This window comes from Mirounga leonina, unplaced genomic scaffold (assembly GCF_011800145.1).
Source record: "Mirounga leonina isolate KUSES-001 unplaced genomic scaffold, KU_Mleo_1.0 Mir_127, whole genome shotgun sequence".
Taxonomy (NCBI): Eukaryota; Metazoa; Chordata; class Mammalia; order Carnivora; family Phocidae; genus Mirounga; species Mirounga leonina.
In genome coordinates this window covers 74,277,153-74,486,539 of record NW_023270316.1, presented here as the reverse complement: position 1 = coordinate 74,486,539, position 209,387 = coordinate 74,277,153, and the positions used below count along the sequence as shown (strand labels likewise).

At 38.0% G+C, this 209,387-nt stretch overlaps 3 protein-coding genes across 12 annotated transcripts in view; 1 reads left to right on the top strand and 2 right to left on the bottom strand.

Annotated features, from left to right (window-relative positions):
* The window catches only part of LOC118009101 (phospholipid-transporting ATPase IB-like), a 217,108-nt gene extending 195,746 nt beyond the window's left edge, over positions 1 to 21,362 (bottom strand). Inside the window, exons 1-3 of the mRNA XM_035002919.1 lie at positions 21,283 to 21,362; positions 19,622 to 19,682; positions 14,984 to 15,371 (exon numbers count right to left, since the gene is read on the bottom strand). Coding sequence (XP_034858810.1) covers positions 14,984 to 15,371; positions 19,622 to 19,682; positions 21,283 to 21,362 — 529 coding nt within the window. The remainder of the gene's footprint in view (positions 1 to 14,983; positions 15,372 to 19,621; positions 19,683 to 21,282) is intronic.
* Positions 21,363 to 22,995: 1,633 nt separating this feature from the next.
* Positions 22,996 to 51,288, bottom strand: RNF6 (ring finger protein 6). 8 transcript variants are annotated; one of them, XM_035003666.1, is made up of 6 exons: positions 51,001 to 51,288; positions 50,246 to 50,328; positions 48,059 to 48,269; positions 47,088 to 47,183; positions 44,354 to 44,472; positions 22,996 to 23,022 (listed from the first exon to the last, which is right to left on the bottom strand). In XM_035003666.1, exons 3-6 carry the CDS (start codon positions 48,249 to 48,251, stop codon positions 23,011 to 23,013), a joined length of 420 nt encoding a protein of 139 aa, XP_034859557.1. In that variant the 5' UTR covers positions 48,252 to 48,269; positions 50,246 to 50,328; positions 51,001 to 51,288; the 3' UTR covers positions 22,996 to 23,010. The 8 variants fall into 8 exon arrangements, with proteins under 8 accessions (XP_034859557.1, XP_034859553.1, XP_034859551.1 ...); XM_035003667.1 differs by lacking the exon at positions 22,996 to 23,022 and adding an exon at positions 43,404 to 43,635 and having other exon boundaries at positions 51,001 to 51,287; XM_035003662.1 differs by lacking the exon at positions 22,996 to 23,022 and having other exon boundaries at positions 41,634 to 44,472; positions 50,990 to 51,281.
* Positions 51,289 to 69,202: 17,914 nt separating this feature from the next.
* CDK8 (cyclin dependent kinase 8) lies at positions 69,203 to 196,450 on the top strand. Of its 3 annotated transcripts, none has more exons than XM_035003658.1 (13): positions 69,203 to 70,101; positions 129,968 to 130,043; positions 144,587 to 144,697; positions 149,112 to 149,252; positions 175,202 to 175,259; positions 177,481 to 177,612; positions 184,543 to 184,686; positions 187,112 to 187,181; positions 187,969 to 188,041; positions 191,175 to 191,272; positions 191,996 to 192,074; positions 192,197 to 192,352; positions 194,906 to 196,450. In XM_035003658.1, the coding sequence occupies exons 1-13, from the start codon at positions 69,974 to 69,976 to the stop codon at positions 195,029 to 195,031; spliced, it is 1,392 nt and encodes a 463-aa protein (XP_034859549.1). In that variant the 5' UTR covers positions 69,203 to 69,973; the 3' UTR covers positions 195,032 to 196,450. The 3 variants fall into 3 exon arrangements, with proteins under 3 accessions (XP_034859549.1, XP_034859548.1, XP_034859550.1); XM_035003657.1 differs by having other exon boundaries at positions 69,204 to 70,101; positions 192,194 to 192,352; XM_035003659.1 differs by lacking the exon at positions 149,112 to 149,252 and having other exon boundaries at positions 69,205 to 70,101; positions 192,194 to 192,352.
* The last annotated feature ends 12,937 nt before the right edge of the window (positions 196,451 to 209,387 follow it).

The window sequence follows — 209,387 nt, the reverse complement described above, 5'->3', positions numbered from 1 at the left end:
TGAGAGACAGAATGAGAGACAGAATGACGGGAAGGAGGGCGGTTTCTAGCAGAATGACCCAAATTGGCATCACCAGAGTTGTCCAAGAAATCTCAAGCATTGTCAGTTCAAAATGGTTCAGAATTGGTAGTGCTACAGGTAAAAGCAAATATGAATCCTCTCCAAAGAAAAATTCCTTCATCCTAGGCCTCAAGGAACCCCCAAAAATTATTTATCAAAGGAAAGAAGTACTATACAAAAGAAACAAAAATTATAAGAACCATTACAAATAAAAGACTACCGAAAATACCCACTATAGATTTCTTTAAAAGAAAATAAACATGTTTATTATGTATGAAGAAAAACATGCTTTAAAATAACTATATGGAAGGGCGCCTGGGTGGCTCAGTCGTTAAGCGTCTGCCTTTGGCTCAGGTCATGATCCCAGGGTCCTGGGATTGAGACCCGCATCGGGCTCCCTGCTCAGCGGGGAGCCTGCTTCTCCCTTTCCCACTCCCCCTGTTTGTGTTCCCTCTCTCGCTGTGTCTTTCTCTGTCAAATAAATAAATAAAATCTTTAAAAAAAATAAAATAAAATAACTATATGGAGAGAAACTATGGGAAGTGACACAGAAATTTGAAATAGAACCAAATAAAATCTCTAAAGTGGGGGAAGTCCTAATGAAACTTAAAAATTCAATGGGCAGGGATGCCTGGGTGGCTCAGTCGGTTAAGCATCTGCCTTCGGCTCCCGTCATGATCCCAGGGTGCTAGGATCCAGTCCCACATTGGGCTCCTTGTTTGGTGGGAAGACTGCTTCTCATTCTGTTGCTTCTCTCTCTGCCTGCTGCTCCCCCTGCTTGTGCTCACTCTCTCTTTCTGACAAATAAAATCTTTAAAAAAAATTCAATGGACAAATTTGGCAGCAGATAGGACGCTGCTGAGAGGGAAAATAATAGTAATAGAAATTACCCAAAATACAGCATGGGGAAGCAGGAAAACAGAATATCCATAAAAGAGCTTAAGAGATCAAGTAAACAAAGTGAGAAGATCTGGCAAAATTTCAATTGAGTCCTGATGGGAGAGGGGGAGAGAGGGAGAGGAAGGATGAGAGAATGAGAAGGAGAGAGACAGAAAGAGGGAGGGAGGGGGAGAGAGAGAACGAGAGAGAGAACAAGAGAGAGATAGAGAGCGAGAAGGAGGGAGAGAGGGAAGGAGGGAGGGAGAGGGAGAGAGGGAGAAATAGGACAAAAGCAACATGTGAAAAGACGATGGCTATGAATTTTTCACAAAGGCAAGAAAACCAATAAATCTCAAACAAGGTAAATTAAAAAACCACACTTAGATTTATAATGAATATGCAGAAAACAAAAGACAAAGAGGAAATCGTAAAAGCAGTCAGAAAAAAAAAAGAGGAACTCTTCCCAAAATATTTTATGAAACCACATTATGACACCAAAACCAAAGTCATTACAAGAAAAAAAAAACAGTACAAATTAAAATCCTTTATAAACATGAATACAAAAATCCTTAGCAAAATACTCAAACTCAAATCTACCAATATTTAAAATGATTACACATCATGACTTTTATGGGTTGAATTGCATCTTCACACAAAAGAAGATACATTGATGTCCTAACCCCTAGTACCACAGAATGTGACCTTATTTCAAAATAAGCGGTCTTAGTCTGTTCAGGCTGCTCTAATAAAATACCACAGACTAGGTAGCCCATAAACAACAAATTTATTTCTCACAGTTTTGAAGGCTGGGAAGTCCAAGATCAAGGCACCAGCATGGTGGTTTTGGTGAGGGTCATCTTCCTGGTTCACAGGTGGTCCATTCTCATCATGTCCTCACATAGTGGAAGGGGCTAAGGATCTCTCTGGGCTCTCTTTTATACAGCACTGATCCCATTTGTGAGGGCTCCACCTGCATGCTTAAGCACCTCCCAAAGGCTCCACCTACTAATACCCTCACCATTGGTGGTTAGGATTTCAACACATGGATTGGGGGGAGAGGGACACAAACGTTCAGACCATAGCTTAAGTTCCCTGCAGAGTTAACTAAATTAAGATAATGTCAAAGGGTGGGCCCTAATCCAATATGACTGCAGTCCTTATGAAAAAGGGAAATTCGGTCACAGAGACAGATACACATATAGAGGGAAGACAGTGTGAAGAGACAGGGAAAATGCCTGAAGATGGAGGTACAGAATGGAATCATGGCTGCTACAAACCAAGGAACATCTGGAGCTCCCAGAAGCTGGAGGAGGCAAAGAATGATCCTTCACCCACAGATTGCAAATAAAGCATGGCCCTGCTGACACCTTGATTTCAGACTTCTATCCTTGAGAGTTCTGAGACAGTAGATTTCTGTTGTTCTAAGTCACCCAGTTTGTGGTACTTTCCTATGATAACCCCAGGAAACTGATAATAATCTAGTGGGTTTATTCCAAGAAAGGAAGTTTGATTCATCATTTGGAAATAAAATGATGTAATTTGTCATCTCAAAAGATTAAAGGAAAAAAAAAGCCCTATGATAATCTCAATAGATACAGATGCATTTAACAAATTTCAACATCAATTGATAAAAACTCTTAGCAAGCCAAGAAAATAGGGTAAGTTCTTCCACCTGATGAAGGATATCTATGAAAAACCTGCAGCAAATATCAGACTTAAGTGCAAAAGACCAAATGCTTTCTTCCTAAGATTGGCAACAATGCAGGCTGTCCTTACTCACCACGTGTATACAATATTGTACTGGAGGTTTTGTCTTGCAATAGGCAAGACAAACAAAAAGCAAAGAGAAAAGAAAGAAATAGAACTCTATTCACAAACTACATGATGGCCTATGTAAAATTCTCTCAAAGAATCTATTTTAAAAACTGCTCTGGTGTAACATGTAAAAATAATTGGAGATTAAGACTCCCATCCTCATAAAGAGAAAAAAAAACTGATTAAACTGAAAATCTACAACTCTTCTTAGATCCATCAGAGAATTCAGGTCACAAGGCCAATTGTCTCCCCAAAAACGGAAGAGTTGGGTGAATACAGAGAATCACAATTTATCTCTGGAGCCAGCAACTGGTAGAAACATGTAGAGAGTAATTGACTAATTGCAGAAGGCTGAACCATGCACTAGCTTTGAGATAAAATCTCCATGGGACATGGCCCAAGAGGGGGACCTTAAGGAACACCACCAGCTTCTCAGGGTGAAGATCAGAGAAAAGGCCGCTCATGCTTCCAGCAAGAGATGGGGAAAAGGACCATTATAAAATATGCTCATCACATTCTGTTCCCCTCAACAAAGGCCTGCTCTGAAGGAAAAGTATTTTACCAGAGCCTCATCAACATGGAAGAAAGGAAATGCCTAACTTTAGCTCATTCTAGTCTTAGTCTTCCTGGCTCACTTAAGAGGAAAACAAAAACAAAAACAACCTAAAAAGTCCTTGTGAAGAAAAAAAGCAAATCATAGGATTATAGACCACTTGCCCTCTCCTGCACTTACCACAACATGAACACGGTTCCTGCACAGTAAGAGGGAATTAAGTACAGCTGAAAGAACTGGCTAAAAACCTATTTAAGAAGGAGTCTCTAGGGAAACCAAATACACACTGAATCTACAGCTGCATATGGAACAATTTCCAGGGGCGGGAAAGGGGAGGCTAAAAACTAGCTGAGCAACTCCTCCACATAAAGTGAATGAAAAAAACCCACATCAGAGTGGTAGGAGAGGCGGACACTGTCTCACTGTGAACCCCACCAGAGGTGTGGCAACCCACAATCAGGAGGGAACTCAAAACCCTGAGCTTCTCTCCGAGGAGTGCAGGGTTTTGACCCCACATGTGGCAGGCACCCTTTTACCTGCATCTTAGAAATGAGCCCCCAAAATATCTAATGGGGCTTGCAGCCACAAGACTCACAAGACTCTGGTGAACTGAGAAGTTGTTCTTAAAGGATTCACATGCAAATGCACCTACCCCAGGACTGAGCACAGAGGCAGCCAACTGAAAAGTATCTACCCAGATTTTCTGTGAAAGAGACTTATTTTCTCACGTTAAAGCACTGGCCTGAGGGCCTGGCATCTACATTAACGCACATCTAGGGATCTGCGGAAATTCTCTCCAAACACAGAGGGCCTGTGGGTGCCATCTTTGCACTCCCCTTTGCCTCCCTCCAGCCCTCTGGTAACTCCTGGAGTGGAGCTTGTACCCCCATCTGGTGACCTGATTTTGCAGCTGACAGGGCTTATGCTCCTGAGTCCCACTGGAATCTAACCAACGGAGAAAGAGTTTTCATCCAGCTTGCACCCCCCTCTATGGGGCAGAGCAGGGACGCAACAGACTGAGGAGCCCAGGCTCTCTGTGAAGAAGGCCATTAACTTATCTTTACAGGCGTGACTTGAGGAGCAGGCTTCTAGTCAAACACACATCTGAAGGCCCTCAGTCATCCTCCCCAGAGACCTTGGAAGGTGGGCACTGTCTTTGTACTCTGCCACCAGAGCACCAGGATCTCCCAGAGGGGAGCTTTTACACTCGGCCGATGCCCCAGTTTTTATGGCTGCCACTCAGGGGACGCTGCTTGCTTGCCTGGCTCTGGGGGCCAGTGGGGTTCACTTTCCTGGGTCTCGTGGGATGGGACTGCAACAATCAGAGAGCTGGTTCTTGGCCAGCACCACCCACAGGGCATGTCACAGACAGCAGACTGAAACACCCCCCAGTCTTTCTGTGGAAGAGGCCTATTAGCTGGTCCTGGAGCTTCAGCCTGAGAGGCAGGCTACTGGTTTGGCACACTAAGGGCTGCTGGAGTATTCTCTAGGATTGGATGCCAGTGGATGCTAGCTGTGTGCTCTCCCTCTACCTCATTCTGGGTTGCCAGTATTCCCAGACAGGAGCTGGCACCCTCATCTAGGCACCCCAATTTTTGTGACTGTTGCCCAGGGGACACCTCTAGATTGCCCGGCTCTGGTAGCCAGTGGGGCTTACCTTCAGGGTCCTGAAAGACTATACATATTTGTATACATTAAAAACTGCCACATGAGGGCCTATGTACCAATCAGGAAATGAAAACACTAACTTTAAAAGTTATACGGCCATTTCACTGCAGCATTATTTACAATAGTCAATATATGGAAACAACCTAAGTGTCCACCGGTGAATGAATAATAAAGAAAACATGAAATAATAAAGAAATAATAAATGAATAATAAAGAAAACAAGAAAACAATGCAGAGAAAGACAAATACCTTATGATCTCACTTAAATGTGGGAATCACAATAAACAAACAACAACAAAAAAACAAGTTCATAGATCCAGAGAACAGATTGGTGATGGCCAGAGGTACGGATGGGAAGTGGGCAAAATTTTAAAGAAGGTCAAAATGTACAAACTTCTGGTTACAAAATAAATAATCCTGGGAATATAACATATAGCATGGTGACTATAGTTAATAATACTGTATTGCATACTTGAAAGTTGCTAAGAGTAAATCTTAAAAGTTCCCATCACAAGAAAAAAATTTGTAACTATGTGCTGACAGATGTTAACTAGACTAAACGACTGAAATCATACACAACACACTCAGAATAGTAATTGCCTGGAGCAGGGCCCAAGGGAGGGAGACAGGGGGATTGAGCCTGGAGGTAATATTAAAGGTGATTTTTGCTTTGCCTTATCTCCAATGATTTCTAAAAAAAAAAAAAAGAAAGAAAGAAAGAAAGAAAAAAAGAAAAAAATTAAATTAAAATTAAATAAAAACTTAAAAACATAAAATGTTTAAAAACATAAAAACAGGGCGCCTGGGTGGCTCAGTTGGTTAAGCAACTGCCTTCAGCTCAGGTCGTGATCCTGGAGTCCCAGGATCGAGTCCCCCATCGGGGTCCCCGCTCAGTGGGGAGTCTGCTTCTCCCTCTGACCCTCTCCTCTCTCATGCTCTCTCTCACTCTCTCTCAAATAAATAAATAAAATCTTTAAAAAAAAAACCCATAAAAACAAATATAACAAAATATATATATACATATATATACATATATATAAAGGTTGTTTATTCTGTATGGTGAACATATGTGTGTTTGTTGAATTTTAGACACATGCACTGACACACATCACACAGAGTGACTGCATATGGATCTATCGTTTTGGTTTATTATTTCTCTGGCCATTTAGGGAAGGACAGGTTCCCTGGGTGAGCCTGGGACATCTGAAAATGGACCCCAGTTCAGTTACTGGAACAGTTACACAGCAGCTGCTTAAAGGGACCACACACTGAAACAGAGGGCTTCCTAGTTACTCACCAGTCAGGCTGGGGACACCACCTTTGACTAGAAAACGACCTGTTATGGTTAATATCCTGAATGTCTTCACTCAGCACCAAAAGCCCTAGTCCCGACGGTGGCCCCTGGTCCTGGCCCGGAATGAGCAGAAACCTCCCCAGCTTGCCTCTGGAAGTTCTGACAGTTGGGGCCTCAGCACCGCCCTCACACTGTGCTCCTGGGATGGGGCTTGCCGCACTTCCTGTTCTTCCACACTCACCGAGCCTGCTTTCCTTGTCCTCTGAAGTACCTCCCTCCTTTCAACTCAGCCTAGAAGGATAAAAGAGACCTTTCACACTTGGAAGCTAATTTGCTTTTCTTCCAAATGGTGAAAAAAAGTAGGTAACGTGCCTACTAATAGGTGAACACTTGAAGATAAGACAATACCTCACTGGAAACATGAACTTTTTTTTTTTAAGATTTTATTTTATTTATTTATTTATTTATTTGAGAGAGAGCACAAACAGGAGGAATGTCGCAGAGGCAGAGGGAGAAGCATGCTCCCCACTGAGCAGGGAAGCCCGGTGCAGGGGCTCTATCTCAGGACCCCAAGATCACAACATGAGCTGAAGCCAGATGCTTAGCCAACTGAGCCACCCAGGCACCCCTGGAAACATGAACTTAATATAGATTTGATAACTGATGATTTTTACCAATACTTTTGTAGACTAAATCATTGGCTCTCAAAATGTAGGGTCTCAGGAACGCTTCAGACTCTTAAAAAGTATCAAAGAACCTAAGGAACTTCGTTTATGTAGCTTATATCTACTACTAATATTTACCATATTAGAAATTACACTTGTACAACCATTCCTGAGAACAATCCAGCATTACTTACTGAAATGAAATAAATAAGCCCGAAACCTCTGACATCTACTCTAGGACATATATACCAAACCACCTCCCGCCAAAAAACCAAAAAAACACCACTACAGGGCAGATTCATAAGAAACCACGTAAAAGTTCATAGAAGCAGGAACAGTTGGGAATAACCTAAGTAAGTATGAGTACAGGAAAAGATGAGCTATGGTATGGGAATGCGATAGAGTAACATGCGCCGATCAGAAGCATGTCATATAAAGTAACATGAATGGGTCCTGAAGACCTAACATTTTATGAAAGCAGAATGAGATTTATAGCACAATATCCTTTACATAAAATTTTAAAATGTATACAAAATAAATATTATATAGTTTTTCAAGGAAATATATTCAAAATAGGCTTGGGTGGGGGACAAACATTAACTATATGAGCGAGTGAGAAGTATGGAAATGCAGACAGGAGATGAAGAAAGACTGCTCATGAGGGAGAAATCCAAGGATGGATTACTCCGTAAGGTTGTCTGCCACAGATGGACAGGAGAATTTTTACGCCCCTTCTAAAAAAAATGAAACAAAATAAAACAAAAACAAATAGGTGATTTATTTTTCATCCTTCTCTTCCTGTGCCTCATCATTCCCAGGTAAATTCCACACATGTGCATATACACTTTTAATTTCTTCCTACCACCACATTTAAGTTATTAGAATTTCAGTTGGTGGGGCACCTGGGTGGTTCAGTCAGTTAAACGTCTGCCTTCAGCTCAGGTCATGATCTCAGGGTCCTGGGATGGAGCCCTGTATTGGGCTCCCTGCTCAGTGGGGAGTCTGCTTCTCCCTCTCCCTCTGCCTGTCACTCCCCCTGCTTGTTCTCTCTCTCTCTCTCTCTCTCTCTCTCTCTCAAATAAATAAATAAATAGATAAGAATATCAGTTGGTGGAGTGATGTCCGTGCTTCATGTGCCATGAAACAGCTTGCTTCTGATTCACTATTATCATCTCAAATGTAGAAGATTTGCTTCCCTGGATGAATCTGAAAAGGGAACATCTCATGAGTTCATTGTACTTGGAAATCAGCACTTAAAACGGAGTTAGCCTCCCTCCCCTAACCCTGTATTTTTAAAGTGGCAAAGATGTTAACTGGATGAAGTGTAACATAAGCCCAGGTGGCAGAAAGCAACTCCTTAAACACACTGGGGAAGAAGAGGTAAGTCTGCTCAACGTTACTTGCTTTTCTCTACCACACCCAGCTTAGAGCCCCTTATCAGCTCTCCATAGGATGCTACGACCAGATGATGGGTCACAGTATAGAGAAACCAGGAGATTTAATAGTGCCCATTCTCATATTAGTTTGGTAGAACTGCCCTAACAAAATGCCACAAACTACATGACTACATGATATAAATATATTTTCTCACAGTTCTGGAGTTTAGAAGATCAAGGTGTCGGCAGGTTAGGTTTCTTCTGAGACCTCTCTCCTTGCCTTGCAGATGGCCACCTTCTTGCTGTGTTCTCACGTGGTCTTTCCTCTGTAGACACACATCCCTGGAGGCTCTCTGTGGATTCTAATCTCTTCTAAAAGGATACCAGTCATATCGGATTAAGGCCCACTCTAAAGGCCTCATTTAAACTTAATTATCTCTCCAAAGGCCCTGTTTCCAAATACAGTCACATTCTGAGGCACTAGAGATTAGGATTTCAATATACGAATTTTTGAGGAGACATAATTCCATCCATGACAATTTCCAAAAGGTCTTGCTCACAATCAGGTACCTCTCGATGTTTTAGCAGCTAAGGGGTTCAGTACCAACCAAGGGGCTCATTTTCTGAATCAAGTGTATTTCAAGAGAATACCCTGACCCAGAGAATAAGGAGCTTCCTTCTCCAGTCCCCGGGGCCCCAGGCATACTCATCATCTCCTCTTCTCCAAGATAACCTAGTGGGTAACTGTGGGATATCCTTAGGGCTTATCACATTGCCCTCCCTAAGATAAAACTTGGCTTATTCATCTTTGGTGCCCTGATTACCATCACAGCTCCTGGCGTCCTAATAAAGTATGTACAGATGTACCTTGTTTGCAGGCCATGAGCAGCCTGAAAGTGAGGAACACTGGGGAGGGTGGGAGAATCAGAAGAAGGTGCCAGAGAGGGTGGGCCAGAAACTAATCCGCCATCCCTTCACTTTTGCAGTGACCTCCCTGTATGGAAGTGTGCACTTCCAAGTTATAGCAAGATGCAAGGCAATTTCCAATTTGAAAATGTGCATGGGAAACAACAAAAATGCTATATTTCTTATAGTTCTCTCACACTTTTTTAAAACTTATGCTTCTCAAGGCATAGTGTCTATGTGTTTGACCAGGAAAAGGTAGGAACACAGTATTCTCATATTCTAGGGAAAGCCAGCAATGGACTTGCTCTGGACAAACCTGTCAGTCTTAGAACACAAAATTGTCTGTCAACTCTTTAGAAGTGAAACAAAGATCTGACCAGCAATGATGGCTGTCTGGGTTGGGAGGCCTGATGTGACACAGAAAGAAGGGTTGGCTAGTAAACTCTGAACTGAAATTCCACCTTTCTGTTCAAGACTGGCCATTGTTGGGGCGCCTGGGTGGCTCAGTCAGTAAAACGACTGACTCTTGATTTAGGCTCAGGTCATGATCTCAGGGTCATGAGATCGAACCCCACATCGGGCTATGCACTGGGTGTGGAGCCTGCTTGGAATTCTCTCTCTCCCTCTCCCTCTGTCCCCCAACCCTCTCTCTCTTCTTCTCTCAAAATAAATTTTAAAAAATTAAAAATTAAAAAAAAAAGACTGGCATTGTTATGTAGGGAAATTTGTCTTCAGTTCATTTCCTGGTATTCTCTAGTCTATACTTTTACTTTAAGGATGCTCTTCCCAGCCTCCCCTTGAAAGACTGCTATGGATTGGACTGTGTCCCCCAAAAAGATATGTTGATGTCCTAATCCCTGGTATCTGAGAATGTGCCCTTATTTGAAATAGGGTCTTTGTAAATGTAGCCAAGTTGAGAAGATGTCACTAGGTGGATCTTAATCCAATAGGACTGGTGTCCTTATAAGAAGAAAGTGCCATGTAAAGACAGAAACACACCAAGAGGGGGCGCCTGGGTGGCTCAGTCAGTTAAGCGTCTGCCTTTGGCTTAGGTCATGATCCCAAGGTCCTGGAATCGAGCTCCTGCTCAGCAGAGAGCCTGCTTCTCCCTCTCCCTCTGCTGCTCCCCCTGCTTGTGCTCTCTCTCTCTATCAAATAAATAAATAAAATCTTAAAAAAAGAAAAGAAAAGAAAAGAAAGAAACACACCAAGAGAATGCCATATGATGATGGACAAAGAGATTGGAGTGATGTGTCTACCGGCAAGGGAACACCAAGAATTGACAGCCACTGCCAAAAACTAGGAAGAAGCAAGAAAGGATTCTACTCAAAACCTCAGATGGAGCCCAGCTCTACAGATACCTTGATCTCAGACCTGTATCCTCCAGAACTGTGAGAATATATTTCTGTTGTTTTAAGCCACCTGGTTTGTTTTGCTCTAAGAAACTGACAGAAAACTTCTGGATAGAGCAGCTCTAAGGAATTGATATAAAGACAAACCTCCTGGAAGCAATGTCCACACCAGCAGACGCTACTTTATCAACACCCATTAACCATTCAACTTGATGAAATCTGGCTACTACCACTCTACGGAAACTGCTCGCAAAGATCACCAATGTCCTGCTTGTCAACTGCTCCAACAGACTCTTAGACCCCCGTGTCACTTCCTGGCAGCATTCTCTTCCTCTGCCCACGTCCTAAACATCAGTGGGCAGCAGAACTCTGTCCGGGTTCCTTTCTTTTCTTGTTTTAAGTCCTCTCAGTGTGAGAGTCCATCCATTTTTCAACACCCAGGTGATAATCATAGCCATGAGAGAGGCCCAAATTCAAATCACCCCAAACCTATTCCACCTTACATTTTCTATAACTTGAGCAATAGTTTTACAATCTACCCTGCTGCCAGAAACCAAACTAAAACCCTTTAGCTTACTCTCTTACTCTCCACATCCAACTGATAAACAATTTCCTCTTAAATACCTTCCCCATCCACCACCACTATTGCCAAAAGGCTACTGTGAGCCCCCTGTTTCTCACTGCACTGTTGCAAGATCCTCCTACCTCTAGTTATGTCCTACTCCAAAATGCTTGTTTCTTTTCAAAATACAAATATGATGATGTCACTCTCTGCTTAAAAACACGACTGCCCTCAAAATGGAGCCCAAGCTTCTTAACAAGTGTTCTATTACCTGACCCCTAGTTATTTAGTCTTGCCCCTCACCCTCTATGTTCCAGTTAGATTGAATATTGAACAACTTTTTGGTCCCTACACACTCAACTCACTTCCTTGCCTATAAACTCTGGCACATGATACCTCACTAGACTCTAATTCCCATAAGGACAAGAACCATGTCTAATTCAACATTCTATCTCCAATGCCTGAAATTTGCAGGTATTCAACACTTGTGAAATACAGGAATGAGCATCCTTTCGTCTGTAGGTGTCCTGCCTCAGAGCCTTCTCAGAAGCTGAAGCAGTGGAAGGTCACTGGCCTGTTCAAGTTCTGCCCAGAAATATGGGAGAATGATTGCTGTTTCCTATGCTCCCCACACCCCTGCTAAGGGCAAACCTTTACCGCTGGCACAAAGCAGGTTCCCATCCTCCAAACAAGTAGTTCTAGAAAACATCTGGAACATTCCCAGTGGAATTGAGCTCCCACTGGCCACAGTAGTGATTTTCAGACCACATTGTTATACTGGCTCTTCCTCACTGTCATGGTCACATCATCCCTGCCCCTCACTCATGTTTTCAGAGCTGTTACCCAATGGTTTTAGCAGTTGGATCTGTAAAACTTTGGGAGGGAAATCCACATTTAGAGCTCTGTTAAGATTTGCAGCTTAAAATAAATTCAAATGTTCAGAAACTTTAAAATGTATTCCTGGGTAACTTGCATTAAATGAAGAATTAAATAAGAAATTATAACATATTTAGGATAATCATAGTGAATGAAACTTCCTTAGTTTCCAAACCTGTGGGCTGTGGTTATAGCAATCTTCAGGTCATAAGAGTTCATTGCATTAAGTAGTGAGGAGAGAAACCTTCACTGATAAGTGGGATTTGAGATTGTTTTCCCAAAATACATATACTATCAAGGCCCTGACTCCCAGAAATCCTCCTCACTGGTTTACTGGGGCCACTCAGAGTAAGGACATCCAACACTGAGTCTAGGAGGAACAGAATCTAGAGTTTGTGTGGACATTTGATGCTCTGAAATTAAAATCATAATGACATCAATAAAGACTAACTTATAATGCATAATGATGCACCTTTCCACTCTCTCTACACTTATGAACTACTCAATGGTGATTAACCGTATGTACTTGGGAATAACACATCTCTGTGTCCGAATCCCAGCTCAGCCACTGATTTTGCAGCTTTGGGCAAGTTTTCTTAATTTTTTCTGAAACTCAATTTCTTCATCTATATAATGAAGATAAGGTATTGCAATGGGTTGTTACAAAGATGAAATAAGATTGTATATGCATATCATTTAGTCCAGCTTCTGATACTTGTGCTTGTTAAATAATATGTATTGTTATTGTGTCTCATGCCATTTCATCTCTCCTGAAAGGGTAAGTAAATTGCCTAAAGGAGAGCTAGAACTGGAGCCTGGGCTCCTGAATCAATTTTGACTTCATGGATTTGTTTATGGGTTATGATTTATAAACCTAGTACAACATAAATTTGCTCACAATGCTAAATATAAACAGCCAAGTGTTTTTCTCTTTTTTTTTTCCTTTTTGTTTCTTTTCACTTGGCTCACCTTATAACCACACAGAGATTGTGAGGCTTATCCAATTCTCAGAGTGCATGGAGAGCCACGGTGAGCAATTAACTTCAACATTCTGAAGCCAACATGGACATTGACAGGCTAATGTTGACCTCGTGGCCTTGATAGGTACATTATGGTTTATATTGCTATCCCTGGCAACCAACACCAAATGAAAACACCTGCATAGGTGGGCTAAAGCCACCCTACTCAAGGTCACCCAGTCATTCTCTATATCAACCACAAAGTCAAGATATTCCACGGAGGGAAAATAGGACAAAGCTAGTATCAATGATATCTGTTAGTAGTATCAGTCCATATGTTATATGGACTTGGAGATCTATTAGTTCTCTGAATCAATAATGAGTATTAGTTTCCTGTGGCTACAGTAACAAATTATCACAAACTTGGTGGCTTAAAACACTGGAAATGTAGTCTACCACAGCTCTTGAGGTCAGAAATCCAAAATTAGTTCTAGTGAATCGAATGGCTCAGTCGGTTAAGCAACCGAATCTTGATTTTGGCTCAGGTCATGATCCCAGGGTTCTGGGATCCAGTCCCACCTCACCATGGGCTTTGCATTCAACGGGGAGTCTGCTTGAGATTCTCTCTCTCCCTCTGCCCCTCCCCCTGCCCCCACTTGCTCGCTCTCACTCTCTCTAAAATAAATGCATAAATCTTTAAAAAAGAAAAAAATCAAGGTGTCCACAAAGCACCTTGCTCCTTCTGGAGGCTCGAAGGAAGAATCCCATCCTTATCCCATTCAGCTTCTGATGGCTGCCAACATTCCTTGGCTTGTGGCCATAAAACTCCAATCTCTGCTTTCATCTAACCATGACCTTCTCTTTTTCCTGTGTCCAATCTCTCTTTGCCTCTCTCTAATTAAGGACATCTGTGATTGCATTTAGGGCCCACTCAGCTAATCCAAGATAACCTCTCCATTTGGAGAGCCTTATTTAATCACAGCTGCAAACTTTTTTCCAAATGAGGTAACATTCACAGGTTCCAGGCATGTGGGTATCTTGGGGGTGGGTGCATTTTCAGCCTACCACAATGGGCTCATACTTCCTAAAACATGATATCCAGGTACTCCATCGGGCTTGTTTTTAAGACATAAAATGGGCCCCTCTATTCACAAATATATATTCTTTACCATGATTTAACAGGAAATGCCTGAAAATCCAACCATGATCCCTAAAAGAGTCTCATGTTTGCTCCCATGGTTCTTCATGCAACAATGCTGGCTGGCTGGTGAGTTGTCTTCTGGCCGACACTTTCCTGAAGAGTCTTCATATATATATATATATACCTTTGATTACCTTCCTTTCCTCTAGCACAGTAATTAGTGAAAATAATACATTATAAGGAATATACAGCCTTAGGAAGAAATGTTTTTGAAACGTGTAGCTTAAAAGAACAGAGCACATCTCGTAAATGGCCTCTGGGAAAGTAAAGCTGTCCCCAACACAACCTTCCAGAAGCTGACCCTCCAAAGAGGGAGATGAAGCGCCAACAACACGAGCTGCCACAAGAATGCAGGGGTTGCTCTTCCCAGTTGCAGGTGATGTAGAAAGACATCCTCTTTGCTTCTCGCTCTTCATGCAGCCCTCGCCACACTCCCGTGGGGGGAGTGCTATCACTATGCCCCGCTAATAGAAGAAGCGCGTGCCAGAAGGGCCTTGGCCAGTCACAGGGCTTGAGGCGGTCTGGCCAGCTCTGCTCGGTCCCCAGAGTGCCCAGCCACTACCTCGCGCGCCCGCGTTTGTCCGCAGAGCGCTCGCAGTTGGAACTAGTGGGCTAGTTGGGATGCAGAGCTGGAGAGCCGCGCGCGCCCACGGCCGTCGCGGGCTACCCGGGCCCCGCAGCCTGGCTTCGCACCGCACGCAGGCTCAGGGACTGCGCCCAGCGCCACCCCCATCGGGCTCGGCGCCGCGCCCGTGCATGCCGCAGACGCGCCCACAGCTCCGCTGCTTTGGATCCCGGACAACACGGAGGCGCGCACGCGCACACCCGTCAGTGCGGACCCTGATCTGCCGAAGCCTTGGGTTTGGGCCTCCTCGGCCGCCGTCGCCCGCTCTGCCGTCCCGGCTGTCGCTGGTGTCGTGGCGCCTCGCTCCCAAACGTGCGCAGCGCGCTGGGTGTGCTGACGATCCATCCCAGGATCGCGGCTTGCCCACCGCGGGGAGGAGGCGGAAGCGTCGGGTTTCTGTCCCCTGAGCCCTCCTTTTTCGCCCGCCCTTGGGCCGCAGAGCCTCGCCTGGGGTGAAGTTCGGGGCCGGCGCGGTCTCCGTGCCTTCCGTCTCTGCAGCCCGCGGAGCCAAGGCTTGTCCGGCCACCGTGGGCTCTTCTGGCCCTGGCAACGTGGCAGATCCAGCCTTCGGACTGGAAAGCTGGCAGGAGACAACAGGACGGAAAAGGCCTGGAAACTTAAGCCGGCTCAAGAAGGATGATTGTTTGATGGTCAGACGGGGCTAATAACCTTTGGGATAGCGGAGAAATGAGAATTCTTGTGGTTTTGTGGTGTAGCGGGTAAGAATGTCAGCCCGCGAACTCTGGTGAGCAAGAAATATCACGCCTCTTGCTTTTCTGGGTCTCAGTCAATTTCTGGCTCCTCTGAACCACATCCACCCACCCTTCCCTACTCCCCTCGGATGGGCTGGTTAAGAAATTAAAAATTACGGGGCGCCTGGGTGGCTCAGTTGGTTAAGCGACTGCCTTCGGCTCAGGTCATGATCCTGGAGTCCCTGGATCGAGTCCCGCATCGGGCTCCCTGCTCGGCAGGGAGTCTGCTTCTCCCTCTGACCCTCATGCTCTCTGTCTCTCACTCTCTCTCTTTCAAAAAAAAAAAAAAAAAACCTTTAAAAAAAAAAAAAAAGAAATTAAAAATTACCCCAGTCCTTCTCAGAGTCCCCTTACCAGGGGTTAGGCCAAATTCTGACTTGCTAGATAAATTCACCGTTTAGTAACTTACCCAAGATCACACTGCCAGTAAGTGGCAGGATTTACACCCAGATATCCTGGTCTCCAGAGGCTGTACTCTCAACCAAGATGCTAGATCTCTTTATGAAATGTTTAGCCTCACCCCTATTTGAAACCAGTTTGGGTCACAGTGCTATGAAGCATAAAGCACACTGGACTAGGACTAGAAGTCAGAAGATGGCCTGAAACAAGACTCTGTAGTTCTCTGGTCTTCAGTTTCCTCTGGATGAAATGGGGTTTATGTCCAAGGTCTAGGAATTCCAGGGAGTGTAACTGGTCATTTGAAAGCCACATCCAGCCCATCATAATGATGTCTCCTGGCTGACAGATTTTCAAGCCCAGATGCAGCAGCTCCTAGGTGAAGTGGCCTCATCATCGCTGATGCAAAACTAGATTCTGTACCACTAAACTGGTTGGTGCACAAGGACCGATGAGAAATGTTGAGGGTGCAAAGGAGGTGATTATGACACTAGCTGCCACCTACATCCGCTCCCTCTCCACCTCCCTTCAAACAGACATGGACAAGAACTTAACTGTGCCACATGGGGAAGGGAGGCTGACTCTGGAGACTCTGTAGTCCAAATGCCACTTACAAGTTTCAGAGAGATCCCTCACATCACATATGGCTGAGTACCTCCTGGAATTATCAACAGTCCAGATCAATTTACATTGCACTTTCCAAAACAAATGTAACCGTTCAAAAAAGAGCAGGAACTGCTTAAGGCATGCTTGCTGACTTCCTTGAAGCCAGAGGCCAGTGTCACATGAAAAGCACAGACTGGGGGAGTTTGAAGTGGAATCTGCAGCTATTCTCTCCCTCTCTGTGGGGACCTTAGTTGGCAAGTCAGAACAGATTCCTGGAGAGGGTTCTGGTTGTGTGAAAATTGATTTGCAGGCTCAAAGGCTTGCACTCCCCTGAGGCCAAAGGGAGTTTTCTTAAATTTAAGATATAATCAAAATGATTCCTATTGTAACAGACCTTTGTATGGAAATAAGCAGGCTTGCTCAATCACTCAAAATCAAATGATAGGCTCATTTGAACATAATATCAATGGCTGTGTTACTTATGTGTATATATGTTCATGTGAAATTTTATATCTCATTCCAAATAGGAAATAGAGATTTTAATGCTTCAGTTTGGACATTTTCACCTAAAACCCAAAGCATTCAGAAGGGAAATTCCATTTAAAGGCCATTTGAATAAATGAATGAATGAATAGGCGAATGAATGAATGCAGTTTGCCCCAATCTTATAGAAAGCCTACTTTTTCACTTCTGAGCCCTTTTATAGACTCCGGGGAGTAGGAATTCATCTAGCTTATCCCCAGAACTCTTGGGTAATAGAACTTTAGATGGAGCTCCAGACAGATCACATTCACCCATTCTGATCTTTAAGCCCATGGGAAATAGGGATTTCACAATCTACTGATAAAGCACCACCGTGCTTAAAAACCCTCACCTTTGGAATTGTTTTCCTGGTTTTAATCCAGGCCCTCCTCCAACAACTCAGCGTTATGGAAACTTAGATCTGGAAAACAACCTTAAAGGTTATTGTATTAGTTTTCCAACAGACTTGATGGATTAAAACACAAATTTATTATTTTACAGTTCTGTACATTAGAGTTCCAACAGAAGTCAAAAACTCAACACAAGGGCGCCTGGGTGGCTCAGTTGGTTAAGCGACTGCCTTCGGCTCAGGTCATGATCCTGGAGTCCATGGATCGAGTCCCGCATCGGGCTCCCTGCTTGGCAGGGAGTCTGCTTCTCCCTCTGACCCTCCTCCCTCTCATGCTCTCTGTCTCTCATTCTCTCTGTCTCAAATAAATAAAATCTTAAAAAAAAAAAAAAAAAACAAAAGCTCAACACAAGTCATAAAAATCAAAGTGATAGCCAGGCTGTGTTCCTTTTTGGAGGCTCTGTGTGGTGGGGGCAGGGGACTCTTTTCTTGCCTTTTCTACCTTTTAGAGGCTAAACGTATTCCTTGGTTTGTGGCCCACTTCCTCCTTCTTCAAAGCCAGGAACGTTGCACCTCTCTGACTGTTCTTCATATCATCCTTTGACTGCGATGTCAGCCAGGAAACGTCTGATTTTAAGGACACATAGATTGTTCCCCCCGACCCCCGTAATCCAGAATAATCTCCCCATTTTAAGGTCCTTACTTTCATCACATGTATAAAATGCCTTCTACCCTGTAAGATAACACTCAAAGGTTCTAGGGATTAGGACATAGACGTCACTGGGGGGTCATCATTCTACAGGCATCTCTTCCAACTCCTTTCTAGAAGAAGGAATTCCCTGATAGATGCTCCTTTAATCTGAGTACTTCCTCTGATGGGGAGGTTATTACTTCACAAGGCCACAAAAGGGTAATGTTGACCAACTCTAAATGTCACAGAATTCTAATGTTCAGTCCCAGTAGTGCCCATGCATAGGTCCTTGTCTTAAGCACAGGAGAAAACCTAAACTGGTATCCCCACCTACACATCCCCCACATGAAGTTCTTAATATATTTGAAGACAGCCAGAAGATTTCCCTTTTATTCATTAGTTGAACAAATTGAACACCAATTGTATGTGGATGCTATTCTAGGCTTCAGAGATACAGTGGTTAATCAGCCCAAGTCCCCAGTCTCATAATGCATTTCTTCTAGTGAAGGAAACAGGTGGATAATCCAATAGACAGCCTTAGCATCACCTTGAATACCACCAAATCAGGGGGACCAAAATAATTTTTGAAAGAACTTTATATATGTTTTAAAAATCACCTGTTGGGGCACCTGGGTGGCTCAGTCAGTTAAGTGTCCAACTCTTGATTTCAGCTCAGGTCATGAACTCAGGGTCGTGAGACTGAGCCCCACATCAGGCTCTGTGCTGGGCATGGAGCCTGCTTAAGATTCTCTCTCTCTCTCCCTCTGCTCCTCTCCCCCCCCAAAAAATCTCCTGTCAAGCAATTATGGAGGGGGTGGGTAGAACTGGTTAGACCTTTGTACACATATTTTATATTTTAGAATTGTTTACATTTTGAATAATGGAAGAATACCAAAACCTTTTCAGAGCCATGGTCCTCTGAAGATCTTACTCTAGCCTTGAGAGAGAAACAATTGTAAATGAGGCAGAACAGTTTCTATTAGAATTAGCAAAGATGGCTTCCTGGAAAAAGTAGAGCCTTCCAAGATGACCTTCCAAGATTTCAATAAGCAAAGACTAGCAGGGAAACATTCTATAGATTTGTACTGACACCATGGCAGCCAGATGAGAGGGAGAATCAGGGCAGATAAGCCTTTTAGTTTGAGCATATGGCTGAGGATAGGGCATAATCTGGATGTTTTCCAGAGAAGACTAGGAATTCAGTGGCAATGGGATAGCACTGTTCTGGCATCTCCCCATACTATCTGTAAAGATCCTGTAAAGCAAGAAAGAACCAAAAGTCAGACATGGAGGATAAGCAAGGCACTTGGGAGGTTGGACTCCCCAGTCAAAGGATATTTTCTCACGTGATCGGCAACACATCAGAATGGGGAAGTCTGACTCTGTAGTGCTCAAAAGGACGGTCACTTGGCCTATCAATGGGCTCTTCAGAAATAATGTGAAGGTGTTTGGAGCACAAGAGCCACTTCATGCTGAGTCCCTCTCTACCGGCTACAAAATCCAGATCTAAGTACCTTTAGCTTGCGGTGGTTGAGTTTACCTGCTTGAGATTCTCCCTCCAGCCAGAACTCCAGGCTGTGACAACCTGTAAAGTAAAAGCTAGAGGATGCTCCAATGGGTGAGGTCATCAAGGCATTTGTTCTTATTCATTTAACTTAAATTTGGCTCTTCTCTCTTCGTCTAAATTCAGCCTCTCCACATGCATTCTTGGAGCTGGTAATAGGAACACGGCATTTCTACTCATATGCTGGGCTGCTGTTTCTAGATGTAACTGAAATAATGAAAATAAACCTAACCAATTTGCATTCAAATTTCCTGACATAGAAAATGAAAAAAAATATATCTTTATTTTCATTTTTTTTTTAAAGATTTTATTTATTTATTTGACAGAGAGAGAGATAGCGAGAGCATGAACACAAGCAGGGGGAGTGGGAGAGGGAAAAGCAGGCTTCTTGCCGAGCAGGGAGCCCGATGCGGGACTCGATCCCAGGACCCTGGGATCATGACCTGAGCCGAAGGCAGTCGCTTAACGACTGAGCCACCCAGGCGCCCAAATCTCTTTATTTTCAATTTGGCTTTCCCAGAGGCTCTGCTGTTGACTCGATAATATTGAAAGTTCACTGGACTGAGTTATATGATGACACAACTTCTCCATTGTTGGGAAAGTGATGCCTTTTGTAATTAACATTTGAGGTCTCTCCTTCAATTTAGCTTTCTTATTAGAATGCTTTGTTGCTAAATGATTGTTTAAGTTCATGTATTCATTTTGGCATGTCTGCCTTTAAGACTCAGAAGAATTCTGACTTTTGTTTGGCTACCGAATGACATCAGTCATAGTTCTGAAGACCTTCTTAATGATCGCTGGAAGTGTTTCTGGCATTGTTTTTGTTGGGACCAAATTTGTATCCTGTGATGATAATCTTGTTCTCAGTGTTTCTTATTTTTAAATGTTGTTCGGTCCCTAAGGGGGTATGCTCACTTGAAACTAAAAATTCCACTATAAGTGGGCAGGGTCAAAAATAAGAAAGGGTAGTACAGTGCTGGCTACCTTACTCAGTGTCTGAGTGAATAGTGGTATGACTCTGGCATCTTATCCTTTCTTGGTTCTCGACAAGGTTCTGGAAAACTCTGATCACTCCCTTCTGTTACTACCTGTATCACCCCAGGGAACTTGGGCACAACTAGTAGCAAAGATCAGTAGTTCCCATTCCTGTGAGGCAAAGTGTAATCTCTCTGGGGCAGCCAACGATGACTGTTTCTTTCCTTATTTGTACAGAGGTTTAGCTGTTTAAAGATGTACACGTTTGAGACAATTTGAGCAAACCAAGCTCTGCTTACTTAATGTCTACAAATACCATGGAAAATATTCCAAACCTCAAAGTCTACTCTTATACAGGAAGTTGATTCTTGGGGGCAGCTCCAGGGTTGACAGCTCTAAGATATGACCCTGCAATATCAGATCCTTACTGACACTGTAGCCTTAGAGAGTGGGTGGGAGCTGAGAGAACTTGTTCATGAGCACATGTGAGATACTCTGAGGAGTCTCACAGAAAGAAGCAGGAAGACTTTGAGAGGACCTGGAGATCATGCACTAGCTGGTGAAAGTAAGGGCTGTTTAAAATGGTTTACTACTGTCAATTTTATCTGATTTGTCATTGTTCACCACTTCTCTTACCCAAAAGATGTCATGGCTGGTAGATTCATGGGTTCTTCTTCATTATCACCATCACCATCATCACCAACATTTTGATTCATTGTTCATTTAGCATGAAACAGAAAAATCCAGAAACCCAAAGGGGGATTGAGTCATTCAAAATGTCAGAGAACTAGAGTGAAAATCTACAAATTCTTTCTGAGAATACAGAATCATTATCCAGCTCCAGTGTTCATGAGGCCAAGCCTCATTAAAGGATGCTATAAAGCTAGAATATTAAAAAGCTGGTAGAGAAATAGATAACGTTCTATGGAACATTATGCTCTATTTAGACTATTTCAAGTCAGGGGGAAGGGGTGGTGTGTGGGATAGATTATTAAATACAAGATGTCAGAATAATTGGCCCTGTTTGGCGGGGGGGGGGGGGGGGGTAAGTGATTAAGGTACATTCTTAACTCCAACCATTCATAAAAATTCCAGATGGATTAAATATGTAAATATACTCCCTCACTAAACAAATATGTATTAAGACATTACCATGTTCAAGTTGCTATAGATACAGCAGTAAACCAGACAAAAATCTTGGTTCTTGGGGTGCCTGGGTGGCTCAGTCAATTGAGCATCCAACTCTTGGTTTTGGCTCAGGTCATGATCTCGTGGTCATGGGATCAAGCCCTGCATGGGCTCCGCACTGGGCATGGAGCCTGCTTGAGATTCTCCCTTTCCCTCTCCCTCTGTCCCTCCCTCACTTGTGTGCATGCACATGCTTTCTCTCTCTAAAATAAGTAAATCTTAAAAAAAAAAAAAAACTTGGTTCTCATGGAGGCTACATTCTAGTGTGGAGTGACAGACAGTAAGCATATTAGTAGGAATATGTGTTATCAAAAAAACAAAGCAAGCAATGGGAATAAGGAATAGGAGTTTGCAATTTCAAATAGGATGTTTAGGGAAGGCAACACTACAAAGATGACATTTGGGTAAAGACTTAAATAAGGTGGGAAGGTTGCCATGCAGTTATGGAGGGGAGACATTCAGGCAGAGGTAGCATTTAATACAAAGCCCTAAAATGGGAGCATACTTGTTTCAGAAATAGCAAGGAGTGGCTGATGTGCAGTGAGTGCAGGGGAGAATAATAGGAAATGAGGCCAGAGAGGTAGCCAGGGATTAAAGGTTGATGGCCATTATAAGAACTTTGGCTTTTTCAAGTCAGATAGGAAGTAGCATGATCTAATTTTAATGGAATCTCTCTAATTTTTGTTTTGAAAATAGAGTTAATGAAGGCAAGGTCAGGGTCAGGGAGACCTGTTAGAAGGCTATTGCAATACTCCAGCTGAAAGAGAACAATAGCTCAGACCAGGGTGGTAGCAGTGAAATGTAAAAGCGGTGAGAAGTGGTTGTTTCTGAATATAAGGAAGGCAGAGCTAATAGGATTTGTGGGGATGGGTTGGATCTGCTGGCAAAAGAAAAAGTACCCCTGCCTCCTGGTAATCATGCCCTTTTGTAATCCCCTCTCTTGAGAGTGGGCTGGACCCAGTGGCCTGCTTCTAATCAATAGAAGATAACAAAGATGATGGGATGTTACTTCCCTGATGAGATTACATAATATTGTAACTTCTTTCTTATTAGCGGACTCTCTATTACCTTCTTAGCTTGCAAGCTTTGATGAACTAAGCCGCCATGTTGGAGAGGCCCATGTGGCAAGGCACCGAGGGTGGCCTCTGGCCAATTGCTAGCTGGGAATGGAGGCCCTCAATCCAACAGCTATAAAGAGAAATATTGTCATGTTTTATTTTATAATAATTGTAAATTTCTTTAGAAAAAAATTAATAAAGTTTTTAAAAATTCAACTAGGAATTAGAATTTGTAACACATAATCAACAAAATAGTAATATGAGTAAGATAATAATTGCAATAATACATCCTAATATTTTAACTTCATAATATATCTAAAGTAATAAGAAAAAACTCATAACCCAATGAATATTAACTCAATGGAATATGTAAATGCACAACAATACAAGCAAGCAATTCACAGGGAAAAATATGACCTATAAATACATTAAAAGATGCTTAGTCTCACTGATTTAAAAAAAATGCTAATTGAAACAACAAAATGCCACTTTTCCTTCTTATAACTCCATAAAGTAGGTACATGCATATCTCATTTTATTACACTTTGTAGATATTGCAATTTTTATAAATTGAAGGTTTGTGGCAATCCTGCATCAAGTAAGTATGGCAGTATCATTTTTTCAACAGCATTTGCTCATTTTGTGTCTCTGTCACATTTTGGTAATTCTTGCAATATTTCAAACTTCTTCATTATTATATTTGTTATGGTAATCTGTGATCAGTGATCATGACTCACTGAAAGATGATGGTTAGCATTTTTTAGCAATAAAGTATTTTTAATTAAGATATGTACATTGTTTTTTTAGACATAATGCTATTACACACTTAATAGACTGCAGCATAGTGTAAACATAATTTTTATGTGCACTGTGAAACCAAAGAATTCATTTGACTCATTACAATATTATACTTATAGCAATATTAGCTTTATTGCAGTGGTCTGGAAGTGAACCCACAATATCTCCCTCTGAGGTATGCCTATATTAATACTATCCCCATTTTATAGATGAAGAAACTGAGGTTTCAAGAGGCTAAGTAACTTGCTCAAGGTCACACAATTATTCAGTTGCAAAACCAGAATTTGAAACCAGTGTGTCTATCTCTAGAGCTAATAGTCCAAACCACTGTACCATTGTGAGGTGATATGCAAACCCCCATCATCTCCCCTGTTAAACACACACACACACACACACACACACTCATATACAGGACCATCTTTTGTAATTTCTCTAAAGATGACCTTATTTATTTGAACTTAATTTCCCTCGGTCATGTTGTATGAGTTATTCTTTTCAGTCAAATCCTGATGAGATAAACCCAGGATCCTGTGGGGGAAAATACCAAACAGATTAACATATATATAATAGGAGACCCAGAAGAAGAGAATTAGAATGAGACATAAAAAAATATTTAAAGATATAGTGAACAAAATTTTCCAAAATTTGATTGAAGCTCACAGACTCAAAAAGTTCACTGAACACCAAATAAAATAAATTCAAATAAAACTACCTAGGTACATTGTAGTCACACTGCTGAGAACCAAAGATAAAGAAAATGTCTTGAAAGCAGCAAGAGAAAGAAGATAGCACAAACATACATTGTTTCTGATGAGAAACAATATAGGTAGGGCCAGAAGTCAAAGATACAAAATCTCCAAAGTGCTGAAAGGGAAACTTTATCAATCCAGAATGTTATGTCCAGAGAAAGGATCTTTCAGAAACAGGGGAGAAATAAAATATTTTCAGATAACTAAAAGTAATGGGGGTCCCAGACAGTGTTACAAGGCAAGGGAAAAAAAAGGCATACATATCGAAAAGGGAAAAAAAAATTTATTTGCATATGAAATGATTGGTACACAGAATAAAGAATCTTTAAAAAGCTACTAGAATAAGTGAGGTTAACAAAATCAGAGAATATAAGCTCAAAATACACAAAACCAATTGCATTTCTATATGCAGGTAATGAGGAACTAGAAATTAAAATTGTACAAAAATAACATTTACAATTACTTCAAATAACCTGAAATACTTAGGCATAAATTTAACAAAATATACAAAATACACTCAAAAAATACAAATCATTGTCGATATTAAAAAAAAAACTAAATAAATGGAGATATATACAAATTTGATAGATTGAAAGATACAATATTTTTTAAGATGTTATTTCTCCCCAAATTAATCTATAGAGTCAATGCATTCCCAGTCAAAATGCCAACATCCTTGGGGAAGAGGGACTTAAAAGTTTTTTATTTAAGGAATCTTTATGCCCAACTTGGGGCTTGAATTCATGACCCGGAGATCAAGAGTCAGAGACTCTTCCGACTGAGCCAGCCAGGTGCCCCTCCATCCCACAACATTCTTTTACATAGAAATTAACAAGCTGATTATAAAATTTATATGACATCACAAAGGATCTAAAATAGCCAAAGAGTGTATAATGGCAGAAGAATAGATATACAGAACAACACAATAGAATAGAAAACCTTGCAGTAGACTCACACATACACATTCAACTAATTTTCACCAAAGAGTTCAATGGGAAGGATAGTCTTTTCAGCATATGGTGTTGAAACAAAAGAGTATCCATATTCAAAAACAAACCAAAAGATTAACCTGGATTCTTACCTTCCACCACACTAAAAAATAAGCTCAAAATGTATCATATTTAAATAAAACAGCTAGGGCGCCTGGGTGGCTCAGTTGGTTAAGCGACTGCCTTCGGCTCAGGTCATGATCCTGGAGTCCCGGGATCGAGTCCCGCATCGGGCTCCCTGCTCGGCAGGGAGTCTGCTTCTCTCTCTGACCCTTCCCCCTCTCATGTGCTCTCTGTCTCAAATAAATAAATAAAATCTTTAAAAAAAAAATAAATAAATAAATATAACAGCTAAAGAAGACAAAAGAAAGAGAAGGGGGTTGGGGGAGGAAGACAAATTACAAGAGGAGAAGGAGGAGGAAAGAAATCTCTGTGATTTTGGATTAGGCAAAGATTCTTAGGTAAGACATAAAAAGCATAAATGATAGGGGCGCCTGGGTGGCTCAGTCGTTAAGGGTCTGCCCTTGGCTCAGGTCATGATCCCAGGGTCCTGGGATCGAGTCCCACATCGGGCTCCCTGCTCCGCGGGAAGCCTGCTTCTCCCTCCCCCACTCCCCCTGCTTATGTTCCCTCTCGCTGTGTCTCTCTCTGTCAAATAAATAAATAAAATCTTAAAAAAAAAAAAAAGCATAAATGATAAAAGACAAACATTGATAAATTGGACTTCATCAAAATTAAAAACATTCTCCTTCAAAGATGCCATTAAGAAAATGAAAAGGCGGGCGCCTGGGTGGCTCAGTTGGTTAAGCGACTGCCTTTGGCTCAGGTCATGATCCTGGAGTCCCGGGATCGAGTCCCGCATCGGGCTTCCTGCTCGGCAGGTAGTCTGCTTCTCCTTCTGACCCTCCCCCCTCTCATGCTCTCTCTCTATCTCATTCTCTCTCTCAAATAAATAAATAAAATCTTTAAAAAAAAAAAAAAAGAAAATGAAAAGGCAAGTCAGACAGTGGGAGGAAAAACATCTATAATGTGTATATATCTATATATAGTATGTATGTATGTCAATACATATATAGTATAGATAACTACATAGATACACATGTAGTATCTATGTATCTAGTATCACATACATAGATATGGATCACAAATGACTGATACTCATAATACATAAAGGACTCTTACCACTCAATAATAACAAGATAAACCAATGGGGGGGGGAATGGGCAAACATATATAATTACATAAAGACAGAACTAAAAGATGTATAAAGAGCCAACAAGTACAGAAAAAGATTGTCAACATCATTAATCATCATGGAAATTCAAATTAAAACTACAATGAGATACCATTTCACAACTGTACAATGGCTAAAATCAAAGAGCCTGACAATAGTGATGTGAGGGAGAATATGGAGCAACTGGAACTCTCATACAAGACTGGTTTCCTGGGCACCATGCTCAGAAGGGCTCCACACTTGAATTAATGCTCTGCTGTCACTGTCCTGACATTCTTGATAACAATTTTACCTTTGAACTAGTGTTTTCTAAGTGAAGTCCAATGAAACAATGGAAAATGCATGCGAGCAGAGGAGATGCTCATAATATGCCTGTTTGTTCCTTGCCACCTTATATAGATATGGTGTTTGCAGTGTCCCATGAGCACAGAATTCTGCTGAACACAATGCATGGGTGTTCAGCAAGATACAAAGCAGATAAAAACTAATCATGTTGTTCTTCAGAAAATTAAAAATAGGATTATCATATGATCTAACAATCCCATTCTGGGTATATACCCCAAAAGAAATGAAAGCAGAGACTTTGTACACCCATGTTCATAGCAGCATTATTTGCAATACCTAAAATGTAGAAAAAACACAAATATCAATCAATGGATGACTGGATAAACAAAATGTGGCATGTATGTACAATGGAATATTATTCAGCCTTAAAAAGGAAGGAAATTCTGATACATGGTACAACATGGATGATCCCACTCATTTGAAGTACTTAATGCAGCTAAGTTCATAGAGACAGAAAGTAGAATGGCGGGTGCCAAGGGGCTGGGAGGGTGGTGCGGCAAGAGGGAAATGAAGAGTGTGTGTGTGTGTGTGTGTGTGTGTGTTTTAAAGATTTTATTTATTTATTTGACAGAGAGAGACACAGTGAGAGAGGGAACACAAGCAGGGGGAGTAGAAGAGACAGCGAGAGCAGGAACACAAGCAGGGGGAGTGGGAGAGGGAGAAGCAGGCTTCCCGCGGAGCTGGGAGCCTGATGCGGGGCTCGATCCCAGGACCCTGGGATCATGACCTGAGCCGAAGGCAGACGCTTAACGACTGAGCCACCCAGGCGCCCCAGAGTTTGTGTTTAATGGTACAGAGTTTCCATTTTGCAAGATGAAAAGGGTTCCGTGGGTGATAGTTGCACAACAATTTAAGTGTACTTAATGTCACTGAATGGACACTTGAAAATGCTTAATGGTTCCATGGATTTTACCAGTTTTTAAAAAGTAATTATGTTACATGTATGACCGAGGAAGCAGGGGGCACTGATAGCCCTAAGATACAGAGTTGCCAGGTAAAATCCAGTATGTCCCATGCAGGATTTGGGATGTACTTGTACTATAGAAATGATTTGCAGTTTGTCTGAGACCTAGATTTAACTGTTCATGTCAGAGTTTTATTTGCTAACACTGGCAATCCTACTTAAGAGGCCACACTTGCCATTTGAACCAGAACTTGCTTTGAATGAAGAAAGTGGCAGGCAATAGCATTCCAAGAAACACCAAAGAATGCCATTATTTCCTTTTTCACTTGTGTTACCCCTGTGTTAGCCAACTACTTACACTGAGAATAAAGACCTAAGACATAAAAGGAACAAAAAAGATCAGGCAACCTAGAGTTCCTGTTCCTTTCAGCTCTTCCTTAGTCATCAGTAAGCCTAAGGTAGCGTTGCTACAAAGTACATGTGTCGAGAAGAGAAATAGACACAGTTGAGTTAGTTTTGTGCAGTATTTCTATTGTTTTCCTAAGAGCTAAATAAATATATGAGCTATGAACTGTGTAATTTCAGTGATTCCACATACAAGCTAAAAGCTCTTATATTTGCACCTAAAACTGGCTGTTTTGGATTCTTTTATGGGACCATCAGTCAGGTGCAGACACAAGAAGAGCCAGAGGAGAGGCTCAAGACAAAACAATGGTAATTATACTTACGGGTCCTAGAGACAGGAGGCACACAAGGCCATATGGGAAAGACACCAGAGTGGTCAAGAGGCAGAAAACAGGAGTAGGAGCGGTTATATGTGCTGGCAGGGGTGGGGCCAGGAACCGTGCACTTAGACCATGGTCTTTATTGGTGTTTCCTTGGAGAAGTCAAAACAGGGCAAGAAAACAACATAGGATAGACTAATCTGAAAAATTTCTATGGGCTTTAGACTATAGGGGTGGTCCCTAGTTACCCAAATACCTGGAATGATAAAGTCAGAGAAATAGAGCCTACTGGGGGTGCATGGGCCAGAAAGAGGAGCTATGGCTCTGGATTGGGCAGCTTGTGTATCAACGGCATGCTTAGGCTGAATTCCTTGCTACCTTGAAGAATTGGCTAGCCCAGGAGGCCATGCTCTCCCTAGTCAGAAAGTATTTTTAAGATGTCAAAATGTGATAATGTACAGGGGGAAAATACACACACACACACATACACACACACAATGCAATTGGTCTTCTGATGTTTTAACATCATATTTTTTTTTTTTTTTTTTTTTGTGTTTTAACATCATATTAAGGAAAGCCTGGGGTGATAGTAATGGAGATTTTTAGACTAGGGGCATAAGTTGCCCTAAACAGCATAGAAAACATTTTATTATGAGAGTAGAGAGGAGGAACAGAAGTAGAAGTACAAGGAGTCTCCACAGGCTGGTCCATAACTACATTTCCCATCAACACATTAGCCAAGAAAAATAGATCCGAAATTTTGAAGGTTTTAAATAATATCTTGGAGGAGTTATAAAGTTTGTTAGAAATATGTTCAGGTCAAGGTGGCAGGTCTGGCAGTTAATGTTGTCAAAGGGTACGAAATGATAAGTTAGTATATATTAAGACTTGTGGTTCTAACCAAGGGAAAACAGTGGTTTGGTGGTCAGGGTCTGAGATGCAAGGTAGGAGATCGTGGTGGGAAGCTGGAGGTGGATAGTAGGAGAAGGCAGTGGGAGGGTCAAAGTGTTGACTAATAGGAGGCAAGTGCCTCCTGGGGAAAACAATAATCTCCATTAATTTTTAGGACGGCACAGATAGCAATAACTTCTACCAGATTCCGCATTAGGCATGGGAACATAGGGATGCACATTTTTTTTTTTTTAAGATTTTATTTATTTGCAAGAGAGAGAATGAGAGACAGAGAGCATGAGAGGGAGGAGGGTCAGAGGGAGAAGCAGACTCCCTGCTGAGCAGGGAGCCTGATGTGGGACTTGATCCCGGGACTCCAGGATCATGACCTGAGCCGAAGGTAGTCGCTTAACCAACTGAGCCACCCAGGAGCCCGTAGGGATGCACATTTGAGAAGAGAGCAAGGAATATATCAGGATCATGGGCTAAGCAGACAGTGAGCTCAGAAACATAATAGAATTCCTACTATCAAAGGAAGAAAAGCAAACATGCCTTGTGTCCAATTTGTGTCTAAGGAGAGGTAGTCCAGGGGCATTGTTTGGGTGGCGATCTTAGTATCCAGGGCGAAGTATCTCTCACACACAGTGGCCGAAGTCGTCTCCAGTGGCGAGTCTTGGGTAGAGACGATGTCATCTGAGGTGATGTCATCTCCAGCAGTGAGCTCCTGGGTCAGGGATGTGGGACTGGGGCATTCTTCTCAAGTGGGTACTTACTGGAGTTGATGTGGGTCTCAGCATTTGGCACATTTGGTTGAAACAAATGTTTACTAGAGTGTAAATGAGTGAAAGCACCCAGACCAGGAATAATAAGATCAAGACTTAACAGGGTTTTGTGTTTTGTTTTTGTTTTTGTGGAAGTTTAGGGTCCTATGGGTCCCATGTCAGATGGCAGGTGCCTAGCCCAGAGGATAGTCTATGGTTAATGGGTCCCAGAAGAGTATAAATTGGCTAGCCTAGGAGGGAGCAGTCTTTCCCCAGCCAGAAAGGCTTTTGAGATGTCCAAACATCTTAATACAAAGAAAATTTTCCATATATATATTAAATCCCTTGACATTGCATAATATAAAGATGAAATAGCAGTAAACTTTATGCTAATAAATAATAACATGAGCAAAAAATAAAAACCACCATGACAAGTCAAGAGAGAGATTGCAGAAGAAAAGAGCTTTATATTTCCTGCTTCTTGAACAGTGAACCACATATTTTGATTTGCACTGGATCCAGCAAATTATGCAGCTGGCTCTGGCTTATACATTTCTGATAGAAATATAGATGGTATGACCATTTTGGAAAACAGTTTGATGACTTTTTGTAAAGTCAGCCATGCATTTACCACATGACCTGGACAGAGAAAGTGGCTGAGCTAAGTTGAAGACATTTGCACCCTTCTGAAGAAAGTGAGTGAGATCTTATGATTGGCAGCCCTACCAGTAACACATAGAATGGAGGGAGAGTAATTCCCCTAGAAGAATGGAGAAAGGGATGCTGAGCAAGCAAAAATAATGGAGGCAGAAAATGAATAAAGAGAGAAGCGAGAATATTCTATTACAGATGGCAGGGCTCAAATTTCAGGTTCCTGCTTTGATTCAATCCCTTCTTTGATTTAAGCCTATATTAAGACACTATCTAGAAAAATGACTGGTTTCTGCAAAGAATTGCTTGTAAATTACACCTGAGGCAACCAAACATGGATCAAACATATTCAAACACATATGGGCCACTGGTCCCTAGGAGTATAGAGTTATTAATGACTGTGCCTAAAAGTAGTGTAACTAAGAGGCAGGCTTGGGCTCAGATTCCTAAAATAGCAATTCATAATTCATATGAGGCCCATTAAGTGTCTGAGATTTTATGTTGCTACCCAGAAGTTTGGTTTCATACCTTGAAAGCCAGTTGACTGATAACCAGTGACCCAACTCTGGGACCTGTCTAGAAGCTTTGGGGACTGACTACTTATTCCCTACTGGGAGGACAAAGACAAGCTGCCTATGGAGGTGTGTGGTACTAGACCCCCGCATGGTGGAAGAAAGAGTGTCCTTCTGCCCTTATTCTGAGGGTGTAGCTCTATCCTGCCATGCGTAGCAGTCCGGCCCAAACTGAAGGGTCTCCATTTTTTTTTTTTTAATTTATTTATTTATTTGAGAGAGAGAGAATGAGAGAGAGCACATGAGATGGGGGAGGGTCAGAGGGAGAAGCAGACTCCCTGTCGAGCAGGGAGCCTGATGCGGGACTCGATCCAGGGACTCCAGGATCATGACCTGAGCCGAAGGCAGACGCTTAACCGACTGAGCCACCCAGGCGCGCCTCCATGTGTTTATTTTATTTTATTTATTTATTTTTTTAAAGATTTTATTTATTTATTTGAGAGAGAGAGAGAATGAGAGACAGAGAGCATGAGAGGGAGGAGGGTCAGAGGGAGAAGCAGACTCTCCGTGGAGCAGGGAGCCCGATGTCGGACTCGATCCCGGGACTCCAGGATCATGACCTGAGCCGAAGGCAGTCGCTTAACCAACTGAGCCACCCAGGCGCCCTGAAGGGTCTCCATTTTAAGTTTGGAGAACCAAGGTCTGTTTTTGGCACTGCCACTGGCCTTTTGGTTGACTTGGGCAAATTATTCACTTCTCAATACTTCAGTTTCTTCCCAAAGAAGCATAAGTTATTCTTACCCAAACTATTCTCCAGTTGGTTCATATACAAAATGAGATAATAAGCATGAAATCTCTTTGGGAAAATGAAATGTCATAGAAAATTAAGATGATGTGCTACTTATTATTAGTAGCACTAGAGCGTGGGGCTGGCATCGTCCCCTTGATTATTGACAATGGGAGAGGATCAAATAAGAATCATGTTTGGATTTAGAGAATGACCTTTCAATATGCTGCTATTCATGAAACAAGGATCAAAGAGTTCTGTGGCTATGCCAGCTTCCTGAAAACCCAGGAACTGCTATGAATCCAGAAGAAGCATTAGTTGTTAAAACTCAGAGATGGAATATTTTAACAATGATACAAGGCAGCTTCTTACTTCACAGCATCACTAAAACAGAAACAAAAACAGAAATGAAAAACTTTAACTGGGGCGCCTGTGTAGCTCAGTCGTTAAGCGTCTGCCTTCGGCTCAGGTCATAATCCCAGGGTCCTGGGATCGAACCCCACATTGGGCTCCCTGCTCCGCGGAAAGCCTGTTTCTCCCTCTCCCACTCCCCCTGCTTGTGTTCCTGCTCTCGCTATCTCTCTCTGTCAAAAAAATAAATAAAATCTTAAAAAAAAAAAAGAAAGAAAGAAAACCTTTAACTGATTCCCAGATGCACAGACTTTGCAGAAAAGCTGGAGGAGAGAGAGGGTCAGCGAGCAAGAATAAAAATAGTATGGTACATTTGGAAAGGAAAAATAGAGACCTCATTATCACACTGGCAGATACTGAGAATAAATAATGAACAAAAGTACATCAGGGCTTAGCCAAATGGATCACAAATTGGATATGAGTCAGCAACCCAAGTCCTTTTATTAGTAAAGCTCAAGACACAATGCTAATATTTTATCCTAATGTTTATGAAGCACTTATGTGCCAGGGACTCTTAGTGTATACATGCATTTAATCCCACTGAGTAGGTGTGACTGTTATTCAATCTCACGAATGAGGAAAATGATGACCAGAAAGTTAAAGTATTTCCACAAGTTTTCCTAGCCTTTATGTGGCAAATCTGAGCCTTGAGCTGATATCTGTCACCAAAATCTGTGTTCCTAATCCCAGTACTGTAAATCGACTCCCAAAGAGCACCCTGCTCACACAGAACACTAGAACATGGGTGGCAGTTCTGGGCTTTGGCAAAGGCGCTTGGCGAACCTTATGAGGATTCAAAGGATAGCAGTGAGAGGAATAAGATTATTTAATCTGGAGAAAAGAAAGCTAAGATATGATCCAGGGCAATGTTAACTTATCTGATGGCAATTGGGATCAAGGAATGGAAAACCGGTATGGGTGGTTTTGGAGAGCAAAGAAGGAGTCAGAGTAAACCAGGATTAAATCGTGACTGTTTCTAGAAGTGAAGAGTATTAAGTATTTGTGGCAGTCATGAAGATGCACCACTCAATAGAAGCTTGTGTGGGGAGCATAAGTGACTGACAGCCTCCAGGTGTCACACTTTTGGGTCTGCCCTGGCATTCAGGCCCACGCCATGCTTCCCCCAGGCTGCCCCTAGCCAATGACTGAGCCCGAAGAGGTACAAGAGCTGGCTCATTCCTCCCCTATCAGCCTGGACTTCCCACCTGAGAGTCTCAGAACTCCACTGCAGTCTGAAGCTTCTCCTACCTAAGCCTCCTTCTACCCCCTCCTTTGTTAGGTAGCATACCTATATCCCAGCCTGGAGGTTCTCCTCACCTACTCCTGTTCCCTCCCCTTGCTCCTGAACAGGTGTTTCCCCAGTAAATCCCTTGCATATAATCCTGTGTTGGTGTTCACTACTCAGAGACCCAAACTGATACAATATTGAGTGTGTAGTGAAAGGGAAATAATACCTTTGTCTTTAAAAGCAAGCGTGGCAACTAGTGACTGAGAAATTTTAAGTACAGTCTCCCAGGGCCCAAAGAGGATGTGCTTAGAAGATGGTCCATCTTCTCCTAGGCCTGAAATTCTATGAGTCTGTATTTGGGGCATAAATAGAACAGGCTGAATGTTCTCAGCTTTATTTAAAAAAAAAAATTCACTGCATTGTGAAAGTAAGGATTATGACCTTAAGGTATTATCTGAATGATTATGGGAAATGCCTGAAATGCCATTTCATTGCACCTGTCACCATCTGTGATCTGAAATCTGCACTGCTCAAGCAGATGCTATTAAAATTAATCAAATTAATCAAATTAATCAAAACCAATACTCATTAGTAACAGACGGCTGCAGATCTGAGGCTTGAGCCCTCAAAAACCAGCTTTGGAACTCTACTGAATCCCTGGAGCAGCATGACTCAGCTCAAACTTCCCCCAAGTCCCAGAGAGTCGGATAGCCCATGGCTCAGCATTTGTCCTGACCAGCTTAGAAGAGGTCATTCCCTATATTGAGTCATTAGCCTTATAAGACTCATAGTTAGACATATTTTGGCAGTGAATATATGGGGTTAGAGCTTTGAATAATTCTTCGTGATTAACAAAGTAAGAGGGGTTTTTTTTAAGATTTTATTTATTTATTTGACAGAGAGAGACACAGCGAGAGAGGGAACACAAGCAGGGGGAGTGGGAGAGGGGGAAGCAGGCTTCCCGCCAAGCAGGGAGCCCAATGCGGGGCTTGATCCCAGGACCCTGGGATCATGACCCGAGCCGAACACAGACGCTTAATGACTGAGCCACCCAGGCACCCCATCCCTATCCCTACTTTTCTTTTTTTAATTTTTTTTTTTTAAGATTTTATTTATTCATTTGACAGAGAGAGACACAGCGAGAGAGGGAACACAAGCAGGGGGAGGGGAAGAGGGAGAAGCAGGCTTCCCGCTGAGCAGGGAGCCCGATGCGGGGCTTGATCCCAGGACCCTGGGATCATGACCTGAGCCGAAGGCAGACCCCCAACGACTGAGCCACCCAGGCGCCCCTTAAGTAAGACATTTTTAAAAAGTTACAAGGCTACTATGTCTTGCTTCTAACAACCTGTGTGACCTTGGATAAATTATTTCATCTGTCCAGATCTCTCTCTCTCTCTCTCTCTCTCACACACACACACACACAGAGAGATTCTGCATGTTGGGGATCCAACATTATAAAATCACTGAAGTAGTAATCCTCACCCCCTATTAAGAGGTTAAGGTTATTCTTTGTTTCTCATGAGGACTGGCCATTTCAGAAAATGCCTTTTCATAGGGATATAGTACACTTCCCTTAGGAGGATGTGGTAATTATCCCTCTCTGTATACTGAGTTGAGAAGGTTAAACCTCTGTTCTTACCTGAACAAACTGTTTAAAGAGCTTCATGATAATGTTATATTGAATAAGAAGGTGTTTGCTATCATCAGTTCCCAAGATACAAACAACTCTACTATCAAACAGTCACACAGAATAAACACTCTTTAAGATTAAACCTAAAACCTTTTTCTTTGCAAGGAAAAAAAAATCTGAATACAGGAAATAGCAAGACACATTCAGAATTAAGCTGTAAAAGGGCCAACCTGTTCTACTAAGGCACTGGCAACCACCAAGCCCCTCTTCCACTTGGCTGTGTGGTTCTCCCCACAGTCCAAATGCCCAGCCTGTCTGCCTGCTCTTTGGCTGGAGGGCCCTTTGCCCCCTTCTGGTTTGGGGGGATGGGAGTCAGAAGAGAGAGAAGATGGAAGCAGTGAGAGACAAGAAAAGCAGAGCACACAAAACTAAAGCCACCATTTACAGAGCAGGGTGGCCCGAGGCAGAAATTGGGGCCTGGTTTAGCCCCTGCGGTAAGTAAACAGAGTGTCTGCAACAGGCCAATGAGGAAAGGGCAACTTGAAATTAGAGAAAGTCATCCTTGGGACACTCAGCTGGCACAGTCTGTACAGCTTGTGACTCTTGATCTTGGGGTCATGAGTTCAAGCCCTACTTGGGATGTAGAGCTTTCATAAAAAAAAAAAAAAAAAAAGAAAAAGTAAAAGACAAAAAAGAGAAAGGCATCCTTTATGGAGTCTCAAGCACCACCATTCAAGATAAATTTTTAAAATATTTCTTTAATTTCATTCTTGTTCTCGTTGTTAACTTGCAGGAATATTGTTTTTTTCTGCCTTTGGCTACACTTAAATCATATTTCAGAAACACTCTGGGTAATGTAGATTTTTGTGGGCTTGCCTGGGAGCCTTTCCCCTCTTGCATCAAACCACAAACATACGATATTGTATCTACGGTAAATGTGTTCTGAGTTTCAAAAAAAAAAAAAATCTTACAAACAGCTTTTAATGTAAGAGCTATTTGTAAGCCAGAGCTTACCTATATATGGAACTTTTATTCATTTACTTATTAAATATACTGAGTGACCTACTGTATGTACCAGGCATCATGTTAGGTGCTGAGGATAACTTCAAGAAATTCACAGTTCTTTGCAGAAGACATAGTGTAGCTGAAGTGCATAATGGGGAGATGAGCAGGGCCACATCATTACCTTCATGGGTTCTTAGCACTTTTGCCTTGGTGGGCCCCTTCCTCCATAAAAAAATATTAAAATTATATTCTATTACTATTATTAAAGATAAATATAATACAGTTTGGGTATTTTTTTCTGATTTTAAAAGAAATTAAAACACACAAACGTGATCCTAGAATCCAGGAGAATGTTCTGAGCTATGGATGGAGATGTGGGTGTGTGCAGAAAAGATAGCCTTAGGCTATCCTCAGAAAGGCCTGCAGGCAAGATTAACTCTTGGCTGGCATCTAGGCACTTGATTTGGGGAGTGTTTCTACCATTCCCTTACTGATAAAAGTGTCTCAATGTGCCGAAACTGTGTAAATAATATGTTTTATGCTTAACATTTCCTTCTGGGAGTCTGGAATTTTGGAACATTCCAGGCTGAAGTGCCTATGTGACCAACCCCCCCAAAAAACCTTGGGCACTGAGTCTGTAATGAGCTTCCCTCACAGACAACACTTCTCCCATGTCCCATTTGGTGCTGGAGGAATGTAAGTGTGTCTTGAGTGATTCCACGGGGGTAGGACTCTTGGAAGCTTGCCTGGTTTCCTCCAGACTTCATCCCATGTGCCTTTTCCCTTTTATTTGTCTCCTTCCCTTATCATAAATCTTAGCTGTGAGCACAACTATATATGTGGAGTCCCTTGAGTCCTAGCCAACCACTAACCTGGGGATGGTCTTGGGATCTTCCAACACAGAGTTATCAGGAACATTGGGTACTTCAATGCTGGGACTCAAAAAAGAATTAAACCCCTCCCAAGCTACATGCTTGCAGTGGACTGGCCATGTGACCTGACCCCAGCTGGCAAGAGTGGAATGGTCACTCTGCCTCATCCTACAGACAAAAATGAACATGTCTCCTTCCTATTGTAAAGCACACTGTCTGAAATGCAGCAAAGGGACAAGGTAACACTCAAGGGAAAATTAGGAAACAAACTGAGGGTAGCTGGGTTGGTGGGGGATGGGAGGTGGGAGGGATGGGGTGGCTGGGTGATAGACATTGGGGAGGGTATGTGCTATGGTGAGCACTGTGAATTGTGTAGGACTGATGAATCAAAGACCTGTACCTCTGAAACAAATAATACATTATATGTTGAAAAAAAAATAGTAGGAAGGGAAAAATGAAGGGGGGGAAATTGAAGGGGGAGACGAACCATGAGAGACCATGGACTCTGAGAAACAAACTGAGGGTTCTAGAGGGGAGGGGTGTGGGGAAGATGGGTTAGCCTGGTGATGGGTATTAAAGAGGGCACGTATTGAATGGAGCACTGGGTGTTATATGCAAACAATGAATCATGGAACACTACATCAAAAACTAATGATGTAATGTATGGAGATTAACATAACGTAAAATAAAATAAAAAAAAAAAAGAAAACAAAAAGCTCCCAAATACGCCAGAAGCAACATCTATTTTGCTAAGAATTAGAGCAGTAAGATTCCCTAAAAGTGCTGTAAGGGCCACGGCTATTCCCTCTAGCAAATCAAAGATACAAGATTTCTGGCATGTGATACAAGACCCCAAATGAAATTGTTAAGGAGCTGATTAAAGTTCTAAGGAAGTTGTCTAAAAAGCCCCTAACCTGTTATACAAAGACTTAGGACTGTTCAACATTACAGCAGTCCCTGAACCAAGTACTCACATCAAAGTGCTAAGATCAAAGCTGGTCACTAGTGTCTCCTCAAACCTCTGAGCCACCACCCACACTCACCCCAGCACCAATAGGGAAATTCTCTCTGGATGTCTTTCTGAAAGTGGCCCTAATTCAGCATCAGGGCCAGCCAAATTGGCTGACCAAACAACCTACTCTACATTCTGATAAGGGAGTCAACAAAGAGATGCTTACAAGACTCAGTATTTCTATCACTCATCTTACTAAGCTTGTTCAGCAAGATGTGTGTACATTCTCTACCAGTAATCAATATAATCAAGGACACTGTCTTCCCAGCTTTTTAGGGTGATCTTTATTCCACTTCACTCTATCAGGTAGATAGAAGCTACATTTATCATTTATCCCATAAGCTGGATGGTAAGGGATCACAATTAAACCTGATCAAATCCAAGCTAATGGAAGAATGGACACCAAGCAGGGAAGCTGAACACATAAGAGTGGCTAAATTGTGCCACTTTACAATACAGAAACTATATATGAATTTGGATTACTTCCCACTGGGGAGAATGTGAAAATGTTTTGCAATTGCATAGAAGACAGTTTGATTATGGTTAAGTAGGGGCATTTTTTTCGGTTAAATGTATGAGAAGGAAGGGTACATATATACTGGGCAACCAAGAGCTTTCTCGGTCTTCAAATGAGACATTAATACAATAGAGAAAAAATACACCTGAAAGTGTTTTTTACTTTGCAGAAGATATAGGATTATGTTATTTTAAAAGAAAAAAAAGGAGGAAAGAAAAAGAAAAGTGTATGGGCCAACTCAGTCTTCAGAGATTTAATGCTCAAAATAAAAAACTCGCTGAGAGTAATTATTGTAATTGATCCCTGATTATCGTAAGGGCAGATATGTTCAGGTTCTAATACCTCCATAGTAACTGAAAAGAACTCACAACCTGCCTGTAGAGAGTGAGGAAACAGTCACCACTGACACTTGCTGTCATGTCCTCTGGAACATCAAACATTTGGCCTTCTCAATGATGGATGGCTCTGGCTTGCTGGGAAACCATCTTCTGTATTAACAGAGAGACCAGCTCTCTGACTTCCAATTTGACACAGGATTGAGGAAGAGACCCCAAATTAGCCTACTGCCACTGCAAAGGGAATAATTACCCCCTTCATGTGGAGCACTATTTCTACACAATTTCTTGCTCCTCTGGCCAAACATTATTCAAATGGAGAGGTGCAAGAAGATTGGAAATTCATTAGAAGTTCTTGTCTATGAGTAATATTCATGAAAAAGCCTCAAACTCAGCTTTATTACCTATGCTCCTTAACACAGATGCCTCATTCACCTCTTTTCTGGATCCATCCTTACAACACAGATTCTGCTTTATAACTTTCAGGAGCAGTCCTCTCATCATTTATGAGACAGAAAGGATATATTTGCACATGGAAATTAGAGTAATCACAAAGACATGCTATCACAAAGTCACAAAATTAGAAAAATATCTTTAGGAAGGAGTAAATTAGACTGAAAACTTCTCAAAACATTTCTGCTTTTCCAAAATGGAATTGAGTGGGAAGAGCAGAAGCTTTGGAGGCAAATGGTCCTGTGATTGACTCTAAACTCTGCCACTATGTTAAGTGTCAGTAATACTTCAAGGAGATCTTGGGAGGCTTAAATGATAAATTCATTTAAATACTGAAAGAAAAATAACCACAGAATGAATAGAAGATAGTCAAGTACGGGTCAATGCTAGTTGAAATGATACAAATCTGGGACGCAAGATGTAAAGCAGCTGGGAAGCTGACAGTTTTGAAATAGAAGTTTGCAAGACAGCCATACTATAAAAAAACAAGCTCTAAGGACATGACATGGAACATAATATTCAAATGAAGAGTTTCAAACTATTTGTTCCTTTCTATATTGGAACCATAAGGGGTACAATCATTGCTAAATAGAGGCTATAAATAAAAAGCCTTTGTATTTGTCATCAGCCTCGTTTACTGGGAAACGAATGAAAATATTAAAGAATACACTTCTTTGTTCCCAACTAGGATACCAATTTACAAAATACATTAAGCTTTCCTGCTGCTTTCAGGGAATTTTCCATATAGTGTAGGATTTGGTTCTATTTCAAATGCTTATTTGGGATGCCTTTGCATGCTGGTCCTACCATGTCTTGCAAAGGAGTAAGTCAAACAAAGAATCAATGTGCTTTTACTTTTTCTTCTTTATCCCTCCTTTTTTTTTTTTTTTTTCATTTCCCAGGGTAGGTAGAACTTCCTGAAGAATATTCCGTATGAGCAATAAATACTGGATTTAGTCTCTTGTCATACTGGGAACAAATGGTAACACTGAAATGAGTGAGATACACAAATAAGGCTATATTCGAGATAAATGTCTAAACTGGCATAGCTTGTAACACCTCTCCCTCTTCTATTCAGGTGATTTTCCATCTGTGAATATATCACTCTCCCACTTTTTCATAATGAACAAGAAACCAAATAATGTCCTTTTCCCCAACATTTTTACTCCCTTCTCTTTCTTTCCAGTTTCATTGCCATCACCCTAGGTTAGAGAACAACTGAGGATGATGATAACTGATAATAAAAATGACCACAATTCCTTTATTATTTTTTTTGCTCCCCCTCCCCCATTCCATTGTGTTCTGAACACTACACCACACCAATTTTCCTGAAACATGAAAGATGCTTACCATTCACCACTAAAATTCATCAAGAGACATCTAAAGTCTGTAAGGTAAATAAAGTAAAATTCCTTAGTCTGGTATTTAAAGCCTTCAAACAGCCCAGTCACATGCCCCATAAATGAACTATATAAACCACTTACTCCAGACAAAGTCATGACTCTTACTAAAATTTTTCACTCCAGGTGTTAAATGCACTCCCTAAAAAGTCCTGTGTATGCATCTCACATGATGAATTGAGTACAGTTACTAATCAGAAAGTAAAACTAACTCTTGAGATACATGTAAATCTCACAGAATCTGGTCTTGAGGTATTTGTTCTTGTGATTTTGCCCAAGCAGTTAACACCACAGGAAAACTGTGTCAGATATTCATAAACAAACACAGAAGTCACGTAATTCAGTAATTCATTTTATCAACTGATTTTCAGTTTCTAAGAGCAAATATCCTCTTGCCTATGAAGATAGGAATTTTGTCCTCAGCTAAATCCTCAACACCTGTAACACTGCCTGCACCTTGTAGGTGAAAAAAAAAATTTTTTTTTTTGAGTAAATAAACCACAGGGGACCAACAGAATAGTTCACATACAGCTTTAGTTTTAATATTTATTGGTAGAAATAGATCTTCAATGCATACTTTGTGTTTATATAAATTCTACATTCTCTCTTTTGTTTTGTATTGTTTGGAGTCTTTTGGCCTCCAAGTGAACTTAACATATTATCTATGCATTTGATTCTTCATAGACATTTTTTTTTTTAGATTTTAAAAGTAAATTTAAGGAACCATGCATATTGTATACCTTACTTAATATAATCCAAAGAACTGTCTGCATGTTCAGAAAAGTCACAAAAAGGCTGAACTCAAGTTAAATAATCTATATGTACTAAAATGTCCATGTTCCATTTCTGAGTAAAGAAATACTTGTTCAGTATTACATATTGCTTGCTGTCTAGTAAGATTGTCAGAGACGCTTCAGTAAATTATCTCTATTTTTAAATATCTTAATCTACTTCCTCCCAGAGATGATTCTGTAAATGTTAAACATTGTGCCATATGCAGTAATAGGCCAAAAGCTTAAATAGGAACCAAACTGTAGTTTTTAGACTGAATAGTTTAACCTTAAAATTATATATCTATATATACATATATGGTATGCTGCATATTAAATTTAACATTTCAAGTAACTTAAATATATTTAGCAAACATTCAGCCAAACACACTTTCATGAAAAGATATTGTCCTTAGAACAAAAAGTGAATGAAAGGCTTATTTAGACACCAATGTCTGCACATGGTACTAAGCCTATGGAACATGAAAGTCCAAGTAACGTCTGCTGTGCTATTAAGAAAAGGAAGATTGACTTTTAACCTACCGAACTGTGCAGATACAAAAGTGCTTAGCATGACAAAATTACCAAAATAAAAACATTTTAAAGATTATTTGGTTCTAGCAATATTAACTATTCTGTACTTGTGTATAATTTAACATTTGCCATTTTAAGTTTTATATAAAGTTTTTTTAACAAGTTAAAAAAGCACACAAAAAATAGTTCAAACTATAATAATCTGTTCTTTTTCATCCTGGTTAGCTCATCACAAATGATTCAACAAAAGAGTGCTTAAATACTCAGCTCTACTAAAATGTACTATTTGAATAGACCCAACACTTCACCCATTGTTTGCTATGCTGGGCCCTAAAACAGGCTGCCGACAGATGGGGCAAGTGCAATTCTCTGAGAGCCATCGGTCAATACAATGAATGTGAAATTCATGCATGCAAGGTAATTGCCTGAGCTTGTTTCCAGTTACATAGTCACTGATACACACACTACAGATTTTACCTAGTTCACTATCGATATTGTTATGCTCATAGTTCCGGGTGGAAAGATTGTCAATCTGTTCTTTGGTTAAACCACGAATGTGATCATCATCATCACCTTCATTTAGTAAAAAGAAGTGAGCAAGGCGAAGGATAGGTAGCGTTCCAGTTTCAACTAAGTTATTTGAATTTCGCAACTGCCTGCCACCTCTATTATCACTGCTTTGGGCAGGAGGCTGGGTGGTCTGGTTTTCACCATGCACTGCAGTGCTGTCTTCTTGGGCCCGTCTGTTTTGAGAGGCACCTTCACTGCGCTGGCTGATGTCATTAACTGCACCTACGTTACTCAGATATGAGTGCCTCTCTGGTAAATGCTGACCATGTCTCTGAATCTCTGACTCAGATTCGGCCTCCATTAAAGAACTCAATTCTCCAAATCCAGTCATGATCTGCCTTAAAATTGACCGAAGAGCCACTGATGATGGTTCAACAAGCTCATTCTCAGAAATCCTACGAAGAGGAACGGTGATAGTACTAACATACGTTTGAATACCTGACCGCTCTAAACGAGAGATAGTTCGGCGAAAGCCCCCACTATTGCTTTCAATAGTGACTGTATTTTCTGCCAGCCCTACTCTAGATCGAGTCCTACTTGCAATACTATCCCGATCTCTGTTTTCTCCGGGACGAATCCTTCTCACTTGGAGGTCCAGTGTGATTGTTGGATGTCGTCGTGCAGCGGTTGAGGATCTGCTGGATTCTTCTCCTTCTTCTACTGTTATTCTTGACACAAGTCTTGAGTTAGAGAATGGAGCATAGGCAGTACCTCTACGTTCCCTATCTTGCTCTAAAAAGACACGTGTTATACCTCTCCTCCTAACAGACCTCCTCATGTTTTGCTGTAAAGGTCTACTTTCCCTCTGTGAATTACGATAAACAGTGCCACTTTGTCTCTGAATTGGTGAACGGCTTCGACTACTAAAAGTAGACCGTAATCTAATTGGCTCTAGTCTTTGGTTTGTATTCCTCACTGTAACGTTAGTTCTAGCCCCATTTTCCCAAACATGCGCTGCTCCAAACCGCTGCCCCTCCCTTTGCCTGAGTTCACTACCACCCGACTGGTTTGTGTGACCACTGAAATTAGCGCGTGGAGCATTAGTTCTAGGAACGCCAGCTGCTCCCCCAATTCCATTTCTTAATCTTCCCAATGTTGAGAAAGAGCCTTCTACTGAATTCTGCCCCCTTGAACCAAGCCTAGTCCTTGGGATATTGGAACTACTACCACTGAAATTCATTGAGGTTTGGCTTCTTGTTCGCCTAGCCACAGGACTAGCTGATCTTTGTTGCCTACTTGTAGTATGATCTCTGCTAATGTCTGAAAGTGGAATGCCTGTATGATCTTCACCATGAATTTCAATTCCTCTATTCTCATGATTTATGTGTATTTCCAGACTAAACCGAAACTCTCCACTGTTTGGGTTTGTTCGACTCACAGCTCTCCAAGTTTGGTTCCCATTTTGTCCACTTCGAGTTGCATTTCCTGTGCGTCGAAAGGTGTTCAACCATTCTAGCAGAGAATCTTCATTTGAATTTTCTCTAGGGACTTCTGAGTCTGGAAAGCAAACCAAATCAACTTAACATCAATTGCTAAAATCTATGCTTTGACTTTTAATGAAAGCTTACAAGATAAGGTTTTTATTAAATTAAGTTATATTTAAGAGCATCTGTGCATTTTAATGAATCAAAATGGCAAAAAACTGAACTTTCTCAAAGAAAGGTACATACTATCAGCATATTATAATACATTCTTATGTATTATAAAAATATACTGTTTATGCAAAGCCCTAAAGAAATCCGCACTCTTACTTTCTATATGCCTGTTACTGGCAAATATTAAGGCAAATGAGGAACAGATCCAATACTAAAATTGTACATTTAAAATGCTTTATTCATATGGTAAAATCAATAAAATATAGTGGCAAAACTTATATATAATTCACCTTGAATTTGTGGAATCCTTCTGGTAAAGACAACTCAGCATTTTTGCAATTACATGTTTTTGTAACCTTAGGAATTTTATCCTATTTCTCAGGAACTGCCAAAAATGTATACCTCAAGAAATACGGCTTTCTGAATACAATATTAGAACTACATTATGTCTTTATGTGAAGCTGGGAAACTTTAGGCATGTTACTTAATGACTGTATCCTTATCTATAAACTGGAGATAATAAAAGTATAAATGTCATAGGGTTATCATGAAAATAAAATAAGATACTGCATATAAAATGATTAGTACAATACCTGGCACATAGAAGCATTCAATAATTGTTAGCCATTACACATACGTATTTTCTGTCCATTTAGAATGTAAGTTCCGTGAAGATGAAGGGTTTTGTCTTGTTTTATTTACTGTTAAATCCTCAACCTCTAAAACAGTATCTGGTACAAATCAGACTCCCAATATTGTTGAATGAATCAATTTAGAAGTAAATGTGCCCCTGATAAACTTTTTTGGCTACAATTCCGTTACTATGGGAAGCTTGTTTTCCATTTTTAACCAGTGGATTATATAAAGGGCAAAACTCAATGAAAAGCATTCTAATGCACATGAACTACACAGACTTTAACCTTAACATTTATTCTACACAAAAATGGCTGTTAAATGAGATTGCTTTGATTTCATTTCATACTGCAATCTCTTATAAAAACTTTTTTTTATATGTTAAAGCTATTAATCAGCTTCTGGTGTCAATAAAATAAACAGCAACTTTAGCCATATCTAAAGATACAAGCTAAGACATAATAAAAGGATAAGTATTACCAGCTCTAACAATATAGTACAACTCTCATACCTACATATACAGGGAAAAAGGGTTAATATCCAATTTCCATTTTAATTTGGAAAGAGACAGGAGTAAAAGACAGGTAAAAAGCATTCTAAAGGATACTTCCTTCTTTAATTACTAGAATATAGTGATGATGTGTATACGTAAAAGAGTTCACTAATTATCTAACAAAACCTGTCCTGCCCTTCTCCCATTGTAAATGCAATGTAATGGTCACATCAACAACCTGGCAGTTGGGTGTGGCCACGTGACTAAACTCTCATCAGTGGAATGGGAATGGAAGCGATATACCTCACTTTCGGGCTGGTGCCCGAACCTCCTTCTGGAACCTAGACCTGCCAGTAGAACCTAGATGTAGCTGTGACTTAGTGTGATCCTGCAAACAATACTCAGGAGCAGCAGCGTCCAGTGAAACTTTCTGCAGTAGTGGAGATATTCTACATCTGTGCTGTCTCATATAGAAGTCATCAGCCATGTGCAGTGACTACTGAACACTTGAATGTGGCTAATAGGAAAGAAGAAGTGAATTTTAAATGTTACTTAGTTTTACCTAATTTATGTTTAAATGGTCACACGTGGTCAGTAGCTCCTGCACTGGATGGCACAGTTGTAGAACTACTCTGCTGGTTGGCTGGGTTCCAGGAAGAATATGGAGTAAAATGTGCCTATCTTCCCTGGACTGTTAACATGAAAGAAAAATAAATTTCTATCTTATTGAACCATTACATTTTTGAGTTTTTAATAGTCTTTGCCCTAATACAATAATCTTAATATAATATGTGAAACTACCAAAAAAAAAAAAAAAGTGAAACAACCAATAGTAAATATCGCTGGGGAAGGAAATGGAACTGGTAAGGGCTACATTAAGTTGGCTTTACTTTTAATTCTGTATACTTCTCTCTAGTTTGAATTTTCTTTTTTTACACTTTTTTTTCTTAAAAACTTCTTATACTATGACTTAGTGTTTGTTCAATAAAATGATGAAACAAACACTAAAAAAGTAAAAACAATAAAGCAGGTCTCCTCACTCAGTCTTTCTGTTATCGCTCGGTATAAATTTTTAGAAGCGAAGTTTAGTTCCATTACTTCAAAAAAAGTAGTGTGTACATTCTAAGATTAAAAAGAACTATGCTGGTAATTAACTTAATTGTACACTATGAGCTCCCTAAAGGCAATCTGTGTGTAAAAATGTCTTTGTATTCAATCCCTGTCCTATATTGCCTAACTATGCTGCTTTGCATATAATGGGTAAATGCTATCTGAATATCACATTAAAACTGGAAAACATTAAAAACAAACATATTATACAAGATACAGTAAGTTCATATTTGCAATTGCTCCAATCAAACCTGCTCCAAATGAAAAGGAGTCCACAGTACCTCTGGTATTTGTCCCATTTCTCAAGTCAGGCTGAGATGCTAGTTGTTCCTTCACTCCATCTAACCGCTGTTGTAGTTCTTCTGATGTTATTTCTCCTAAAACAATAAAAAACTGCTCACTGAAAGTAAATATTTTAAACTATTGTTTTATGAGAACTCATGAAGGGTAAGACTAATCTTCAGCAATCTGTAGAAGACATGCTATTATTTTCATGTTCTGCTAAACTGAAGACAGTTAAAAATATTTAATTGACACAAGTATATATCATTTTTGTTGTGTTTCATTTATGTTTTAGTACATAAAAAAATAAGATTTAATTTGAAAAATTTAAAAGGTCCTCTCAATTGATACACTTAGGAATCTAGAAGGTCTAGTTCAGATTTTTGTCAGAGATAAAAAGAAATTTAAAAGGTTGGATTTCTAGAGAGAACTCTGAATCTTTGAATTTTACCTCAATAGTTCACTACATGGGTTATCAATATACAATGTGCAAATATGCAATATACAAATATATACTGTAAAACATACAAGTTTTAATTAGTTCATTTGTGAAATGATTTTGTACAAAATTCATGAAGCACACTGGACTTTTGGAGTATTATTAATTCAGCTAAATAAATAAATTATAATACCTCAAATGAGTTAGAATTGGGTTCTAAATAATATTTGTACAAATATTACTTAAAAGAGAAATAGGACCATATACGTAAATATTTGACACTACTATGTACATTAAGCTATTTGTTCGCTTGGCATTTGTATAACGTGCTCCATGTCCAAGATTCATACTTACTTATCAAACACAGAAGTAAGGCAGTGATTTTCTATTTTGTTATATTAAAAAGTTCTTAAATTTAAAAAATAGTGCATTATATTTTGGGAGAGGGAAGAAGGGGAAAAAAACCCTCCTTATTTTGAAACTCCTCTTATAATGATAAAAAAGGTGTCTCCTCTTTCACCCATCTCTTACCAGGGGTGCCTAAAAGATTGTGGTCTCTCATTAGTCTATAATCTTCATCATTGAGTTCATTAATAAACTGGTAATAGGCTTCTTCTCTGTGGAGACGTTCTTGCTGCCATCTTCTCTCATTTTCACGATGATTATGGTCCTGAGATGAGACTTCTTCACTACCATCATGCGATCTAAATCTAGAGGGATTCATACTGAGATTCCTGGCTTTCTGTTCAAACAATATACATTAGATTCAAGCTGTTAGTCAATGGACTACACATGGCTTCATGTTTTTAACTCATGTCTCTTTATTTTCATTTTTAAATTTCATCCTCTACTCATATTTCATATGCCAAATCTTGCAGTGAAGAACTCACATATAAAATGAAAAAGAGCTTCTAGGAGATGAGACTATAACCGGATCTACTTCTTTGCTCAAAGCCAATGTTTAAGTCAGACTGGATCTGGTTTCATCACTCATTTCTAATTCCTGAATACCAAAGTGATTATCTCACTTTTTTTTTTTTTTTTTTACCTCTTTCACTCTCTGGTAAAGTTGATCAGAAAGCCCTCACTGATGTTTCAAATATCTGGGTACTTGATGTTAGCATACAAATTTTAAGCTGAATTATGTACTTTAAGCATAATTTTAAATTATATTCTTTACTTAATAAGCAAAGAGCTATTGGGAGGCTATGATTTACATTTATTTCCAGCAAATGTATTCTTCCCAAAATAAAACTCGTATTTGTAATATTACCCTCCATTGTACTTTGTTGAGGTAAAAATAATTTAACCTACTATATCTACTTAACAGACTTGGGAGTTGGTCTCTTCTTAAACCTAACAGGAAACAGCACTTAACACATGGCTCTGAGGACCGTGAATGTACAGCAGAGCACTCTGTGTCTTCCCATAGCAAATCTCATCCTTAGGCCTGGAATGGTTAGTCCCAGAGGTTTTTGAGTACCAGTGAAACTTTCTGACCTTGCCTAGGCAAACCTTATTTTTGGATTATACTTAACCATCATTCCTTAGAGGCTTATTTTTAAACTATGAAGAAATCAATGGAGAAAATTATTTGTTTCATAAATATTTTAGAATTTCTTAAACACCTGTATTAGTGAGTTGTTCTCACTTGGGAACGCACAAACTTACTTGAGGAAATTTTTATTTATTTTTTTAAATTTAAATTCAATTAATTAATATATAATGTACTATTAGTTTCAGAGGTAGAGTTCAGTGATTCATCAGTCTTATATAATAATACCCAGTGCTCATTATATCACGTGCCCTCCTTAATGCCCATCACCCTGTTACCCCACTCCCCTACCCACCTCCCCTCCAGCAACCCTCAGTTTATTTCCTACGATTAAGAGTCTCTTAATGGTTTGTCTCCCTCTCTGATTTCATCTTATTTTTTCCTCTCTTCCCCTATGATCCTATTTTGTTTCTTAAATTCCACATATGAGTGAGATCATATAATCGTCTTTCTCTGATTGACTTATTTTGCTTAGCATAATACCCTCTAGTTCCACTTGAGGAAATTTTTAAAAATACAGATGCCCAGATCTCATCTCTAATCCTAAATCAGAATTTTCCAAGGTAGGGCCCAGGTCTGTCTTTAAGAGCTAATTCGGGTACTCTGTGGATGAAATCAACTATTCCTTGACAATTTCTGGATGTTAATGAAGAGTATGTGTAATACAGCACATGACTTAATGGAGGCTGGAGGATCAAATAGCTTGGTGACCAGTGAAGCAATTGTTGCAACTCTGACTCAGTGTTTAAGCAAACTACTTTAAATACAAAGTAAATTAGTCTACAAGTCTAAACTATGTATGAGTAAGCAACTATTCAATTTCACTTACATTCTAACATTAGGTTATACATTCAAGGATTTTATGACAGGGCTTATTACAGTTTTTTAAAGGAAAGATCTAGTAGCACTACCCAATCAAACACAAATTAACATTGTTAAAAACTCAAGATTTCTTTCCATTTTCAGAATAAACAGGACTAGACCATCATTAGCAAGGAGCACATCTGGTAGGTACAGCAGTAATATGATTTTTGTACTAAACAATCATAAAAATTGAAAGCTGTAATAAAATCAAGCTACCCTACCATTATTCAAAACTTTAAGAGCTTCATCTCAAAGGTAATTTTCTTATACAATTAACCACAATTAAACAAAGTGAGTACCTTATTTTCCTTTCAACATGCTTTTAATATGTGCAATGGTATCCATCCTTCAGTTGTTTGTGCTTTTTTTGAGAGCGGCCCATCTGAAGCAATAAGAGAGAACGGAATTATTCAATAAATTGTCTCTCTGAAGGACAGGAATGGCTAGCAAAGTCAAAGCTCTGCTGCAAAGTCAAAGCAAAAATCTTCAGTGGATTTTGTTAGACATTCACCTAGAAAATTAGATCCCCAAACAATTAGGTCATTAAAACCTCCCACAAGGCCCTTTTCTCCCACAACAGAAACTAGGCCTTCCCTCCTACGCTGTCACAGCTCCTGGTATTACAACTCCCCTCTCAAAGGCCTTCCTTCCTATCCTGCTCCCATTCAGATGTTACCAGGGTTAGGTGTCTCCAGTTTACTTCTGAACCTTCACTTTCTTGCCACCCCCGCCCTCCGTCCCGCTACTGGTTCCTTTCCTGGCCGTTGCGACCGGAGCTCGCGCCGGAGTACGGTTCGCACTACGATAAACAAACTGGGCTCAAAGGCCAAACCAACCTCTTCCCAACCGAGCCTCAAGTAACGCTTCCCTTAGCGACCTGGATTCCCACAGGGAGGCAGGTGACAGACGGCGCATCTGAGCCAATCACCAGTTAGGGGGGCGCATTCAGAGAGCAGTGAACCAATCGGAAAAGAGACGGGGGCCAAGGAGGCTTGGCTTTCCCCAGCGTCTCCCGGAAGTAGTGGCCGGGCCCGGAGCCTTACCCGCAGCTCACCTCGTCCGGAGTCGGGCCGTCCTCCTACTCCCCGAAGGAAAGTCTGCGGCGGGTGGCGCTCCTCTGGGGTGCTGGAAGGCTGTGACCCACGGGCAAGAGGGGCCACTGCGTCCTCTAATCGTTTGCTGAAGGGAGAAGCCGGAAGCCCGTGCTTCAGTTTGGGGTCGTCCAGCTGGTCTGGCGGCTCCGGAGGAGGGACGAAGGCCCCAGTCCTTTCCTCACAGCCAGGTCCCCCCTCGGACGAGCGGAGACGCTGCACAGCCAGCTGGGCGCTCGCCGGTGTGACTGAAAATTGCGTCCGGCGGGATCTAGGATACTAGCGTTCCGCGCGTTCCGTCCCGTCAGTGCTCGCGGCCAGGGCTGAGAGCCCCAGGTCCTCCTTCTGGAGCGCCGAGTACCGGGCCGCTCAGCGCTCCTGCAGCTGCCTAGTTCCGGGGACACAGCCTGCTTTCCACCCTTGGGAAGCAGTAGCACCTACTATGCTCTTTCTTGTGGCCTGTTTGCAGAGCCTGGCTACCGAGTGCATGCAACCCAGCAGCAGTCTGTTCCTCTTTACCGCCCGGGTACCACGTAACTAATCAGCCAGGCTCTTCCCTCTATTGCTCACGGGCACCGGGAAACTACAAATCCCCATCATTTTCTAAAGTGCTTTTATTTGTATTTCTTCACTTTCCCGATAGGAATGCACTTGGAAACTCCCCGCTTTCATGTCTCTAGTTTTACTGCTGAGATGTGACACTTAACCAAACTCACTTCACCATTAATTAAGCCCTTGAGTAGGGCTCTGCCCAACCTGGTGTAGGTTCCTTTCCTAACAGCCCTACCATCCAGAAGACTTAATCATTGCACAGTGCTCCCACTGCTGTTATTCTTCATTCGCTCGTTCATTAACTTATTCGTTCATTCCTGCCTTAATTTTTGAAGAGCTAGCCTATCGCCAGCATTATGTGAGCGCCTGGGTAGAAGATGTAGTCTTAAGTATGGACAAGCTATGGCTTTAGTAGGGGTAGATAAGTTAAAAAAAAAAAAAATCATATTGTTATAGATACTAAAATGGAAATATATTAAAAATGCAGTCCCAAGACCCAGCTCATTCCCCATCTTAAGGAACTTTTTCTGACATCTCTGAAGTGACGCTCTCACTCCACCCTCTAGCCCAACATTCACACATAAAACTAGGCAGATGTCCCTTTGGGGGCTCCCATAGCTCCCTCTGTATAACTCTACTTTAGCATATATTCATTTACTTGACAAGTATGGGGTGCCATATGTACTAAGTGCTAGTGATAACAGCAGAGGATAAAACAAGGTCCTTGCCCTCCTTTTCAATGGAAAAAGACAGCCACTGAGCAAGTACTCACAATGATTTTCTGTTAATTTATACATCTCCTCCAAGATTCTAAAATCCATGAATTTGAACAAACAGTTTTATTCATTTTTATAGTCCCAGAATTCAGCATAGCCCCTGGCACATTGTCCTCAGAGAAAAATGCAAACTTTCTGCAAACAGGATTAATGCATGTTAGTACAATGACCTCAGAAATTGTGAGTACAAGTCAGAGAAAGCCACAGGTGAGATAGCCAAAATTCGAGCAGAAATCATTTGAAATATCTACAGAAGTTTTTTTAGAGTACTAGTCCATCAAGTGCAAATACCTTTAAACTGAAAGACATGTATATAATCTAATAGTCAAAAAATGTAAAATCCAATCAAGTGATTTAACTGGTGGGAAGCTGCAGATTTTTGTGAGTAAACGGATAATGTATATAACTCGAATCCAACACTTTGCTTCAGTTTTTATAGCCCAAGACAAAGTGACTATAAAGGGAGATGAGATATGGTAATTGGGACAGAGAGACAGATCATTCTGGACATCTGCATTCCAGGTCTCATAACCTGCCAAAATCTCTGTTCTAATGAGTCTGAGTTTACCGAAATGGCACCTGGCCTTTTTAGTGTGTATACATCTTTTAACTCCAGGACTTTTTACAATTAAGAATAAAAAGGTGTAGGGATGTCTGGGTGGCTCAGTCGGTTAAGCATCTGCCTTTGGCTCAGGTTATGATCCTAGGATCATGGGATCGAGTCCCGTCGGGTTCCTTGCTTAGCAGCGAGCCTGCTTCTCCTTCTGCCCGCCGCTCCCCCTGCTTGTGCTCTCTCGCTCCATCTCTCTCTCTGACAAATAAATAAATAAAATCTTAAAAAAAGAGAGAAAAAAGTGTTAAGAGAATTTAAACCATGACATTAAAAAGATCCTCTGTATATTTGGTGTTTTACGTTCTTATAATGTTTAAATGATTTTGGCTTCTTACAATGGCAGCCTTAATTAAAATTTAAAAAGCAAAAGTGAGGGGCACCTGGGTGGCTCAGTCGGTTAAGCGTCTGCCTTCGCTCAGGTCATGATCCCAGGGTCCTGGGATCGAGTCCCGTATCGGGCTCCCTGCTCAGCGGGAGCCTGCTTCTCCCTCTCTCTCTGCTGCTCCCCCTGCTTGTGCTCTATCCCTCTCTCTCTCAAATGAATAATAAAATCTTAAAAAAAAATTTAAAAAGCAAAAGTGAATAGTTGATTTAGATATCTAAGTTTTGGTTGAAATCTTACTGAGTTTGTAGACAGTATGGGAACAACTAAGAGAAATTCAGGGTCATCATATAAATTTTTACAATTAACATTATTATTTAAGGATTCATTGGAGGCATTAAATCCAACACTTGAAGTACTTATGGAAGGAGCATCTCTTACAGAACCGACTGAAGAGGAGAGCTACCACCTCTCAGGTTGCGCCTGAAAGTCCTGAGTCAAGAAGGTACTGCACCAACTGCTGCAGTGCAGTGATCTGGAAGCCAACATCCGAAAACATCTGCCACCACAGCCATCGGTTGTCTCTTAACACCATCAAAGCTGGTAACTGGGTGCTGAATCCTACTGCAGAAAATCTTCCCTTCTCTATCACCTTGCTTACCATCAGAGAAACAGCCCCAAGTAGGTTGAAATACGGCCTTTGCTTTGGCTCCATTTTCCACATCTTGGTGAATACATTTTAACTGGCAGAATCTAATTTGCATTAGAACTGTAGTTGTAGAAAAGTCTGGGTGAGGTTACTTTTAGTGTTCCAGCCTTTGTACAAGATGGCACATTAGAAGGAGGAAAGAATGGAGGTTGAGCAAGGAAATCCAAGGTATTCAGAACTAGTCTTATCAATTTCACCTATCCAATTAGGCCAGAGATTGTGTCCTGGTTCAGGTTCTCTAGAAATAGAGCCTGAGACAAAGATTCTTGTTCAAGTGATTTATTAGGGAAGTGCTCTCTGGAGAAGGGGAGTGAAGGAAGCAGGACTGGCCAGGAAGACAGAGAAATAAGAATGAACCTCAACTGATCCCACAAAATTCACCAGCAAGTGTTATCCAAGAAGACCAATTTTTTTGTGTCCCCATGCCATTGGATGAGGTTTGCAGGGGAGGGGAACAATGCTCTAGGGAAGGTGGCATCCTGAATTGTTACCCAACATTCAGAGAAGGTGAAATAGAGATGAAATATCTTATAAAGTGGATTTGGGCAGAGCACACACAGAATTCACTCTAGTCTGCCCTTTGTAATGCATAGATCACTTACTTTTCCCATTAAATTACTCCATCCAAGCACAGTTTTTCCAGAATTCTTATTAGTCACAATTTCTGGGGAATTTTATAAGAAGAGGGTAATGGGACAAACTACAGTCCCTACTGCTGCAGTTGATCTCAAGGTCACAAATGATAGTCATTATCTCCCTCCTCCACCACCATTTCTAGATTTCCCTCCACTTCGGCTATCATTTCTGTTAGTATAGGTGGTTTGACTGATGGATTAACCCAGGCACTGCTCCCTAAGGGGTTTCATATCCTGGTTATCATGTTCTTATCAGGCTGCGGTTGCTGTACTTATCTGTTTATAGTTACAACCAGGCATGGGAATACCAAGAAATGCCCCCAGTAGACCTCCTGAGTGCCAAGCACATACCTCTCAGTCTCCATTATGTAGCAATAGCCCCAAGTCCTGATGATTTGTCAGTCTTCTGGCATTAGGAGCCCCAAGTGACCAGAGAGCAACCATAGCTTTAAGTTTAGTGGGACTTTTGCAGGAGGAAGCATCCCACGTCTGACCTTTGGCTAGCAGGGCCTGAGGTTGCAGACAGGAAGCACAAAGTCTCCAAATGGATCCCTGGGAGTTATGGCAAACAGGCCACTCCTACTTTTATCTTTTGATCTCTGGACCCATGTATTCTACCTACTAGGGACACCAACCCATATTATGGCCATTGCTTTAGGAAGTATACTGCATCCTGAAGGATAATGCTCCAACCTCACAAGGGGTCATTTCAAACCTAGAGCCTCAGCCATGTCTTCACCTACCATAGGTCCACTCCATCAATCTGACAGCTCCCTCGCAGTGTGGTGTGTGAGATGTGTTATGACCAGTGGAGCCTCTGGTCAAGTGCCCGCCACCACACCCTCTTGCTGTAAAGTGAGCCTCTTGGTTGGAGGCAGCATTATGTGAGATCCCATGTCAGAATATCAGACTTTGATCTGAGGCTGTATTATATGAGATTCCATGTCAGAGTCCTCGGATAGTGGTGCTGGATGAAGGGCTGTGGGCAGAAAAAGCAGACCCATACTTGGAATACAGGTCAAACCCAGTCAGGATGAAATATTACTCTATATCAGAAGGCCTGGTGTAACCAACTTGCCACCCAGCAGCTGTTTGGCCTCCTTAAAAGCTCAGCTTGGTCTCTGCTATTGACAGGTCAGATATTTAGTAGCAGCAATAGTTATGTTGGCTTTGGAAAGAGAGTACAAGTTGTTGGGTTTGTGCGTCCCTCCATCTCTGCCACCATGGCTGCTCCATCCATTAGCCTGCTGTCTGAGAACTTGGGTGGCCACTGACATAGGCTGACCGACATCTGCTGGTCTACTCATCCTATCTGGTGGGTTGGTTAGTGCCTCTTCTGCACTGGACACTCTATAGTGGGCGTTATGTACTATAAAAGATCTTCACATCCTGTGCCCTCCCAAAGATCCAGCCATCTGTGTCTTCTCCAACTTTCCCCAATCGTTCTTCTTCCAACTCCTGACCAATAAGCTGAGCTAACATTGTCACTATAGCGTACACCCTTACCCTGGCCACTTCTGTCTCCAAACAAAGTTGATGACTAAATGCACTGCCTGAAGCTCCACCCACTGGGAAGATGTCCCTTCAACACTCCCTTTCAGAACCACCCCCGAGTGGGGCTAAATCACAGTAGCAGATATTTTCCGCTTATAACCATACAAAGGTGACCCATCCATGAACCAAGCTTAGGTTTTTCCTTCTGTGTCAGCTGGTCACAGGGACCCTCCTCCCCACCCTGAGGCCATGGCTATGTGTTGAGGGAGAAGCGTCGGTACAACAGTGGTAGGTGACATGGGGTTCCCAGCCACCTGTTACGCAGCTCACTTGTGCTCTGGACTTGTTTGAGCCTAATCCCAGATGTATGAAATGGCTTTACACCACATTGCTGCTACAACCATCAGACCACCCTCTGACCCAGTAAGTCTGGCAGAACCCGACTTAGGATCACTTGGTGTCTCATGGCCACTTGGTGTCCCATGTTAGATGCTTAGTTTCTGCCAGAGCCCAGTAGCATGACAGGAGCTGCTTTTCAAATGCTGAATACTTCTGTGCTGCAGATGGCATGGCCTGGCTCCAAAAACCCAGGGCCTGTGCTGTGATTCGCCTATTGGGGCTTGCCAGGAGCACCAAACAGCATTTTTCTCTACAACAGATACCTCTAGCACCATGGGATCTGCTGGCTCAAATGGCCCCAGTGGGAGGGCTGCTCGTGCCATAGGATGTACCTACTATAGAACCCTTTCTTGCCCTGGCCTTACTAAAAGATAACAACCTTTTAAGTCTCTTGATAAATATATTCCCAAGTGTAATGAATATGCTGCCTCCCAAACCCAAAGAGACCTCTGAGCATTCTGCTGTTTTCCTAGCAGTAAGAATGCACAGTCCAACAATTTGCCCTATACTTTAGAGACGTTCTAGCCTGCCCAGACCACTGGAGCCCTAAAACCTTTACTGATGTGACAGACCCCTGACTCTTTGTAGGCTTTATCTCCCACCTTCCGTTGCAAATATGTATTACCAAGGCATGCAGAGTACTTGCCATTTCTTGCTTCTAAGTTCTAATAACATGGTATCATCAATGTGGAAGATCAACATAATATTCTTCTGGATGTCCAGGTTGTCTGGGTCCCTTTGAACTCTATTATGACAGAGAACAGGATAATTAACATTGACCTGGGGCAAGGGTCTCCTGTGTTCATGCCACGTGGATGCCAACTGCCTCTGATCCTTCTTCCTGGTGAATACAGAAAAGAACACATCTACAGATTAATAGTTGAATACATGGACCAAGGCTGTATTAATAGACTCTAGTAAATCTATCTATCTATCTATCTATCTATCTATCTATCTATCTATCTATCTATCTATCTATCTATAAGCAGCTGCAGTGGGGCCAATACTTGGTTAAGTTTGTGGTACTCCACTGTCCTATGTCATGATCCATCAAGTTTTTGCAAAGGTCAGATTCACAGATTAAATAGGGCTACGACAAGGAGCAACATATCTTCATTTTAAAAGTTTTCATGGATGGTACTAATCTCTGCCATCACCCCTGGCCTGCAGTACAGTTTTTTATTTACTATCTTGGTGGAAGAGGGGTGGTTTTAGGGACTACTCCTTGGAGTTTCCTACCATAGTAGCTCAAGGAACCAATGTGAGGATTCTGCCAACAGCTAAGCATTCTAATTCTGATGATACATTTGGGAACCAGGGAGGTAACTGAGGCCATGGACTAGTGCATCTGATGGCTAAGTGCTGTCACCTGGCCTCTGCTGTTCTGGAATTCTCTAATCCCCTTTGCTATCAGGAAGCCCAGTTCTGTAACACCATTATTATCAGCCTCAGCCTCCAGAGAATGGTCTCTTGGTGATGCTGGTACCCTTTTACCTGTGAATTTCTTATTGCCTTAGTTTTCCCTGGGACCTCTTGAGAAAAAATAATCAGCTGGTGGGCTTTCTGATCTTCTGTAGTAGATCCATTCTATCATGGTGTTATGGACTATTTGTGTTCCTCCAAAATTCATATGTTGAAATCAATGCCCCCTCTCCCTCCCTGCCCCACTGTGGGAGTATTAGGATGCGGGGCCTTTGGAAGAGGATTAGGTCACCAAGTAGAGCCCTCATGAATGGGATTAGTGCCCTAATAAGAAAAAGCTAGAGAGCTAGTTTATTATCTTTCTGCCATGTGTATACAAGAAGTCAGCATTCTGCAACCCACAAGAGGCTCCTCATTAGAACCCGACTATGCTGGCACCCTAATCCCAGACTTCCAACCTCCAGAACTGTAAGAAATAAATATCTGTTGCTTATAAGCCATCCAGTCTGTGGTATTTTACTATAGAAGCCCGAGCTGACTGAGACACATGTCCACTTCTCTGAGCCTTTTGATCTCTTCCTCCACAGCCTTTCATGGCAATTCTGGCATTTCTACTGCATTTAATGTAAGCCACTGTTTCTTTCAAGCTTCCAAGAGCCATTCAACAGCATAACAGAAACGAGGTGCTTTCCAAGGAATTCAATCCTATTTCATGGGGAAATGCCCCTATACTGACAAATTCTCTTTTCTCCAGCAGCTTTTTGGTCTACCTGCTTTGCTCAAACACAATTGTGGTCCCCTCTTGGACATTTTCTCCCTATTGTTGCTGATGAAAAGTTATTTAGGTCCAATTACTCTCTGCTTATAGCACAACAAGCACATCCCTAATTGAATCACAGTGAAATGTGACCCCAAGTTTTTGGTCTGGTATCCAGAAGTGGGCAGTGGGAAATCCTTGCCTTCATCTGAGATTCCTGCACAGGAAGGGAAGGAAGGTAGGAGATAGAACCTTCCTAGCAAGGGGCGAGAACCACTTCTGCAGGCCCAATAATTCAGGGGAGTGTGGGGGTTCACATGCTGTGTCTGTATGAGATCTGTATCCTCAGAGTCCCACTCCCTTCCTCTCAAACAGATCTGCCTTGACTGAGCATTGAGCTTTCCCTGCAGTTCTGTTGCTCCCGCAAGTTAGACCTAGACCTGCTGTCAGGAGTGGCCTCTGACTCTCACATTTCACTTTTAATTCATGATCAAGTGACTTGTGCCTGCCATTTTCTTTCCTTGGTTCATCAATGGTGCCCAGCACTACCCATCCCATTCCACAGCCCTTATAATAACTATGTCCTCCATACCTCTCAAATACCAGACAACCAGCCAGGGCATTCTCTTCCAATTGCAATACACACCAACTCCCCACAGGGCAAAACCTTAGCTGCTGCACTGTTCCATGTGCAAGGACTGTCAAAACTCCACTAAGGGCTTTGTGGCCAGTCGCTTAGCAGATGATGGCAACTCCAAAAGGTCATCCTTGCTTCCTGGGATTCCTCCAGCTATCAACTATCTTAGGTTGGATTCCCTAGAAACAGAGCAAGAGTCAGTGATTTATTGATGGAGTATTCTCCAGGAAAAACCTTTCAGTGGTGAGGGAAGAAAGACAGGAAAGGGAGAAAAGTTGAGCAAAGATGGGCTAATATCTAGCCTACTTGGTTCTTTCATTTGGGAAAAATCAATCCTATCTCTCTCTGCCAGGCTAACTCTTTTAGGACTCATGAGCTCTGACATCTCCACTTCTGGAGAAAATTCACTGACTCTTTGACCTTGGTTGTTTTCCTTCCATGTGATCTTATAGTAACCCATAGTAACTTATCACATAATTGTCTTTCTACTTGTTTGAGGAAGAGAAAACAGAAGCATTTTTCAAAACACCCATGGTACTCCTCTCTCTGAGGGTCTTAATATTGCCTTAGGGTGAGGGGAGGGGTAGGTAAGGATAGATATAGGTATATAATATACACATCTCATATCATACATACATACATTTAACTCTCCAGGTGATTAAGATATATTTATAGTTCTACCTTAAATCCCCTAATATCCACTAGCCCAGCGGTTCTCAATTCTGGCTAAAATTAGAATCCTCTAAGGAGCTATTAAAAATTTTGGTATGGGGGGGTCTGACTGCCAAAACATTCAGATTTAATTAGTCTAGGATTAGATCTGGGCATCAGTGATTTTTTTTTAATTTTTATTTTTTAAAGATTTTATTTATTTATTTGAGAGAGACAGAGAGAGAGAGAGAGAGAGAGAGTACAAGCAGGGGAGTGGCAGGTAAGGGAGAGGGAGAAGCAGGCTTCCCGTTGAGCAGGGAGCCTGATGTGGGGCTCGATCCCAGGACTCTGGGATCATGACCTGAGCTGAAGGCAGATATTTAACTGAATGAGCCACCCAGGTGCCCCATCAGTGATTTTTTTAAAGCTCTCAGATTCTTCTAATGTGCAATTAGGACTGAGAAGCACTGAACTAGACTATGATGTGTATGGGGCAGGCTTCTGGTCCTATTCCTCTTGAAATTTCCAGGGTCTACCTCAGTATCTGTGGAAGCCATACACTAATATTGAATAAATGAATGAATGAAAAAAATAGATAAGTGCAATTTCTTCCCTATTTATGACACAAACTGACATTTAACAATTTTAAATCACATTTATAAATAAAGTTGACCTAAGCAAACTTTCCATTCCTGTGGTCACAAATATCCCCAGAAGAGGTTAAAAGTTACCAAATTCTACTCAGACTTATAAAAAGACAGTTTGGCAAACAAGTGGAAGATTAAAGCATATCTATTTTACTGGAAGAGGCAAGAGAACAGGGATGGACAAGTTCATAAGAAGGTCAATGTCAGTGGGAAAGGAAATAAACATGAGTACCCACCATGTTCCAGACACCATACTAGCTGTTTTCATAGCAACCAGAAGGGCACAGCATACAATAGGAGCTCAGTAAATATTGTCAGAGGAATAATGGAGTGAGGATGGAGCAGAGGGTAGGTGGGAGGGGGAATGATTCCTGTGTAAGAAATAGTCCACACATGCACTGTTGAGAACTGTCTTTTTAAAATATGAAGGGAACCCCTGGGTAGCTCAGTCAGTTAAGTGTCTGCCTCTTGATTTTGGCACAGGTCATGATCTCAGGGATGTGAAATGGAGCCCTGCATCAGGCTCTGAGCTCAGTAAGGAGTCTGCTCAAAATTCCCTCGCTCCCTCTGCACCTCCCTCCCTCTTTGAAATAAATAAATCTTTAAGATATGAAGGACGTCATATCTGGAAAGAACTATAATGAACTGGGCAGGGAATGAGGAGAATAGGAGACAAGAACTTAAATCTGGAAGTGCTTCATTTCAATAAGCATTGTTTATGATTCAGAATGCATATTCTAGAGAAAGCATGCATGGTAATTCCCAGCCTAGTCCAAAAATACACATTTAATCTGTAGTGGATCTAAATTATTAATTGTCCAAATATGGGTTTTACTTCCTGTGATCAGATGTACATACCATAAAGTATTGCAGGGAGAGAAGTGGGGAGAAGAAGGGGATATTCTGACCTTCACTTAGAAATGAAGTTTTTTTTTTAAGATTTTATTTATTTATTTGATAGAGAGTGAATGAGAGAGACAGCATGAGTGGGGGGGGGGGGGCAAGGGGAAAGAGAAGCAGACTCCCTGCTGAGCTGGGAGCCCAATGCAGGTCTCGATCCTGACCTGAGCTGAAGGCAGACGCTTAACTGACTGAGCCACCCAGCTGCCCCAGAAATGAAGTTTCTAATCTAAAAATTGATTGCGTTTAAAATTGACAAGGCAAAAAACAACAAACGTTGGAGAGGTTGTGGAGAAAGGGGAACTCTCTTACACTGTTGGTGGAAATGCAAGTTGGTACAGCCACTTTGGAAAACAGTGAGGAGGTTCCTCAAAAAATTAAAAGTAGAGCTACCCTATGACCCAGCAATTGCACTACTGGGATTTACCCCAAAGACACAGATGTAATGAAAAGAAGGGCCATATGCACCCCAATGTTCATAGCAGCAATGTCCGCAATAGCCAAACTGTGGAAAGAGCCGAGATGCCCTTCAACAGATGAATGGATAAAGAAGATGTGATCCATATATACAATGGAATATTACTCAGCCATCAGAAAGGATGAATACCCAACTTTTACATCAACATGGATGGGACTGGAGGAGATTATGCTAAGTGAAATAAGTCAAGCAGTAAAGTCAATTATCATATGGTTTCACTTATTTGTGGAACATAAGGAATAGCATGGAGGACATTAGGAGAAGGAAGGGAAAAATGAAGGGGGGGAAATCGGAGGGAGAGACAAACCATGAGAGACTATGGACTGTGAGAAACAAACTGAGGGTTTTAGAGGGGAGGGGAGTGGGAGGATGGGTTAGCCCAGTGATGGGTATTAAGGACGGCACTTACTGCATGGAGCACTGGGTGTTACAGGAAAACAATGGATCACGGAACACTACATCAAAAACTAATGATGTATTGTATGGTGACTAACATAACACAATAAAATAAAGTTAAAAAAATAAAAATTGATTGCATTTGAAAATTTGTAAATTGTTTATCGGAACTCAGAATTCATTTCATTAAAAAAAAAGTATACACAGTGGTTTAGTTTCTAAGCCCACAGAGCTTAACTGGTAAATTGGTTGAAGTTAATTTTTTAAAATTTGATTTGATTCTCCTACTGTCCTTGCCCTGTAAGCTTATTCATCTCTTTTTTTCAGTTCCTTCTTTTACATCTGTGACCTTGGGCCAATTACTTAATTGCTATACCGCTCCATGTCCTAAAGTGTAAAATGAGGATAACCATAGGACCTACTTAATTCTGAGGAGTAAATGAATTCATGTCTTGCACACAGAAAATATTCAATAAATAATAGCTGCTATTTCTATTATCATATTATTGTCTGTCTATGGTGGGTTTCCCACCCCCACCCCCCACAGAAAACCTTAGATAAGGATTCATGTAAAAATACTTTATTTAGGAAGTGTTCCCTGGAAAAACCAGTAAGGGAATAGGGGAGTGAAACTGGGAATGAAAGGAGCTTAAGTAAGGGATGGTATGTCAACTTTGACCTAAATTCATAGAGGACACAGGAGACAATGTAGGTCACCCCAGCACTGTCCCAGTCAGAGGCTATGAGAGCTAGAGCATTCATACTTGCACCTATAGTTATTAAGTTAATGTGGGGGTGGCTTAATTACCAGGTACTTCAGCTTTGCATGTGCAAAGTAAGATGGGTTCCAGTAGCCTAAGGGTAGCCCCACATATAGCCCCAAGTCAGTGCTCTGAAAGGATAAGGTCATCTGCTTGACTTGGCATCTGCTACAACATCATCATCAACATCATCATCATCGTCACTACCTCCCATAAGATACACAATCGTATATAGTTTAAAAGGCATTGTGTCATGTTCTGGGATAAAAAAACACTCCCTGTCCCTCTACACATTAGATTTCTTCTGAAGCACAGTATAAATACACAAAGGTATAAGCAGTGTGTGCTAAATGCCAAATAAGTGTAAACAAGGTACTGGCTATGAGTATATCGGCTTTGGGTGACAAGGAAAGATGCTGGTAGTACCTCCGTTGTATCTTAAAGAGTGGGCAGGGTGTAGGCAAGTAAAGAAAAAAAAAGCAGGGGGTGTTGATGAGGAAAGGAGGGGAATGATGAATGTTTCAGGGAGAATCAATAAACTTGTTCTAATGTGGTGGTTCTCAACCTTGAATGCTCATTAGAATCACCAGGGAGCTTTAAAACGCCCAATGCCCAGCTGTAGCCCAGATCAATTACGTCAGAATTGCTGGGGTGATTCCCCAGGTATTTCCAATGGACACCCAAGGCTAAGGACCATTGTTTTAAATTGGCTAGGAAACAGCTTAAGAGAAACCGGCTAGGAGCTACACTAGAGATACAGAAGAGCTCAGATTGGGGAAATTTTGGCTATGTGGAGCTAATTATTTCAATCTCACTCTAACGTTTCTATTGCAAGCTGCCTTAAAGCATTTTTCTAAGTCAGGCAAAAGTAAATACAGAGCCTGGAACATTAGATGAAGGAGTTTGAACTTTATGCTATCGGCAATGAAAGGTCACACAGGGTCCTTGAAGATTTTTGAGCACAAGAATGATGTAAACAAAACAACATTTTAAAATTTAAACAGGATGTAGAGTTTTAGAGCAAGAAGGACAATATCTGATGGAACCTGACCTTGGCTGGTAGGGGGAAGGGCTACTAAAGGGGAAAAGTTCCGGAGGTTCTGAGCATGAAGTTGCATGGAAACAAATAGCCTCGGGTATCAAGTATCAGGTGGTTGCAGAGGTGACCTAACCATGTTTATGTGTGAGAAAGGGAGCTATGTAGCTCACAGGAGAGCCATGTTTGTACAGGAACCAGCCAGAAGAAACTTGGCTTTTCTGTGAGTGGGCCTGAGTAACAGTCTAGCTAGCTAGAGGATGAAGCATATTGGAATGAGAAGCCAGAATAATATTTTAAGCCTTGAAAAACTGAACACAAAACTAAACTGTGTTCCTATAGATTACTTGCTACACTGTTGTGTAGCAAAATATATTTTGAACTGAAAAACAGAAAGCACCATGCTTATTCCAAGAAAAAAGGCATCCAATAGAAGAAAAAAGGACAAGATTATAATTATTGTTTATCAATTTAAATAGGTAAATTTTCCTTAATACTTATAGAACACAGGAGCAGAATTCATCATTGACAAATATGAGACATTTTCAGTTTGGGATGCCCTTATCAGTCTCTGTAATGGGAATCTATTAGCTAAGAAAAGAAGAAATCATTTTTAACCTGTTATTTATATTATTTCTTCAGCTGTCTGTTTTACTTAGTATGTATTTGATGGGGTCTTGCTACCATACATAGATGTTAAAGAAGCCAGGAATGAGGATAACTCTTTTTTAAATTATCCTACAAAAAATTCAGTTAAAAAATTTCAAACTACCGTTACGCTGTAAAAGGGATCCTGTTCTCATTTTCCTCCTTCCCCAGCTTAAATGTCATTGTCTGTCATTTTAACTACTCTATTGCCAATAATTCTAACCTCTGTCGCCTCATCTTCTTTTCATTAAACCCAGCTGGCAAGGCTCTAACCCTGGATGAATCTAACATCTGTCTTTGCCAGGCCTCCACCTGGGCTGTTGAGTGCTGGTGATGAAAATCTCACAACAGGGCAGATGGATATTGATATAAATGCATGGCTGCACCTGCAAATGGACCCGCGACTTTGGCTAGAAGTCCCACGATGATATTCTGCCAGCTATCTCTTTAATTCTGCCCAAAGCGTGTTTAAAACCTGTAGTCTTTTCAGACATGAAAAGATCTCACTGCTTTCTCCTTCCACTCCTGTCTCCTCACTTACAGAGGTAAACTTTTCTTGTACCTTACAGAGAGAACCAAAGCCATTTGAAAAGGAACTCTTTCAACTTTCACCAAATCCACAGATTCAGATGTACCCATGAAAGAACTGAAAAACATGGCCACAGTATTTTACACTTCCTATTACCGAAAAGTGGAGTATACTTGCCCCTCTTTGAATCTGGGCTGGTCTTATATCTTGCTTTGACCTAAACTCATTCCTCTCAAAGTCGTTCCCATCTCGGTAAATGGCACCATCTTCAGGAGTCATCTCGATTCCTCCCCTTTCTTCCCATCCAACTGAGCAGCAAGTCCCATGCCTACTTGTCTGTCTGTCTGTCAATCTCACTTTCAATCTTATCTCCTGCAATCCATTGTTAACATAGCAGCCAGGATATTCTTTTTAAAGTATAGACCACATCTGGTGGTTCCCTTGCTTACAACCTTCCAATGACTTCCTATTGTCCTAAAAATAAAATCCAAGCCCTTACTATGGTCTAAAAGGCCCTGTATAATCTGGTCCCTGCCTACCTCTTTGTCTTCATCTCACACAACCTCCCCCCTTACTCGTGACACTCCTATCAAACAAGACTCCTTTCCCAGCTTAAAGTCTTTGCACTTGCTGTACACCATACATCCACGTGGATTACCCTGATCTGCCACCTTAGCAGGTTTTTCTCCTCATCATTCAGGTCTCACTAAGCATTACCTCAGAGAATCCTTGACCAGCCACCCAATCTGAAGTAATCTCCTCCAGGCTCATTTTCTATCACATTGCTCTGTCTCAGAGCCTTCATGGTACTTAGAGCTTTCTCCCTTCTCCTGTGAGTCCCCACCCCATCTTCCTTATCCCCCTGAATGAAGGAGCTCTCATATTCTTATATGACCCTGCCCCCATGGGCACACTTTGTGGGTCCAGGAATGGGCCCCTGACCTAGCTGGATCAGAGCCCTTCCTGTGATTTTTAGAACCGGAGTTGAGAAACAGAGTCAATTCTTCTCTAACGATAGGTGTCTGATGCCAAATTCAGCAACTGTTCGTGGTCATCTTTCCAGTCATGTGAAAATGAGTCTATAAGAACAAATGACATGCACATGATGAAGGGGAGAAAGAAAGTTACTTTTTATTTATTTATTTTTAAAGATTTTATTTATTTATTCATGAGAGACAGAGAGAGAGAGAGGCAGAGGGAGAAGCAGGCTCCCAAGGAGCAGGGAGCCTGATGCGGGACTCGATCCCAGGACCCTGGGACCATGACCTGAGCCAAAGGCAGACGCTTAACCATCTGAGCCACCCAGGCACGCAGAAAGTTACTTTTGAAAGTGCTTTTTGGTTCTGGTTGTTTCCAAGTTTTAAATTATATTCTGGATGCAGATGGAGTTAATTGAGAAATTTTGCATTAGTATTTTCTTTGAAAAAATTTAAAAGGCTAGGGTGTTGATTGACCTAACCTGTTCTTTCTTGTGTATAACACTACTCAAATGTAGACGTTTAATATGTGCTTTTTGATGATGAAGATGATGAATATTCCACCTGCAGAAAGGAAGGTTAGAAACTTTCCGCTTAAAGCACGCTCTAATATCAAGCAAGAAAACAAAAGTGGTAGCGATGAGAAGTGATCAACTCTGAGAAGACCCACTTGGGCTTTCACATCAATACATCATGATATATATAGCACCAAATTCTTTTCCACACTGCAAAAAAATACACATTCAGAGGCAAGACAGAGGTTAAGATGTTAAATGTTTTAAAATGACTGCCCCCCCCAACTTAAGGTCCATTTCAACCTTTATAGAAATCAATCTATTCAACACATGCTAATCAAATATAATTATGCAAACTATGTTCTGGGCACTTTAAGAGATACAGAGATGAGTAAGTCAGAGACTCGGTCATTAAGGTGTTCATTAAAGGATGTATTTTTTTAAGTACATAAAAGAAATGACTAAAATACAAACTAGCTGTGATGTTTCTACATGAGTTACAAATAAAGTATAATGGCACCAGGGCTGGAGTAGGAGCTTCTGGTAAAAAAAAAAAAAAGGAGGTGGTTCATATTCAGTTGTAAGAACGAGGAAAAGCTTCATGACTAAGTTAGGCATTTGAGCTGTACCTTGGAGGATGGGAAGGACTGCAAAGGTCAGAGATGGTATGAGGAAGCATCCAGACTTTGAGGACAGACCAGACAAAAGAATATTTGGCATGAGACTGAAGGACAATGTGCAGCTAATGAAGGCCTGAACTCCTAGGATTGGCAGTAAAACAACAGAATGTCTGTCTCTTGGCATTGCTATTCACTGGATTTGGGAGGTTTGGGGTATGGAATGATCATTTTCAGAAATTTTAAGTTTGAGATGACAGCAGAATATTCCTTTAGGCTGAACAGGAGGCAGTTGAAATGTGGGGCTGGTGTTTGGGGGGCATGTTAAGACTGGAGATGTTAAATTTAGAATGTAAATAAAACCACATTTATGAAAAGCATGAGCATTATTTGCACACTGTTCAGAACATGAACCAATGAGGGTCATAAGACTCTGCACTATCATGACTTCCAGTGACCGTGTAAAGAGACTATCAGTATAACCTGAAATTGAAAATCAAACTGAAATGACAGCTCCGTGTTCCTGATATGTTCAATTCACTTAAGTAACAATTAAGTATGAACCCTCATCCTTTGATCTATCGGAAATCCATTCTAAAAACAGATTCCATTCCTCAAGTTTTTGGAAACCTAACATGTGCCCAGTCTTTCCTAGTTCATGGGTTTGGCTCTGCAGGCCACTTCTTATCTTTTATAATTGAGTCTCGGGCTGCTTCCCTCTCCTTTCCTCCAAGCACGGACACAGCTAAGACCAGGCTGATAGCCTAGGGATAACAGAAGGGCATTACCACACAGAAAAGAAAAACCTAAAATTGAATATTAGATGTTACTGCTCCTAAGACATAGACCAAGCTCCCCTCCAAGTCCCTAATGTCTATCTCTTCCTTAGCTTCCCATCCTGATGCTGTGTTCTGCTTACCTCAAACCATCATATTCTCCCAACCTGGAGTTCAGGTCCCTAACTTTCACCCCAGCTCTGGAGAGGGAAGCAGGTCTTTCTCTGCCCTCGTCCAAGGCTGGCTTCCTTTCCTGCCCTAGGATTACTGACAGTGAGAATACTGTTAATTAGCTTGACTATAGTAATCATTTCACTATGTATGTCTGTATATATACAGACATATATATGTGTGTGTGTATACAGACATATACACACACAACACGTTGTACATCTTAAAACTATACAATTTTTTCAAGAGGCGGAAGAGGGAGAGGGAGAGAATCTTAAGCAGGCTCCACACCCCGTGCAGAGCCCCACCTGAGGCTCGATCTCATTCATGACTCTGAGATCATGACCTGAGCTGAAATCCAGAGTCTCACTTTCACTTATGTTTGTAATATGTGTCAATATGTTGGTATCATTGTGCAGCCCTTATCAGATTGTGGACGACAAGAATACACCAAGTAATAGTCTGTGAGGTGTTTACAAATATATAGACTTTTTTCGATAATGATAATACCCTTTCACATCTGGAGATCGGAAGTGGAATAAAATGTGGTTCTAATGCTAGCCTCCCTCGCACGTAAATTTCTCTGGTTAAGTTTATGGCCCAAATCACACTCTAGCGATACTGCAGTAAGAAAAAATTATTTTTCCTCCAAACGATTGAAACTAATCTCACCTTGGACTACTGATCCCAGCATGCAACGCTCCCGTATACCACTGTGTGGGGTGGAGTCCTAGAAGGGGCGGCAACGACGGTGGCCTGTGCATTCTGGGCATTGTAGTCTGAGGCCCTGGCCGCCGTCGGGACAATCCACGTGGTGCGTCTGGCGGCACCTTTGGGCAGTGGGTACCCTGCTTCTTCCACCCGGTCCTCGAGATGCGGACCCCGGCGAGGCCGGACCGACGCCGCTGAGCAGGCTGCAGGGAGGCCCGGAGGCAATCCGATCTTTCGCGACGTTTTTGCGACAGCCGTGGCCGTGTTCCGCGAGTCCCCTCCCTCCCTCCTCTGAGGAGGTACCGGCTGTTGTGCGGCGCTGCCTTTCTGTTTGAGTGTATGGGAGAGAGAGTGAGTGAGTGAGTGTGAGCGTGTGTGTGAGAGAGGGTGAGGCGTGAGTGCGAGTGTAAGAGGAGGAGAGCCCGCCGCGGCCGCCCCGCCGCTCCCCGCAGCGGGAGCAGAACGCGCGGCAGGAGCGAGCAGGAGAGCCGGCGCCCCGGGAGCCCGCGGGGACAAGGGCAGAGACGCCGCTCCCCACCCCCAGCTCTCGTCCCTCTGCTCTCCTTCGCCCGGGGGAACCTCCCTGTCCCCCCACCCTCCCGGCCGGCCTCTGCCCCGCCGTCCCCCTGGATGTCCCCGGGGCTCTCGCGGGGCCTTCTGCTCTTGCCGCATCAGTCGGGCTGGTGCTGCGGCCGCCGGGTGTAGAGCGGGCGGGTTCCCGGGGGCTGCGGCTGCCGGTGCTTCCCCGGTCCCCACCCCTGTCCCCCGGCCCCCCGACCCAGCTCCCCGGCCCCGGAGGCTGTGACAATGGACTATGACTTTAAAGTGAAGCTGAGCAGCGAGCGGGAGCGGGTCGAGGACCTGTTTGAATACGAGGGCTGCAAAGTTGGCCGAGGCACTTATGGTCACGTCTACAAAGCCAAGAGGAAAGATGGGTGAGTGTTTGTGTCTGTGCCGGTGTCCGCGCTGGGCGGCGCTCCCGCAGGCCGAGGCAGGTAGCCCGCAGGGAGAGTGGGGCGCCGGCGTGCCGGTCTCCCACTTCCTCGACACCAGCATCTGGCCCTGCCAGCCAGGTTTGGGGAGGAAGTGGCGAACGAGGGATCCAAACCCACACGAAATCCTGCGTGCTGCTGCCTCTGTGTTCTACTTTGGTGGCTAATAGGGAAGAGGAGCTTCTACTCCATGGGCTGTATACTTTTCAAGGGTTTCGGTTATAGATTAAAAAAAAAAAAATTGTAGTAAAACGTCAGTTTAAATGATTTTCTGGGGGGGCTCAATTTATTATGGTAACCTTCTGGGGTATTTCCTCACGCCTCTCGAGTGACATCCATCAGTCTGGAAGGGAAGCTGTGATCCTTTCCCCCATCAGTTTGTGATTGATTTATTACCAAATTTGGATTTTATTTGGGGGAAAGAAAGCAGCAAGTAAATGTGGTGCTGAAGAGTTCTTCATAGTGATAATCTGTAACATAAATGTAGCAATTGCTATTTAGATATCATTAACCTGTGAGTTTTACGTAGAACAATGGGGGTTTGGTGCAGGGTGGGTGGTGGGGAAAAAGGCAAGGGACAAATAAGGACTATCTTGTTTAGGCCTGTTCCCCCAAAATTTAGTAGTTGGCAGTGAACTGTAAATAGTCTCTTTGCTTTAAATATTTTCCCCTAGAAATAACTTAATTAAGTCTATGACTGGTAATGCTCCCAGTTTAGTTTCTTAAACAGGCAAGTGAAGTGTTCATTTTTTCCTTTGTCAGTAGATGAATGTCGTGTAATATTGACAAAAGAGAAGGCAATTCTTAGTTGAGGGGAAAATATATTTTATTAACTCCTTGTTTTCCTCTTGTAAAAACGTATGTTGTCTCTGTTGCCTTTGACAGTATAGAAAATTGCTGGAAAGATAATTTCAGAGTTTATTATATAATCTTTAGGTTTCAGTGTAAACAAAGTAGGTTTACTTGAATATCACTGTTAATTTGTTAGCTGCTGTTCCAGGTTTAAAATAATTGCTTTTTTTTTTTTCCCCCAAATTAGGTAGGAGGGTATGTTCAGAACTATATTAGCACTAAAAAAATGAAACCATTCATAAAGCTGAAGTAAGTTGGGAGGAGCCATATTTATAAATACTTTAATATTCTGGATGTTGGAAAAAAGTGTATATTTATTCAACGTTTTTCTTAGATTTAGTGAGATATCTTTTTAAAATAAAAGGGACTCTTAAAAGAAGATAGTGATTCTAATAAATTTGGTACGTGCATTTCAGTGCTTATATGCAGCAGTTAAAGCAGTACAGATATCTGCAAAAGGTACGGATTTGAAAACTTGATACTCTGTGTGCTGCATGTATTTAAAAGTACTTCTTAGTGAGATGGATAATCTGGTGACATTTGAGAAATCAGCGTCTGGAGATACCTACTGTTGACTCTTATTTATTTTTTCATTGAAGAATTCCGACATATTTTTTAAATTATCCTTCTCATATAATATTTTTCAAAAGCCTTAAACCATCTCCCTTTCCCCCAATATTATGTAATTTGGGGCATATTCAGAAAATCCCCAATCCCATGAGATTAGACATAGTAGTACATTGACTAGTCTGTCATCTGCTTTATAAAATTCTGGTGACTTTAAATTATTTTTAATCTCTCTGAGAGAAGCCAGTTCTATTTTCATAAATTACCAATCTAAGCTAATAAAACATAAGTTTATTAACTTTGATTTTATATTTTATTTTAAAACTATGATACTTTTTATTGGCAAGAGGTACTTTTAACCACATTTTCTATCTCATGGTTAGGTTTTAATTTAGACCAAAAATAATCTTAGAAGAATTATATAATTTAAAAATAGCCAAATGTATAGTATGTGAACGTTTCTTAGTCATTTGTGATAGCTAAAAAAGTAGCATTGCATTTTGGAAAAAAATAACTTTATTTATAATTCTTTGGGCTTGTTTTCCAGCAACCTTTAATGATTTTGTTTATAGGATGAAATTTTAAAAAATAAAAAAGGATCAAATGTCAAGAGAGTTTTAAAATTACTTAAGACAGTTTTTGTTTTCCAGAGGGAATACTTTTGGTTTGGCTTCTTATAACCTCACTCTGGTAAAATACAGCATTGTATTTATGAGGTTCTTTTGATTTTATGTCAGTGAAATGTAATTTAATGCATTTTAGTCCTGGTAAAATAAAATTTGTGGCTGTTTAATCTTTTGTAAAAAGATGATGATGAAATAATTTGTTTCTAGTATTGATTTACTTTCAAATTAAATTATACATTCTGTAACTGAAATTTCAGAGTACTCCAGGAACCCAGACAATAACACCTTCAAAGAGAATCTTGAGATTTACAATAAAATAGGTTTTGTTTAGACATATTTGACTATTAAAATGAACGTATGTAAATGTTGTATCCTTTCAGTTGTTCAGCAAGCATCACAGAACATGAATACATAGTAAAAGAACTTAGACCAGAAGAGTTAGCTTCTTAAATTATTTTTAGGAAATAAAACAGCTCAAAAGGTCTTTGACTTAAAGAATTATTAATATTCTCCTTCTAGTATCCTACACTTATGATAAACTCTGCATTTTAAGGAATGTGGGAAAGGAGGAAATACTTTATTTGAGGCATGATTATATATATGGAAAAAGGACCTTTTATAATTTCAGATTCTAATAGAGTTAAAACATAAATGCACAGTAAATCTTGGAAATAATTTGCTCTCACTGTCACCATAAATGAGATAGAGAGTGTCCTTTGTGTCTGAACACCAAAAGGGTACTCAGTAGGAAGCAAGGAGATTCATTTTCTTTCTGAGTCAGTTGCATTTCCTCTTTGCAGAATTTAGGCAGCCAAACTCATTTTGTTCGAAAGAATGGAAAAGTGCAAGAAGACAGAAAACAATTTGTATTTTTAAATTCTAAACTCTCATTATAGGGAATGGACATTTCTAGAATTTAAAAATCAATTTAGGTAAGAGTTTGATCTCTAAAAAAGAAAAGCAAAAGGAATTCTCTTGAAGTGTTTTTAGTTTGCTGCATTCTATGTTCAGAAGAACAGATAATATATAATTGGGATTGTGTATGTGTTTGTGAGAGAGAGTGAGAAATATAAAGAAAACTTTGTTGGGGCACTTTTGTAGGCAACCCAGAAATTAGTAGGCAGTAATCCTGATAATAGCTAAATTTGAGTAAGAACTAAGTCCTCGGTAAAGCCCTTTATATTCATCATTTATTTAATCCTCCCAAGTACCATATCCGAGTACCATATCAGGTCAGTTCTGTTTTTCAGTTTTACAGGTGAGGAAACTGTAAGAAAGGTTAAACTGTTAGAAAGGTTAAATTTGTCCATGGTTATACAACTAATTAAATGTTGGAGCTGCAATTAGGGGGTTACAAAGAGGTCTCTTACTCCAGAGTCCATGCTCTTAACCATTATGCTTCATATAATTAATATATTAAATAAATATAAACTTAGACGTGGAGATTTGGTGTTTTAGTGGGTCATTCAGAAAACATGAATACCTTATCATAGGACTAGGCTTTTCAATTAACTGGTATACTTTTTAAATACATTTCTGAACAGCGCTGTTTTTTTTCAAGTGCAATAAGTGTGTATGTAGATACATGGATATATCTATACAAACACACATATATGTGTATGTCTACAAATATACATACGTGTGTGGAGGGGGAACCAAACTCTAATAAGGCATGTTAAGATACAGTTCTTCATCTAGTGGGAAAAACTCTTAAGTTGGGGAGACTAGAAAACTGAGTTTGAGTTCAGACTCAGCCTCCAATTACCAGTATGACCTTGGGTAAGTCACTTGCCTTTTGTAGACCTTGGTTTCCTTATTTGTAAGATTAGAGGGTTTGAGTTGATAATTTTTAAGGTCTTTTCTAGTATTATGATTTCAGAAAGTAAAAATTATGAATATAAAATGTAATACTTTTGCAAGATGAGGTAAACAACCACTAAAACAAATTTTACTTTAGACAGTGATACACTTTTATGTTTCTTAGTGTCATGTCTTAATGTGGGTTCTCCCCAAATGCCTAAAAGAAGTTAGGTCAACTTCCAAAGACTTACCAGCTACTTCACCTGTCTTATACATCATCTTTATCTCTTCAGATGTTGGGATTTATGGGCTAGAGCTTGCTCCCCCTCCTGTGAACCTGAGAATTTGACTTAAAGAATTATTTAAGTGGCTAGCACAAGGGACTTTTCTGATTCAATCTGCATTGGAGCTTTAATTCAGTTTTATTTATTTTTTGTGGTTTTTCAATTTTTTTTTAAATTTAATTTTATTTTATTATGTTAATCACCATACATTACATCATTAGTTTTTGATGTAGTGTTCCATGATTCATTGTTTGCATATAACACCCAGTGCTCCATTCAATACGTGCCCTCTTTAATACCATCACCAGGCTAACTCATTCCCCCACCCCCCTCCCCTCTAGAACCCTCACTTTGTTTCTCAGAGTCCATAGTCTCTCATGGTTCGTCTCCCCCCCCCCCCGTTTCCCCCCCCTCCCTTTTCCCCTCCTCCCTCCCCCCTTCCTTCTATCTTTTTTTTTTTTTTTTTAACATACAATGTATTATTTGTTTTAGAGGTACAGGTTGCACTACTGGGTATTTACCCCAAAGATACAAATGTAGGGATCCAAAGGGTTACATGCACCCCGATGTTTATAGCAGCAATGTCCACAATAGCCAAACTATGGAAAGAGCCAAGATGTCCATCAACAGATGAATGGGTGAAGAAGATGTGGTATATATATACAATGGAATATTATGTAGCCATCAAAAAAACCCTGAAATCTTGCCATTTGCAATGACGTGGATGGAACTAGAGAGTATTATGCTAAACGAAATAAGTCAATCAGAGAAAGACATGTATCATATGATCTCACTAATATGAGGAATTCATAATCTCAGGAAACAACCTGAGGGTTGCTGGAGTGGTGGGGGGTGGGAGGGATGGGGTGGCTGGGTTTAATTCAGTTTTAATTCCTTAATTATGATCAGAACTTGGTGGAACCCTTTATTTCCCCTGGAGGAATCTAATAGTTTTTCTTCTGAATATTACTGAACTCTGTATCTGTGTTCAATTTGATTTAAATATTTCTTTAGATGTCAGAAATGCCAAATACAAAATGTATACCCATTGCTGGAGATTTTGCATGCCCAATAAGGAGTATTCCTTATAACTTTTAAAAAATATGATGGAAAGGACAAGCAGAATATTTACTATGCACTTTATATCTACTTGCTGTTGAATTTATCTACCTTAGATATTCAGTGCATTTAGAACCACTTGGAGGTTTCATGCTTAAATTCTATTTTCTGAGTAGCAAAACTGGCAAATTAAATTAATTCATTTGGGATTTGTTCATTTGATTTTTACTTTTGCTGGTTCTTTCCATTCAATCATTCATTAACCAATATTTATTGGACCCTTTATGTGCCAAGTACTGTCCAAAGTATTGGGAATACAAAGATGAGTAAAACATTCCATTATTTGAGGAGGTATCTACTGGGGAAATCAATGTAAATAAACTGTAGCAATTTAATCAGCACTATAATTAATACAAGGTGCCATTGGAACACAGAGATGGAAAGTCCCAACTGTTTAGGGTTTTCAAGGAAAGCCTGTCAAAGATGGCAACATTTTGTTTGACTCTTAAAAGATGAGGAAGATCTCATCAGAAAGCGTGTTTTAAGAGGACTGGGATAAAGAGGGGTGCTTTTTTATTGTGTTCTTACAGACCCCAGCAAATTTTGTCTGTTTGAATTTTTTCTTCTCACATGTTACCTCCCCACACCTTTTTGCCTTTGAGCTCTTGTTGTATGTGTTGTATTATGTACATGCACTACAGATGGTCCATTGTACCCGCTGGACATGATGAGGTTTCTGTTACTTCACAGCGAACACCTTAATTCTCTGTGTGGCAGTTTTCCATCACAAGAATGTTGCTGAATCAGAGTATGGGCAGGCTCTGAAATTCAACTGTCTTGACTTAAGAATTTATCTCTCATATGTAAAGCTGCCATGGCAGAACTCCATTTTGATTACAGCTCTGGATAGCAGATGATTCTACTTTGGTCTCACCTCCACGAGGAGTGGGGAGCCAGAATTTTCTATGCTGTAAGATGGTGGCAACAAATTGGAGGGGGAATTTCTCTTGTTGGAATCTGATGTGTGAAGAGATGGGAGGGAGCTGGGAGATGGCTTCCAGCATCCTGGATTTCAGCTAGGAACATAGAAATAATGACAGATTATGATAAATTACTATAGGCCATTTGCAAACTTACCTACTTTTTCAAAAATTATTTCTCTTAGCAAATGTGTTCAGAATTATGATTTATAAAACATTTGAAATGTGACCCATATGTAAGTTGGGAACTGTATGTGCCAAATCAGTGTTGATAAATAGATACTATCCCTGTGGCTGGTGTCATCTTTCTTGTAGTGCCTTTAGTTGTTGAATCCAATCCTCATTGTCTGTTTATTCTTTTTTTATTCTTTTTCTGTTCTTAGCTGCTGCTAGAGAATGAAAATCCTACTGTCCTTTCTTCCTTCAGAACAATTTGTAAATCCTTTCCTTCACACCAGCTTAGGTAGGCCTTGGTCATCTCTTTGTTACTTAGAAACTAGTAAGATATTTTTTGTCTTTAGATATCTCTGGTTACTTCAAGGCAGTTCTTGATGTTGTCACTAAAAAGTGACCTTCAGCTGTTACTTTGATCTTAATACTTGAAGACCCGTTAGTGTCATGATTCTCAAGATTCTTTAGTATGGTTGTTATCAAAGTCACAAAACCAGTCCCTGCTGTAGTAAGCTGCCTTTGCTGATGGAATTATGTCATGTCCTTCAGATGTGTTATGGCAGAAAAAATGCTGAGAATCCCTTTCTGAAATTGAGATATATTACATATCATAACATTCACCCTTTTAAAGGGTGCAATCCACTGCCTTTTAGTATGTTCCCAAGGCTATGTACTCATTACCCCTATCTAATTCCAGAACATTTTTATTACTCCAAAAAGAAACCCCATATCAGTTAGCCATCACTGCACATCCTCGTCTTCCCAGCTCCTGGCAACCACTAACATATTTTCTTTCTCTATGGATTTGGCTATTCCAGACATTTCATATAAATGGAATTATACAGTGTGTATATGTTGTGCATGTATCAGTATTTCATTCCCTTTTATGGTTGAATAATATTGCATTGTATGGATATACCACATTCTGTTTACTCATTCATGAGTTGGTGGACATTTGTGTTATTTCTCCTTTTTGGTTATTATGAATAATGCTGCTATGACATTCAATGTTTGAGTTGTGTGGGTATTTGTTTTCAGTTCTCTTGGGCTATATTCAGGTGTGGTTAACTCTTATGTTTAGCTTTTTGAGAAACCACCAAACTTTTCAAAGCAGCTGAGAACACTTTGGAGTGGCTTTACCTTTTCTTTGGTTTAGGACCAAGATCTTTGTCCTTTGTGAGACCTGACTAGACTGTCTATTCCCAGGACATTGTTCACATTCATCCATTGCAGTGATTCTGAAATACAGGTTAATACAGTTGTTCCTCCATCAAATCAGACAACCATTCTGACCTTTGTCTCAGGCAGCACCTTGTGCCAGAAATTTTTCCCCCCAACATTTAGGTTCAGAAATCCTAACTACTTTATCTTAACATACAACTCCAGTTAATCTCTCTTCACTCATCACTCCACACAACATATTTAGTCCTTCATAGATGTATTGTGTAACTACTTCAGTGTATATGTGGTTAATGTTTATATGTCCTTTGGGTCTTTCTGGTGAATGTTTATGGGTTAGATATTATAGATTTCCTCTAGGGCAGTAATTGTGTTCCCCTCAGTTCCTGGCACATTGCCAAATGTTGACAGGTATTGAATATTTTTGGTGTACTTGTTCTCTTTAGCTGTAGTTGTTTGTTTTTGGTAAAAAGTTTTTTAATGTTTTTTATTTATTTGGTGGCTATTTGCTGAATATGTGTAATATGCCAGGTTCTGTGCCAGATATGGGTGATTCAGCAGTCAATAGGCCATGGTCTAAGTCCTTAGGGAACTTACAGACTTTTGAGGGATGCAGGCAAGTAAAAAGGTAATTAGAGCATAGTGGGATAGGGCTGTGATTGGCAAAATATATAGGTTGCCATATGGGTACTTGATCTGCTCTTGGGGTTCAAGGATGATATTTGAGTTGCGACTTGAAAGATAATTAGAAGTTACACAAGTGAATGGGCAGTACATAAGAGTGAGTGAGGGTTGGGGCGCTTGGGTGGCTCAGTTGGTTGAGCGACTGCCTTCAGCTCAGGTCATGATCCTGGAGTCCCGGGATCGAGTCCCGCATCGGGCTCCCTGCTCGGCAGGGAGTCTGCTTCTCCCTCTGACCCTCCTCCCTCTCATGATCTCTGTCTCTCATTCTCTCTCTCTCAAATAAATAAATAAAATCTTTAAAAAAAAAAAGAGTGAGTGAGGGTTGGGGAGTTACTGTGCAGGCTAGAGGGGTAGCATCTGGTTCCTGAAATTGTTTATAAAGGAAGGGGTTCTATCTGGTAAAAGGGAGTGTGATAGGGATTTTATGGTGTGTAGTAAACAAATTTTAACTTAAATTATTTATTTGAAGTGATTTCAGGAACTTTTATGTCATGTTGTAGGAGGGAAGGCTAAAGCTCTCTCCAGGACCCTTTAGAGCCACCACTGAGTAGCATTTATAGAGATAGGAAGGAAAGATGGAGGGAATTGAAAGAATTTCAGTGCCAGATCTTAGAGAGTAGTAACAGGTGAGGTGAGAGGTATAAAAAATTAAGTTGGAGAAGTAAGTGGGGTCTTGGAAATCATGTCATGGACTTTGTACTTTATTCTGAAGACAATGGGGACCATTTGTAGGATTTTAAGCAGATAGTAACAAGTTCAGATTAATCATTTAAAAAGATTGCTTGGCTTAGTAAAGCATACGTACAAACAAACAAAAAGATTTCTTGGCAACACATTCAGAATAACTACAGGGAACTGGGGTTAGGAGAATGTAATAGTTACCTAGGTAAGAGATGCTGGAGGCTTGAATTAGGAAATGACCGAGGGAATGAGGAACAATTGATAGGATTTGTTAATTTCTTGGATGTGAGAGAGGAAGAAGTAAGAAGAACCAAGGATAAGGCCTAGGTTTCTGGCGTGAACAGCAGGATATTGCCATTCATACAGATAGCCAAAACAGGAAGAGGAACAAGTTTGTGTTTTGATGTATTGAATTTTGTGTACCTGTTAAACATCTAAAAAGAAATGTCCATTAGGCAGATACATGAGTCTAGTACTCAAGAGAGAGATCTGGGTAGAGATAAACTTGGGAGTTACCAGGTACTTGAAGCTTCGAGCGATCTTGAAATTGTCTAGGGAAAGTGTAGAGTGAGAAGAGGTCCTAGGATAGAATGTAGAGAAAAAGACGTCCATCCAGGAGGCCAATAAGTTGAGTCCTGAGAAGGAGAAAACTCAGGATCAACCCCATTGTGCAGCAGGATTTGTGCTTATTGGCTGTACACAGCAACTTGGAGAAAAACCAGAGTGTTTTCAGAAGGAGTGGTAGGCATACCATATGCCACACAAAGGGCAAGGGAGATAATGAAGTGTTTGGGTTAAGTAATGTATTCTAAACAAAAGAAAAACTCAGTGAAAGATTTTTGGACCCTAGAGCTGACATTATAACTCACTTTGTAGGTTTTATCCAAAATGTTTTGTGGTACTTTTATGGGTACTTTTATTTGTTTGTTCATTCATTCCATGCTGTTCAAGGTAGTTCTTATTTTTTTAATAAAATAGCTTTTTTTTTCTCTGATTGTAAAAGTGATACAGGTTCGTTGTAGAAAATTCATAGTCCAGAAAGGTATACAGAAACTAAAAGCCCTAACTCTACTATTAGGAGACAATTACTATTTTCTTTATCATCTTCACAGATAATGCTATGAATGTAAGTAGAGATTAATGAAATCTAGTATGATCTTACTTTTTTTTCATTCAAGAATATTATGCATCTTTTCCTGTCAGTAAATATAGCTCTAAATGAGTTTTAATTATTGTGGGCATTACGTATGTATGAATATAAATATGTATCTAGTGAACCAGTTCTCTAGTGATAGAAAAAATTTAAGTAGTCTCCAAACTTTAGCCATTACAATTATCAGAGGACCTCTTAGAAAATATGTCTGCAGTTCTCTAACTGTAGCAAGTCCTTGAAGTGGAATTTCAGGGTCAAAGGTTATATACTTTAAACAACTGTCTTTTTTATTATAAAATAAGATTGGAATATGAAATTCGTATATTCTCATAATAAAAAATTCAGACAGTACATAAAGTTAACTAGGAAAATCTAAGTCTCCCTCTTTAGAATAATCATTGTCAGCAGCTCCTCGTGTATATGCGTATAGAAGCATATATATGTATGGGTAGACTTTGAAATTTATTGTAATACTTTTTTCATTTTGAGCAGACAATACATGCATATGAAAAAAATGTAAATATACTGGTGTTCTCACCTCCATCTCCTCCAGCCACTCAGGTCCTCTTCCCAGAGCTGTCCACTGATAGCTCTCTTGTGTGTGCTTTCCAGTTTGTGGGAACAAACATCTTTTGACTTTGTTTATGTTACTATTTTTCGTGTGCAACTCTTACTTTTATGAAGTCACATTTATCATTCATTTCTTTAATGGCTGCTGGGTTATGTGTCAGAATTAGTTAGGTCCGTATATCATCTTTAAACACAAATTGTATAATAATGTGTATATAATTCTGTGCCTTGCTTTTTTCAGTTCATATGTTTTGGTGATCAGTACCTGCACATGTAACGCAATTCATTCCATCAGCTCATCATCCTGTTTTATGGATGTAATGTAACATACTGGTCCAGTTGAGGGCATTTAGGTTCCTTCACTTTTTTGTGCTCCTTAAAAGCACTGCAATAAATGTCCTTTACATCTTTCTTTGCACACAGCATTCTCTCAGATGGAAGCAGAACTTCCCAGGTCCCCAGAATTCCCCACAGAGATATTTGCTGATACCACTGCAAAGAGTAAAATTTTCATGTAGGAAGAGAAGCTCCCTTGCTCTATCTACAGGGACTTTTATCCCTCTTGGCTTTCAGTGGTCCTAGAAACTGGTCATTATGCCCAAGCACAAGTTACTGATAACAACCCTGGTACATCACTGCAGGACTGGTGAAGTGCAGGTCAGTTTCTCAGTAATAAGTCCTAATAGGCCTGGGTTAAGGCTCTTCTGTGGGTCAATGTTATGTCCTCTAAAAAGGTTGCACCAATTACACTCACATCAAAACTCCAAAAACAAAATTTATCTGAAAGGAGAAGTGGGAATAGATATAGTAATGATATGTTTGAATCATGGGGGTTAAGTACATTGTAAAGTTGGAATTGTTTAGATTATTCTTTTGCTTAGAGTTTTCTTTCCCCATATAGTCCTTTGTATTTTAGATTACTTGTTGGGATAGAAAAACTTAAGAGCCATGTGGATGTTTAAAGATACAGTCAGGGGCGCCTGGGTGGCTCAGTCGTTAAGCAGCTGCCTTCGGCTCAGGTCATGATCCCAGAGTCCTGGGATCGAGTCCCACATCGGGCTCCCTGCTCAGCGGGAAGCCTGCTTCTCCCTCTCCCACTCCCCCTGCTTGTGTTCCTGCTCTCGCTGTCTCTGTCAAATAAATAAATAAAATCTTTAAAAAAATAAAATAAAATAAAGATACAGTCATTATTATGTTTACATCTTATTTTATGTTCATTTCATCAGATTTCTCTATTCCTGCTTAATACTGCTGATACACTTTGTTCCTATTACAAATAACTAATGCTCTAGATGTGTTCTACCTCCAACCACTTAAAGCACTCTTTTTTTTTTTGATGTAGTGTTCCATGATTCATTGTTTGCATATAACACCCAGTGCTCCATGCAATACGTGCCCTCCTTAATACCCATCACCGGGTTAACCCATCACCCCAGCCCCCTCCCTTCTGAAACCCTCAGTTTTTTCCTGGAGTCCATAGTCTCTCATGGTTCGTCTCCCCCTCTGATTTCCCCCCCTTCATTTTTCCTTTCCTTCTCCTGATGTCCTCCATGCTATTCCTTATGTTCCACAAATAAGTGAAACCATATGATAATTGACTTTCTCTGCTTGACTTATTTCACTTAGCATAATCTCCATGTTGATGCAAAAGTTGGGTATTCATCCTTTCTGAAGGCTGAGTAATATTCCATTGTATATATGGACCACATCTTCTCTATCCATTCGTCTGTTGAAGGGCATCTTGGCTCCTTCTACAGTTTGGCTATTGTAACACGCTGACTCTTACTTTTACTTAGATGATCACTTCTATTTCCTGTTGCTTGGCTTTGGTCATCCTTTCATTCTCTGCCCAGCACTGACCTTCACCCAATCTTTTCCTTTCTCCCCCTTTTTGGCTTGCTTTTTATGTTTTTTTTTCTTAACTTAGTTTAATTTTATATAAATTCATTTAATTAACATATAGTGTATTATTAGTTTTAGAGGTAGAGTTCAGTGATTCATCCATTGCATAAAACACCCAGTGCTCATCACATCACATGCCCTCCTTAATGCCCATCACCCTGTTACCCCATCCCCCCCTCCTCCCCCCTCCAGCAACCTTCAGTTTGTTTCTTATGGTTAGGAGTCTCTATGGTTTGTCTCCCTTTCTGATTACGTCTTGTTTTATTTTTCTCTCCCTTCCTCTATGTTCCTCTATTTTGTTTCTTAAATTCCACATATGAGTGGAATCATGCGATAGTCTTTCTCTGATTGACTTATTTCACTTATCATAATACCCTCCAGTTCCATCAACATCGATGTAAATGGTAAGTATTCATCATTTCTTTTGGCTGAGTAATATTCCACTGTGTGTGTATACACACACACACACACACACACACCACATCTTCTTTATTTATCTGTTATTGGACATCTGGACTCTTTCCATAGTTTGGCTGTTGTGGACATTGCAGCTATAAATATTGGAGTGTAGGTGCCCCTTTGGATCACTACGTATCTTTTGGGTAAATACCTAGTAGTACAATTGCTGGGTCGTAGGGTAGCTCTATTTTTAACTTTTTGAGGAACCTCCATACTGTTTTCCAGAGTGGCTGCACCAGCTTGCATTCCTACCAGCAGTGTAAGAGGGTTCCCCTTTCTCCACATCCCCACCAACATTTGTTGTTTCCTGATTTGTTAATTTAACCATTCTGATGGGGTGAGGTGGTTATCTCATTGTGGTTTTGATTTGTATTTCCCTAATGATGAGTGATGTTGAGCATTTTTTTTATGTGTCTTTGGCTATTTGTATATCTTCTTTGGAGAAAGGTCTATTCATTTCTTCTGCCCATTTCTTGACCGGATTATTTGTTCTTTGGGTGTTGAGTTTGGTAAGTTCTTTATAGATTTTGGATACTAGCCCTTTATCTGATTTTATCTGATAAGACATTTGCAAATATCTTCTCCCATTCTGTAGGTTGTCTTTGGGTTTTGTTGACTGTTTCCTTTGCTTTGCAAAAACTTTCCCTTGATGAAGTCCCAATTTGCTTTCTCTGTTTTGTACTGATTTTGGTTTTGGCCTTGTGCTTTGTCACCTGTCTCAGGTGACCTCTGGGCTTGCCTCCATAGACTGGGAAACGAGCTCATTCTGCTGTGGATGGAATTGCTTGACTTTGTGTGTTCTGCAGAGGTAATCATTCATGGTAGATAAGCAGGCAGGTGACTATAAGATAATTTTGATGCATTTCAATTTTGAGACTTTTATAAAAAGTTTTAAGTACTGTTAAAAATAATTCTTCACAGACATAATTTCTGCTGGACAGAAGTTGGGAACGTATTTACTCTGTATAGAGAGGTACAAAGCTGAAGAAATACACATTTTATCTTATCTTTTTTTAAAGAGTTTATTTATTTGATAGAGAGAGAGTGTGTGTGTGTACAAATCGGGAGCAGCAGAGGGAGAGGGAGAAGCGGACTCCCTGCTGAGCAGGGAGCCTGAAGTGGGGTTTGATCCCAGGACCCTGGGACCATGACCTGAGCCAAAAGCAGATGCTTAACCGACTGAGCCACCCAGGCACCCCTATCTTCTTATCTTAAAATCTGTTAGTACAAATGAGTCCAGCTCTACCTAAAAATTTAAACCAGATATCCTGAAGTTGAAAGTTACTATTATCTTGTTTTAGCCAAGACTGGCTGACCTCTGCATATCCTCTTTAGGCTTGTGACATGAGCTAGACTTGGAAGAGCATAAGTAAGGAAAAAAAAAAAAGGAAATCTATTAAAGTAGCACATACTTCTCGTATTTCATCTGTTTCTCTTCTGGTTTTTTGTTTGTTTTTTGGATTGGACCATTCCATTCTCAAAGGTGATTCAGCCTGATGTTCTTTAAGTACTTGAAGTTTTCAGTGCAGTCAAAAACTAAGTATAACACTTCTAAACCGTATTATTTTGACTTTGATCATGCAGAGTCTGCTCTATTTCTGTTGCACTTTGTGTAACTGGATGCATTGAGTGTAAGTTCACTTGCTGGTTCTCAGTTCAGAATGCGGTACAATTACATTTTGCCTTAGTGAAATTCTGTACTATAATTATCCCAGAACATTTTGGAATGTAAGATAACATTCGCCACTAGTTATTTATTTTAAAAGTGTTTAAAAGTACTTTCGATGGGTTAGCCTGGTGATGGGTATTAAAGAGGACATGTATTGAATGGAGCACTGGGTGTTATATGCAAACAATGAATCATGGAACACTACATCAAAAACTAATGATGTAATGTATGGTGATTAACATAATATGATAAAATAAAATTTTAAAAAATTAAAAAAATAAAAGTACTTTTGATCTAGTTGCAGTGTACTAAGTAGGGAAATTAAATCCCAATTGTCTTCATGGAGAAAAGATTAGTAATACCTTCCAAGAAGTTATAAATTTATAGTTCATAAGTTTATTTTTAAGTAGGCTACATGCCCAGCGCAGAGCTCAATGTGGGGTTTGAACCCACAACCCTGAGACCAAGACCTGAGCTGAGATCAAGAGTCAGACGAACTGTCTGAACCACCCAGGCGCCCCATAAACGTTTTTTATAGCTTTATCAAGGTAAAATTCACATACCATACAATTACCTATTTAAAGTGTACAGTTCACTGTTTTTAGTGTATTCAGAGGGTTGTGCAGTTATCACCACAATTTAATTTTAGAATGTTTTTGGCCCTCCTAAAAGAAACCTTGTACCCATTAGCAGTCATTCCCCTTTCCCTTCAATCCTCTATCCCTAAGCAACCACAAATCTGCTTTCTGCATCTGGATTTGCCTACGGTGGACATTTCATTTAAATGAAATCATACAGTATGTGGTCTTTTGTGACTGGCTTCTTTCACTTAATGTTTTCAAGGTTCATCAGTGATTTAGAATGTATCACATTTTGTTTAGTCATTTATCAGTTGATATTTGAGTTGTTACCCACTTTTTGGTTATCACGATTAATGCTGCTATGAACATTGGTATACAACTATTTGAGTTCCTGCCTTGAGTTCCTGCCTTAGGTATATACGTAGGAGTGGAATTGCCGGATCATAGGGTAACTCTGCTTAATTTTTGAGTAACTGCCAAACTGTTTCCACAGTGGCTGCACCATTTTACATTCCGACCAGCAGTGCACTAGGGTTCCAGTTTCTCCACATCCTTGCCAACACATATTTTCCTTTTTTTTTTTTTTTTAGTATAGCAATCCTTATGGGTATTAAGTGGTATCTCATTGTGGTTTTTTTTTTTTCCTTGTGGTTTTGATTTGCATTTCCCTAATGACAATGACATTGAGCATCTTGTATGTACTTACTGACCATTTGTATATCTTTTTGGGAAAACATAATCAAATCTTTTGTTCATTTTAAGATTGGGTTATCTTTTTATTATTCAGTTGTAGGAGTTCTTTTTAAATTCTGGATACTAGACCCTTATCAGATACATGATTTGCAAATACTTTTCTCCACTCTGGGTTGTCTTTTTACTTTCTTGTTGGTGTTCTTTATAGCACAGAAGTTTTTAGTTTTGATGCAATCCAGTGTACTTATTTTTCCTTTTGCCACTTGTGCTTTTGGTGTTGTATCTAAAAACTGCTGTCTGACCCAAGGTCACAAAGACTTACTCCTGTTTTTTCCTAAGAGTTTTATTTATTTATTTATTTATTTTTTAAAGATTTTATTTATTTATTTGACAGAGAGAGAGAGTAGCGAGAGCAGGAACACAAGCAGGGGGAGTGGGAGAGGGAGAAGCAGGCTTCCTGCCGAGCAGGGAGCCCGATGTGGCACTCGATTCCAGGACCCTGGGATCATGACCTGAGCCGAAGGCAGACGCTTAACAACTGAGCCACTCAGGCGCCCTCCTAAGAGTTTTATAATTTTAACCCTAGGTTTAGGTCTGTGATAAATTTTGAATATTGTGTGAGTTCGGGTCCAACTTTGTTCTTTTGCTGCTTGTGGATATCCAGTTGGCCCAGCATCTTAGAATTGTCTGGGCACCTTTGTTAAAAATCAGTTGGTCCTAAATGTAGGTTTTTTTTCCTACACACTCAGTTCAGTTTTACTGATCTATATGTTTGTCCATAAGCCAGTGCTACACTATATTGATTACTATAGTTTTATAAGTCCATTTTGAAATTGGGAAGTGTGAGTGCTCCAGTTTTGTTGTTCTTTTTCAAGATTTTATTTTTCATTTTTTTAATTGTAGTAAAATACCCATAATATAAAATTTACTGTCTTAACCATTTTTAAGTATACAATTCACGGATACTAAGTATATTCTTATTGTTGTTCAGCCATCTCCCACCATCCAGCTCCAGAACTGTTTTCATCTTACATTACAGAAAGTCTGTATCTGGTCAATAATAACTCCCCCTTCTCCTCCCATCCCAGCCCCTGGAAACCCCCATTCTATTTTTTGTGTCTATGATTTTACTGCTTTAAGTACCTCATATAAATATGTGGAATCATACAATATTTATTTGTTTTGTAACTGGCTTATTTCACTTAGCATAGTATCCTCAAAATTCATCCATATTCTAGCATATATCAGCACTTCTTTTCTAAGACTAAGTAATACCTCACTGAATGTATAGACCACATTTTGCTTATCCATTCATCCATGGATGAACACTTGGGTAGCTTCCACAATTTAGCTACTGTGAATAATGTTGCTGTGAACATGGATGTACAAATATTTCCTCAAGACCCTCCTTTCAGTTCTCTTGGATGTATAAACAGAAGTAGAATTGCTGGGTCATATGGTAATTCTATTTTTAATTTGTTGGGGAATTGCCATACTGTTTCCCTCAGTGGCTGTACCATTTTACATTTCCACCAACAGTGCATAGGGGTTCCAATTTCTCCACATCCTTGCCAACACATATTATTTTCTGGTTTTTGTTTCCTTTTTAGTAGCTATTCTAATGGGTATCAGGTGGTATCTTGTAGTTTTGATTTGCATTTCCCTGATGGTTAGTGATGTTGAGCATCTTTTCATGTTCTTACTGGCCATTGTGTAAGTTCTTTGGAGAAATGTCTATTCAGATCCTTCGCTCATTTTTGAATTGGTGGTTTATTTTTTGTTGTTGAGTTTAGGAGTTCTCTCTATATTCTGGATATTAATTCCTTATATATGAATTATAAATATTTTCTGCCATTTTGCAGGCTGCCTTTTTACTCTATGGATATTGTCTTTTGATACACAAATTTAAAAAATTTTAATGAAGTCCAATAGCTTTTATCTATTTTCTATTTTGTTTTGTTTCTGTGCCTTTGGTGTTATATCCAAGAAATCATTGCTAAATCCAATGTTTTGAAGCCTTCACCCTATGTTTTCTTCTAAGAGTTTTATAGTTTTAGGTCTTACATTGAGGTCATGAATCTATTTTGGGTAATTTTTGTATATGGTGTTAGGTAATGGTCCAGCTTCATTCTTTTGTATGTGGATATCCACTTTTCAACCACTTGTTGAAAAGATCTTTTCCTCCATCGAGTGGCCTTAGCACTCTTACCAAAAATCATTTGACCATATATGCAAGAGTTTATTTCTGGACTCTTTATTCTATTATTTTGGTGTATATGTTTGTCTTTATGTCATTACGACTGCTTTGATTACTGTGGCTTTGTAGTAAGTTTTGAAATCAGGAGTGTAAGTTCTCTCTAGCCTTATTCTTCTTTTTCAAGATTGTTTAGACTGTTCTGTGGCTCATAAAGTTTAAACTCTGATTGCATTTGGTCTTACCTTTTACTTTTCTACACTTGATCTTAGCCAAAAGGCCGAGAAACGATTATTATCTTTTACTTTTATAATAGACTGGAATACCTTAGACATATATGTGTGAATGGCTCTAGGTTACTAAGTTTTCTGTCACGTAACTGGTTCACTTTTTATTCACCGAACATTTATTTTAATCATTGTGGATGAAAATTATCCTAAATGTATTATATAATTTATATGTATATATGTATGTATGTATGTATTGGCTTCTGTACTAAATAGTTGTGTTTTCAGAGTTCATCTGCCTGTGCTGTTTTCCTTTACTCTTCCCTTGTCAGCTATCACTTAAAGAAGGAACTTAATGATTTTTAAATTATGGGAGTAATGGAATATCAGTTGTAGAAAATGCAGATAAATTCTAAGAAGAAAATAAAATTCATCTTACTTTGGTCACCCAGACTTTTTTCTAGACATGTTTTAAAATCAGATTATATTGTGCCTATTATTTTAAAACCTGCTTCATTCCCCCAACAATAGATTATATATTCCATGTTACTAACCGTCTTTCTGTTAAGTTTTTTTTTTTTCCTGTTAAGTTTTAATGTGGATTTATTGTATTTTGTGGTGGTATCTTTTTTTTTATATTTAATTTTTATATTCCGGTTTTTCTTTGCGATTGAAATTTTGTTGCTACATCTTTGTAGATGTCCATGATTGTATCTGTAGGAAAAATTTCTAGAAGTGGCTTTGCTGGATCAGTTTTTAAGGTTTTTGATATTATAAGGCCAGATTTTCTCCAAGAAAGTGTGAACTTATTTGTAATCTCATACCTAATGAACAGGAGTAATATTTGCCACTTTCTTGATCAGTATGTTTATTATTTAATTTTAAAAATAATTTTCTTTTAATCTTTGCAAACTTGATAGGAAACCTATGGAATCACTTTTTTATTTACATTTGTTTCATTAATATTTAAATTTACAGCTTTTTTATTCATTATTTAGTGTCTTGTGAATTGCCCATATTTTGCCTGTTTTTCTATAATATTCTTCTTTAAAAATTTTTTTGTGAAGTGTTTTGTTTAATGGGATATCAACTCTTTTTATTCATATTGCAAATGTTTCTAATTTTTTGTCAATTTTTACATTTATGAAATTTTAATGTGTAATAAAATTTATTGTCTTATTGCTTCTGACTTTTCTCCATTATATATATTTTTTCTTACATTTTCTAACATTTTTAAGGTCTTAAAAAATTTTCGCAGTTAAATCTGTCGTTAATCTTAAATTTATATTATGGTATGTTATGTAGGGTTCTAATTGTAAATTTGCTAGTCCTTTTAATGCTGTTGAATAATTCTTTCACAACTGATTTGAAATGCTACCTTTATCATTTCCTTAGGTTCCCGTGTATAGTTGTGTTTCTCTGCTAGTCCATTGATCTATTCTTGTGTATGGTCTATTCTTGTGTCTATTCTTGTATTCTGTTGTTTTAAGTCACAGATTATAATAGCTGGTAAGATACCCTTTCATTACTCTAAAAAATTATAGTTGTTTTGGTCCATTTATTCCAAGTAAACTTTAAAATCAACAATTCAAGAGGCTCCTGGGCGGCTCATTTGATTCAACATCAAACTCCTGGTTTCGGCTCAGGTTAGGATCTCAGGGTCCTGAGATCCAACCCCATGAGCCCTACATCGGGCTGTGATTCTCTCTGTCCCTCTGCCCTTCCCTCGCATGCTTGTACACACACAGTCTCTCTCTAAATAAATAAATTTTTAAAAATATAAAATCAACGATTCAAGTTCTAAAAAATATTTTTTGACTTGGGTTTAAATGTGTTAAGTGTGTTGATTAATTACTTCCCATATTCAGCAGTATGGTTATGTTTTTTTTATTTGTTCAAATTTTAACTTATGAATCTTGATAAAGCCTTATAGTCTTATTTATATAGATCCTACATATTGTTTATGACTAGGTATTTTATTTATTTTAATAGTGTTTTGTGTAGCTTTGTGTGTCAGTTGTCTCATGCAATATTTGTGATATACGAACAATTTTTCATTAACTATTTGTTACTGAATTTTAAAAACATACCCAAAGTAAAGGTAGTTCAATGAATCCGCGTTAACCTACCATGGTGCTAAAAGAGCCATAAACTTTCTTGTTCCTGTCTAGTTAAAAATTCTTACTGCATTTGTGACTCTTTCCTGTTACATTTTTAGTTTTATTATTTTTTCTAGCACTTCAACTTTAGAAAATCTGATGTTATTGCATTGGGTCTGTAACTTTTTAATAATGGCAGTGTTGGGGGTGGGGTATTTTTGTTTTACTTTTGATTTAAATGGTAATGTTACTAGTTTTTCTTTGTTAGGTAAGGCCTCTTATTAGTTTTTATTTTCATAACATTAGATATGAGATCGATATCTTATATGCAATATACTAGCTTTATGAGTTTGAGCAGTTTAATCTGTCAGAGCACTTCAGATTTCTCATCTGTAAAATGAATTCATCCCACAGAGGTTTTTTGTGTAATATGATAAGATAAAGCATGTAAATGAAGTTTTCAGGCTCTTGTAAGGCCATCTAAGTTTCATGTACTATAATATATTTATTAAATTAATCTCACCTGTTCAGTCATTTGTGATTCTCTATTTCTCCAGTGCCCAATTATGGTAATTCGTGTTTATCAAGAAGAATTTGATATGTTTATTAGTAGATGATTTGCCTAAACGTTTGTAGTAACCTAGAGTGCTTCTGCTATAATGTCACAGTGGTGTTCCTGAGAAATGTTTTATGATGAAAAATCTCTTATAAAAACAGCTATTTCATTGGGGAGAGGGGGCTGCAGGGTTTCTGTTGACTTTCTATGATATATATTTTATAGCTGTAATCTAAAAGTACTACATCTATTGACTAAACTTAATAGAAACAAGCCATATGTTTACTCCTTTACCATTTAGTCCACTCACGTAGAAGGTTCTTAGATACCCCTATTACCTTTGTCCTTGACCTTGCATTCTTTTGTTTACTTCTGGCGGTGGTAAACAAAAGAATAAAATAATGCTTGGGTAAACAGAACAATTCTATTACAGAAGAACGCCCATACACTCAGACAATGCATCTATGCCTGCCTATTGTTTGCACGCAACTATTGTTTTTCCTACTTACTCTATGCTGATTCCATTTTGCATTGTAATAACAATGGCTTCGTGTACTGATTTTTTTCCCTAATTAATTGGTAGTCTTATAACCACACTATGTTATAAAAAACTCATGCTATAAGAGACTTGCCTGTTTGCTAGTATAGACTAAATAATTAAGTACTGTAAATACTTGGTGATTGCAAATGGCCAGATGACCCATTTCATATATTGAGACACACTATTGTTGCTCTGGCTCAGTGCAGATGTTCAAGCTTATTAGCTCAGTAAACTGTACCTTTTGAATAGGATCTGGGTGTATAAATGTTTGTTCTTGTTATAAGCATTTGAATGGGTTCCAGAAAATTGTAGGGGGAGAGTATCTCTAGAAAAACATGTGTGGGGGTGGGAGTTGGGCAGATGAAGCAGTTATTCACTGTTATCACTTAGACCATGTATTAAAAACAAAGTAAAAAATGTAATCCTACTAATGTACAAAATCATAGTACCTTTTTACAAGTGTTGTCACTTTATAGGAAGATGAACTAGAACAGGTTTGGAGAAAGGCAAGTAAAATGATTGGGAGAAGGGTATTATATAAACTAAGAGGGTTTGGGTCTTTCAGCTTAGAAATTAAAGGGATGGATTTAAAGTATAGAAAACTGTAACTCTTCAGGTAAATTGAATATGACCTCATTTCTAAATCTCAGGTTTATGAGCTCTTGTTTCTTCCTTTTCCAATCTTGAAATAGGACAATTGGATAGCTCTATAATACTTTATTTTGCTGCCAAAAATATAATGAATTTCTAGAAAAGTTTAGGTATATTTATGAATGATAGATCTACAGTTAGTTACGAAATGGAACTTGAGGTTCTGTCCTTAGTCTTCTAATCAAGGAGTATAAGCATACCTTCCCATATGGGTGCTACTTTAAATATGTGTGGAAGACTAACAAAACTTCTTTGTGACCCAAGATACAGAACTGTGACTGATAACTGAAACTAAAGAAGACACACTTTGGCACCGTAACATAAGGAGCAATTTTGTAACAAAGTTGTCCAAACATGAGATAGGAGGCAGAGAATTCTTTCTTTATACACAGGGTTTCAGCATATCCTAAATGACAAGTTGTTGGAGTTGTTTCATAGGAAACTTAAGTTTTGGATGGATGTTTGGACTAGATAACTTGTATGGTCCTACCAGCTTTGAGATTTTATAATAAAATATGAGGAGCCATTATCAGTCAGAGAACATTAGACTGAATGGGCTAGATCTAGAAAAAGTACAGTAAGTTATGCTGAAACCTGGAGGTGGCTGGTTTGCCTTTCAAAGTTGATGAGCGTCACACTTATATATTTTTTAAAAGATTTATTTATTTATTAGAGAGAGAGCATGCACATGAGTGTGTGGTGGAGGGCAGAGGGAAGAAGAGAGAGTCTTTTAAACAGACTCCATGCTGAGTGTGGAGCCCAACATGGGGCCCAGGCTCAGGACCCTGAGATCACAGCCTGAGTCAAAGCAAAGAGTCAGATGCTTAACTGACTGTGCCACGCAGGCGCCCTACATTTTACATTTTTTTAACTATTTAAAATTTTTTTAAAATAATGAGGTGTCATAGAAAGAAGTATAAATAGTATATACATAATATGTAGAAGAGCATGAACTGGAAGATAATAGTGCTCCATTCCTCCAACTACCTTATTTCCTTCTCCAACTAGTGGTGAGGGAAAGGGAGGTTTGAGAATTATTCTGAGGTTTCTGGCTTGAATAATTGAGTTGGTGGTGGTGCCATTAATGGAGAGATGGAGTAACTCTTGGAAAAACAGGAAGCTGTGTGGGACAGTCTTATTGAATTGTCTAACATTGTTTGTCTTATTTAATTATTTAGGCCTCAAATTTTGTTTGCCTGCTAGTGACATTTTGTCTTCAAAGATGGCAACTTATTTCAAAAGGAATAGGAGCAGAATTGAAGAGGTTTTTACTGGACAAATTTGGGGCAATTTGAGCATCAAAAAGAATAATAGATTATAGTATGTTAAATAAAGAATCTCTGAATCCCTATTGACAGTAAAAAAGGGAGGGAGAGGGAGTTCTTTACGGAAGAATGCCAATTGATAAATGTAGAAGGAATGATAGAATCAGAAAAAAAAGCATTTTGAGACTTCCAGTATAATAATTAATTGATTCAGGCAAGCATCATCTATGGATACTAAAGTCATTTGGTGAAAGTTTGTTGGAATATAGAATATTCTTTTCACCTCCAAGTATCATCTCATGAATAATTTACTAATTGCAAAGAAGAAAATATACCTTTACATATGGAGAGATCTGGCAGTCACCAGCTTAACAAAATGATCAATCTTAGCATCACAAATAGTGGGAGAGCCCATCACTATCTGTTGTGATGCAATTAAAAAATTTTTAAAAATCACCTTTGAATTATTCTTGCCCAAAATGTTTATCTTAAATATATAGGTGTTTATTATACCATCCCTTCAATTTTTCATTAGGTTTAAAATTTTTCAAATAATATATTTTTTGAAAGCATGATTTTTAATGACCATCATAAATCCTGTATGATGGTTTGTTAAATAGTTAAATGTAAATCTTTCAATGAGATTACTTAGGGATGATTTTTAGAAATGGTGGTTTAGGCCTTAAACTCTCAAATATTCATTTAAATCTGTAACAAAAATAGCGCTAATAGTAATCTTGAATGACTCCATAACTTTGTGAACATTTCACCTGTTCCTCCTTGGAGCCTTCATTGGAGGCTCTTCATTAAGAGCCTCTCAGAAGACTGAATTGATAAGGAAGGATATGGAATAGTGAGATGGAGGCACTGGCAACTCCACAGGTCCCATGGTTCTATGATAGTAAGTAGCTCAAAATGACTCCCGTGGGAACTTGGTGTTAGCTGTCTATAAATTAAGCCATTAAGACACTGGTGGTCTGTAGTGATATCTCAATGTGATTTTAGTCTTCTTTCAGTGATAACTAGTGAATGTGAGTATCCTTTCATATGATTTTTTTAAAGATTTTATTTATTTGACAGAGAGAGACACAGCGAGAGAGGGAACACAAGCAGGGGGAGTGGGGGAGAGGGAGAAGCAGGCTTCCCATCGAGCAGGGATCCTGATGCTGGGCTTGATCCCAGGACCCCGGGATCATGCCCCGAGCCAAAGGCAGGTGCTTAATGACTGAGCCACCCAGGCACCCCTCCTTTCACATGATTGATGGCCATTTGAATATCTTCTTTTGTGAGATATTGTTCAAATCTTTTGCCTCTTTTTCTACTGGGTTGTGTATCTTTATTGATTTGTAAGAATTCCTGTGCTTTGTCGAATATACATGTTTTACAGAAAGTTTCTGTCATTCTGTGACTTGCATTTTTACTTTTATAACAATGTCTTTTGATTAAAAGAAGTTATTGATTTTAACACAGTTTAATTAATTAATTTTTTGGTGGGCAACACTTTTTGTGTCCTGTTTAAGAAATTGTTGCCTACCACAAGGTTGCTTTTTTAGCATTTAGATTTATAGTTCATTCAAGACTGATTTTTGTATGTTAGGATCAAGATTTATTTTACACAGTCATAATTACTGTGACTTTATAATAAGTCTTTATAATAAGTGTAGTAAGTCAGATAATATAAGTCTTCCAATTTGTTTAAGATGACCTTGGCTATTCAAGCTCCTTTTTATTTCTTTACACATTTTAGAATTAGCTTATCAGTTTCTACCAAGTATGCACACATACCACAAACCCTACTGGGGTTTTAATTGTGATTGCTTTGAATCTATAGATCAGTTTGGGGGAAAATTAACATTTTTATGACACTGAACCTTCCAATCCATGAACGTGGTGTACCCTCTATTTATGTAGGTCTTTAATTTCTCTGTTTTTCATAGTTTTCAGTGAAGTTCTTACACATCTTTTAAAAAATTTTTAAATTTAATTCAATTAAAAATTTTATTGAAATAAAATTGATGTACATTGTTAAAGTGTGCAACATATTGAGATGACAATTCTGTACCTTACTCAGTACTCAATCATGGTATGTAGTCACTGTCTGTCACCATGTTATTACAGTATTATTGACTATATTCCTTATGCTGTACTTTTCAGCTCTGTGACTTACTTTACCTCTTAGTTCCCTTTATCTATTCGCTCATCTCTCTGCCCACCTCCCCTGTGGCAACAATTTGTTCTCTGTTTCTGCTTTATTTGTGCATATCTTGTTTTTTAGATTCCATATATAAATGAAGTCATGTGGTATTTGCCTTTCAATCTCTCTGACATATTTCAATTAGCATAATACCCTCTAGGTTCATTCATGTTGTTGCAAAAGACAAGATCTCAGTATTTGGATGGGTGAGTAATATTCCACTGTGTATTCATATACATACAGTGCATGAGGGTTCCCTTTTCTGCACATTCTTACCAATACTTGTTATTTCTTATCTTTTTGATACTAGCCATTGTGGCTATGTAGATATGTCACTGTGATTTCTTACACATCTTTTGTTAGATTTATACCTAGGCATTGGACTTTTTTTTAAATCCTATTGTAAATTGTATTTATTAATTTTATTTTCTATTTGTTGCTGGCATGTAGGAATACAGTTGGTTTTTGTATGTGGACATTGATTCCAGCAACCTTTAAATTTGCTTCTTAATTATGATTTGTCAAAGTTCTAATTCTTCTGGTTTTGTTTCTAAGATCATCCTACCACAGTCTCATCTACCAACACTATTGTAAAATCTATTAGATTTTCTTGAATAATATATTACATTTAGATTGGAACTCACAAATAATTGATATTAAAATAATGTGTTAAAAAGTGTGACGTTAGTATATACCAGTTGTAGTACAAATATTTTATTAAATATGATTTCTGATATGTAACAAAATTAGGGAAACCAGACCCAGGAAGATGATAGTTCTTACCTTGAGCTTTCTTCTAGAAATAACTTTAGCATAACCATGTATTAAAAGGTGTTAATTAAGGAGCCTCTGGGTGGCTCAGTTGGTTAAGCTTCTGCCTTTTGGCTCAGGTCATGATCCCACGGTCCTGGGATCAAGCACCCCCCCCCCCCCATCATATTGGGCTTCCTGCTCAGTAGGGAGTCTCCTTCTCCCTCTCCCTCTGCCCCTCCCCCAGCTCTTGCTAGCTCTCTATCTCTCTCAAATAAATAAAATCTTAAAAAATTAAAAAATAAAATGTGTTAATTAAAATAGCTTTAAAAACTATTATCTGATTTATGCACATTTTGCTAGTTCATACTTTTCAGACATACTCCTTGTATCTTTCATTTATTATGGGTTTATCAAGCATTTATAAATTGCCTGTTGTATAAGGCACTTAACTACTCAGAGTTGAGAATTCAACAAGGGTAGAAGTAGGGGTTGGGAGGCAGATAAGTAGTTGTAATAAAGTGATATTAATGTAATTGTAGTATCCTCTGGATGTTATAGGAGCAAAGAGAAGGGTCGTCTAACTTGTAGTGGAGGAATACCTTATGCTGAATATTAAAAGTGTAATTGGAGTGTGAATGCTGAATGTATGCACTCTATATAAACCTTTTCTCCTCTCCCAGGTCCCTATGAGATTTCTTGAAGGTTGCTTTAGATCTGCACCCCCCCCCCCACTTTTTGCTTCTTTTCACTGACTAGTTAGCATTCATGTGAGTTGGTATCTCATTATATCAAGATATATGTCTTGTAATATATTTGTATTCATTCACTATATTGGTATTTGTTTGGGTTCTAAGAGAAAATAACATTCTTTTTATTCTTTGTAGGAATTTTTTATTTTTTATATTTTTTTCAAGTTTTTATTTAAATTCCAGTTAACATACAGTGTAATATTAGTTTTAGGTGTAGAATTTAGTGATTCATCACTCACATACAACACTCAGTGTTCATCACAAAGTGCCCTCCTTAATCCGCATCCCCTTGCCCACCTCACCTCCAGTAACCTGCAGTTTGTTCTCTGTAGTTAAGTCTGTTTCCTGGTTTGCCTTTCTCTCTCTCTCCCCTCTCTCACTCTCTCTTTTTTTCTCATTTTTTTCATATCAAATGTAATATATTTTTGTTGGAATTCTGGAAAATAAAATCATAGAAAGTGTTTAAATAAACACATAGGTAGGACAAACAAATTCAGACTGGAGGTGAACATGCCAAGGTATTAGTTCTTTTTTAGTGGTCGATAAACAAATGATGTAACATTCCCAAATTTCTGCACTGAGGCTGTATTATTTCCTGTTTAGCCATGGGGATATAAAGTAATTAATAGACTTCCTATTTTAGAAGATTTAAGTTGTGTTACAGTCTGATCTTAAGCTTTACAAGAATATTTCTTGGACAAGATTCCATGTTCATTTTATTTATTTACTTGACACAGAGAGAGAGCGAGAGAGACAGCACAAGTAGGGAGAGCAGCAGGTAGAGGGAGAGGGAGAAGCAGGTTCCCCGCTGAGCAGAGAGCCCGATGCCAGGCTCAATCCCAGGGTCCTGGGATCATGACCTGAGCCGAAGGCAGACGCTTAACCGACTGAGCCACCCAGGCGCGCCTCCATGTGTTTATTTTATTTTATTTATTTATTTTTTAAAGATTTTATTTATTTATTTGAGAGAGAGAGAATGAGAGAGAGCACATGAGAGTGGGGAGGGTCAGAGGGAGAAGCAGACTCCCTGCCGAGCAGGGAGCCCAATGTGGGACTCGATCCCGGGACTCCAGGATCATGACCTGAGCCGAAGGCAGTCGCTTAACCAACTGAGCCACCCAGGCGCCCCCCCCATGTGTTTATTTTAATGCGAGTTATAAATCACTAATTTTTGGCAGAAATATTATTAGACAGCTAAGTACACCATCATCAGTTTTTGGTTTTGTTTTGTTCTTTAATAGTATATCCGTGGCTTAAAACAATAAAGATGTTTATTTCTTTTTCATTACTGAGCTGGTCAACAGTTGAGTGAAGGTAGAGTGGATTTTTCAGGGACCCAGGTGCCTTCTGTCTTGTTGTTATGTCATTCTCTACTCTTGGGCCTTGGAACTGTTAAGTATTATTCCTGGAAACAGCAACAGCAACATATGGGAGCTTGTTAAAAATGCAGAATCTCAGGCCCAGCCCAGACCTACTGAATCAGAGTCTCCATTTTAACAAGATTCCTGAGTGATTCATGTATACATTAAGAACTGCTCTATGGTTTATCTTTATCTGTATGCTCAAAGATGGCTTACCACCCTGCATTCTTATTCCATCTACTGAGAAAGGGGAAGGAGGACGTGAACTGGAGGGCATGCAGATTTGTTTTAAGACATAAACTGGAAGCTGCATACAATACTTTTGGCTATATCTCATTCGCCAGAAGTTTGTCATATAGTCACATCTATTAGTAAGTTAACAAGGGAAGCAGGAAAATCTAGTATATTTAGTTGGGTAGGAATGTGCTCAGCTATATTTGGTGGGGCTCTGATACTAAAAGGAAGAAAAGAATGGATATGGTAAGAAACTAAGAGTGATACTTTGGCTGAATATGGAATTCTAGGTTGGAAATTGAGAAAAGAAAAAGAAAAACCCAGAATTTTGAATATATTGTTACCCTGTCTTCTAACTTCAGTGTTGTTGAGAACTCCAATGCCATTAAGACTCCTGATTCCTGCATATAACTTGTTTTTATTTCTGAAAGCTTTTAAGACCTTTTTTTTAAACTTCTATTTTCTTTAACTGTTGTGATTTTATATATACATTTCTGGTTCTTATTGTGATGAGTATTGAAATGTGGGAAAGGGGGCTTTCAGTTAGAAAACACCTTTCAGTTGTATAAAATGTTACTATTTATTTGATAATTTCTCTTTGCATTTTCTTTGTTATCTTTTTCTGGACTTTTATTTTTCAACTTTATCTTTCAACCTTTCTAGTTAATTTTTTATTCTGCTTTCATATGTATTTTTATCATCTGAATATTCTTTTTATATAAACTTGTGTACGTTTATGGATACAATAACTTATCTCTCTGTGATAATATAGATGTTTTAATACTCTCTTCTCCTTTGTGCATTGTCTCTGTTTCCTCTGAGTTATTTTAGTCTCTCCTTATTAGAGGCTTTCCTTAAATATGGTGATTCTCAGCAACCTATTTATACTTAAGCATAAGGCACTAAAACATTAAAATATTTGCCTGTGGAAGCAGATCCTTGCTTATAAAAAAGATCAGGAAGGAATAGGCCCTTTTTTTTTTTTTTTTTAAAGATTTTATTTATTTGACAGAGAGAGAGACAGCCAGAGAAGGAACACAAGCAGGGGGAGTGGGAGAAGGAGAAGCAGGCTTCCCGCTGAGCAGGGAGCCCGATGCGGGGCTCGATCCCAGGACCCTGGGATCATGACCTGAGCCAAAGGCAGATGCTTAACAACTGAGCCACCCAGGTGCCCCAGGAATAGGCCATTTTTTATGGACGCCCTGGATTTCAGTTTTGTACATCTTTTCTCATGGGCTTCCCCAAAATATCTTATTAATAAAGCAAAATCTAGTTTGTTGCTACTGTAGTAAGGGAGTCTTCTGTCTTTATGGAATTTTAGTAGTGTCTCAGGGGAAGGATATTTATGAGAATTTTGGGGTCTGGTTTAATGCACATCTTTCACTGCAGAAGCATAGTTGGGATAAGGCAAAGGTAATGGCAATAAGCAGGAGTTTCAAATCAAGTCTTTGATAAACTTAGTTGAGTGACTTATTGTCCTGGGAATGGAGTTATTTTATTTATTTATTTATTTTGGATAAATGTGTCTTGGGGATATTTCTGAAACGAACAGGTTATTTATAATTTTATCTTCCTGGGTAAGAGTTCCTGGAGTAGCAAAGTCTATCAAGTCAAATAATAAATCCATGTTAATGTAGATGGTGTGGTTTTAGGCAGTTTGGATTCTCAACTCCCCCCTCTCCCGCCCCATTAACATCTGAAAATATGATCAGTCCAGATCTTTATCTCACTGTATGAGATCTTGCGATGAAATAACAAGCTGGTGGTGGGGGTGTGAAAGGGGAAGATGGTCACTTCAGCCTTTGTAAGAATTAGAGTTTCCTCCTATTACATGGTCATTTGGGGGCCAGTTGACTGGACTGTGGTTATGCAGCAGCATTTAATACTTTGGAGGTCACACTTAAGCACTGCAACGCAAATACTAAGAAAAGGATTAGGATCAGAGTCTGCAGTCTGCAGGAGCCAGGAGTGCCAAAATTAAGCCAAGAAAATAGATCCCACTTTATCCAAAGAGCTCACAAAACCAGATGTGGGGTTATTGGCAGAATTACCAATTTTTATGATTATTGTCTTTGCTCTTCCAGTCTCCTTAATAATAGTAAAGTTCTGAGGGGTGCCTGGGTGGCTCAGTTGTGATTGAGTGCCCAACTCGTGATTTCGGCTCAGGTCATGATCTCATGGGACGTGAGATCAAGTCCCTGTGTTGGGCTCTGCATTCTGTAGGGAATCTGCTTGAGATCCTCTCCCTCTCTCTTTTTCTCTCTAAAATAAATAAATAAATCTTTAAAAAAAAATAATAATAGTAAAGATCCAAGAGAGGATTGAAGAGTTGTAAGCACACCACATTCCCCTTAAGACAAATATTATATCTAAAGTAGCTCTTTTCTGAACTCCTACATATCTTGTTTTACAAGCCTGTGGGACAAAGAGTTCTTTGGTCTTATTTGCATTGTCTCATTGTTTTACTCTGAACCTTAGTGTGTAGAATTTTTCATTACCTAATAGGCTTCGTCTGAAGCTAGAAGTGAAGAAGCTTGGTGTGAGAAGGAAGTAATTCAGAATCCCTTTGAGTGGTTAGAGAATTAGATTCTCAGATTGTTACCATGAGGAGAAGCTGGTGGACCAAAATGGTGAGAGCTCTGAAGGGAAGCATCAGTTTACCGAGGTCACAAATCTCTGATTAGTTGGTAGCTTGTAACCAATAGACGTTAATGTCATAGATTTAATATTAGTCTTTAGGAAACACCTGATGATGTGGAAGTTGTCTAAGAGTACTGTAACATTTTGAGGTCACTTACTGAGAATGATCCAGTACCAGGTAATGAAATTTATAGTGTCAATATCATTAGGTAGCTATAAAGCGAAGGAACTTGGGGTTGAATTTAAGTAGTGTGTCTTCACTGTGAGGTCTTTGAAAATGAGAGCGCTTCCACGTATACACCCTCTATTCTCTTGTCTTTTTCCGAGGTCTACTCCTGTGAAAGTTAAGTTACAGAAGCTAGCTCCCCTGAAAGATCCCTGAGTAATGTTTTGGTGAAGATAGGAACCTCCTATACTATGAATGATATGATAGACGGTCTTTTGTGGAACCTGCCATTTAAAAAGTTACTTAAAAGTTGAGTCCAGTTACCCTTACCCAGAACACAGATTGATTCATTAGCAATGAACTGGTACCAAGTGAAACTGTGTGAATACCAAAAGAAACTGTATAAACCCAATAGTCAGTGCTACAGACTGAATGTTTGTGTCCTCCCCAAATTCATATGTTGAAATCTAATCCCAAATGTGTTTGCATTTGGAAGTGGGTCCTTTGGAAGATGATTAGGACATGGGGGCAAGCTCTCATGAATGGGATTAGTGTCCTCATAAAAGAGACCCCAGAGGGCTCGAGCTGCTCATCTCTTCTGCCACATAAGGACATAGCTGGAAGACAGCTGTTTATGAACCAGGAAGCAGGCCCCCAGCAGACACTGAATCTGCCAGCATCTTGATCTTGGACTTCCTAGCTTCCAGTACTGTGAGAAATAAATTTGTGTTGCTTATAAACCACCCAGGCTATGTTTTTTTTTAATTTGATTAATTAACATATAGTGTGTTATTAGTTTCAGAGATAGAGTTCAGTGATTCATCAGTTTTATATAACACCCAGTGCCCATTACATCACGTGCCCTCCTTAATGTCCATCACCCAGTTACCCCATCCCCCACCCCCTCCCCTCCAGCAATCCTCAGTTTCTTTGTTTTTTGTTTTTTGTTTTCTTTTAGAGAGAGCGAGAGTGTGTATGCGCTGGCAGGAGTGAGGGGGAAGGGGCAGAGGGAGAAAAAAGAATCTTAGGTAGGCTCCATGCCTGGAGCGGAGCAGGATGTGGGGCTCCGTCTCATGACCCTGAGATCATAACCTGCGCCGAAATCAAGAATCAGATGCTTAACAGGCCCCCTAGGTGATGGTATTTCTGTTATAGCAACCAGAATGGACTAAGATGGTCAGTTTGATTGTATGCTTTAGTCAGATCACGAGTAAATTTTAGCCAGGTTTTGGGTTTATAAGAGGGAGTGACTAAAGGAAAAACCATTTTTTTTTTTAAGATTTTATTTATTTATTTGAGACAGAGAGAATGAGAGACAGAGAGCATGAGAGGGAGGAGGGTCAGAGGGAGAAGCAGACTCCCCGCCGAGCAGGGAGCCCGATGCGGGACTCGATCCTGGGACTCCAAGATCATGACCTGAGCCGAAGGCAGTCGCTTAACCAACTGAGCCACCCAGGCGCCCCAAGGAAAAACCAATTTTAAGAATAGGGTCCTTAAGGGTTAACATAGTTAAAGGTAACCTTAACAGCAAAAGAGGAAAGAGGATCGCTAAGAAAATAAAGAGCAGAATACTAGAGATTAAAGCATGACAGTCACTAGTCTTGTTCTGTGGATCTTGGTCCAAAGGTCTTTGGTTGAAGCCCTCTCCTTCTAAAGACCTTCTGCTTCTAGAAGGATTGTACCCTCTGTTGAGGGATTTATTTATTTATTTTATTTATTTATTTTTGTTTTTTTAAAGATTTTATTTATTTATTTGAGAGAGAATGAGAGAGAGCACATGAGAGGGGGGAGGGTCAGAGGGAGAAGCAGACTCCCTGCCGAGCAGGGAGCCCGATGCGGGACTCGATCCCGGGACTCCAGGATCATGACCTGAGCTGAAGGCAGTCGCTTAACCAACTGAGCCACCCAGGCGCCCTGTTGAGGGATTTATCTAGTTCTAGAAGGCTCCTAAGAATCCTCAGCTTGAGGTTTCTGGGTGCAACAGTCCTCCAGCGATTCAAGGCTGATTTATGCCTATTGAATTGAGAGACATGATTCCAAGGAGTTTCACTGCTGTATTAGTTGCAAACAGTAGATAGTTCTTTCCCTCAGGGTCAAGGACTATTTTTCTTTGTCTTTTCCAAAAGACCATGTCTTCAGGTTTTAAGTTAGATAGGAGTCGTTTAGGAAGGTGTTGAGGAAAGGCTGCTTGTACCTATTCATGCTAAAACTGGGTACATTGCATGACTCCCTGGCAGACAGTGTTTGGCTATGTCTGCTTACAGTAGTGTAGAGTCTAGTATCAGAGATAACATTCCTAAATGTATGGGCTAGTCTGTAATAACTCAGAATTGGAGAGTGGTTGAGCCCCAGAAGGAATGGATTTCATTTTAAAGCCAGTGGCAGTATCTTAGGCCATGGAAGTTTGAGAGACTCTGAGGCCTTTGCTAATACTAGTTTCAGAATTCCCTTTGTTCTTTCTACCTTTCTTGAAGATTGGACAGTAAGATTTCTGAGTAAGTGGAAGGAGTTTGGAAACTCTTTAACAATAGCTTCAGAAGATGGGTACCTCTCATCAGAGAGAGAAGCTGGAATTTCTGAGGTTGGGAACACATATCAAATAAGGTTTTGCTACTATTTGAGATGTAGATTTCCAACAAGGAAGGGCTTATGTCTATCCCAAGAATAAGCAAATGATGAGCAGGACATATTCAGAATGGTTGTATGAAAACCATTTGGAGGTATTCAAAGAGACCTTGAGGTTTGGACTCTTATCCATGCTTCACTTTTACTGTTTTAACCAAGGATTATGCTGGTGAGAGGTGAGAAATAAACCACAACATGCTCAGCAATTTTAGTAGTTTTCCTATTGAGTGAGTTCACTAACCAGTTTGTCCTTAACAGAGTATATAATTTTATGTAAAATTTTCTCCGGGTTTCTTTTGAGGACCTCTGATGCCACAAAGAAACTGTCCTGAGAGCACCAGAAGCTAACATGGGTAATCGCCCAGATTTCTCCCCCAAACTCTTCCTTTTCCAGCTCTGGAGACAATTGCTGGCATTGTGTAATAGCCTCTTTGAGCCTCTTTAAAGATTGAACTTTTCCTATCATGAGGGCTGAGATCTTAGTAAGGGATACCTATCTGCCATAATGATCAGCGAGGGCATTTTCTTTAATCTTTATGTTATCTCTTTTTTTTTTAATGAGCTTCTATCTTTATAAGAGTTATCTTTTTAAAAAGGAAGCATTAATGCTGAAATCAAGAACCTCGTTTCCAAAGCATTTCAAAATTATGGATTACCCCAAAGGCAGATCCACTTTGAACTTACATGTGTTAACCCTTTTAACTCCAGCTAACCAGTTCACTAACTGGCAGACTCTGGTGAATTCATGGTGAGTTCTGTCATCTGGGCGTATCTTGCCTCTAGCAAAGGAGTCACATTCTAGGGGAGAGTTGAGATCTGTTCCAGCATACTGTTTTCTTATTTTAGTCTTAAGATATGACCCATCAACCGTGAAGATTAAGTCTGAATTTTTTCAAGGAGTTTCTGATAAGTCTATTTAGGGCATGGTTTGCCAATAGAGACTAGTTTCTCCTCTTTTTAGAGAGAAGATGAGTAGCAAAGATCAGCAAACTTTTCCTGTAAAGGGTCAGATAGTAAATGTTTGGGCTTTGTGGGCCGTATAACAATCTCTGTTCTGTATTCTTTTTTCTTGTTTTTAATAATCATTTAACAGTATAAAAATTATTCTTAGCTCATAGGCCATCCTGTGGGTGGTATTTGGCCTGTGGGCCATAATTTGCTGACCCCGTAAGTATTACAATGAATAGAAGTATTTGAGGGATAAAGTAATAGGATTTTATATGAGCTAAGCCTCCTTGCTGAGACATGTTCTGTCCTTGCTGTGATCAACAAAGATTGTACAGTATGAAGGACCTTGGGGTTGGAAGAAGATCCTTAAATGAAGTGGACAGAAGCCTTTAACTACTGTGGCTATTTTTAGATAAACTGGGTAGTCTTTTGCCACTGGGTCAAGAGAAACTTCGGTAACCTCTTGATCTCTGATGATTCTCATGAAGTTAAGTCAGAACACCAATGTCTTGTTAGATCTGTCATGGATGAATAGGTAGAAAAATTTATGATAATTAGTAGGAAGTGGCTGAGGTGCTCATTTTATATTGCAAAAGATCTGTTTGTGTTTAGGTTTTCATGGAAGAGCTTTGGTTATTGAGTTTTTGGTTAAATTATTTAATAATCATACCGTTATGGAAAAGTTGGAACCCATTGCCTGCAGTGGTCAGTGAGATCTAGGAATCCTTGTAATTGTCTCTTAGTTATTTGTCTTGGAAAGTTTTGAACAATTTGTAATCTGTCAAGAGTAAGGGATTTATCTCCTTAGGATAAATCATGTGTTAGTATACTTTAATATAACTTCTCTTTGGAAATCTTATGTCCTTTCTGAGCTAAAACAAAAAATATAATCAGCCTTAGGACTTACCTCATCTTTCAAACACAACAAAAGATCATCCAATTTAGACTAGAGTAGAAACCCAGAGAAATTAAAGATCCTTAGGGTACAAGTTGAGGACTTGTTGAAAAATTGGGGGTGCCCCAAGGAACCCCTAGGGCATAACTGTCCAGATGTAATTGCTTTTCCCGAGACAAACAAGTATTGACTATTTTGATCTAAAGAAATACTACAGAAAGACACAGATCTCTGGGTATGAAATATGTAGCTTCAGGAGGCAGAGAAGATAAAATATTATTTTGATTTGGTTCTGTATGAAAGGGAGGTGAGAGGGGAGATATATATTCTATTTATGGCCCTGAGATCCTGAATAAATCTGTATTCTTTTCCATTGCATTTTTTCTTTTAAATCATGAATATGGGAATATAATGTGAAGTACAATGAGTCCTTTCCCTATAAGGTTTTCAGCTGTTGTTTTTAGCCCTTCTTGTAGCTGCTGCTTTTAGAGAGTATGTCCAAGTGTGGGTAGGTATTTGGATGGGTCAGTTGAGCTTTGATAGGTTCAGCCCCAATAAATCTGCCAATGTCCGTAGTAAACTCCTGTTTTTTCCACAAAAAGGCATTCCTAAAGATGTTGAACTTGGGTTTGATTTAAATGAAGGGACACCAGTAAATCGATGTTCAAATTACCTATGACCTGATTACTGAATAGGAAGACATCAAGATTTCAAGGAAAGGGCCATTAGGAGAACACTAAAATATGGTAATTCCTTTTGCACAGATAGTCTTTCCCTATTAAATTACCTGGAGTGACATCACAAAAGGAGGGGAAAAAAAACGTTCCTTTGTTAAAGGCCTGCCAGTAAGTTGAGGGTAGTACATGAGAATGTCTGAGGGTTATTATAGATGCTGTCACTGAAGTGGTTTGTCAGCTCCGAGAGGTTCCATAGAGTTTAAGGTTGGTATAGCATCAGTATTAACAGATTTTGCAAGGTTGTCCTTTAATATTTAGAGAAATATCTCCTTGTGAGTTTAAGGATAAATAGGATATTCTCCATCATATCACCTTCCTTGATCACCTACTTTATTTTTTCCCTTCATTTTCTTAGCAGTGGCAGAGCTATTTTTCCATTGTCCTTTCTGATTATAGTCTACAAGTGTCTTTATCAGAAGACTCACTTTAGACGATGGGCTCTGAAAAACAAACTGAGGGTTCTAGAGGGGAGGGGGGTGGGAGGATGGGTTAGCCTGGTAATGGGTATTAAAGAGGGCACATTCTCCATGGAGCACTGGGTGTTATACGCAAGCCATGAATCATGGAACACTACATCAAAAACTAATGATGTGATACATGGTGATTACATAACATAATAAAAAAAATTTAAAAAAAGAAGACTCACTTTATTAATTCAGAAGTTCTACACTTTGCTATTCCTTTAATGGTTATACTAAGATTAAAACATGCATTTTTGACTCATCAGTGTGTAATATTAATTGGTGCATTTACCCTTTCCCCAGACAACTAAAGAATATTAAAATGTTTCAAATTCATTTACTCATCCTATCTCTGACTTAATATGACCATGTTGTTGTATCTTTTAATGCTGTATGTTTAATACCCTACAAGATATTATCATTGTTGTATACAGTCAATATTCATTTAGAATTACTACCACCATTACCATTTCTTGTTCCTTCCTGCATTATTGGGCTTCCTTTGTGGATCATTTCTGTTCTACCTGAAGAATACCCTTTTTACTTATGCCTCTATTATTCATAATGCTTCTTGAATCTATAATTTGCTGTCATTAGTTTTAGAAAATGCTCAGCCTTGTCTCTTTAAATTTATTTGTGCCCCCTCTCTTTCTTGTTTCTCTCTTTCTCCTCTTCTGATGAGATCCAGTTACATGTATGTTAGCCCTTCTCATCTGTATTATCTATGTCTCTTATCCTGTCCTTCATGGTTTTTATCATTTTATAATTCCAGTCTTTATTTTGAATATTTTCCTATGATATCTCTTCCAGTTCATTAATTCCCTCTGCTATACTTCCTGTGCTTTTAAACCCATCCATTGTGTTATTAAATGCAGTTATTTTTTCAGTTTTATAGTTTGTTTTCTCTTCCCAAAAATCTGTTGTGTCCTGTTCTTGGGCTTTTGAGACTCTTTCAGAATTCCCAGTCTTCTGGGTTTTTTGGTTTTTGTTTTTAAGATTTTATTTATTTATTTGAGAGAGAGCACACAGGAGTGGGGGGAGGGGCAACGGGAGAGGGAGAAGCAGACTCCCCACTGAGCAAGGAGCCCAACATAGGGCTGGACCCCAGGACCCTGAGATCATGACCTGAGCCGAAGTCTGACACTTAACCCACTGAGCCCTCCAGTCTTTTGTTATCTTAAGCATGGTATGTGCAGCTAAAAACTGCAGAGATATCTAGAGCCCTTCCAAGTCTATTTCTGTTGTTTGTGGTTTCTGCTAGTTGTCTTGTCTCCTTATGTGCCTGGTTAATTTTTTTTATTAGGTTTAGGCATTGTATTTGAAATTTGTCTTTAGAAATGACTTATACCGAGGAGATGGTATCTTCCAACAATGAGCACTTTCAGTGGTGCCTGAAGGAGCTAGCAATCTAGGACTATATTGATCTATTTTCAGGCTTTGATATTTGAAGCTAGCTGCAGTCCTCATGAGAGTCAGTATACTTCTTTTTCATATTACTCTTAGAGTACTTCTTTTTATGGTCTTAACCAAAGTGCATGGGCATTTCCTTGCATCCTTTCCTTCTTTTCCCCTGGTTTCAGTAGTCCTTGGACTGACTATAAGTTTTATCTCCTTAGCCCTGCAAGGTTATCCAAAGCATCATTCAGCTCAATGGCCTCATTGTAGGACTAAACATATCTCTCTATCATTAAATCCTGAGTTAGCTTGTTAATTATTTCTTATACCATGTAATTTTGTTTTATTATAGTTTTCCTTAGAGTCATGTGCCAGTTATATTTTCCATTTTTTGTTTGTTTGAATAACTGGAATCCTTTTTTTCTTTTCAAATGAAATGTTTTGTAGACAAGTAAAAGGCAATAAAAAGAGGATCTGTTTAGGTGGAGACAGGGCCAATGCCTTCATTCTTCCATATTTTTCTCCCTTTACCCCTTACTGCTCCTGAGTGAGCTCATTAAAATTTTAAGGCTCTATGCAGGTTTGAAAAACTCACCTTGCAAGAAAATTTCACATCAGAAGATTTTAAGTGTATTTGAGGCATATAAAGACATATAATAAAAAACATAATACCTTTACCTTCTACTTAAGGAATAAAACATTACAAAATTAAAGCTCTTTGTGTACCTTTCTGTGGGAGGGAAAATAATGGTCCCCCCAAAGATATCCATGTCCTAACCCCTGGAACCTTTGGATATGTTAAGTTACATGGCAAAGGGAAATTTAAGTTGCAGATGGAATTAAAGTTTCTAATCAGCTGACCTTAAAATAGGAAGATCATTCTGGATAATTTGGGTAGGCCCATGGTAATCACAGTAGGACTAAAAGTGGAAGAGGGAGGTACAAGTGTGACAAGAGATGTGACAACAGAAACAAGGTCAGAGTGATGTAATATGAGAAGGACTTCTTCACCTGTATTTCTTGTTTTGAAGATAGAAGAGGAGGTCTGTGAGCAAAGGAATGTGGTTGCCTCTATAAACTGGAAAAGGCAGGGAAACTGATTCTTCCTTAGGGCCTCTACAAAAGAATATAGTCCTGTTGGCACCTTGATTTTAGCTTACCAAGACCCATGTTGGACTTTCAACCTACAGATGTGTACTATAATAAATTTGTGTGGTTAAGCCAAGTTTATGGTTAATTTGTTACAGCAGCATAAAAAACTAATAAACCCTCTCTGATCATATTTACATCTCTTACCCTAGAAGTAATCAACACACTGGTGTTATAATTCCTATGAATTCCTTTGTACTTCTATATCACATGTATGTTTTTTTAATACCATATGTATGTTAAATAATGCTGTGCATATTTTTAAAATTATAAATGGTATTGAATGGTACTTTTCATTCTGTGGCTTTGTGGTAAACATTGTTTTTGAGATACACATGTTGAAACAAGTAGTTATACCTTATTCATTTTATTGCTGTGAATTCCATTGTAACTTGTGAAAATTATATAGGTATTCTCTTAATGTACATTTAGATTGTTTGATAAGCAGTTTTTTTTTAAGGGAACCAACATTTTGAAATTAGAAGATTTCACATTAAAATCTATTAGCGGGGGTGCCCGGGTGACACAGTCAATTAGGCCTCAGCTCTTGATTTCAGCTCAGGTCATGATCTCAGGATCCTGGGATGAGCCCCACATCAGGCTTCACACTCAGTGGAGAGTCTGCTTGAGGATTTCTGTCCCTCTCTCTTTGTGCCCCCCCCCCCGCATTTATCTAAAATAAAATAAATCTTTAAAAAATATTTCTGGCTGGGGCACCTGGGTGGCTCAGATGGTTGAGTGTCTGCCTTCGGCTCAGGTCATGATCTCGGGGTCCTGGGATCGAGTCCCGCATCGGGTTCCCTGCTCAGTGCAGAGCCTGCTTCTCCCTCTCCCTCTGCCACTCCCTCTGCTTGTGCTCTTCTGTCTATCTCTCTGTCGAATAAATAAATAAAATCTTTAAAAAAAAAAATATTTCTGGCTTATCTTTAAAAAAATTAGAACATTCATAAACAATTTTCTGGAGTTGTGGTATCTAGTATAATAGCCACTGGCCACATGTGGCTGTTTAAATTTAAATTAATTAAATTAAATAAAATTTAAAGTTCAGTTTCTCAGTCATACCACCTTTATTTCAAATGCTCAGTACTCATACAAGGCTGATGGCCACTACCTTGGACAGAACATAGAACATTTCTAAGAATGCTCTATTGGACAGTGGTTGGCTATTGGAGTCATAAATACCCCCTTTAGTGTACATGTGCTCTTTGGTTCACAAAATCTCCCACATCACATGCACATTTTTGGCCCTTTCTCTGATAGAAGGTACTTGCTCAGGAAGGTTTGAATCCTAGCCAGCTGTTTGATTTTGACCAACTACCAGACCTTTTGGTATGTCTGTTTTCTCATCTGTAAAATGGGGCTAATTAGCTGTTCTTGGCATTACATTTGTTAATATATAAGAAGAGTACCTGGTACATCGTAAATGTTTGTAAGTACTGGTTGTCTTTGTTATTGTGTAAATTATCTGCCTGATATCTCTGGGTACTTGAGTATGGTGCCCTGCCTTTAGTAGCAAGTTCAGCAGCAATGAAACTTTATAGACACTGAATCCCCTTCCATTTACCACCCTTTCACTTTTCTTATAGGCATATTTCTTTCTTTCTTTCTTTCTTTTTTTTTTTTTTAAGAGACGCAGAGGGAACAGGGAGAGAGAGTCTCTTAAGTAGGTTCCATGCCCAGTGCAAAGCCCAATGTGGGGTTCAGTGTCACAACCCTGAGATCATGACCTGAGCCAAAATCAAGAGTCAGGCGCATAACTGACTGAGCTTATAGGCATATTTCTTAAGAGTTATTTGTTCATATTACGTTTAGTTCTTCACTTTCCATTTACTCTTAAATGCACTCCAGTCTGGCTTCTGCCTCCACCATTCCATTTAACTCCACCTGGCTAACGTCACCATTCTGTCTGTTGCTAAATCCAGTGGACACTTAACAGAGCCAGTATCACATAATGGCTAAGAATTCAGGTTCTGGGTTCTGCCTAGTTTGCTAGATAGATGGCCCTGAACAAGCCACTTGCTTTTTCCAGGCCTTAATTTGTTCATCTGTAAAAAGGGGATAAAGAAGCTTTCTCATAGGGTATTGTGAGAAATGAATGAATCAGTACCTTTATTGTGCTTACACTAGTCCTAGGAATGTTCTAGTCATTTATTGAATGCCTCCTATTATCATCATCATTCTATATTTTAACACATTTCCTTTTCTGAAATGTTTTCTTCTTGAAATAAGAAGCTCTTGATTTATTATACTTTTATTTTGTATGTATGGCTTCTCTTTCTCAATTGGTGTGGGAATTTCTTCTTGTCTTTTCTCCAATGTAAAAGTGAGAGTTCCTCATAACTAGATCCTTCAAAGCCTGGATTTCAGGCCTTCTTTTCTTTTTTCCTTACACTCTCTTCCTAGGTAATATCATCAACTTGCAGACATCAAATACCTTTGAAATACTGAGGACTGTGTGATTTGCATCTCCGGGCCAGACATCTGTTCTGAGCTCAAGACCCATTTATACACTCACCTACTCAATTTCATTTTGATGTATATAACAAGTTTCTCAAACTGAACATGTTCAAATTTGAATTGTTTCACTGTATTCTCCTTTGCAGTTGGCAGCATTTTTCACCGAATTACTTATGTCAGTAATTTGGAAAGTATCTTGGATATCTTTCTCTTTCAGCCTTCAGTCAGTCACTAAGACCTGTTGATCCTTATGTTGAAAATATCATTTCAATCTGTCCACCTTTTACTATCCAATCAGTTGTATCTTCTCTGCTATTAAAGCCACTATCATCTCTTGGCTAGAAAATAGCCATAGGAGTTTTTTTAAATTGTGGTAAAATATACATAACATAAAATTTAATTACTCCACTGTACACCATTTTCAGGTGTACCATTCAGTAGTATTAAGTACATTCACTTGTGCTACCATCACCATCATTCATCTACAGAACTCTTTTCATCCTGCAAAACTAAAACTCTGTACCTATTAACCAGCAACTCCCCATCCCCCTCCCACCAGCCTGTGGCAGCCACTATTCTACTTTCTATCTCTATGAATTGGACTGTTCTAGGTACCTAATAGAAGTGGAAGCACAGTAGTTGTGAGCCATACATAAGTTTTCACCTTAATTCTTGGTAGAATACCCTGTTAAATATCCTCACTCTTATTTCTTTACCCTTTCTTTCTATTCTTCTTCTCCTCTCTCTGCATTCTTTTCCTCCACCCCTTCTTCTCTTTGCCCTTTCTTCTGTTCCACAAATATATTTTTGAAAATATGGGTTAAATTCTCCAGTCAAAAAGCATAGAATGACTGAATGGATAAGAAAACAAAACCCAAATGTATTTTGCCTACAGGTGACTCACTTTAGCTTCAAGGATATACATAGGCTCAAAATGAACGGAGGGAAAAAGATATTCCATGCAAGTGGAAACCAAAAGAGAGCAGAAGTAGCTGTACTTAATGTCAGACAAAATAGACTTTAACTCAAAAGCTATAACATGAGGTAAAGAAGGCCATTGTATAATGCTAAACGGATTATGTCTTTAAGGGGTTATAACAGTTGTAAATATATATGACCCCAACATTGGAGCACCTAAATGTGTTAAGCATATGCTAACAGATATGGGAGAAATGGACAACGATATAATATAGTAGGGAACTTCAGTGTTCTACTTTCTCTGTGTGTGTGTGTGTGTGTGTGTGTTCTGCTTTTAACAATGAATGTCATCCAGGCAGAAATCAATTAGGAAACATTGGATTTGAACCAATGTTATATATATATATGTATGTATGTATATACATGTATATGTATGTATGTTACACATATATGTAACATATATGTGTTATGTATGTGTGTATATATATAAATAAAACAATGTTATATATATATATATATAGCATTCCATCTAACAACAGCAGAATATACATTCTCAAGCCCATGTGGATCATTCTCCAGGATAGATCATATGTTAGGTCACAAAACAAGTCTTAGCAAATTTAAGAAGATTAAAATCATACCCAGTGTCTTTCTAGACCACAGTGGTATGAAACTAGAAATCAACAACAGGAGGAAACTTGGAAGTTTCACAATTATGTGGAAATTAACATACTCCTGAACAACCAGTGGATCAAAGGGAAATAAATATGTTGAAACAAAAATGAAAACAGCATACCAAAACTTTGGGATGAAGTTCTGTGAGGGAAGTTTATAGTGATAAATGCCTACATTAAGAAACCAGAGGGCGCCTGGGTGGCTCAGTTGGTTAAGCAACTGCCTTCGGCTCAGGTCATGATCCTGGAGTCCCTGGATCGAGTCCCGCATCGGGCTCCCTGCTCGGCAGGGAGTCTGCTTCTCCCTCTGACCCTCCCCCTCTCATGTGCTCTCTGTCTCTCTCATTCTCTCTGTCTCAAATAAATAAATAAAATCTTAAAAAAAAAAAAAAAAAGAAACCAGAAAGATCTTCAATAACCTCACCTTATAACTCAAGGAACTAGAAAAAGAACAAACTAAACCCAAAGTTAACAGAAAGAAGAAAATACCAAATTTTGGTGCAGAAATAAAGAGAGACCAAAAAAGACAATAGAAAATATCAATGAAACTAAGAGCTGTTTTTTTGAAAGCTAAACAAAAAACAGACAAACTTTTAGCTAGAGTAGAAAAAAAAAAAATTCAAATAAATAACATCAGAAATAAAAGAGGAGACATTGCAACTGATATTAAAGAAATATAAAGGATCATAAGCGATTACTATGAATGATTATATGCTAACAAATTAGGTAACCTATAAGAAATGCATAAATTCCTAGAAACATACAGCCTACCAAGACTGAATCAGGAAGAAATAGAAAATCTGTTCACAGTAACAAAGTAAGGAGATTGAATCAGTAACCAAAACCTCCCAACAAGGAAAAGCCTAGTACCAGATAGTTTCCTGGTGAATTTTAAACATTTAAAAAAAGGATTAACACCAGTCCTTCTCAAACTCTTCACAAAAATTGAGGAGGAGGGAACACTCTTAAATTCATTTTGCAAGGACAGCATTACCCTGATATCAAGCCAGATGAGGACACTACAAGAAAAGAAAACAGGCCAATATACTTTCTGAAAAGAGATGGAAAAATTCTGGACAAAATATTAGCCAAATGATTTCAGCACCACATTAAAAGGATCATGTGTTATAATCAAGTAAGATTTATCCCTGGGATGCAAGGATCTTTCAACATACACAAATCAATAAATGTGATACATCATGTTAATGGAATGAAAGGTAAAAATAGATAAAAAGATAAGAATCGTATGATCATCTCAATAGATACAGAAAAATCATTTGCCAAATACAACCTCCTTTCATGATTAAAAATTCTTGACAAAATAGACCTAGAGGGAATATGCCTCAAAATCATAAAGGCCCTATAAAATAAGACCACAGCTAACATCATACTTAGTAGTGAAAAGCAAAACACTTTTCCTCTAAGATCAGGGTGCCTACTCTTAACCATTCCTAGTCAACATACTACTGGAAGTCCTTGCCAGAACAATTAGGCAAGAAAAGATAAAAGGCATCCAATTCAGAAAGGAAGAAGTAAAATTGTTTCTCTTTGCAGATGATACCATCTTATACATAGACTATCCTAAAGACTCCACCAAAAAACTATTAGAGTAGGTGGATTCAGTTAAGTTGCAGGATGCAAATCAACATACAAAAATCATTTGCATTTTTAAAAATATTTATGTATTCATTTTAGAAAGAGCACAAGCAGGAGGGGCAGAAGGAGAGAGAATCTCAAGCAGACTCCATGCTGAGCAGGGAGCCCAATGTGGGGCTTGATCTCATGACGTGAACTGAAACCAATAGACGCTTAACCAATTGTGCCACCCACATGCCCCAAGAAATCATTTGCATTTCTGTGCACTAACAACAAAGCATCTACAAAGAAATTAACAAAACAATCTCATTTATTTATTTATTTAAAGATATTTATTTATTGGAGAGAGCATGAGTCAGGGGCAGAGGCAGAGGGAGAAGCGGGCTCTTTGTTCAGGACTCCATCCCAGGATCCGGGGATCATGACCTGAGCTGAAGGCAGGCACTTAACCAACTGAGCCACCCAGGTGTCCCAAAACAATCTCATTTAAAATAGCATCAAAAACAGTAAACTGCTTAGGGGTAAATTTAATGTGAAGATTTGTACAATGAAAACTCTAAGACTTCGATGAAAGAAAGAAGACATAAATAAATGGAAAGATATCCCATGTTGGTTAAATGGAAGAATTAATATTGTTAAAATGTTCATGTTGCCCAAGCAATCTACAGATTTAATACAATCTCTATCAAAATTCCAGTGACATTTTTCAAAAAAATAGAGAAAATAATCCTAAAATGTGTATGGAACCACAAAAAACCCCAAACAGCAATGCAGTCCTGAGAAAGAATGACAAAAATGGCATCACGCTTTCTGATTTCAGCCTACACTACAAGCTCACAGTAAAACAGTATGGTACTGGTATAAAAATAGACACGTAGACCAATGGAACAAAATTGAGAGTCCAGAAATAAACTCTTGCATATACTAATATGTGACTAGTATTTGACTAATAATACAAATATGTCACCTAATATTTGACAAGGGAGCCAAGAATGCTCCTTAGAGTGACTAAGAGGTCAAGAACCAGTTAGATATCCGCTCCTGTAATTCAGAAGGGGAATGATACGGACAAAGGGTGGCAGTAAGGCTGGAGAGCAGGGGTTTGATAACTGACTAGGTAGGTGAAGTGAAGAGGAAAATAAAATAATTTCCTGACTGGGCAAATGGTGAACCACAGAATTTGGCAAGGTGTGAAGGTCTGAGGACCAGGGCTGAGGGTGAAAATGAGGATAGGACAGTGGTTTAGAATCTCCAGGCATGGAAGCAGATCCCTCTGGATTCTTGCATCCTTTCACTTCACCTGCTTTCTTTGGTAGTCTAGAGTTTCCAGGAGAGGGGAAGCTCTCAGAGCTTTCACAGGTATAAATTTTCTAATTGGCCTTAGGTGTCCATCACTTTAACCTCTTATTCACCAGATATTTTAAAATTTATTTTTCCTTATCTCACATTTTATTTTGGAGATAAATCTTCTGAAGTAATTTTTTTTAACTTTGTATGTATGTATGTATGTATGTATTTATTTATTTTGAGAGAGAGGGAGAGAAAGAAACAGCATGAGAGGGGAGAAGGTCAGAGGGAGAAGCAGGCTCCCTGCTGAACCGGGAACCCGATGTGGGACTCGATCCCAGGATTCCGGGATCATGACCTGAGCCGAAGACAGTCGCTTAACCAACTGAGCCACCCAGGCCCCTCTTCTGAAGTAATTTTATCTTAGACTTTCTACATATAACTGTCAGTATAGATCTGTTCTGAGAAATACAATGTGGAAATACAAGCCAAAGAACATTTCCAAGTTTCTGTAAACATCAGTTTAAATACTTTTGCTTTTAATTCATCTTAAAGAAATCAAACATTAGAATCCAAGTTAACTCTGAAGCTGTGGCTAATATGTTTTTGGAAAACTGGGTTACTAGGATGAAATAGCTTATGCTTATGTGTTGGTAGCTCTTTATAGGTCTATTTCATATCTAGATCACTGCTTCAGACTCAGAATAGATTTATAATTATAAAGTTGGCCTTCATGCAGGTATTCTCATTCTTTGAAGTCAAATTTATAAAGTATATATATATACTTTCATCCTAGGAGTTTATAATAGTAGGAATGAAGACAGAAGTTATCCATAGAGTCACCAAGCTAGGCTTGCAAGTGCAGTGATGTGTAGTATGAGAAAATTTGTCATTTCAATGGTCCATGCTATACCTGCTCTGCAGTCGTAAAAATATATTCACTTTTCATTATGAGCAGATAACGGTCTTCTCACAATCGATCTTTTCTCCAGATGCCTATTCAAGAACAATTTTAATAGGTGTTTAATTATAAAAATTTTATCAGCTGACATGTTACATGATACAAATTATTTCACAAAATGTTATGAACTATTTTGTATGACATGTGTCATTTAGAAGTATTTAGCTCTTTAAAGGTGTAAAAGATGGATTTATTAGTAGTAGCAAAGCTTATCTAACATGTAGGAGATGTTAAGAGTTTATTAGAATCGAAATTTGTTTGTACATCTCATTTTATGAACTGGTTGGCAATTGGTTTTCCCCACCCATTACCTTTACATTTTGTGATTAATCTAGTTCTCTTGGCTTCAAGTCATTCAAGTCTAATTTGTTAAATCATAGCTTTTATATACAATTTAAATATTTTTACTTCTTTGCTATTTTTTGGCTTATTGTAATTAAAAGATCGTAGATCTGTGAATGCCTCAAGTAAAACTTGAAACTTCAAGTAGTCTTTTGTTTTAAGGTCTTTTAGTCCTCTTTTTGTTTGTTTATATGACAACAGCAGCTTTAAATGAAAAGTTTCTGATAGCTTGTTATCCATGCATTGCCAGATAAGTTGTTAGAAAGGAGTTTGAATCTGTGTGTGTGTGTTAATGATAAGCAAAAACCATCTGTATATTAACTCGTGTTGGTAGAGATGTTCATTTACATATGACCCCTTTATTGCTGTGGTGAAAATGCCTAAGAGTATTTTACCTGGAAGCAATCTGTAAAAGAGTTGGTAGTCCCACTTCTGGAACAGAGCCAGTGTAGCATATGGTGGAAGATGCTTTCTGGAATCAAACTGCCTGGGTTTGAGGTTCTGGTTAGCTGCGCTCTAGCCTTGTGACTAGGGATTCTCTCTTTCCTTTTATGTAAAATGGGATAATGATAATGCGTTGTGATGTCATTATTAAACAACGCTTGCACATAAAGGACAATCTGTGTCATAAACTATATAAACTACATAACTGATACTTTTTTTCGTGAGCCACCTATAAAATTCTTCTCATGACTACCTGAATTAAAACAGTACTGTGTGTAGTCAGTAACTTAATTGTCCTAAAAATGATTTTCTTCTTCCTCTGTGTGTATGTATTTATACACCCATAGATTTAGGTATATATCTGTATATTTCTATGTATATATGTGGATATATAAGTGTACATATGTATGTATATGTATTTATGTACACATATTTACATATGTATTTTGAAAGGTACTTATGTATATGTACATAAATATTTCTGCAGAGAAAGCATGTGGCCATGCTATCTATACATAACTATATACGTGTAAAATACATATTTTGTATAAATAATTCCAGTGCATGTGTGGCATGGACTTTAATTGTAATTTATCTTAAATGCTTAATGTATAGTACTTGGCTATGGAAAGTGCTTGGTACATATTATCATATACTTCTATGAATCCCATTCCTTCTCTGCCTGCCAGGAAGTTGCATTTATTGAATATTCACTTGTGGAGAAATGGGCTTTCTGGTATTTTGGAAAGTTGGAGGCAAAGGTATGTAGTTCCCACTCCTGGGACATGACTCTGCTTCCTCCCCTCTGAAAACACAGAACTTGCTTCAAGAACTAGGGAAACACAGAACTTATAAGTACTAATAGAGTAATTTTTTACAGAATGGAATGAAAGTGTCAAATGTAACAGGTTAATGTTAATATTGCTGCAGGACTTAAGCTTCTCTAATCTGGCATGACCCTGCCTTGTGAGGAGAGACTCGCTGGCAGCTGATGCCCTCCCCTTCACCCTTCATCCGCTCTGAAATAGACTGCATATATTATTATTTTATGTGGCCCTCTGTTTCTGATAAGATGTTACATATTTACCTAATTACAATGAGACTCTGTCCAGTTCTACCTTATGTGTAATTGGTGTTGGAGCAGTGGGTGGAAGGAAACAGGGAAGAGGCAGGTTTCTTCTTGCCAGTTTTTAACTCCTGTGAAGCGCTGAGCCTGTATTTAGGACTGTGCTTAGGCGAGGTGAGTTTATCACTCCCTAATTCCACTCCTGTTTATATATTGAAAATAGCAAAATTTTAGTTTGGGCACTTGTTATTCGACTTTTAGATTTTTGACAATAGCTTCCTAATTACCCTTCTTGCCTCCAGGCTTGATTCTTCCAGTGTGTGCTAATGCGTGATCTTTCTGTAAGTTTAGTCTAGTCAGATCTTAAATTTTATTGTTTAACACTGTCAAATATCTATATAATTCTATTGAAATTTTCATAAATTGTATATATCTTTGGCATATACCAAATTTAGCTCTTCGCCCACTGTAATTTTTTCCCCAGACTTTTAGGAAATCCTATTTTTGTATTTGAGTAGGGGTGTTCCATTTAACTGGTTGTTTCTTGGTTTTTGTACATAGAATTGAGTTGAAAATACTGCTTAGTACATGGCATACTATCATTGTCAATCTGTGCAAGGCCCTGTATTTTTCTTTATTTTTCATTCTCTCATCTTTGCCCCATTCTCTTTTCCCGTTATAATCAACTTCCATTCTTATTTTTTCGGTATATAGCCTTTCAGCCCATATTCCAATCTAAATATCTTTATAACATACTTGTTTTATTCCTGAAAATATTGTTTGTGTATGGTTATAAGTTTTCATGTAAAAAACTCTGGTATAAATCTCATTCTTTTTTTAAAATTTTGTTTCTACTAAACTATACATGGATCCAGTTCATTGCTTTTTACCATGTATTCTCAATATATGCATATACCATGTGTTACTTATCTGTTCCCATTGATGCACACATAGTATACCTCTATTTGCTTCCAGAACTGTGTTACTTTTTGCAGCTATATGAAACCTTTCCTGTGATACATAATCAGGAGAGGAATTGCTGGTGTAGGAAATACACGTACTTAGTATCTATTCCAGATTGCATTCTAAAATGTTTGTGCTAGTTTATACTCTTCGTAATAATAGTACGTGAGGGATACCCTTCCTTTATATTTTCACCAGTTTAAATGAGAACCATTAAATAATGTTAAATATTAGTCTTTAAAGAAACTGGAAATAAAAACAATGCAAGAGTGAGAGGATAGATGCATATTCATTTAAATAGAAAAACTTTTGTGGCCAGAGTTTTCTTTATAAATTCAGGTTTAACACTTTGTTGCTAATGATAGAATAAAGACTGCATGTGAGAAAGCTGTAAAGACTTCAGATCCCATCCAGTTTATTTGTTCAACAATGAGCATTCATAACATTCTTTTCAATTATAGAGTATTGTTGACAGGGTAGAATGTAGATTAAGGGAGATAAAGACATTTTTAGGGTGTTTTAATAACATCAATCTTGAATACTTATTGATAATAATACTTGGAGTATAATATATGAGCATTTAAGAAACGTTTGGGTATATTCACATGCCTCATGTAATACTACTTTTAAGAAAAAGATATTTGGGGTCAAATAGAAATAAATTAGTGGATATGTGAAATAGCGGGAAAGACCAACCATTTGGGAGAAAAATACTATGCATTAATTTCTGGTTTTAATGTTGCTTATTTCTTCGACCATGAATATTAAGGAAAAGAAAAATGATTATAGGTGACTAATGTCAAGATATAATTCTTGAAGTCAAGATGCAATGACAATAATAACTTTACTCTTTGTAGAGTTGTGTTCAGAAAAATGACGCTGTGGGAAGATGATTTAAGAGAGATGGATGAGTAGTAATCTGTTTCTAAGCAAAAAGCCAAGCCCCAAGTGTGGTTTTGGTGTAGACAGGAACTTTCCTAGGTTTGACATCACAGGGGCTGCCTGTCCTGTTTACTGTTTTGAGTTTACTATTTCAGGAATTGCTTAGTAGTTGAGTATGACTGCCCAGGAACTAGAGTGAGCTGAGTTGCACCCAAAAGAAGGTGGCTACAATCTCAGTAATTAGTTTGTTTGCATATTTTAGTGAAATCATGAGCAAATTGTAGCCAGGAATTAGACTCATACAAGGAATGACTAGGGATACAAAGAGCAATATTATGGGTATTGTTATTAGACATAATATTAGACAAATTGTTATTCAACATAGATGGCTATTAACAATTCAGAAATTTAAACCAGCATAGAAGACAGAAAAGCATGAGAGCATGCAAATTTAGCCTGTCTTTAGTTCTGGCCATTTAGATCTTGTTCCATGGTCCTGACTGGGTAGAAGCTGTCTCATTCTCTAGGATCATCTTCTGGAAGATTCTTAGGAATCCTCAATTTGAGGTCCCTGGGTGGGACTGTCTTCCAGTAATTTGAGGATGTGTTATGTCACTGTAATTGAGAGCTGTGCATCCAAGGAGTTTTACTGCTGTTTTAGTTGTCAGCAGAATATGCCAAGGTCATTTCCATGGGGGTTCAAGTGCAATCTTCCCCTAACAATGCTGCAAAAATAGCCAGTCACCTAATCTGAGGGCATGTAGAGCTGATTAAGTATCTAGCAAGGGAAGATAGATTGAACAGCTCTGGAAAATTATTATGTTCACCAAATTATTTATGGGAGAGAATGGCTCCTGTATTGACATATATGTAATACACAATTAATTTATAAGGATTCGGTCAATGATTACCCACGGAGTTAGAATGTATTATGAACAGTGAGGACTTTAACCAACCTGCAGGACTCCTTGATTTCTACCATCAAATGTGCTATGCCTGTTCCTGATTGACAAGGATATTAAAACCTAGAAACAAAAATCAAACTGAAACAGTTATTGTACCAGTTTTTCTATAAGAACACGAGTCTGCCTCTTCTCAACTTGAAGTATATAAATCATTAAACATATATATCTACATGAATATATTTTATTTGCATTTAATCTATAAAGACTGAACTTTTGATTTGTCAAATAAATCAATTTGGAGAGAACAGTTTTCAAAATAGGAAATCCAAAGATACGTTAAGTCTAAAAGACATCAGTTTTATTATTTTGATTTTGGGACCTAAGTCAAGAAGAATTTTAAATGATAATAATGCCTGAGCCTTAGTCGTGGTATCCAAAGGTAAAAAGTAGTTCTAAGTAATATTTGAAAATACTATAGCAATAGGAATAATAATTTAGGACCATTAATCTTTTTAAATAAGTAGATTTTATTAAAAATGGTTTAAAATATGGCTTAGGCCCAATGATATATATTTAAGAGCGTTCTTGCTCAAAGTGGAAATGTTAAGATCATTAAAAATACCTAAGGTATCACACTAAAGAGAGTTAGGTGGTTGAGTTCACATCTCTGTAGCATTCGGCCAGGCCAGCTTGTTGTCTTGCACAGTCATTAAGATTCCATGCTGTAGTCTAGCATCCTCCTAGACCGTTTCCCTGCAGTAACCATCAAACGGCAGCATACATTGACAGTTGTTTATGATCTGCTTCCAAATTATTGCATAATAAAGATAATAACATCTTCAATTTAACACATTAGACTTTCTGTAATTTACAATTTTTGCTATATAACTAAACACAGTGATTAGTTCAGCTGTTTATTTCTTTTTTTCCCCCTAAAGCATGACTTCTTTTCCCTAAAGCATGAAGGAAGCAGTGCACTGATTCGTATTCTGGCTCAAGCTCCTTGATCTGGCCAACTACTCCATAATGTTTTCCTGTCATTGCTGCTGACAATATAATTCTCCAGAACAGAGTCTTAAACTCCAAACCACATCTATTGACACTGTAATCAGTACTTCAGATTTTATGTAGTGCAGTTACACTAGAACTTCTAGCTTCCAAAACTGCTGTTGAGAAGTCCACAGGTATCCTGATTACTGATACTTTTATAAAATCTAGTTTTATTGAGTTGTAATTCACACATAGCATTGTGTAAGTTTAAGGTGTACAACTTGTTGACTGATAAATTTATATATTGCAATATAATTACCACTGTAGTGTAGTTAAAATTCCTATCATGTCACATAATTATTATTTCTTTTTTTGGTGGGAAAAATTAAGATCTGGTCTCTTAGTAACTTTGAAGTTTATAATACAGTGGTGTTGTCTATAATCACTATGTTGTTCATTGAGTCTCCAGGAAGTTTTTATCTACTGGTTGCAAGTTTGTACCCTTAAATAATGTCTCCCCAGTGCGCCCAGCCCCTGGTATCCACCATTCTACTTTCTGTTTTTATGAGTTCTGGGAGTCCACATGTAAGTGATATCGTAGAGTATTTGTCTTTCTCTGATTTATCTCACTTAGTTTAATGTCCTCAGTTTCATCCATGTTGTCACAAATGGCAGGGTTTCCTTCTTTCTCATGGCTTGAATTCTACCACCTTTGCCCTTACTTTTAGTTTATGACCTAATCATTTACTGATCCTTTCTAAGTGACCCATTACCTGTCTCCACTGGAAGCATGTAAAATCTGCTCATCTCCATTTTTCTGATATGTCTAAACATTGTGTCTTGAGTTCCTGTTTTTAGCTATTTGTGATGGGAACTCGTTGGACTCAGTTTTATAAATCCTGTCATTCAGTTTAGGAAGTTTCCTTGAATTACGTTGTAAATTTTCTTTCTCTCTTTTCTCTGTTCTTTCTTTCTAGAACTCCTAATTATTTGTATATTGGATTTCATGGACTGGTTGTCTAATTTTTCTGTTTTTCTTTCACATTTCTCTTTATTGTTCTATTTTCTAGAATCTCTTCAACTTTATTTTCCATCCAACCAATTCTACTTCCAGAGGTATCTTGTACTCTCAGTTCTCTGCTTTTGGAGGATTTCTCTCCATTTTTCATCTGTATGAGTTTATATCTTTAAAATATTTTTTTTAAAAGATTTTATTTATTTATTTGACAGAGAGAGACACGAGAGAGGGAACACAAGCAGGGGGAGTGGGAGAGGGAGAAGCAGGCTTCCTGTGGAGCAGGGAACGCAATGCGGGGCTCCATCCCAGGACCCTGGGATCATGACCTGAGTGGAAGGCAGCCACCCAACAACTGAGCCACCCAGGCGCCCCAAAATATTTCTTTACTGTAGTTTTAATAGGGCTTTAGGAGGGAGGTGAAATTTCCTATGTGTATTCAGTACGCTATTTTACCAAAACACGGCTCATTTTTTTTAACTACTCCTTTACAGCCATTTTATATTATTGACTTAATCTTCCTGTCAAAGGCAAGTGTTCTTCGTGGTTCATCCTCCTCTTTTTGGTCTTTTCACATAACATATTTTCCCTCAGCTTTATTATTTTTTAATGTAATTATTTTCTTCTCATACTTGTATGTTTTTTACTCTCCTGAAGTGAGGCACATCACATAAACTCTATACCCCTCTTTGAAGACAGCTGACATAGAAGACCCCCTCCCATCTTACCTCTGCCTATTCCTAAAATCACATCCATCCTCAGAGCTGTCAGCATGTTTCATGCTGTTAAACTGCTACTGCTACTCTCTGCTATTCTCTGAGCATGTCACACCTTCCCTGTGCTTCTGTATTTTTGTACATGCTATTCCTACTTTCTGGGATTTCTGCTCTAACTACTGATTTCTCTCCCCAGTTCCTCCCTCCTTTCCTGACAGACTTCTGAAGTCTTAAGAATCCCTGCTTAGGTAGTCTCTTTCTGAAGATTTCTTTCATCTTGCTTCAATCCTTCAAGCTATAGTTGATCATCCCCTCTATTTATAGCACGTAGAACACTATATTGCAATTATTTATTTATACAGCTTGACTACTTCAACTGGATCATGACTGAAACTCAGGAACAAATCCTTTCCCTCTCCAATGTGCCTTTTTACTATGACTGTGTAGACGGATATATAAATAAATGTGCTCTGTAAACCACAAAGCACTATTATATTATGGTAATTATATTCGGTGATTTTCAAGAGGAGGTTGCCTTTCTGATAATCAAACATCTTCAGTTTTTTTATTCTACCATTTCACCTTTCTTTCTCATCATTTACTTTTATAAAATATAAGATATAAAATTACTTGGGATGGGGGAGAGGACTATCTGCAGATGAGAATTTTTCAGTTCATTGAGAAGACATTTATATTATAGAAACTTGGCCATTTATAAATAAGAGAAATTCAGGGTCATTGTTAAGGAGGTGAATGGGTAAGCCTTTGATTTAATTTATTTTCTTTCCCAGCACTCTCTTTCTCCTTAGAGTGCTCAGATCTAAGATGCTATCCTCAAATAGTACATATAACAATTTCTTACACTCCTAGGTTAACCAGTACCATGCATGTGAAAGGGTCTAATAGACTTATTCTGATGCTGACTTCATTTTATTTATGTATGTTTATATGTATGTATTTATTTATTTTAAAGATATATTTATTTATTTTGAGGGAGAGAGAGAGAGCAGAGGGAGGGACAGAGGGAGAGAGAATCTCAAGTGGACTCCCTGCTGAGTGTGCAGCCCTACTCAGGGCTCGGGCTCATGACCCTGCGATCAGGACTGGAGCCGAAACCAAGAGTCTGTCGCTCAATGGACTGAGCCACCCAGGTGCCCCTAGACTTCATTTTACCTTTTGTGTCACCCTCTTTAACTCCGTTTTTTTAAGTCTTTCAGAAATTATTCAGACTTAGTGAACATTAAGTATAGATACACTTAGTGTATTTTTAAAATAATGAGTACTTTACTAGAAAATATAGTATAAAGCTGAATGTTGTAAAACAGATCTTTTTTCTGAAAAATAATGTTGGAATTGGGATTTTTTTCCCACAGCTAAGGATTTGGTGTAAATATGTTGTGAAAACAAAGATAAAGCTATGTAAGTTTTAATAATTTAAGATAATAAAGTATTAAATGAACTTAAATGAATTGATTTTATAAGGAGTTACTCATTTATTCAACCAAATCTTCTTTCACTCTATTCAGATCTTGAATTCTACCACCTTTGCCCTTACTTTTAGTTTATGACCTAATTTCCAACATCAGGAAAATATGAAAGCCATCAAGATGAGAACTCTCGCTAAAAATATTTCTCCTTCTAACCCTATCTAATTTTTCCCCAGCATTTCAGTCTTTGCTCTCTAAATTTTTACCTCTCTCTCTCATATCAGCAACTCCTTTTCTCTGGGTTCTTCATGTCAGTACTTAACCTATTCAAGTCTTTTCCATCTTAAAAAAAATAATAATAATTCTTTAACCTTGTGTATTACTCCAGCTACCGACATCCTTTTCCCCTTCAAATACCTACACTCACTGTCTTAGTTTGCTTATGCCCCATTCATTCCTCAGCCTTCTGCTGTACACATTCTGCCACTATATCACTCCAACTATTTTTGCCTCGTCTACTGTCTGGTGACTTCATCATTGCTAAATGCAGTGGACACATCTCCGTCCTCACCTTACTAGCTTTCTTTGCAGCTTGTGGTACTATTTACTATTCTGCCCTTTTTCAAAATCTTTTTTTTTTTTTTTTTTTGGCAGTCCTCTTTGGTATCACTTTACTCTCATGGCTTTAGTTACTGTATATATGCTGATTATAGTAAATCAGTGTCTTCAGCTTTCTCTTGAGCTTTAGCTGTGTTTATTCAGCTTGACATTTTTACTTAGGTGTCTCGTATGTACTGCAGACTCAACCTGCACAGAATAGAACTATCATCTTTTTGTTCCCTCAGATCTTTTTCTCCTGCTGTTTTTTATTTCAGTCAGTAATACTGCTGTTAACCTATTGCCAGGGCAGAAATCATTTCTTTGACTCTTCCTCCTTCTGCCCAGTCACCAGGTGCTACTGGTTCTGCCTTATATCGCTCCACTCCAGTCTGTCTACCCCGTATGGCAACCACCATTCTGCAGCTACCACCATCATCTCTCAACTGAGTAATTTTAACACTGTTTACTTTTAACTTCTTTTAACAGGAGCTTCTCTGCCTCCTGCTCTTATTTACTCCCCCTAAGCATTCAAAAGGCAGCCAAAGATGTTTTTTTCAAATATAATATAACTGATATTTTCTCTTTTTTTAAGATTTTATTTGTTTGAGGGAGAGAGAGAGAGAAAGCACAAGCGGGGAGTGGGAGAGGGAGAAGCAGACTGTCCGCTGAGCAGGGAGCCTGATGTGGGGCTCGATCCCAGGACCCTGGGATCATGACCTGAGCTGAAGGCAGATGCTTAACCGACTGAGCCACCCAGGCATCCCTAATTGGTATTTTCTTATTAAAGAAATCTTAAATGGAGTGCTTCCTGTTATTCTTGGAGTAAAAAGACTTTTATGTTGTGGTTCCTAATTAATGCCATCAGCCTCATCCCCCATTGTTTACTGTGTCTGTTCACCCTCAAATGGTTTTCTCTCACTTCATTTGTCTTCACATTGTGTTTCCCCCTTAACTCATCCCCCCCCCCCCCCCCCCCCCCCCCCCCCCCCCTTCTTGAAGTCTGCGGGGAAACCTTATTTCCCCCCCCCCCCCCCGCCAACACACACAGTTCTTTCAGAGGGCCCATAAGGTCGACACTATTTTCATAGTAGTGCTATGATATTACAGTTGACCCTTAAATAACGTGGGGTTTTGGGGTGGGTGCTGATAGCGCACCACTATCACTACAGTCTAAAATTCACATATAACTTTTACTTCCCCAAGAACTTAACTACAATAGCCTTATAGATAAACAGTAGATTAATATATATTTTTTTAAACATTTTATTTATTTATTTGAGAGAGAGAGAAAGCATGAGAGGGTCAGAGGGAGAAGCAGACTCCCCGCTGAGCAGGGAGCCCGATGCGGGGCTTGATCCTGGGACTCCAGAATCATGACCTGAGCCAGAGGCAGTCGTTTAACCAACTGAGCCACCCAGGCGCCCAATACATATTTACATGTGTTATATACTGTATTCTTACAATAAAGTAAGCTTGCAAAAAAGTGTTAAGAAAATCATAAAATACACTTATAGTACTGTATTGTATTTATCAAAAAAAAAAATCTCTGTGTAAGTGGACAATGCAGTACAAACCCATGTTGCTCACGGGTCATCGGCATTTCCTTTTCTCACTGTCTCATGAATGTACAGTGGGTTTTTTCCAAACGTGTCATAACCTGATGATATCATTGCTCTGGTGGCTAATAGATATATGCTTTTGCATTCCATGTTTTTAAAAGTTCCATTTTAAAAATCTAATAGGGTAAATAGTGATAGATATAACAAAAACTCTTGAGAGTCTTCAGTAATATCCAAGAGAGTAAAGGGGTCCTGAGTCAAAAATTTTGAGAATTACTGTTTAGGCCTCATCTGAATGGTGCTTCTTTTGAGAATTTTTTGCTTAGGTCCTCTACCAGAGTAACCATTGAGTAACCTCTGTGGTTTGCACTTGCCCTGTCATAGCACTTATCATCCTGTATTGTGGTATGTTAGTTATTTATCTGTCTAGGCCAGTAGACACAGAAAGCTCCATAGAAGAAGGAACTTGCTGTATCCCCAGTACTGAGCACAGGTCTGAATACATAGTAAGTGCTCAATAAACACATGTTGAGCGACTCTCTTCGGAGGTATTGGGGAATATGAGGACTATAATTTGTTTGAAATTATCACCATTTTGTACTTTAGTGATACATTCATTTCTTAATTTTTTGACCCTAATTTTTTTGACCCATCAATATCTGAAAGGGTTTTATTTTATTTTATTTTTTTTTAAAGATTTTATTTATTTATTTGAGAGAGAGAGAATGAGAGAGACAGCACATGAGAGGGGGGAGGGTCAGAGGGAGAAGCAGGCTCCTCGCTGAGCAGGGAGCCCGATGCGGGACTCGATCCCGGGACTCCAGGATCATGATCTGAGCCGAAGGCAGTCGCTCAACCAACTGAGCCACCCAGGCGCCCCTATCTGAAAGGGTTTTAGAAAGCAAGTTGTGTGTGTGTGCGTGCCGAGTGTACAGTACACACACACACACACAAACACACACATGCATATATAGAAAGGAAATGTATATGTATTAGAACAGGAAGAACCTATTTCTGAATCTTTGTCTTCCCAAACCATGGAGCCTTGGACAAGTCTTTATTACTTGGAGTCTAACTTTCCTCATCAAATAATGGGATTGAACTAGATTATATAAAACCTTTTTCCTATATGATACTATGTGATTACATGTGAAAGGTGTCAAAAGATATTAAGTATGTGATTTATGTATTATATTTTATTAAAAATGCACATAAATTTAGTTTTATCCAAATATTAAAATAACTTTGTTTTTACAGGAAAGATGATAAAGACTATGCTTTAAAACAAATAGAAGGAACTGGGATCTCTATGTCGGCATGTAGAGAAATAGCAGTAAGTGAAGTTCTTTTTATAATCATTATTATCAATTGACTTGAGTGTCAACTATGTAGGTCTCTGAATTGTATTTGCCACATATACACATTAATTGAAAGTTGGTAAATATTTTTCATACTGACGATCTATAGAAAAATATATTTGTTTCCTAAGAGAAATAAAGGTGGCATGTAGTATGTAGTTCTAGCAGAAATAACTGTAAAAATTCATTTATTTGGGAGTAAGTCAATCTTAGTTGTTTATATAAATGTATATTTTTCCAATAAATGTCACTAAATATTAAGGGTCCAGTAATTCTTGTTATTTCATTGGGTACAATAAAAGTAAATTTGTTTGAATCTGTATATTCATTAAAATTAATATTTCTATTTTATTAAGATGAGATTGATGTCATTACTTATGTGAACTTAAAATGAGATTGTGTTACTGATTTTCCTTTTTATCTGTCTGTTCATTTGAATATGTAAAAATACGTGCTGTTTTCTTTTGGAAGCATAGCTTTCCATATGGTATTAGAATCTCATTTTGATTCCAAAAGAAAATATTCATGTTAATGCATTACTAAATAATTATTCACACATTTAAACTGAGTATTACTTCCATGAGATTTTACTTCAGTTTTTACTATTTTAACACTGTGGATCCAAATTTATCTTTTCTGGCTATAATCAAAATATTCTAGAATATATATTATAATCTTTGCTTTTGTCATTTTTAGCCCTTTTATCTACCTGGGTATATTAATTTAAATATCTTTACCCGTTTAACAGATTCTATACCACTGGGTTTTCAGTTATCAGCCATTTGTTGTGTGTCATGTTGATGGGAACTAGAGTAGGTAAAAGTAAAGAAACAGAACAAGTGAGAGTCCCTGGCCTTAAATATTTACACACTGATGAGGAAAGACACTCATAAATCTTACAATAATAGTGTACTAAGCACAATGATAGAAGTATGGAGAATGAGAAAATTATCTACATGTAACTGAGAGAATCAAGGAAGGTTGCAGGTTTTGGAAGACACGTAAGAATTACCTCCATGAGGGAAGAGTAGAGGTGAGGTGGAGGGCATTCTTTCTTAACCAAAGGTATGCCATGTTGGAAATTATATTTCAAGTAATTGATAGGTTTTTAATGTTCTTGAATCTAGAGGGAGGATATCTGTACCTTAACTATCAGTTCTTCAACATCTACAGTTCTACATATTCTAGTTAGGTTTAAAGAATTAAAATCCATTAAACCGTGGTTGGTGATGTTAGATGTCATGATGGAGATTACCTTTGGAGGGGTCAGGGAGTGACGGAAGGGGGAGACAAGAGAACTTTCAGGGTTCTAGTAATGTTCTGTTTTTTGATCTTGTTCTGGGTCTGGTTATATGGGTTTACTGTGTGAGAACTCACTGAGCTGTGAGCTTACGGTTTGTGTGCTTTTCTCTGTTTATTAAACTTCAACAAAATGTTTTAAAAACAAACAACTCCATTCATTTTAGGAACAGACATTCTTCATGTATATGTTGATAACTGTAAATGCAGTTAAGCATAGAAAGAAATGCAAAAACTTATTTTTAATGTATTTGATTATGATTCTTCAACCTAAAGTGAGCAGAAATTTTTATTTTTGATGAAATTTACTAATTTTTCCTTTTTATGACTATTGATTTCTGTATCTGGCTGAAGAAATCTTTACGATTGTGAAGAAATTTTCCTGTGTTTTCTTCTAGAAGCTGTATATTTTTGGTTTTATTTTTTAGTTTATGTTATACTTAATTCATTTTTGTTTGTATAGGTGTGATGTAAGGTTTGAGCTTCTTTCCCACCTCACCCCATATGAATGTACAGTTGTTGTAACACCATTTTTTTAAAAAGATTCTTCCCCATTGAATTTGTTTGGCACCTTTGTAAAAACTTAAGTGACTGTGTTAGTATGGACTATTTCTGGACTCTATTCTGTTCCATCTTTTTGTCAATACTTATGCCAATATCAGGTCACTCTAGCTTTACAGCAAGATTTGAAGTGAGACTGTATACGGCCACCAGCCTTATTCTTCTGTTTCAGGATTTGGGGCTATTTTAGGTCCTTTGCATTATCATATAAATTTTTGAATCAGCTAGTCAATTTTTATTTCTAAAATATGCCTGCTGGAATTATAGTTTGACTCAATTCAGGAAATATTGACACATCCAAACCATAAATCTAAAAAGATATACTTTCTATTTTTAAAGGTTTTCCTTAATTTTCTCTACAGTGTTTTATAGTTTTTAGTTGTAGAGGTTTTGCACACCTTCCATTAGATTCATTTCTAAGGACTTCATGTTTTCTGGCACTATTGGAAATGGGATTATTTTTAAAATTTTAATTTAAAATTTTATTTCCCATTTGTTTGCTTCTATACTTAGAAAAAGAACTTTTAAAAGAAAAAATAGAACTTTTAAAATACTGTACATTTTAGATATATATGTAAATTCACTGGTAACCTTTAATATATGCAAATTTTCTGCATAAATAATTATGTCATCTGCAATTTACAATAGTTTTCCTTCTTTCCATCTTTTTATTTTTATTTCTTTTCTTATTGCACTGGCTCGGGCCTTTCATATAATGTTGAAGAGTAATGAGGATGGACATCTTTAACTTATTCCGAATCTTGGGGAAAGTGTTTTCAGTGTTTCATCATTAGGTAAAATGCTAGCTATTGGGTTTTTTTAATAGATGCCATCAGTCAGACTAAGGAAGCTCCTTCTCTTTTATTCATAAGTGGTATCGAATTTTATCAAGATGCTTTTTCACTACATGTACTGAAATGACCCTATAGTTCTCTTTTATTCTGTTACATTGGTAAGCTACATTGATTTTTTTTTTATTTTATTATGTTCTCTTAATCACCATACATTACAGCCTTAGTTTTTGATGTAGTGTTCCATGATTCATTGTTTGCGTATAACACCCAGTGCTCCATTGAATATGTGCCCTCTTTAATACCCATCACCAGGCTAACCCATCCCCCCACCCCCCTCCCCTCTAGAACCCTCAGTTTGTTTCTCAGAGTCCATAGTCTCTCATGGTTCCTCTCCCCCTCCGATTCTCCCACCTTCATTTTTCCCTTCCTACTATCTTCTTTTTTTTAACATAAAATGTATTATTTGTTTCAGAGGTACAGGTCTGTGATTCAACAGTCATAAACAATTCACAGCGCTCACCATAGAACATACCCTCCCCAATGTCTATCACCCAGCCACCCCATCCCTCCCACACCCCACCACTCCAGCAATCCTGTTTGTTTCCTGAGATTAAAAATTCCTCATATCAGTGAGATAATATGCTACACGTCTTTCTCTGATTGACTTATTGCGCTCAGCATAATACCCTCCAGTTCCATCCACGTTGTTGCAAATAGCAAGATTTCATTCCTTTTGATGGCTGCATAATATTCCATTGCGTGTGTGTGTGTGTGTGTGTGTGTATACACACACACACATATATGTATATATATATATACACACACACATACTGCATCTTCTTTATCCATTCAACTGTCGATGGACATCTTGGCTCTTTCCACAGTTTGGCTATTGTGGACTTTGCTGCTATAAACATCGGGGTGCACGTACCCCTTCGGATCACTACATTTGTATTTTTGGGGTAAATACCCAGTAGTGCAATTGCTGGGTCGTATGGTAGCTCTATTTTCAACTTTTTGAGGAACCTCCATACTGTTTTCCAGAGTGGCTGCACCAGCTTGCATTCTCACCAACAGTGTAGGAGGGTTCCCCTTTCTCCGCATCCCTGCCAATATCTGTCGTTTCCTGACTTGTTAATTTTAGCCATTCTGACTGGTGTGAGGTGGTATCTCATTGAGGTTTTGATTTGTATTTTCCTGATGCCAAGTGATGTTGAGCACTTTTTCATGTGTCTGTTGGCCATTTGGATGGAGTTTTCTTTGAAAAAAGTTGATGGTATTTTGATAGGGATTGCATTAAATGTGTAGATTGCTCTAGGTAGTGTTGACATCTTCACAATATTTGTTCTTCCAATCCATGAGCATGGAACGTTTTTCCATTTCTTTGTGTCTTCTTTCATAAGTATTTTATAGTTTTCTGAGTACAGATTCTTTGATTCTTTGGTTAGATTTATTCTTAGGTATCTTATGGTTTTGGGTGCAATTGTAAATGGGATCGACTCCTTAATTTCTCTTTCTTCTCTCTTGTTGTTGGTGTTTAGGAATGCCACTGATTTCTGTGCATTGATTTTATATCCTGCCACTTTATTGAATTCCTGTATGAGTTCTAGCATTTTTGCGGTGGAGTCTTTTGGGTTATCCACATAAAGTATCATATCATCTGCAAACAGAGTTTGACTTCTTTGCTGATTTGGATGCCTTTTCTTTCTTTTTGTTCTCTGATTGCTGTGGCTAGGACTTCTAGTACTATGTTGAATAGCAGTGGTGATACTGGACATCCCTGCCATATTCCTGACCTTAGGGGGAAAGCTCTCAGTTTTTCCCCATTGAGAATGATATTTGCTGTGGGTTTTTCATAGATGGCTTTTATGATTTTGAGGTATGTACCCTCTATCCCTATACTCTGAAGAGTTTTGATTAAGAAAGGATGCAGTACTTCATCAAGTGCCTTTTCTGCATCTGTTGAGAGAATCATATGGTTCTTGTTCTTTCTTTTATTAATGGATTGTATCACATTGATTGATTTGCAGATGTTGAACCAACCTTGCAGCCCAGGGATAAATCCCACCTGGTCCTGGTGAATAATCCTTTGAATGTACTGTTGGATCCTATTGGCTAGTATTTTTGATGAGAATTTTGGCATCCATGTTCATCAAGAATATTGGTCTGTAATTCTCCTTTTTGGTGGGTTCTTTGATTGTGGGATCAAGGTAATGGTGGCCTCATAAAACAAGTTTGGAAGTTTTCTTTCCATTTCTATTTTTTGGAACAGTTTCAGAAGAATAGGTATTAATTCTTCTTGAAATGTTTGGTAGAATTCCCCTGGGAAGCCATCTGGCCCTGGGCTTTTGTTTGTTGGGAGATTTTTGATAACTGCTTCAATTTCCTTAGTGGTTATAGGTCTGTTCAGGTTTTCTATTTCTTCCTGGTTCAGTTTTGGTAGTTGATACATCTCTAGGGATGCATCCATTTCTTCCAGATTATCTAATTTGCTGGCATATAGTTGCTCATATGTTCTTATAATTGTTTGTATTTCTTTGGTGTTGGTTGTGATCTCTCCTCTTTCATTCATGATTTTATTTATTTGGGTCATTTCTCTTTTCTTTTTGATAAGTCTGGCCAGGGGTTTATCAATCTTATTAATTCCTTCAAAGAACCAGCTCCTAGTTTTGTTGATCTGTTCTACTGTTCAGAAAAATTTAAAAAAAAAGAAAATTTAAAAAATTAACTTTGAAAGACTAAAGAATCATGGGGAAAAAAGCCATGAATTGTATGTGCTGTATTCCCCTAGCGCTGAAGTTCTGCTGTCCTCATTGATCGGTAAACTTGGTCTTGGCTGGCTGTTCTTGCTGATCTTCTGGGGGAGGGGCCTTTGCAGTCGTTCTCAGATGTCTTTGCCGGAGGCGGAATTGCCCTGCCCCTGCAGGGGCTGGGCTAAGTAATCTGCTGGGGTTTGCTCTTGGGAGCTTTTGTTCCCTGCAAGCTTTCTGTACAGCTTTGGAGGACAAGAGTGAAAATGGTGGCCTCCCAGTCTCCGTCCCAGAGGAGCCGAGAACTCAGGGCCCCGCTCCTCAGTGAGCCCGCAGAGAAAAGCAGTCAATCACTCCTGTCTCCCCGGTCTCCGGCCGCACTCCTTACTCGCCGGGCCTGTGACTGAGCGTTTCTATCTCTGGCACCCAACCCCCCGTGTGGAGTCTCCAAACCCAGCAGATCCCTGGGGTGCACTCCTGTGCCGCTCCTTCCCGGGGAGGAAGGAAGGGGAGTCTCCCCGGATCTGCCGCTTGTTGGGCCCCTGATGGAAGAGCAGTGGCCCAGCTGTGCCGCGGATCACAGTTTATGGCAACCCCGAGCTGAGAGCCCACTCCTCAGCTCCGTCTCTGCAGCTGGCTTCCCCGCTCTGATACTTGGGAGCTCTGCCACACTCAGGCACCCCCCCCCCGGTCTTTCTGTGACCCTGAGGGTCCTGAGACCACACTGTCCCAGTGAGGGTTCCACACCCCACTTAGCCACTGGAGTGACGTCCCTCAGCGGAGCCGACTTCTAAAAGTTCCGATCTTGTGCTCTGCTGCTCTATCACTTGCTGGTAGCGACCCACGGAGGCCCCCTCCTCCGCCCTCTATCCTCCCAAATATCGCCTTGTATTCATTTCTCCGCAGGTCCTACCTTCCAGAAAGTGGTCTCTTTTCTGTTCAGAGAGTTGTTGCTTTTCTTCAATCTGCTGTTGAGTTCGTAGGTGTTCAGAATGGTTTGATCCCTATCTAGCTGAATTCCTGGGACCAGACGAAATTTAGGTCTCCTACTCCCCTGCCATCTTGCTCCTCCGACCGGCTACATTGATTTTTAATGTTTATCCAGTTTTGCATTCTTGAAATAATGCCTGCTTGGTTATATATTGCTAGATTTGATTTACTAATGTGTTGTAAAGGAGTTTGCAGTGAATGAGTTTGAACGATGTTGGTCTATATGTGTCCTGTAATGTCTTTGTCTTTGGTATCAAGATTGTGGTGCCCTCATGAAATACATTAGGCAGCCTTTTTTTATCCTCCGTATTCTTATAGTCTCTGTAAGATTTATAGTTTTTCTTTCTTAAATGTTTATAGAATTCACCAACCAGTATTATTTACTTAGTTAAGAGCTCTCAGATTTTATTTTTCATCTTGTTTGATATATTGTATTTTTTATGTAATTTGTCTATTTCTTTTTTTTTTTAAGATTTTATTTATTTATTTGACTTGGGGGTTGCACACAAACACAAGCAGGGGGAGTGGCAGGCAGAAGGAGAGGGAGAAGCAGACTTCCCGCTGAGCAGAGACCGCAATGCGGGGCTCGATTCCTGGGCCCTGGGATCATGACCTGAGCTGAAGGCAGACGCTTAACCGACAGAGCCACCCAGGCACCCCTGTAATTTGTCTATATCTAATTTGTCTATTTTGTTTAAGTTGTTGAATTTATTAGCACAAACTTGTTCATAATATTCCATTATCTTTTCACATCTGTAGTTTCTTTGGTGATGTCCTATTTCATTGCGGGTTGGCAATTTGTATTTTCTATGTTATTGATCTCTGCTCTTTATTATATTTTTCCTTCTACTTTGGACTTGCCTTTCTCTTTTATCTTCTTAAGGTGGAACCTTAGGTCATTGATTTTAAATTATTCTTTGCAATAAGCAATTAAAATAACTATAAATTTTCCTCCAAGCGTATTCTACTTGTATTCCATAAGTTTTGTTACATTGTATTTTCATTATCATTTAGTACAGAATACTTTCAGTTTTCTTTGTTCTTTTTTTCATGGATTATTTAGAAATATATTGTTTAATTTTTAGGGGTGCCTAGGTGCCTCAGTTGGTTACGTGTCTCACTCCTGATTTGGGCTTAGGTCATGATCTCAGGGTTGTGAGGTTGAACCCTGCATCGGGCTCCAAACTCAGCCTGAAGTCTGCTTGTCGTTATTCCTCTGCTCCTCTCCTCACAAACTCGCTCTCTGTCTCTCACGCTCTCGCTCTCAAATAAATTAATTAAATCTTTAAAAAATATATATAGTTTAATTTTTAAACGTGTGGAATGGAATAAAAAACTCAGAAATAAACCCATAATTATATGGTCAGTTAATCTTTGACAGAGGAATAGATATACAATGGAAAAAAGACAGTCTCTTCAACAAATGGTTTTGGGGAAACTGGACAGCTAAACTGGACATGCAAAAGAATGAAACTGGACCTCTTTCTTTCACCATATACAAAAATAAACTCAGAATGGATTAAAGACCTAAATGTGAGACCTGAAACCATAAAAATCCTTGAAGAGAGCACAGACAATAATTTCTCTGATGTTGGCTCTAGCATCATTTTTCTAAGATCTATCTCCTGAGGCAAGGGAAATGAAATCCAAAGTAATCTATTGGGACTACATCAAAATAAAAAGTTTTTGCACAGTGAAGGAAACAGTCAACAAAATTAAAAGGCAGTCTACTTAATGGAGAAAGATATTTGCAAATCATATATCTGATAAAGGGTTAGTATCCAAAATATATAAAGAATTGATACAACTCAACACCTAAAAAACACATAACCCAATTTAAAAATGGGAAGAAGACATGAACAGACATTTCTCCAAAGAAGACATCCAGATAGCCAACAGACACAAAAATGATGCCCAACATCACTCATCATCTGGGAAATCCAAATCAAAACTACAATGAGATATTACCTTATACCTGTCAGAATGGCTAAAGTCAAAAACAAAGAAACAACAACTGTTGGTGAGGATGTGGAGGAAAAGGAACCCTGGTGCTCTGTTGGTGAGAATACAAACTGGTGTAGCTACTGTGGAAAACAGTATGGAGGTTCCTCAAAAAGTTAGAAATAGAACTACTCTACAGTCCAGTAATCACACTCCTGGGTATTTACCCCAGAAATTCAAAGGGATACATTTACCCCTCTGTTTGTTGCAGGATCATTTATGATATCCAAATTGTGGAAGCAGCCCAAGTGTCCATCGATAGATGAATGAATAGAGAAGATGTGTGTGTGTGCGTGCGTGCACACACAGAAATATTCAGCCATAAGAACGGAATCTTGCCATTTGCAACAACATGGATGGAGCTAGAGAGTATAATGCTAAGTGAAGTAAATCAGAGAAAGACAAATACTGTATGATATTACTAATATGGAATTTAAGAGACAAAACAAGCAAAAGGGAAAAAAGAGTAAAACCAAGAAACAGACTTTAACTATAGAGAACAAACTGATGATTACTAGAGGGGAGGTGGGTGGGAGATGGATGAAATAGGGGATGGGGATTAAAGAGTACACTTTAATGTACATGATGAGCACTGAGTAATGTATAGAATTGTAAAATCACTATGTTATACACCTGAAACTAGTATAGCACTGTATGTTCACTATACTGGAATTACAATAAAAAAACTTAATAAAAAATTTTTTTAAACATGTGAGTCTTTTGAGATAGTTTATTGTTGATTGCTAATTTATTTCCATGTGGTCAGAGAAAAGAGATCCTATATTTTTGAGACATATACTGAAATATTTACAGGTGAAATCATATCAGATCTAGGATTTATTTCAAAATAATCCAGGGTAAGGTGGGAAGAGTGGGTATGAATGTTGATAAAATGAGATAGGCTGAGAGTGGATAATGATATATGGGGGTCTGTTTTACTATTCTATTTTATTTATGTTTGAAGAATTTCTATAATAAAAAATCAAAAAGAAAAAAAAATCCCATCTCTTTTGGCACATCTTATCAGTCCTCTTTTGCTTCATTAAATCTTCCTCTGAGAAGAAGAAATGTAACACATTTCTTCACCAGTGTGTGCTAGGTGTGAAACAGTCTTTGCTCAGTAAATACTTATGAAAGGGAGGGAAGAAGGAAAGAACTCTGAGTATTTCTACTAAAGAACATTACACGTCTTCATCCTCATTTTATTGTAAGTGGTTTGTTTTGTATTAACAGAATTTCTTGTGAGCTAGAATCCCTTTAGCTTAGTGGTTTTCAAACTGTGCTTCAGTGGACCATCTACTATATTCCAAGAGGCAGTCTTGTAGTTGGAGTAAGGGAGCTAGGGGAGCAAAGGTAAAGCTCCAGACTCTACTTTGAAAGTTCACATCTGCTTTAATCTAGGCACCTCAGGGTTTGTTTTTATCAGAGGAATAGATATACAATGGAAAAAAGACAGTCTCTTCAACAAATGGTGTTGGGGAAACTGGACAGCTTCCCCTGTGAAGAAAGCTTCCACAGCTTTAACAAAATAATTGAAATAATTTTGGAACAGTATTCTGTATACAGTTGTAGTATTTCAACTTAGCTATCATCATACCCATGGCATAAATTCAGAATTTATTATTTTTGCCATGTTGTAAAATTTTAATATTAGAAATCAGTGTCGTTTGAGAATATCAGAGGTTTTATTTCCTATATTCTCACTGGTGTAAGTGATATTTATTGACAAGATACAGTTTTAAATGTTATTAATTTATATTTATTTTACTTTAAGAGTTCAGATTAAGTGTGATATTGTATGGTACAACTGGAGTGAATTAAGTTTATGATGAATGATGTATTAAGACATTTGTATATTTAGTAGTGATCTTAGTACAGAAAATTATAAGATTTTTTTTTTAAGATTTTATTTATTTATTTGAGAGAGAGAATGAGAGAGAGAGAGCAGGAGAGGGGGGAGGGTCAGAGGGAGAAGCAGACTCCCCGCCGAGCAGGGAGCCCGATGCGGGACTCGATCCTGGGACTCCAGCATCATGACCTGAGCCGAAGGCAGTTGCTTAACCAACTGAGCCACCCAGGCGCCCAAATTATAAGATTTTATTCCCAGTAGAATAAGAAGAATTTAGGTGATTTCTGTGATGGAAACCATTGCTTAAATTTATTCAGACCTTTTCTTTAAATTTTTTTTTTAACATGAAAACTTCAAAAAGGCCAAAAAAAACCCCTCAGAAAATGTTAAATAAGTATCTACATGCTATGGGCTGTTTCTGTATGGGGTGATGAAATGCTGAAGTGCTTTTCATCAGCTGGGAGAACTCTGGAATGTTCTCACAGCGTCAGAGTAGCAGTCTCAAAGTACTGCCTGTAGCACTTAAAGCCCTGCTCAGATTACCTGTGCTTTACCTAGCTTTGCCACTTACTAGCTTTTAGGACCCAAGCAAGTTAGTTAATTTCCTTGTGTTTTCGTTTCCTCATTTGTAAAATGGTAATAGTGTCCCATAGGATTTATTGTGAGGAACTTGGCATACTTCTCTGGACCTGATAAACTCTAGGTAAATGTTAGCTGCTCTCAATAAATAATCAGTTACCACTGCTGCAGCCACAGCATTAGGATTGTGTGCTTACTTTTACTTGCATTTGTCTCCCACTAGAGGACTTCAGCAAGTCTTAGCACGTTTTATATGCCAGGACCTAGAGCATCTACCACAGTGGCTGGCGTGTAGGAGGCATTTGGTTAATGTTAGTCCTGCTAAATGTAGCCCAGCGCCCTGGCTTTTTGGAAGTTCTTCAATAGAAATATTGACTTAGGGGCGCCTGGGTGGCTCAGTCGGCTAACTGTCTGCATTCGGCTCAGGTCATGATCCCAGGGTCCTGGGATCGAGCCCCGCATCAGGCTCCCTACTCAGTGGAGAGCCTGCTTCTCCCTCTCCCACTCCCCCTGCTTGTGTTCCCTCTCTCGCTGTCTCTCTGTCAAATAAATAAAATAAAAAGAAATATTGACTTAGACGTAATTCCCCACTGAGACTCAGTTCCATCTCTAACCCCATAGTGACCCATCTCCTGATAAATCTCCCTTAAAACACCCAACATAGAGTGTTTTACTTACTCAGTAATAGTAGTTATTTGCTGTATTAGTTTGCCAAGGCTGCCATAACAAAATACTATGAACTGGGTGGCTTAAACAACAGAAACTTACTTTCTAAGAGGGTCTGCAGAAACCTCTGTGGCTCCTCCTGAGTTTGCAGACGACCACCCTCTTGTGGCCTCTTCAGTGGCCATCTATCTGTACAAGCTGCCCTGGTGTCTCTGTATGTATCCTAACCTCCTCCTCTTAGAATGTCACCATTCAGAATGGATTAGGGCCTCCCTAATGACCTTATTTTAACTCACTTGCCTCTTCGAAGGCCTTATCTTCAAATACAATCACATTCTGAGGTACTGGGGGTTAGGGCTTCAACATATGAATTTGAGGAGAACACAATTCAGTCCATAACACTTACTATTACTTACTTACCTACTTATGATTATAATTACTTATGATAATGGTAGCTGTTACTGTTAATATATTATTAAATCATTACCCTGGAAGATTCGTTGTCTGACTAATTAGCTGGATGTTTTAAAAAGAGAAGTGGATTAGTTTTTTTAAGAAGTGGATTTTTTAAAGAAGTGGATTAAGGTTTTTATGATGAAAGCAATGATCTTAGTCCACAGATCAGAAGCCAAAGGGTGTGTTATATGATACTTTTTAATTTGTATATTTTGTTTATTCACAAATTCATTATTTACCAAAAACTTAATGAGTGCCTACCAGGTCCCCAGGCAGGGTGTTAGAAGGTAGCAGCGCCATCGTGAGCAAGACACGTGCCTGCCATTGGCCAGTTCACAACCTAGTATATACTTAAAATATCTGTGCCTCTGGAATGTAACAAGAAATAGTTCCCCAGAGTATTAGGTCTTAGGAAGTGTTGGTATTTGGGGCGCGTGGGTGGCTCAGTCGGTAAAGCGTCTGCCTTCAGCTCAGGTCATGATCCCAGGCTTCTGGGATCGAGCCCCGCATCGGGCTCCCTGCTCAATGGAGAGCCTGCTTCTCTCTCTCCCTCTGCCTGCCGCTGTGCCTATTTGTGCTCTCTCTCTGTCAAATAAATAAAATCTTAAGAGAAAAAAAAAAGGTGTTATTAGACCTTGGAGTGCTGACTTTGTATTTTAAAAGTCAATTGATTGGGGCACCTGGGTGGCTCAGTTGGTTAAGCGACTGTCTTCGGCTCAGGTCATGATCCCGGAGTCCTGGGATCAAGTCCCACATCGGGCTCCCGGCTCAGCAGGGAGCCTGCTTCTCCCTCTGACCCTTTCCCCTCTCATGCTGTTTCTCTGTCTCTCTCTCTTTCTCTCAAATAAATAAATAAAAAATCTAAAAAAAAAAAAAAAGTCAATTGATTAATTTTAAAAGCATTAAAATCCTGATTCGAACCACTACCCAGGACTGTGATCGTGAGCAAATTATTTAATCCCCTCAAACCACTATTTCCTCATTTATAAAATAGGAGTAATATAAATATTATATAAGGTTAATTCATGATTAAGTGACATAATGCATGTCATAGCACCATACTTGGCACTTATGAAGAACTTAATAAAATGGTTGCTGCTGGGTCTTTTTTGTTTTTAGTTTTTTGGTTTTTTTCCAGTTCAGGAGCTAAGCCTCATCTTGGAGGTGAAATTGAGGAGATACTAAGAATAGCTTTATATGTAGGTTTCTAATAATTGGAGAGAACTTTTGCCAGAGCTTTGGAGTTTGTTATAATTTCTACCCTGCCAGTTTCCAGAAAGGATTTGAAATAGTGCCTGAGAAGTGTGTTCCAATCATGAGGTAATGGAGGAAACACTGACCCAGAACTAAGATGAACTTAGCACTAGGTTTAGCTCTGGAGCCAGCTAGATGATCCTGGGTAATCCCGAAGTGTAGGCTCTCCCTATCAGATTCTTTGCCTTGTTTATTAATTAGGAAATCCTTAATCTTAGATACTGGCCTTTAGGTTTCTGAGGCTTTGTGTATAATCTCCAGAGTCTCATAAGTTTGAAATTATATTCTAAAAGCAGAAATATATAATTTGAATTTAATCTTCCTCCTGAATGATTATCACTTTCCAGAGAATAATCATTAATATAAATGACTTAATAGATAGTCCATAGTCTTTCCGTGGCTGAATTCATTTCAGAGTCCCTAATATATTGTTAACATTGCATTTATATTAATTCTTGTTTTGGTAGCAGCATTCTTATAGAAGGTACTAAAGTCGTAAGTTCTAAGACCTTGACTTTCTCACATGGCTGTCATGTATTTGGAAAACACTGGGAAGGCACTGTGTAAGTCAGTTTTAACTGATAAAGACATAGTATCAGGCTTCATGAGAAATTTTTTCTTGTCATTGTTACTGCCGTTGTTCCTTTTTTTTTTCTTGGCAGAGTAGGAATACTTTTTAACTGATGGATTATTAGGGCCACTTTGATTAATAAATGAGGATAAGATAAGGCAATAAAAGATTTTAAATAGAATGTCCTTCTAGGAAATGAGAAGGGTTAAACCCATTAAAATGTTTTCTACTTAGATGCCTTTGTCTGTATAAGTTTTTTATTATTTTATGGAAAGTTCACAAAATCTTAATCAACTATATAATTTAAATGACTGAAAAAAATAGATACTATATCTCACAGAATTACAGATCTTAATTCTCATCTGATATTTGATATTGACAAATGTTATATTTTCTAATGTTGCAATTAGTTTTTTAAAAGCTATTGAATGGTACACTTAAAATTGTTAAAATGGTGATTTAATGTATATTTTTTCACAATTAAAAACCAAAGCAAAAGTAAAAACCAACTAAACAATAACAACAAAACAGATTTACTAAGTTATATCTTTTCAGTATCTTTTCCCCAGAGTTTTTCTGCGTTTGTTACTGAAGCACCTATTTGGACACTTTCCAAATAGTGTGGGTAGTTAGTAGATTTTTAGGATTGATTACCACTGGGTTTATATATCTGTGAATTACAAATGTATGATTTATTTAACATTATTTTCATGGCAAAGATTTTTAATTGATCTTCCTTGTTTTGCAGTTACTTCGAGAGCTTAAGCATCCAAATGTCATCTCTCTTCAAAAGGTATTTCTGTCTCATGCTGATAGGAAAGTATGGCTTCTGTTTGACTACGCTGAACATGACCTCTGGGTAAGGTGAATTGCTGGTAGACATTGAGCCCTTGGTTTCAGACAGGGATTAAGAGTGACTAAAAACAATTTTAGTTTATCTTACTATGAGATTTACATTTTAAAAATAAAAGTAACCTCATAGAATATGGTTGATGAATTACCAATACTAGGGTAATTTTGCTTTGTATTACTATATTTTGATCTTACCAATTTGAACTTTGTAACATGCTACAGAAAATAGAATCTGAAGAGTATAAACAGTTATTCAGTATTGTTTCCTAGCTATAGATTTTTGATAAAATTTTAAAAAGTAACTGTAATAGCTATTTTGTTATAGAATTTAAAAGCAGCATGTTTCCTTTTACTCTATAAAGGAATATAAAATGAGAAAGTGGTATCCTCATTATAGGAAGATAAATATGTTATATTTGGAAGACTAGACTGAAATTTATGGTTCGGTCTGTTATTTGTCATATGACATTAAGCAAGTCTCTTAATGGCTCTGAAGTTGTAGTCCCCCCAACTCCATCTGTAAAATGTGGTACTTTTCCTGCTTTTTTACAGGATTTTTCTGAAGAGCAATTTTGTATTTGAAAAGCTTTATAAACTAAGTGTACTATACAAATGTAGCATACTATTAATCATTTATTGGATATTATTCATACTTAATACTCCATATTCTAATGTATTTCTTATTTCCATCAGCAGAAGTTCAATATTGTACTTACTTGAATTGGGCATGTTCTTGTATAGGAAGAATTCTTTGTGGAAGAGAGCTCCCAATTAAATCCTTGAAGATTCTCAAAGTCAAGTAATTACAGTCAATTAGATTAGTTTTATTTGGTTAGCTAATATAATGACAAAAATGATGTTATATTGATAAAAATTATTATAAACTGAGAATTTAAATTTATCTTGGCTAGATAGCTGAATTACAAACAGCTAACTCAGTATTTTGTATTTACTCAGTAGATTGCTTGGTATTTACATAAGTCTTGGGTAACTATAAAATTTACTCTTTTATTAAACATAACAGTTATGTTCTTTGAAAGTCTGAAATGCCATCTTGGGGATAAGAGTTTATGATATATAATGAAAATAGCAAGATAGCCAAAATATCTTTGAAATATACTCACAAAACTTATATCCTGATCAATCTTGTGTAAAACATGTTAACATAGACTACAGTTTAGAAAATAAAATAAGTAAACAAAAACCCAATATTACATTGAGTTAATTAACAAGTACTTCACTTCTGTGAACTATATTTTTTCTGGTATTTAATAAGTAATTTAATAAGATCTTTAAGTATTTCACTGTGTTTTGTATACTGTTCTATATTTATATTTACATATTGGTTGTACATTTATTGAGATAAATACAAGAGAAAACATATATACAGATCTTCCTTGACTTACATGGGGTTACATCCTAATAAACCCATCACAAACTGAAAATCTCATTAAGTCAGAAATACATTTAATACACCTGACCAATCGAACATCACAGCCTAGCCTAGCCTACCTTAAATGTGCTGAGAACACTTCTATCAACCTCCAGCTGGACAAAATCATCTAACACAAAGCCTATTTTATAATAAAGTGTTAAATATCTCATGTTAGTTATTGAATACTGTACTGAAAATGAACAATGGAATGGTTGTATGAGTATGGAATCATTGTAAATGTATTGGTTGTTTACCCTTGCTGACTGGGTGCAGTACCTCCTGCTGCCCGGGGTCATGAGCAAGTGTTGTACTGCATGTCACCAACCTGGGAAAAGATCAAATTTCAAAATTCGAAGTATAGTTTCTGCTGAATGCTTGTCACTTTTACTCCATCATAAAGCCAAAAAGTCAAGTTGAACCATTGTAAATTGGGACCGTTGATACTGCTATGCAAGGGATTATAATCTTCTGGCTCGATTTTAGATATCTTTAAAATTTACATTTTTCATTCAGCTGTAGTTTGTAAATATAAATACAAAATTTTGAAATAAAACTAGTAGAAATTCCAGTAAAATTGCTCAAAAGTAAGTTAGCCTTCTAAAAATAGTAAAATAGTTTTAAACTCTTTTGCTAATTTCCAGTACTAGCCTCATTTACATAATTTTAACCAACAGATTTCAGAAATTGACACTTATATGGGTTTCATATACTTTCAGATTTATAAGAAATATTTTTTGCTCTGTAGATTCCTGTTTTCCATGAGTAAATGCAGTTTGATTCAAATTGTTTTTATGTTATCTGGAAAGAATTGTTTTCGAACTGAAAGTAGACGTCAAATTTTCTGTTTTATGAAACTGCTGTCCAAGGTCAATGCTGGTTGTAAATATTTTTGTTGTTGTAGCTTCTGTTCTTTTAAAAATAAATCTAATCAAATCAAATTGGGATTCTGTTAATAAAAATTTGTTAAATTAGGGTGGCCAATATTGAATTGAACACTCATACTCAAGCCTAACATGAAATCAAATTATATGACCCAAATTTATGAGAAATTTTCTAGGCTGCTTTATAAACATGATTTGTAATAAAACATGATTTGTAATAGTTGAACATAGGAGATAGTATTGTATTCAGTATAATTCCTAGCAGGCTAGTATGTGATATCTAATTTTACATGTAGGTATAATAATTATACTTTTATAAATTATGCTGCATGCAGTGTTCCCAGATGTGTATATATCGTCATCATTGGCTTTATTGTCATCTTATTAATATTCATTTAAGTCACGTAAGGACTTTTAATGTTCATTTTAATAAAAATCAAATAATTGACTTTACTCAAACCTCCTTTATCCATTTTATTTTCTTATTTTAATTGGAATATTGAAATGAATTAGCTGGGCTAAGGCGGCGGAGAGTAACAAAAACAGTCCCAGTAAAAAGAGTCATTTAAAAAAATTGCTCAGGTATTGGTGAAATTTCATGATAAGCACACCACATATTTGTTATATAGCCCTGGAATAAAAATGAAGGTAAGAGATTTCTCCAGTGTAGTTATAAAATACTGGTTTAAAAAAAAGTATTTTGTTAAACCCTAATGAAAGTATTTATAAAGAAATGCATATGGCATCATTTATTGCACCTCCCTACATATTCTTCTATTCTTATTCTGGCAGATTTTAATTGTTAAAAATGATGTATTTCAGTCTATTTTTATTAAGCTCTAGAGAACCACTAGCTCTTATTAAGGTGAACAGACTTCATTGTCACACCATTTCTTAGGATAGGTGACAGAACATTCTAGATTATTGAATTGTAGCTCTGTTTTGTTTGACTGTTTTTAAATACTTTGGAAAAATAACTGAGAAGAAAATTAAAATAGTGTAATGCTGCTAGTAAAGTATAGATTAATCATACTACATGCATGCTGACTGATAGAGTTTACCTTCCCACCAGGTAGTCTTTGCTATATATTTTTCCTCTGGAAAGTAAAACTCCTTCACTCATTAATTACTAGTTATTCTTTATCCATGTTCTACTTTCTATATCATAAGAAAATAGGAAGTGAAAATGTTGACCTCTAATATAAAATATGTCAATTATGTTTATTAATTTCAAGAATATGCTTAATATTCACTCAGAAATACTGCTCAAGAGTCTGTTCATGTTCACATAAGGTGCCAGGCATATACCTGTGTTTTACACACAGCAGAGTTGACTTCACCTGACTTGTAGGTGTTCTTACAGTTTAAAAGTGCTTTAATTAAAATGAAGAAACCTGTCAAGAGAGTTTGAAACATTGGATCTTGTTTCTTTTGAGGTACATTTACTTATAAAGTGATTTTTCTATTTATAAAGTGGTATTGTGTTTTACCAGATGTCCAAAGCTTTTAATGGGTTTAAGGCTGTTTTTTTCTCATCTGAGTCTTTCATGTTTCTAAATATTTTCAATGTGAACTGGTCATTTACATGTTATTTCTTTATGCTTCTGTGTATTTTATTGAAGTAATTTCCCTGTTTGCTTTTTGCTTGGTTTATAACCCATGCGTTGTAAATAGGTACCACATCTGTGCTGTGTCAGCCAACCCAGGAGTACCTCTTGAAATTTGTTTTTTGTTTTTTTTTTCTTTTCATTTAATAACTACAGATAAAGATTCTGTTCTTGAAAATTTCCACCAGGTAAACAGGGATCAGGTATACTCTGAAAGTAATTTTTAATTATACTTTCAAAATAAAATCACATTGTTCTCTGCTTCTGTGTTGCAGTCATTTATTTTCTGAGACATGATCATATGCTTAAGAAATGAAACTTCAGCTCCAGTTATTAGGAAATTTTAAATTTATGTTATCCAGCAGAATGTAAGATGATATTTTCAGTATCTTTGGGAATCCCTGAGTGTTTCTTTTTCTGGCACGAAAATATTATACATCAGATTATCTTTCCCTCTTTTCCTTTTTAAGCTTCTGGTGGTATTTTTGTTTCTTTCAGCATATAATCAAGTTTCACAGAGCTTCTAAAGCAAACAAGAAGCCAGTTCAGTTACCTCGGGGAATGGTGAAGTCACTATTATATCAGATCCTAGATGGGATTCACTACCTGCATGCTAACTGGGTGTTGCACAGGGATTTGGTAAGTTGATATGTAGTTAGGTCTAAGCTAGAAAGATGCCTTTATAGTTGGATGATTTTCTAGTTGTCTCTAGATATTAGTGGTACATAGACCTGCAAACCTTATAGAGTGAGAGTGCTGTAGTCTCATAACATAGTCTAGCCTTGTGCTGTTTATATGATGCATCCTACTCCTCTGACATAAAGTGGCTGGGGTTCAGTGAAGCAGTGAAAGAGGGCACATTTATTTTCCTAAGCTTTTGTTTACTTTTAAGTCTGTAAAGAAGTATTGACTTGCTTGATTCTTAGCTGCTAGGCAAACTCTAGAAATTGATATATTTATGAATAACTTGGAAATGAAACTTTTGGAGCCTACCGCATACTAAGTTACGTATTAGAAGAGGTGATGTTAATTCAATCTGCTTATTTTTTAAGCCTCACTATATTAGTAGCATGTTTATTAGTCATAATTAAGAACTTTATTCAGAAGCCTTGTCATGTTAAGGTACATTGAATTTTTAAGAATTTAGAAACTTGGGCGCCTGGGTGGCTCAGTTGGTTAAGCGACTGCCTTCGGTTCAGGTCATGATCCTGGAGTCCCTGGATCGAGTCCCGCATCGGGCTCCCTGCTCGGCGGGGAGTCTGCTTCTCCCTCTGACCTTCCTCCCTCTCATGCTCTCTGTCTCTCATTCTCTCTCTCTCAAATAAATAAATAAAATCTTTAAAAAAAAAAAAAAGAATTTAGAAACTTCAGAAATTGGCTTTCTTATTTTTATTTTACATGGCAGAATAATTTACGCCTTTTTAAAACCCATCTAGCATTAATATGTTCATTAAATTGTGCATTATTCATTACTCTTCATGGATGAAAATTTAAATCTCAAATTCCCCTTATTGCATAATTACATTGTGCTTTTGTTGTTCTTTTCTTTGGAAAGGTGGTAACTATAGTAAAGTTTATAACAATGCCTTCATTCCAAACAATTACAAAGACAATTCTGGAACTGATGATTTGGTCTCTAATCACATGTGTTACATTGGAAAAAACCCTGTAGAATTTAAGCCAGAGCTGATCTGCCTCTTGCACATATTCTTTCCAGGCTGCTGTATATTTAGTACCTTCAGATCAGATGTTCCAGTGTCATAGTTTCTAGTTCTTTCTTCTATCTTCAATAAATCTCCTTTCAATATGTTTAATGGTATTTATTTTATCTCTAGTTCTCATACCTAGAAAGCATTTAGACCGGGACCTATAACATCAGAAATTTGTTTGAAACAACTTTTTTCCTTATGTAAACTTTATTTTTAATATTATTGGAATATTCATGGTGGATTTATAGAACAGAAGTAGGACAAATCCATTGGCTCCTTTTATGAATCTGAAAACAAATTTCAACCTTTAGGGGTGTAGTCAACTTAGGGAAAAACTATTACTACTTTTGAGCTACTGACCTTTTTTATGATCTCTAAAAGAATAAAATCTGGCAAAAGGGTATTTTTCCCTAATTATGCTGAGATGACACTACATTTTCTTTTTATAGTAAATTATTTTTCATCATTAAAATATATATGTTTATTAGATGAATGCAAATAATACAAACCAGTATTTAAATTGTTAATGCATAATGTACTTAAACCACTTACAGTAATATTAACTACAGTAGTGAAAATAATTATAAAGTTTAATTTTTTTTATTTCTCTTTTGGGATAGTTCTTTCTATTGGTGCAGCCTAAATGAGTTGTCTTTGACCTAGGGATAGTGTAAGATATGTCATTTCAAAGGTCTCTGTTAGTGGTGTGCCAGGAGGTGGGGGCCGGGGGGGGCAGTGCATTCTAGATGCCAGTATCAGAGGGATGCACTCTCTGGAGATGATTTAAAAAGAATGATGAAACAGATGAAAAGTAGTTATTTTCTGTTGTCACCATATGCTGGCAGTTGTGAATGATATCAGTTATAAAATATTCCTGTTCACAGAGCAAACCATTCTGACTCCTCTATCCCCTTTATATGCCACTGCTACTGTTTAGTAGTCAATTTATCCAAAATATTTTCTGAACTCTAATATATTATTTGTGTCCTGCTACCTTTTTGATTTCCCCGTTTGGAGTGAGAGTTCCTGTATTGTCTGTGTGTGACTCCTTACACCTAACTCTTATGAGCATCACAGGCCCACGGAACCATTGTGTCATTAAAGTGGTAACCTCTGCCTCCAGGCTGGATCTTACTGGGTCAGGTGCTTACTTCTTGAATTTGTTCTCAATTTTTTAAAGGAAGATTCATTACGGCAGTTTTGTTGTTGGTTTTGTTGTTGTTTTTAAATGTGCCCACCTTCCTGCTAACTAAAAAATAGATTTTGGAGTTTTGAGGTTATATGATGTTCAACTGTAGTTACATTAGAAATTCATATATGAATACTTCTTTATATATGAATTTCTAATGTAAAATAGTTACTTTAAAGAATGTTCTTCAGAAGCTGTATAACATGACTTTTTAAACTCTTTCTCAATATTTATTATTATTTGCAGATGAAATATTTACCCTATAAGAATAAATATAATTAATAGTTAATTTCATTCCTTGCTTCTTTTCAGTCAAGTTTAGATGAAATGTGGCAATATTGACCTTAACCGACCTATATAGATTTCTCATGTTTTGAATTGAACCAATTGGTTGAGTTGCTGACTTGCCAAGAGAAACATCATACCAAAATGGATAATTGGCACAGACTCCCTAAAAACATCATTTTAATAATGCCCAGAATGTTATTGAAGCTTTTGCTCAATAAAATTGTCTTCATTATTAATAGACACACTGGTTTGAGATGATAGAGTTACGAAGTTCTTTGTTTGATATGTGCACTTGAACTTTAACAATTAATAATCCTATTTAATAAATAAAGATTAATTTTGTCACTGTTAATCATCACATAGTAGCAGATCAGTAACTGGGGTCTGTCATCCTTGATGTGAAATAGAGATTTAATAATTCTGGAACTCTGGTTGGAATGAAGTTGGTAATAAATGCATTTGTGTGTAGCTGTTTTAAGAATGGGCCTGAAAGGAAACACATGCAATATTTATTTTTGTGAGATAATTTATGATCTAAGCCAAACTTTTTTAGTTCTAGAACATTAAAATATGTATGTATAAGTTGGTTTGCTTTTACACTTTATCTGTTTGCTGTAAGTAGAGAGAAATAAAAACAAAGGTGTATGCTTTGTTCTTCCCTTTGATTACACTCCTTTCTCTTTCTTCCTTTATTCTCTCCTTGGGAAATGAATGTAGTCTGACCAACAGGCTATAGTCCTGGTTCTGGCATTACCACATGTATCAGGATTCTCCAGAGAAACAGAATGTGTGTGTGTGTAGAAAAAGAGAGAGAGAGATTTATTTTAAGGAGTTCCCTCAGGCAAATTGTGGAGGCTTGGTAAGTCCAAAATCTACAGGATAGGCCAGAAGGCTGGATACTAAAGGGAAGAGTTGCAGTCAAATACAAAGGCAGTATGCTGGCAGACTTCTGTCTTGCTCCGGGGAGATCAGTCTGTGTTCTATTAAAGTCTTCAGCTGATTGAATAAGGCCCACCAGTGTTATGGAGGGTGAGCTGCTTTACTCAAAGTCTACCAATTTAAATGTTAATCTCATCAAAAAACAGCTTCACAGAAACATTCAGAAAAATGTTTGACCAAATATGTGGGCATCATGGCCCAGCCAAGCTGGCACACAAAATAACCATCCTATACAAATGAGTAAACAGAGGCACAGAGTTGAAACAGTATGGGACCAGTTAATTCCATTTTTACCCCCCAGTTATCTGCTTATATAAAATAGTAGGAGTGTTGGGTTAAGGAATATTAAGATATTTTACCTGCTACTATAAAGAGGAACTAAGTGTGAAATCTTAACGAAAACTTCAAGTAAAAGATATTATTTAAGTGACTCAAAATAAGGAAAGGTTTGAAGTCTTCAACTGATTGGGTTGAGTTTGGTAGTTTTCTGAGCACAAAATAAAAAGACAGTAAGCACCAAAATCATATTTGATACTTCTTGTGTAGAAGCCAAAGTTTGATTTGGCAATGGTGTCTGAAGTTTTTCCTCTGAAAACAATGGTGTCTGAGGTCTTTCCTCTAAAATGGTAGTCCTGTTTGACTGAGTTAAAGCACATTGGCAAGTCCATGAGGATTTATCACTAATAGTACCTCTACTATGACCGTTTTAGGACACCCAGCCACCCGGCCAGTTCACTCTCTCGTCTGTCTGACCTCTTTCAGTAGAAACAAGTATTTTTTGTATAACTTCCTAATTTTAGGATTGGTTTTCTTGTGCAGTTGTGAAATAAATTTCAAAATCAGGTTTTTTGGTCTTTTTTTTTTTTTTAAATGAGAAAAAAATCTGATTAGATTAAAATTTGAAAATCTCTGCATGCCAGTATTTGTGAATTGAAGTGAAAGCTGGTTATGATCTTTTTTTTTCTTCCTTCTCACTCTGTATACCTACTTCCAGCTAACTCAGAGGTTGCCCTACCTACTTGAATCCTTTCTTCCCTTCATCTCTAGTGTTTAAAATTCTATTCATCCTTTAAAGCTCTGCGCCTGCTACCTCAACGATAAAGTCCCCCCCCCCCTCCCCAGTCACCCTAGCTGGAATTGAGAATGTGTACATCTAAAGTCCTTATAGCAGCTACTTTGAACTACTCAAGGGCACTTAAGCTAGTTTGGGTAATAAGTTCTCTATTTGATTATAAATTTCTGAGGGCCAAAGACTGGCTTAATATGTATTTGTATCCCTCCCAGTGCCTTGCAAAATACACAGTGTATACAATACTGCTTATATTTGTTGAATGAATAAACTAGCTCATTTGTAACAGAAACAAAGTGTCTTCCAAGGTGATTCTCCATAGGTTATTTCTGCTACCTGATGTTTTTCTGTGCATACTCTGTTACATTTCTTCTTTTTACTACCTACCCTCTTAGCTCTGTTACGGTTTACTGTAGTCGAGCAGTACAAAAGATCTTCTTTTCATACTATATTTTTAGTTCTTTTCAGCAGCCTCCCTCTTTCTACCTAAAAGAACTCGGCTCTGATCAGTCAGTCCAAAGACCATTCAGCTAATGATACTGATCTGTTGATTTCTTTTATCACACTCTTCCTCTACCCAATTTTTTTTTATTCCACCCAGTGAAAGAAACCTGCTTTACCTATTCATTCATGTTCTTCTCTGATGTCATTTATTTTTTCCCAATGTTTTCCTTTAATCTTAACATTAGGACATCTCCATCATAGGTCCCTTACTTTTTTCAAACGCATCTTAAAAGTCCCTTCTGTGTGAATTATACTTAAATTGTAGATAAAGCAGCAGTACCTACCTTCTGAACATACCAGCTGTTCTGAACTCGCGACTCTCGTATTTCACTGTTCTACTGTATTTAACTGACCAGTTCATTACTAGTCACAATGTAAATACTTTAATTTCTAGCTAATATTTATTCACTTTTAATTTTCTAGTGCATTCAGTGTTGGCTGAATTTTATGCTTTTGGTTGAAAATATTTGTCCAACCATATCAGGCCATAAAAATGGTTTACACTTAAATCAGACTCTAAATATTAAAGATGTGGGCTTTCAACAGATCGCTAAGGAACATAGGAAAGTAGAGTAGTAGTTATTAAGATTGGCCAATTGACCATTAATTTTTGTTAAGTATATATCAAGTTCTCATACGGTCATTAATGTGTTCCACTTTTTAAAAAAACTGCTATTCAAAGTTTCATTTTAATTATTACCTTAATTTTTTTTTTTAAGATTTTATTTATTTATTTATTTGACAGAGAGCACGAGCAGGGAGAATGGCAGGCAGAGGGAGAGGGAGAAGCAGGCTCCCTGCAGAGCAAGGGAAGCCCGATGTGGTACTCAATCCCAGGACCCCGGGATCATGACCTGAGCCAAAGGCAGTCGCTTAACCAACTGAGTCATCCAGGCGCCCTACCTTAATGGTTTTATCATAGTGGTATTTAACTTGGAACGACCTGGCACCTAAGGTAGTATTTTCATCCTGTTGCACTAAGTGGAGTGTAATATTAAGTGAGAGATACTGTAACTTTTCATCATAGTTTGTTTTTTTATTATTAATCAAACTGAATTACAAGGCTATATATGAAATTTGCTTTGTTGGACTATTGCAACTATTAGCTATAATCACTCTTGCCCTAAACTAATTCAAAATAGTCTTTTTTTTTTTTAAGATTTTATTTATTTACTTGACAGAGAGAGAGACACAGCAAGAGAGGGAACACAAGCAGGGGGAGTGGGAGAGGGAGAAGCAGGCCTCCTGCCGAGCAGGGAGCCCGATGTGGGGCTCGATCCCAGGACCCTGGGATCATGACCTGAGCTGTAGGCAGACGCTTAACAACTGAGCCACTCAGGCGCCTCTCAAAATAGTTTTTTATGCCACAGTAAAATTTCTTAGAAAATAAATCTCTACAGAGATTTCCTTTAGGTCTATGCCAATGGAGATGTGTTACCATGAGAAGTACATCATGTGAAATAGCCCTGTGGGCCACTGTGTATACATATTTAAAAGAGGCTCAAGCCATTTCAAAGCTTTAATATGACTTAAAAAAAAAAAAATCTGATAGTGCTCTTGCCCTGCAGTTAATTTTAATTATCCCGAGTAACTTGGAATCACTTGGTGGGGCTTCAGCTGTCCTTAGTGAAGGATGGGTTGGTTTCCTAGCAACCATCAAATAAGATCAAAATCTCTGAGTGAGCCAGGCACTGAAACTCAATTTCAAGGGCCTTCTTTATCAAGGCATCTTATCATGTACTGATGGTAGCATGATGAATTATGGGGGTATTCTGGGTCTGATTCTCTTTATTTGAGTGAAGATTGCCTGGTTTATTCGTTTTGCTTACCAATACTAATATTTGCTTCGTGGTCACATGGTTTGTTTTGAGGTGCACGTTTTATTGTCTGTTGAATTCTGTCACTAATAAGTGGAAAAATGGAGAGGCAAAGAGGGTAAATGACTTGATTCTGGTTACTTGGAGAACTGTAACACAGCTGGATCACTAAATGTAGGGATTTTTCTTCTAGGTCAGTGATTTTTAAATTGCAGGTTGTAAGCCATAAGTGAGTCAGGAAAGCACACAACACAACCAGCCTTTTTATTTTTTATTTTTTTAATGGCCTTAGAATAAAAAAAAATCAGAGTACATCATATGTATTAAGGGCAGTTATTGTTTCCTGAAACTTTTGTTTCACTTATATATATTTATATGTGAATATCATCATTTAATATTAAATGATTTTCTTCCTGTGGGTTGTCTTCAGAAAGGTTTGAAAGCCGCTGCACTTTACTATTTCCCAAAAGGTATTTGATACAGTTAGGAAAAGAAGAAAAAACTTACTCAAATCTTTAGAAAATACTTAGTCCCAAATTATAAGTACTTTAATGTTTTACACAAAATTCTTGACAGTGATGACTGAATTATTTTGAATAGCAGCTGCCTTTAGGGAATACATTTTTCTTTTTTTATAAAGATTTTATTTATTAATTTGACAGAGAGACAGCGAGAGAGGGAACACAAGCAGGGGGAGTGGGAGAGGGAGAAGCAGGCCTCCCACCCAGCAGGGAGCCCGATGCGGGGCTCGATCCCAGGACCCTGGGATCATGACCTGAGCCAAAGGCAGATGCTTAACAGACTGAGCCACCCAGGCGCCACGGGAATACATTTTTCTAAGTAGGGTTTATTTATGGGTGGGAGAATTTCTGACAATTTTCACTTTCTTCCTTTAATAACTTTTAAATTGTCCGAATAGTTTGCAGTTAACATGTATTATTGTAATCAGAAAAAAGTGTTCCATCTGGACTAGAAACTGAGGAAAATGTCTAGTTAGGCTGTTATTAAAGTTCACACATAGTATTCAATGTGGCTTAGGGTGTTCATATGTTGTTAAAGGATGATGCTACTAAAAAAAAAGGAAAACAGAAAAAATGGACATACATTTTCTTTCTACCTAAAAAGAAGGCCAGTAAATTCTTTTTTTTAAGATTTAATTTATTTGTTTGAGAGAGCGAGAACGCGTGAGAGAGCAGGACCCGGAGATCACAACCCCAGCCGAAGTTAGACGCTTAACTGACTGAGTCACCCAGGCACCCCAGGGCCAGTAAATTCTTTAGGGGAAAAAAAAAAAAACAAGCAGAAAGGACCCTGAGATCACTCATATGTGGGAACAGGCAAAGCAACAAAATAATTAAACAGTTGGGAAGAAAGGAGCCTGCATTCACAGCCTCTGTTCTGTTTTTGCCCCTTCTCTGTGCTTTAGTTTCCATGAGTGTGGGGAACATGTTAAGCTTGTTTCTTTAAAACAGAACCTGGGGCGGGGGGGGGGGCGGTTTATAGGTGGCTCAGTCAGTTAAGGGTCTGACTCTTGATTTCTGCTCAGATCATGATCTCAAGGTCCTGAGATGGAGCCCCACCTGGAGCCTGCTTGGGATTCTCCATCTCCCTTGCCCACCCGTATACCCCCGTACCTTCGCCGCTGCTGCAGGCTCTCTGTCTCTCAAAAACAAAAACAAAGCAAAGGAATGCCTGCGTGGCTCAGTGCATTAAGCATCTGCATTTGGCTCAGGTCATGATCCCAGAGTCCCAGGTCAGGCTCCCTGCTCAGTGGGGAGTCCGCTTCTCCCTGTGCCTCTCACCCTGCTCATGCCCTCTCTCTCTCAAATAAATAAATAAAATCTAAAACAAAAACAAAAAAATCCAGAGCTTTTGGGAAGAAAAATGCTTTGGGAAATGTCAGGTTTAATCAAGCTTATTGCTTGAGATTTGCTTCATTTATTGGGAACTTCAAGGATTTACTCTAATTTTCTTGTTTGTTTAATTGTGTAGTATTAAGATTGCATCCATAAAATTTAGGCTTGAGGATAAAACATGGGTTTTACTGATGATAACTGATTAAGGCAAACTTAAATGAGGCTTGCATTCATTTTAATTAATATTATGAATATTGTGCTTATTCTAAAGTGTGTTTACTTAAATGACCAATTGGGCAATTTTCCTTGAAAATATTTGATTGTTTGTCAACAGTCTGGTTTATTGACAAATGCTACATTTGCTTAATTTTGATATTAATATTGAGCATACACAATGGACTGTGTTCTATTATTTGTAAATAATGAAAAAGTAGCCCATTTAATTTTACTAAATGGCACAATTGCAAATATACATGTTTATATGGGCAGGTTACAAGTTGGTAATAAAAAATACTGTTACTTGGTTTGCATATTGCTTCTAGGCTACTTTTTCTTAAGATTCTGAATGAGTCTTTTCAGACACTTATCAACACACTAGAATATTTTTAGTCAAATTTCTCACTGATCAAGAATGGTTATTCTAAATAATCTCATCAAGGTTGTTTTTTTTTTTAAAGAGTGTAAGACTATATTTTTTTTCCTATTTATTTATTTATTTATCTATTTATTTATTTATTTATTTTGATGTAGTGTTCCATGATTCATTGTTCGCGTATAACACCCAGTGCTCCATTCAATAATGCCCTCTTTAATACCCATCACCAGGCTAACCCATCCCTCCACCCCCCTCCCCTCTAGAACCCTCCATTTATTTCTCGGAAGAGTGTAAGACTATATTTTTGAGTGACCCTGAAAATTTAGTAGAAGTAGAGGACTATCATAGTTTTAAGTCAGATATAATCTTTTCTCTACTTTTGACATAATTGATGTGATACATCATTATATCAGTGATACATCATTATATCATTTATATAAGTGCTTCCATGTTTATAAACAAAATTTACTATCATCTAGAGCAGTGTGCTTCTAAAAATAGGACAGATTTGGGAAGGTTTTGTTTAAAAAACTTTCGAATCATACTAATGACAAGAACTTACCAGGTCTCTGCCTGCATCTGATAATAAGTTATTACTGCTGGATATAGTGTTAGTGGTGAATCCCCACTTTTTCTTTTTTGGCCTTCAGACTTTTACATTAGGAAAAGAGAAATACATTGTAGTTAAAATACAAAGAAATGGTTTTTCCAAAAAAAAGTTTCAGAATTCTCTGAATTATACTCTGAAAGAGCATATAAAAATTAATATTCCAGTCTAACTTTCTGATAGTAGAGTCAGGCCTTAGAGTATCAGAGTATTATATTGTTTTCCAGACTTCTGAAGATTTGCCAAGTAATTTAATCTTTAAGGATAGAATATATTAGGTAAGGTTTTGTCTTATCTCAGCTAAAATTGTCATCTAAACCTGTTTAAAGTCATAGGCTTCCATGGCCACATATATCTTTCAGTAAGTCTTTTTCAGTTTGACTACTGTATGTCTTTACCAGATACAAGCAAATGAGAAGTGGTCATATAGGAGGGGAAAAGTAAGTCTTCCTAAAGAAATAAACATATGCAGTTAGCCATATTTCAAAGTCAGTTCAACATAAAAGCTCAAGATTTTGTGTAAATGCTTGTAAATGCTGTTCTAATCAACACATTGGAATTTTTTTTGAGATTTAGTAAAAAAGTTTCCTCGGGTACAGTTAGATATTAAGTTGGCAATAGTTATTAAATTAACTATTGAAAAGTATTTCTTTATTAAAGTTCTACCCTTTAGAACTGGGATTTTACTTTTTCTTCAGAGTATAGCTGGGATTTTACTTTTTCTTCAGAGTATCACTTTGTTGTAATTACCAATGTCTGTTTTTATTATTTAATTTATGTATAATTTGCCTTCAGATATATATCATGCCATATATCTAGTACTCTTAAGTAGGTATATAATGTGAGGATTCCCAACTCAGTGCTAAAATAGATGTCTGAGGGGTGCCTGAGTGGTTGTCAGTTAAGCATCCAGACTTTTGTTTTAAGGCCCAGATATTCATCTCATGGGTCCTGAGATTGAGCCCCACAGCAGGCTCCGGGCTTAGCAGGGAGTCTGCTTGAAGATTCTCTCCCTCTGTCCCCTCCCCCAACTCACAAGTGTGTGCTCTCTCTCCAAAATAAATAAATCTTTCTAAAAAATAAAATAGATGTTCTGAATTTCCGAGATTAGTTTCAATTCTCTAGAATTTATGATCTTTTCAAATTATAGATGGGCTTGTGATTTAGGTCAGTGCTGTTTAAGATGCCTGTTTAATAAAAATGTAAATGATGGGAGATAGACTGCTAATTTTTTTTAATCATGAGTTTAAAAATGTGTTTATGTAAACACCATGTAACATTTGAAATGAGCATTTTTTTGTTTTCCCTAATTTCATAGACTAACAGACCATAAAGTTGGAAGGCATCTTGGAAGTAACCATTTCCATCCCTTACATGGTGTGGTAATTCTTGCTAATATCTGCAGCAGTTAACCATCCCGTCACCATTCAACATTTCCAGCAGTGACTAGTGTTCTATTACACTAGACTTGTTATTACACAGGTGTATTCCTTAGAGGGTAGAGTCAAAAACTCGGAATGTATAACACTCATTCTTTGGACCCGCTCTTCTTTTGATTGATCTTCTAATTTTTTGTCTGTCTAATTAACACCAGCTGGTAAAATCAGATGTTGTCTGGGCCTTATGGTAAGGAGGAAGAGGGGAATCTAAAAATAAAAAAAGAAGTAGGTGAAAAGTAGGAAGAAGTGAAGAATAACAATAGGAAAAATTAAGAAGAAAAATAAGAAATGATTGCATGTGGTAAGGACCAATAAGGGATCTTAGGTTATGCATCCTGAAAAATTAGCCCCTATTATAGTGGGCCTAAGATTTGTTCAAATCTTGGTCTACCACTTAATTATATAACTTTTGGTAGGATTAACCTCTGTAAGTGTTAACTTTCCTCATTTATAAATGGGGCCAAACCTTTATTTTTATCTTTTTGATTGAGATTCATTTAAAGTATTAGGACTGTGATTGGCACATAATAATGTTCATTTAGTACATTTTACTTCCAATTCATCATCACTTTGCCCTAGGAATATAAGTATACCTTAAGGGCAGGAACTTTATCCATTTATTTTACTGCTATATCATTTGTACCCAGATTAACACATATTGGATGCACAATAAATATTTATTGAATGAATAAATGGATTCTTATCAATTCTGTCTTCAAAATATATCTCAGATTAAACTACAGTAAGACCTTCCAGTAACTCAGATTTGAATATAGCACATTGGCCATTGGTCCTACGCATCTGACTAGTGTCATTTCCCGAAGAAGAGTAAACTGTGTTGCTTATTGTCAGGGAGACGAAGCTGTGGGAGAGTGAGGGAAGGGCAAAGGAAGGGCATCTTTATTACCCTCCCTTTAAGGGAAGGGCAAATTTGGCAGAGATTCTGCATTCTTGTAGTTCAGTATCTCTAGATCAATCCAGTAAATCAGGAGCCACCAATAGGGAGATTCTAAAATTCTTTGCTGGCAGGACATGAATTTGGATTTTCCAGGTGGACTTCCAGGACTGCTAGTTTATAGGCTCACTTTATTTGTCTCATTAATTTCTGTTCATTTACCCCACAGTAACCTGACCTTCCAGTTTACACTTCCAGTTGAATTTTTTGGACTCCACTTATTGCCTTATGGCTTTACTTCTTTCTATTATTGCTGTTCTAATCCAGGGCACCTGGATTACTGCAAAAACTCCCAAGCAATCAAACATTGTAGTCTTGTGGTTTATATGGTCTAATATCGACATAGCCTTGAGAATGATCCCTCTAAAAAGTAAATCACATATTCCACTACCTAAAATGCCTCCGTAGCTTCCCACCTGTGAGACTGGTACACAGAATCTATCCCAAACATATCATATTACGTCTTTGTACTGCAGACTGGGAAGCAGAAAGCCTGCAGCATTGTTTTATATATCACTAAGAAAGAAAACATTTTGCCAATTTGACTGTCACACAGAAGGTATAAGATAGAACACAGTTACAGAAATAATAAAATTTTAAGGGAAAGTAAAAATTGGAATGTATGAAATGCATTTTTTTCCCTTGTTATTTGGTAATGGTAAATGGCTAGGACCTATTTACTAGTGCAGTGGCAAGTAATTGAGGTGACTATTTTTCTGTCTTTAATGAAAATTCTTAAGTTTCACCATTATATATGATGTTTGTTCTGGGGTTTTGGTGAATACCTTTTATCAGGTTAAAGATGTTTACTTGTATATCTAATTAAGTTGTTTGTTCCTAAATCAAAAATGGATTTTATTTAGTGCTTTTTCTGCATCTTTTGAGATGGTCATATAGCTATTTCCTTTAATCTGTTAATGTGGAAACTTAATTTATAAGGTTTTGTTTTGTTTTTGAAGTTAAACCATCCTTGCATTCATGGGATCAACTGTATTTGGTCTTGATTTTTTTTCAATCACTGTTGGATTCCCTTTGCTAATACTTTATTTCATCTTTATTGACAAGTGAGATTGGTCAGTACTCATGTGTTTGTATACTGTCTTTGTTCTGTTTTCATGATTATCAGCTTCAGAAAATGATTTTATTATCTGTGTACAATATAGAAATTATTTATTCTTGTAGGTCGATAAAAGTCATCTGTGAAATTCCGTTTCTGGTGCACTGAAGTGGGGACTGATGATTTTTTACTACAATTTAAAAATTTTTAGTGGTTGTTGAACTATTCTGGTGTCCTACAAAACCCTAGATTAAATAAACATTTTAAAATAAGTACAAATTACCATAATTGGCACTGGAAGAGGTAGAAAAACTAAAGAGACCAGTAACTATGGAAGAAATAAAGACATTTGTCACAGGGCTACCTCTACAAAATGTAACAATTGCACATGGTTTCACATTTGCTTCAACCCTCAAGCAACAGCTAATCCTACACTGTATAAACTATTCTAGAGCAAAAGAAAGTTTCCTTAATAACTCTGTAGGAAGAAAGCATAACACTGACACGAAGCTGGTAAAGATAATGCACACAGCCCACAGAGTTACATATAAGTATTTGTGCATATTTCTTAAGTAAAATGTTAGCAAAAAAGATCCAGAGCGACATTGAAGGAATACTATGCTTTAAGTAAATGAAGCTCATTTTAAGAATGCATGGATGATTTCGTATTTGGAAACCTATTAACAGGATTCACAATATTACTAGTGCTAAGAGAATAACACTATGGTTATCTCAGTAGTTGTAAATGTAAAACTTTAGCAAAATTCAATATGCAGTATTATTTGACAAAATTTAATACTCATTTCTGATTGAAGTTCTTATTAAAAATAAGAAAAGAAGGAAACTTCCAAGCATGAAAAGTATATATATCAAATCAATAGCCATTAACCTTTGACCTTCCATCACTACTTATTTAATAATGTTCTGGTACAGAAATAACCTAGATAGCTATGATAGGGGAGGCTCCAAAAAGCAAAGAGCCTTTATAAGACATTTGTATTAAATATAAATAATACAGATTTAGATATATCTAGAATTATGTCCATCAAGATGTTTGTAATGGTTTAACTCTGTGAGATAAGATTTCAGGTAAATTTCACTTTCTCTCTACTTTCCTATATTTTAATTTTCTACAAGAATGTATATTTTTATTACTTTTTTTAACAGCTGATGTTAAGAATAAGCAGGTTTTTTTAATCTCTAAAAGGTATAAATGACTAAAAGCTAGAAGATATCAAAAGCTACTAGGGGTGTCTCATAGGGCAATATAGAAAAATCATCTTGGGGGCACTGCCTACTTAAGCATGGCACCCTCCCAACCCCCCAGGAAGCTTTTGCTTAAGAATCACTACAGCAGTGAATCATTGTTAACAGATTATAGTGCTAGCTGCCATCATAATCATCATTTATAATATATTTAGGATCTTACATATCAAACGTCATGCTGTAAGCCTTTTATGAGCATTATATCTGCAGCGACACTTGTTATTTTATTTGTCTCTTATAAATGATGAAATGGAGATTAAGGTCACACAACTTAACAGCTGGTGGCACCTCTGAGTTTTTTCAGCCTTATTCTTAACTACTTCCTCATTTTCTAAAGGAATCTATCATATTCCTCAAATGTTTAGCAGAAGAAAAAAGTTGAGAACCATTGGTCTCAAGTCTGTGTCTGTTCAAATAGAAAACAAAATTATAGTATCAGATAAAGTATATTTTATTTCAAAAGATTGAAATACATTTTATAATGGCAGAATGATTAATGAAAATACAGCAAAGAATTTATAGTTTATTCAATTTGACAATTGTACAAAAACAAATAGAAATATATAATTGTATACCTTGCCATTTTTCTCTCAGATTATGACAAAATTTTTTAAATAAAGAACAAACAGATATTGTAGAATAAAGCAATGTGGTGTAATAGAGTTGCTTGGCATTTAGAGCTGTCTAAAAGAATGTATTTTTTAAATAAACATTCACGCACAAAATTACAAAAGTCCAGTTTGTACTAGAGATTAGATTCATGGTAAGAACTCACAAAGTCATAAATTCTGCATTTCAGAACACAATAAAATAAAGCTAGAAATAAAAGCAGAATTATCTTTTCTTAACTATTAGACATCATCAATTGAAAAATAAGCCATTTAAGACATGGAATTTGAAAGTACAAAAAATGCTCTTGAGTTAAATGTATGCATCCATCGCAAGTTGCAAGACACATGTCAGTGTCAGAATTTTTGAAATCGTACAAGTAGGCAGAAATATATAGCTTCAAACCAGTTGTTTGAAAGGCAAATAAAAAATCAGAAAAACTTTTGAAACATGTTAGAAAAATGAGTAATAATAACAGATCATATAAGTTAAGGAAAACACCAAGATTAACCAAAAGTCAGACCACAAATGCTATAAGCAGTTAATTCACTGTACATACTTAACACATACATGCACAGTGTGTATGTAAACATTTTTAGAAGTTTCACTGGGAAGGTAACACAACAATTCTTAGGAGCCGCCATTTTCTACTATCAAATGATGTTGCTCAGTTGTGCATCGGCCATATAATGCAGTGGTTGAAGAGGACAGACTCTGGAACCAAACTACCTGCATTTCAACCCTAGCTCTGCTCCTGACAAGTCAGTGTGAAATGGTTACTGTGAACTAACTCAGTTCAGCTGAGACTTTTCTGGCCTTGGTCATCTCACTTAAATTGGAATAATAATACGTACTAATGTGGAGTAATTGTGAGGATTAAATGAATTCATCTAGGGGTTCCTGGGTGGCTCAGTTGGTTAAGCGACTGCCTTCGGCTCAGGTCATGATCCTGGAGTCCCGGGATCGAGTCCCGCATCGGGCTCCCTGCTCGGCAGGGAGTCTGCTTCTCCCTCTGACCCTCCTCCCTCTCATGCTCTCTGTCTCTCATTCTCTCTGTCTCAAATAAATAAATAAAATCTTTAAAAAAAAAAAAATGAATTCATCTGTATAGAGAACCTAGCACATGACTAACATGCATGTTGCTATTGTTATACTGTTGCTTCCCTGCTTAAAACTATTGGGTTTTCATTTAGAGATTAAAAAGTTATTTTATCAGCAAACTAGACCCTGTATTAGCTGGCCCCCCATCTGACTTTATAAGTACATTTCCTGCCAGTCTACCCCTGCTTACCATGTTCTACCCACAAATGCCTTCTTGTTTTTCCTTCTCACTACAAAGTTCATACATAATATAACACATACATAAATAACCCTTTCTTCTCATCCAAGTCCCAGCTTAAATGTCACCTTGAAAGGCCTTCCTCATGTCCTATCCACTACGTGCCCCCCATTTTTCCTTCCCTCACCATCTAATTTCAGAATAGGAACCCCATTCTCTCTAATGGAATCTTTTTTTTTTTTCTTTTATAGCATTTAGTACATTTGTAATTTTTTATGTATTTGTTTACCTTTATCTAATGTCTGGCTTCCCTATAGACCCGGACCACCGGGCCATGTCCGTTTTCTTACGAACTATCTATCTCATGCCAAGGACAGTGCATGATACATGATGTGTCCTCAGTATGTTAAATGAATGAACACTAACTGCTATGACATGAATTACAACCTAGAATTTATCAAGAACTTTAAAAAATATTCATTCCTTTTGATCTAGCCACCCTACTCTTAACAAACTCTCTTAAGGATATTGTAAAAAATGGTGAAAAGACCATCACAGTTTTATTGATAATAATGACAAATTGAAAAAAATTTACATGTCTAACAACCAGAAAATAATTGTGCAAATTATGACATGCAGAAAAGGTGAACTATTGTGTTGTCATTTAAAATTATGTTTACAGTAAGTTTAAGTAATGTTGTTACAATGTTAAGAGAAAAAGCAGACCACAACATAGTGGCAATAAAATGCTGAGTGAAAAATACATCAACAAAAGAAAACATACCAAAATATTGTGGTTAACTCTGGATAGTAAATTGTACTTTCTTAATCATATTTCAAAAAAATAAACTTTTCTACAAGATCATATATTCTAGAAGGAAAACTGTGTGTTTTTTTAAGTATCAGGTGTTAACCAAAATTGAATGAATATACTCACACTATTATAAGAAGTTATTTGTAATAAACTAGAAGTTATTTACAATAAAGAAGAGCATCAGTCTTTATTATCATTAGGGAGAAGTATTTTCTTGTCTATAATTTTTTTTGTTACTTATTTCTTAAAACTACACTAAAACCCACATGGATCATAGTAGTAAAATGTATATTTAAAAATTGGGATATTTATTCTAGCTTTAGCTGGAGATAAATTCATAAGTAAATTCCTAACTATTACTAAAGATACAATAGACATGCTAAAATGTAAAAACACTAGTAAAGATACCCTTAGAGAATATAAAATGTAAAGTTTTTAGCAAGAGGAAAGTAACACATTAGAAAAATGGCAAAAATAACTGAATATATCTTTACTATCTAGAATATAGAGAATTGAGGTGAATATTTAAGTTTAATAATCTAAGCCTCCTCAATAAAACAAACCTACAGAGCAGATCAGAACATGATTATCAGTGAAAGATACTCAAATTAAAATTTTAAGTTACTATTATATATCACTTAAGCTAATAAAAATTATAAAATTTTATATACATTGCTTTTGGTTTTCCAGATTGGTTTTATCGTACTTAATGGTATAGTTTTTATAAAAGATCATTGAATTTATAGAATTGATACTTGACTCTTTCAAGGGCAAAGTCTGTTAATGTGTATCAAAAAACCTTAAAAATGTTTATAACCTTTACCCAACAATTTGACTTTCTAGGAATTTCTCAAAGGCACGTTCAGAAATGTTTGTTATGGCATCATTTTTCTTTAATTAAGGAACTAGGAACAACCAAAACATTTAATAGTAGGTAATTGATGTAAATTATGATGAATCCATGGGATTCATAAGGATTATATCAGAAAAGTAATTTCCAAATTAAAAATAAATCTTCATGATATACTTACTAGTGAGGAAAGGGTACAAACAATATATTTAGTATGATGCCATTTTTTTTATAAAAAGGAAAAAAACAAAAGGTAACCTGAAATGTTTATAGTGGTCATCTATTAGTTTAGAGATTATAAATGCTTTGTTTTCAGTCATCTATTATCAAGCACATTGTCCTTTTCTTCATTTCCCAAATTATGTCCATTGAGCACGTATCCACCTTTGAAACTTAAAAAGCAAAACAAACTTCTAGTTTTAGAACAATAAAGCTATTGATATTATTTGATCTGATAATTCTTCTTTGGAGATTTCATCCCAAGGAAATTACCTGGCGTATGTGTCAGGGTGTTTTGGGGGGTGGTGGGGAGGCAAGTATAATTTATACAAACATTGTCAGTGGGCGCATCATCGGGGTTGGTGCCAGAAGTGGGGGCTTGGGGGAAATACAGCCAGCTGTCTATTAATAGAGGAATAAAATGTAGTTAGTAAAAGTAATGTACAAACATCCAGATTTGTCCAGAAAATAATAACTTGGGAAGACAGAACACAAAACAGTACTACCCACTGATCACTGTTATACTAACAATTATATAAATTAATATTGTCTAGAATAGTCTTTGGAGTTACAGTGATTTTCAGATTTGAATATAAACTATGTATACTCGGGCGCCTGGGTGGCTCAGTTGGTTAAAGCGACTGCCTTCGGCTCAGGTCATGATCCTGAAGTCCCGGGATCAAGTCCCACATCAGGCTCCCTGCTCAGCAGGGAGTCTGCTTCTCCCTCTGACCCTCCTCCCTCTCATGCTCTCTGTCTCTCATTGTCTCTCTCGCAAATAAATAAAATCTTAAAAAAAAAAAAAAACAAACTATGTATACTCTTTTTTTTTAATTTGGTTAACTTCTTAATGACACTGGAACTGTTCTGAAAATTTAAAGATTTTTGATATCCTTTCTCTGCCCCTTAATACCTCTCCCTTAAGATGCCTTTGATCTCCTTACTGTTACTCAGTTTTCTAGTTTTCAAGATTACCTGAAGGTACTTTTTTTTTCTTTATTGGATACTTTATTAGATGCTTTGCTTGAATTGTGTTCTAACACACCTTTATAGCTTTACAAAAATACAATTAAATAAATCTAATTTGGAAAATACATTTCCATCTACAAGAAAATATACACATATATATTAATATGTGCACACACATTCTTTATTAGGAATAAATAAGATATAGCTGTGCCTGTAAATTTAAAAGTTTATTTCTGTTGCCATGTTTCTGTCCTGTGCACCCATGTTTCATTGTTACTGAAATGAATATTGCCTCTGGTAGTCTGTGACAGTAAGAAAATGATCTTTGTGTCAGTGAAAATAGGAGAGTATATTCCAGGTTGATCTTGTTGCACTTAAACTGGTATTTTATACCTCAACTGCCTTAAGTGGGCAGGTTAAGAATTTTGTAATTTAAAAATTCAAAATTTGTAGTTTCAAAAGATAACAATTTTAATAATGTAGATCATGTTTATTATTTGAAATACTTTGGATGATGATATTCACAACTTGGTAAAAGACCATTTTATGTAACTTTGTATTACCTAGGAGACACTAGATGAAAACAAGAAATAGAGCTAGTAGTCTGGACTGAAGGAAAGTAGGAGGGGCTTATTGAAAGGAATTGTCATCTATTATTAGCGTGATTACTGTCATGTAGTTAAATGCTTGTTTCATAAAATATCTCGATTTGCATCAACTGTGAGAACCTAATTCCTATTCTCCCTAAAAGAGGACTTCTTAGGTAAGTGAAAGATTAGTCAGCATCCCCATGTGTTTTGATACTCCAGTTAGCACTGCCTCCATCCCTTGAGAGAAGGCAGAGCCAGCTCTGTGGAGATTTAGTATAAGATATTAGTGAATTCTTGAGGCACTGTCTCCTGTTGTTTATCTTTCAGACCAGCTCCTGAGCTTTCACATTTCAGGCAGGTTGGGGATCATCACCTCTGTGAAGCTTTTCCTTGCCTGAATTTACCCCACCTGTTAGTCTAACCTGACCTCTTTGGAGGCAGGAACTGTTTGCTTGCTGCTTTGTTTGTTGGTCTCTGGGCTTCAGTGCCTCTTAATTCAGTAAATACAGGGATGAATGTATAGTACTTAAACTGTTGACTATAGGGGATGAAGTTCCGTGTTACAAGTCACATTTATTTTCTAATCAGGAAGCAGAATTTGTTAGGAAATTATACATGTTTTTTTTCAGATCTATACAAAAAGCAAGAAACAAACTTCCTAGAGTAAAAGTTGGTAATTTCTTCTTTAGCTTGAAGGTGTTCATTCAGCAGCAGTAGTGGGTAAAATTTAGTATTAGAGGTGAAAAATACCAATTCATAGCTCGGAAGAAAAAGTGAGAACTGTATTATAAAGACATCTTCCAGATCTCATTCACTGGATTTCCAAATTTCTATCTAACTCAACTCCTTAGAAGATTTCATTAAAACAATTTTTTTTTAAAGATTTTATTTATTTATTTGACAGAGATAGCGAGAGCAGGAACACAAGTAGGGGGAGTGGGGGAGGGAGAAGCAGACTCCCGCTGAGCAGGGAGCCCGATGCAGGGCTCAATCCCAGGACCCTGGGATCATGACCTGAGCTGAAGGCAGACACTTAACTAACTGAGCCACCCAGGTGCCCCATCATTAAAACAATTTTTTAAATTACTGAGTATATGTCTACTAAGACTTTGCTGCTCATGTGTATATATCAGAGTTAATTTTGTCAGCATGTATTGTAGTACATAATGATTAACAACCAAACTGAAAGTTTTTGAGTATCTAAAAAATGTGCCACTGGGTTGTGTTGTTTACAATGTTTGTGAAGGTTAAATTCTGAATAAATCTTAAGAGTACAGCACTAACAGTGGTTTCTTTCTTTTTTTTTTTTTTTTTTAAGCTTTTATTTATTTGAGATAGAGAGCAGGAGCAGGGGAGCAGAGTTAGATGGAGAAGCAGGCTTCCGGCTGAGCAGGGAACCTGACGTGGGGCTCGATCCCAGGACCCCGGGATCATGACCTGAGCTGAAGGCAGATGCTTAACTGACTGAGCCACGCAGGCACCCCCTAACAATGGTTTCTTATGGATTGCTATTTTTTTTCATAGATCCATCAAGAATGAAATTTTCGTGTTGCCTCAAAGTCTCCCATTTTGCCTTGACACCTTAGTGCACATATGAAGGCCCCATTTTCACCTCTAGAATAAGAAGGTTTTGGCAGTTACCTGGACAGATCAGCCATCCTTCACTTCTGCACCTTTGTCAGATGCCTCTGATCGATAATGGTGGTTTCCTGGTCAGCCCAATTTCTGTCTTTCTCAAGACAGAGCTCCCTAAAGTCCTTACCTTTTTTTTTTTTAAATCAGGATTGACCCCTTAAATGAAACCAATTCGCCATCTCTGCTGTATGCCAAAGGCATCCATGTACTATTCCACAGCATGACAAATTCTAGAGGACAGAAAACCTCTACATGAATGGTTTTCTCTGCAATACAAACATCTTGCTTTAGGAAATATCAGTGAGTTTTTTGGGGAGCATAACAACAGAAAGCAAAATAAGCCATGAGCCTGTAATAAAAAACAAGGACATGTTCTTTTAATTACAAACACATTTTTTTTTTCTGGGAGAAACAGAACAGCAATAAGAGAAGGATATCATAGTTTCAAACAACAAATCTATTTCACACAAGTGTTTGGTTGACTTATTTCATTGTTCAGCAGGCAATAAAAGGTGTTCTGTAATCATGTCTTTGCATAGCATAGCCATATTTGAAGATGTTGCTATGATGTAATAATACTTTAAGTCATGTTGGACCTCTGATCTCCATAAGCAGAAAGATAGTTAATGGAGTGTATGCCTCATTAAAATGTAAACTTTTATATGTTCTTTCAAAGTGGTTATGTTGGATAGCATATAAAAGATCACAGACTATTTACCACAGTTATGGTTATTACTAATTGATTCATGTACTGTCACTAACAAATGGAAGTTTTGGCTCTAGAGCTAAAAACTACCAAATTCTACTACTAGACAAAGAAAAGAGAAAGAAAAGAAAGTAGCTTTTTTGGAGAATACTGTTTCAACATGGCATTAAGTACTAAAGGAAAAATTATCAAGTCTTTGAAGCCTTCCTTAATATTGGTTAAGCAACAAGACAAATACAAGAGTATTCATGATCGTTAGGGCCTTTCTGCCTTCTTCTCTTGAGACTTCCTTTAGATTGCATTCGCTAAAGAAATTTAGTGTTAGACATAGTGTTACTCTACTAAATCAGAATATCGTACCTGGGGCATATAGAATGCTACCATAAAAATAACATGAGGAGGGACCCATCGTTCATAATAGTGTTATTGAAACAACACAGCACTGTTCTTTGTTTGTGACTATACAGCATGCCCAAACTGAATCTTAAGTTCACTTACAAAAGTAGTGATGGTAATGGCTTTTAGCCCCAAGACCTGCTTCAGATCATACAATAGGCAGCAAGTTGCCTAGAAAAGTGATTTTTAACTATTAACTAGAGCTTTGGCCCCAAATCCTTGACAGAGAAACTGTTTATTCCCCCAACCAGTGCTAAAACCCCGGTTTGGAACTTGACAGTCTGATAAGTCTCGAACAAAATGAAGAACAAGAGAGGGAGTTTCTCCCCTTTTACCTTATAGTAGGCTGACCAGTACCACTCACCCCAAGGCTTCTCATGAATAGGCCCAGCTGCTGAATGAGTAAGAAAGCAAAAAAGGAGAGAGATTTTCCACTCCATCTAAAATAAAAGGAGGAGAGAGTGGTCAATGTTGTGCTCTGCTCTTGCCAGATCCAGAGAGAAAATTTTAGGATTGAGCACTTAAGTGCTGGAAAAGTCCATCACAGCAAACCAGTTAATCACTTTGCACCTCTGGAGGAGGGAGTGGGCTTGGGACATGGTGGAGGAGCAATGGGTGGTGAAAGGGTCTTTAACTTTTAATTGTATGTGACTTTATAGTTTGAATTGTTTATAATTGGAATGTATTCATGTGTTATTTATGTCATCAAGTAGGGGGGCAAAGAATCAGATTTTGCCAAATAACACAGAGGAAGGGTCTTTGAGGGCAGAAATAATGGGATAGCAATGACCTAGATCTGAAAGCTCTAGTCACAGGACACTGAAAACCAGTATGGCAGGAGCAGTGTGGGCTGTGGCAGGTGGGGCAGGACAGATTGATGGGAATGAGCTTGCGGGTGCCTTGCATCCCCTCATAAGGACTTTGAATCTTATTCACAAGTGGTGAGAGACTAGTTAAAGTAGAAATAATATTTTAGTAATAATAAAGCATAGCAAAAGCATTCAAAGACATTTTTGAAAAGGTTCATGCATACCACTGTCACTACTCTTTTTGTTCTAGTCTTTACCCATCGTACTTTTTTTAACCTATTTGTAATCACAGTCTATATATCTTTTTTTTCTTTTTTTGAAGATTTTATCTATTTATCTGACAGAGAGGGACACAGCAAGAACAGGAACACAAGCAGGGGGAGTGGGAGAAGGAGAAGCAGGCTTCCCTGCGGAGCAGGGAGCCTGAAGCAGGGCTCGATCCCAGGACCCCGAGATCATGACCCGAGCCGAAGGCAGATGCTTATTAATGACTGAGCCACCCAGATGCCCCTATATATTATTTTGTGTTCTGTTTTCACCCAATCTTATAAGAATTTTCCATGATACTACTATGGAAGATTTTAAGCAAGGGAGTGATATGATCAGCTTTGTCTTTTAGAAAGGTTACCCTGGCAACAGTACAGAGATGGATTGGATGGAAAATGAATCATAATGGGGTAAAGGGTAGGGAATGTGTTCAAGAGATGTTTAGGGAGTTCTGCCCCAGTGGACCAAAAGAAGAGAGTTCTAGCACAGACATAGAAGTTTCTTCCTGAGTCCATATTGGTAGTTGAGAGCAAGCCTTGCTCCTCAGCCAGATAGAAATGCTGCCTGATTCCTCTTGGAAAGCCCTCCTCTGCCTTCAATATTTTATGCTAGTTTCAGAGATCTGATTTCATTTTGAAGTAGGCTGAGCTCCGAGAGTCTCTGCAGAGTCTAACCCACTGGTGACTAATTAACAGTGCATGAAAGCAGTTTTACTTGTGCTAGGCAGCACTTGCAGATAGTGCACAGGGAATAGTGTTAATACTGTACTTCTTTAGGTACTTTGCCGGTTATTCCAGTGGTCTGGAGAGTGTGTGTGTGTGTGTGTGTGTGTGTGTAGTAATGATAGAGGTTCTGAAAACTTTTTCTTGAATGAATTATTGTTATTATGGTGTATACATTAATTGAAAAACTTGCTACATAAAGTTACTTTCAAAATGGTATATTAGGAAGGGAGCACTAGACTTAAGCCGTGGGGTAGATTCTGCTGTTGCTGCCCAGTCTTATAGGGCAAGTCATTTAATCTCTCGTGCCTAGTTTCTTCACCTTGAAAAATGTAGGAACCTCTACCGTTTCAGCAATTCTTTTCTTTTTGCTAGGGATAAAAAAATTTTTTTTGATCTGTAGTAGTTGATAGAATAATATACTGTAAGTTACATTTTGTCAGTAATAGCATGGGGGCTATTACTAAATATGGTTTGGGAAGCCTATGAACTAGTTTCCACTGTAAACAGCCTTCATTAAAATCTTTAATTTTAAGGTTGCTTCAATCTGTACTTGAAGGGCATTCTAATCTAGTTTCACTGTTATTTAGCAGACTGGTAGAATTAAAGACCAAGTAGACAGGGTAGCAGGGTGAGAAAGGTTTGGGGGTTGCTCTCCCCCACCCTTTCCTCTCTGTCCATCCTACCCCCTTATCTTCCTTCTTCCCCTCTTCTTCCTTCTTGCTGATGAGGGCACAAATCTCACATGTCAACGTAGTAGATACCGCTATAGCAGATTGTAGATGATAGTTAATCCTGTATATTTTTAGAGACTTTAACACTGTTTGAAATTTTACTTCTATAAAATCTCACTTTAAGTTTTAGCTTCTCTTTTTATTTAAACATAAAAATCTCAAAACTGTTCAGGTCATAGAAAATTCCTCTTCACTAATTCATTTAGAAAAGACTTTAGTAAATTGATTCTCTATAATTTATTTGTTTAGACATAGGTGCATACTTTGCCATTTCCAAAAAAAAAAAAAAGATACCCGGTGTCTCCTTCCTTTGCTATTTAGAATTAAGTCATCTTTGAAGATACATTTTCCCTTAAAGTTGCAGGATATTTTATTATAATTGAAAGAGTTGGAAGGAACCACAACATTATAACTTCCTGTCAGATGCTCCACAGTGAACACAGACTTGGCTAAATAAGCCAAGAAAAGCCTTATTAGCTCTACCTGGAGAAAAGCACTGTCATATTTGGGACTTCATGAGGTTTGCATATTGCTTTGCATATATATATACATAAAGTTTCTTTGGTGACTTCCTGTGTTTGATTTTAATTTTTGAGTAAATGAGATTTTGTAAAGGTGGATATGTTCTATTGGCATAATGTCTATTTAAAAGAAACCACTACTGTCTACTGAAAAAAAAACACTATTTTGTTTCCACAGAAACCTGCTAATATTTTAGTTATGGGTGAAGGTCCTGAGCGAGGAAGAGTAAAGATTGGTATGTTTTATCTTTGATAAGTCACAGTGTAGCACTCTTTTAACCCTTTTGCAGTCAGCAGTATCACTTCTAACTTTTGCTGTATTAATATGTGTATATTCATGTAGTTCCTTCTGATCAAAGCCATTTCTAAAGAGTTTACATTAAAAGTGAAAAATGTTTCACACTCTTAAAAGGTGTCAGACAATCTTTATAGAGATTGAAGTGTTCTAATTATAAAATAAGCCATGGAAGTTTCTTAGAAACCTTTGCCTTCATTAAAAATAGCCTAGGAGGTGAGTAGCTTCTATCCATGTTAAAAGCCAGCCTCACCTTTAGTCGCAAGGGCATATAGCATACTCGTAATTATAGCATCAGTTCTGTTCACCTGAGCCAGATGCGATCAGAACATTTGCCTCTGTTGACCTTTCAACATTAGGAATTACAAACTAGGAAAACCGCTGAGGCTGGATAGGTATAGAACAAATGAGCCTGTGTTATAGAAGGCCTCTACCTGATGGGAAAAGAAAGTAACAAGCATTCTGTACCTTGGCATGTTTTGTAATAGCTCTGTTTTCTTATATATCAGAGCAAAATTTTACCCAGTTCTGGTCTGGTACCTATAAGGATAAAACTGAATTTATTTATTCTAACTGGTTTTTTTCATTGTCATTTCTAAGTTGTGTTTGTCACATTTATTTAGTTTGTTTTGTGTGTGGGTAGAAGAAATGTTGTAACTAAATTATGTTAATTTAAAGGCAGCAGGATTGTGGGAGTTTATAAAAAAAAGTAAAGAGTAATTTCTGATTGCAACATTTAATATAAATTCAAATTATCAGCTAATTTGTACCACTTAACCAACAAAGAAAAACCTAAGTGTTCTTAACCCTTCTTTCCTTTCTTCCTCTATAAATTCCCCATCTCACTTTCCACTTTTAATTAGACTCTCAGAATACTCTTTTATCGTACAAACCTCACAAATTTTTTAGTGTCACAAACATTTGATGTACCTCAAAGTACTCCTAGTCATTGACTCCCTTTGAGAGCCAGGGCCTGTCAGTACCTACTCTACAGTCACCAAATGCCTGTTAAGTCCTTACTTTGTTTTGAAAAGTCCAATTTGGTTGCATCAAGTTCAAATGTAAGTTCAAAGTGTGCAAAATAGATAAGACCCAGCCAAACAGTAGTTACAGACATGTTTTTTATTAAGATTTGGGGAAATTTTATATAACAAAATAATCTAGTTTGGACTTACATGTAATGCACATGATGTTAGCAGGTTTGGGGGGATACTAACGGCTTAAAGCATTCACATTTAAGAAGATACATTAGTTCTTCTATAAACCAGTATTTAGTAATCTGAGTCATGGTTTTAATTCTTTACCAAATTTCTGTGTGTTTTTTTTTTTTAACCTCCTTAATTAAGTAGGTTAGACGAGGGCCTACTTCATTAAAAATGTATATTAGGAGAGCAAAACCAAACAAAAGGTGGATGAATCTTGAAATTTTTGATAGGTGGTATGAATAGGTGATTGTTCATTCGATGTGTATTTGATAAAAGCTATGTATAATGACACTAGATAGATACTAAAAGAGATGAAAAAAGACAGTTTTGCCTTTAAGATTATAGTTTAATAGGATAAACAGTCTGAATAACTGCACTACATATTAAACTGTGTCAAATGCCACAACTCCAGTTCTGAGCTAGGAGTTTATGACATTTGTCATATCATTTAATTTCTTCTTTTGAAAATTTTTTTTCCTCCTGAAAATGGAGGTGATTGAACTATATGACCTTTTAAAAGGTCTTTTCCAGCTTAAAAAAATTACTATGATTCTTTAAAGTTAAGTTAATAAAATTCAACCCAAATAAATGGGGAGGGGGCAGATAGTGGTGTTAACATACTGTATAGTCAATTTCTGATTACCCCAGTGATCAGGCTTATTGATGCATATAATGGAAAGCCTTACTGTAACTGATCTAGTTTCTCAGTGCTTGTGACCAATACAAAGAATGGACATGCAGCTTAACAACCCTGTCCCGAGTGGTGGCGTGACAGGCAGAAAGAAATCTGCCCAGGGGTGTAGGGTCAACCTTGACCTCTGGCAGCAAGCATATCTATAACCCAGGTGAAGAATTCAGCACATTTTCCCCATCTTACTAAATATCAGTGGTAAAATTAATCAACTAAATTTGTAAAAATCTATTGACTTAACATTATTATCTTTTTTTTTTTTACAGCTGATATGGGCTTTGCCCGATTATTTAATTCACCTTTGAAGCCTTTAGCAGATTTGGATCCAGTAGTCGTAACATTCTGGTACCGAGCCCCAGAATTACTTCTTGGAGCGAGACATTATACCAAAGCTATTGGTGAGTAGAACTAATTAAAATTCCATGACATTTTAAAAGTGGCTTTGTTATTGTGAAATATACATATTTCTATATATTAAGTCAAATAATACAGAAAATTATAAAAGTAAGAACAAAAACTATCCTAAAATTCCACTACATAGAAACACCATTATTAGCATTAGGAATGTAATATTCTAGCCATCTCTTTCTGATAGATAAATAGATACTTTAAAACTTTTTAAATATATGGGATCACACTATGCATTCTAAGTAAAAATGTATTTTAAATTTTACTTGAAAAGAGAAATAAGCACGGTAAAATTTCTAAACCATTAAACTTCAGACAAATGTTTCTTTCACCAAAAGAAATAGTTACTTCTAAAAGATCCCCTTGGAGTTAAGGAGAAAAAATTATGGAAAAAAGTAGAAGTTTAGAGTATCTTTAATTCACTTTTCAATTTTTGATTATGTTGATTACCTCCCTACTCTGAAGAATTAGGAAATTAGTACTCTTTTACTTCTTCCCCACTGACCTCTCAATTTATAAGCTATGTTAGAAATATCATTGTCATTATTATTACTACTTTGTTGATGTTTACGACATTTATTTTCTATTTACAAACCATAATTCCCACAGTTTATACTCAGATTATATATTGTAACGGATTCAGTGCTCAACTACCACAGTTCTTTTACCACATCTTTACCATTACTGACATCTTTATTCTGCCTCATTTTATTTCATTGAATTTTATCATCGCGTAATTTTCTTATGTGCTTTTCTTTTCTTTTTCCCTTGTTGTATGTCTTTACTGCTTACCTAACTTGTTCTGTGTTCTCCAGAATGCTATTGGGTCTGCTTTTGTTTTTCTTGGTTAACTCCATCCTGAAATCTTCTATGCTATGCTGTATTCTGGATTGATTTTCATCCTGGCTTTTTTTTTTTTTTTTTTTTTTAAATCCTCTGAGTTGGATATATTTCCTTCTGGGCTTTATTATTTTGCTAAAGCATATTCTCAGCTTGCTTTGGAAGGGTGTCTTGGAGGTAAATTTTCTAGTTCTTGTATTTCTGAAAAATGCCTGTGTCTTCCTATATCATGCAGTTTGGCCAGGTTTAAAATTCTAAGTACAAAATAACTTTCCCTCAGTATTTGATGATGCTCTTCCATTGTCTTGTAGCATGAGTGTTGCTAATGAAGATTCATGTCAGTCTTGTACTCATTCCTTGGTGGATTACCTGGGTGGTTTTTCTTTCCAAAAACAAATAGGATTTCTTATCCTTATATTTCACAGTAATGTGCTGGCCACTTGGTAGGCACATTCAATATGAAGTTCATATCCCACATCCCATGTCTGTGGAAAACTCTTAAACTAGTCTTTGATTTCTTCCTCTCTGTTTTCTGTGTCTCTCTTTCCTAAGCTGAGTGTGGGCAGATACTAGACTCCTGAGTCTGATCCTTTATACCACTTTACTTATGTTTTTCTGCCCTTGTCTTTTTTCTCTAAGAACCCCTTCTTATTCTCTATTAGTTTTTTGTATTATTTTATGGGAAAAAAAGCATCTCAACTATCTGTGAGGATGGTGATAACAGTGCTTTTTAATTGTTTGTGATTTGCTGTATTGCTGGAATAATTGTGTGTTTTCTTTATAGGCTCTCTTTTTATTTATATGTCTTGGTCTTTCCCTTCCACGTGGCAAGTGTTCTTCCACTATTTGTTGACCCTCAATTATCTCTTCGTATTTAAGAATCAGCTTACAGAAAAGTACTTGGGAACTCTGTGTACATAGATCATGGGGCTCATTGAGTGGCAGATTTCAGGGTGATCTAGCAGAGAACTACCATTAATGGAGGGATCCCCAAGTGCTAGCATGCACAAGCCTTTGTCCGGAGGCCATTCAAATTCTTTAGGGGAAGAGTCTTCCAACTTCAGGCTCTAGTTTTGTATACCTGGTAGCTCCAGGGCAGCGGAGGGGAGCAGGAGAAGGAGAATCAACTGTTCAAAACACAGACTTTGGAAAAAAAAAAAAAATACAGACTTTGTAGCTGGTCCTCTACCCAGAGTTGTACAAGACAATCCTGCTTCACACTCAGCAATAATACTGTGGCCTGGGGCCTTCTCTGAGCTGTTCCATCTGCCTTCCATCTTCCCGAAGTAAAGTGTTCTTATGTATCTCTGCCTAGATCAGGTCTTCATATGGCCAGTCTCTTTTTTTTCCATTCAGATCTTAGTCAAAACACTACCTCTTCAAAGAGAACCTCAATGGTCACAGTATAAAGTATACTGTATACTGTGTAAGTATAAAGTAGTGGGAAGTTCCCCATCCCACTTCCACCTTACTGCCTTGATAGCACTGAATATTATCTAAAATCCACTAAAATAGATAGACCTTGCCTAGCTGGTCACCCTAGTAGGCCAGTGCCTACATGGTACACAATGAGAACTCAGTACTCTTTGTTGAATGAATGAATGAATCTTGTCCCCAGTGATCTCCTCTTGTTCTTTTTGTTACTATGGATCACTATTACTTTTCTTACTTTGCTGCCATTTCAGTGTATACTCAAGAAGGGAAAAGAAGAAATATTTGTGATCATTCCCCCGTTCCCTCATATTAATCTTGAACCCAACATGCGTTTCTTCAGAAAATCTTTATGTTCACCAATCTTCATAACTGCTTTGAGATCACATTTCATTTTATAAAAAAGTAAAGGTAGATAAAGTTAAGTCAGTTAGATACAGGACTTCTCTGTACTACCTTTGCAACTTTTCTACAAATCTAAAATTACTCCAAAATAAAGTGGTTATTTTTTAAAAAGTCAATTAGAAGGAAAAGTAAAAATTATTGAAGCTAGTCCTGTTTTGGAATACATATTATTACCTACACATACATTTGGTTTTCTTTTTTTATAAGTATATTCTAAGTGCTTAGCATATAAACCAATATGATGCATAGCTATTTTTTCCACCTAGGAAATGAATATTTAAAAGCAGTGTTACTTTTGATAAGACATATTAACAGACTACACAAATAGGGAAGTGATTGCCTGGGATGCCTGGGTGGCTTATTTGGTTAAGCATCTGCCTTTGGCTCGGGTCATGATCCCAGCGTCCTAGGATTGAGTCCCACATTGGGCTCCCTGCTCAGTGGGGAGTCTGCTGCTCCCCCTGCTTGTGCTCTCTCTCCCTCTCCCCCTGGCAAATAAATAAATAAAATATTAAAAAAAAAAAAGGAAATGATTGCCTAATCTTAGCTGTTATCAACTGAAAACTTGAGACTTTGATTTAATTTAAATTAAAAAATATTCTATCTCAGAAGCTTGTGACTCTGACTTACTATTTATTACCTTTTTCTCAAGAAACTTATATTTTATTGTGAACATTGCAATTTGTTTAACCTATTATTATTCACTAGGACAATCTACAATCTGGCAGTTTTGATGCAGGGCTGTTTGTCACAAAGCTAAACTACCAGCAGTTAGGTAGATTCCCTTGTTCAAATGGCTTTATAATTTGCAAAAGAGAAGGCCTTTCTTCATATTTTTCCTCTCTTCCTCCTTCTCATCATCAAAATTTATTGGATAACTCTTAGGTAAACTTTTTAAAACTTAAGAGAAACCAAAATGTATGCAAATTAATCTGACTTGTAGCCTTAGCTTTGTCACTCAGGGTGTGTGTGTGCACGCACACGCTTACGTATGCACACATGCTCACCCTTATGCAAAGCATTTAGTTCTTTAGCCTCATTTTTTGAAGGTGAGAATTTAGACCAAATCATCTCTTAGGTCCGCTTTAACTCTGAAAGTTCTTCTGTGACCTTGGATAAAACAGTTGCTTCTGAGGTAGGAAGATTACAGAGGGAACTAACTGGGGTGCAGATGATTGAAACCAAGGTCAGGCCAGACCCTCTGCGGTGGTGACTTTCCAATCTTGGAAAACAGTTTTCTTTTATGAATACATTGGCTCAAAAATGTTACAATATGGGTATCTTTCAAATTACTTTTTTTTCAAGAGAGATAAATTATACATAAGCCATTTTTAATATAAATTTTTAAAAATAGAATAAAGGAATAAAAATGAATACCTCTTCCTTGATTCCAGTCTCTCCCACACAATCCCATTCCACCTATTACTTACATAAGTAGCCCGAGTGTCCATTAAAGTACAAATTCCCCACACCACAGTGAAAGCTACTTATCAAAAACTTGCCTAGCTTTTTTACTTCCCTGTCAGATAGTTGTAGTTTGAGCAGCTAATGGAAGAACTTTTATAGTTGAATGCACAGATTACTTATTCAGTAGTTCATTTTAATGGCATCATTTAGAAAGGTGAAATCTGCTAGTGGAGTTTGGTGGATTATATTAAACTGAAGGCTACTAAGAAGCAGCAAAAGAGCACAGGGAAAAATGTTGCTGTCCTCTATTACAAACAGATTTTAGTGCTGCAGTCTTTTATTCACTTGTACAAAGCTGCAAGCTGAATCATTAAACCAAAGGGAGTAAATAATAGGTTAGTAAACATTGTACTCCCAGTGACAAAGTTTAATTCAGTTTTGAGTGTTTTGGTGTTTTGTTTGGTTGACTTCATGGAGAAGGCTGAAAGAGGAGTTTCAATCTTTAATCATCACTAAAGCAGTCTTAAAGTTTTACTAAAGTATGGACTTTTAAACTCAGATGTTTGTTCTCAAATAACTGAATGCCCACTAATTATGTAGCATTCTATTAAGTGAGAAATATACTATAAGGTAGGGAGAATGAGAATTTACATCTATTGATTAATACATTATTTAACAAGCTCCCCTCCCCCATTTGGGTCTACATAGCCTGCTAATTGCTATCTGCTTAGCCTAGTTAGCTCAATAGCTACACAAAGCATCACAGATTTTGAGAAGTAGATGAGATTTATATTTTTTTCCTTTGGAAGGTCTTTCTAGAAGGAAATAGGCAGGTAGGTGAACAGGAAAGGACTTTTCCATGAACTTGGCACATTCTGAAAAAAAAAGTCAAGAAGGAGAGACTTATGTACACAGATTTAGAAATTTGTCTGAAATAATAACCTGCTTAGCTAACTTAACTTCATGATTAATGTCTGGATCAGGATTTTGAAGAAAGGAAGGATGATGAGATTGCCAAAAGGTAAGAGATAATAGAAAAGATACAGAGAAAGAAGTTATGAGGGTAAGGTTAAGCAAGGTTTAATAAACTATTTCTTCCTACTTTCTGACCTTTTATTTTAGAAGCAGTGTTGCTTTAAGGATAGCTACACTACTTACCTCTCATCTTCCTTTACATGTTAGTTTTCTTTAGTATTTTTCCTAGCTAACCAGAATGAGTTGTTAACGGTGTCTTTTGGATGCTATGAGTAGAGTTTTAAACATGCAAATTGACCCATTGGCCCTTTTCATGATGCTCCGCAGCTTTCCTATCTTCCCTTTGATGAAGATTCTCATAAGTCAAGTTATCATATGGGGTACATATGTAAAAAGAACAATCATAAAATAATTTTTCAGTTTACTTTATGATACTAAAAACAAAATAGCTTGGCTAGTATCTCTTCATACTTTCCTATATGGTGGTATTGGCTAACGTGGTTCTCTGGTGTGGGAGAAAACAGATACGCAAACACTGTCCTCTTTAAAACTCGCTTGCTTGTAGTAGGGTGTATCATCTTAATAAATAGATAATTGTTACTCTGAAATACATAAATATGATAATTTTACATTAAAGATCTATATTCCAATTGTAGATTTTAGGAATTCTGAGTTATTTTATAAATTAACATTTTTTTCTCATTTTCTATTTATGTGACAATTATTAACATACCTGAACAATTGGCTTTAATAAAATAGTGGTTTTTATTTTTCCCTCTATAGTTACTTATATTTACCACAGGTATTGGTTAGATCAGTCAAAAACCACTGATTGCTGTGTGCACACCATTGTATTTAGCGTAGAGAAGTTAACTTTGCCGGTTTAGGGCTTTGTTAAAGTAGGAACTGAATAATTTCAGTTTTAAATTCCGAAGTGGCATGTAGATCTTTCCTCTATTAATAACAATTCTATTGAGTAAAAGTCTAATATGAATGAAAGTTGGCTTATATCTTAAAGTGAATGAAAGGAATTTGTTGTACTACAGAGGAATCCATTTTGCCTGGCTTTTATAAGTAATTCTAGTGAATTTATACCTTTATACCTATCTTAAAGATAGTATTTTGCTCCCTATTTTCTTGTCCTTATTAAATTGCAAAATCTGACAGTACTGTAGCATAAAGAAATACTTTGAACAAAAAACTTGAAGTAGAAATGCAGTTTCATTAGAATATTTGAGGTCAGGCATTGTCTTTTTCCTATTGGAATAACACCTTGCTAACTAGTGCTAGCATGAGACGATAATTATTAGACTTTACAAATTAGCAAGTACGTAAACTATCTAGATAAAGAAAAAATATTTTTACCTCAAAAAATTGTCCTGATTGATTGTTTTTGGCAAGTATGCCCAATTTCAAAAGCTATTTGGGTTTTCTGTTTTTGTTCTATTTTTTTGTTTAATTTTGTTTGTTTGTGGTTCCTGTGCTCCATATGCAGCTTTGTATGTATTTCACAGATAAGGTAATGTTTGAAGCATTTAAAAATTGACAAAAATTTAGCTAATTTGATTTGAACTTGGAATGAAGCCACTGGGTGGAATGGAGGTGTAATAGAGAATGAGAAATTGGGGTGGGTCGGGTGGGAATATATATTTATAAATAATATTCCATGATATTTTTAATGATAATTGCTTTAGGAATTAATATGACTTACTAGGAAAAGAAAAGAAAGAAAAAACACTCCCCACCAAGATAAAAATGCATTTTCTTTTGGAAAGAACCACTTTATTTTCCTCCTTTCTTTTTCTTTTTTCCTTTCCTTTTTTTTCTTTTCTTTTTTTTTTTTTTTTCTTTTTGTTTTAAAGATATTTGGGCTATAGGGTGTATATTTGCAGAACTACTAACGTCAGAACCAATATTTCACTGTCGACAAGAGGACATCAAAACTAGTAATCCTTATCACCATGACCAGCTGGACAGAATATTCAATGTAATGGGATTTCCTGCAGGTACACATTATGTTTTTGTTTTTGTTTTTAAATCACTGTTGTTTGAACTTAGATATCTTCATGGGAAAGGTGTATATCTTTAGCTGATGAAAGCTACTCTTACTCAGTTCTTTATGATTTGCATTAATCAAAGATCCTTAGAAATAGCAAAATTTATAGAGTTCACATATTAGCATAAAGATATTTATGGGTTTTCTGAATTTGAGGAGTATATTTTTGTTTCATTTTATTTTTTTGTTTTGTTTTGTTTAATATTTGAAATGATAAAATATTTGCAATATCTGAATTAAAAGGTGCCTTTAGTTCTTACCAGGGGAAACTAATAAAATTCAGTAGTATGTATTTTTGTCTGGCAGCACATATAATAATACCATTACTTGGGATTTAAATACAAATTTTGAACATTATATATAGGGCACTGTACAGAATCACATTATATTGAATAATAGAATTTTTTACCCTATAACCCTTGCCAGTAAGAACATTCTTTTAAGTGTTCTATTAGAACAGCAACCTTGCCTGCACCGATTGGCAGCAGGGAGAAAGTTGTTTAGGTGTCTCATCACAGGCGTTAGACCCCTCAGTTTTTCAGCAATATCCCCATCCCTTGTTATGCCATAGCAGAGTAGTTCATCAGGCACTAAAAACTCTGCCCAGAGGCCTAGAATAATGAAATTTTGCTTTAAAAACCTACATAATATTGGCTAGTCAGGTATTTATTAGAAATTGTTTCTTATTAGGAATTTTTCTCAGGTCAGGGTAACTCAAGACTAATACAGAAATACCTGGGAGTTATAATTTCACATTCCCTTGTAGGAGTGTTAACACAGATACTACCTTTCTGCAGAATTGGTCAACAGGCCCTGTGAAGACTGCTTTTTTGTGATGAGAATTTTATTTATTCACTAAATATTTGAGTACCTGCCATGTGCCAAGCACTGTGTTATGCATAAAATAATGTTGATATAACAGGCATGATTCTTGCCTCCTTGGAGTTTATATTGTACTACTCTAAGTAGAATGTTTAAATAATAGCTATAGTTTGAGTAGATGGAGAAGAATGGCCTTTTCTTCCCACTTCTGAATGTGTCCACCATTTCTAAGACCCGAGAGAAAGGAACATGGCTTACAAGGGGGTGGAAGAGGGAGGTGGCCTCTGTAGGAAATGATTTTTTAATGTGTAATTCAACAGTTAGGGGAGGCTCAGCTTATAAGGAAGTTGAAAAGCAGGCAGTAGGGTTTAGATTTAATGTGCAAAAGAATGAGAATCCATGATAAGTTCTTGAGAATTAGTGACATGGTTTATGTTATATTTTAGAAAGATTAGTATGGTTGTGGTAGGTAAAAATCAATTAAAGAGAGGTAACTGAAGTCAGGGAAGCCAGCTGTTTCCCTGTATAGCGGTACTCCAGGTGTAAAGTGATAAAAAGGATGGAGAATAAAGGACAAATACAGAATTTTTATATGTAATTGCAGGAAAAGTAAAAGATTATCTCAGGATGTCTAGCTTGAGAAACTAACAAAATAGAGAAATTGGAGCAAGGAAATAATTAAGGAGAAAATCCCATGTAGGAGTTTAAAGTATGTATTTAGTTGACTTTACAGTGTGGTATCTTTGGAGGCTAGGTTGCACATATCTGTCTAAGTAAGTTGAAGGCAGATGTCTCAAGGTAGCTGTGAAGCTACCTGTCGTAGTACTGAGGCTAGTAGTAGTCTTTCCGCACAAGGCCGTTGACAGTGATGACGAAAACTAGCCCTCTAGCACGTATTGTTTGAGCAACTCTAAGGCCAGCAAACCACCTGAAACATTTTCTGCCTCATGTAAATAGCTGGGGGTGTTTTCGTTAATGGTGCTGAAACTAGCCAAGCCACCAGCTCACTTATTTGCATACTAGTTATGTCCTACCCTGTTCTATTCCAGACAGTTGTTGCTGCTCACATTGATTGCTGCTGTAAAAACAGTGTATTTAATAAAGTGAACGTAAGGAGGGACATGTAAAAAAAAAAAAAATGCATCTTACAGCTACAGAGGGGAAAGATAACACATTTGTCATTGAAGACACTGGTTGCTGATTTAACCAAGAAATTGGGTGGAAAGGGGGAAAGAGTGGTTTTACAAACAGAAATAGAAATATTTATTAATAACTTATTCCTCTCTACTTACAGAAATTGAGGTAACTTATAGTAAGTTACATAGAAAGTAAGTACTAAAAAGATAAACTAGAGAGCTAATGCTATACAAGGGATGAGAATTCTATTTATAGGTCAAGATAAGATGTTTACTATAGCTAGTCATTTATTTGAGGTCTGTGCTTTCATGGAGGCTCAAAGTGTATAGGACATGTGATGAAATTGAGGTAACTTTTTTTTAATTCTTGAGAATAGGAACCTAGACAACATAAAATTTTATCAATGTATTTCACAGATAAAGATTGGGAAGATATAAAAAAGATGCCTGAACATTCAACATTAATGAAAGATTTCAGAAGAAATACGTAAGTTGGAAAGAAAGTAGACCCTTTGTTGATTTTTGCTTTTCCAGAATCCTCAGTATAAGATTGAATACTCAACAGAATACTGAACATAAGCTTATTCTAATAAATAATTTTACTTCTTTACTTAATAAATATTTTATCTTTTAAGATGTTTAAATGATATAAAGAAGGTAAACAGCTAATTTTAGTGGCTGATTTGGATATGAGAAAGAAACTCTTACCATACTTAATTACTTTCTGGAAGCGAGCATCAATGGAAGGGATCACAGCTAAAGCAGTAAGAGACTGAAATAAGCAACCTTGCTAGCCATCAGTTGCCCACCCACCTGGGTTGTGTAGTCATTTTAAACAAGTTTTAATAGAGAAGAAGGAATATTTCATTTATTTACAATGCAAGATCATAGCATTGGGAGAGGACAGTTTATAGGCCTATAACAAATTTTTAAAAATTTTAAGTTTATTTTAAGCTTACTAGTAAGGCTGAATTAAACATTTGACCCATATGTTATTTCAGAGAATTGTTGAGATAACAGTCTTATAAAAAAATAACTATTCAGTATATATTATTTATGAAATTATCTTGTGTTTACTCAGTGGTATCCATTCATAAGTGACTAGTGTGAATATTGAATGAAATATGAAATTGAGCTAATGTTATGCCGATTATGCCATTTTCAATAAATAATCTTTATTGGTTGTGATTAAAATAATTGTTTGGAAAAGCTTCAGCCAATGTAAAATTAACCTCAAAATCTAATATAGATATTTCATAGTATTTCTCTTTCAGGTATACCAACTGCAGCCTTATCAAGTATATGGAAAAACATAAAGTTAAACCAGATAGTAAAGCATTCCACTTGGTAAGCTTTAGAGAACAATAATAAAATTTTTTTCACAGATTAGCTAACCAGAGGCTTTTTGGGGTCAGTTTATATGGTAATTTAGCACTTTTAGAGTACTTTAATGATAAATGCAGGCATCTTGTTGCTGCATTTTAGTAAAGGCATGAAAATACTTGTTTTTCCAAACCCTTAACATGGTTTAACAGACTAATGTTTGGTTACATTAGATTTTTTAAAGAGAGTTATTGTGGGGCGCCTGGGTGGCTGTCGGTTGGGCAGCTGCCTTCGGCTCAGGTCACGATCCAGGGTCCTGGGATTGAGCCCCGCATCAGGCTCTTTGCTCAGCGGCGGGAAGCCTGCTTCTCCCTCTCCCTCTGCCTGCCGCTCCCCCTGCTTGTGCTCTCTCTCTCTCATATCTCTCTCTCTGTCAAATAAATAAATAAAATCTTTAAAAAAAAAAAAAGTTTTGAAGACAGTTACTGTACCAAGCCTGTGAAGAACATTTTTAAAATTACATTTATTGGTTTTCATCGATTATTTTAAAATTTCAAAAATTTCAGAGAAAAATCTAAAAGAAAACCATCCCACTACTCACAAGTAACTTTTATAGATTATTTTGTATTTCAGCTCTTTGAAAGATTATTTATAAAATTTTTAACTCCCAAGATACTCTTACAAACTTGGGTATTAGAAGTCCTTCGGTGGGGACGCCTGGGTGGCTCAGTCGTTAAGCGTCTGCCTTCGGCTCAGGTCATGATCCCGGGGTCCTGGGATCGAGTCCCCCCACATCGGGCTCCTTGCTCAGTGAGGAGCCTGCTTCTTCCTCTCCCTCTGCTGCTCCTCCTGCTTGTGCTCTCTCTCTCTCTGACAAATAAATAAAAATCTTAAAAAAAAAAAAAAAAAGTCCTTCAGTGATTGTGCGCATTATTTGCTTTTTCTGGAAGAATATGAGAGATGCAGTATTTATTACTGTATAATGGAAAAATAGTTTGACTTAGAATCTAAATGAATCCATGCGCTATTGTAATTTATGACATTATATTCAACTTGCCAGCTTAAATTTGTTTACAATAAAATTTCCATTTTTACATGATAACAATTAAAAATGATTTTCAGTTTTATGGGTTTTTTTAAAGTTATATAACATACAAAGGGGAAATTTCAGGGAACAGGTTGTATTGTATTTGGCTTAAAATTCTTTTAATCCTTTATTCTCAATATTTTTAAATGAGTTCATTAAATGGGAATTTTTTTGTCTTGAAAGTGTTGTATTTTCCTTTATCACAGTAGCAGGCCACTTGCAAACATTTCTTCTGTTTCTGCTTTTTCTTCTCTGTCTACTGCTTCTGCTTCTACACCTTCTGTTTATTTTTATATCATGTCATATGTCCTATATTTCGTATCAGCAACTTAAAAAGCAGGGCCTAACCTATCTTATTACCACACAATATATTATTATCCAAATAATGGTTTCTTATAATGTACTTACAACAGAACTCAAATAGGAGGGTAAGTTAGATCCTTCAAAATTATGAACTTATTTATTCTAACAAAATAATGATAATAGTGGTAGACCAAAAGTCACAATTCAGGGGACTTGCTCTTACTTACCCCCAACTTGCTGCTATTCAGTGTAGTCTAAAGTGACTCTCACAACCATCATCACTGAAATTCCAGAGATATACTTCCCTCACAGCTTAGTTGCTTATTTTTACTGCGGTGACCTATCTTGGGTGGGCCCATCTGAAAGCTCTAATGTAACTCCTATAAAACCGTTGAGCATTTTAAATGGCAAATCCATGCTTTTCCTTTCAACTCTAAAAATAAAGTTGTGCTTCCACTGAAATATCAGATCATCAAAATTAAATTTAAATCTCACCATTCCAGTGTTTCCTCTGTATTTTTCAGTATTTTATGTCCTTCTGTCCTTTGGTTGTGTCATGTCCCATCAAGTCTCAACGCATCTGTTGGTGTTCAAGTAAGGTGTCCCAGTCCACAGCACTAGTGACCTGAGAACTTGGTAGAAAGGCCACTTCTCAGACTCCTGCGCAGATATCCCAGAACTCTGGGAGTGGGGCCTAGCAGTCTGCTTTCAGAAGTGCTCCAGGGGCAATAGTGATGTACTCTGAAGTCTGAAAACCACCGCATTAGATCAAAGAGGATAAGCTGAGAGACCACTGTCTGCTCTTAAATCACCTACTAAAATCAAATGTTCTAAAATAAATAAATAAAATAAATAAAAATAAATCAAATCAAATATTCTAGCTCATAAAGTCTTAAGTAAACTATGTTTTAACCAAAAAATACTGAATTTTCACATTAGTGTGACATTTCTGTAGGTAGCAAAATAATAATAATAATAATGGCAGCTAACACATAGTGCTTTATTTGTGTCAGGTACCATTAGAATTGCTTTCCATATATTATCTCATTTAATTTTGAAAACAAACCTATTTTTAGGTGCTATTTTTAATCTCCATTTGACAAATGAGGTTACAAAGAGATTAAGCACCTTGTCCAAAGTCACTCAGCTAATAAATGTCAAGACTTGAACCCAAGTGGTATCCTTCGAATCTCCATTCATAACCCCTCTGTACTTTACCAGTTCTGTATCAAGCACCGTATTTAGACTAGGAGAGCACTGGCCAGGAGAGCTTTCTCTGATGATCTGTGCTGTCCAGTAGGGAGCTTCTAGCCACATGTGGCTCTTGAGCTCTAGAAATGCACCTGATATGACTGAGAAATTGATTTTTTTTAAGTTTAATTTGGTTTTAAATCTAAATAGCCACATGTGGCTAGTGTATTATTTGTTATAATAATTTTCCCCTTAATAAAAAAGGAATAGAAAATACAAGATTTTAGTCCTGTTCTAAATTGGACAAAGCAATCTGCATAATATAGATCATTGGTTTAGAGTAAGAAGTAAGTTTAGTTACCTCTTAATAGAAGAACCAAGTAAGATCATGATTATTAGAATGATTAAATGTGAATTACTACATTAAATGTAATAAGTTTTTCTGTTGTTAATTTGGGGGAATAAATATCCTTCAAATTGTGGTGTTTTCATCAAAAAACATATACGTCCCATGTATGGCCAAGGATATAACTATGAGAAGTAACACAGTAATGTTTTTATGATTTATGGTTTCAGCTTCAGAAGTTGCTTACGATGGACCCAATAAAGCGAATTACCTCAGAACAGGCTATGCAGGATCCCTATTTCTTAGAAGATCCACTTCCTACATCAGAGTAAGTGATCAATTTATTAACTCACCAGCATGGTAGGATTTTTTGGAGCGTGCTTGTTTGAGTTGTCAACTCCAAGTTGCCACTCCTCTTACATGGGGACCTGGGGAAATCCCAATGACAAACAAAAAAAATTAGCTCTGATGTCTGAGCTGTCATTTCGGGCTTTTACAGGTAAGAACCACTCCTGTTCACGTCTTGCTTTATGAAACCTTGCCATCTTTAGTTTCAGTGGGGCTCCAGTTACTCAGTGGCAGGTTGATTATGCATGCTGTAGCTCACTCAGACTCACTGAGATTGCCCACTGCTTGCAGTTACAGTTTTATGTTCCAATTGCAAATCCCATTCCCAAATAAATTTGTGTTCCCCTTGTCATCTTTTATTTTATGTGTAGAAGGGAGAGTAAAAAAAAAAAAAAAAAATTGTGTTCGAATAGTGACATTTCCTCTGGAATCTGTATTTGGGTTGTGATAATAAAAGAGTGAGGCTGGGATAAAAGAAAGTTGAGTCATATTCGATGATTATTGATTATTTTTATACAATGAAAAGTCCTCCCATGACCTGCTATAATGTCACTGATTAGAAGAAGATTCATCTTGTCACAGTTGCATGAAAGGTGCTTATTTTACAAATATGGAAACAAAGTCCCTCTTAGAAGAATAAAATAAAGCATCTGAAATATTGATTGGCATACCAGAAATCGTTTTTCTTTTTTCTTGTGAGCAGTGTTTTTGCCGGTTGTCAAATCCCTTACCCAAAACGAGAATTTTTAACAGAAGAAGAACCTGATGACAAAGGAGACAAAGTAAGTATTAAAGTACATTTGGCTGCTTCTTGTTTTATTCAATGCTACCGTAACATTTTCTTGTTTGTATTTGGTTCTCCTTCTGAGTTGAACTTTATTTTTCTGTTTAACCAATTGAGAAGAACCAGCAGCAGCAGCAGGGCAATAACCATACTAATGGAACTGGTCACCCAGGGAATCAAGACAGCAGTCATACACAGGGACCCCCGTTGAAAAAAGTGAGAGTTGTTCCTCCTACCACTACCTCAGGTGGACTAATCATGACCTCAGACTATCAGGTATTTCCAATTTATTTTGTACTGACTTGCCATATCAGTATTTGTATATGGGTTTGTGACCTTTGGAAAATGCAGTATAACTAAGAAAATGCTGACCTTTATGTACCTGGGGAAATATACTGACGTGAGTGTTATTGACATGGAAAAGTACTGACTATGGTACAGTACAGGGTACCTACTGACTTTTGAATTAGACAGACCTGGAATGATCCAACTTAAATCATGCCATTTATTAACTATGTGACCTTGGACAAATAATACAACATTTCCTGGCTTTAGTTTTTCATCTGTAAAATGAGACTAGCCAAGCCTTACTTGTAGTTCTTATAGGAGTAGAAGTAATAAATCCTAGCCCCTGACTTGGGGTAGGCGTTCAATCAATGCTGTGTATTGTTTTCAAACAACAGCATACCAAGAATGATTAAGAACACAGGCTTTCAGGGGCGCCTGGGTGGCTCAGTTGGTTAAGCATCTGCTTTCAGCTCAGGTCATGATACCAGGGTCCTGGGAATCTAGCCCCAAGTTGAGCTCCCTCCTCAGCGGGGGCTCTGCTTCTCCCTCTGCCTCTGCCCACCCCACCCTCTGCCCTGGTTATGCTCTCACTTGCTTTCTCTCTCACGTAAATAAATAAAATCATAAAAAGAACACAGGCTTTCAGATCCCAACCCAGCCACTGACTTTGGGTAACCTTGAGTAAGTAATCCAGATGTTCTCAGTTTTCTCACTTGTAGAAGTGGATGATGGCAAGGATTAAATGAAAGGACGTACACTAAGGCACAGCAGCTAGCCTGCTGTCGCGTTTAAGAGATGTTACCACTTCTTTCCGCTTTTATTATCATTACCCTCATTAAAATTTCTAGTAGCATTCATAGTACACAGTAAGCACTTCTTAAGTGTTGGTGGTGGCGCTAGTGATGACTGTAATCATAAGAGCTTGATCGTACTTACCATGCCAGCTTTTATACTAAGCATGAAACCTACATTGTTTCCTTTGATCATTATGGTAACTCTGTGAGGTAAGGGTTGTCACTGTCATTTCAGAGATGCTCAGAGAGGTTAAATAACTTTCACGTGTTCACCTGCCGAGCTGGGGGTAGACCCAGGACACGGGCTTAGAGCTGACAGCCAGGGCTGCTCCGTTGCCTGCTTGTCAATCCCATCATGTGGCATCATCAGTTTCTTTGCAGAAAGACCGCTTGGGAAATCCTGTACCACCTCCCTGCTTGTTCTAATCATATTGCCAGCTCACCTGGGTCTCTGTGTGGGAAGGACACCGAAAACTTGACCAATTAGAGTTATTTACCTACTGAAAGAGTAAAGGAGATCTTACTAAACTAGTAAGGTTCCCAGAGCCTGCTATGACCTTTCAGAAATGAGATCTTAACTCTTTGCTTTAGTTAAGGAGAGGTCCCATCTACCAAACCATGGAAATTTTTGTCTGCCTGGGTAGTAACTCTCTTCCAGGAAACTAAACAAGGAAATCAAGGACAGACATCTCTGGGGGTTGATGTTTGTTCCGGCATCTTTTTCTCCCCATCCAGATGGGGAGAGTGCATCCCTCTTGGCTCTAGAACGTGTTTGCACACTGAGGTAATAGCATCCTTAGAATGAAGCAGAGCAGTGCTGGGACCTTCGCTATTGAAACCAAGAAAATTGCTGTGCTTCTTTGTTTCTTGATGTTATCATTGTGGTTGGTTTTTGTAGTGACTGTAATTTCATGTGTCCACTCTTTTTAAAATCTTTAAAATCTTTTTAAAATTTAAAAATATTTTGCTAAGGTTGGCAGAATTTAGCATTATATGATTTATTGAATATGCCTTGAAAGAGGAAAGTAGTAAATTATGGTTAATCAGTTATCATGTTTGTCTTGGGAGCTAATAATAAGAGAGAGAGGTGCAGGAATGGGAATAACAATGTAATAGATCAAAATCACAGGACTGTAAACTCGATCACTGTTTTTTCCCTTTGTGGTCTTTTTAAAATTGAGAATACCATTCTTCTGACATTTCTATAATTATAAACTTTTGTATATAACTTGTTGCAGAAAATGATTCATTAAAGGGCATAAAAATATTTAATAACAAAGAAAAGGATTCTACGCCACCTTTTCTTGTCCTATTCATTTTTATTCTTTAGTCATACATGTGCTGGGAGGCTTCTGTTGAAGAAACTAGCATGTCAATTAGCTTTGAATTTCTTAGTATATATATAAGTTCACGTATAAACATCTCAAGCAAATTGATTATTACTTATCAGATAGTTACAAAACAGCTTAAAAGGGGGATTACTGCTATAGAAAAACAGTGAACTGCACTACATAGAAATAAGACCCAGCTTAATGTTACTTACTGGCAATACTTCTGACCTTAGCTGATATTAAAAGATTGGGGTTTTTTGTCATTTTCATTCTAAAGCCTAGTACATGGCACAAGACTTTTTAATTGTTACTGCCTTGAAAGAAATGCCATTGCAAACCTCAGCCTCACTGGCTTGGGGCAGAGCCAACTCTTAGGAACACCTGACTCTCATTTCTGGCTCGTTCTTCTTTTGCAGCGTTCCAATCCACATGCTGCCTATCCCAACCCTGGACCAAGCACATCACAGCCACAGAGCAGCATGGGATACTCAACTACCTCCCAGCAGCCTCCACAGTACTCGCATCAGACACACCGGTACTGAGCTGCGCTGGAATGTTGTCAATGCACTGTTGCTAGCGCTGCAGGACTGACGGTGCAGCTCTCTGCGGGAACCTGGTATGGGCCATGGGCATGTACTGTACACCCACATCCTCAGGCTGTCCAGTAGCCGAGTTCCACCGCTTTTCACAGACCGGGGTAGTGGCTTCCAAGTTGTACCTGTTTTGGAGTTAGACTTGAAAGAAAGTGCTAGCACAGTTTGTGTCGTGGATTTGCTACTTCCATAGTTTACTTGACATGGTTCAGACTGACCAATGCATTTTTTTCAGTGACAGTCTGTAGCAGTTGAAGCTGTGAAATGTGCTAGGGGCGAGCATTTGTCGTTGTATGTGGTGAATTCTTTCAGTGTAACAACGTTATCTGACCAATAGAACACACACACACACAGAAGTTTAACTGGTACTTGAAACATACAGTATATGTTAACGCAACAAAATAACCCAGACTCAAAGTGAGATTATTTTGGTACACCTTTCATTTTAGTGTCTTATCAGTGGGCTGATTCATTTTCTACATTAATCAGTGTTTTTTGACCAAGACTATTGCTTGGGTTTTTTTGAAAGTACAAAAGCCACATAGTTTTTCCAGAAAGGTTTCAAAACTCCCAAAGATTAATTTCCAACTTATAAGTTTGTTTTTGTTTTCAATCTATGACTTGACTGGTATTAAAGCTGCTATTTGATAGTAATTAAATATGTTGTCATTGATATAAACCTGTTTGGTTCAGCAAACAAACTGAAATGATTGTCATAGACAGTGTTTTATTTTTCCTGTTGGTGTTGCTGATTAGTGAGCATGCTTTAAGATGAAAAAAGCATGAATGATAACTTCCTCTGAAAGGTGCGGCATCCGATTCAGATATTTTGTCCTGATTTTAAAGCTGGTTGGTGTAGTGCTATTAAAATTTTGTTCAGTTAATTTTACTTTTTAAAACTTGTTCGCACGTTGTTTAGGGTGCCCTTACTTCAGCAAAGGAGAAGGAGTAGGAGAGCCTTAGAATTTTTGAGGAAAAAAAAAAAACCTATAACATACAATGTACTGTATCAAACTATTTTACATGAATGACACAAGTATTCTGAATTAAAAAAAAAATTGAACATTGTTAAAAACAAGGTGTTATGTAATAAATTTATTTTTCATAAATCAAAATACGAAGTCGGCTCTATTTTTATATACACAGAAGTGTTTTATTTTAAAGCATGCCTTAACAAGTGGCCTCTAAATAAATCTCTTCAGTTGTTTTCCTTAATAGTGTCTATATATTCAGCCTCCAGAGTAGAGTGGAGTATAATGACTTATGATTTAGATATGGATTCTTTGCTCTGTTGCACTTAGCACTATAATAGAAGATGTCGACTAGACACCTTTCTAATTGAAAGAATTATGATGAGCCTTCCATTTCTAGAATAAGGCCTAATTCTGTGTTAGGCTGGGAACAATTTGTTTTAGCCCAAATAATTATTTTTCCTCCCTCCTTCAGCACAAAACACAGAAGATTAAAAAAGCTAACATAGTTTTTTTCTTAAAAAGTCAGCTCATTCCTATAAAAACATTCTAAAACATTTGAAGAACTGAGGAATTCCAATCCTGATAGGCCTGACTATAGCAGTAAGTATAATTCAGGAGCCGAATCTGCATTTCCATGTTCTGTCTCCCCACCACAGCTCCTCCACACAGTGTGAAGATCTGATCCTAGAGCTCCGTCCTCAGCACCTTCAGGAGCTCCCCTCTGGCCACAGACTGAGTCAGTGTTACCTAACCATGTCTTCTTGTTTCCCTTCACTCAAATTGTCTTCTATTTTTCCTCCCTGCCTTTGATGCAGTGGCTTCCAACCTTCGTGGGCATGAAAATCATCTGCAGTTTGTTTTCTCTGGGTCTAGTCCCAGAGGTTGGTTCAGGGGAATGGGGAGGGACATGGAATCTTCATTTTTAACAAGCTCCTCAGTTGGTTCTGATGTGGGTGTCTGAGGAAAACACAGGAAGAACACCTCCAAGCTGGTCTAAAGATTGAGCAAACAGTAGCAGTTCAGTCAGTGGCTTGGAGAGAGGGCTGCCCTGTTGACAACCCACCTTCTGCATAAATTTCAGAAGGCAAAACCCATTATAGCAAGTTCCACTGTAAATGTTGGAAACTCCTAGGGCTCAGTTCTCAGGTTTTTAAATTTCTTTATCAACCTCCGTTCTCGGAGTGATCCTGTCCAGTCTTGAGGAGTTCAACATGTTGGTGACTATTAAATTTATATATCCAGTTCCAGATTCATATATTTAATTGCATCTGTGACACATAGACAAATAACATACCCAGACACATACCAACCATCATCCTCTAGTGCATTCCTTGCCTTATTTCTCTACATTGCACCCATCACATATTTTTGACCACTTTCTGTCTCTTCCTGTAGAATGGAAGCTCCGTGGAAGGAGCCCTATTCCATCTCAGCCTCTCCTCTTTCCACTTGCCCCCAGGTAATCTCACCCAGGCTCAGGACTTGGGTAGGATGATGGTTCCCAGATTTCCTATCCAGACCTACCTGCTGTATCTGACTCATTACTGCAGATGGTCTCTAGACTGAAGACATCCAAAGCAGACTATCCAGACCTCCCTGCTGTATCTGACTCATTACTGCAGATGGTCTCTAGACTGAAGACATCCAAAGCAGACTCCTGGCTCCACCATCCACCCTGCTCCTTTTACAGACTTAACCATCTCAGTGATTAGGAACCCCCTCCCTCCGAGTCATCCAAGCCACACAGAAACCTTGGCACCATCCCCTCACACACACTATATCCATTCCATATGCAAATCTTGGGTGCTTCCCCTTTCTAGCCCCAATCAAACTGCCCTCACCACCTTTACTGAGCCACCCTGTGCCAAACCACAGCCACCTCTTCCCTAGACTCTTACACAGCTTCCTGCCTGTTTCCACCCTAAACTCCCTCAGCCTTCTCCACACACACACACACACACACACAGCAGCCTGAGTGACGATTTTAACACAGCTCATGGCCCTCCTCTGCTCTCATCCCTCCAGTGCTTCTGGCTCAGTGAAAGCCAGCGGGTCCCTGCACATTCATGGTGGCCTCCTATTTCTTATGACTATCTTCTGTCACCCCTCATGTGCTTCACTCCAGAGGCACTGCTGTCCTTCACTGTTCCTCGAGCCTGCCAAGCACCTGTTGTCTCACGACTCTTAGGTTCTATTCTGTCTGCATCTGCCTCCCGCTCTCCCCAGCTAGTTCTGGGCTCACTCCCTCACTTCTTCAGGCCTGCTCAGATCTTTTCTTAGAGAGGCTTATCCTTTCCACTCTGAAATAGCAGCCTGTTCTCCACCTCCCCACTCCCTATCCCCTTCACCTTACTTCACCTTTCCTCCTAGCACTGACCCCACTGACTTACACTTGCTTGCTGTTTCTCCCCACCCTACCCGAAGATAAACTCCACAAAGGCAGCCTTTTTTCAATGAGATGTAATTGACATGTAACATTGTGTTTGTTTGAGGGGTAAGAGGCGTTGATTGGATATACTCAGGTAAGGCAACAGGATTCCACCACAGTTAGCTAACACATCTAGGCAGGCTTTTTATGTATTACAATAATCCCAGCAACTGGAAGAGTGCCTGGGGGTACACAGTAGTGCTTACAAATATTTACTGAGTGAATGAATGAGTGCATAAGTGACTTTGTGTTTGGGTTTCAAATAGTATCTCAAACCCAGCATATCCAAAAGAGAACTTTTAATCTTCTCTCCCTAGCCACCATCTAGCTTCCTAACTGATGCCTGGCTCCCACTCATGCTTCCACTCACACCATTCTGTAGCCTGCCTTCCACATAGCAGTGATCCTTTCTCTTCAGAACAGTGATTACTACTCGGCATTTTTATACATACATGTTTTTTTGTTTGTGTATTTGTTTATTGTCTGTCTCCCCCTCGGGGGTAAGGACTTTGTCATCCTTTTAAAGAATAAACTAGAATGGTCATTGTACATGCTCTTAATCCTTCAATGGCTTCCCATCACACTTAGAATAAAGTCAGAATTTCTCAACATTGTCTAAAATAATCCAGTTTGTTAGCTTCCTCACCATTCTCATTTACTCTCTCTCTCCCCCCATCGATTACTCTACTCCAATTACTTTAGACTCTTCGTTTTCCTTGCTATGCTTTCACTTAGGATTATATCCTCCATGTTGTTGAAATGGCAAGATTTCATTCCTTTTTATAGCTGAGTAATATTCCAGTGTGTGTGTGTGTGTGTGTGTGTGTGTGACGTCTTTATCCATTCATTTATCCGTGGGCACTTGGGCTGCTTCCGTAGTTTGGCTATTGTAAATAATGCTGCAGTAAAAGTGTATGTGTCTTTTCAAAATAGTGTTTTCCTATTCTTTGGGTAAATACCCAGTAGTGAAATTGCTGAGTCATATGGTAATTCTGGTTTTTTTTTTTTGAGGAAACTCCATACTGTTTTCCACAGTGGCTGCACCAGTTTGCATTCCCACCAACAGTGTAGGAGGGTTTCTTTTCCTCCGCATCCTTGTCAACACTTGTTTCTTGTATTTTTAATTTTAGCCATTCTGACAGGTGTAAAGTGATATCCCATTGTGGTTTTGGTTTGCATTTCCGTGATGATGAGTGATGTTAAACCCCTTTTCATGTGTCTGTTGGCCATCTGGATATCTTCTTTGGAAACATGTCTATTCATGTCTTCCGCCCATTTTTTAATTGGGTTATTTGTTTTGGGGGTATTGAGTTGTAACTGTTCTTTATATATTTTGGACACTAGCCCTTTTTTTTGGATATGTCATTTGCAAGTATATTTTCCCATCCTGTAGGTTGCCCTTAGTTTTGCTGATTGTTTCCTTTTTATTTTGACGTAGTCCCAATAGTTCATTTTTGTTTTTGTATTCCTTGCTTCAGGAGACATACCTAGAAAAATGTTGCTACAGCTGATGTCAGAGAAATTACTGCCTGTGTTCTCTTCTAGGACTTTTATGGTTTCAGGTCTCACATTTAGGTCTTTAATCCATTTTGAGTTTATTTTTGTAGATAGTGTAAGAAAGTGATCCAGTTTCACTCTTTTGCATATAGCTGTCCAGTTTTCCCAACATCATTTGTTAAAGAGACTGCCTTTTCACATTGCATATTCTTGCCTCCTTTGTCAAAGATTAATTGCCCATATAAGCATGGGTTTATTTCTGGGGTCTCTATTCTGTTCCATTGAACTATGTGTCTGGTTTTGTGCTAGTACTATACTGTCTTGATTAGTACGCTTTGTAGTATATCTTAAAATCTGGGATTGTGATACCTCCATTTTTTCTTCTTTTTCAAGATTGCTTTGACTATTTAGGGTCTTTTGTGGTTCCAGACAAATTTTAGGGTTATTCTAGTTCTATGAAAAATGCTGTTGGTGTTTTGATAGGGATTGCATTAACTCTGTAGATTGCTTTGGGTAGTATGCACATTTTAACAATAGTGGTTCTTTCAATCCATGAGGGAATGTCTTTCCATATATTTGTGTCTTCAGTTTCTTTCATCAGTGTTTTATAGTTTTTGGAATACAGGTCTTTCACCTTGTTGGTTAAGTTTATTCCTAGGTATTTTATTCTTTTTGATGTAAATGTAAATGGGATTGTTTTCTTAATTTCTCTCCCTGCTACTTCATTATTAGTGTATAGAAATGCAGTGGATTTCTATATATTGATTTTGTATGCTGCAACCTTACTGAGTTCATTTATCAGTTCTAGTAGTTTTTTGATGGAGTTTTAAGGTTTTTTTAATATATATTGTATCGTGTCACCTGCAAATAGTGAAAGTTTACTTCTTCCTTACCAATTTAAATGTCTTTTATTTCTTTTTCTTGTCTGATTGCTGTGGCTAGGACTTCTAGTACTACGTGGAATACAAGTGGTGAGAGTAGACATCCTTGTCTTATTCCTGATCTTAGGGGAAAAGCTCTCAGTTTTTCACCATTGACTATGATGTTAGCTGTGGGTTTTTCATAGATGGCCTTTATTATGTTGAGGTATGTTCCCTCTAAACCTACTCTGTTGAGGGTTTTTACCATGAATGGATGTTATACTTTGTCAAATGCTTTTTTGCATCTATTAAAATGATCATGCAGTTTTTATCCTTTTTTTTCTTGTTAATGTAATGTATCACATTGATTGACTTGCAAATATTGAACCACCCATGCATACCAGGAATGAATCGCACTGGATTGTGGTGCATGATTTTTTTTAATGTATTGTTGGATTCAGTTTCCTAATATTTTGGAATAGTTTGAGAAAAATAGGTATTAACTCTTCTTTAAATGTTTGGTAGAATTCACCTGTGAAACCATCTTGGTCCTGGATTTTTGTTTCTTGAGAGTTTTTTGATTACTGATTCAATTTCATTGCTGGAAATCCCTCAAATTTTCTATTTTTTCCTGATTCAGTTCCAGGAGTTTATATGTTTTTGCAGGAGGATATTTGGTAGATATCAATAAACTTTTTCTAAAATTTATATGAAGAAGCAAAAGAACTAGAACCTAGAGGATACATTACCTGATTTTTAAGACTTAATCTAAACCTACAGTAATCAAGACATTGTGGTATTGGAGAAAGAATGGGCACATAAATCAATAGAACACAGAGTCCAGAAAGATACTGATACATATAAGGGCAGTTGATTTTCCATGGAACTGTGAAAGCATTTTAGGAGAAAAAGGATAGTCTTTTCAGCAAATAGTGCTGGAGCAATTTGGTATCCTTATGCAAAAACTAACCAAACAATGCTTTGATTCATACCTTGCATGCATTACAGAAATTAAGTCAAAACAGATCATAAACCTAAATCTAAGTATAAAGCCAAAAACTATAAAACCTGTCAAATAAAATATAGGAAAAACTTTATGACCTTGTGTTAGGCAAAAATTTCTTAGATATAATACCAAAAGCATGATGCATAAAAGATTGAAAAGTTAGACTTTATCACAATTAAGAACTTCTGCTTTTCAATAGACTATTAAGAGAAAGGGAAAGACAAACACAGACTGGGAGAAGATATTTGCAAGTCACATGAAAACTTGTATCTAGAAACACAAAGAACCCTTAAAACTCAATAATAAAAAAGAAACCAATTTTCTTATGGGCAAAAGGTTTAAACAAACATTTCACCAAAGAAGATAAGCCGATGGCAGATCAGCTCCTGTAAAGATGCTTAACATCATTGCTAATTAGGGAAATGTAAATTAAAACCACAATGAGATACTACTACACACCTGTTAAAATGGTTAAAACTAAAAATAACTGAGCACCAAATGCCAATGAAGATGCACAGTAACTAGAACTCTCACATTGCTAGTGGGAATGCAAAATGACGCAGTCATTTTGGAAAAGGTTAACAGTTTCTTTTAAAGTTACACATACCCTTGGGCGCCTGGGTGGCTCAGTTGGTTAAGCGACTGCCTTCGGCTCAGGTCATGATCCTGGAGTCCCGGGATCTAGTCCCACATTGGGCTCCCTGCTCAGCAGGGGGTCTGCTTCTCCCTCTGCCCTCTTCCCTCTCGTGCTCTCTGTCTCTCATTCTCTCTCTCTCAAATAAATAAATAAAATCTTTAAAAAAAAAAAAAAGTTAAACATACCCTTGTCATATAATTTGACTATCCCAAGTGAAGCAAGAACATGTTCACACAGAAATCTGTACACAAATCTTTACAAGAGCTTTATTTGTAATTACTAAAAGCCAGAAACCTATCCAAACATTCTCCAAATGGTGAACAGATACCGTGAAATGGAATTTCCCATTTAGTGAAGTAGGAAGTGCATTACTAATACACATGAATGATTTGCAACGCACTCTGCTAAATGCAAGAAGTCAGACTCAGACTCCATACTGTGTGATCTCATTTCTATGACATTCTGGAAAAGGCAAAATTATAAGAACAGAAATCACTAGTTGCCAGGTGCAGGAGGGAGAAGAGGAATTGACTGAAAAAGAACATGTGGGCATTTTTTTGGTATTGAAACTCTTCTATATCCTGATGTTTGTCATGGCTACACAAATATATGTGTCAAAACTCGCAGAACTGTTCAGGTAAATTTTAGTAGTTTTAAACTCCAGCATAGTAAACAACAAACAGAAGGAGGACAAAAGGACCAACAATACCTAGTGCTGGCAAGGACAGGGAGCAACGGGAATTGTCATACCTTACTGGTAGGAATATACAGTAGAACAGCCACTTCAGAAAGCAATTTGACAGTTCCTTATAAAATTAAACATATATTTCCCATGGGACCCTCGCACTCTTGTGTATTTACCCCAGAGAAATGAAAACATGTCCACACAATGTTCAAAGCACTTTTATTTATTATAGCACCAAAATGGATGTCTACCAACAGATGAATAGGTAAACAAATTGTAGTACATCCATGCAGTGGGATAGATCACTCAGCAATAATAATGGATATTCAGTAGAATCTTAATTGTAGTGATGGTTATATGGGTATATATATACATTTTTCAAAACTGGAACTGTACACTGTAAACTGGCAATTTGTATTGTATGTAAATGATGCCTTAAAGTCAGTTTGTTTAAAATCCAATAATTCAAGCATTTAGCACATGCCTAGCATATGTAGGCATTCATTAAAGTTAGCTATTATTAGCATTCTCTCCATATGGAGATGTAATTTTTCTGAAGACTTACAATATGACCTAGTTCTAGCAGGTAAGTTGAACTTTCTGGGTCATTTCATGACCAGATGTTTCCTAGCCTTTCATGAATCAGCTTAGAGCAATTACATGAGCGCAAGCGGAATGCTTGACATAGTAATTCCAGGGCTGAAATATTTAAAGGTACCTCTGACTTCAATAGCTTTGATTAAGTTTTTTTTTTTTTTTAATTCTGTGAAGGTTAGGGGCTCCTGCTTTTCAAAAATGTCGCTGAACAATTAATTCTCCTCACAATATTCATCTCACCTGGACGGCTATGGATTTTCTCATAGCCTGAATGGGTTTTGAGGGAGCGATGGAGCTGAATTCACCTTTCCTGCGCATTGGGTCTGTGTTAGATAGGCTATGAGGACTCGTTGCCAAACAGAACTGAAACAGATCACAATCCCTATCTTCAGATACTCATGGAACTTAGTTGAGGAGTCAGGATACGCACACAGGAAATACAGCAATGGGAGCCATTATTGGATCAAGCACGAAACGGAAGGTTAAGAACCATACTGTTTATCTTTTGAGAAGAGAAAAGAGTATGGTGCGAAAGATTTCAGGGGCGAGGAGGGGGAGGTATTGGTGCAAAGCATCAGAAAGAACATGGATTTGGGATCAAAAGGCCTAGGGCTTGGTTCTGCCAGTTACTTCAGGTAAGGCCTCCGTGAAGTCGTTCTTTTCCAAGTTCCTGTAAACACTAAGAATTGTAGTCATAACTATGATGCTTTCAGTGAGTCACAGAAATGCTAAAAGGCTCTGTGTGGGGCAAGCTCAATCACTATTCAAGTTGCATAATTAACTGTATTATCTCAACTGGACCCTAAAGTAACACGGACTGCCTCCCACGTGCCAGGCACTATGTGAAGCATTTTACACATACTATTCCTCACAAAAATTTGAGGAGTTAAGTATTATATTCCCCATTTTACAAATGAAAAAAAAAATGAGGTTTGGCGAGATTATGCCCTGCTCAAAGGCAATCAGCTATGTGGTAAAGTCAGATTACCTCAGCTTCCAGGCCCCAGAGAAAGGAATAAGTCTAGGATCGTCATACATGGGGAAGCAGCCACTCTGTTCAGAGCACAAAACGTGTCCTGGCAGCACTTGCCAGACATGAAATTGGTAAGCTTGTGGCCTGCCAGTGACGGCTGTCCTGTGGACAAATAAAGTCATTTCTTAGGTGTGTTTTCTCATGTAAGTTACAAAATACAAAAAGAATTGTATCTTACCAGTTAACTGATAATGTCTGTTGAAAGCATACTCAACAGTGCTAGTGGATGTGAAAACTGAAGCCAGCTTACTGGGCCCTAAAATCGGCTTGGTTAATATGCAGTAATCGCTTTTCCAGTTGAGTTTCTTCATTGGTGGAAAATATGCTATTAATAGGCAAAAATAGACAACTCACAATTTTCTCTGATTTAATCAAAGGCTCCTCCCTCTTGTGCACCTTCAAAATCCTCTTGGTCCCCTTCTTCCTCCAGTACCACACCGTTTTACTGTGAGCTTGTAGTGTAGACTGAAATCAGAAAGGGTGATGCCGTTTTTGTCATTCTTTCTCAGGACTGCATTGCTGTTTGGGGTCTTCTGTGGTTCCACACACATTACAGAATTGTCTTCTCTATTTATGTGAAAAATGTCACTGGAATTTTAATAGGGATTGCATTAAATCTGTAGATTGCTGGGGTAGTATGGACATTTTAACAATATTAATTCTTTCATCTAACCAACATGGGTTATCTTTCCATTTATTTGTGTCATCCTCAATTTCTTTCATCAGTATTGTAGTTTTCAATATATAGGTCTTTCACTTCCTTGGTTAAATTTATTCCTGGGTATTTTATTCCCTTTGATGCAATTGTAGATGAGATTGCTTTTTAAATTTCTTAACCTGGTAAATTTTTTTTTTTTAATTGGATGCTGGATACTGTGAATTTTGCTTTGTTGGTTGCTAGATCTTGTTATATTTGTTTAATGTTGGGTTTTGTTTTGGCATACAATTAAATTAACTGGATCCTTTTGATGGTCGCTTTTAAGCTCATATGTCAGGTCCAGAACTGCCTAGGGCTAACTAAGTAGTGATAACTAAAGAAATGTCCTTCTGAGAATTCTGCCAGGTGCCCCAGCTACCGCTTTGATTGGTAGGAACATAGACTATCCTCAGTCCTGTGTGAGCTCCAGGAAGTAGTTTTCTCTGACCTCAGGTAATGTCCTCCCATGCATGCACAGATCAGTACTCAGCAAAAGATTTGAAGGGACTCCTCTACACATCTCCCAAGCTCCCTCTTTCTCTGTACAGTCCCCCATTTCAATGCATTGTCCTTAAATTCTAGTCACCTTAGCTTCTATATAGTACAGCTTCTATCTGCTCAACACATCAAGACCAATGGACTTTATTTGGATTCCCTTTTCTTGTGTTGGAAACTGCTTTCAAGAAGTAAATTCATGCAAGAATAAAACTCACTTTGTTTCTCAGGGATCCCAGTACAGACTGTGCTGCCTATTACCTGATGTCTGAAAAGCAATTTTTAAATATATTCGGTCCAATTTTTAAATTGTTTAAGGAGGAAGGGTAAATCTGGTCCTATTTTTCCATCATGGCTAGAAGTAGAAGTCACAGCTAGAGACAGTTTTTTAGGTGGGTAAAACATAAAGCAGATTCGTAAGATTTATTAGCATTGTGATATAAGTGAGTTTGATATTGATAAGACAGTCAATACATGTTCCTAAAACTTGTGTACATGTCCAAACGTCTGGTTTGGCAATCTGGTATATAATGTGACCCTCTGGTTTCCCAATGAGAATATTGAAAAAAGAAAAGTTTAGTGGCACCTAGGTGGCTCAGTCGGCTCAGGTCATGATCTCAGGGTCATGGGATCGAGCCCCGCATCAGCTCTGTACTGGGCATGGAGCCTGCTTAAGATTCTCCCTCTCCCTCTGCCCCCATGCCCCCTGCTCACAAGCTCTCTCTCTCTAAATAAAATAAAGTTCAGATCAATTTAGTTACAAATATGTAAAATTACATATTAGATAAACTAATATATTATTTTAGAATATTGCCTTCACTCACTTGTGTGAAATAATTTTATTCATTCTGTTATATGCATCTTTGACTTTACTTTGTCATTGCTATAATCTTTTTAAGATTAAAATACTATTTTCATGTGATTGAAATTGTATAAGATACAGCATTTTTTTCCTTTTTATGTATATTGCTCTCACTGGAAATTTTACCTAGGCCACAAGTATTCATTCACATTACAGGAAATGGCTTGTCCTGTGCTTGCTTTTGTTTATTTGTTAGTTTGTTTTCATTTAACAATCACCACATGCAGAACACTTACCTTGTGGCTTTTGTAAGTGATTTTTATAAGGCTTGTTGACCATATAGCCAACAATTGTAATTGGGTGTATCGTGCCACCAAAGATAATTACTAAATGCTAAACCTGGTCAATTTCTTTGTCTTTGTTTTTAAAAATCCATTTCATCACATGACCTCTATAATCATCCAAAATTAGCATTTTAAGATCATTTTAGACTAGAGTTACAAGATTCAATACAGAGTGTCCACTTAAATTTGAATTTCAGATAAACAGTAGATAAATTTTAGTATAAAATGCCACAACTATTGTATGGAACATACTTATATTACAAAAAAAAGGTATTTATCTGAAATTCAGATCGAACAGAGCATACAGAATGCCCAGCTAAAATAAAAATACAGACTTTTATTTGCTAAATCTGGCAATTCTATTTTATTTACTTTATTAATTTTTTAAAATTGAAGTATATTTTGGTTTTTTATATAAATTTTTTTTAAGATTTTATTTATTCATTTGAGAGAGAGAGACAGCACAAGCAGAAGAGGCAAAGGGAGAGGGAGAGGGAGAAGCAGGCTTCCCGCTGAGCTGGGAGCCGGACACGGGGCTCGATCCCAGGGCCTGAGATCATGACCTGAGCTGAAGGCAGACACTTAACCATCTGAGCCACCCAGGCGCCCCTAAAACTGAAGTATAGTTAACACACAATGTTGCATTAGTTTCGGTTGTAGGACGTAGTGACCTGAGAACAGTATATGTTATGCCATACTCACAAGTGTAGCTACCATGTGTCACCTACATTATTACGATACCATAGACTATATTCCCTATGCTGTGCATTTCATCCCTGTGACTTATTCATTCCATAACTAGAAGCCTGTACCTCCTACACCCCTTCATCCATTTTACTCATCCCCTCCACCCCTGGCAACCATCAGTTTGTGCTCTGTATTTATGGGTCTGTTTCTGCTTTTTTGTTTGTTCATTTGTTTTGTTTTGTTTTGTTTAGATTCCACATATGAGTGAAACCATATGGTATTTTTCTTTCTCTGTCTGACTTATTTCACATAGCATATTACCCTTTAGGTCCATCCATGTTGTTGCAAATGGTAAGATCTCATTTTTTTTTATGGCTGAGTAATATTCCACACAACGTCTTTATCCGTTCTTCTATTGATGATACAACCCGATTTTAGATCCGTGTCTTCCTCAGATAATCTTTATAAGATGTTGCTTATCAGATTCCTTCTCTTTTGAGTGATAATATTGAAAGACAGTCTCACTGTCTTTTTCGCCATCATTTTCTTCCTAAGTAGTAATACCATAAGCACTCTTGACTATACTTCCAAGTATCTCCCCTTGGTGAGGGGTAGAAATTAATTCAGAGAACCAAATATTGGAAGACTCTGTTCACCAATTTTCTGAAAATGCTACCAGAACCCACATTACTAATTAAAGTATTATGATATTCATTAACACAGGTTTAGCCTAGATGAGTATTTTCATTTTTCTTTTCATATTCTCAGACTTATTTTCTCTCAGTCTCTCGGCATCCCAGCATATTTCAGAGGTAAATGTTATCTTTATTACCACCATCCTGACACTCCAGACTGTAGGTAACCCCTAAGCCACACATGCTTGTGGGGCAATATAAATGGCAAATGGTTTTATCTATGAAGTAATCTAGGATTATAGAATCTCTTCGATCAAATTGACTGTTTAAAAAAAAAATAGAAGTCTTGAGGAGTGAATTTCTTCATAAAATTAAATGTGTTTTCTTCATTTGTTCTTAGCATAGTGACAAATGCTTTCATTTTCCCCTGCTGTATTATTTAGAAAGAGTAATTCATTTTACGTCAGTACTATGGAATCCTGGTGGGGTGTCAGATCTTTAATAACTTAACTTGTTCTGTCACTTTATTAAATTAGGGGGGAAAATAACGTTTGCCCCTTTGGATCCCGTTTTGGAATCTACAAAAAAATGTGACGTTCCTTCGTGACTCCTGAATATCCTCAGTTAATATCAAATTGTACCCAGCTTGAAGCATTTCCTATGATTCAGAAAAGCATTTTTGTTCGTCCCCAAGGATACAGATTGGAAATAAAGTGATAAAAACTTGGGAGTAACACAATAAAACATCCCTAGGAGGCATGAGAATCTTGCATTAAGCCATTGGTAAGTTTAGAATCCTGCCCAGATGTGCTGAAAATATCCCTTCCGCACACAGTGAAAATAGTCATTGCCCTCTTTAAGTCAGTGATTTTTCCCTTTTTTTTCTTTCTTTCTTTCTTTCTTTCTTTCTTTCTTTCTTTCTTTCTTT

Coding starts and splice junctions, on each gene's coding strand:
- RNF6 (XM_035003662.1), bottom strand. CDS start 48,251: ATGAATCCCTCTAGATTTAGATCGCATGATGGTAGTGAAGAAGTCTCA. Junction 47,184..48,058: donor CAATCTTTTAGGCACCCCTG/GTAAGAGATGGG, acceptor TTATTGTTTTAG/GAGAAATAACATCAGAAGAA. Junction 44,473..47,087: donor AAATGGGACAAATACCAGAG/GTACTGTGGACT, acceptor TTTGCTTTCCAG/ACTCAGAAGTCCCTAGAGAA.
- CDK8 (XM_035003657.1), top strand. CDS start 69,974: ATGGACTATGACTTTAAAGTGAAGCTGAGCAGCGAGCGGGAGCGGGTC. Junction 144,698..149,111: donor ACGCTGAACATGACCTCTGG/GTAAGGTGAATT, acceptor TGTTTCTTTCAG/CATATAATCAAGTTTCACAG. Junction 187,182..187,968: donor AAAGATTTCAGAAGAAATAC/GTAAGTTGGAAA, acceptor TTTCTCTTTCAG/GTATACCAACTGCAGCCTTA.